The following is a 288,358-nucleotide window of genomic DNA, read 5'->3' as shown; positions in this document are numbered from 1 at the left end:
TGGGGAACATCACACACCGGGGTCTGTCATGGGGTGGGGGGAGGGGAGAAGGATAGGAGATATACCTAATGTAAATGACGAGTTAATGGGTGCAGCACACCAACATGGCACATGTATACATATGTAACAAACCTGTACGTTGTGCACATGTACCCTAGAAGTATTAAAAAAGAAAGACTCAGTGTACTATTTTGTAAAATAGGGTAATAGTACATTCTCTATAGGATTGTAAATAGGATTAGATGAACATACATTTAGCATATAGTAAGAGTTTAATGTATAGTGGTTTTAATTAGGTACTAATATTTAGTATTAATAGTAATTTAAGAAATTCTGTTTAATGGCCAGGCGCAGTGGCTCACGCCTGTAATCCCAGCACTTTGGGAGGCTGAGGCGGGCGAATCACGAGGTCAGGAGTTCGAGACCAGCCTGGCCAACATGGTGAAACCCTGTCTCTACCAAAAATACAAAAAATTAGCTTGGCGTGGTGGCGGACACCTGTAATCCCAGCTACTTGGGAGGCTGAGGCAGGAGAATTGCTTGAACCTGGGAGGTGGAGGTTGCAGTGAGCTGAGATGGCACCACTGCACTCCAGTCTGGGCGACAGTGCGAGACTCATCTCAAAAAAAAAAAAAAAGTTCTGTTTAATAATCTCTATATGCTTAGCTATGAATTTAGTGAAATTTATGTTACTTTTGGATCTTCTGGAGTGCTGGTAGTAGCTGTTTGACTGATCATAGTCAAGGAATCAAAGCTAAAAATAATTAAGTGCTTTGCCTACATCAACCTGCTAGACTAGACCAAGGTTGTCTGAATTCTGGTGCTTTTTCACAACACGTAGTTCCTCCCTAATAAAATATCTCCATGTTAAAATTGAGCATAGTGTCCATTTTGTTTTGGCCTCAAAAATTAATTTTAGTCGGCCGGGCGCGGTGGCTCACGCCTGTAATCCCAGCACTTTGAGAGGCCGAGGCGGGTGGATCACGAGGTCAGGAGATCGAGACCATCCTGGCTAACACGGTGAAACCCCGTCTCTACTAAAAATACAAAAAATTAGCCGGGCGTGGTAGCGGGCGCCTGTAGTCCCAGCTACTCGGGAGGCTGAGGCAGGAGAATGGCGTGAACCCGGGAGGCGGAGCTTGCAGTGAGCCGAGATCGCGCCACTGCACTCCAGCCTGGGCGACAGAGCGAGACTCCGTCTCAAAAAAAAAAAAAAAAAATTAATTTTAGTCTATTGAAATTTTTTTTAGAAATGGCCTAAAATTCAGCATTCTCACTTATGTTATCTTTTAAGTTACAGTAATCTAGTGGCATTGTAAGAGTTGAAATTTAAAATTGAAAATGACCCATAATTCAAGTGTGTTATTCATTTGTCTTAGTCTGTTTGGGCTGCTGTAACAAAGTATAGTACCTCACAGTGGGTAATTTATAAACAACAGAAATTTATTGCCCAGAACTCTGGAGGCTAGGAAGTCCAAGATCAGGGTCCCAGCAGATTCAGTGTATGGTGAGTCCTTTTCCTCATTGATGGCATCTTCTTTGTGTCCTCACATGGCAGAAGGGGATGGCAGCTCTTTGGGGCCCTTTTCTTTTCTTTTTTTTTTTTTTTTGAGACGGAGTCTTGCTCTGTCGCCCAGGCTGGAGTGCAGGGGTGCCATCTCGGCTCACTGCAACCTCCGTCTCCTGGGTTCAAGCGATTCCCCTACCTCAGCCTCCCGAGTAGCTGGGATTATAGGTACATGCCACCATGCCCAGCTAATTTTTGTATTTTTAGTAGAGACGGAGTTTCACTATGTTGGCCAGGCTGGCCTTGAACTCTTGGCCTCAAGTGATCCACCTGCCTCAGCCTTCCAGAGTGCTGGGATTACAGGTGTATGCCACCACACTTGGCCTCTGGGTCCTTTTTTTAATAGGGATATTAATCCCATTCTTGAGAGCAGAGCCCTGCTGACCTAGTCACCTCACAAAGTCTTCACCTTCTGATACCATCACGTTGGTGATAGGTTTCAGCATGTGATTTTTAAGGAAACAAACATTCAGACCTTAGTTTTCATTTTGTAACATCAAGAATGTTATCCATCTTATTTCATTTACCTTGACAATGATACTTACAAGTTGATTTCACTCCTCCCTTATCTGTTTAAAATTTTGAGGCTGAGCATGATAGCTCATGCTTGTAATCCCAGTGCTTTGGGAAGCCAAGGCAGGAGGATTGCTTGAACCCAAGAGTTTGAGACCAGCCTGGGCAACATAGTGAGACTTCCATGTCTACTAAAATTTAAAAGTTAGCTGGGTGTGGTGGTGCACACCTGTAATCTAAGCTACTTGGGAGGCTGAGGCGGGAGGGTGACAGAGTGAGACCCTGTCTCAAAAAAAAAAAACAACCCCAAAAAACAAACAAAAAAAAATATAAAATTTTGAGTTTGGAGATTGGATAGCACTAGGAAAGTATTCTGAGGATTTCCTTTGTGATTGTCACATTTTGAAAACTGTCTTTTAACATTAATCTGGAACATAGTGGTTGTAGTTTATGGGCCTGTGTTATTTTACGTTCATGTCAACTGCATGAATTCCTGTTCATTTTTCCTCATGTTAATGTTTTTAAAAAGCACATATTGAGCTGCTGTTATATTTCATCAACTTAAGATGCCATCCTTTGTAAGATGCACCATTATCTTATTTACCACTGTCTCACTTATCTGTTGCTATGTAACAATCCCAAAATATAATGGCTTAAAATAACAATTATTTGCTCACGATTCTGTTAATTGCACTAGACTTAGCTGGGCAGGTTTTTTCTTTTTTTTTAATGTTCTTTTCTGGAGTCACTAAAGTGGCTTCAGTCACCTGGTTTATGGTTTCAGATATCCTTACTCAAGTGCCTGCTGGTTACCTGGAGATGTCAGTGGGCACAGCAATTAGCTGTCTTTCATGTAGCCTCTCTACTAGTAATAAATGGGCTTTGTGCATAGTAGCAGCAGTGCTCCCAGAGGGCAAGAGCTGAATCTACAAGGCTTCTTGAATCATATGCCACTTCTGCTGTATTCTGTTGGTCAAAACAAGGCACAAGTTCAGCCTAGATTTTAAAAGGAGTGGCAAGCAATAGGCTCCACTTCTTGACTGGAGACAGACCTATGATCTGAAGATACACCTAGTATAAAATGGCGAGGTTGTCGTAGGATAACTTCACTAGACACTCCCATTCAAATAGGGAAAGAGTGGGAGGCGTGTAGCACCTGCTGATGCATAGCAGTTCTGAAATCTAGCCAGGCACGTGTTGTTAGGGTCCCCTACATTGGGGACAATGAATGTTTCTTGATTAGGGCCCAGTTCTGCTACCTCGTATTGGTTCCTTCACCTGTTATTTTCTTCTGCTTTTGGCTCCACCCTCTGAGAGGTCCTTTATTTATTTTTTTTCTATAAGAATGAGCCCTTTTGGCAGCTGAGTAGCGTTTTTGGCCTGCTTCTTGCCCATTGAAAATTGGGAGCCCAGAAGTTTCTATTAATTTTGAACTGTTTCTTTAGTCCAGGCTGTCACAACTCTCTTAACAGTTTCTTTTTAATCTTACCAGAGTTCAAACCATGCCTTAAAAACCACATTTGTCATTCTTTTTGAGACAATCTTCATTTAGGGTGAAGTGTCCGTTGCCATGGTCGATATTCTTCAGATGTTTAGAAAACTTTTGTCTAGGTTGAGCATCTCATATGGCCAGGGGAAGGCTGCTGCCATAGGAGGCTGCTGTGCCATGTGACAAAACTAAGATTTGAACACAGTTTTATTTTGGCCCTGTAGCTTTACAGTCATATGAGATGATGGTGATTATGAAAATTTTGAAAGTAAACTGTTCTTGTGCTGATATTACCAAAAGTTTTTTTTGGACTATGATTAATATTTAATAGTGATAAATGCAGATCCAAATAATTTATTGGTTATTTCCTTAATATGAACCACCAGTGTGATATAGTTGCTGAAAAATATATATTGGCTTAGTGAAATTAGTGATCAGTTCCTTAAAATTAATAATCCTATAGTATTCTGTTCTGGTCTAATAGCTGGGTATTGTTCTCAATTGCAAGTGCATATTTAAAGAGTGGTTTGAAAATACTAGGATATGCCCAAAGAGGACAGTCAGAATGGTCATGGGACTGGAATCAAGTTCTAGGAAGAACAATTTAAGTTTCAATTACTCAGTGGATTTAGTCTACAGAGGGCTAAAGGGAAATAGGAGAGCTCCCATCAGATACTTAAAGTGTTCTTAGTTAAGTGAATAAACTTGTTATTTGTTGCTTTAGAAAAAGAATCTAAGGTTAACTGGCAAAGTTTACTTGAAGGTAAAGGTAAATTTTGTCCAAACAGACTTTTAAAAATCTGCTACCATGGCCTGACAATGCTCTTTTGGTAGGGCATTCTCTAGCACTTGCAGAAATTCAAGCAGAAGTTGGATAACCTACAGAGATGCCTAATTTCAATATTGTAATGTCTCAGGGAATAGGGAGACCCAAGGAGAGGGACAGAGATGGGAACAACTGGTTGGTGGAATAGTCAGGACACACTATTTTTTTTTTTTTTTTGAGACAGAGTCTCTCTCTGTCTCCAAGGCTGGAGTGCAGTGGCGTGATCTCGGCTCACTGCAACCTCCACCACACAGGTTCAAGCGATTTTCCTGCCTTAGCCTCCCGAGTAGCTGGGACTATAGGCGTGCACCACCACACCTGGTTACTTTTTGTATTTTTAGTAGAGACGGTTTCACCATGTTGGCCAGGCTGGTCTCCAACTCCTGACCTCAGGTGATCTGCCTGCCTTGGCCTCCCAAAGTGCTGGGATTACAAGCGTGAGTCATCGCGCCCGGCTAGGACACATAACATTTATCAAGTAAGTTTGCAGTGTTATGGGCATGGTTTGTGGCACCCCAAGACAATTACAGTAGTAACATCAAGTATCACTGATCACAGATCACCATAGCAGACATAATGATAATGAAAAAGTTTGCAATATTGCGAATACTACCGTAGTGTGACACTAGAGATGTGAAGTGAGCACATGCTGTTGGGAAAATGGTGCTGCGAGACTTGCTTGATACAGGGTTGCCACAAACCTTCAATTAATTTTTTTAAAAAAGGCAATATCTGTGAAGTACAGTGAAACTAGGTATTCCTGCATTTTCTCTGTTCTAATATATCGACCATATTGGATATTGGAATTAAGTATGATCAGTTCAGCTAGAGAGGATGCTTTATGTTCAGAGACCAGCTATGCTCTGAGCCTCAGCTTCTGCTGAGGGAGCAGCCCTCATGGTAGCTTACACATTTGTGATCATGTCCTCTAGGATGTGACTTTTGCCACCCTGGCCTCAGCTGACTGATCTTAACAAAGGTACTTGTCCAAAGCAGTGGAATAGCAGTTATCTCACTAGGCTTTTGAAGGCCATTTTCAAGAATTCCTGTCCCTCATTAGAGGTGTTTTTTAACTAGAAGGGATGTGCCATGTCATGAAGAATTTCAATCCCTGTGAAACCTGGCGTTCTTCTTTCTGTATATATCTTTAAAATATTCTCCTGCTCCCAGCATTTGGGGTGACCTGAGTGAGTCTGTCTGTTTCAACCAGAATTGCTAAACCGTAAGTGTAAAGTAACATTTTCTTGCCAAAAGGGTGATAGAGTTAAGCCTGTATTTAGACCTACAGTTTTTGGTGGTGTAGTGGAGTAATATACTTGCAAATATTGTAAGATGTTTTTAAATCACAAGGGAGAATTTTCCAACTTTCAATGGGTGTGGGATATAAAAGGTGACATGGAGTTTGGTTAGATTTAACCTTGTAACAAGTCTCCGAGTTGTTCCTACTGAGGCAGTCTGTAATGTCCTGCAGCTTTTGACTTCATATGTGTAGACTGGTGTTGAAAACCCTGTTCTCCTTTCTGTGCAGAAGGCTTGCAGATCTATACCCAGAGAGCAATCCAGTAATCCCCTTCTCCTTGGCATTTGGCTTTGGGTGCTTTTCAGAATTAGTAATGTTTCTTTATCCATTGCTGGACACCTAAGTTGTTTCTGTTTTTTGTCTATTACAGATAATGTGTCTATAAACATTCCTGTACAAGTGTTCTGTTTGATCACCTGTTTTAAATTCTTTTGGGGATATATACCTACAAGTGGAATTGCCTAGTCATATGGTAACTCTGTTTAATCATGGAGGAGCTTCCAGACCCTTTTCCAAAGTGGCTGTACCATTTTATATTCCTGCTAGCAGTGTATGGGTATGTAGATTTCTCTACATCTTTGTTAACACTTGCTATTACCTGTTTTTTATTCTAGTCATCCTAGTGGGGGTGAAGTGGTATCTTGTGGTTTTGATTTGCAGTCTGCTGATAACTAATGATGTTGAGAATCTTCTCATTTGCTTATTGGCATTTGCATATTTTCTTTGATGTCTGTTCAGATCCTTTGGCTATTCTTAGATTGGGTTATTTGTCTTTTTTATTATTGAGTTATAAGAGTTTTTATATATCCTGGATACATACCTTTATCAGGTATGTGATTTGTGACTTTTTTTCCCATTTTCTGGGTTGTCTTTTTACTTTCTTGATAACATCTTTTGAAGCACAAAAGCTTTTAATTTTGTTAAGTTCAAATTACCTATTTTTTGTTGTTGGTGTTTTAGTGTCACATCTAAGAATCCTTTGCCAAATCTGAGGTAAAGAAGGTTTATCCCTATGTTTTCTTCAAAGAGTTTTATAGTTTTAGCTGTTGAATTTAGGTCTATGATTCATTTTGAGTTAATTTTTGTATTTGGTATGACATAAGGTCAACTTTATTGTTTTGCATGTGGTTATAATGGTTGTTCCAGCACCATTTGTTGAAAAGATTGTTCAGTCCCCATTGAATGATCTTGGCACACTTGTCAAAAATCTCAGTATTCTTAATCTGTGTTCTTGCAAAGGAGATGAAATATTTTATCTGAAAAAGCCCTCATATTTCATGCAAAAATGCCTTGCAAATACCTGGTAGTCACCAGGTTTTCTGAGTAGATATTAACTTCTCCGGCTTCTAAAATTGCCAGAGCTACTTTTGCAACTGCTTCTAAGTCTTTGCATACTTCAATGCTTAAAAACAAATTTAATAGCAGGTTTTACACTTGGTTTTAGAATGTAATTATGAACACATTGTCAATATTACCAACTTTATATGTTTCCTTTTTTAAAAAAATAAATGCTTCCTTAAAAGAAATACTTCCATTTATTTTACAGAATACAGTTGAATTAAATAACATTTTTGCATTTAAGCAGAAACACTGGAACCCCTTAAACTCTTAAAGCAAAGGATATGTGTATAGTGTAAAGCGTTATGCATTTTGAGTATTGCTGAAATCAAATTAGAAAGGAGGGATTTGTGATAGTTATACATTGATAATTATAACTTGATTGATAGTAGAAGAAAACACAAAACATTTGAATGCAAATAATTTAGTATATATAGCTATTAAAGATGTTTGCTTCTCAAACACAGTGAAAACAATGCATAGTGTAGAAGCATTCTGTACATAACAAATACTTTAAGTTCTCACTTTCTTCAAGAGAAATAAGCTGTGGCCGTGTTATATACATGCTAATGGCAGCCATTTAATCCGTGGAAATCCTCTAATGGTGGTTAGAATTCTCATATGATAATTTGGGATATATGGAGAGCACTGTCAAGTGAAAGTGGTAGGTAATGGGAAAAGAGCATCAGGAGTATTGGCCAGTCATGGCCAGGTGTTGGTAAACTAGGTGTAATTTTACCACCATTTGGCACTTTTTCTTATAAACAAATTCTAAATGGTGGTTAAGCTTCCCAGGCCAGTGCTTAGAATTCTGTATGTAGCACCAAACCCAAGCATTCTCTACAGTAATGTACCCAAAGAGGGGGAAGGTTCATTTGTGATGTCAGGGATTCATCCCCTGCTAGCCTCCCATGACATTGAAAAGTAATCATAACCTTAAAAACTAATAGCTCAGATATTAAAAAAAAAATTAGATGTCTTTTTCAAAAATCTTCAAGCAAGTGCACAACTCTCCAACATTTGTATGAAACCTACATCACAAGGTGATTTGTCATAACAATAAAAGGAGTTCTTCTTACTGTTATCCTCACTTCAAGTCATGATATATAATAGCTTCTAAAATCCCTGAGCTTGGTAAGGCAACTAGTAATTTGCATGTCTTGTTTTTGTTTCTATTTATGTTAATACCAAAAAGTTTGAAAGTTAGTAAAAAATTAGAGCCTGCTTTAGAAAATACAGGCAACTTGGGGTAAAATAAATAATAATTACATGTTGCAACAAAAGATAATCTTGCATTATTATTTATTTTCTTTATCTGTTATTTAAAAAGATTCCCATCTTTTTTCTGATTCAAAAGGAAAACTCCTGGAACTATTAATATAAGAAACATAACAACAACAATAACTAAATACTGAAGTTAGAAAAATTAATTTGCCTGTGGTCACCTAGCTAGGAGGTAGAGAAGCAAACCTTAAGCAGTGTGGTTCCAGAGCCCACCTTCTTACCTTCTCCCCTCTGCTAGTGGAATACAAACCTCAGCAAATTTCACTTACTCCTTCTTCTTATCTCCCTGACACCAGGCTAAGAACACAGAAATGTTTGCCTGCAGTATGTAAAGTTTATAGAACTTTATCTTATGAACTGAACTCTAAGTGGTGGTGAAGTTCCCCTGAGATTCAGCTATAAACATTTCCATTAAAAATGTTTATATTAAATAGAAAAAGCATGTATTACTACTTTCAAGCTTTGGGAATACATTAATTTGCATTTTTGCAATATGCTACTTACCTTAGGCTTGCTACATCCGATATAAAACCACAGAGACTGACTAACTCAACCTAAAACAAGCATCCCTAGCTGTAGGAAAGTTGCTATGTAGGAAAGTTGCCACATGGGGATAAAATTACACCTCTATTTTTTAAATCTTTCTTAAGGATTTACTATCCATGTAAGACATGTTTATATTCTCTAAATGTTCAGTTCTTTGCCCTACTGATTGCTTTAAGACGTAATTTGGTTTCTTGCCACTGCTCTATCTTTAGGCATATTATCTTTTTTTGACTATAGTTCAGTCAGAACATGTTTTCATGTAGTTCCTATAGCTCAGATATGGTACTACAAAATAGAGTGTGAAATTTGGACTAGCAGGACTGCCTTTACCTCCATGGTATCTGATAGCATTTGGTATCTAATTCTTTTGCCAGTGGACCATCTAATTTCTGTTATTTTGGTTAGTGACTTTGAGTGGACCTAATGGTATAATTTGAAAAACAAACAAAACATATTCTCAGTCTTTACCAACCATTATATTTAAAATGGAGAGCTTGCCAGTTTAATAGGTCTTTATGGTTGTTTAAAATTTTATATAATTACTGTGACTGCATTGGAGATTAAAGTGGACCAAACTCAATTGTCTCCAAGAGATTATCATCATTGAAGATGGAGTAAGAGTAGGTTATTTAGTAACGTATATGAAACTCCCAAAAATCAGATGCTGTGATAGTCACTTGGGATACAAGATAAAGAGAATTTTCTGATGTCAAATAATCCACACTTTAGTTGGGAGATATAATGTGTGATAAATGCTTTGATGCTAACAAAACAAGAATAACATGTTCTTCATATTGCAGAAACAGAACTTCCTGAGAAGATGAGGCCTGAACTATCTTGCCTCAGTTCCCCTAAATGCAGAATCTGAGGCAGAAGGCATATGTGTTGTTATACTTCACTTCTCTCATTTTATAGGTAGGGAAATTCGGACACAGAAGTTAATTTTTCTAAGTTTACTCAGGAATGACAGGACTTGGAATAAAATTGTTTCATGGAATTGCTTCAATAAGGGTAAGGATAATGTGAGAAATAATTTCTCATAGCAATTGCTTAAAAGTGCTGCTGGCAATATAAAATGAAACAAAAAAAGGACCAGACCTCTCAATGTCATTTTGGCTGTAAGCTAAGAAACTAGAATTTCTTGTTTTCTATATTATTTAGGTTCATTACATTTATTATTAATTATCTGCAGGAAATTTTTACCAAATTATATTCACAAATTATGTTTGTTTCCAAAGAAATCTTTCTCTAGAATCTATAGAGTGTACTCGGTAATCAAACAGATGCCTACTTAGGAGGTAAGTTGGCTTGGGCATGATTGCTTTAGTTAAGTTTCTAATTTACTAAGGACTGATTTGGGTCTATAAACATAAGTGAGTTTCTTTTAGATTTGAGTAAGACTGTTATGACCCTTGCCATGATATGAATTTTTCAAAATCATGATTTATTGAATAATTCCTAGTGATTATTAAGCACGTATCACAGTTATAAAAGTTTCGCTAAATACACTTGTCTTAGAGTCTTGTTGAGAGATTTTTAATGGCTTTTCCTAGCTCCTTTTTAAAAAAAGTGGGGCATTTAGAAACTGTAGTACTATTCCAGGTGAGTGAATTTGTTAGTATTTATTACATTCATATGATTATAGTAACTATGAGAATTATGGAGTAGGGGAAAAATTGAACTCAGGGGAGGGCCTCTCAGCTTGGGGCATTTCTTGTTTAATCAAATTGTCTAGTGTAAGTGTATAATCTTGACTGAACCAAGCAGAGCTGTTGAAGAGTATTTTAATTACATTTTATAGAGCAGCACAATATTTATTCTTTTTCTTCTGAGGAAATATAGTTTTGAACATAAATTTCTTTATTGCATTTTCTTCCAACAACTTGATCTTTGGATTTAGATTTGGATTTGAATCCTGACCATGTCACTTATTATATGACTTTGGGCAAATTACTAAAACATCTCTAAGTCAGTATTCTCAGTAGTGAAAGAAAAGATACAGAACCCAAGTCATAAAACTCTTCTGAGGATTACATGAAATAATTAAGAGTCTGGTATCATGCTAACCTAGATGAATTTTCTTTCTCTCTTTGAATCTGTAGCCTTCAATTTCCCATTGGCTTCCTTGATAGAACTATAAATGTGCATTTTCTTATAATGTTTAATATATTCAAAATAATACCTTGTATCTCATGAAAAAGTGTGAAGGAACTAATGGTGAAAATCTGCTACTGTGTTATATAAAAATACTGGACTGGAAAGATTCTAATCATGTCTCTTGTCATCCTTTGTAATTTTGAAAAACTTAGAGGAAATTTAAGTCTAGTTTGTCATATTTCTTTTTGCTAACATAATTGAATTTGTCCAAATGGACAAAAGTGAAATTATTCTATGAGCCAGTCTTGAATAAGTTGTAGTGCCTGGATCAGTACTGTCCAATAGAAATATAATTTCTGCCGCATATGCAATTTAAAATTTTCTAGTAGCCATATTAGAAAAAAAGGAAAAACCAAGTGAACTTAATTGTAATACATTTTATTTTACTCCATATAAAGAATCTTATTTCAACACCTAATCAATATAAATGTTGCAGGAAGTCAGGGACCCCGAACGGAGGGACCAGCTGGAGCCACAGCAGAGGTTATTTCATTTTAATATGGACATTTATCAGCTCCCAAATGATACTTTTATAATTTCTTATGCCTGTCTTTAATCCTGTTATCTTCATAAGCTGAGAATGTACATCACCTCAGGACCACTGTGATAATTGTGTTAACTGTACAAATTGATTGCAAAACGTGTGTTTGAACAAAATGAAATCAGTGCACCTTGAAAAAGAACAGAATAACATCGATTTTTAGGGAACAAGGGAAGGCAACCATAAGGTCTGACTGCCTGCGGGGTTGGGCAAAAAGAGCCATATTTTTCTTCTTGCAGAGAGCCTATAAATGGACCTGCAAGTAGAGAAGATATTGCTAAATTATTTTCCTAGCAAGGAATATTAATATTAATACCCTGGGAAAGGAATGCATTCTTAGGGGGAGGTCTATAAACAGCTGCTCTGGGAATGTCTGTCTTATGCAGTTGAGATAAGGACTGAGATATGCCCTGGTCTCCTGCAGTATCCTTAGGCTTACTAGGGTGGGGAAAAAACTCCGCCCTGATAAGTTTGTGGTCAGACCGGTTCTCTGCTCTTGAACCCTGTTGTCTGTTGTTTAAGATGTTTATCAAGACAATACGTGCACCGGCTGAACATAGACCTTTATCAGTAGTTCTGCTTTTGCCCTTTGCCTCATGATCTTTGTTGGACCCTTATCAGTAGTTCTGCTTTTGCCTTTTGCCTTGTGATCTTTGTTGGACCCTTATCAGGAGTTCTGCTTTTGCCTTTTGTCCTGTTTCCTCAGAAGCATGTGATCTTTGTTAGATTGTTATTAGTAGTTCTTCTTTTTGCCCTTTGAAGCATGTGATCTTTGTACCTACTCCCTGTTCATACACCCCCTCCCCTTTTGAAATCCTTAATAAAAACTTGCTGGTTTTGAGGCTCAGGGGGGCATCACGGTCCTACTGATATGTGATGTCATCCCTGGTGGCCCAGCTGTTAAATTCCTCTCTTTATACTGTCTCTCTTTATTTCTAGCCGGCCGACACTTATGCAAAATAGAACTTACGTTGAAATATTGGGGGTGGGTTCCCCCGATATATAAAAATTAGAGATATTTTACATTGTTTTGCTAAATCTTTGAAATTGAAAATCTAATGTATTTTATACTTTTAGCACATCTCAATTGGACTACATTTTAAGAGCTACATGTGGCTGGTGGCTACCATATTTACAGGTAGCACAGGTGTATAGCACATCTATAAAATGCATTACTACAACAGTAGATGGCTTTTGCACACTGTAGGATGTGTGTGATAAAAGAATGTCATTTATTATTGCCGGTCTAAAGTTTGTCTCCAGTTCTTAGCAGTCACTTAATGGTGAGAATTTACCTGTCATTGCAATCTGTTCAATAAATGATTTCGCCAGTTTTCATTGCCCATTCCCAAGTATTTAAAAATTTCAAAGGCCTCAAATATATCTACTTCACATTAATTATATCTGTAGGAATGACATGAAAAGGTTTGTATTTTGAAAAGCTGATTCTGGCTTATTATGAAGAATAGATTGGCATGGGGTCGGAGGATAGGGAGGGAAGACCAGTAAGGAGTTCATTGCCATTGACACATGAGAAATACTGGCAGATTGATCTCTGGGGTGGAGGAGGGATTTTTTTGTTTGTTTGTTTTTTGTTTTGCTTGTGTGCATTTTAAAGATGATCAAGACTTGAAATGTGAGGTATCTTGCTGGGAAGAAGCAGTTGAACATATGAGAGAAAAGGATAATTGACAGGGTGATCCTAAGAAAAGTTAGGAGGAGATTAAGCTTAGATATGAAGAAGATTTTCCCCCCTACCTTGGGGGAAAGGCTTCCTCCTTGCTTTTCCTTCCCTCCTCTTTTTTGCTTCCCTTTTCCTTTTTTTCCCCTAACCTCTAGACAATGTGGGAGGTAAGGAAAAAAAAAGCTGAGGCCCTTCTGATGATCTGCAGGACATTGTGAAAACTTCTGTAACACAAAGTCATTTCTCACCAGTTAAAATAACAGTAACCATATTTATTGGCTCTGTTTTTGCTATGGTGACTCATTGGCAACTCTAGTAATTGCTGTTCCCCTCAGATGCTTTACCTGCTGCTCTCTGCTCCCTTTTCTGGCCACCTTCCTATAACTTAGCTTCTGTTTGTCACTCTTTCTACCATGGCTGTTGTCAGCTTCTACTGCTGCTGTTATAGTTCCCAATTTTATGTCTCATATTCAGTCTCCTCAAAAATGGGAATAGGATTGGATTGATTAGCAGTTAGTCGGTACCGAGTTGCTTCTGTTGGGCCTGCCAGGTTTCCTCGTGTCCAATTCTAAAGATAGTTGCCTTTGGCACAGAGGCCAGTTTCTTATTCTTAGTTATGTAGCCAAGTTAATAGGGTCACGTGACACAAAGATTGGGCAAAGAACTGCTTCTGGTTGCTTTCCTTAGAACGTGTTTTAAGGAAACACAGGTGGGTGTTTTTTGTCCTATTCATTACCTAATATTTGCTATACTTTTTACAATTCTCAGTTAGCCTTAGGTGGAGAGCTTTTTTGCTTGATCCTTAACTTACTGTTGGTGGTAATGACGATAGCAGCCTCACCTGTCACTTATTTGAGTCTTTCCCATGTGTGGAAACTATATTAAGCACTTTACATGTAGTAACTCATGAATTATATGATACATTTTACTGATGAAAAAACTGAGGTACAGTGAAATACGAAGTGACTTGTTCAAAGTTTATAGCTTCTTAGTAATGGAACTGGAATTTGAATACAGGCAGCCAGCAATCCGTAGCATAACATTTCTGAACTATGGTTGACCATTGTGATTATCAAATTTCCCCTTAATTTTAAAGATGAGAAAATCGAGAGAGTTTGAGTGACTTGCCTGATGTCACAGTATTGGTCGTTACCAGGTGCTCAGTTTCTGATTCCTAGACTAGTGCTTTTTTCTGCTACAGAACAAGTACCCAGGACATAGAAGGTTTTGGATACTAATCATGAAACCCAAGCCTGTGTTAGCAGATATCATAGTAAGTGGATATATAATGTATAGCTGTACAATAATCATCCATGTAGATTTTTATGTTATTAGACTACTATTTAGCTTAAAAATGACATATGTACAGAGAGAAATAAACAGGAGACTGAGCTTGATTAGTCATATAAGTTGATTGAGTCAATCTCCTTATCTCCAGCAGGTGAAAGCACTGTCTCCCAGGTTGCATCTTTCAGGTTATGTGTGGCAGTGATTAAGAAATATCCAATTCAGTGCATGGTGTAGGAGAGCATTTGGAATACAGTGAAGGTTCATTCCTCTGGAGAATTTGGTAGAGAAACCTAGTATTGAAGATATAAACTAATTGTGCTAGATGTAAACTTTTATTCTCTTGTTTGGAAAAACATTTGTTTTCATATCCATATTGATATTTTAGTGAAATATGAAGTAAACACTGTGAAGTAACACTGTAAAGTTAAGTGGCATTACTAGAGTATTGACAGAGTAGCCTTGGCTTAACTAATGATGTAAAGATATAACTCTAATGTCTATGCATAGTCAGATCCACATGATATTTAAATTAAACTCTGAAGAATATCTTTACTTGCTACTTAAAAGTTAATAAAATACAGAAGCCAAGTATGATCCTCTAAGTCAACAAAATAAGACTATCTGAGAATCTTTTCCTTATTAGAAATATAAATTCTCAGGCATCATCCCAGACCTACTGAATCAGAAACAAGGTACGTTCAGAGTGACGCTCAGCAATCTGGATTTTACAAGCCCTCCAGGTGACCGCAATGCATGCTGAAGTTTGAGAACCACAGCCAAAGAAGAAACCAAATTATCAGTTGAAATAATTTCATTTTGATTATGTTGGAGAAGAAGAATTAACATTTTCCTGCCACAGTTTTGGAATTATTAATAAGGAATTAGGAATTGGAAAGTCCTAGTTTAATTTTTGTCTCAGACATGCACTAATTGATCTTAAGGAAGTTTCCTGACCTTGTTTAAGGCCACAGCTTCTTTCTCTGAAAAATAGAATGATACAGTCTACCAGGAAAGATCATAGCAAAGATTGGAAATAAAAGTAAATGTAAAAGTAAATGCTGAATACTTAATAGGCGTCAATATCATTTATCGTTACTTAATTCTTTTTCAGTTTTGTTGTCTTCTCCCAGTTTAGAGACTATGGCTTCCTCAACACTACAGTTGCTAAAGCTAATTTGAAACATTAATTATGTAATAATTCAGAGATATCAGTTCTTTACCTTCCTAAATCTAGTGTCATTCTTGGTATATTGTGTACATACTTTAATGCTTTGTCATCTAATACTGCATTAGGAGAGTGAACTCAGTTCACTTGAGAAAATGATTTTATCAAATTGCCTGTTAACTTCTAGCCAGGATTAAATTTCTAGAATCTAGAAGGAAACAAGTGCACTTTAGTCACTGTAGTTGAAAGTAGAAAATTGGAAGGATGATTTTAGTCTCTTTGGAACTAAGTTATACCTTATTTATTTATTGGCTTTTAAAAGTATTTAAGGTGAATTTTAGCACACTCAAGATAATTAGATGTGTGTATTTGTAAAGTGAGAGTTGGACTCGTACTTCTGTGGCACTGAGAGAATGACGTTGATAGCGTGAATGTTGGCTAAGCAGGACTCATCTTTCTGATCCTACATTCTGTCTCCCTCCTTTTTTCTTTTTGAGTTAATTTTGTTTTGTAATTACGAAAACATTTCATGGTTCCAAAGTAGAGGCTATAAAACAATGTAAAATTAAGTCTAGCTTCGAAGTCTATCATTTTTATTAGTTTTTGGATTACTCTTCCTTTTAAAAAACATAAACACACATTCATTTTTATCTGCCTTTTGCACCAAAGGTTAACATTTGTTTACACTCCTCTGCACCTTGCTTTTTTCACTCAGCCCATAGCACTTTTATATCTCCTTATACCATTTTACAACTGCATAATGATACTCAGCTGCATAGTACTTTATCATGTAGATTGTCATGGTTTATTCAGTCATCTTCTATTTATATATATTTAGGTTGCTTCCAGTCGATTAATTAGTGTGGTGCTTCCATGTGGTTACAAATAGAATTTTGCCGATATTTCTTTGGAGTAGGTTCCTAGAAGTGAGACTGTGGGTCAAAGGATAAATGCAGATGTTATTTTGCTAGGTATTGCCAACTTGCCCTCCATAAAGGTTGTAACAGTCTTTATTCCCATTAGCAATGCATGAGAATGCCTGCTTCCTTACAGCTTTGTCAGTAGAGTATGTCAGACTTTTAGATTTTTTGCTAATTTGATAGGTGAGAAATGATTAAATCAGTGTAGTCTTAATGAGTGTTTCTTTTATGAATGGGATTAAACATCTTTTTATTTACACTTTTTGAACTATCTTTATGCTTTTTTTTTTCAAGAAGTATTTATTGGTTACTACTGCTGCTATTATCTTGAAGAATTACTCTTTGGGTATTTCCCCACAGAGGTGGTAATAATACTCGTTGAAGAAACAGAATATCACCAGGCATGTATGATTAAGAAAAAAAAAAAGATCACTGATCACAGATCACCACAACAGATATAGTAAAAACATTTGAAGGCCGGGAGCGGTGGCTCATGCTTGTAATCCCAGCACTTTGGGAGGCTGAGGCAGGTGGATCACTTGAGGCCAGGAGTTCAAGGCCAGCCTGGCCAACATGGTGAAACCCTGTCTCTACTAAAAATACAAAAATTAGCCAGGCATGGTGGCACATGCTTGTAATCCCAGCTACTTGGGAGACTGAGGCAGGAGAATCACTTGAATGGGGGAGGTGGAGGTTGTGGTGAGCTGAGATCGTGCTACGGCACTTCAGCAGCCTGGGCAACAGCAAGACTCCGTCTCAAAAAAAAAAAAAACTGTTTCTGGTTTCAAAGAGTTCACAGTCTAATTGGGGGAAGAAAAGGCTTGCATGAAGATTATCATCGTTCAGGGAAATAGATGTTGATGGAGCTCTCATAAGTGCTGTGGGAACATTGAGCGTGGAGTAGAGAGACTTGGGTAGAGGGAAGGTATCAGAAAGATCATTGCTTAGCATATGAGGTAATATTTAGACTGAGCCTGTAAGGAAGAGGAAGAGATTGCTAGGCTGACCCTGCTGGGAAAACTATTCTAACTAGAGGAAGCAACGCAAAGGAAGAGTATAACTGATATTTGAGGACTCACTGGTTACTGGTTTTGTAGATGATGGTGAGGGTAGGCATTGAGACTACAGCTGGACCATCTGGATTTGATGAAAGTGCTTGTTGACCCTAAACTCACTTCTAAATTAGGTTAACTTTAGCAATGCTAAGTTGAAAATTTTGATTAAAATGACATGTTTCTATTTTCTCAATTTTCTCACTGACACATGCCTTCTCTCTTGATAATCTTCTTGCTGCTTACACTTTTGGGTAAACTTTGGAGGGGAACCCTGGGAAAGTAAGTGGAGTGATTTCATTCCCTCTTTCCCATTTTACTGTTGAGCAAGACTAAAGCCTTTATGTTTTGTCTGTGTCATACTTTTAATTTATCCTTACTACTTGCTTTATGCCAAATTTGAGGCTCCTTATTCAGTAGCTTGTTTCATTTGGTTAAGGGAGAAAGATCTTTCTCATACGAATTTATAAGGCTGGAAAAATAGGCAGGCTAGATGGTTAGAAGCCTTGTATCTCATTTTAAGGAATTTGTGTTTTGTTTTATAGTTTGTGTAGAGCCTCTAAAAATCTGAAATGGATAAAGGACAGAGGAAAGAGGTTGGAGGAAGGGAATGGCAAGAATAGCTTTGCATTTTTGAGAGGTAAAGAATGGCTGTGTTGAGGAAGGTGAATTGGAGAAGGTACATGTAGACTAAAGAGCAAAAGTCTCCAGACCAGCAGAAGTGGTATCACCTGAGAACCTTTTAGAAATACAGGTTTTCAGACCCCACCCCAGACCTACTGAATGAGAAATTCTGGGGGTTGGGTGCAACACTCTGTGTCTTATTTGATTTTGATGCATACTAAAGTTTGAGACTAGAAATTCGAAGGTTAGCCTACATGACAGTTTGGAAAATGCTTTTCATGTGAATTATGTAGTTGACTTTTGTTAATGTTCATTATGCTGAGATGTTCATTATAAATGCTTTTCACATGAATTACATAGTTGATTTTGTTGAGATATTCATTATATATGTATACTTTATACACACACATACATATACTACAATTTTGTGATTCAGGTTTTTAAAAAATTTCAGTAGGTTTTTGGGGAACAGGTGGTGTTTGGTTACATGAATAAGTTTCTCACTGGTGATTTCTGAGATTTTGGTGCACCTGTCACCCGAGCAGTGTACACTGCACCCATTATGTAGTCTTTTATCCGTCACCCAACTCCCACCCTTTCCCATGAGTCCCTGAAGTTCATTGTATCATTCTTATGCCTTTGTGTCCTCATAACTTAACTCCCACTTGTGAGAACATACAATGTTTGGTTTTCCAGTCCTCAGTAACTTCACTTAGAATAATATCTCCAATTCCATCCAGGTTGCTGCAAATGCCACTATTTCATTCCTTTTCATGGCTGAGTAGTATTCCATGGTGTGTGTGTGTGTGTGTGTGTGTGTGTGTGTGTGTGTGTGTGTGTGTGTATGTATGTGTATATATATGCCACATTTTCTGTATCCACTCGTTGATTGATGTGAATTTAGACTGGTTCCATATTTTTGCAATTGCAAATTGTGCTGCTATAAACATGCCTGTGCAAATATCTTTTTCATATAATGACTTCTTTTCCTTTGGATTGATATCCAGGAGTGGGATTGCTGGATCAAATGGTAGATCTGCTTTTAGTTCTTTAAGGAATTTCCACCCTGTTTTCCATAGTGTTTGTACTAGTTTACATTTTCACCAACAGTGTAAAAGTGTTCCCTTTTTACCACATCCACACCAATATCTATTATTTTTTGATTATGGCTGTCTTTGCAGGAGTAAGTTGGTATCACATTGTGGTTTTGCTTTGCATTTCCCTGATAATGAGTGATGTTGAGCATTTTTCATATGTTTATGGGCCATTTGTACATCTTCTTTTAATAATTGTCTATTCATGTCCTTAGCCCACTTTTTGATGGGATTGTTTTTTTCATGCTGATTTGTTTGAGTTCCTTGTAGACTCTGGGTATTAGTCCTTTGTCAAATGTATAGATTGTGAAGATTTTCTCCTACTCTATGTGTTGTCTGTTTGCTGATTATTTCTTTTGCTGTGCACAAGCTTTTTAGTTTAATTAAGTCCCATCTATTATCCTTTTTTGTTGTTGTGTTTGCTTTTGGGTTCTTGGTCATAAAGTCTTTCCTTAAGCCAATGTCAAGAAAGATTTTTCCAATGTTATGTTCTAGAATTTTTATGGTTTCAGGTCTTAGATTTAGGTCTTTGATCCATCTTGAGTTGATTTTTGTATAAGGTGAGAGATGAGGATCCAGTTTCATTCTTCTACATGTGGCTTGCCAATGATCCCAGCACCATTTGTTGAATAGGGTGTCCTTTCTCCACATTATGTTTTTGTTTGCATTGTGGAAGATCAGCTGACGGTAAGTATTTGGGTTTATTTCTGGGTTCTCTATTCCATTCCATTGGTCTGTGTGCCTGTTTTTATACCAGTACCATGCTCTTTTGGTGACTATGGCCTTATGGTGTAGTTTGAAGTCTCGTAATGTAATGCCTCCAGTTTTGTCCTTTTTACTTAGTCTTGCTTTGGCTATGTGGGCTCCTTTTTGGTTCCATATGAATTTCAGGATTGTTTTTCTAGTTCTGTGAAGAATGATGATGGTATTTTGATGTTAATTGCATTGAATTTGCAGATTGCTTTTGGCAGTATGGTCATTTTCACAATATTGATTCTACCCATCCATGAGCATGGGATGTGTTTTCATTTGTTTGTGTCATCTATGATTTCTTTCAGCAGTGTTCTGTACTTTTCCTTGTAGAGGTCTTTCACCTCTTTGGTTAGGTATATTCCCAAGTTTTTTTTTTTTTTTTTTTTGCAGCTATTTTAAAAGGGGTGGAGTTCTTGATTTGATTCTTAGATTGGTTGCTTTTGGTATATAGTATGGCTGCTGATTTGTGTACATTAATGTTGTACACAAATGTTTTAGTTTCCTGAAACTTTGCTGAATTCATTTACCAGTTCTAGGAGCTTTTTGGATGAATCTTGAGGGTTTTCTAGGTATATGATCATGTCATCAGCAAACAGCAATAGTTTGACTTCCTCTTTACTAATTTGGATGCCCTTTGTTTCTTTTTCTTGTCTAATTCCTCTGGCTAGGACTTCCAGTACGGTGTAGAATAGAAGTGGTGAAAGTGGGCATCCTTGTCTTGTTCCAGTTCCTAAGGGGAATGCTTTCAAGTTTTCCCCGTTCAGTGTAATGTTGGCTGTAGGTTTGTCATAGATGGCTTTTATTACCTTAAGATATGTCCCTTTTATGCCGATTTTGCTGAGGCTTTTTCATAAAGGGATACTGGATTTTGTCAAATGCTTTTTTTTTGTCTATTGAGATGATCAGGTAATTCTTGTTTTTAATTCTGTTTATGTGGTGTATCACATTTATTGACTTGTGGATGTTAAGCCATGCCTGCATCCCTCTTATGAAACCACTTGATTATGGTGGATTATCTTTTTGATATGCTGTTGAATTTGGTTAACTAGTATTTGGTTGAGGATTTTTGCATCTCTGTTCATCAGGGATATTGGCCTGTAGTTTTCTTTTTTTGTTATGTCCTTTCCTGGTTTTGGTATTAGGGTGATACTGGCTTCATAGAATGATTTAGGGGGGGATTCCCTCTCTGTTTTTCGGAATAGTGTCAATAGGATTGATACCAATTCTTCATTGAATGTCTGATGGAATTCAGCTGTGAATCCATCTGGCCATGGACTTTTTTTTTGTTGGTAACTTTTTAATTACCATTTCAGTCTCACTGCTTGTTACTGGTCTGTTCAGAGTTTATATTTCTTCCTGGCTTATTCTACAAGGGTTGTATATTTCCAGGAATTTATCTGTCTCCTCTGGGTTTTCTAGTTTATTTGTGTAATGGTGTTTGTAGTAGCCTTGAATGATCTTTGTATTTCTGTGGTATTGGTTGTAATGTCTCTTGTTTCATTTCTAATTATGCTTATTTGGATCTTTTCTCTTTTTTTCTTGGTTAATATTGCTAATGGTCTATCAGTTTTATTTCTCATTTCAAAGAACCAGCTTTTTGATTCTTTTATCTTTTGTATTTGTTTGTTTCTATTTCATTTAGTTCTGCTCTGATCTTGGTTACTTCTTTTCTTCTTCTGGGTTTGGGTTTGGTTTGTTCTTGTTTCTCTAGTTCCTTGAGGTGTGACCTTAGATTGTCTGTTTGTGCTGTTTCAGACTTTTTGATGTAAGCATTTAATACTATGAACTTTCCTTTTAGCACCACTTTTGCCATTTCCCAGCGGTTTTGATAGGTTGTGTCACTATTATTGTTCAGTTCAAATAATTTTTTAATTTCCATCTTGATGTTAATGTTGACCCAGTCATCATTCAGGAGCAGGTTATTTAATTTCCATGTATTTTTATGGTTTTAAGGGTTCCTTTTGGAGTTGATTTCCAATTTTATTCCACTGTGGTCTGAAAGAGTACTTGATGTAATTTTGATTTCCTTATATTTGTTGAGACTTTTTTTGTCCCTATGATGTGGTCTATCTTGGGGAATGTTCCATGTGCTGATGAAGAGAATGTATGCTTGTATGTTCTGCAGTTGTTGGGTAGAATATTCTGTAAATATTTGTTAAGTCTGGTTGTCCTAGGGTATAGTTTAAATCCATTGTTTCTTTGTTGACTTTTTGTCTTGATGACCTGTCTAGTGCTGTCAGTAGAGTATTGAAGTCCCCCACTATTATTGTGTTGCTGTCTATCTCATTTCTTAGGTCTAGTAGTACTTGTTTTATAAATTTGGGACCTCCAGTGTTAGGTGCATATGTATTTAGGATTTTGATATATTCCTGTTGGACTATTCCTTTTATCATCATATGATGTCCCTCTTTGTCTTTTTTAAGTGCTGTTGCTTTAAAGTTTGTTTTGTCTGATATAAAAATAACTACTCTTGCTTGCTTTTGGTGTCCATTTGCATAGAATATCTTTTTCTAGGCCTTTACCTTAAGTTTATGTGAGTACTTATGTGTCAGTTGAGTCTCTTGAAGACAGCAGATAGTTGGTAAATTCTTATCCATTCTGCCATTCTGTATCCTTTAAGTGGAGCATTTAAGCCATTTACAATCAACGTTATTTTTGAGATGTGAGGTACTGTTCTATTCATTGTGCTATTTGTTGCCTGAATACCTTTTCTTTTTTCTTTTTTTTTTCATTGTATTGTTTTATAGGGCCTGTGAGATTTATGCTTTACGGAGATTCCATTTTGGTGTATTTTGAGGATTTGTTTCAATATTTAGAGCTCGTTTTCATAGTTTTTGTAGTGCTGGCTTTGTAGTGGCAAATTCTCTCAGCATTTCTTTGTCTGAAAAAAGTATGTATCCTTCATTTATAAAGCTTAGTTTTGCTGGATACAGAATTCTTGGCTGATAATTGTTTTGTTTAAGGAGATTAAAGGTAGGACCTCAGCTCTTCTAGCCTGTAGGATTTCTGCTGAGAAATCTGTTAATCTGATAGATTTTTCTTTATAGGTTACCTGATGCTTTTGCCTCACAGCTCTTTAGATTCTTTCCTTTGTCTTGACTTTAGATAACCTGATGACTATGTGCCTAGGTGATGATGTTTTTATGATGAATTTCCCAGGTGTTTTTTGAGATTCTTGTGTTTAGATGTCTAGATCTCTAGCAAGGCCGGGGAAGTTTTCCTCAATTATTCTTTCAAATATGTTTTCCAAACTTTTAGATTTCTCTTCTTCCTTGAGAACAATTATTCTTAGGTTTGGTTGTTAAACATAATCCCAAACTTGTTGGAGACTTTTTTCATTTTTTAAAACTCTTTTTTTCTTTGTCTTTGTTGGATTGGGTTAATTCGAAAGCCTTGTCTTTGAGCTCTGAAGTTCTTTCTTCTACTAGCTCGATTTTATTGCTGAGACTTTCCAGTACATTTTTCATTTCTCTAAGTGTGTCCTTGGTTTCCAGAAGTTGCGATTGTTTTTTATTTATGCTATTTCACTGAAAATTTTTCCATTCATATCCTGTATCTTTTTTTTTTTTTTTTTAATTTCTTTAAGTTGGCCTTTACCTTTCTCTGGTGCCTCCTTGATCGGCTTAAAAGTTGACCTTCTGAATTTTTTTTCTGGAAGTTTAGAGGTTTTGTCTTGGTTTGGATCCATTGCTGGTGAGCTAGTGTGATCTTTTCGGGGTGTTAACCTTGTTTTGTCATATTACTGGAATTGTTTTTTTTTGTTTCTTCTTATTTGGGTAGACTATATCAGAGGGAAGATCTGGAACTCAAGGGCTGCTGTTCAGTTTCTTTTGTCCCACCGGGTGCTCCCTTGATGTGGTGCTCCTCCCTTTCCTGTAGGGATGGGGCTTCCTGAGAGCTGAACTACAGTGATTGTTATTTCTCTTCTGGATCAAGCCACCCAGTGGAGCTACTGGGCTCTGGGATGTTATTGGGGACTGTCTGCAAAGAGTCCTGTGATGTGATCCATCTTCAGGTCTGTCAGCCATGGATACCAACACCTGTTCCCGTGGAGGTAGCAGCAGAGTGAAGTGGATATTTTTAAGTACGCTGGTTTTGTGTTGGTTGGCCTCCAGCCAGGAGGTGGCACTTTCAAGAGCACATTAGCTGCAGTAGTAGGAGGAGGATCAGGCGGTGGCAGGACCATAGAGCTCCCAAGAGATTATGTCCTTTGTCTTCGGCGTTCCTCGGCTGTCCCAGGAACCTGCAGCAGCAATCCACCTTCTTCAAAGGGTCTGTGGATTCTCTCGGATTTCCTGGTATGTTCCTGCATAGTTTTTGGAGCAAGAGGTTCACGATGTAGGTCTCCACTTGCTGCTCTGTCCATTAAGTGGGAGCTGCAAGTTAGTATTGCCTCCTATCTGCCATTTTCCCTCTCACTGTGTGATTTGGTTATTTTCATGAAAGCCTACTATTAAAAGATTTGAAAAATTGGAATGGTGTGATCATGTATTATACTTGGAAAAGGGAAGACAGTCTACGATCGTGTGGTGAAATAAACTACAGTAGAGATATTGGAGTAGAATAAAACAAGAGGTATTTAATATTGAATGCTCTAGATGTTGGCTGTATGACATTGATTTGTAATGCAGTATGAAATCTTCAGTGGGAAAAACTGAAGCTGTTATAAAAAGGGGGAACGTGAACTCTTTGTCGAGGCCAAAGGAAATGATGGTGGGTCTACCCGAGATGCTTTTGTGTAGTCAGTTCCACACAGCTATTAAGAGGTGGTCTACTTTTTATCTTGATGTAATAGCTTGCAGCTGATTTGAATCTAACTCAGTTTTTGTTTTCCTTTGAGAATGTGAAGGTTGTATGGGTTTAAATTTCACCATTGTTGAAATGAGACAGTAAATCTGAGAGCCTTCTTTTATTTTCCTCTGTTAGCCTTGCTGCATGACCACAAGTATAGATAAAGCAAATGGTATGTAAATATCAAAATTATTTTTTAAAGGATAAGTAATCTTTTTTTTCTCCTTTGAATTTTATTCTAGGATCCATCAGTTACACAAGTGACAAGAAATGTTCCACCAGGACTTGATGAATATAATCCATTCTCGGATTCTAGAACAGTAAGATTATTCTTGCTTTTAAATGTTTAAATTGAAATTCAGTAGGAATTCTATTTTAACTATGATTTCTTTTTTAGTGGATTGGTTACACTTAAATAAAACAAATTGTTAATGTTTTATTTAGTATTCAGCAAACTTGGATTTTTTTAATATGTAGAAATATTAGTAGTAATTGAAGATTACCATGATGATCCTAGTGAAATACTTCAAATTTTCTTTTATGTTTTACAGATTAAATCACAATAGTCTTTCTAAAATGTAAACTTTTCCACATTACTTGAAATACTAGGAATTAGAGAAATATTTCTTGGTATACATGTTGTCTGCCTGATAATGTGGGGTGATTTTTTTTTACGTGGAAACTGTGTAGAACTGTACCATGAATGTTTGTATGATTGTCATTTGAATTAGGTTATTCTGAATAGTACTAGCCTTCTGTTCTGGCAGAGTAGAACCTCTGGAACTTTACCCAGACTAGGAAAGCATATTTTTCCCCTCAAAATTTAGTTATTTTTTTCTTTTAAAAATTTATTTATTGTAGAGACAGTGTCTTCTATGTTCCCCAGGCTGGTCTTGAACTCCTGGTCTCAATCCATCCTCCCACCTCAGCCTCCCAAAGTGCTGCAACTACAGATGTGAGCCGTGGCGCCTGGCCTCAAAATTTAGTTTTGATTTATAAAATGTACAAGTATGAAAAAAATCCTCATAAAACAGTGTTTTGCTACTCTAGATGTATATGAGAAGCATCTAGGGGACTTTATTACACTACCCCTTATGGCCCTCATCTCTTAGAGTTAGGGCAATTTTTTTTTTTAAAGTTCTTTTGATGATTTTATTGTGACCTAGATTTGAAAACTGTTGAGGTAGATTCTGTTGAGACTATCTCCAGAATTTCTGTGGCAAATAATTTCATCTCCTGTATTTGGGTCTGCCTCCAATACTTTGTTACCTTGCCCTGTGCATCTCTTCTATTTGGCTGTTCCTGAGTTGTGTCCTTTAATAAGCTACTAATAGTAAGTAAACTGCTTCCATGAGTTCTGAGAGCGCTTCTAGAAAATTATCAAATCCGAGGAGAGGGTCATGGAAACCCCCAGTTTATAGAAAGTTAGTCAGTATGGGCGGCAATCTGTGACTTGTGACTGGTGACTTGGGACTTGTGACTGGTGTCTGAAATGAGCCCTTAACCTGTGGGATCTGTGATAGTCCAGGTAGGTAGTATCAGAATTGAACTGAATTGTAGGACATCTAGATGGTGTCCAAAGAGTTGGGGAATTGGTTGGTGTTGGGGGAAAAAACCCCACACATTTGGTATCAATAGTATTGTTGGTAAAAACAGTCCAAAAGTAAAAGCATTAAAATAAGAATGAACTTTTAAATTTCTCTTTATTTCAAAGCCCTCATTTAACAGCCTTTGCTTATATGTAGCAAATTAATTCCAGGTTGGGATCACTAAAGTGCTCTTTGAGCATGTAAATTACAGGTTAAAACGTGAAATGGCCAATAAGCTGACCAGTTTTGATATATAAAAATGGTGGTTTCATATGATTCAACCTTATAATGAATTAGTGCTGTGAATATGTGAGAGTGCAATTTGGTAGTAGTTGTTGAAGGGAAAAAAAGAAGAGCTGGCAAATTATATTCCACTGTATGTAGTTCTTTTAACTTGATTTCTAGGAGGTGGAGATGGGAACAAGACCATTTTTAAACTTTGTCGATAAAGAATGAAAAGAGATTTTCTTTTTCTTTTTTTTTTTTTTATTGATCATTCTTGGGTGTTTCTCGCAGAGGGGGATTTGGCAGGGTCATAGGACAATAGTGGAGGGAAGGTCAGGAGATAAACACGTGAACAAAGGTCTCTGGTTTTCCTAGGCAGAGGACCCTGCGGCCCTCCGCAGTGTTTGTGTCCCTGGGTGCTTGAGATTAGGGAGTGGTGATGACTCTTAACGAGCATGCTGCCTTCAAGCATCTGTTTAACAAAGCACATCTTGCACCGCCCTTAATCCATTTAACCCTGAGTGGACACAGCACATGTTTCAGAGAGCACAGGGTTGGGGGTAAGGTCACAGATCAACAGGATCCCAAGGCAGAAGAATTTTTCTTAGTACAGAACAAAATGAAAAGTCTCCCATGTCTACTTCTTTCTACACAGACACGGCAACCATCCGATTTCTCAATCTTTTACCCACCTTTCCCCCCTTTCCACTCCACAAAACCGCCATTGTCATCATGGCCCGTTCTCAATGAGCTGTTGGGTACACCTCCCAGACGGGGTGGTGGCCGGGCAGAGGGGCTCCTCACTTCCCAGTAGGGGCGGCCGGGCAGAGGCGCCCCTCACCTCCCGGACGGGGCGGCTGGCTGGGCGGGGGGCTGACCCCCCACCTCCCTCCCGGACGGGGTGGCTGGCCGGGCAGAGGGGCTCCTCACTTCCCAGTAGAGGCGGCCGGGCAGAGGCGCCCCTCACCTCCCGGATGGGGCGGCTGGCCGGGTGGGGGGCTGACCCCCCCACCTCCCTCCCGGACGGGGCGGCTGGCCGGGCGGGGGGGCTGACCCCCCCACCTCCCTCCCGGACGGGGCAGCTGGCCGGGCGGGGGGGCTGACCCCCCCCCACCTCCCTCCCGGACGGGGCGGCTGGCCGGGCAGAGGGGCTCCTCACTTCCCAGTAGGGGCGGCTGGGCAGAGGTGCCCCTCACCTCCCGGACGGGGCGGCTGGCCTGGCGGGGGCTGACCCCCACCTCCCTCCCGGACAGGGTGGCTGCAGGGTGGAGACGCTCCTCACTTCCCAGACGGGGTGGCTGCCGGGCGGAGGGTCTCCTCACTTCTCAGACGGGGCGGCCGGGCAGAGACGCTCCTCACCTCCCAGACGGGGTCGCGGCCGGGCAGAGGCGCTCCTCACATCCCAGATGGGGCGGCGGGGCAGAGGCGCTCCCCACATCTCAGACGATGGGCGGCCGGGCAGAGACGCTCCTCACTTCCTAGATGGGATGGCGGCTGGGAAGAGGCGCTCCTCACTTCCTAGATGGGGTGGCAGCCGGGAAGAGGCGCTCCTCACTTTCCAGACTGGGCAGCCAGGCAGAGGGGCTCCTCACGTCCCAGACGGTGGGTGGCCAGGCAGAGACGCTCCTCACTTCCCAGACGGGGTGCCGGCCGGGCAGAGACTGCACTCCCGGCACTTTGGGAGGCCAAGGCAGGCGGCTGGGAGGTGGAGGTTGTAGCGAGCTGAGATCACGCCACCGCACTCCAGCCTGGGCGCCATTGAGCACTGAGTGAACCAGACTCCGTCTGCAATCCCGGCACCTCAGGAGGCCGAGGCTGGCGGATCACTCGTGGTTAGGAGCTGGAGACCAGCCCGGCCAACACAGCAAAACCCCGTCTCCACCAAAAAAATACGAAAACCAGTCAGGCGTGGTGGCACGCGCCTGCAATCGCAGGCACTCGGCAGGCTGAGCAGGAGAATCAGGCAGGGAGGTTGCAGTGAGCCGAGATGGCAGCAGTACAGTCCAGCTTCGGCTTGGCATCAGAGGGAGACCGTGGAAAGAGAGGGAGAGGGAGAGAGAGGGAGAGGGAGACCGTGGAAAGAGAGGGAGACCGTGGAAAGAGAGGGAGAGGGAGAGGGAGAGCAAAAAGAGATTTTTATATAAATGTTTGCAAAACTTTACTAGCAAGAAATATGTTTAGCAGTTTTATATAGTAGCAGCTTTAGATTACTCTTATCAGTTGTAGTATTCTTCATCAAGCTGTCTACTTTGTGCCATGTGCTTTGCCTGTATTATCTTATTGAATTCTCATAATATTCAAAATTGATATTTTAAATTTCCGTTTTACTAATAAAGATCTGAGACACAGGTCAGCTAGCAAGTAAGTGGCAGAACTGGCTTATTAACTCGTGTTATCTGTAAAGCTTTTGCCTTTTTCATTTTGCTAGTGCTATCTTTGGAGATAGTTGCTTAAGAAATAGAAAAAATAGTCCTGGTCTTTGAAAGATTTCTCACCTAATTGGTGTAATTAAAAATTACACAGACACAAAGAAGATATATCCAGAACAAATAAAACAAAATATAAATCACGATTCTAAATGTTGAGACTTTATAGTTACAAAAAGATTTTCTGAAAGTGAATAGTCTTGAGCAAGGAGCTAGGCAATAGTGAGAAGCCAATTTACAATGAAACACTTCCCTTAGATTTGATGAACAGTGATATGGTGTCAGAACCAGGAAAATTCTTATGATAATTGGGTGCATTTTCCTCTGCACTGTTAACATGATGGAAAACACAGTTTAAATATTAAATATTCCTTTGTTTATTATATAATGTGATTTCAGAAATTTGTCCATTTTTGTGGCTGTGATTATTTTCCAAAGAGATTAGGTGTAGTTAGATAATTGATTTAAGTGGTATATTAGCATTAGACCTTGGTCCTGTTTTAGTTAATTGGTGGTATTCGTATTTTTATCGTAGGACAGTGTTTGTGAAACTGAAGCTTCTTGATTCTTGTATCAGGATATAGTGAGCTACTTGAGGTCAAGAAGGAAGATCTTCTAGCAGAATGCCTGAGTGTGTAATCTTGCTAAGATTTAGAAAGTTCCTGCCCTGTTCTTCTTTTTATTAAAATTGTTTTCTTCTGTACTTAATTTTTCTGTTTGAATGGAAACCTTAAGTTATTTAAGGAAGGCTACAGTATGGAAATTTTGAGTAATTATATACATATATATATATTTAGAGATAGGGTCTCACTCTGTTGCCCAGGCTGAAGTGCAGTGGCACAGTCGTTGCTCGTTGCAGCCCCAAACTCCTGAGCTCAAGCGATCCTCCTGCCTCAGCTTTTCAAGTAGCTAGGACTACAGGTATACTCTACCACATGTGGCTAATTATTTTCTGTAGAGAAGAGGTCTTGGTAAGTTGCCCAGGCTGGTCTCAAACTCCTGGCCTCAAGTGATCCTCCTGCCTTGGCCACCCAAAGTGCTGGGATTTTAGGTGTGAGCTACAGTGCTTGGCCTGAATAATTTTATAACTTATATATTCACCATTTTACACATTCAGAGAAAGGAGTTGTAACAAGACACTTTATAATATAGACTAAGTCATTTTATTGACAGTGTCATGAAAGCCTGTTGAGCACTTAAATGTGGCTAGTCTGAATTGAGATGTACTATAAAAATGGAAGATAGTCTTGAGTTATGAAATAATTTTTTTTTGTTTGAATTCAAAATGCATTTTTCTACTGAAATTATGTTGTGCATGGTAGGTAGGTTTTCTGGCCTACCCTCTAAAATCTAATGCATAAATAGAGAAATTATCCTTAAGAATCGATGTATGTTTATGGGGAATGTTTTTCTTTTCAATTAAGTAACAGTTGAAAATGCCTATTGCTGCTTGATTCTCACTAGTTTTGGCCACTGGTGAGGGCATTTGTGGCTTTAGACAGAATTTTTTTTGGTAGGTATTGAAGGTAAGGGATAGGGACACCTGTGTGTGGGAGAAGTGCAGCACTGCTGACAAATCCTTAGAGACATTTCTTGGGGCCTAGTTTACTGTCATGTTTCTTTTCATTAGGGATTGTCTGCCTGGTTCTTTTTCTGTTTCGCTAGTTGATGCCATATATGATTTCTGTCACATAGAGCAGAGAGAAGAACCACAAGAGAAAATTCCAGGTACTGACAGTGTGAGGGGGTATGCCCAGATGGTCATCTCTGACCATAAAGGGACATGGATAATTGGTTTATGTAAGGAAGTACTGCCTCTAACATAATTCAGGACATGAAGTAGACTGAGTCTAAAGAGGACCTGCATTTTAACCTAGGCCCTGTCACTAAGCAGTTGGTAACTTTAGGTAAACCATATAACCTCTTCGAAAATCTTTTTATATATATATATATATATTACAATGAAGGCAGGGAGGAAAATGTTGAGTTAAATAATTTTATCTTTTTATAGACACAGGTTCTTGCTTTGTTGCCCAGGCTGGTCTCAAACTCCTGGACTCAAGAGATCCTCCTGTGTTGTCCTCCCAAAATGGATTACAGGCATGAACCACCATGCCTAGCTGAGTTAAATAATTTAGTATTAGTATCTCTTGAAAATTAGGACTAAAGCATCTAGCTGCAGGGACTGACTGGATATAATTGTACATAGTAGTTTACTCATCTTTAATACTGCCAAAGCATTCTGTATAGTTTAACACCTGTCTTTATTTTCTCTCGCTGTGCACTTCTTTTTTCTTTCTCTTTGCCTTCTGCTTCTCACTGTTTTGTATTCTTGGAGCTCATTATCTGTCCCTTCTGGAACCTCTTTGTTTCCAGTCTCATTTAATGATACTGTTGACTTATATCCTAGTATCGTTGGCTAGAAATACCCGATTTGTCTTTGGCGCTAACAGCTTCTTTTCCTACATCTAATCAGTTGCCACATCCTGTCACTTATACCTGCTGGAGATATTACCTGTCTGTTCTTTTCATTCTTTCTTACCTGTCCTAAGTCAGGCACTCATGTGAAATAATAGAATGACCTATCTAGTTATCTACTTCCAGCCTTCCTCTTCAAATCGCTTTTTATACTGTGACTGGACTTATTTTCCTAAAGCAGAGGTCAGATTAGGTCATCTACCTTCCTTAGAAATGATTATGCATTACCTACTCGGTAGTTTGGCATGTGAGACCATCCACGGTTTGACTTCAGACTTTTTGTTTTTATTTTAATTTTTTTCGTAGACCATTTTTTTAGGCTTTCAGAACAATTGAGCAGAAAGTACAGAGTACCAGTTTATTTTCTCCAGACTGTCTTTTTACTCTTATCTTCTAATGTGCCATTTGCTCTAGCCAAAGTCTAATTAACTCATGAACCCCTGACCCTATTGAGACTGACTCCCCATTGTATAGAGTCAAGAGAGACTGTGGGTGATCATAAGGCTTGGCTTCTCTAGGTATGTTTATCCCCTTCAATGGATCCAGATGAATACTTCACACTGGATATATTCATTTTCTGTTGCTGTGTAACAAATTACCATAAACTTAGCTGTGGCTCAGGAGTTCAGATACAGCATTACTTACTGGGTCCTTTGCTCAGGGTCTTACAAGGCTGTGGTCAAGCTGTTGTCTTGGCTGCATTCTCATCTAGAGGTTTAATTGGGGAAGAATCTGCTTCCAGGCTTATATAGATTGCTGGCAGAATTTATATCCTGGTGGTCGTATGACTGAGGGTCCTAGCTTTTTGCTGGCTATCAGCTGGAGGCCAACCATTGATTGTAGATGCTGTCCACAGCCTCCAGAGGCTATATAGTTTCTTGCCCCCTGGGCCTCTCCAACATGGCCACCTATTTTGGCAAGCCTTCAGAGACTCTTACTCCAGTCTGCGAAGAGGGAGTTTATATAATGTAACGTAATCAAAGGAGTGACATTCCATCATTTTTACCATATTCTCTTGGTTAGAAGCATGTCACAAGTCCTGTATGCACTCAAGGGAAGGGCATTATTACAAAGAGGTGAACATCAAGAGGTAAGAATCCTTAGGGTACACTTTAGAGTCTACCTGCCACACTGGGAATAAGATATGGTATATTAGGACTAAATGTGTTTCCATCTGTGTCTTTATCCCCATTTAAAAGGGTCAAAGTAGAACCCCCAGAATACCTATCCCTCCCTATCCTTGACACATAGAGGATTTTTAGAGTAACAGAACTACTCTATATGATACTATAATGATGGATACATGTCATTATACATTTGTCCAAACCCATAGAATGTACAACACCAAGAGTGAACCCTAATGTAAACTGTGGATTTGGGTGATGATGATGTGTCAGTGAAGGTTCATAAGTTGTTACAAATGCCCACTCTGGTGGGAGATATTGATAATGGGGGAGACTGTGCATGTGTTGGGACAGGGATATATGGAAAATCTCTGTACCTTCCTTTCCATCTTGCTGTGAACCTAAAACTGATTAGAAAAATAAAGTTAAAAAGTTAGTGAAGCAGGAAACCAAAAACTGACCAGGTTCAGTTCAGTTTTTGACATGTTGGATTTGCAATTTCCAAGACATCCAGATAGACATGTTTAGTAAGCAGTTGATTGTATGAATCTGGTGTTCATCAGAGAGGTCTGGGCTGGAAGATATACATGTGGGAATCATTGGCCCTTAGATGGTATTTAAAGGTATAAGACTGGATTTAATCATCAATTGAGTGAACATGTATTGCAGAGAAGCAAGACCTAAACTCCTGGTGCACTTGAATATTGGAGGTGGAAGGGCAGGAGGAGAAAAGAAATAAAGGAGACTGAGAAGAAACAACTTAGTGTTCTGAAAGCCAAGTGAAGAAAGTGTTTCAATAATGAGATAGTGATAAACTATCAATGCTGATGATAGAGCAAATAAAATTAAGACAGAAAATTTATCATTGAATTTAACAATGTAGAAGTCATTAGCTATCTCGAATAGTGTAGTTTTGGTTGAGTGTTGGGAGCAAATGCCTTACTAAAGTATCTTTAAGAAGAAAGAACTGGGAAAAGTGCAAATGGACAACTCTTTGTAGGATTTTTGCAGCAGTGGAGAGCAGAGAGTTTTTTTTAGGGAAGAGTATGAGAGAAATGGGGGCTGGAAAGGGAAAGGAGGTTAAGATAAAGTTTTGTTACAGTTACAGTAATCAAGACAATATGGTACTGGCATAGACATGCAAATCAGTGGAATAGAACTGACAGCCCAGAAATAAACACTTACATTTATGATCAACTGATTTTTGACAAGAGTGTCAGGATAATCCAATGGGAAAGAATAATCTTTTCAGTAAATGGTGCTGGAATAACTGGATGTCCACATACAGTAGAATGAAATTGGACTCCTACCTCATCCCATACATAAAAATTAGCTCAATCATAGACCTAAAGGTAAGCACTAAAACTATACAACTCTTAGAAGAAGACATAGGAGTAAATCTTCATGACCTTTAGTTAGGCCATGGTTTCTTAGATGTGACACTAAAAATACAAACAACAAAAGAGAAAACAGGCAATTTGGACATCAAAATTTAAAACTTTTTGTCCAAGAGCACTATCAAGAGAGTGAAAAGACAGCTCACAGAATGGGAAAATGTTTGCAGATCACATATTTGATAAAAGACTTGTATCCAGAATATATATTAAATTATTACAGTTCAATATTAAAAAGACAACCAGGCTGGGTGTGGTGGCTCATGTTTGTAATCCCAGCACCTTGGGAAGCTGAGGTGGATGGATCATTTGAGGTCAGGAGTTCAAGACCAGCCTGACCAACATGGCAAAACCCCATCTCTACCAAAAATACACAAATTGACCAGGAGTGGTGAGTCCACATGGACTCAGATGTTTCTCCTAAGAAGATAAATGGCCAATAAGCAGGTGAAAAAATGTTCAACATTGTTAACTGTCAAGATGCAAATGAAAACCACAAGGAGGATACCACTTCACATCCATTAGGATGTCTATAATCAAAGAGTCAGGCAATAGCGAGTATTGGCAAGGATGTGGAGAATTGGAACCTTCACACACTGCTGATGGGAATGTAAAATGGTGCAGCTGCTTTGGAAAACAGTTTGCTAGCTCTAGGCATTTGTTAAACGTGGAGTTACCATATGACCCTGTAATTCCACTCTTGGGTACATACCCTTAAGAAGTGAAAACATATGTCCACATCAAAACCAGTACACAAATGCAACCAAAAATTGGAAATAGCCTATGTTCCTATCAACTGATGAATGGATAAATAAAACCTAGCATAAAAATAAATGAAGTAGTTACTACAACATAGTTGAACCTTGAAAACATTATGCCTTCACCATTATCAAACAATTGGTGAATCTATATTGACACACCATAATCACCCAAAGTCTATAGTTTATCCTAGGGTTCACCTCTTTTTTTTTTTTTTTTTTTTTTGAGACAGGGTCTCACTTTGTTGCCCAGGCTTCAGTGCAGTGGCATGAATGTAGCTTACTGTGACCTCAAACTCCTGGGCTCAAGCAATCTTCCCACCTTGGCCTCCCAAAATGCTAGGATTACAGGCATAAGTCACTGTTTCTGGCCCAAGGTTCACTATTTTTTTTTTTTTTTGAGACAGAGTCTTGCTCTGTCGCCCAGGCTGGAGTGCGATCTTGGCTCACTGCAACCTCCACCTCCTGGGTTCAAGTGATTCTCCTGCCTCAGCCTCCTGAGTAGCTGGGATTACAGGTTTGCACCACCACACCCGCCTACTTTTTTGTATTTTTAGTAGAGACGGGTTTCACCATGTTGGCCAGGCTGGTCTCAAACTCCTAGCTTCAGGTGATCCCCCTGCCTCAACCTCCCAAAGTGTTGGGATTACAGGCATGAGCCACCGCGCATGGCCCCAGCGTTCATTCTTGATGTTGTACATTCTGTGGGTTTGGACAAATGTGTAATGACCTATATCCATTATTATAACATCATACCGAATAGTTTCATTGCCTTGAAAATCCTCCGTGCTGTACTTATTCATCTCTTTGCCCCTTCCCAGACCTTGGCAACCACTGATCTTTTTACTGTCTCCATAGTTTTGCCTTTTCTACAGTGTCATATAGTTGGAATCATACATAATGTAGCCTTTCAGATTGGCTTTTTTCACTTAGTAGTATGCATAATAAGGTTCCTCTATGTCTTTTCATGGCTTATTAGCTCATTTCATTTTAATGCTGAATAACATACTATTGTCTGGATGTACCACAGCTTATTTAGCCATCCACAAACTCAAGGACATCTTAATTACTACCAAATTTTGGCAGTGATGAATAAAGCTGCTATAAATAACTGTATGTGGGTTTTTTGTATGGATGTAAGTTTTCAGTTCCTTTGGATAAATACCAAGGAATAGACTGACTGGACCATATGGTAACAGTATGTTTAGTTTTGTAAGAAACTGCCAAACTGTCTTTCAAAGTCTGTACTATTTTGCACTCCAACCAGCAATGAATGAGAGTTTCTGTTGCTCTACATCCTCTCCAACATTTGGTGTTATCAGTGTTTTGGATTTTGGCCATCTTAATTGGTGTGTAGTGGTGTCATTGTTTTAGTTTGCATTTCCCTGATGACATATGATGTGGAGCACCTTTTTATGTGCTCACTCGCCATCTTTGTATCTTCTTTTATGAAGTTTCTGTTAAGGTCTTCTGTCCATTTCTTAATTGGTTTGTTATTGTTGAATTTTAAGGGTTCTTGTATCTTTTGGATAACAGTTCTTTATCAGATGAAAATATTTTCTCCCAGTCTGTGGTTTCTGTTCTCATTCTCTTGACACTGTCTTTTGCAGAGCGTTAATTTTAAGGAAGTCCAGCTTTTCAATTATTTCTTTCAGGGATCATGCCATTGTTGTTCTATCTAAAAAGTCATCACCATACCCAAGGTCAATTAAGTTTTCTCCTGTGTTATCTTCGAGGAGTTTTATTGTTTTGCATTTTATATTTAGGCCTATGATCCATTTTTAAATATTTGTTTGTTTATTTTAGTGACAGGGTTTTGCTGTGTTGCTCAGGCTGGTCTTGAACTCTTAAGCTCAAGGAATTCTGCCTTGGCCTCCCTAGTAGCTGGGACTATAGGCATATGCTTGGCTTCTGTGATCCATTTTGAATTAATTTTGCTCTAGCACCATTTGTTGAAAAGACTGTTCCATTGTACTGCCTTTGCTCAGTTGTCAAAGATCAGTTGACTGTAGTTATGTGGGTCTATTTTTGGGCTCTCCATTCTGTCCTGTTGGTCTGTTTTTCTAATCTTTTGTCAATACTATACTGTATGGATTACTGTTACTTTATAGTAAGTGAACTCTAGTAGTGTCAATCTTCCAACTTTATTCTTCTCTTTCCATATTGTGTTGACTGTTTTGGGTTTTTTGCCTTTCTATATAAACTTCAACATTAGTTTGTCAGTGTCCACAAAATAACTTGCTGGGATTTTGATTGGGATTGCGTTGAATCTGTAGATCAAGTTGGGAAAACCTGACATCTTAACAGTGTTGAGTCTTCCTATCCATGATCATGGAATATCTTTTATTCTTCTTTGATTTCTTTCATCAGTTTTGTAGTTTTTCACATATAGAATGTATACATATTTCATTAGATTTATGCCTGTTTTACTTTGGGAGATGTTTATATAAATGGTATGGGTTTAATTTGAAATTCGACTTGTTCATTGCTGTTACATATGAAAGTGATTGACTTTTGTATATTAACTTTGTGTTGTGCAACCTTAGTATAATCATTTATTAGTTCTAGGAGGTTTTTGTCAGTACCATTGAATTTTCCATGTTGATGATCTTGTTATCTGTGAACAAAGACAGTCTTATTTGTTTCTTCTTAATCTTCATATCTTTTTTTTGGGTCTTATTACATTAGTTAGGACTTCTAGTACAGTGTTGAAAAGGAGTGGTGAGAGGGGACATCCTTGCCTTTTTCCTGATCTTAGCTGGAAAGCTTCTAGTTTCTCACCAATAAGTTGATGTTAGCATTGGGCTTTTTGTAGGTGTTCTTTATCAAATTGAGGAAGTTCCCCTCTATTCCTAGTTTGCTGAATGGTTTTATTATGCATGTGTGTTGGATTTTGTGAAATGCTTTTTCTGTATCTACTGATATGGTCATATGATTTTTCTTTTTTAGCCTATTGATGTAATGAATTACATTAATTGAATTTCGAATGTTGAACCAGCCTAGGATACCTGGAGAAAATCCCACTTGGTTTTGTATGTGATTCGTTTCATATATGGTTGGATTCAATCTGCTGATATTTTTTTGGAGATTTTTGCATCCATGTTCATCAGAGAATATTGATCTATAGTTTTTTTGTAGTGTCTTTGGTTTGATATGAGGGTATTTCTAGCCTCATAGGATGAGTTAGGAAGTCTTTCTTTTGCTTCTTTCCTCCGATTGAGACTGTATGGAATTAGTAAAATTTCTACCTTAAATAATTGGTAGAATTCACCAGTGGATCCGTCTGGGCCTGTTACTTTCTGTTTTGGAAGGTTATTACTTATTGAGGCAATATCTTTAACAAATAGAGGCCTATTTAGATAGCCTGTTTCTTCTTCTGTGAGTTTTCACAAATTGCATTTTCTGAGGCATTGGTCCATTTCTTGTAGGTTATCAGATTTGTGGGCATAGAGTTATTTATAGTATGTCTTGGTTATCATTTTAATGTCTATGGGACCTTAGTGGATGTCTCTTCCTTCATTTCTGATATTAGTAATTTGTGTCCTCCCTTTTGTTCCTCCTTAGGGAGCCTGGCTAGAGGCTTATTGAGTTTATCGATCTTTTGAAAAAGCCAGGTTTTCATTTTGTTGATTTTTTTCTATTGATTTTCTGTTTTTAATTTCGTTGACTTGTGCTCTTATTTCTTTCCTTCTGCTTATTTTGGATTTAATTTGCTCTTCTTTTTCTAATTTCCTAACATGGAAACTTGGAGTATGGATTTTAGATCTTTCTTATCAAATATATGCACTCAGTGCTATACATTTTCCTCTAAGCCCTGCTTTCACAGCATCCCACAAATTTTGATAAGTTGTACATTTTTTTTCCACTTAGCTCAAAATACTTTAAAATTTCTCTTGAGATTTCTTCTCTGACTTGTGTTATTTAGAAGTATCTTTTTTAATCTTCACATATTTTGGGATGTTTCAGTTTTCTTGTTATTGATTTCTCATTTAATTCCCTTGTTTGAGAGTAAATACTATATTTGGTTTTTTTTTTTTAATTTGTTAAGGTGTGTTTTATGTTACAGAATGTCTTCTGTCTTGGTGAGTGTTCCATGTGAACTTGAGAAGAATGTGTTTCTGCTGTTGGATGAAGTGGTTGATAGGTGTTAATTATATCCAATCAACGGATGGTATTGTTGAATTCAGCTATGTTCTTAATGATTTCTTGCCTGCTAGATCGGTCCATTTCTGATTTGAGGGGTGTTTGAGTCTACAACTATAATAGTAGTTTCATCTGTTTCTCCTTGCAGTTCCATTAGTTTTTGCCTCTTGTAGTTTGATGCTCTGTCATTAGGTGGATATACATTAAGGAATGCTATGTCTTGGAGAATTGACCCATGTGTCATTATTTAATGCCCTTCTTTATCTCTAATAACTTTCTTTGCTTTGAGTCTGCTTTTTCTGAAATTTTTTATCAGTGTTAGCATGGTATATTTTTCTGTTTACTTCTAATCCATATGTTTATTTATATTTAAAGTGGGTTTCTTATAGACAACATATAGTTGGGTCTTGTTTTTTGATCATCTCATAATCTTTTAATTAGTGCCTTGAGACCGTTGATGTTCAAAGTGATTATTGATTTAGTTGGGTTAATATATATCATATTGATTGCTGTTTTCTGTTTGTTGCCCTTGTTCTTTTTGTCTTCTACTCTTGGTGGTTTGTTTTGTTTTATTTTGAGACTGTTTCACTCTGTCACCCAGGCTGGAGTGCAGTGGCTCAATCCCCAATCTCAGCTCACTGCAACCTCCGCCTTCCAGGTTCAAGCAATTCTCCTGTTTCAGCCTTCTGAGTAGCTGCGATTACAGGCACCTGCCATCACACCTGGCTAATTTTTGTATTTTTCGTAGAGGCAGGGTTTCACCATGTTGGCCATGCTGGTCTCAAACTCCTGGCCTCAAGTGATCTGCCTGCCTCGGCCTCCCAAAGTGCTGGGATTACAGGCATGAGCCATTGTGCCCAGCCCTCTTGGTGAGTTTAATAGAACATTTTATATGATTATAATTTATCTCCTTCCTGGTTGCCCTAGAGTTTGCAATATACATTTATAACAAATCCAAACCTACATACAAATAACTATACTGTTTCACAGGTAGTGTGAGTGCCTTATAATAAGAATATGATTCCTCCCTCCCATCTTTGTATCATTGCTGTCATTCATTTCGCTGATATATAAGCATATATAAACATATATGTGTATATATATGCACACACAAGATATTTGCAGAAGAACCCATAATTGAATACATTGTTGCTGTTATTATTTTGAACCAACTGTTTTCTCTTAGACCATTTGAGAATAAGAAAAATAAGACGTGGTGTCTCATGCATGTAATCAGCTTTGGGAGGCCAAGGTGGGAGGATTGCCTGAGGCCAGGGATTCAAAACCAGCCTAGGCAATGTAGTGAGATCCCATTGAGATCCTGTCTCTACAAAACAAAACAAAACAAAAAACAAAAATTAGCCAGGCATCGGCCTGGTGCAGTGGCTCACGCCTTTAATCCCAGCGTTTTGGGAGGCTGAGGCGGGCGAATCACTTGAGGTCAGGAGTTTGATACCAGCCTGGCCAACATGGTGAAACCCTGTCTCTACCAAAAATACAAAATTAGCTGGATGTGGTGGCATGCGCCTGTAGTCCCAGCTACTTGGGAGGCTGAGGCAGGAGAATTGTTTGAACCCAGGAGGCGGAGGCTGCAGTGAGCCAAGATCGTGCCTAGGGGACAGAGTGAGACCTGTCTCAAAAAAAAAAAAAAAAAAAAAAAGGCATGGTGGGCATGCCTGTTGTCCTAGCTACTCAGGAGGCAGAAGGATTGCTTGAGCTCAGGAGTTTGAGGCTACAATTTGCTGTGATCATGCTACTGCACTCCAACCTGAGTGACAAAGTGAGACCCTGTCTCAAAAAAAAAAAAAAAGGGTTTTAAACTTCGTCTATTTCTTGTATGCTCATGCTTTCTTTATGTGGATCCAAGTTTCTGACCTATATTATTCTCATTCTCTCTACAGAACTTACATATATTTAAAAATATTTAATATTTCACTGCAGCCTTGACCTCCCAGGTGGATGGGACTACAGGCATGTGCCACCAAGGCTAATTTTTTTATTTTTTTAGAGATGGGGTCTCACTATATTGCCCAGCCTGGTCTCAAACACCTGGGCTCAAACAGTCCTCTTGCCTCAGCCTCCCAAAGTGTCGGGATTATAGGTGTGAGCCACTGTGCCCAGCCTTACAGGTTTTTTTTTTTTTTTTTTTTTTTTTTTCTAGGCTGACATGATGTACTGGGTAAAAGGAATTGCTGTAATTAGGTCTTTAGTTGTGTGGTGGTAAGGTGTTCAGAAGCACTCTATAGTCCTGTGATTAGGTCTCAGTCTTTTATTGAGTCTATGGACTTCACAAATGTTTCGAAGTTGTTTTCTTCTTTCTTAGGTGGGACAGAATGGCTAGAGTTGGCTGCAGTTGGGTATTTCCCTTCCCCCAGGTGAGTTAGGCTCTGATAAGCCCCAACAGGTTAGGCACTGGTTAAATAGTTTCTCCTGAGGGGAGGCCTTGTTAAGAACAGAGTGCTCTGGTGTTTTTCAAAAATGGTTCTTCCCCACTCCACTTGTTAGAAGAAGGAGGGGATTTTTTTCTCCATGTACTATGAGTTGAGTTCCTGGAGATAAAACAAAAGTGCGAGGGGACTCACCACATGAATGGGTTCCCCTGTAGATTTTAACTCTCAGTGTTGTCTATGCTGAGCCTCCAACAATTTCTTAATTACAGTTAAGGTTTTTCTACCCCAGTAATGGTTCTTGCAGTGGTTTTTGCTAGAGAGCTTTTGCTCTGGCAAATTGTTACTCCTTGTATTGACCTATTTCTGCAGTCATGGGGCAGCAATTTGCCCTGTGTCCTCACATCTCTTAACGATCCAGAATGAATTAATGATTTTTTAGTTTGTTCATCTTTTCACTTGTTGTTAGGGTGGAGTGGTAAATTCTAAACTCCTTATACATGAAACTGGAAACTGAAAGTCCCCTTTACTTGCTTTAATTTTTTTCAGAGTAAAAACCATGAGTCTTTAAAATAGCCTTTAATCTGATCCCTAATATTCTTTGTTCTTCATCTTGTCGCACCCTCTCCCTGTGTATTCCTGTCTAGCACGCTGATTCCTCACATATTCTGTGCATTCTCCTGACTTTGCATTGGTTGTCACCTCTGCTTAAAATGGTCTTCCCCCCAGGTAGATAATCTGCAAGACTTACTTTCTCACCTCCTTGAAGTCTTTGTTCAAATATTGACTTCCCCAATCACCTTTGTAAACTTATTCTGTCAGCCTGTACTCGTGACCTCTTCACTCTGGTCTTTTTGTTGTTGTCCCGTAAAATGATTGCCTTTTAAGATGCTCTAGAATGTATTTGTTCAATATGTGTATTGTTTATCTTCTGTTGCTGGAATGTAGCTTTATGGGAGTAGGGGTGTTTGCCTATTTTGTTCATTAATGTATCCCAATTCCTGTATATGTTTGTGGCCCATTGTAGTTGACCAATGAATGTTTGATGAATGTATGAATGAATGGATATGGTCACATTTGTTCGTTTATGTTCCTTTATCTATTTGAAAACTCCCATACTGGTATATTTCTTCTTTCCTATTACACACGTCCTTCCCCAGACAATTATCCTAATCTTCAAAAACCTTATTTTAAAGTGATTAGTCTAATAAAATTATGTCTGTTTGTCCTGATTCTGAGATTAGTATGTGTAAACTTTCAGCACTCTTAATAACAAGGGAATCTGTGTTAAGCATAGCTACAGTCATTTCTTCTCTGCTGAATCAGAGGCTGTTAAAGTGAGTGAAAGCTGCAGAAAGTTTCAGGATCCTTTTGGCAGTTTAAGTGAAAGAAATAAAACAGTGTTTTATAGAAGCTGTAAACTTTGTTGCCTTAGAGGGGAGTTCTCAAATTTTAAGGTGTCTAAGAATCACCATGGGGAGTTTGTTAAAAATGGTAGTTTGTTAAAAGTACAAATTCTCTCTTCTAATCCCTGAGGTTCTGAATCAATAGGTTCATAGAAGGGCCCAGAGTTTGCATTTTCATTAAGTACCTGGGGTTTCTGATACGGGATGTCTGTGAATATAAATTAAGTAACATTCTTTTAGACCCTACATACACTTAGGCTGTTTTTTGGTTTAGAGATGGAAGAGAAAGAGCTGGAGAAAGCAAGAAGAAATTTCTGGAATAGGTGTTTAGAATGTGGAAGAAAACCTGGAAGGAGAAAATATATTTGCTTATGCATGACAAAGACAACTCATGAACTTCCTGTGCCTTGAAGAGACCTTGGGTATTCATTTATTTAAAATGAATCACCCTTGGAATTTCCAGTGCAGAGAGCTTACTATATTATAGAGCAGTCCATCCACTATTGTATAATCATGATTATTATAATGTTCTTAATTCTCTTGAGCCAATATATTTTTCTATAATTTTTATCTGTTTGTCCTAGCCAAACCGAAGAGGCAAATGTAGTAAGGTAATTCGTGTTAAAATATAAAATAATTATAACCCTTATTTTTCTAAGAGATATTTAAGCATGTAGTCTATTCCCATTTTGTTAAATTTCATCCATCCATGGCATGAGGATATACAGCCTTGCTCTGCCAGACTTTGTTTTTGATTCTGCCTCCGGGGTCAGTTCTCTCATTCTCTTCCAGGTCTGTTCCAGTTTTGTTCTTTGTCTCTAACTCTGCACACTCTGCTTTTCTCAGTACTTCAAGTTTTTCCCAGGTACAGCCAAAGTAGTGGCAGACACAGTTCTAGGTTTGTCAGGAGAGGAGCTTACTGTAGTACATTTGGTTGCAGTAGAGTGTTTTCTTTTTCCCTGCCAATAGGTTGGCTTTCCTTCTGTATTTGGAGTTTTGGTCCATGTAAAATGAAGATGATATACTATGGAGTGCCCAGTGAGATAGAGAGGTCTTCCTTTTTGCATCTCAAATTTTTCTTCTCCCGTCATTTTTTTGTTGTTGTTATCCCTAAAGTAGAAGTTCTGTTAGTGAGGGTCTATTGGTAGTACTTTTTTCAGTATTTATTGTTATCATTTCATCTTGGTTCTCAAACAGCTGATCTGACTGGTTTTAGAGTTCTGCATTATCAGTTATTTTCTCTCAGCCATTTAGCACATTATACTTGAGCTTGCATTGTTGCTGTTGAGAAACTAGCTCAGTCTTAGGATCTTAGGTGAAAAGATACACAGTGGTTTATAGGTGACCTTCCTTTGTGTGGGAATTATCCTTTTTTTTTTTCTTGCAGTTTTTAAAGTTTGCTCTTTCATTGTGATGTATCTGAGTGTTACTATTTTTAAAACTTGGCTTGTGTTTTAGGGTTTTGAATCTGAGAATTAGTGTCTTCATATACTGTTTAAACATTGACTCTCCCTTATCCTGTTTTTTTTTTCCCCTCTGGACCTCTTAATTGTATGTTAGACCTTCTCAATCATCATGTCTTATAATTTCTCATATTTACATTTTTTGGATCTCTGTGCTGTGTCATTAGATTCACTTCCATTCCTTTATTATTTCATCTTTGTGTAGTTTGCTGTTCAACTTTCTATTAAATTTATAATTTAAAAGTCATTATTATAGTTTTCATTTCTAGAATTTCATTTAAGAAGCTGGCCAATTCTGATAGTCTCTTGTTAGTCAAACTTGTATTACCCTCTTATTTCTTTATTAAACACACCTGTTTTGTATCTGATAATTCAAATATATTCAGGTCTTATTTTGTAATTTGCTATTTCTGTGGACCCTTGTGGTTTGTTTCCTCATAGATCTAAATCATAAGCCAAAGTTACTTGGAACTTTATCTGTGTTAATTTCTTGAAGCCTGGTGTATTAGTCAGTTCTCATGCTGCTAATAAAGACATACCCGAGACCAGGTAATTTATAAAGAAAAAGAGGTTTAATGGACTTGCAGTTCCACATGGCTGAGGAGGCCTCACAATCATGGTGGGAGGTGAAGGACAAGCAAAGGCACGTGTTACCTGGTGGCAGGCAAGAGAGCATGTGTAGGGGAACTCCCCTTTATAAAACCATCAGGTATCATGAGATTTATTCACTGTCATGAGAACAGCATAGGAAAGACCCACCCCCATGATTCAGTTACCTCCCACCAGGCCCCTCCCATGACACGTGGGAATTATGGGAGCTGCAATTCAAGATGAGATTTGGGTGGGGACACAGCCAAACCCATGTCACCTGGTTTTAATGTTTGTTCCTCTACTTTTGCCAAATGCCTGAGGCCACTACCAGCCTGAGATCCTTTTCAATGAAAATTGGAGGTTGGATTATCTTGTCTATGTGGGTAGTGGAATTCTGACCTGAGATCTGCAAGTTGGTAGGTTTTTGGTTTTTGTTTTGTTTTGTTTTGTTTTGTTTTGGAGACAGGATCTTGCTCTGTTGCCTAGGCTGGAGTGTAGTGGCGTGATCTTGGCTCGTTACAACCTGCCTCCTGGGCTCAAGCTATCCTTCTGCCTCAGCCTCCTAAGTAACTGGGACTCCAGGCATGTGCCACCACACTTGGTAAATTTTTAAATTTTGGTGTAGAGCTGAGGTCTCACTATATTGCCCAGGCTGGTCTCAATCTCCTGGCCTTGAGTGATCCTTCCACCTCAGCCTCCCAAAGTGCTGAGATTACAGGTGTGAGCCACCATGCCTGGCCATTGGTAGGTTTATGACTGGGAATTCTCAGGGAAGATTTCCCTTTTTTCCTCCCTTCTACATCCAGAATTAAGGACAAGACATGGAGGTATTCCCATCATTTATTTTTCTTCTGTGAAACTGCTTTTTTCTTACTCATCCACTGAAACGGTCGTTTTTTAGAGACTCCTGGCTTTATGCAGGGATCTTGTCAATCCCTTACCATCCTTGTACCAGCTCCAAAGCTTTGTCTCTAGTTTACTAGTGCAGATGGATCACTAGTAATTTGGTGAATGGTTTGGTATCAAGGCTGTTCTTTCTTTGGATTTAGTAGTTCCTGCTTTCTTGCCTCCCAGGATTTCTTGTTGCGTTAGTTGTGTATTTACAATATTATTTAAATAAAATTTGGTCTAGTATTTTAGGTATTAGTCTAATTAGGTCTAGTATTAGGTATTAGAAGGGGATCTCTACATATGGGTGATCTGCTATGTTTTAAGAAGTGAAAGTCTTGAGTGGCTTGTTTTATATTTATATATATATAGATAGAGACAGAGACACATATAGATACACACACACACACACACACACACACACACACACACGCATAGACGCTCATCTGTGCCAGAGTGAAAAGTTGGAAATGAACTGGGAACCATCATCACAATAGGTATTTAGTAGTGATGAAAAGAGGTCGTCCTCCAGAATTCTACTTGGCTTGAGTTGGCTAATCCAGTATGTTGTGGCTGAAGAAAATACTGGGTCTTTAACATCTACAGATGTGAAGAAATTATCAGGATAATAGCTATTAGATTTATGTCAGTGCTATTAGAGATTTGTGGCTCTCCAACATTTCTCATCATTGCTATACTGCAAGCAACTATGGCCTTAAATATATCGCATTACCAGCTCTAACCCTACCTTCATCCTTATCTACTAGTTTATTATACTTAATACTTCCTTGGTTATTTAAAGTAATACAGCATTTATAGCAAGGTTTCAGCTGGGTGCATTCTTGGGTAATTTCTTCTGTGTTTTTCCTGAAATATGCTGCTGCCAGGCTAACTTTGCCAGACATTTTTTTAGTATTTGGTCATTGTTTTATTGTTGCTGCTTATTACACCAAGAAGACAGGGCTTTGGGGTGATGCTTTTGGTTTTTTGCTGGGGGAAGATCTTTATTACTGATCAAGATAGCAATTCTAAATGCCATGTGAACTTGGGACAATATATGTGAGAATTATATCTCACTTAAGGTGCCGGGAACTCTTTTTCTTTTTTTTTTTTTTTTTTCAACTTTTTAAGTTCTGGGGTACATGTGCAGGATGTGCAGGTTTGTTACATAGGCAAACGTGTGCCATGGTGGTTTGTTGCACAGATCAACCCATCACCTAAGTATTAAACCCAGCATTCACTAACTATTCTTCCTGATGCTCTCCCTTTGCCCACCCCTAATCCCCATCCCCATCTCCCGACAGGCCCCAGTGTGTGTTTTTCCCCACCATGTGTCCATGTGTTCTCAATGTTCAGTTCCCACTTACGAGCGGGAACATGCTGTTTGGTTTTCTGTTCCTGCATTAGTTTGCTGAGGATGCTGGCTTCCAGCTTCAACCATATCCCTGCTAAGGACATGATCGCATTCCTTTTTATGGCTGCATGGTATTCCATGGTGTATATGTACCACATTTTCTTTATCCAGTCTATGATTGATGGGCATTTAGATTGATTCCATGTCTTTGCTATTGTGAATAGTGCTGCAGTAAACATAGGTGTGCATGTGTCTTTGTAGTAGAATGATTTATATTCCTTTGGGTATATACACAGTAATGGGATTGCTGGGTCAAATCGTATTTCTGCCTCTAGATTTTTGAGGAACCACCACATTGTCTTCCACAGTGGTTGAACTAATTGACACTCACACCAACAGTATAAAAGCATTACTTTTTCTCCATAACCTCGCCAGCATCTGTTGTTTTCTGACTTTTTAATAGTTACCATTCTGACTGGTGTGAGACGGTATCTCATTGTGGTTTTGATTTGCATTTTTCTAATGATCAGTGATGTTGAGCTTTTTTTTCATATGTTGGCCCCATGAATGTCTTCTTTTGACAAGTGTCTGTTCATGTCCTTTGCCTGCTTTTTAATGGCATTTTTTTTCTTGTAAATAAGTTTAAGTTCCTTATAGACTCTGGTTATTAGACTTTTGTCAGATGGATAGATTGCAAAAATTTTCTCCCGTTTTGTAGGTTGTCTGTTCACTCTGCTGATAGTTTGTTTTGCTGTGCAGAAGCTCGTTAGTTTAATTAGATCTCATTTGTCAATTTTTGCTTTTGTTGCAATTGCTTTTGTAGTTTTTGTCATGAAATCTTTGCCCGTGCCTACACCCTGAATGGTATTGCCTAGGTTTTCTTCTACAGTTTTTATAGTTTTGGGTTTTACATTTAAAGGACCATACTTTTCTAATTGGAGAAGTTAGCATTGATTAGCCTTAGTTTTTCTGCCCATTAATAAGAGATACTGGGTATGGGGGAACAAGCATTTGGAAAAGAGAATTTGTGATTATTTTAGTGACAAAAGATTATAATGGAGATTTTAAAAATACAAGAAAATGCTCTTAATCCCACTGCCCAGAAATAATCCCTATTAACATTTTGATATATTTTCATCTTATTTTAAAATAGGAAGTTCGTGTCATATTGTATATACAGCTTTGTTTCATAACTTTTTTTAATCACTTATTTGTCCAAGCTTCCTCATCTTATTACATACTCTTTTAGAACTTTTAAATAGCTGTATTGTACACTTTCCTATAGCTGTATCAGTTTAACCATTTCTTCTGTTGTGTTGGACATTTGGGGTTTTGCTTTTGTAAATAAAGCTGTAGTGAGCATTCTTGGCATACATACATTTGCAAATATCTTGGATTATTTCCATAGGATATTTTTAAAGACCAGATATTCATAGTACATAGGGTATAAATACTTCTATGGCTCTTGAAACATAATGCCAAATTGTGCTCCAGGATTGCTACATGTACTAGTGTATAATCCCACTTTTCAGTGTGTGAGAATATCTATTTTACCACATCTTTCTCAAAATGTGGTAATCCTATGATAATCATTTTAAAAATAATTATGTAAAATGTGCATTTCTTTGATTACTAATGAGGTTGAAATTTTTTGTATGTTTATTTTTCTTTTGTATTTTGTAAGCTGCCTGTTCAGAGTTTTTTAAAATGCAGTTTTTTTCAGTAACATGTTTATCTGATAATTTTGTATTGATTTGTACCTAGTGAAATGTATTAACTAATTGTTGTATATGTTGCTTATTATTTAGATTTTGCCATCTAATCTTGATTATGAATGCTTTATATCATCAAATTTCTAAATTTTTATGTGGTCAAATATATTACCTTTTCATTATGATTTCTTTCCCCTCATCTTTTCTGAATGTTTAGAATGACTTTTCTTCACGCCAAGAGCAGATAATGCCCTATAGTCTATAGAGTGTATTTTAGTGTCTTTATAGTTGTTTTTTGTCTTGTTTTGTTTTTTTTTAACATTCAATTTTTAATCCATTTGGAATTCTTTTGAGATACAGGGATTTTGTTTTTCCTCCCCCAATTTAAATAATTCTCCCAACAGCATTTACTGACAACCTTTTGTATCTCCATTGACTTGAAATGCTATCTTGATCAGTGCTTTAATTTTCATATGCACCACCATTGTGTATATTGTGTAAATTCCAATTTTGGTATTGTCAGAGTTTGTTTTTCTATCTCATGGTTTTGAAATGATATATGATTGTTTTTGCACTTCTTGATTACTAGTGCTGTTACACCTCTTTTCACATGTTTATTCACCTCTTTCTATTGCTTGTTCAGATCTTTTGCTAGTTTTTCGATTAGTTTGTATTTTCATGGATTTGTAACAATTCTTTATATATTCTGGGTAGCAATTTTCTGTTATATGCATTACAACTATCTTTTCCTAGTCCATGATTTGACTTTTTACTTTTTGTAAATTTCAGTGTAATTAAATTCGTCAATTTTGTGTGGTGTGTGTTTTCCATTCTTAATTTGACAGATACTTACTGAGCATCTACTGTTTCAGGGACTATTTTGGGTACTTGGGATAGGTCATAAACAAAATACACAGTATTTCTAGAGTTCATATTCTAGAAGCTCAAGAAATATTCATAAAAATATTCACATGTATTTTTCCCTGAAAGTGTTTAAGTTTTGCTTTTTCAGTTTTAGATCGTGAATTTACCTCGAATTCATCTTTGTATATGATGCGAAGTAAGAAATGTTTTTTTTTCCTATATGAGTAACCAGTTATCCAGGCACCATTTATTGATTAACACATTGTTTCTTCACTGTTTTGTAGTGACACCTCTGTTAGATATCAAGTTTCTGCATTTGTGTGGGTTTGTTTCTGTGTCTGTTTTGTTTATTGGTACATTTCTCTGTCCTTGCATCTGTATTACACTCTTAATTACTATGGTTCTATAATAAGCCTTGATATCATAGGTCTTCCTACTTTGTTTTTCTTCAAAATGGTTTGACCTGTTTTTAGTTCCTGCCTTTTTTTTTTTTTTTTGAGATAGACTCTCACTCTGTAGCCCAAGTTGGAGTGCAGTGGCATAATCTGGGCTCACTGCAACCTCTGCCTCTCAGGCTCAAGCGATTCTCATGCCTCAGCCTCTCCAGTAGCTGGGACTACAGGTGCACACCACCATGCCTGTCTAATTTTTTGTATTTTAGTAGAGACGAGGTTTCACCATGTTGCCCAGGGTGGTCTCGAACTCCTGAGCTCAGGCGATCTGCCCACCTTGGCCTCCCAAAGTGCTGGGATTACAAGTGTGAGCCTCTGCACCCAGCCAGTTCTTGCCTTTTGTATATGCATTTTAGAATCAGCTGAACTACAGTTATATCTTTGGTTATGCGTGGCTTCCTTTTCAGGGCTGCTGTTAGCTGTGTCAGAGTAAAATCCTGCTATATATTGGTGGTGTCTTCTGGTTTTAATAGTTCTTAAGATCCTTGAACGTCCTTGTGCAGCTTCTTTCTTTTTTATATTTTTCTTATTCATGACCTCCCCCTTCCCTCCCTCTTCTCTTTCTTTCCTTTCTTCTTTTCTTTTCTGTTACTGTTTTTGCTTCTATTGTTCTTTTCATGTTCCCACCCTTGTTTTTTGTTTTTTTCTTATGGTCATTCTAAAGAGTACTTTAAAAATACATTTTTATTAAAGTAGTATATGGTGCATGTGTCGAGGGAAACAAATAATACAGAGGCATATAAAACAACAGCTGCAAGTCCGTCTGATATCAGGTGGCTGAGACTTCCCAGATATTTTATGGGGGCATGTATAAATCTGTGTCTGTTGAAAAAAAGGTCATATGCAGACTGTTCTGTAGCTTGCTTTATTTTTTAATTTAATTTTTATTTTATTATTATTATTATTTTTTGAGATGGAGTCTTGCTCTGTCTCCCAGGCTGGAGTGCAGTGGTGCGATCTTAGCTCACTGCAACCTCCGCCTCCCGGGTTCAAGCGATTCTTCTGCCTCAGCCTCCCAAGTAGCTGGGACTGCAGGCGCCCGCCGCCACACCTGGCTAATTTTTGTATTTTTAGGAGAGATGGGGTTTCACCATATTGGCCAGGCTGGTCTCGAACTCCTGACTTTGTGATCCACTTGCCTCGGCCTCCCAAAGTACTGGGATCACAAGCATAGGACACTGCGCCCGGCCAGCTTGCTTTATTTTATTTAGTATTTTAAAAGACATTCTTCTATCGCTAATTTATTCTCATGGCTGCATTGTATGTATATACAGTAATTTAACCAATCCCCCATTGATGGACTTGTAGATGTCTACTTCCTGATCTTGCAGCTTTCAGACACTACTGATCCTCACTGGCAAAGTGGAAGTTGGGTAATTTATTTTCTCTCTCCTTACGCCTTCCCTTTTACTCTTTTAAATTTAGTGGGGTTCTACCAAGAACTTTCCTGTATACTCTTCAGAGCACTGGCATGTAGCTTTCTCAAGAGGGAAGAGTTGGCAGTAAACCTTGGTGTAGTTCTTTTGTCTGGTTCTATCTGTATTTTACTATTAAACTCAAAAGTTCTTTTTTTTTTTTTTTTTTGAGATGGAGTCTCGCTCTGTTGCCCAGGCTGGAGTGCAGTGGTACAGTCTTGGCTCACTGCAGCCTCCACCTCCCTGGTTCAAGCGATTCTCCTGCCTCAGCCTCCCAAGTAGCTGGGATTACAGGTGCTTGCCACCACACCCCGCTAATTTTTGTATTTTTAGTAGAGATGGGGTTTCACCATATTGGCCAGGCTGGTCTTGAACTCCTGACTTAGGTGATCTACATGCCTTGGCCTCCCAAAGTGCTGGGATTACAGGCATGAGCCACCATGCCTGGCCTCTATTAACATACAGTATCCTGGAGGACAGTGTTTGTCATATAGTGTTATAAGTAGCAGTCTGATTGTAGAGTTGAAAAATGAATGAGTTGGAGAAAATGGAGATGGAGAATTTAAGCAGCTCTTTGCCACACGCTTGACTATGAGAGAGCAGGGAATGAAGAGATGCAGATTTTGGGAGTTTTCATTTTATTGGTGTTATACTTTTTGAAAGAAGTTAAAGTTGGATCTCTGTGTTACATAATTTTCCTTCTCTTAATCCTCCTAGCCTCCACCAGGCAGTGTGAAGATGCCTAATGTACCCAATACACAACCAGCAATAATGAAACCAACAGAGGAACATCCAGCTTATACACAGATTGCAAAGGTTAGTTCATGTTAGTTGTATAAATTCATATTGGCCATTATAATATCAATAACATTTGCTTTCAGAGCAAAATAAATCTTTATGTGGTTACATTTCTGTTGCTTCATTTTTAACTCACTTTCAACTCTGGGTTTGCTGTCTTGTCACCCTTCAAATACTCATTCCTCTTTTTGTCAGCTTATACCATTTGCTTTATTCCATTATTAGGAATTATTGAATTTATGTATCATCTCAGTGGATAAATTTTTATTGCCTTTGGTCCTACTTTTTAATGCACACTACCATTAAGGTAAAAATGATGGAATAATAGATATTATTGGGAGAGCGTTGCAACGGTAAAGTAACAGTGTTAGGAGGTAGAAGATGGCAAAAATCTGAGAAGAAAGGAGATTAATAAGATGCCTGATAGCATGTAAGGGCAAATTGAGTTATAAAGAATTTCTTAATCACATCTTTTGACCTCATTCTCCTATAACATTTAAGATATTAGAAAATATTCTTGCATTGGTGGCCTTATATATCATTTAATCTGATTAATAGGAGCCAATTCAGTTGCCCTTTTTTCTATTGTTCATTTTCCTCAACTGTTCCCATTGCCTCTGTTCTTCACTCATTTAGGCATAGAGGTCATCTTAATTTCATTTTCCAGATTACCTAAAGATTGTGACTACTTTTACTAAGAGAAGTTTTCCTCTCCTAATGGACCCAACATTCCCACTGAGAGTTTTCAGAACCCAAAGACCAAATGGACCAAATATCCTCATAATATTTTCTGTAACTATGATCTTCAGTAAATTCCTGTACTTTGGAAGTGTGTTTGAATTAGGTTTCTCTCATAGTAGAGAAGTAGGAGTTAGCATATAAATGTTAAAGTATTTTATACTTCTGACAGTGTATTCACATATTGATATTTTTTATTTAGGAACATGCGTTGGCCCAAGCTGAACTTCTTAAGCGCCAGGAAGAACTAGAAAGAAAAGCCGCAGAATTAGATCGTCGGGAACGAGAAATGCAAAACCTCAGTCAACATGGTAGTATCCAAAGAAATTTGAAATAAAAATAACTTTTAAATACTTTACATTATGTCTATACTAGCTCCTAGGTCATTTGGCCTGTGGATAAAACCCTACCCTGTTTTCCTGTTCTAACAAGGAGATCAGACACAGCAGATTGCCTGTTTGATACTCTGTAGCCTTCTAATCTTGGCTGATTTGCATAGTCTTTTGTTGATAGCTTAGAACAGTGTTAGCCTCATCACACAGAAAATGAATGTGAATATGATAATTTTTGCTTACTCTGAGGCCAGGAGCCTTTGATTCTGCAGTTAGGCCCTCCTTGGTTCTGTGGACTCTTTATGAGTACATTTGCATGTACCCTACATTTGACTTTTACCTGATTTATTCAGGTTAATTTCAGATTATCTGCCCCACTCCTCGCAAGTATTTTGTCAAATCATGTTAGAAAAATTGGAAGCCTAAGGTATTCATATGATGCCAAAGAAATAAGTGGTGAATTGTTTGCAGTGAATTCTATTAAGTTTGTGCCTGCCAAAGCACTTCAAAGGAGTCTCTTAGGGAAAGCTAGCAGTCTCTGAGTAAGAAGAGATAAAAGAGCTAGATAAGTCATTGTTAGGATGTCTGGGATAGTGATGCAATGCAAAGCTAGAACAGTAACAATATACAGAACTATTTCTTTTTAACTTAGAATGTGTAAGTCTAGGGCCTCATGAGAACACATTTATCCTGGGTCATTTTCTTGCTTGCAGCATCAGAGGTAGCATCTATAGAAGGAGAAACTAAAAGTTGAACTGGGACCAATGTTTCTGAAGTACTGTAACTAAAATCCATCCTATTTCTTTAGCACTGGCAAATACAAACTATTTCTATGAGAGTTATGTTAGTAAAGACAGTAACAAACAGTAGGAAATTAACAATTAGACTGCAGTATGTTAGCACATTTTAGTACTTTTCCCCTCTTAACTCATACTTAAATCATCAATACAATCCTGTGAGGGGTGATAGAGTTTTTATTCTCATTTTACAGATATGGAAACTAAGGCTTGGAGGAGAGAGTAAGTTGCACAAGGCGACCTTGCCAGTAAGTGGCTAGCCACTTCTGGTTCCAGAGCCTCTCTTCTTTACGAGTATTCACTGCCGCTTCTCAAATAGTATGAGATTGGTATGAGAAATGAACTATATGAAATTTGAATAGTATGATAAATGGAACACAGGAGACTCATTGGGGAGAATCAGAAATAGGTTATTGTTCTTTCTATAAAAATTACCCTGGTCTGGGAAAAGTAGGTAAAATTGAATTTTTAAAAACTTTGGGATATAACATCTAAAATCAGGAAATGGCCTTAGGTGCTGTTTTTACCCTCTATTTTCATGTTTTGACTTCTTTATTTTAATTTTTTATTTCCCCCACCATTTCTCAAGTCTTATTTTTAATCTGGTTTCTTTACGTAGACACATTTTTTTCCCTTTACAGTTTGAATTTGTTTTTCTCTGCATTTTTAAAGGTTCTATAATTCTTCAGCTTCCTTATCATGACTGTTTCATGTTTTCTTTGTTGTAGGGTTTTCGTACATGTATCTTTTGGATATTATTTTTTCCCAGATTTTGAGTATTCTAAATTTGATCCTTTGGTATTGGTTTAATCTTGGACTTAACAGAAAACTTGAAAAAATTAGAAGCTAGTCTTTCTCCACTTGAGATAGGAATTATAACAGAATTATATTTGAAGATTTAAGATGCTGAGGAGAAAATTGAAGTTTAAAAACTGGATGGCCCTTTCATGCCAGCCAGACTCTTTGGACTGTGAAATAAATCTGTTTTAGGGTAGAAGCACTGGATATGTGCTTTCTTTTTGTTTCTTGTTTTTTCTGTACATAAATGGTTCCTGCTAAACATGGTATGATATGACACTGGAAAATTATTTTACTATCTAATGTGCTCTAAGGTGATGATATTCTGAGAAAATTTTTTAAAAATCTAAAGCTTGTCTTTCAAAGTTCTAGGAATACAGAGATATAGTACTACAGTTTTTCTGAACTTTTCTTAAAATAATAGAGTTTTTCTTTATTATGAAACAAAAAATAATATCACATTTGTTATAATATAAATAACCTTTTCTTTTTCTAAAAAAAATTTACAGGTAGAAAAAATAATTGGCCACCTCTTCCTAGCAATTTTCCTGTCGGACCTTGTTTCTATCAGGATTTTTCTGTAGACATTCCTGTAGAATTCCAAAAGACAGTAAAGCTTATGTACTACTTGTGGATGTGTGAGTATACAACAATTTACATCTTTGCTTAGAATTTGTATTTTTGTTGTCAAAATCCGCATTTTTATTTCAAGGATAGTATAGCAAACCAGTCTTCTTTTTCTATAGATAAAGCTTAATAATCATGATTTCAGAGTGAAACATATCATATTTAGGTACTTCAGAATTGTACTATATGTGACAATGTAAGTCCTTGGCTGAGAAAAACTTGTATATTGAGAACTGGCATTCTTTTGAGGAAAAGACAACTTCTCTGTCATGTGGGTAAAATTTTGTAAGATTCTTTTTCCTTGAAAGATGTTATCTAGACATGATTTGCTTGGAAAAAATAGTGCATACTAATTTTATGCAGAGGAAGGCCATTTAAAAGAATTCTGTTAAATGTAGGCGTTTTAGCTATTTTTAAAAAGGCATAAAATTATTACATAAACTAAGTGTTCTTTTTATAGCTTTGAGTACAGTTTACTTTTTGTTTTCAATTGCGATACTTTTATTATTGAAAGTGCTTAATTAATACAGGACATTTTGTTGAACGAAACATTAGAATATATGTTTGGGGCTCTGATGCTTACATCACTTTGAGTATAATAACTCATGGAATACTGAAACAAAATGTCAAGCCGTTAAGTTTTACTCTGTGTGCACAGACCTCCCACTTACTCTGTGTTTCATTTTTATTCCAAACAGTAAGTCTCAGCCTCATTTTGATACCCTGTCAGAAGGGGAGGTAGCTATTGAGGGTTCTCACATGCACAACATCTGGGTTAATGGATAATTTGTAGGGTACATTCTTGATGGAGGAAATTTACTTGTTTTTACTTTATGATTAATGAGACTACCACCCTTCCCTTAATGGATGAGATAATTTTCCTTAAAATCTTTTAGGAGCATTCTTCATGTATGTCAAGTTGTTTTGGAATGTGAGAAGTGTTTCCTAATGGATAGTCTATTTTTAACTCTTCATTAGTATTTTTTCGAGATATTCTTGATCTAATATCTTTTGCTGAATCCTCAGTGTCAGTAGTATATATTTTTAATATTAAATGTCTGATTCCATATATGTACATGCTAACCAACTCTTATTTAATCAATATAATATATGCATTTATATTTTATATATGTTTATTTTTTTAAATGGGCAGAAATTGTCCTAGCATTTTATTTTATTTTGAGACAGAGTCTTGCTTTGTTGCCTAGGCTGGAGTGCAATGGCACGATCTTGGTTCACTGCAACCTCCGCTTCCCGGGTTCAAGTGATTCTCGTGCCTCAGCCTCCTGAGTAGCTGGGACTATAGGCACATGCCATCACGCCTGGCTAAGTTTTGTATTTTCATCTATACTTGGAATAATTTTCATGAACTTCAAAGCGTAATTATACATATATTTTATCTTTCTTTCAGTGGATTAGGAAATAACCTAATTTGAAAATTGAAATTTAAGTTAGAATGTTCTTAAGGTCTAAAACTTTTTAAGGCAGCTGGATGCTATTTAATGCTGCAGAGTAATAATTTTCTATTTCACAATCTTCAATTCTGTTTTTAAGATCTTAACACAACCACCCTTATTTTGAGGCCAAGGGTTTTGAGTAAATTTATTATGAGCAAGCATTCCTGAGAGTTAAAAATCCTAATGGGACTAGAGTAATGAGTGAGAGTGTCTCTTTTGTGATAGAATTGAATGGGATTTTAAAGTGGGAAAAGCTCCTGCATTTCTATGGCTGAAAAATTGAAGCTTACAGAGGTTAAGTGATTGGCTTAATATTAGATGACTACAACCTAAGTGACTTCATCTGGAGCTCTTTTAAAAAAAAAAACAAAACAAAACTCTAGAGCTTGTTTACTTATCTGGTGGGTTAGGTAAGAGCAAATTTAGGCATCCCAGAATGTGTGTGTATATCCTGTTTCATTAATTATTAACTTATTTGATTTGTAAAGAAATCTTAAAGTTTGAGATTTAAAAAACTAGATCCAATAGGTTTTCCCACTTGTTAATTTTAATTCAAGTAATTTGTTGGCATATTTTTATTGATTTGATAATTTACATTAAACATCATTTTAGCTTATATAAGAATGTACTTACTATAATAAATTCAGCCTGTGAATAAATTTTTAAAAAATCCTTTGAAACAGTTATTAATTACAGTGGGTCAAAGTAGTTCTTTAGGATCATGGTATAGTTAGATGTTACTCAGATTTTTTGTTTTTGGTCTGTCAGGGAAAGCAATTATTAACAGCATATGATGAATTTGTCAACATCTATTTGTGTTAACCAAAAGAAAAGCCTGCCACAGTAGCTAAAATGTATCATGTTGTGTGGGGGAGTGAGGAGGGGACTTAATAAATTTAATCCTCTACCAAAACGCAGGTTTTTTTCAGGATTTTACAAATGGACAGCTCTATGAAGTTGAATGAACAGTCCTTATACATTGACTATATAGTCACTAGAAATTGCTACTGTATTAGTATTTTTAGTCCAGTGTTTAGTCTGCAGCCCCATTCTGTAAAGATATGGTTCTTCCTCCTAAGTCCTGGGTCTTTTCCTGGCAGGCACTGCTTTTCTTCTTGGGCTTCAGATCAAGAGACATCACGTTTCCTTTTCGGGAAGAAGCCCTTAAGGTAGTGCGCCTCTGGTTTAGCTACATCATTGCCTCTGAGGAGGAGAGGGCCAACAGGATTTTTGCCAAACAGTACATGTATTAAGACTTGCTTTCCTGTGTATACTCTGTTTTCAAATCAAATATGTAAGATACAACAGTGTTTTGAAAAATATAAATGGAAACATGGAGTAGAATACATTTGCTCTTAGGAAGTATTTTTTTATTTACAATTTTTTGTTGGATGAATTCATAAATTGAATGTAAATCTTTCTTTTTCTATTTTGTTTTCTGATTCCACAGTCCATGCAGTAACACTGTTTCTAAATATCTTCGGATGCTTGGCTTGGTTTTGTGTTGATTCTGCAAGAGCGGTTGATTTTGGATTGAGTATCCTGTGGTTCTTGCTTTTTACTCCTTGTTCATTTGTCTGTTGGTACAGACCACTTTATGGAGCTTTCAGGTAAAATGTGTGTACTTTTAAATACACTCTTTAAAACCTGTGAAGTAAATAATTCGTAGTATACATTAAAGGGAAAATTGATGCATTTTCATTAAAAAATTCTTGTATTGTTGTGTAACATACCTTCAGGAAAGTTCAATATAGCATGCCTGTGTATTCATTGGATTTTGTAAGTCATAAAATTCCATTTTTTTCTCCCATTTGATAAAAGACCAAACATGAAAATTGATGGAAAAATAAGAACAGTCTTAGAAGTTAATATTTATAAAATATTCTCTTCCATATGTTATACTTTAAGGAAAATTTTGCTCTTTGCCCACCCCACCTCCCAAATCAAAATCCCAATTGGTGCTTACGGTTTTAATTTTTAAATTAACCTAAGTAAGGTAAATATACATGCAATATTTAAAATGAGCCATTTGCACCTAGCAACTTGGATTATTTTCTTTATAAATCCATTTTAGGTTTTTTCAAAGGCAGCACCATTTTAAAAACGATTTATGCTACTAGGTTAGGTATAATGCTTTACATAGTATATTTTAATCAGTGGTTAGGGTTAACATTTCCTTAGCGCATGTTCTGTGGGATATTAATAGGTGCTGGGGGGAAAAAAAGAGCTCATAAGCTTAGTAAATTTGGGAACAGCTGGATAATAAGGTTAAGCAAGTTTCTTCATTTCAGGATTTCTTACACTCTTTAAGTACCTAGTATGATTTGTGCCTTATGACTTGACCATGCAACCATTATTTTTCTGTGGAGTACTTTGTTGAACTATTGCTTTAAGAAGTATTGGGAAATACTGATTGAAATGATAGTCCTATATGGGTTCATATATTTAATAGTTTTTTTAACTCATTTTTATTTGAGTAAATTCTTGTGAATAACAAACCATTTCAACTCTCGTGAATAAGGGGTAACATTACTAGGATATATGCGTGTGTTGTTTAAAGGATATATTAGGGAAATTAGAGGCCCACATTTAAGTGTTCAGTATGTTTTGCCATTGCAACCTAAAATCTCTTTAGTTAACCAGAATGTGTAACACACGCGCGCGCGCGCGCACACACACACGCACACACACAGAGTTAGAAACCCAGATCTGTAAACAGATGAGGGAAAAACAGAAGAGAACAGGAGATGGGAGAACATTAGGGAATTTGGAGAGAAAATGTATCAGACAATGAAGAAGTAAATTATTACTTAGAAATGGCATAAAGAGAAGAAATGATGAGAGGAGGAGTGAAGGGAAGAAATGATGGGAGAAGGGAAAGGAGAAAAGAACCTTTGGATACATTGAAATATGGGAGATTGGTTGCCAAGGAACGGGGAGAGCTTCTCCTGTAGAGATGGGTTGGAGAGTAATGAAAGGAACATAGTTACTCCTTGCATGATCTGAGTTATTGCTGTTATTTTCTTCGTTATCTAAGCGTGGCTCACGAGGCTTTTTCTGTTTTTTGTTTGTTTGTTTTGTTTTTGTTTTGTTTTGTTTTGTTTTTTGGACATCTAACCTCTGCCTAATGACCTCCATCACATTACCAATATGTTATCGATCTGTGATGATGCTGGCTGGTAGGAGTGAGGATATCTTTATGAAACTTTTCAAAAAAGTGACCTGAGACTAGGGAATTTGGATTTTAAACCTTCTGTTACTTATGTAGCCAAAATAAATGACTAAAAGCCAGCTTTGTGCCTTTTATTTCCTGAAGTCACTTGGTATCTTTTTTTTTTCCCCCATTTTGGCAGTTGAAATAAAAATGCTTGGTGGAACATTTTTACTTCTGGCATTATTGATCCCTAGGCTGAGTTCTTAGCTGCATCTCAGTCTTTTAGAGTATATACAAATATATTAATAATCTGGTTTTCACTGTGCAGAGTAGAAATGAGAGGAATACTTTTTTTTTTTTTGAGATGGAGTTTTGCTCTTGTTGCCCAGGCTGGAGTGCAATGGCTTGATCTCGGTTCACTGCAACCTCTGCCTCCTGGGTTCAAGCAGTTCTCCTGCCTCAGCCTCTCAGGTAGCTGGGATTACAGGCATGCACCACCATGCCTGGCTAATTTTGTATTTTTAGTAGAGACAGGGTTTAACCATTTTGGTCAGGCTGGTCTCGAACTGCTGACCTCAGGTGATCCGCCCACCTTGGCCTCTGCCCACCTCGGCCTCCCAAAGTGCTGGGATTACAGACATGAGCCACTGCACCCAGCCTCGAGAGGAATACTTTTTATGGGGAAAGTTGAATTAAAGTATTTATAATCATTAATATACCTTCCTGTTATGTATCTTTGGCATTTCCTTATATTGATATATTTACAGGACTTTGTTCTCCATAAGGTAAACTCATTGTAAAAATCTCAAGGAAAGTTATATAGTGAAGTTTCAAATGTATGTGTTTTTAAAAGTTAAGTTTATTAGGTATCAGGATTAAACATGAAGTTGTCATTTTGTTATTTATGTAGTTTACAAAGATTGTAACTTGGGGCTGGGCATGGTGGCTCATGCCTGTAATCCCAGCACTTTGGGAGGCAGAGGCTGGCGGATCACATGAGGTCAGGCGTTTGAGAACAGCCTGGCCAACATGGTGAAACTCCATCTCTACTAAAAATACAAAAAATTAGCTGAGTATCGTGGCATGTTTCTGTAATCCCATCTCGAGGCAGGAGAATCGCCTGAACCCGGGAGGCAGAGGTTGCAGTGAGCCAAGATCGTGCTACTGCACTCCAGCCTGGGCGACAGAGTGAGATCCTGCCTCAAAAAAAAAAAGAAGAAAAACAACAAAAAAACCCCAACTTGGTCCTGAATTTTGTACTTCCACAAATCACTAGGCATTATGCATATACATCAGAATATTAGGTAATTATTAACAAGGCAGCATTATTGTTGAATGTTGTTGAGTAACTATTAGAAACAGACTGAGAAAGAGTATTTGCATAATGCTTAGTGATCTTGGCTTCCCCACTTAAAAAGCTGTGCGGTTCTGAGCACATGCAGTAAAACTCAGAGCCTCAGTTTGTTAGGTTTAAATGAGGGATATTTGTAGAGTTGAAGGAAGGATTAGAGATAATGTATGCAAGTTTTGCATTATAGATGGTGAATAAATGGTAGCTGTAATTAATTTTTAACTTTTTTTGGACCCTCTTAGATTTTATCATTTACATTTTGCGATCTATAAGTGAACTGTGATTTGTTATAGATTATATTTTACAGAGCCATTATTTGTAGCTTTGAAGACAATTTTCAAAATAGTACTTTCTCCCACTTTTTAATTATGATGTATTTAATGCATACCAAAGAATACCTGAAACACAAGTTAAAAGGCATAATAATGAGTCATCTATGAACTGTGAGCCCACTGGTCAATTTAAGAAATGGAACATTATCAATACCGCTGAAGCACTGGTATGTTTCCATTTCCCTGCTCCATAGGTAACCATTAGGTTGAATTTTGATAATTTTTGCTCATTCTCTAGCATAATTTTAGTTTTTCGTATATATTTGTACTCCCAAACCTTTTTTTAGCTTGTAGAGAATATTTTTAAAAGTATTTTAATATTTATAAAAGTGATACATCTTTGTATACAGGTTATTTTATATGCAGTTTTAAGTAACTGTGTAAATACTTTTTTGGTAAAATAAAGACCCGTTTTAATCCTCTTCTACCAACAGTTCTTGCCGCTGACTTATGTGGGCATTTACCTTTATATTTTCAATAATGCTCATATACTGCCATTCCTTGATTTTGTTTAAGTAGCTTTATTAGGATATATTGTATATACTATAAAATTCACCCACTCTTATGGGAAAATTCAATGATTTATTTTATTTTATTTTACTTTAAGTTTTGGGATACATGTGCAGAACGTGCAGGTCTATTACATAGGTGTACATGTGCCATGGTGGTTTGCTGCACCTATCAACCCATCATCCAGGTTTTAAGCCCCGTGTGCATTAGGTATTTGTCCTAATGCCCTCCCTCCCCTTGCCCCCCACCCCCTGACAGGCCCTGGTTTGTGATGTTCCCCTTCCTGTGTCCATGTCTTCTCATTGTTCAACTCCCACTTAGAGTGAGAACATGAGGTGTTTGGTTTTCTGTTCCTGTGTTAGTCTGCTGAGAATGATGGCTTCCAGATTCCTCCATGTCCCTGCAAAGGACATGAACTCATTTCTTTTTTATGGCTGCATAGTATTCCATGATGTATATGTGCCACATTTTCTTTATCCAGTCTATCACTGATGGGCATTTGGGTTGGTTCCAAGTCTTTGCTGTTGTGAATAGTGCTGCAGTAAACATATGTTTGCATGTGTCTTTATGGCAGAATGATTTATATTCCTTTGGGTACATACCCAGTAATGAGATTGCTGGTCAAATGGTATTTCTGGTTCTAGATCCTTGAGGAATTGCCACACTGTCTTCCACAATGGTTGAACTAATTTACACTCCCAACAGTGTAAAAGCGTTCCTATTTCTCCATGGCCTTGCCAGCATCTGTTTCCTGATTTTTAAATAATCACCGTTTTAACTGGCATGAGATTGTATCTCATTGTGGTTTTAATTTGCGTTTCTCTAATGACCAGTGATGATGAGCTTTTTTTCATGTTGGCTGCATAAATGTCTTTTGAAAAGTGTCTGTTCATATCTTTTGCCCAATTCAATGATTTTTAAGTAAATTAATAGAGTTGTGCAATCATTACCACAATCAGTTTTAGAACTTTTCCATCCTTCCCAAAATTTCCCTGGATTCATTTGCACACAATTCTCATTCCTTTCCCCTAGCTCCAGGAAACCACTGATCTGTTGCCTGTGTCTAAAAATTTCTCTTTTCTGAGCATTTCATGTAAATGGAATCATAGAACATCTAGTCTTTTGCTGTTTTCTTTTACTTAGAATAACGTTTTTGAGGTTTATTCGGGCTGCAGAATGTGTTAGCAATTTATTTCTCTTTAATTGTTAAATGGTATTCCATTGTATTGTTACATCACATTTTATTTATGCATTCACCAGTTAATGGATATTTGGCTCTTTTCAACTTTTGGCTTTTTGGATAATACCATGAATATGCATGTGTCTTAGTTCATATTTGTTGCTCTAAAGGAACACCTGAGGCTGGGTAATTTATAAAGAAAAGAGGTTTACTTGGCTCGTGGTTCTGCAGAGTGTACAAGAACAATGGTGCCAGCATTTGCTTCTAGTGAGGACCTCAGATTGCTTCTCCTTATGGTGGAAAGCAAACGGGAGCAGATGTGAGTAGAGATCATGTGGTGAGAATGAAGAAGCCAGTTGGGGGAGAGGTGCCATGCTCTTTTTAATAGCCAGCTCTTTTGGAAACTAATGGAGAACTTATTCCTTATCATGAGTACTGCACCAGGCCATTCATGAGGGATCATGAGGGATCATTCATGAGGGATACCCTCATAACACAAACACCTCCTGCTAGGCCCCACCTCCAACATTGGGAATCAGATTTCAGTGTCAGGTTTGGGGGATCAAAAATCCAAACTGTAACAGCGTGTACAAGTCTGTCTATGGCCATATATTCATTTCTCTTGATTATATTTTTAAGAGTTACCGTAACAATATTCCTAGGAGTGGCCTTACTGGGATGAAACTTTTTTTTTAAAACGTGTCTAAATTTTTAAGAAACTGCCAAACTGTTTTCTAAAGTGGGTGTGCCATTTCACATTCCCATCAGCAACGTCTGAGGGTTCTAGTTTCTCTGCATCCTCACTAACACTCATCTTTTGTCTTTTGATTATTGCCATTTTAGTGGGTATGTAGTAGTATCTTGTGGCTTTAATTTGCATTTCCCTAGTTACTGATGAAGTTTGAGCACCTTTTTATTTGCTTATTAGACGTGTGTCTTTTTTGGTGAAATGTTTGTTCAAGTTTATTGTCTATTTAAAAAATTTGGTTGTTGACTTCTTACTATTAAGTTTATTTTTAAAATATATTTTGTTGTAAGAGTTCTGTATTGGAGATATAAGTTGTTTTGTTTTGTTGTTTAACAGTTTGCAGATATTTTATCCCAGTGTGTGACTTCTTAGTGGTGCCTTAAGAAGCACAAAAACATTCAATTTTAAGAGTCTAATTTAACTATTTTTTTGGTCTTGTCTGGTTAGTATCATGTCTAAGATCCTTTTGCATAACCCATGGCCATAAAGATTTTCTCTTATATTTTCTCCTAGAAGTTTGTGGTTTATCTCTTGTGTTTAGGTGTATACTACATTTTGAGTTAATTTTTGTTTATTGTGTATGAGGGTTATTGGTCTTTATTTGTGTAAGGGTCTAAATGCATCTTTTTGCTGTGGATATCCAAATATTCCTCCACTATTTGTTAGAAAGACTATATTTTGTAAATTATCTTTTTGTACTTCTGTTGAAAAATCACTTGTCCATATATGGAGAGGTCTATTTTTGGACTTTTCCCATTGAATTGTTTGGACACTTTTCTTGCAAATCCATTGACCAGTGATGTAGGATTTATTTTTGGACTCAATTCTGATCTGTTGAACTATGTGCCTATCTTTATACCAATATGCCTTTCTTGACTAATGTTAATGTTGCTTTATAGTTAGTCAGTCTTTCGACTTTCTTCTTTTTCAGAATTGTTTTGGCTATTCAGAGTCCTTTGCATTTCATTTAAATTTTGGACTCAGCCTGTTTCTACAAAAAATAAAAAATAAAAATAAAAACCCTGCTGTGATTTTGATAGGGATTGAGTTAACACTGTAAGCCAGTTTGGGGAGAATTAATACCCTGACAGCATTGATTTTGTGAATATGGATTTCTCTCCATTTATTTATATTTTTATAATTTCTCTCAGCCTTGTTCTTCAGTTTTAATTGCGCAAATCTTATACTTCTGTTGTTAAATTTGTTACTAAGTATTTTATCCTTTTTATGTTATTTTAGGTGGAATTATTTTAATTTCCTCTTTGGATTGTTTGTTGCTAGTAGTTAGAAATAAAGTTGTCTTTCATATATTGATCTTGTATCATTCTACCTTGCTAACCTCCTTCACTAATTCTAGTAGTTTTTGTGTGTGCATGTGCTGGTGCACATGCATGCTCAAGATTCCTTGGGATTCCATATATATTATGATAATGTCTTCTGCAAATAAAAATGTTTGCTTATTCCTTCCAAAGTAGTTATCTTTAATCAATCCACCTTCCTTTTTTCCTCCTTTTGCTTTATTAAACTGGCTACAGCTTCTAGGATAGTGAGAATAGAAGTAGGAGGAGTAACATCCATGCCTTATTCCCAATTTTAAGAGAAAGCATTCACCATTAAGGATGATATTGACTGTAGATTTTTTTTTTTGTAGATGCCCTTTGTTGGTCTGAGGAATCTCTCTTGTGTTTCCAGTTTGTTGAGTTGGTTTTTTTTTTTTTTTAATTTTTTTTATCATTAATGGTGTTGGATTTTTCCAGATGCTTTTCTGTTGCCATGATCTGTGGAGATAATCATGTGATCTTTGTCCACTTACTCTGTTAATATGGTGAGTTACATTGATTGACTTTTGTAAACCAACCCTGCATTTCTGGCATACTTTCCATTTGGTCATTTTGAGTTCCTTCTGGGAGTTGCAATGAGGGTGCTGATTTTTATGATTTGCCCTACCTTGGTTGAAATACGTTTCCGACGGAGTTGCGGGGAATGAGAGCAGTTCTAGGCAAGAATGCCACAGACTCATGCTGTTCATACCAGAGTTCAGTAGTTTCCATGAATAGATGTTTCTCAGTTTGTTATGTTGTGTGCCTTTGGACAGAATACTGAAATGGTTATTTTTGAGTTTGATCCATATTTATTGTATTTTGAGAAGCGGATTTGTTGACTTCCTCATTCTGTCATGCTGGAAGTGAATTTCCATTTCTTGATTTTTAAGTTTTAGTTGTCTTATACTCATTTGCTGCTATGGAGAATAAAGCTTCAGCTTTTCTAAAGCTTATGTTGCCCCTTTTCCCCAACACACATGCATCTTTTCTCCCCACAGTCCTTCTGTTACATGTAACAATGATTTTAGGTTAGACTAGTATTTGGAGTTCTTTATTTATTACTATGTAAATAGTATTTACAGTATTTATTTATAAATACAGTATTTATAAATAAATAGTATTTATTACTATGTAAATAGTATTTACAGCTGCACTTTCTAGTATATCGTTATTATATTTTGTTTTTTGTACAGCTGTATTGCTACAGTAAATGCCTTATTTTGATCTGTTGCTTTATTTTACACACATACACACTCCTTCCATCCCTTCTGATTCTTTCCATATTTTCTGGCAAGATTGAAAAACTATGGTTCATCCTTTCTGTTTATATAACCAGAAAAAGAGATTTTTTTTCCCAAAGTGAAGTCTCAAACTCTTCATGAGGAAAGGTAATATTCTTTATATAACTACAAGAAGAACCTAGTGCTTATCAGATTCTCTTACGTTTATATATAAATATATACTGTTTTAGAGTCTACAAATCATGTTCAGTACTTTGTATTATTTAGTCTTTATGGTCTTTTGGGCAAATTATTAGGAACTGAGGTTTTAACCCAGATCTTCAGACTAGAAGCTTAGGATGTTATGTTCCTTTCTACTTTATTATATTTACATTATCATTTAGTTTGCAGTGAATCCAGGTACATCAGTGATTTCCACACAGTAAGTTAACTGACTTTGGAATATTTACTAACAATGTTTATTTCTTGACTAGCTCTTTAACCAGTGTAGTTAGTATTTGTTACAAAGTTCTCTGCCCACTGAGTGTTGAGAATGTGGAGAAGATAAATAGCTTGTTAACTTTGTATGCAGCTTATTTCCTAATAGCTTTTCTGAGTATGATCTAAGGACTCTTGGGGCCTTCCTTTCAGAGAGCTTAGGTTCCTCCCTTTTCTAACCGTATACATATGTGAAGCAGATTTCTTCATTTTCAACCAACACAACGTATTGTATAACAGATTGAGTGCAGATACAGATATAAGAAACCATATAGATATAACATTGCTAGGAATTTTAAAACTCTAAAATTAACACTCCTGCATGCACTTGAAAGAATATATAGCCTGTTCTTGTTGGGTAAAATGTTCTGAAATGCTTCAAAATATTCAAAATGCTTTTGTACTTTTTTTTTTTTTAGCATTTTGTGAAATGTTCAAAATGCTTTTGCAGATGCAACTATAGGTTGCCAACCAAAAAAGCTACTTTATATATGAAGTTGACAAGTCTATATATTAAGTTGACAGTCTCTTTTAATTAATGTGCTTATGCCATTTATATTTAATATAATTACTTATCTGCTTGGATTAAAATCTGTCATTTTACCATCTATTTTCTGTTTATTCCAACTATCCTTTGTTTCTTTTCCTTTCTTTTTGCCTTTTTTTTGTTTGGATCAGTTGAGTATCTGTTAATGACTGTCTACTCCCCTATTTCTTCATTATTTATATCTCTTAAAACTGTTTTTTAGTGATGCCCTAATTTTTACAATATATGTCTCTAATCATAGTCTGTATTCAAATAATATTATTCTGCTTCATATGTACTGTAAGGATCTCCCAGCAGAGTACTCTCAGTTCCCCCTTCCCAACCTTTATACAGTTTTAAAATGTATTTTATTTTTATATATGCTAGAAACACACAGTACATTACCTTTAAAGAATTTTTTTAATTTGAATGGGTACATAGGAGGTGTGTATATTTATAGGATATATGAGATATTTTGATACAGGCATGCATTGTGTAATAATTACACTATGGAAAAAGGGGTAGTCATCCCCTCAAGCATTTATCCTTTGTGTTACAAACAATTTAGTTATACTCTTTTAGTTATTTTAAAATCTACAATTATTTTGACAACAGTCACCCTGTTGTGCTATCAAATACTAAGTTACTCATCCTTTCTAATGATTTTTTTTGTATTCATTAACCATCTCTACCTCTCCAGTGCCCTGGCTTCTGCCTACTACCCTTCCTGGCCTCTGGTCACCATCCTTCTTCTATCTCTATGTGTCACTACTTTTGCTTTAGATTTTAATTTTAATTTGCTTTTGATTTTAAAAGAATTAAATATAAGGAAAAATGAATTTTACGTTGGCCTTTATTAATACCATTTCAGCACTTTTCATTTGTGTGTGTGGGTGTATATGTGGAGATCCATGTTTTTGTATCATATCATAATCTTTTTGCCAGAAAATTTTTCTTTAATATTTTTGGTAGAACAGGTCTGCTAATAATCAGTTCTCTGATTTTTGTCTGAAAAAGTCTTCATTTTTTGTTCATCTTTGAAAGATATTATCAATAAGTATAATATGGGTTCACAGGTATTTTTATTGTTTTTACTTTCTTTCGTACTTTAAACACATCATTTTCATCCGTTCTGGCTTGCAAAGATTCTGGCTAGAAGTCCACTATAATTCTTATCCTTATTTTTCTGTATTTAGTGTGTCTTGTTTTCTCTGTCTGTCTTTAATATTTTTTCTGTATTTCTTGTTTTGGGGTGTTTGAATATGATGTGTTAAAGTACGTGTGTGCAATGTGTGTTATGTGTATGTGTGTGTTTCTGTTTATCCTTAGTGTTGTCTAATGGTCTTGGATCTCTGGTTTTGAGTCTCTGGTTTTGGAAAATTCTCAGTCATTCACTGTCTCTTCACATATTTCTTTTGTAACTTCTTTATCGTCGCTTTCTGTAATTTTTATTACATATGTGTTAGAATTTTTGATATTGCCCCACGTCTCTTAGATGTTCTATTCTTTATTTCCATTCTTTTTTACTTTTGCATTTCAGTATATATAATTTCTATTTTCAGTTTCACTGATTCTCTCCCACCCTCAGTTTTGCTGAGTATATTGGTGAGCTTCTCAAAGGTACTCTTCATCTCTGTTATGATATTTTTCACTTCTACCATATCCATTTGGTAATTTCCTATATCTTATATATATGCTAAGATGCCCCATCTCCTCATGCATGTTGGCCACCTTTTTGACTAGAGTCTAAGAACATATTAGTCAATTATTTGAAATTTTTTGTCTGATAATGCCAACACCTGAGTTATATGTGAATATGGTTTTCTTGATTGCTTTGTCTCTACATACTTGACAGTGTGTCTTTTTTTTCTTGTTTCTTTTTATGCCTCATAATTTCTTGTTAAAAACTAGACATCTTTTGAAGACGGTAGAGACTGAAATAAATAGGTTTTGTGCCTTAAGTGGGAGGTAAGATGGGATAGCAAAGCCCATCCTCCTCAGGGCACAGCTGAAGACCCACTGGACATGGCTTTTCTGTTGTGCTAGGCTTTTAGTGTATGGATGGTGTGCTGCTGTGGTGGGGGCAGGTGTCAGGTAATTCAGTCAGAAATTGATCTGGGTTTGGATTTTTGCTCGCCGTGACTGCCCTCAGTACCTCAGAGACTTCAAATTACTTTGGTGTTACCTTATGTTTAGAGTGAGGCCTGCTTTTCCAGAAGCTTTTTCTTGGTGTTTGCTCCATTAGCTTCAGGTTTCTCCTTTGTGCCTGCCCCTCAGAGAGGGCTTCTCTTCGCACACTCTTCCCCCAGGAGTAGAGTGCTGTTACTTGTCACTTTATACTTGGAGCATGGTGGGCATGTTGGGGAGTTAGGGGAGGAGGATATTCTTGTTCTGGTTCAGCCTCAGCCTTAGGCAGCCTGTGTCTCTGGAGTGGAGAGATCTGCCCTTCTCAGTGATCCTGCCCCACCACCATCTCTAAGGTCTCTGTAATAGATATATTCCTGTCCCACCTCCAGGGTTAGAGGATTTTTTTTCCTGTGCCCTTTCCCCAGCTGCAGTGGGTCTTTAGCTGTGCCCTGAGGAAAATGGGCTTTGCTATCCCATTTTACCTCCCACTTAAAACTTTTGTTTGGAAGAGTTAAAGGGGAGTTTTGGTGGCTGCTCTTTGCCTCCCCAAGACCTGTACCCTGAATGAGGCCAGCCTCCCGTCTTTCTTCTGAGCACCTGGTGAGATCTGTGGAGAAGAGCCTGTGAGTGAGTGGTGATACCCATGTAGCTTTGGCTCCTGGGGGTTCTGTACTCTCTCTAACCAACCTTTCATCTTAGAGCAATGCATCACAAGCTTTAGCTGAATTCCTTTTTGCTGGTCTGTTCCAGGTAAACAAGTGCTAGTCTTTTATCTCTCTTTGAGTTATTTTTGGGGTTGTTTGCCCTTTGATGGGTGTTAAGCTGTGATTTTGCAAATGAATGTTTGTTATGAGAGTTAGAAACAGTGGTCTTTTCCACTTTTCTAAGTCCTAAGCTGAAGCCTTCCCCTACTACATCTGAGAGATATAGGAAAGTTCCTTCTTAGACACAGATACATTTACTTGGTGGTCCTCCTCTTCCTCCTCCTCCCTTCCTTCCTTCTTTCTTCCTTCCTTTTCCTCCTCCTCCTTCTTCAGAAGTTTTAAAAGCACTTCAGTTTTTCTTTTTACAATCTATAAGGTTTTTAAAATTTTTTTTAACATTTTGTTTTTACATCTATGAGTTTTCTTTTTAAAGGTAAACCTGTTTGTGAAGATAATCATCTTGTGCTATATGGCATCATTTGCACTTCGGAGTAAATCACTACTGTCAAATATCTCCTTCTGAAAAACTGTGATGCAGAAGGAAGTGTTAGCTTCCAGTTTGAAAATCCCTGTTACTGTTACAATATTTGAGGTTTATAATAAGTATAAAAATAACATAAGAGGAATGAGATTACCTTTTTAAGAATACTTTTTGATGAATCAGTTCTGGATTCTGGATTCTGTGTGTATTCTATTAGCTGGATATTTTGTACACATCTGATTTTTAAAAGGAAATATGGATAAATGGTAGCATTATTCTAGAACAGCAACAGTAGGTATGTCAGAAACATGTATGGTGTATCTAAGAGTAGTTTAGAGGTAGAACAGAGCAGGATGAAACATGTTTACTTATTTCATACATACGTAAATATAAGTTATATATAGTGTTGACTTAAATCATGAGATCTATAAATATAGAAAAGGAGAGCTTTATTTCTTACAGAGGATTACAGCCTGCAGGCTTATTAACATGACCTACAATATGAAGGTTTTTAAAAATTTTTTATTATACTTTAAGTTCTAGGGTACAAGTGCACAACGTGCAGGTTTGATACATAAGTATACATGTGCCATGTTGGTTTGCTGCACCCATCAACTCATCATTTACATTAGGTATTTCTCCTAATGCTATCCCTCCTCCAGCCCCCAACCCCTCATTGTGTGATGTTCCCCGCCCTGCGTCCAAGGGTTCTCATTGTTCAGTTCCCACCTATGAGTGAGAACATGCAGTGTTTGGTTTTCTGTCCTTGCGATAGTTTGCTCAGAATGATAGTTTCCAGCTTCATCCATGTTCCCGCAAAGGACATGAACTCATCCTCTTTTATGGCTGCATAGTATTCCATGGTGTATATGTGCCACATTTGCTTAATCTAGTCTATCATTGATGGACATTTGGGTTGGTTCCAAGTCTTTGCTATTGTGAATAGTGCCGGAGTAAACATACGTGTGCTTGTGTCTTTATAGTAGCATGATTTATAATCCTTTGGGTATATAGCCAGTAATGGGATGGCTGGGTCAAATGGTATTTCTACTTCTAGATCCTTGAGGAATTGCCACACTGTCTTCCACAATGGTTGAACTAATTTACATTCCCATCAACAGTGTAAAAGCTTTCTTATTTCTCCACATCCTCTCCAGCATCTGTTGTTTCCTGACTTTTGATTGATTCCCATTCTAACTGGCGTGAGATGGTATCTCATTGTGGTTTTGATTTGCATTTCTCTGATGACCAGTGATGATGAGCATTTTTTCATGTATCTTTTGGCTGCATAAATGTCTTCTTTTGAAAAGTGTCTGTCCATATCCTTTGCCCACTTTTTGATGGGGTTGTTTTTTCCTTGTAAATTTGTTTTGAGACTTTTGTAGATTCTGGATATTAGCCCTTTGTCAGATGGGTAAATTGCAAAAATTTTCTCCCATTCTGTAAGTTGCCTGGTGACTCCGATGGTAGTTTCTTTTGCCATGCAGAAGCTCTTTAGTTTAATTAGATCTCATTTGTCTATTTTGGCTTTTGTTGCTACTGCTTTTAGTGTTTTAGTCATGAAATCCTTGCCCATGCCTATGTCCTGAATGGTATTGCCTAGGTTTTCTTCTAGGGTTTTTATAATTTTAGGTCTAACATTTAAGTCTTTAATCCATCTTGAATTAATTTTTGTATAAGGTGTAAGGAAGGGATCCGGTTTCAGCTTTCTACATCTGGCTAGCCACTTTCCCCAGCACCATTTATTAAATAGGGAATCCTTTCCCCATTTCTTGTTTTTGTCAGGTTTGTCAAAGATCAGATGGTTGGATATGTGTGGTGTTATTTCTGAGGCCTCTGTTCTGTTCCATTGGTCTAAATATCTGTTTTGGTATCAGTACCATGCTGTTTGGTTACTGTAGCCTTGTAGTATAGTTTGAACTCAGGTAGTGTGATGCCTCCAGCTTTGTTCTTTTTGCTTAAGATTGTCTTGGCAATGCAGGCTCTTTTTTGGTTCCATATGAACTTTACCATAGTTTTTTTCCAATTCTGTGAAGAAAGTCACTGGTAGCTTGATGGGGATGGCATTGAATGTATAAATTACCTTGGGCAGTATGGCCATTTTCACGATATTGATTCTTCCTATACATGGGCATGGAATATTCTTCCATTTGTTTGTGCCCTCTTTTATTTCGTTGAGCAGTGGTTTGTAGTTCTCCTTGAAGGGGTCCTTCACATCCCTTGTAAGTTGGATTCCTAGGTATTTTATTCTCTTTGTAGCAGTTGTGAATGGGAGTTCACTCACAATTTGGCTTTCTGTTTGTTATTGGTGTATAGGAATGCTTGTGATTTTTGCACATTGATTTTGTATCCTGAGACTTTGCTGAAGTTGCTTATCAGCTTAAGGAGATTTTGGGCTGAGATGATGGGGTTTTCTAAATATACAATCATGTCATCTGCAAAATTTGACTTCCTCTTTTCCTAATTGAATACCCGTTATTTCTTTCTCTTGCCTGATTGCCCTGGCCAGAACTTCCAACACTATGTTGAATAGGAGTGGTGAGAGAAGGCATCCTTGTCTTGTGCCAGTTTTCAAAGGGAATGCTTCCAGTTTTTGTCCATTCAGTATGATATTGGCTGTGGGTTTGTCATAAATAGCTTTTATTATTTTGAGATACGTCCCATCAATACCTAGTTTATTGAGAGTTTTTAGCGTGAAGCACTGTTGAATTTTGTCAAAGGCCTTTTCTGCATCTATTGAGATAATCATGTGGTTTTTGTCTTTGGTGCTGTTTATGTGATGGATTATGTTTATTGATTTGCGCATGTTGAACCAGTGTTGCATCCCAGGGATGAAACCGACTTGATCATGGTGGATAAGCTTTTTGATGTGCTGCTGGATTCAGTTTGCCAGTATGTTACTGAGGATTTTTGCATCGATGTCCATCAGGGATATTGGTCTAAAATTCTCTTTTTTTGTGTGTATCTCTGCCAGGCTTTGGTATCAGGATGATGCTGGCCTCATAAAATGAGTTAGGGAGGATTTCCTGTTTTTCTGTTGTTTGGAATAGTTTTAGAAGGAATGGTACCAGCTCCTCTTTGTACCTCTGATAGAATTCGGCTGTGAATCCGTCTGGTCCTGGACTTTATTTGGTTGGTAGGCTATTAATTGTTGCCTCAATTTCAGAGCCTGTTATTGGTCTATTCAGAGATTCAACTTCTTCCTGGTTTAGTCTTGGGAGGGTGTATGTATCCAGTAATTTATCTGTTTTTTCTAGATTTTCCAGTTTATTTGTGTAGAGGTGTTTATAGTATTCTCTGATGGTAGTTTGTATGTCTGTAGGATCGGTGGTGATACCCCTTTATCATTTTTTATTGCATCTATTTGATTCTCCTCTCTTTTCTTCTTTATCAGTCTTGCTAGCAGTCTGTCAGTTTTGTAGATCTTTTCAAAAAACCAGCTCCTGGATTCATTGATTTTTTGAAGGGTTTTTTGTGTCTCTATCTCCTTCAGTTCTGCTCTGATCTTAGTTATTTCTTGCTTTCTGCTAGCTTTTGAATGTGTTTGCTCTTGCTTCTCTAGTTCTTTTAATTGTGGTGATAGGGTGTCTATTTTAGATCTTTTCTGCTTTCTCTTGTGAGCATTTAGCGCTATAAATTTCCCTCTACACACTGCTTTAAATGTGTCCTAGGGATTCTGGTACGTTGTGTCTTTGTTCTCATTGGTTTCAAAGAACATCTTTATTTCTGCCTTCATTTCGTTTTTTACCCCATAGTCATTCAGGAGCAGGTTGTTCAGTTTCCATGTAGTTGAGCGGTTTTGAGTGAGATTCTTAATCCTGAGTTCTAGTTTGATTGCATTGTGGTCTGAGAGACAGTTTGTTGTGATTTCTGTTCCTTTACATTTGCTGAGGAGTGCTTTACTTCCAATTCTGTGGTCAATTTTAGAATATGTGCAATGTAGTGCTGAGACGAATGTATATTCTGTTGATTTTGGGTGGACAGTTCTGTAGGTGTCTATCAGGTCCGCTTGATGCAGAGCTGAGTTCAAGTCCTGGATATCCTTGTTAACCTTCTGTCTCGTTGATCTGTCTAATGTTGACAGTGGGGTGTTAAAGTCTCCCATTATTATTGTGTGGGAGTCTAAGTCTCTTTGTAGGTCTCTAAGGACTTGCTTTATGAATCTGGGTGCTCCTGGATTGAGTGCATATATATTTAGGATAGTTAGCTCTTCTTGTTGAATTGATCTGTTTACCATTATATAATGGCCTTCTTTCTCTCTTTTGATCTTTGTTGATCTGAAGTCTATTTTATCAGAGACTAGGATTGCAACCCCTGCTTCTTTTTGCTTTCCATTTGCTTGGAGGATCTTCCTCCACCCCTTTATTTTGAGCCTATGTGTGTCTCTGCAGGTGAGGTGGGTCTCCTGAATACAGCACCCTGATGGGTTTTGAATCTTTATCCAATTTGCCAGTCTGTGTCTTTCAGCTGGGGCATTTAGCCCATTTACATTTAGGGTTAATATTGTTATGTGTGAATTTGATCCTGTCATTATGATGTTCGCTGGTTATTTTGCCTGTTAATTGATGCAGTTTCTTCCTAGCATCGATGGCCTTTACAATTTGGCATGTTTTTGCAGTGGCTGGTACTGGTTGTTTTTTTCCATGTTTAGTGCTTCCTTCAGGAGCTCTTGTAAGGCAGGCCTAGTGATGACAAAATCTCTCAGCATTTGCTTGTCTGTGAAGTATTTTATTTCTCCTTCACTTATGAAGCTTAGTTTGGCTGGATATGAAATTCTGGGTTGAAAATTGTTTTCTTTAAGAATATTGAATATTGGCCCCTACTCTCTTCTGGCTTGTAGGGTTTTTGCCGAGAGATCTGCTGTTAGTCTGATGGAGTTACCTTTGTCAGTAACCTGACCTTTCTCTCTGGCTGCCCTTAACATTTTTTCCTTCATTTCAGCCTTGGTGAATCTGACAATAATGTGTCTTGGAGTTGCTCTTCTCAGGTAGTATCTGTGTGGCATTCTCTGTATTTCATGAATTTGAATGTTGACCTGCTTTGGTAGGTTGGGGAAGTTTTCCTGGATAATATCCTTTAGAGTGTTATACAACTTGGTTCCATTTTCCCCGTCACTTTCAGGTACACCAATGAGACATAGATTTGGTCTTTTCACATAGTCCCATGTTTCTTGGAGGCTTTGTTGATTTCTTTTTACTCTTTTTTCTCCAACACTTCATTTCATTCATTTGATCTTCAATCACTGATATCCTTTCTTCCACTTGATTGAATTGGCTACTGAAGCTTTTGCATGAATCACATAGTTCCCGTGCCGTGGTTTTCAGCTCCATCAGGTCCTTTTAAGGTCTTCTCTATGCTGTTTATTCTAGTTAGCCATTCGTCTAATCTTTTTTCAAGATTTTTAGCTTCTTCGTGATGGGTTTGAACATCCTCCTTTAGCTTGGAGAAGTTTGTTATTACGGATCGTCTGAAGCCTTCTTCTCTCAACTCGTCAAAGTCATTCTCCGTTCAGCTTTGTTCCCTTGCTGGTGAGGAGCTGTGTTCCTTTTCAGGAGAAAGGGCGCTCTGATTTTTAGAATTTTCAGCTTTTCTGCTTTGGTTTCTCCCCATCTTTGTGGTTTTATCTACCTTTGGTCTTTGATGATGGTGATGTATAGATGGGATTTTGGTGTGGATGTCCTTTCTGTTTGTTAGTTTTCCTTTTAACAGTCAGGACTGTCAGCTGCAGGTCTGTTGGAGTTTGCTGGAGGTCCACTCCAGACTGTTTGCCTCGGTATCACCAGCGGAGGCTGCAGAACATCAAATATTGCAGAATGGCTAATGTTGCTGCCTGATCCTTCCTCTGGAAGCTTCGTCTCAGAGGTGCACCTGGCCATATGAGGTGTCTGTTGGCCCCTACTGGGAGGTGCCTCCCAGTTAGGCTACTCGGGGGTCAGGGACCCACTTGAGGAGGCAGTCTGTCCGTCCTCAGATCTCAAACTCCATGCTAGGACAACCACTACTCTCTTCAAAGCTGTCAGACAGGGACATTGAAGTCTGCAGAAGTTTCTGCTGCCTTTTGTTCAGCTATGCCCTGCCCCCAGAGGTGGAGTCTACAGAGGCAGGCAGGCCTCCTTGAGTTGTGGTGGGCTCCACCCAGTTCGAGCTTCCCAGCAGCTTTCTTTACCTACTCAAGCCTCAGCAATGGTGGACGCCCTTCTCCCAGCCTTGCTGCCACCTTGCAGTTCGATCTCAGACTGCTGTGCTAGTAGTGAGCAAGGCTCTGTGGGCGTGGGACCCTCCGAGCCAGGCACAGGATGTAATCTCCTGGTGTGCCGTTTGCTAAGACCATTGGAAAAGCACAGTGTTAGGGTGGAAGTGTCCCGATTTTCCAGGTACCATCTGTCATGGCTTCCCTTGGCTAGGAAAGGGAATTCCCTGACCCCTTTCACTTCCCAGGTGAGGTGACACCCTGCCCTGCTTCGGCTCACCCTCCGTGGGTGGCACCCACTGTCCAACCAGTCCCAGTGAGATGAACCAGGTACATCAGTTGGAAATGCAGAAATCATCCGTCTTTTGTGTCGATCATGCTGGGAGCTGCAGACCAGAGCTGTTCCTATTTGGCTGTCTTCGAACAGATCACTATAAAGTTTTGATAGTTGATTTAGGGTTTGAAGTTATGTTAACACTTTATTGAAGAGTTTAGGGGGGAAAATGATGTTTCAAGGTATATGATTAAAATAGGAAATTTCAAGTGTAAGAGTGATAGGACCATCAAGAGAATTAATATTAAACTTTTCAAGTGGTATTAGTAAAAAGGTGGCTGGGTCAGGGCACACTGGCCCATGCCCGTAATCCCAGCACTTTGGGAGGCCGAGGCAGGCGGATTACCTGATGTCAGGAGTTTGAATCCAGCCTGACCAATGTGGCAAAACCCCGTCTCTACTAAAATTACAAACAAAACAAAACAAAAATTAGCCAGGCATGGTGGCACGTGCCTATAATGCCAGCTGTTTGGGAGGCTGAGGCAAGAGAATTGCCTGAACCTGGGAGGCGGAGTGAGCCGAGATCAGTGAGCCAGGATTGAGCCACTGCACTCCAGCCTGGGCAACAGAGTGAGGCTCTGTCTCAAAGAAAAAAGGTGACTGGGTGTGGTGGCTCGTGTGTATAATCCCAGCATTTTGGGAGGCCAAGAGGAGAGGATTGCTTGAGCTTGGTGCTCGAGACCAGGCTGGGCAACATGGTGAAACCTGATCTCTACAAAAAGTACAAATATTAGTCGGTTGTCATGGCATGTGCCTGTAGTCCCAGCTACTCGGGAGGCTGAGGTGGGAGGATTGATTGAGCCCAAGAGGTTGAGGCTGCAGTGAGCTGTGATCATGCTGCTGCACTCTAGACTGGGTGACATAGTAAGACCTTGTCTCAAAAAAAGAAGGAAAAAAGCATGATAAATAGTTTCATGATGTGGTATTCTAGATGTTTGAAAACTCAAACTTCTACTGTTTAGTATTCTCTGTTCAGATAGGTGTCATGGAGGCTTATTTGCAGAAAAATGTTTGAGTTTTTTGTTTGTTTGTTTGTTTTGAGACAGAGTCTTTCTCTGTTGCCCAAGCCAGGGTGCCGTGGCTCGATCTCTGCTCACTGCAAACTCAGCCTCCTGAGTTCAAGCAGTTCTCCTGTCTCAGCCTCCCGAGTAGGTGTCCACAACCATGCCTGGTTAATTTTTGTATTTTTAGTAGAGACAGAATTTCACCATGTTGGCCAGGCTGGTCTCGAACTCCTGACCTCAGGTGATCTGCCTCCCTCTGCCTCACAAAGTGCTGGGATTACAGGTGTGAGTCACCGCGCCCGGCTGAGTTTTGTTTTATAAGAGCATAGCCTATGTAATAGCTTGGAAACAGTCCATTTGTGACCTAGGATCTAATCAATGTTGATTTCCGTTTTCCTTTTATTTAATTTTTTTGTTCAAAGGTAATTTGAAAATGGTTATCTACTGGCTGATTTTGTCTGTTTAAGCTTTCTACATTGAGTATCAATTCAAATGTGAGATTTTAGTTGTTATATTCTCCTATATATAAGAAACACTGCATTGAGCATTTGGGGTTAATTTACTTTAGCTAGTGGTGTTCTATTCCTTGATAATTAAATTTCTTGGAGATGATGGAATTGAAATATTATCTTAGAGGTAGTTTTATCACTTGGTTAAGAATTTTAGCTTAAGGCTGGGTGCCATGGCTCATGCCTGTAATCCCAGCACTTTGGGAGGCCAAGGCAGCCGGATCATGAGGTCAGGAGTTCGAGACCATCTTGGCTAACACGGTGAATCCCTGTCTTTACTAAAAATACAAAAACAAAAATATTAGCTGGGTGTGGTGGTGGGTGCCTGTAGTCCCAGCTATGCGTGAGGCTGAGGCAGGAGAATGGCATGAACCCTGGAGGCAGAGCTTGCAGTGAGCTGAGATCGTACCACTGCACTCCAGCCTGGGCAACAGAGCTAGACTCTGTCTCAAAAAAAAAAAAAAAAAAAAAGAATTTTACCTTAATAGATGCACAGATAAGTAGCAGCATTTCTGTTACCAGCTATGTATTTGGATTATTTGACCTCTCTAAATCTGTTTGCTCATCCGTAAAATAGAGTCAATATTAGTGTGCCTCACGTGGGTGTTGTACGGTTTGAATGGGCAATACATGTGTTTGACATAGTGCTTGGCAAATAATGTTCAAAAAATGTTAGCTATTATTAAGTCTGTTAAGTATAGAGGATTCAGAGTTTGCACCAAGGTTGTGGTCTAGGTTTGATATTGTTCAGGTTTAAAACTTCATGTAATGTGAGCTTTTTCATTGTCCCCTGTGCTTTTGACAAAGCATAGGTGGGAAGAAGAGAGTTCAGAGTCTCTTTCATTCCAGTCCTGTGCTTTTTTTAGCCAGACTAGTGAGTGGTTTTGCTTTTTTTTTTTTTTTTTTTTTTGAGATAGGATCTCATTCTGTCACCCAGGCTGGAATACAGTAGCACAACCATTGTTCATTGCTGCTTTATTTTCCAGGCTCAAATGATCCTCCTGCCTCAGCCTCCCAAATAGGCAGGACTACAGGCATGTGCCACTACACCTAATTTTTCTTATTTTTAATAGAGATGAGGTCTTACTGTATTGCCCCATGCTGGTCTTGAACTCCTGAGCTCAAGCGATCCTCCCACCTTGGCTCCTAAAGTTCTAGGATTACAAGCGTCAACCATTGTGCCCAGCTCTTAATAGATTTTAAGAGATAGACTCTATTATAAATTTAGAATTTTCGAATCTTCTTCCAAAAAAACATATGCAAATTTTTTTTGCACTGTTATGGTAAGGGGCAGTTCATAGTGCTGCCTTTCAAGCCTACTAATAGACTCCCTATTCTGGAGAAAGAATTCATTTCAGCATAAAGTTACTGAAGAGGGAATATGGGGCTGGTTTAGACAGTTTTGGAGCCCCCAAATAAGACAAGAAAAGCACCTGTACTTCTTAGGTTTCTGTGTTAGTCCATTTTCATATTGCTATGAAGAAATGCTCAAGACTGGTTAATTTATAAAGAAAAAGATGTTTAATGGACTCACAGTTCCACATGGCTGGGGAGGCCTCACAATCATGGCAGAAGGGGAAGGAGGAGCAAAGGTATGTCTTACATGGTGGCAGGCAAGAGAGTGTGTGCAGGGGAACTGCCCTTTATAAAACCATGCAGTCTTGTGAGACTTACTCACTTTCATGAGAACAGCACAGGAAAACCTGCCCCCATGATTCAGTTACTTGCCACCAGGTCCCTCCCATGACATGTGAGGATTCTGGAAGCTACAATTCAAGATGAGATTTGAGTGGGGACACAGCCAAATTCTATCAGTTTCTTTTTATTCTAATGCCTGTACACCATCAATAATTTCTTGTATTACTTGATTCTAGTAGTCTTGATTGTTAGCAACCATGTTCCAGAAATTTTCAGTATCTTATCAACAGCCTAATGCCACTTCTGTGAGCAGGATATTACTTCTGTGAGCAAAACAGTTTATTTTGATACAGTATTACATGAGTGTAATACAGGTATCAACAAGTAATATTTATCAGTTGCTTTCTGTGTGCCTATGCATTCCCAGCTAAGCACTTTACCTGCAGTATTTTATTTATATAAAAGCATGTTCCACTGTTACCCCCATTTTGCAAATGGAAAATCTCAGGCTTAATACTTTGCCCAAAGTTACACAACTTTAAGTGGGAGAGTCTGGATTCAAACCCAAATCTGTAAATTCATGTTCTCTTATCTGCTATGTTGAGTTGCCAGAGTTAAATACATTTAGTGGTGTGCTTTAGTTAACTTGTGTCCCCCCATCTTAGCCCTTTGAAATAATGAAATACTTTGTCTTTTCCCGTCCCAGCAAATGGTAGTTGTAATTAATATCTCTGGTATTGATTTGGCATGTGAAATAAACTTTACAAGATCAAATAAGCTTATTTTCTGAGATTTATTGTCATACTTCAGGGAAGAACTTTTCTATTAAAATTGTGCTGCAGCTTGACTGTAGAAGACATTAAACCAAAAACTACTTGCTTATTTGAAATTCAGTTGGAATTCCAGTAGGCTTTGATCTGAAAAAGCCAGGATGGCAAGTAGTAGAGAGCTTTTATTTATGTGTTCTGATGAGAAAATACATTACTTAGGTGGATTTATTATGAATAAATATCCATGATACCATAAATACTTTATCGTAAACTGAGGCAGATTACAATTTAATTCACATAGGTTAAATCAATGTATAGTGTTTTTATTTTTAAATCTATATTTCTGTTCTTTGGTTTAAAATGGCTATGTTCAAGCTGATTTAAACAGTCGGCTTTCTGGTCTCTTCCTGCACGCAAGACCTACCTTCTGAATGCCAATAGAAGTTCTTCTTCCCCTGATGATGTTTTTTTTTTTTTTTTTTTCCTGGACCTTTTCTGATTCTGGCTAAGGTACAGCTCTCCTGGGGGTCTTCTGGCTATTCCAGAGCTCCTCAGCTTTTCCTTGCCCTTCCCTCAAGCATCTGAAAGGAACTTGATATTCACGTGATGATTGTATTGCTTCAGTTTGTTTTGAATTTGACTGATTTTGCATTTGCAGTAATTTGGACAGCTCAGGTAAAGGAAGATTTGTGCTCTCTTGGAGATAAGAGTCTAGGTAGTTAAGTAAGTGCTGGGATATGGAGTTTATGTCTTAGAGAACTTTGAAGTGTTTTAAAATAATTATTCGTATTAATGGTCAGTGTGCAATGAAATGAATTTTATTGTCTCCTTATTCAGAAATAGAAAAGTTGGTAAAATGAAATAAATACAATCTTTTGAGAATGATATTTAACCTGCTTAATATCTTTTATTTAGCTTTATTTAAAATAAAACTAGACAAAAGTAAACTTTGAGGTTTTCATTTGATCAGTTTTGTACACTAACTGTGCATTTGTGTGTACTAACTGTACATACAGAAAGAGGAAGGTGGACTAGTTTTAACATACCTCCATTTGTATTTGAAAGCAATATTTTAGAAATAGTTTTTGAGTAGGACTTCTTAATTTTTAAAACATATTCAGTATCTTCTAATAGATTTCTTAACTAGAAATTACAGTTAGGCAGTTTCAGCTTCTAGAATGTGTCTAAGAATTTGGAACAAGGTAATGGACATAGCTGTTGTGAAGGCTGTAGACATTATTCAGCCCCTTTTTAGAGCACATATTTTATATATTTATAATGTAAAATATTTTAATAGTCTGGTTTCTTGGCACACAAAATAGAAGTAAAAACTCTAAGTGAAAAAAATATAATATTAAGTTATATTCTTCATTCTTTGCCAGAGGGACAGGGAAATAGAAATATACTTTAGAAGTGTCTGTTTCAAAATAGTAAAAAGAAAAATTAGTATTAAAAGTGATGTGTTCTATAGTATCCCTGGAGATATGAGTCATACATAGGATTTCTATTCAGTATTATAAAAATAGCATTTTATATTGTAGATTTTGATATTGGTTATTTTTCATTAATAATTTTTTCTCAGCTGTATGGTCATTAATACCAGCTTTGGTGTAATATAGTACTGATGCAATAAGATGTGGAACCATTTAGTTTAAATCTGACTGACATAGAAAACATTATTAATGAACCATTAAAATTTGCTCTTTTGTGACTCAGGGGAAATGGCTGATTCTAGAGTAGGGGTCTCCAACCCCTGGGCTGTGGGCTTGTACTGGCCAGTGACCTGTTAGGAACTGGGCCACACAGCAGGAAGTGAGCACCAGCTAGCGAGCATTACCACCTGAGCTCTGCCTCCTGTCAGATCAACAGTGGCATTAGATTCTCATAGGAGTACAAACCCTATTGTGAACTGCGTGTGCAAAGGATCTAGGTTGCATGCTCCTTATGAGAATCTAATACCTGATGATCTGAGATAGTTTGATCCTGAAACCATCCCACCCCACCATATGTAGAAAAATTGTTTTCCACGAAACAGGTCCCTGGTGCCAAAAAGGTTGGGGACCACTGCTTTAATGTATTCATGTTAACTCATTGCCATGTTTTATACTGGTTATAGAAATGTAAAAACCTTAAAATAGTCAAGACAACTTTGAAAAAGAACAATAAAGTTGATGGACTAACACCACCTAATTTGAAGACTTACTAGAAAACTTCAAAATAGTATAGTATTGACAAAAAGGTAGACAAATAGAAGAGTGGGAGAGAATGGCAAGCCCAGAAATAAACCCAGCCATAGACAGACTACTAATTTTGAGAAAGGTACAAAGGGTACGTAATGCAGAAAGGACAGTCTTTTTAAGAAATGCTGCTAGAACAATTGGATAACCATGTGCAAAAAAGAACTTCATACTTGATATGATATTTTAAAAAATTAACTCAAAAAAGAACATAGACTTGAATGTAAAACTGAAAATAGAAAACTCCTAGAAAAAAACAGGAAAAAAAAAATCTTTGCATTCTTGGCTTTGGCAGATTTCTCAGAAACAACAGTAAAATCAAGATATATAAAAGAACAAGCGTGAATACACTGGAGTTCGTAAAAAGGCAAAACTCCTTTTCAAAAGAAACTTTCTTCTTCTTCTTCCTCCTCCCTCCTCCCCCTCTCCCTCCCCTCCCTTCTTCCCCTCCCTCCTCCCCTCCCCTCCTCCCCTCCCCTCCTCCCCTGCCCCCTTCGCCTACCCCTTCCTCCCCCTTCTCCCTCCTCCCCCTTCTCCCTCCTGCCTCCTTCCCCCTTCCTCCCTCCTTCCCCCTCTTTCCCTGTCCTCCCTCTCCTCCCCTCCTCCCCCATCCTCTCCTCCTCCCTCCTCTCCTCCTCCCCTCTCCTTCCCCCTCCTCCCCTCTCCTTCCCCCTCCTCCCCTCTCCTTCCCCCTCCTCCCCCCTCCTCCCCTTCTCCCCCTTCCCCCTCCTCTCCCCCTCCCCCTTCCTCCTCCTTTCCCCCTCCCCCTTCCCCCTCCCCCTTCCCCTCTTCCACTCCTCCCTCCTCCCCCCTCCTCTCCCCTCCTCCTCCTTCCTCCTTCTTCCTCCCCTTTCCTCCCCTTTCCTCCCTCCTCTCCTCCCCTCTCCTTCCCCCTCCTCCCCTCTCCTTCCCCCTCCTCCCCTCTCCTTCCCCCTCCTCCCCTCTCCTTTCCCCTTCTCCCCCTTCCCCCTCCTCTCCCCCTCCCCCTTCCTCCTCCTTTCCCCCTCCCCCTTCCCCCTCCTCTCCCCCTCCCCTTCCCCTCTTCCACTCCTCCCTCCTCCCCCCCTCCCCTCCTCCTCCTTCCTCCTCCTTCCTCCCCTTTCCTCCCCTTTCCTCCCCTTTCCTCCCCTTTCCTCCCCCCTCCTCCTCCACTACTGCTGCTACTACTTCTTCTTCCTCTTCTTCCTCCTCTTCTTCTTCCTCCTTCTCCTCCTCCTCCTCTTCCTCTTCCCTTTTGTTTTTTTTTTTAAATAAAGATGGGTGTCTCACCATGTTGCCCAGGCTCATGTCAAACTCCTAGCCTCAAGCAGTCCTCTTACCTCAGTGTCTAAATAGCTGAGATTACAGGTGTGAGCCATTACACCAGCTCCCAAAAGACACTCTTAAGAGAATGAAAAGACAAGCAACAGACGGAGAGAAAATCTTTGTCAAGGATATATCTGAAAGAGGACTTGTATTTCTAGAATATAGTTTTAAAAACTCTCACAACTCAACGATAAAGGAAAAAGCAATCTAATTACAACATCAGAAAAATATTTTAATTAGTTCATGAAAGAAGATCTATATATGACAAAAAGCACATAAAGAGATGCTCAACAACATTACTTATTAGGAAGATGCAAATTAAAACCATGTAAGATATTACTATACAGCTATTACAATAGCTAGAATTAAAAAGACCGTAACAAGTGTTAATGAGATGTGGAGGAGCTGGAATACTCATGTACTGCCAGTGGGGATGAAAAGTAGAACAACCAGGCTGGGCACAGTGGCTCATGCCTGTAATCCCAGCACTTTGGGAGGCCGAGGCGGGCGGATCACCTGAGGTCGGGAGTTCAAGACCAACCTGACCAACGTGGAGAAACCCCCTCTCTACTAAAAATGCAAAATTAGCTGGGCATGGTGGCCCATGCCTGTAATCCCAACTACTCGGGAGGCTGAGACAGGAGAATCGCTTGAACCTGGGAGGCAGAGGTTGTGGTGAGCCGAGATTGCGCCATTGCACTCCAACTTGGGCAAGAAGAGCAAAACTCCGTCTCAAAAAAAAAAAAAAAGAAAATGTAAATAAAAATAGAACAACCTGTTTGTAAAACAGTTTGGCAGTTTCTTAAAAAGTTAAACGTATACCTATGATATGTTCCAGCCTTCCCACTTGTAGGTATTTACCTAAGAGAAAAAGGAAATATATGTTCATGGGAAGACTTGTACATGACTATTAATAATAGCTTTATTATGAATAATAACAATAATAACTTTATTTATAATAATAAAAAACTAGAAACAACCTAACTGTCCCAACAGTGAATGAATAAACTGTGGTATATTTACACAGTGGAATACTACTCAGCAATGAAAAGGAATGAACTTTTGATACATGCCACAAAACTGGGTGAATCTCAGAATAGTTGTGCTGAGTAAAATAAGCCAGACAAGGAAAAAAGACTACATAATATATGATCCCATTTATATAAAATTCTATAAAATAGTCAAACTATGGTAACAGAAAAACAGTGGGTAGGGTAGGGCTACCAAGGGGCTCAAGGAAACTTTGGGGATATGCTCATCATAGTGATTGGGGAATCAAGTATATAAATAAGTCAAAAATTATTAAAGCGATATTTTAAATATTTGCAATTCATTGTATGTTGATTGTAATTCTATGATGCTGTTTAATAAAAGAAGAAAACAAGTAAGTTTTTTTGTCAAGAGGGATTGTGGTGCAGTTGGAAATTGAAAGGACAAAGTGAGGTTAGAATAACGATATCTAGTGTTAGCATGACGAGTTCACATAAGTTATTACAATGTTGTTAACTTGAGGCCTCAGGTGGTTGCCACTTTTTTTTGTTTGTGCTTTTAAGGTTTGAATGTCATTCTGCAGGTAAATGTAAAGATAATGAGAAAAATGACGTTTCCCCCTTCTTTCTCTCTTCCTAACCCCCTTTTTTCTTTCTTTCTTTTTTTTTTCAAAGGAGTGACAGTTCATTTAGATTCTTTGTATTCTTCTTCGTCTATATTTGTCAGTTTGCTGTACATGTACTCCAAGCTGCAGGATTTCATAACTGGGGCAATTGGTAAGTTTTTTTTTTTTTTTTTTTACTAGTTTTCAGCTTTAATCTAATATTGTAATAGAATTTTTGGCTTCCTAATCTAGTTAACACAGATAAACCAGATTAGAAAAATTAAATAAAAAGCAAAAATTGTTTTAAAAATACAATTTTAAAATGTCATAAGGCATAAACTTTGGACAAATCTGTGTCTTTGAAGATTATGTTCCCATCTTTAAAAACAGCACATTTTATCTAGTTTAAATAAAACATGTATGTAAGGGCGCTAAGAGGAAGACTGCAAAAGAGACTGAGGTGGTCAGAGAGATAGAAGGACCAAGGAATGTGGAAGGGACAGGAAAGAGCTTCAGGGATTTTAAGGAAAAGGGATACCTATTATGTATAAAGCCCTATTTTAGGTATACAAACAGATATATTTTTATATACGAATATACATGGACACTTGTCTTTGAAAGGTAGAATCACTGCACACACGTTATATACATATATCTTTAAACAATCGAATCATTCTCATGGCTCATTCAGTGGGGGACCTCAGAAATGGAGACTATCTGGACCCAGGCTAGGAGGTAATAGCAGATTTAGGTCTCTCTTTACATTCTGATGCAAACATTCCTTGAGTGAAATGGTGGGTGGAAGAGTACACATCTCTAAAATTATCTGTTCCTCTCTTCTTTCTTTTATAGTGACTTGCATTCAGCTGTATTCTTACATGTCAGAAGCATGTGTGATGCAACTTTGTTCCACTGTGTACATTAAACCAAAATTGAAATTAGCATTTAATTAGAATGTGTTGAGGACTTACATTTAGTATTCTGCTACTGAAGTGGAGAAGTGATTGGCAGACAACTCCTGGCAGTTCTGCAGAGCTCCTAATGGGCATAAATACATGCAGAAAATTTATATAGATATTTAAAATCAGTTCTCAGATAAAGTAGTTTTTATTATTATTTTAAATAGTGTCTAGTTTTTGGTATTTTAGGGAAAGGAAATGTTTTAAATGTTTAATTAAAAATATACTGCTTACTTTAACAGCACGAGGTTTTTTTAATTCTCGTGAAATTGAGGTAATTTCTTTCGCTTTTTAGCACAGACATAGGGAAAATGCTAAAATTGAGCATAACAGCATGTATGTGACTAAATAGCGTAAAAAGAGTCTGCTAATGAGGTTGCATACAGAATTGACCTGTTTTAAGATAGACCCTCATGTAGTTCAGATTTTTTAGGTTAAACTTTTTACTTTTAGGTAATCATAGATTCACATACAATCATAATAAATAACACAGAGATCTCAGGTACCCTTTATCCTGTTTCACCCAATGGTAATAATCTTGTAGAACTATAGTAAAATATAAATACCAAGATCTTGACATTGATAGTAAAGATAAAGCACATTTTCATCACCAGAGGATTCCTCATGTTGCTTTTTCATAGCCACACTCAAAACTCCCCTTTTCCCACTCCTTAACCCCTGGCAATCACTAATGTCTTCTTCATTTTTGTTGTTTTGTCATTTCAAGAAGGTTATAGATGTGGAATCATAGTCTACAACCTTTGGCTTTTTTCCCCTCAGTGTTATTTTCTGGAGATTTATCCAGGTTGTTATGTTTATCTGTAGTTTATTCTAATTGATTGATTGATTGATTGATTGATTGAGACAGAGTCTCGCCCTATCACCCAGGCTGGAGTGCCGTGGCATGATCTCAGCTCACTGCCTCCACCTCCTCGGTTCAAGTGATTCTCATGCCTCAGCCTCCCGAGTAGCTGGGATTACAGGCGCCTGCCACCCAGCCCAGCTAATTTTTCTATTTTTAGTAGAGACAGGATTTCGCCATGTTGCCCAGGCAGGTCTTGAAGTCCTGGCCTCGTGTGATCTGCCCGCCTCAGCCTTCCATAATACTGGGATTACAAGCGTGAGCTACCATGTCTGGCCTCCTTTTTATTTTTGAGTAGTATTCTATGATATGGATGTATCACAGGTTATTTAACTGTTCACCAGTTGAAGGGCATCAGTATTGTGTCCAGTTTTGGACTATTACAAATAAAGCTGCCATGAAATTTGTGAATAGATTTTTGTGTGAACATAATTTTCATTTCTCTGGGATAAATGCCCAAGAGTGTAATTATTGGTTTATATGGATGTTGCACGTTTAGTTTTCTTTTCTTTTTTTTTAATTATACTTGAAGTTTTAGGGTACATGTGCACATTGTGCAGGTTAGTTACATATGTATACATGTGCCATGCTGGTGCGCTGCACCCACTAACTCGTCATCTAGCATTAGGTATATCTCCCAATGCTATCCCTCCCCCCACCCTCCCCCCACCCCACGACAGTCCCCAGAGTGTGATATTCCCCTTCCTGTGTCCATGTGATCTCATTGTTCAATTCCCACCTATGAGTGAGAATATGCGGTGTTTGGTTTTTTGTTCTTGCAATAGTTTACTGAGAATGATGATTTCCAGTTTCATCCATGTCCCTACAAAGGACATGAACTCATCATTTTTTATGGCTGCATAGTATTCCATGGTGTATATGTGCCACATTTTCTTAATCCAGTCTATCATTGTTGGACATTTGGGTTGGTTCCAAGTCTTTGCTATTGTGAATAATGCCGCAATAAACATACGTGTGCATGTGTCTTTATAGCAGCATGATTTATAGTCCTTTGGGTATATACCCAGTAATGGGATGGCTGGGTCAAATGGTATTTCTAGTTCTAGATCCCTGAGGAATCGCCACACTGTCTTCCACAATGGTTGAACTAGTTTACAGTCCCACCAACAGTGTAAAAGTGTTCCTATTTCCCCACATCCTCTGGAGCACCTGTTGTTTCCTGACTTTTTAATGATCGCCATTCTAACTGGTGTGAGATGATATCTCATTGTGGTTTTGATTTGCATTTCTCTGATGGCCAGTGATGAGCATTTTTTCATGTGTTTTTTGGCTGCATAAATGTCTTCTTTTGAGAAGTGTCTGTTCATGTCCTTCACCCACTTTTTGATGGGGTTGTTTGTTTTTTTCTTGTAAATTTGTTTGAGTTCATTGTAGATTCTGGATATTAGCCCTTTGTCAGATGAGTAGGTTGCGAAAATTTTCTCCCATTTTGTAGGTTGCCTGTTCACTCTGATGGTAGTTTCTTTTGCCGTGCAGAAGCTCTTTAGTTTAATTAGATCCCATTTGTCAATTTTGGCTTTTGTTGCCATTGCTTTTGGTGTTTTGGACATGAAGTCCTTGCCCATGCCTATGTCCTGAATGGTAATGCCCAGGTTTTCTTCTAGGGTTTTTATGGTTTTAGGTCTAACGTTTAAGTCTTTAATCCATCTTGAATTGATTTTTGTATAAGGTGTAAGGAAGGGATCCAGTTTCAGCTTTCTACATCTGGCTAGCCAGTTTTCCCAGCACCATTTATTAAATAGGGAATCCTTTCCCCATTGCTTGTTTTTCTCAGGTTTGTCAAAGATCAGATAGTTGTAGATATGCAGCGTTATTTCTGAGGGCTCTGTTCTGTTCCATTGATCTATATCTCTGTTTTGGTACCAGTACCATGCTGTTTTGGTTACTGTAGCCTTGTAGTATAGTTTGAAGTCAGGTAGTGTGATGCCTCCAGCTTTGTTCTTTTGGCTTAGGATAGCCTTGGCGATGCGGGCTCTTTTTTGGTTCCATATGAACTTGAAAGTAGTTTTTTCCAGTTCTGTGAAGAAAGTCATTGGTAGCTTTATGGAGATGGCATTGAATCTGTAAATTACCTTGGGCAGTGTGGCCATTTTCATGATATTGATTCTTCCTACCCATGAGCATGAAATGTTCTTCCATTTGTTTGTATCCTCTTTTATTTCCTTGAGCAGTGGTTTGTAGTTCTCCTTGAAGAGGTCCTTCACGTCCCTTGTAAGTTGGATTCCTGGGTATTTTATTCTCTTTGAAGCAATTGTGAATGGGAGTTCACTCATGATTTGGCTCTCTGTTTGTCTGTTATTGGTGTATAAGAATGCTTGTGATTTTTGTCCATTGATTTTGTATCCTGAGACTTTGCTGAAGTTGCTTCTCAGCTTAAGGAGATTTTGGGCTGAGACAATGGGGTTTTCTAGGTATACAATCATGTCGTCTGCAAACAGGGACAATTTGGCTTCCTCTTTTCCTAATTGAATGCCTTTTATTTCCTTCTCCTGCCTAATTGCCCTGGCCAGAACTTCCAACACTATGTTGAATAGGAGTGGTGAGAGAGGGCATCCCTGTCTTGTGCCAGTTTTCAAAGGGAATGCTTCTAGTTTTTGCCCATTCAGTATGATATTGGCTGTGGGTTTGTCATAGATAGCTCTTATTATTTTGAGATACGTCCCATCAATACCTAATTTATTGAGAGTTTTTAGCATGAAGGGTTGTTGAATTTTGTCAAAGGCTTTTTCTGCATCTATTGAGATAATCATGTGGTTTTTGTCTTTGGCTCTGTTTATATGCTGGATTACATTTATTGATTTGCGTATATTGAACCAGCCTTGCATCCCAGGGATGAAGCCCACTTGATCATGGTGGATAAGCTTTTTGATGTGCTGCTGGATTCGGTTTGCCAGTATATTATTGAGGATTTTTGCATCAATGTTCATCAAGGATATTGGTCTAAAATTCTCTTTTTTGGTTGTGTCTCTGCCTGGCTTTGGTATCAGAATGATGCTGGCCTCCTAAAATGAGTTAGGGAGGATTCCCTCTTTTTCTATTGATTGGAATAGTTTCAGAAGGAATGGTACCAGTTCCTCCTTGTACCTCTGATAGAATTCGGCTGTGAATCCATCTGGTCCTGGACTCTTTTTGGTTGGTAAAATATTGATTATTGCCACAATTTCAGATCCTGTTATTGGTCTATTCAGAGATTCAACTTCTTCCTGGTTTAGTCTTGGGAGAGTGTATGTGTCGAGGAATTTATCCATTTCTTCTAGATTTTCTAGTTTATTTGCGTAGAGGTGTTTGTAGTATTCTCTGATGGTAGTTTGTATTTCTGTGGGATCAGTGGTGATATCCCCTTTATCATTTTTTATTGTGTCTATTTGATTCTTCTCTCTTTTTTTCTTTATTAGTCTTGCTAGCGGTCTATCAATTTTGTTGATCCTTTCAAAAAACCAGCTCCTGGATTCATTAATTTTTTGAAGGGTTTTTTGTGTCTCTATTTCCTTCAGTTGTGCTCTGATCTTAGTTATTTCTTGCCTTCTGCTAGCTTTTGAATGTGTTTGCCCTTGCTTTTCTAGTTCTTTTAATTGTGATGTTAGGGTGTCAATTTTGGATCTTTCCTGCTTTCTCTTGTGGGCATTTAGTGCTGTAAATTTCCCTCTACACACTGCTTTGAATGCGTCCCAGAGATTCTGGTGTGTTGTGTCTTTGTTCTCATTGGTTTCAAAGAACATCTTTATTTCTGCCTTCATTTCGTTATGTATCCAGTAGTCATTCAGGAGCAGGTTGTTCAGTTTCCATGTAGTTGAGTGGTTTTGAGTGAGTTTCTTAATCCTGAGTTCTAGTTTGATTGCACTGTGGTCTGAGAGATAGTTTGTTATAATTTCTATTCTTTTACATTTGCTGAGGAGAGCTTTACTTCCAACTATGTGGTCAATTTTGGAATAGGTGTGGTGTGGTGCTGAAAAAAATGTATATTCTGTTGATTTGGGGTGGAGAGTTCTGTAGATGTCTATTAGGTCCGCTTGGTGCAGAGCTGAGTTCAATTCCTGGGTATCCTTATTGACTTTCTGTCTTGTTGATCTGTCTAATGTTGACAGTGGGGTGTTAAAGTCTCCCGTTATTAATGTGTGGGAGTCTAAGTCTCTTTGTAGGTCACTCAGGACTTGCTTTATGAATCTGGGTGCTCCTGTATTGGGTGCATATATATTTAGGATAGTTAGCTCTTCTTGTTGAATTGATCCCTTTACCATTATGTAATGGCCTTCTTTGTCTCTTTTGATCTTTGTTCGTTTAAAGTCTGTTTTATCAGAGACTAGGATTGCAACCCCTGCCTTTTTTTGTTTTCCATTTGCTTGGTAGATCTTCCTCCATCCTTTTATTTTGAGCCTATGTGTGTCTCTGCACGTGAGATGGGTTTCCTGAATACAGCACACTGATGGGTCTTGACTCTTTATCCAATTTGCCAGTCTGTGTCTTTTAATTGGAGCATTTAGTCCATTTACATTTAAAGTTAATACTGTTATGTGTGAATTTGATCCTGTCATTATGATGTTAGCTGGTTATTTTGCTCGTTAGTTGATGCAGTTTCTTCCTAGTCTCGATGGTCTTTACATTTTGGGATGATTTTGCAGCGGCTGGTACCGGTTGTTCTTTTCCATGTTTAGCGCTTCCTTCAGGAACTCTTTTAGGGCAGGCCTGGTGGTGACAAAATCTCTCAGCATTTGCTTGTTTGTAAAGTATTTTATTTCTCCTTCACTTATGAAGTTTAGTTTGGCTGGATATGAAATTCTGGGTTGAAAATTCTTTTCTTTAAGAATGTTGAATATTGGCCCCCACTCTTTTCTGGCTTGTAGGGTTTCTGCCGAGAGATCCGCTGTTAGTCTGATGGGCTTCCCTTTGAGGGTAACCCGACCTTTCTCTCTGGCTGCCCTTAACATTTTTTCCTTCATTTCAACTTTGGTGAATCTGACAATTATGTGTCTTCAGTTGCTCTTCTTGAGGAGTATCTTTGTGGTGTTCTCTGTATTTCCTGAATCTGAGCGTTGGCCTGCCTTGCTAGATTGGGGAAGTTCTCCTGGATAATATCCTGCAGAGTGTTTTCCAACTTGGTTCCATTTTCCCCATCACTTTCAGGTACACCAATCAGACGTAGATTTGGTCTTTTCACATAGTCCCGTATTTCTTGGAGGCTTTGCTCATTTCTTTTTATTCTTTTTTCTCTAAACTTCCCTTCTCGCTTCATTTCATTCATTTCATCTTCCATTACTGATACCCTTTCTTCCATTTGATCGCATGGGCTCCTGAGGCTTCTGCATTCTTCACGTAGTTCTCGAGCCTTGGTTTTCAGCTCCATCAGCTCCTTTAAGCACTTCTCTGTATTTTCTAGTTATACATTCTTCTAAATTTTTTTCAAAGTTTTCAACTTCTTTGCCTTTGGTTTGAATGTCCTCCCGTAGCTCAGAGTAATTTGATCGTCTGAAGCCTTCTTCTCTCGACTCGTCAAAGTCATTCTCCATCCAGCTTTGTTCCGTTGCTGGTGAGGAACTGCGTTCCTTTGGTGGAGGAGAGGCGCTCTGCGTTTTAGAGTTTCCAGTTTTTCTGTTCTATTTTTTCCCCGTCTTTGTGGTTTTATCTACTTTTGGTCTTTGATGATGGTGATGTACAGATGGGTTTTCGGTGTGGATGTCCTTTCTGTTTGTTAGTTTTCCTTCTAACAGACAGGACCCTCAGCTGCAGGTCTGTTGGAATACCCTGCCGTGTGAGGTGTCAGTGTGCCCCTGCTGGGGGGTGCCTCCCAGTTAGGCTGCTTGGGGGTCAGGGGTCAGGGACCCACTTGAGGAGGCAGTCTGCCCGTTCTCAGATCTCCAGCTGCGTGCTGGGAGAACCACTGCTCTCTTCAAAGCTGTCAGACAGGGACATTTAAGTCTGCAGAGGTTACTGCTGACTTTTTGTTTGTCTGTGCCCTGCCCCCAGAGGTGGAGCCTTCAGAGGCAGGCAGGCCTCCTTCAGCTGTGGTGGGCTCCACCCAGTTGGAGCTTCCCGGCTGCTTTGTTTACCTAAGCAAGCCTGGGCAATGGCGGGCGTCCCTCCACCAGCCTCGCTGCCGCCTTGCAGTTTGATCTCAGAGTGCTGTGCTAGCAATCAGTGCTGTGCTAGCAATCAGCAAGACTGTGGGCGTAGGACCCTCTGAGCCAGGTGCGGGATATAATCTCCTGATGCGCTGTTTTTTAAGCCGTTCCGAAAGGCGCAATATTCGGGTGGGCGTGACCCAATTTTCCAGGTGCGTCTGTCACCCCTTTCTTTGACTCGGAAAGGGAACTCCCTGACCCCTTGCGCTTCCGAAGTGAGGCAATGCCTCGCCCTGCTTCGGCTTGTGCACGGTGCGCGCACCCACTGACCTGTGCCCACTGTCTGGCACTCCCTAGTGAGATGAACCTGGTACCTCAGATGGAAATGCAGAAATCACCCGTCTTCTGCGTCGCTCTCGCTGGGAGCTGTAGACCGGAACTGTTCCTATTCGGCCATCTTGGCTCCTCTCCGCATGTTTAGTTTTCTAAAGAAACAGACAAACTGTTTTCTAGAATGCTTGTACTATTTTACACTCCCACCAACAAATATGAGCAATTTAGTCTCCACTTCCTCACCAGCATTTAGTGGTTATTACTTTTTATTTTAGCCATCCTAATAGGTGTGTAGTGATATCTCATTGTGGTTTTGAACATCTTTTCATGTGCTTATTTGTCGTCTTTATGTCCTCTTAGTAAAATGTCTCTTCATGTCTTTTATCCATTTTCTTAATTTTTGTATTCTGTTGAGCTTTGAAAGTTATGTATATTCTAGATGTGAATCCTTTGTTGGATATATGGTTTATAAATGTCTTCTTTCATAATTCAGCAGAATTGAAAAATAAACATTTAAAAAAATGTAATAATAGGCCAGGTGCAGTGGCTCACGCTATAATCCCAGTTTGGGAGGCCGAGTCAGGTGGATCACGAGGTCAGGAGTTCGAGACCAGTCTGACCAACATGGTGAAACCCCGTCTCTACTAAAGATACAAAAAGTAGCCAGGCGTGGTGGCACGCACCTGTAATCCCAGCTACTCAGGAGGCTGAGGTAGGAGAATCGCTTGAACCCAGGAGGCGGAGATTACAATGAGCCGAGATGACGCCACTATACTCCAGCCTGGGCAACAGAGCGAGCTTCTGTCTCAAAAAAAAGAGTAATAATAAATTCAAAACTCATAAGCTTAAAAAATGTACAGCTTAAAAAATGTACAGTCTGGAATTAAACACTTGAGACTCTGGAGTTTGGTTTGCTTTTGAATTTAGACTATGCCATTTATAAGCTGTGTGACCTCGGGCAGATTACTGAATGTCTCAGTTCCTCATTTGTCAAATGGGGATTTAAAACAGCATCTATCCTATTGGGTGGGTTGTGAGAATTAAATGCACTAATACACATAAAGAGCTTGAATATTGCCTGGCTGCTAAGTGTTGAATATGTGTTAGATATTATGCTATTTTTAAAAAGTTTACGTCAACTTTTGCCTAATTACACTTTTTATTACTTTTTAGTGGTTGGATTTCATCCCTTACTGGTCTCAACCAAAATATTCCTGTTGGAATCATGATGATAATCATAGCAGCACTTTTCACAGCATCAGCAGTCATCTCACTAGTTATGTTCAAAAAAGTAAGTGAAATTTTATGTCTAAATTTTTATAGTGAACGTGATGTAAAGTTCTCATTTTCCTATTTTGCTATAATTTGGTGTAACCTGAAGCCATTTTATCGTTATTGTATGAGTTTGCTCTCTGAAGATTACTTTTTACAATTAAAAGTTATGCATAGGTACATTTTAGAAAATTGCATCACATTTTAAACTTCAGTAAAAAGGGAATATTTTAAAATCATTTTAACTGAAGGCTTTCATGAGTTAAAGAGTCAGCCTCATTTTTAAAATTTGGATTTTTAAATATACTCTAAATTTCTTTTTTTTGATATGAAGGATATTAGCCTGTTAATAAATAGAAGTAAAATTATTATGTGGTATGTACATTTTATTCATATATATCTCTTAGGTTTTTGTGTTGTTTTTTAATTTTTTATTATAAATTCAGAGGGAACATGTGCAGGTTTGTTACATGGTTATGTTGCATAATGCTGGGGTTTGGGCTTCTATTGAACCCATCACCCAAATAGTGAACATAGTACCCAATAGTTTTTCACGCTTTGCTCTTCTCCCTCCCTCCCTTTTGGGTCCCCGGTGTCTGTTTCCATCTTTATGTCTGTGTGAACCCTTTGTTTAGCTCCCACTTCTAAGTGAGAACATGCAGTATTTGATTTTCTGTTTGTGTGTTAATTCACTTAGGATAATGGCGTGCAGCTGCATCTATGTTGCTACGAAGGACATAGTTTCATTTTTTAGGTGGTGTAGTATTTCGTGATGTATATGTTTCACATTTTCTTTATTCAGTCTACTATTGGTGGACACTTAGGTTTATTCTGTGACTTTGCTATTGTGACTAGTGCTGCAATAAGCATATGAGTGCAGGTGTCTTTTTGATAAAATGATTTCTTTTCCTTTGGTTAAATACCCAGTATAGGGGGATTGCTGGGTTGAATGGAAGGTCTATTTTTACTTCTTTGAGAAATCTCCATACTGTTTTCCACAGAAGTGGAACAAATTTACATTCCCATCAACGGTATATAAGCATTCCATTTTCTCTGCATCCTTGCCAACATCTGTTGTTTTTTGAGTTTTTAATAATAGCCATTTTGACTGGTGTGAGATGGGAATTATTGTGGTTTTGATTTGCATTTCTCTGATTGGTGATGTTGAGTTTTCTTCCATTTGTTGGCTGCTTGTATGTCTTCATTCAAGAAGTGTCTGTTGATATCCTTTGCCTACTTTTTAATGGGGTTGTTTTTTTTTCTTGTTGATTTGTTTAAGTCCTTTATACCTTCTGGATATTAGTCCTTTGTCAGATGCATAGTTTGCACATATTTTCTCCCATCCTGTAGATTGTCTCTTTACTCTGTTTATTCTCTTTCTTTCTTTTCTTTTCTTTCTCTCTCTTTCTTTCTTTTCCTTTCTTTCTTCCTTCCTTCCTTCCTTCCTTCCTTCCTTCCTTCCTTCCTTTCTTTCTTCCTTTCTGTCTGTCTGTCTGTCTGTCTGTCTGTCTTTCCTCTATCTGTCTCTCTTTCTGTCTTCCTGTCTTTCTTTTGTGAAAGAGAGTCTCACTCTGTCACCCAGGCTGGAGTGCAGTGGCTCAATCTCAGCTCATTGCAATCTCCACCTCCCGTGTTCACACAATTTTCCTGTCTCAGCCTCTTGAGTAGCTAGGATTACAGGTGTGCACCAGCATGCCTGGCTAATTTTTGTATGTTTAGTAGAGATGGAGTTTGACCATGTTGGCCAGCCTGGCCTTGAACTCCAGACCTCAAATGATCAGCCCTCACAAAGTACTGGGATTATAGGCATGAGCCACCACGCCCAGCCTGTTTAGTGTTTCTTTTGCTATGCAGAAGCTCTTTAAGTCCCATTTGTCAATTTTTGTTTGTGTTCCATTTGCTGTTGAGGTCTTAGTAGTAAATTCTTTGTCTAGGCCAATGTCCAGAAGAGTATTTCCTAGATTTTCTTTTAGGATTTTTGTAGTTTGAGGTTTTACATTTAAGTCTTCAATCCATCTTGAGTTAATTTTTGTATGTGGTGAGAAGTAGGGGTCAATTTTATTCTTCAGCATGTGGCTAGCCAGTTTACCCAGCACCATTTGTTGAATAGGGTGTCCTTTCCCCATTGTTCATTATTGTCAGCTTTGTTAAAGATCAGTTGGTTGTAGGTGTGTGGCATTATTTCTGGGTTCTCTGTTCCATTGGTCTGTTTTTGTACTGGTTACCATGCTGTTTGCTTACCATAGTCTTTTTTCTTTTTTGAGACAGAATCTTGCTCTGATGCCCAGGCTGGAGTGCAGTGGCACAATCTCGGCTCACTGCACCCTCAGCCTCCCCAGGTTCAAGTGATTCTCATGCCTCAGACAGCCAAGTAGTTGGGACTAACAAGCGTGAGCCACCACGCCTGGCTGATTTTTGTATTTTTAGCAGAGACGGGATTTCACCATGTTGGCCAGGTTGGTCTCTAACTCCTGGCCTCAAGTGATCCGCCCGCCTCAGCCTCCCAAAGTGCTGGGATTACAGGTGTGAGCCACTGTGCACTATAGTTTGAAGTCAGGCAATATGATGCCTCTGGCTTTGTTCTTTTTGCTTAGGATTGCTTTAGCTATTCAGACTCTTTTTGGTTCCATATGAATTTTAGAATTGTATTTTCTACTTCTGTGAAAAATGATGTTGGTAATTTGATAGGATTGTATTGAATCTATATATTGCTTTGGACAGTATGGTCATTGTAACAATATTGATTCTTCTAATCCATGAATGTGGATGTTTTTCCATTTCTTTGTGTCATGTGTGATTTCTTTCATCAGTGATTTGCAATTCTTCTTATGGAGTTCTTTCACCTTCTTAGTTAAATGTATTCTGGATGTGTGTAGGAGTGTGTGTGTGTGTGTGTGTGTGTGTGTGTGTGTCTATTGTAAATGGGATTGGGTTCTTTATTTGGTTCTCAGCTTGAACGTTGTTGGTGTTTAGAAATGCTACTGATTTTTGTATGTTGATTTTGTATCTTGAAACTTTTTGTTGGTTTTTTGAGACAGAATCTCACTCTGTTGCCCAGGCTGGAGTGCAGTGGTGTGATCTTGGCTCACGGCAGCCTCTACCTCCTGGGTTCAAGCAATTCTCATGTTTTAGCCTCCTGAGTAGCCGGGATTACAGATGTGGCACCTGGCTAATTTTTTTTGTATTTTTAGTAGAGATGATTTCGCCATGTGGGCCAGTCTGGTCTGTAACTCCTGACCTCAAGTGATCCACTTGCCTTGGCCTCCCAAAGTTCGGGATTACAGGCGTGAGCCACCACACCCAGTCTGTATCTTGAAACTTTACTCAAGTTAGTTATCAGGTTTAGGAGTCATTTAGGATTTGTAACTGCCCAGTTGTTTTAGCTACACTTCTTCCTGTAGAATTCCCATGTCTGTTTTCACAGCTTTTAAAAAAAAAAATCATTACATAGAGGAAGGTAAATTAGTGTTTTTATTTGTTTATTTAAAGTTTTATTTTGTCTTGGATATATGTAATTTTGATATATTTTATATGTATTCAAACATGATATTGAGACCTTGGAAATAACACCTATGTTTTAAATGATAAAGACTTTTTGATAGGTCTCACTTTAAAGAAAATAAGTCCTTATAATTTTTTTTACTATTTCATTACTTGAGACTATGTATGAGGAATGCATAGAAATAATTTTACCTTATATTTAAAACCACTTTGTACTCTTTCAGTACTTTACTCAGACATTTGTCTTTTATCCTTCTCAAAACCCTACGAAGGTTAGACTGTGTCCGTTCTTCCATATTTTCTCTATTTGAAATTTTTAACTTCTCTTCTGCACCAAACACACATACCATTGACACTCAGCTCTCTAATGTTACTAAATCCCTTTTCCAGTTTTCCTCCTCCTTAACCTCTGTAGCTTTCTACACCACAGATGGCTCCTCTGCTAAGACTTTGCAATGATGTTCTAATTCTCTTGCCTCTCTGGCTATTCTTTCTCCTCCATTTCTTCATCCAGTTCATAAATTAAGGTCTTAAATGTAATCGGCTCTTTGTGCTATGCAGTCATTTTCTTTGGGAATTTCATCTTCCCTTACTATTTCAGTTTCTTCTCTACCTAGGTGACCTAGAATCTTGGAATTGGAAAAGATAATGCATTGCATAAACCTTTAGTTGCATCTTCAATTGGTCATTTTCATCTCCAGTTGTTGATTGATGTCATCTTCTCGCAGTAATGCCTCATAAACTCTTCAGTTTCTTAGTGATAGATGTTCCTTTTGAACGTTCTGAGTAATATTCAAGAAGCATTTATTAAGACCACATATTGTATAGATTCCATTATTGTGAAATGTGTAAAATGGGCAAATGTATAGAGACAGAAAATGTATTACAGCTTGCCTGTGGCTTATGGGTGGGGTGGGGAGTGAGGGTAATGAAAGTATTCTAAAATTAGGTTGTGTAGATACTATAGTCACAACTCTATGAATATACTAAAAATCATTGAATTGTACACTTTAAAGGGTAAAATGCATAGTATACAGATTTTATCTTAATGAAGCTTTTTTTTTTTGAAGAAACACTTATTGAATACCTACTAATGAGATGGCACTAAGCACTTTATGTAATTCCATTGAACATTTTTGTCAGTGCTGTGATTGCTTCTGTCAGTGCTTCCATTACTTCTTTTTTGAGACAGAATCTTGCTCTGTCGCCAGGCTGGAGTGCAGTGGCGCGATCTTGGCTCACTGCAGCCTCCGCCTCCTGGGTTCAAGTGATTCTCCTGACTCAGCCTCCCAAGTAGCTGGGACTACAGGCATGCGCCACCACACTCAGCTATTTTTTTTTTTTTTTTTGAGATAGAGTCTTGCTCTGTCACCAGGCTGGAGTGTGATGGCGCGATCTCTGCTCACTGCAACCTCCAACTCCCTGGTTCAAGCAATTCTCCTGCCTCAGCCTCCTGAGTAGCTGGGATTACAGGCATGCGCCACCATGCCCGGCTAATTTTTGTATTTTTAGTAGAGACAGGGTTTCACCATGTTGGCCAGGATGCTCTTGATCTCCTGACCTCGTGATCTGCCTACTGGGATTACAGGCATGAGCCACCACGCGCAGCCACTTCCATTACTTTTTAATTCACTTTCTTAGATACCTTTTTAGTATCTTTTCCATCTTTCTCTTCTTTTCCATTTCCAACCTCAGCTAATCCAGAAATTCTTTTTACAGGTTACTTATATTCCCTCATCCTTCTCGCAGTCCATTTAATATATAATTCCTATATTAACCTTAAAAAAACCCCAACAAATTGGCACTCTGCAGATTTTTGACGTGGATCTGGGATTGGGAACGGCATTTTGGTGGCAGTGCGAAGAAGGGCTACATTCAGAAACACCAGCATTGCTAAGGTTGTAAAAACACACTACATCCATAAAGCCATCAAATGGGCCTTAATAACCTAATGATGAAATCACTTTTATTTTGCTCAGCCATACTCTGGGCCCTATGCAGAACACTTCACCAGTATTATGCCATTTTGTCCTCTCAGAGAATCACAGATTGGGATTATAGTGGTGGTGGGAAGAAGGGCTAATGGTGACGTCTCACAGCTCCATGATTCACACTTTCTATTCTTGTCAGACTGTACTGCTCGGTTTCTTCAAATACATCATGTACATTCCTTTGTTCCAGATTTTGTTTATATGATGTTTTTTAATCCGTGCATTAATTCGTCTTCTCTGCTATTTGAAGACCTACTAGTATTCTTTCAAGACCCAGCTCCGATCTTGCTGTGTCTCCCAGAATGTTTTTTGTTGCCTTGTATCTTAGGGACCATGTCATTCTCTGTTTTCTTGGGGAAACTTAACTGTCTATATTGCTTACTGTGGCACCTGGGCATAAGCCAGTTTTTATGCCTTATGGTGCATGTATTCTGGGTACGCAGCTGTTAAGCACCCCCCGCGTGAACAAGTCTTTTAGCATTGGAATTAGATGAGAAGAGCAAGAGTTTTGCTTTGGAACCATACAACTCAGGTTGAAATTTTGACAGCTTCACTTACAGCTCTGTGACCTGAGACAGACTTCTGTAACCACTCAGGTTTGGTGTCCTCAACTGTACTCCAAGCTGCGTGAGAGTGGAGACCTGTTCTGTATGCTTTCAGGTTGTAATTCTCACATCTGGAACAGTGACATGCAGTGATTGGCATGTGATAGGCACTCAGATATTTGTTGAATAAAAGAAGGAATGGGAAGAGTAACCACTTTCATAGGGTTGGTGTGAGGATTAAATGAAACAGTGAATGTAAACTGCATAGAATAGGGCCTTCTCAGTTAATAGTTTTCCTTTCTGATCTTGACCTTTTTATCATTTTATATTCAGGGTCTGGTTTAGTGTCTCCTTTTGTTTAGTAGATGCCTTTATCAGTCAGCATGCTATCAGAAACAGAAAGAATGAAAAGGTTAATTGCGGGGAATTGGCTGGTGAGGTCAGTCTGATATCAAGAGGGCAGGCCGGAACTCTCAGGCAGAAGTTGAAACTCTGGTCCACAAGTGGGATTTCTTCTTCCTCAGCGGAACTCCAGTTGTGTTCTTAAGGCCTTTCAACAGATTGGATGGGGCATACCCAGATAATCTAGAACACTCTTCTTAAAGTCAACTGAAGGCAGATGCCAATTACATCTACAAAATACCTTCACAGCGGCACCTAGGTTAGTGTTTGATTGAATAATTGGAGACTGCGGCCTAGCCAAATTAACACGTAACACTGACCATCACAGCACCATTCTTTGGAGAATTCCTTTATTATTTCACATGTATTATTGAGGGTGTTTTATAGAAGTAGAAATGTAATACATTTAGAGTATAGTAGAGGGTTTTGTGGTGTGTGGCAGTTTTCACTCATTTGTTAAACAGCCGTTATTGAGCATATATTACGTGCCAGGCACTGGGCTGTGCATGAGCTCAGAGAGATCACCTGTTGGTGAGGAAGAGAAATAAATTGGTGGGCTCCCCAATTCAGTTATTTAGTGGCCATGATAGAGGTAAGTATAGGGAGCAGAGGGACACCTATCAGGTTTTGGAGGTCTTTTTAAGTATTGCCTCAGCTGAGATATAATGATGGCTGCTCATCATTATAGTTATCTAAGCAAAAGAATAAGGGACAGGGAAGAGGATAAGAGGGATAAGGAGGTACCAGAGAGTGGGGATACCACGTTCACATCTAGTTGTAGGAAATAACATGGCAAATTCAGGGAATTAAATGTAGCTCAGAATGGATGGGAGATAAAACATGGTGTGTGAGCTGGGGCTAGGAGAATTGTAGGTTGTTGGTATTGGAAGATGAAATTGAACACGTAAGTATAGTTTTATCCTACAGGGTCTTGTTAAGACGTTTAAATCTTCTCCAAAAAGTGGTAGTGAGCCATAGAAGAGTTTTAAGGAGGAGAGTAATTGAATTGATTAGATTTGAATTTTAGAAGCATTTATTCTGAAATACATTTGGGATTTGCGGGGCCAAGCAGTCGTACTTGAAAACACTTAGGAGACAGGCTAGGAAGCTGATTAGTAATGATGGTGGCCTGAACTGAGGAAATGTGAAGAAAATGTAGTCAAGAGAAAACGAGCAGGTAAGGATTAATCCAACTTGGGCCTGGAAGTAGGGGACAAGATAAGACTCAAGGATGACACCCAGGTTTTTAGATGATGGACCATTCAAGAAGAGAGTACAAGAAAAATGGTTTGGGGATCAAGATGTTTTCCACGTTGACCTTCAATTTGGGGAGTTTAAATTAACTGGTGGGGCATTAAAATATAAATATTGAGTAGGCTTTTGTATATACGAGTCAGGAGCAAGGGAAGAACTTTAGGCTGGATTTCTAGACTGGAAAGTATTGACTTGTTGAAGTAAATGAAGCCTAGAAAGTGTATGGAGTCAGAAGAGGGCTTTGGGGAGAATACTCACAACAATTAAGACTCTGCTGTGGGTGAAGTATAAAGGGAACTTTAACCATCACTGGCAGTGGTTGAGGAATGTGTGGCACAGATGATCAATAGAGTGTGGAGGAAGTGTTTATTCTGTAGCTGTTCTATAATGAACTACTCTGTGCACACTCTGAATACTTTGACCAGCAGTTTTTTTCCTTTCCATTTTCCAGGTATACAGTTTTTCAGGATCCACCACACAAAGGAAAAGTTATAGAATGGTGCTCATATGCCAGGCATTGAAAAGAAATATGACTTTCTCGAATAAAAGTATTGATATGGATATCATGCAGCATACTCTAATATTTTGTTGTTGTTGTTGTTTTTACCTCATAGTTAAAGAAGTTACCAGAACTTCTGTTTATATGTGTTCACAAGTTCCTAAACTTCTCTGGGTCTCAGATTCTTTATCTGTGAAATAAGGAGTTTAGATGAGATGATTTTCTGTATGATTTTATGAAGTACGATAGGGATACTATAAGCTAAAATATAATTTGCACCAGCTTTCATATTTTAATAGCAGGCATTTCTCTTGCTGTAATAGAAATTAAGATCCAATTTTAAAAACCTAATTTTTCTTTTTTAATTTTCTGTTTCACACTTGATCAAAACTGGCAGTTTAATGACAAAAAATCCTTTGCAGGTATGTAGCAGTATTTATAACCACTAGGGGTCATGCTTTTCAAGAACAGTTAATGCCCTCTAACCGTAATCTGTGCACCGTTTTGACTCTAGAATTGTTGGGTTTTATTAAGCTGTTCTTCTCTTAAGGTAAATGTGCTCTGTCCTATATATTTATCCTAATTGAAGTGAATAGGATTTTGGTAATTTCGTTGGCTTTCTGTTGTCTTGCATAACTGAAGTGGGTCATCATTGGTGCTGCAGGGCCCAGTATGAGATTGTGCTGTTTGTTTCCCCCACAGTGTCGTTTTATACTCCACATTTCAAATATTGAAAGAATATATGTCTCCTATACATCTACATGGAGAAGGGTCTAGTTTAGTCCTTATCTTTCACAAATAGATTTCTTGTTTTCTTTCAGATTATTTCCAAATGGTGTTTTTTCAAAAGGTCCTCTTTCTATTAGAACTATTAGAAATAATTGAGTAATGGTTTTGGGCCAAGCAGGGAGTTGTTATAAATGTGTCAAATAACAGTAAATGAATGCATCACAGGAGACTATGGATCGGGGAATCCAAAACTTTTCCCTTCTGTTAATTGGTATGGCTAGAATAACTTAATATGGAAGTAATTAATAGATGATATATCATTTGTATTCCTTTTGGGACCTGATTTTGAATGATTATCACTTCCATGAAATTTGTTCATAGACTGTCATGTTCACATTAAGTAGTTTTTAATAGTGAATTTTTTGCATTTTGAAAGAATTTTAGAAAAAAGTTATTTTACCTCTTTAAAAAACAAGTTTTCTGAAGTGTTTCAAATCTTGTTTATTTACTACAGTATATATTCTGCACATACTCATTTTTGTGGGAGCGCTGAATTGGGTCTATGATACAGAACACTGTGATTAAGTCTCATTAGTTGGTGTTTTATGGTAAATGCTTTGTGAAGATATCCTATTATATATAAAGTGATAGTTTTCTTAGGTGAAAAGTGACTCTTACAGTTATCCCTCTATATGCAGGGGATTGGTTTCAGAACCCACACATCCATATACCAAATCTATGCATACTCAAGTCTTGGAGTCAGCTCTGCAGAACCCATGTATACAAAAAGCCTTCTGTGTACTTGGGTTTTACATCCCATGAATACTGTATTTTCTATCTGAGTTTGGTTGGAAAAAAATCACATAAGTGGACCTGCCCAGTTCAAGGATTATCATCTATACTTTCTTTGAAAATATTGTTATCATTCACCTCTCCCCCTTGTCTCTTCCACTTTGTAACTTTATTTATGACCTAGGATAGAAAGCTGATAATTCCACTGTACTATTTTTCTATAGTCACAAATAGGCATGCTACTTCTCTCTCAGAACCATTCAGCACTGTCGTCTTTGCTGACTAGGAATCAATTCTGGATGGTTCACATTGTCTATTAAAATAGTCATCCAGTTACTTGTCACCTTCTTCTAAGGGACACAGATAGAGTAATACTTTTGAATTCCTAGAAAAAAATGGCACTCTTGAGCAGATTGTTTATATTCTGTCCTCGGCTGATACTCTTAGTATATTCACCAAAAAAAAAAACCTTTACCCCCAATTTTAATTTTGTTACCTTTTTCAATAAGTACTAAGCTAGCTACTTCATAGATCCCAAATCTAGGTTACTATAACTAAATTATTATTATCTTAGGCATCTTCAAATTTGGTAGATTTCGTAGATTGGTGAGTATTTATAATGCTGTACATGTGGCACTTTCATCTAAGTCATCTTTATATGCATATTTTTATCAGCTTTATTGAAATATAATTAACATACAATTCACCCATTTAAAATATGCGGTTTAGACTGTGCATGGTGGTTCACACCTGTAATTCTAGCACTTTGGGGGGGTTTGGGGGGCCGAGGCAAGAAGATGACTTGAGGCGAGGAGTTCGAGATCAGCCTGGGCAACATAATGAGACTACCCTCCAACCCCTTACAAGACATTAAAAAAAAAAAAAAAAAAAAAAAAAACCACAGCCCAGGCATGGTGGTGTGAGTTTATTGTCCTAGCTGTTGGAGAGACTGAGGTGGGAGGATCACTTGAACCCAGGAGTTTGAGGCTGCAGTGAGCTATGATTGCATACCACTACACTCCAGCCTGGGCTACTGAGTGAGACCTTGTCTCTAAAAAATACAAAATAATTTAAAAAAACCTAAAGTATACAATTTAATGGCTTTTGGTGTATTGTATTTGTTTTAATTGTGGCAAAATATGTATAACATAAACTTTGACATTTTAATTACATTTAGGTATACAATTCAGTGGCATCAATTACATTCACAGTGTTGTACAACCATTACTAATGTCTATTTCCAGAACTTTGCATCACCCCAAACAGAAACTCTAATCATTAAGCAATAATTTTATTCCTCCCTATTCTCAGCCTCTGGCAGCCTCTAATTTGCTATGAATTGCCTATTTTAGATATTTCATATAAATGGAGTTATACAATATTTTCCTTTTGTACTTGGCTTATTTCATTACCATAATGTTTTCAAGGTTCATCCGTGTTGCAGCATGTATCAGAAATGCATTCATTTTTAAGACTGAATAATATTCCATTGTATCTGTATACTACATTGTTTATCTGTTGATGAGCATTTGAGATTTTCCCACCTTTTGGCTATTGTGAATAGTGCTGCCGTGAACATTGGTGTAGTTATCTGTTTGAGTCTTTGCTTTTACCTCTCTTGTGTACATATATACCCAAGTGTGGAATTCCTATGTAGTCTTATAGTAATTCTATGTTTAGGTTTTTGAGGCACCTCCAAACTCTTTTCTGGAAGGACTGTATCATTTTACATTCCCACCAGCACTTTCTCTACATCCTTGCCAACACTTGTGATTTTCCATTTTTCTCATTCCAGCCATCCTAGCAGGTGTGAAGTAGTTGTCTACTTTAAAAACATTTAACCTCTGAGGTGACTGCAAACTAAGCATTTTACTTTGTAACACAGGTATAGTCTCCTTAAGACATATTGCAATTATTTGGTACCTTCTAAAAATTATTATTAATGAGGACAATTTTGGAACATTTAATCCCCAGCAGGTAGTAATAATAATTATTCAGTGGCTTCTACTGCAGATTACTAAGCTGTGTCTTTTAGGGGGTGTAACAATGAGTAGAATTAGTTCTTGCCCTTAGGCAAGTAAAAGCATGTAGGATATAATACGAAATGGACAGAAACCCTGTAAAAGAAAAAGTACATACATGCTCCCCAAAATGTACAAAGGATTGGCGGTACTCTCAATAGGGAAAGCCATAGCTAGTTCAGGCACAAAATGGCAGACAGAGCATTATTTGAGATAGTGCTTAAAGGGTGCGTGAGATTTCGACATGGTGAAACTAGACTGGCAATTCAAGGGGTTACAAAAGGGATATCTGACCCATCTGTGGGCAGGAGGGTTCATAGAGGGTTTCCAGAAATTTCAAACTGAAAATATTAGGCTTAGACGTCCATACTTTTTTAAAAACTCAAAACAAGAATTTAAAATATATATTTAAAAAACTCATTTGTTTTTATTTTCCCAGCTTTTATAAAAGTTGAAATAATTTTGGCATGACAGGGATCTTAATAAAAGCACAGTTTCTTGAAATGGTATTCTATATGTTTTAATGAAGACATATGTTTGGGTTATTTAAATAAAGTGCCATTATTCTTTACTTCCCACACGATACAGTTTTTCTGTGTCATATACCACCACAGCATGTATTGTCTCTGAAGCTGCATTAAGGAGGCAGGACTCCTTTATGGAGCCGCATCTACATTTTGGCTGTGACACTTCGGCAGATACTTAAAAATTAATTTAACTTGTGTTAGTGTAACTCATTTATATACATTCTGATTTGATCTTTAGGAAAACTCGGAGGAGCAGATAGTGTAACAAATATTCTTGTTTTATGGGAAGCAGACTTGAAGTTTTGAGTGGTGGCCAGCCAGCTAGAAAGTAGTGGAATTAGTATATACCAAATTTAGTGCCTTTTCTGTGATTTTCCTAGAACTAAATATTATTTTAGGAGTAATGCAGTTCTCATAAGTAGAAAAGATAGTATTTAAGTTGTTTAATTTTTTTTTGAATTCTCTAGGCTATTCTGCATTTATGGAATTTTCCGCTAGGTAATATGCATTCAGGTCACATACACAGTGAGATTTTCTAAAGTGACAGTACAGATAAAAAGGCTGTGCAACTTGGTGATAATTGTGCTCCATTTAAGCAACCATCAACTGGTGCATTTTTTTAAAGATAAATTAGATTTTATCGAAATTGAAATATTTTTTCTTTTTGATACTTTAAGTTCTGGGATACATGTGCAGAACATGCAGGTTTGTTATGGGTATACATGTGCCATGGTGGTTTGCTGCACCCATCAACCCATTATCTACATTAGGTATTTCTCCTAACGCTATGCCTCCCCTTGCCCCCCACCCCCAAGTTGTGTAATTTTTTAAAAAAAATTATAGTACTTGGTGTCAAAACCTTGTCCCTGATATCAGCAGTATGAATTATCAATAGATACCATCTGAAACCCTGGAGGGAAGTAATAAGCTTTTAAAGATGTTCATCCTGATGATTAGCCTGTCATCTTTCATGGGGCCCTGAAATCAAGAATCCACCCTTTTTCACATGGATATAATGGATTTAATACAGTATTTAGCATTATGCACTGTATATATATGTGGTCTTTTCCCTCTAGGTGGCTCTCTGGGTCTATATAGATACAAACTATTGAGAAATGTGGCCATTCCTACCTTTATTTTGCTTCTGTGTTCTGTGGGACTGTGAATTACATTTTAGTAAACTGTGAAGCCCATGAACACATAGTATCAGCTGCTCAATTTAGTGCAAGTTTGAAAAAGGAAATAATAAAGCAAATAAGAATTAACATTTATTTATTACATGCTCACAAACTTGGGGGGAAGAGGGGAAGAGACAGACAAGTGAATCCAATTGCATTGCTCTGGTTGGGTCTAGTAAGTAAAGAAGGTTGATAAGATTTCTATAATACACTTCATTTTCTAGGATCCAATCATTTGTACTCACTTTGAGATAAGTGTCTGGAACATAGGAGTAGTGATTTATCTATATCTTTAATTTTCCATAGAAAACTTGGTTTTAAAAGGGAATAAAAATAATTACTTTTATACTTAACGATAGTGCTTAGGTACTAGGGGAAAGGAATCTTTGGATTTACCAGTATATGTATTTGTCAGTGCTCTTTTTCTTCCTGACCATTTGACACTTTGATCTGTAGTAATATGGCGTTTGCTTTTACCACTGTATCAGAAGCACTCAGGGCTGTCTGGGTTATTTTTGTCTTGTACCGTGATGGATTTTCATGCATTAACTTGCTTTCTTGATAGTTTTTCTGATAGCTTTTCATGTGTTAACATACTTTCTTCTCTTGGCATCAGTGAGAAGTATCTGTATCTGGTTCTTCCCTTTCCTCTCCCAGTCATTCTTTCTTCTTGTGGATGCCTCTTAAATAGTGTCTTTTTAAAACAATTTCAATTTTTATTTTAGATTCAGGGGATACATGTGCAGGTTTGTTACAAGGGTATATTATGTGATACTGAGGTTTGGGGGACAGTTGAGCCTGTCATCCAGGTAGTGAGCATAGTACCCAATTGGTAGTTTTTCAACTCTTCTCCCCCTCCCACCTTCCCCTATCTTTTAAGTCCCCAATATCTGTCGTTGCCATCTTTATGTCCATGTATACCCAATGTTTAGCTCCCACTTAAAAGTGAGAACATGTGATATTTGGTTTTCTGTTTCTGCATTAATTAGGTTATATACTTGATTTTATTCTCTTTCTACTCTGGGTTCTCCATAGACAGTTTCATAAATGCCAAGGTTTCAGCTATCATTTATATGTTGTTTTAGTCCCTTTGGGCTGCTATAACAAAAATACCATAGATTGGGTAGCTTAAACAACAGATAATGATTTCTCACAGTTCTAGAGGCTGAGAAGTCCAAGATAAGAAAGACACTGACAAATTCAGTATCTCAGGGGGGCCAACTTCCTGGTTCATAGACAGTTTCTGTGTCCTTATGTGATGGAAGGTTGTCAGAGAGCTCTCTGGAGTCTCTTTTAAAAAAAAAAAAGTTCTTTTTGGAGACGTATATTGCCCAGGTTGGAGTGGAAGGCTGGGACCATAGGTGTGTGCCACCACACTGGGCCTTGGGGGTCTCTTTTATAAGGGCATTTATTCCATTAATGCAAGCTTCACCTTCATGGCAAAATCACCCCTGAAAAGGCCTGCCTGCTAATACCATCATATTGGTGGTTGGGATTTTAACATAAGAATTTTGGGGGGAACACAAACATTCAGTCCATAACATACGCCGTTGGTTTCCAAGTCCATGTCTTTAGCCCATTCCTCTCCCAAGCTTTGAACCAAACCTTTACCTGCCTGCTGTGGCAGGCCTAGAGTAGGTTGTCAGTAGACTTGGAATGAATGAACAAATGTTTAGAACTTATCATTTGCCTTCTCCCCAAACCAGCCTATCCTCTCTTTTCTCTGTCTTCTTGAAACTACTTTCCCAAGTGCAAGCTTGCTTTGAGAATCTTTGACTCATTCTTTTTCTTACCTCACAGTTACCAGTTCCTATCCAGGTTTGGAAAAAATACTGACATGGATGCATTGGCCCTTCCCTAAGCCTGCTTTGATTGCATTCCAGTCAAGCTTCTAATTTAGATCCAGTCACAGTGCAGTGTAATTACCAGTATCTTTCTGTCCCCACTCTGCGAAGTTTGTGGGCATATAATTAATAAATGTTTGTTATTTCCTTCTTCAAATTTGTGTTAAAATAAGTGGCTGATGTTATGTATTGATGGACTCATAGTTTAATTATGCAGGTTTTAAGACATATACCGATAGAAAATTTTTGAACCCTACTCCTGAAAATAAATTCCAAGATTTGAGTGATTAATCAGTATGGAGAAACAATTCCCAGAAGTGTTTCTTTGTGCATTCTTTAGGACTTGACCTTGACCATACACAAAAAGTTAAATTGTATACAGAGTGCATAGCGGCAATATGTTGAAGGACATAAGTAGTGCTTGGTACATTAAATGATAAAATGATCTCATTTGATTATAACAGGGCCTGTGGTGTATATGTAGATAAAATGGAAATAGATAAGGTACTGTTCTCTCTGAATAGTCTGGGGTAATAAATTAATGTATTGTTTCTTGTTATTATGTTTAAACCATTTCATTGTTATGCTGTAATAATTTCACTTGACTAATTGGGTGCAGAGGAAAATACAACTTCTTGAAGTTGGCTAAGAAGTTCTTTATTTTTGGTTTAAATTAGCATAATTATCTCTTCTGCTTGGAGAAGAAAAGGAAAACCTATATTAAGAAAATGTTTAAATACAATTATTGTGTGTCAGTTTGGTGGCTAATATTCTTGATCTTAGGAATCATGACTACAATCTAGTATTTTTATGTTTGATTAATGTTGAGATTAAGAGCTGCTGGAAATGAATGCGTAGGTTGCTACTTACCTTCTCCCACTTTTTTGTGCCTCTGTAGGTACATGGACTATATCGCACAACAGGTGCTAGTTTTGAGAAGGCCCAACAAGAGTTTGCAACAGGTGTGATGTCCAACAAAACTGTCCAGACCGCAGCTGCAAATGCAGCTTCAACTGCAGCATCTAGTGCAGCTCAGAATGCTTTCAAGGGTAACCAAATTTAAGAATCTTCAAACAATACACTGTTACCTTTTGACTGTACCTTTTTCTCCAGTTACTGTATTCTACAAATATTTTTATGTTCAAAACACACAGTACAGACAGCATGGATATTTCCTGTTCACTTGTGCATGGGCTAAAACCAGGAAAACTTCCTTGTCTTATTACTTTACCTAATAGTTTCTTAATATTTCAGTGCCCCTTGCAGAAAAAATATTACATGCTAAATAAATATTCTCCATATTTTTTGGGGGATGGCATTCAGTGAATTATTTCAGTGGTGACCCACTGAAAATTAATAATGGTACTTATGATTAAAAACGCATTTAATACTAACTGCAGTAGTTCTTTCAAGAATCTTTAGAGATAAGGATTGCACATTGGAAAAGTAAACCATGTTTCATTCCTTTTTCCCTATTTATATTGAAAGAAATAGGCCAGCAGAGACTTAGGGATTTTAAATTGGCTTGCTTTTTAGCTGTTTCAGTCACCAGTGAAGAGCCTATGTGCATTTTGTAGTAGATAATGTAAAATTTGTCATCTTTTTCTTTTCTTTTTTTTAGAATAGCTGATATTTTGATAACAATCTCTAATTTGCATGGGCACCACATTTCTTATATTAAAAGAATTAGTGTTTTGGCTTCTGTACTGCTTATGGTTGTAGGATTCAGGGGTTAATGGAATCACAGAAATGATATTCTGCAAGAATTTCTTTTAAATAAAAAGTTTGGGGGTGCAATATAAGAAGTTTATATAATATGCAGTACATTATCCAAAAGAGAAGGTAGTTAATGCAGTAGAAAGTAGTGGTAATAATTCCTTTTTAAAAAAATTTCGGTAGTCATATAGTAACATTTTGCTATATGAAAACTTTGGTATATTCTGTGGTTACAACTAAGATTGTGTCTGGCAGCTCTTTTTTGGGGATGTGTGTGTGTGATTTTTAACAGAGGTATTAAAGGCTAGCCTAACTGTTGTCTAAAAAGAATGTACAGTATTTAAGGGATTTTCCTTTTAGCTTTTCATCTCCAGTGGCATTAAACATAAAAAGACCCTGGCATTTTTTCACATACTTGAATCCCTAAATGCACCTGTCTTTCACTTTTTGAGACAGACTGAATATATCTAAAATTTCCAGCAATAAAAAAAAAAGCATTTAACTTGCACCAAGCAAGAAAATATAAATACAGTTAACTGCATTAAGATAATCACATTAAAATTGTTACTATGCAGCACAGAACTTCATTCTTATAGTATTCTTGGGTTCAAACTTTGAATCAATTTTACCACTGATTAAATAAATGACTCAAAGACATCTGTAAGTCATGCTGCTGTGTTTTGAAAGTCTTTAACTAATTTAAGATTGCAGAATGATAGTGATTATTCAATTAGATTTTAAGTAAGGATTGTGATATTAGAGGCTGGAAATCCTTATTTTTTAAAAAATCAGATAGGCATAAATAGTTAAATCACTTTCATTCTCCCCAAACCTGTAGTTACAGAAAAAGTTTTATGCTAGAGGTGGGATGCCAAGTTTTCACTATCCATGAAGCAGCGCTGCGTGTCACTAGGTAACACAGATCCATCCAGATGGTGTTTACATTTGATTTATTTGGGATCTTATTGACATCAGGTATACTTGGAAGACATTTCTTTTATTCTTCAGCGTATGAATTTAAAGCTGTTTTTTGTAAATATTTCTAATCAGCGATAATTTCTACCTACGTTCTCAACCAACTTAGCCAGTTTGTTTTTCAGAGCCTGTAGTCTTATTGGAAATCTATTTTATCAGTGTGCTTTATTGAGTGTAGATTTTGCATACATTCAAAACATTAACCACAGAATACAGCAAGTGCACCTATATTCACCATTAACTTATATCCCAAGTCCATTTTTTCCTATACACTACAAACAAAAGATATATTAGAGACTTTTGAAAAATGCTGAAATACTTTGCTTCAGAATTGGAATGTTTATATTATGTAGAAATCCTCAAAGGTAGCATTATTAAATAGCAAAGAATAATTAGAACCCACATATCTTTTTTTGTGTGGATGGGGAAAATGTTTTAAAATCCAGTTATTTAATATGAGTTTGAGAGAGAAAATTGTTTTTTAAAAATATATGTGCATTGAAATGATGGCAATGCTTATAGTATGATCAAGTATGAAAGGAGCTTTAAATTCTTATATTTACTTTTCTCTCAGTAAATTGTTAAATTTTCACTCAGCAAAAGATTGGCATTTGTTAAGTGTTCTATATTTAGTACTAAAATCACAGTCATGAAATCATAGTCATAAAATGGTCTTCACATAGCAGTCATCCGTGTCATTTATCAGTTTGTAATATTAAATTATGGCAATTTTATTTCAAACTAAAGTTTGAACACCGGAAAGTCATTACTCAGTGATTTGTAATTTGGGACTTGGATTATTTATCTAGAGATGTTTGTATATTTTGTCAGTAACTAATACTGCGCTGCCATCATGGTGACTGTTATGGTTCTACAGAAATGCCCTCCATGTGTCCCTCTAATGTTGCATGTTTCAGTGGGTTGGAAGTTTTGTATATTTATTGTATTAACACAGAGTGTCATAAAATAAAATGCTGTTTACTGGATGTTTGTTTGTATAATTTTGAACACTATAATAGCAATTCAGAGACAGACATTGTTAAAGGTTTGATGTATATAGAAATTCCATGTTTGATTTTTTAAAATATGTGTATAAGTCTGTCATGTGCTAAACAAAATAATATGAAAGACCTAGTTAAAAATTCTAACCAACATAAAATGACCATTTTTCTGTTGCATTAGACCTTTACAGGTAATGGAACATGAGCTTCACCCATATTAAATATTTTGGCCCCTTTAAGGTCAAAATACAGATCATCTAGAAGTTAGATTCAAAATGGAAAACCTATTCATGGCTCAGATTTTTCATTGTGGATTAAAAATGGGTGTCTCTGTACTAGTATTGTATTTATTCAATTGAACTTGTATTCTGATTTCTAACCTTGCTACCTATTGCTGTTTTATGTACTGATGAAAGTACCTGTTTGTGTATATTGGATTTTTCACTTGGTTAGCTAAAGAAGATGTAAAAATATCTAAAATAATGTTCATGGTGAATCTTATTTTGAGAAATACATGTTAAAAAAGGAACAGTATTCTTTATTTTCTGGGTGTTATATTTAAAAAAGCAAGTTTGGATTTTTACACCTAATTTACTAGGAAAATATTTTATTCTGTAATTCATGTTAAGATTATGTATGGTTTGCATTTTAAGGGGATTTATGTTAGGTTAATTAGTTGTTTCTGTAAATCATTTGTAATAGCATAGTGCTTTTTACTCATTGCTGTATCTTTTTCTGAAAACACTGTTGTTAACATCTAATTCAGTATCCTTATTGGTACAAATCTGTGTTTGGCATGACTGTTTATATACAGAATTTGTTACATTTTGAGCATTTTTTCCCCTGCTTATGTATACCTTAGAGTTACCATGGCTGTCATATACCATTTCACTATATCTCCTTTCAGTTTTTCCTTAAGGAAAATGTTTAGAGGAATTTGTTCATTTCATGTGATTAAGCCCTTTAGAGGTGAAATAAGATTGGTTAATTTTAAAAAAATTGAGGATGGTTAAAAAATAGAAAACACCTTACTTTGATACATTTTAAAGTACAAGAGTATACATTTATTTAGAGTAGACTAATGTGTTTAAAACATGAGTTGTTTTAAATACTTTCTTATTGAGCTAAAAAGTTTTATCTCACATATTAAGTATTACAGAAAGTGAAGTATTTTGGCTAGAATTTTAGGGCATATTTTATAAAGCAGCATGCCTGTAATATTGGTGGGTATTTTTAAACTTTAGGACTTTATCACAGTATGTAGAGAGCTAGAAATAAATCTAGAAACTTTCTAAGCCAGGTATTGCCACTAACCTGTCTTATATAACCAGATACCTCTTATTTGAAGATTGTAGGAAAATAGAGAAAGACTGTTCTCCAGTTTTCTCACCCCTGCTGTGGGTTTTATATTTACAGTTTAACTTTGGGGTTTGGGTAAGACAAACATTTAATGTATAGAATTTTGGCCAGGTGTGGTGGCTCACGCCTGTAATCCCAGCACTTTGGGAGGCCAAGGTGGGCGGATCACAAGGTCAGGAGATCGAAACCATCCTGGCTAACATGGTGAAACCCCATCTCTACTAAAAATACAAAAAAAAAAAAAATTAGCTGAGCATGGTGGCGGGCGCCTGTAGTCCCAGCTACTTGGGAGGCTGAGGCAGGAGAATGACGTGAACCTGGGAGGCGGAGCTTGCAGTGAGCCAAGATCTCTCCACTGCACTCCAGCCTGGGCGACAGAGCGAGACTCCATCTCAAGAAAAAAAAAAAAAGAATTTTCATTAGTGCTGGCCGTGTTTCAAATGGCAAGGGAACATGGGAACTATCATGTGGCAATGTAGTGAGTGTTAAACTTTGTGTTTGTCCAAATCCTGATTTATTTTTCAGTTCATGTCTTTCTGGGCTTGACATGGCTGATGGTGTAGCTGAAACCCTCCTAACACTAAAAGCCATTTAATCTTTTCTGTAATAGGAGCAGAAAATAGTTAATCATCCACCTAGTAATATAAGATTACTCTGAATATTATCTTCTATACATTAAAACAGTTCTAGTTTGTAGAATAATACCATACGTTTTATTTTTAAATTCTAGTTATTTTCAGTGCTTACTTAAATGTAATTCTAGAATTCCTCCACAACTTTTAATATTTTGTATGCCAGTGATTCTCAAGATAAATCATGATTGTAGTAGTTGTTACTGTTGGCAGTTTGTAGTAGTATTCAGGTATTTTGGGGATGGGGGAAAACACCAAAAATCAGTGTCTTTTATCTGGTGATCACTGTGGTATCTACAGTATTCTAGTCTCCTGCACAAAAACTGAACCCACTCGGCCTATGCATCCCTCACACTTTTTTTCTAGTATAAACGCAATACATATGTGTTGTAGAACAATTAAAAATTCAGAAAGTGATACATGAGAAAATAAAAATAAATCCTTAATTCTGTCATCTTGGGGTACCTCTGCTAATATTTTATTGTCTTCCATTCTTTTTCTATGCATATGTGTTCTGTTTAGTTAAGAGATATAAGCAATATGGATTTTTAAAAACCTTATTTTCCCCTCACTTAGCTTTATGTCATAATGGCCCAATAGTTTAGTTTTTTAAATTAACTTTTTTAATTTATAAAATTAATGTATATTTCAGTATAAATTATAGAAAATATAAGCAAAAGAAATAACCAAAATTCTCATAATTTTACATCCATGAATAACTTCTATTAAAATCTGGTTTATATCTTTCTATTTTTCTAGGAAGACAACTTCCTAATATTAAAAAGGAGATGACCCCGTACATCCTTGTACATCCTTTAGGGATGTCTGCCTACTCAAAAGCCCCATTTCTTTGGGTCCTTAAAGTCCACATTGGTACTGGATGTCATCTGGCCATAGTGGACTCATTCCTGGCTTATCAGTTTTTTATTCTGAATGTAGATATGTCTAGAACTCTACTGTTCCAGAATTGGAACATAAGAGGTAGCCATTTTCTGCCATGAGGAAGGAATCACCAAGAAAGCTGGTCTGCAATGAAAATGAAGAATGAAACAGACGTAACAGGAGATGTAAAATGAATGACATAGAAAAGATCTTAGTGGCTTTCCTTTTCCTTTATGGAGCCCTACTTCTCACCCTTATCCCATTATCCTCATAATCTTACTGCTTTTTCTCCCTCAACTATCTTGAATTGGTTTCTTATTACTTTTAACTGGAGGATCTTAACTAACACAACAGTTTATCTTATTTCAGTTATGATATAAATATGTATTGAAGATTTTAATATCTCTGAATATATTTCTATAACATTTAGTATAGCTATGTAGCTAACATCATATGTATGTATCATAAAGTCTTGTTATTCCTTTAGGTTCTGATTTTCAGGGTTTTAAAGTTATAAATAATTTATCAAGGAATATATTGTTGCTGAATTTGGGGACTCGGGCTTTTGTTTTTTCTTTAGGACAGATTGCTGAGTTAAAGGGTATTATGCATAGTTTTAAAAGCACCTTTCATGTGCTTTGCCAAGTTGCTCTCCAGAAAAATTTTATCCATATGTAACTCCATCAGCAATGTACGGAAAGGCCTCTTTCTTCACATCCTTGGCCAGCATTGGATGTTCCTTTTCTAAAAAGTCTTTTATCCCAATAGATTTTGACAAATCAGGAGGTTTCTTTTCTGAGCATTCTGGTTTCACATGGCTTATGTGCTCACCCAATGCTACCGGTTTGTTTGTTTGTTTTTGTTTTTGCTAAATAGGAGTAACTGAGTACCCTGCATCCACTGAGAAATCTTCCGCTTCCTGAAAGCTCTAAGGTAAAGATAATTAGCTGAATGCTCTGTTATAACAGGATGGAAAAAGAAATGGTGGCCTCAGGTAGCCAATCCACTGAGTGTCTCCAGGTAAAATTACATTGGTTTCGACAAGTTATGTTACCTTTCATAGAATGTAATTTTAAAATGATACTAGTCTGGGTGGGTAGTATTTTCTTAGTTTTTTTCTAATAGTAGCTTATTGTGGGCTTAATTATATACCAGTGTTCTGTACTAAATGCTTTGTATACATCACTTAATTTTCATACCAAACTTGTGATATAATTTCTGTTGTTGGCTCTGTTTTTGTAGAGTTCTAGGAAATTACCCCAAGGTCACTCAGTGAGTGGTGGTGGTGAAGGGCTGGAGAGGGATGATGAGAACAGGCAGGTCCCCTGACTCCTGCCAAGCGTGGCCGCCCCACCATGCCGCCTCGTTCCAGTTGTCTTCCCTTTCATCCTTCCACATTTCCAGTCATTCATGTCCATCCTTTAGGGACAACAGATACTAGAAAAAAAATCAACAAAAAAAATTTTTACATGTATTTTTGAAGACTCCAGACCAAATGCTAACACCTGCCACCTAAAGGTGAGTACCTGCTGCCCATTCTTCAGCAGTGTAAATTTACTAAAGGGTCTTTGGCATTTGTGTGTTTGGAGAAACTTTAGTCGAGGACAAATCCTTATTATTAGGTTAAATATGCTTCTTATGTGATTATAATAGTTGCTTACCCTGAATGAGAGATTATTTATACTAAGAAAACAATAAAAACTGTCAAAGCCTATCATTTATTTTCCCACTGTCACATACTTAATGAATTTCTTGTGTCTGTTTTCAGGATTGAGCTAAATCATGATTGATAAATTGAGACATATGGTGTCATCTTCAAAATTATGAAAAATCACTAGGTGTTTTCTCTGAAAGGGAGGAAGAAGCAGTGTTTTCATCAGTTGTGATGGTGAGGCCCTTTTGGAGTTTTATTTGGAAGTTATTCTAAGTGTTTACAATGTAGAGATATTGCCCAGGAGTTTGCATTGGCTGCCTTCCCACCTTGTGCATTCCAGGTAGAAGGAAACAACATAGCAGTTTGAGTGAGTTGCCTTTGGTGTCAAACATATATCTGAGCTTTGGCTTTTCCGCTTATTAGCTTTCTAACCTGGGATACATTATTTAACCTCAGTTATTTAAGTGACAGTTATCTGTAAAATGATAGTAATAGTTTCTATCTCATAGGATTTTGATGAATAAATGAATTTTATGAAGTATTTAGCATAGTATCTGCCCATAGAAGTTGCACAATAACTAAGGACACTTACCATCTCTCAGGTGTATTGATGACTCCCAAATCTCTCTCTCTCCCTAGTATAGTCCTAGCTGCACACAGGACTTCTACATTGGCAGCCTAAGCTGAACCTCCTCACCTTCACTGTCCCTGCTTCTTCTGGAGTCTTCATCTTGGTGATCACATCACCTTCCACTCAGTGTCTACGCTAAATACCTGGCTGTCATCCTAGACTCTTTCCTCTCCTTCCTCTCCACTTCTGATGAGTCACCTGCCCATTCTTTTTCCCTAACATAGAATTCATCCCATTGACTGTCTTTTACCATCACTGCCTTAATTCAGGCTTTCATCTCTTGTGAATAAAATCATAGTGGTTTCCCCTAAACATAGGCATTTTCTGGACTGCCTACCTGTAGGTGTTCAATTTTTCAGGATGTTTGGCTAGAAAAAGCTAAAAAGCTGCTAATAGCAATGTGTTACTTGATTGACTTTTCTTTCCCATGTGGTTTTGGTTTCACTACTTCCTCTTTTTGTGTGCTTTTATCTGTGTCCTGTGTACCTTAGTAAAATTGGCAGTTCTTGGCTGCAAGACTTATCTTGCACAACTGTTCAGGGTAAGGAGAGGAAGTTGCAAGGAAGAAGATAGTAGTAGGGGGAGCAGTGGGATGGCTCTGCCAAATGACTCAGCTGCTAGCGAGGGCCTCTGAAATAAAGTTATTGGTTCTTACTGCTTTGAAGAGTAAAGTTTGCTTTGATACCCTACCCTTCATTGTGTGAGAGTTGAAAAAGATTGTTTGAAACTACTGAAATAATATCCACATAAAATGTCCACGTTAGTAAGGACCGTTGTAAGTGGTTGTTTGGTTAAGCAGAAACTTTAAGGGGGTGTAGGTGTAATTTGAATGCAGCATGTTCCAGAAAGATCAGTGTGGAAAGTGGACCTAGTAGCAGAATTGCTAGATAACAACTAAGGATGGGAAGCGGGGGAAGCACATGGGAGGATTCCCCAGCTTCTGCTAAAATTCAACCAGGGTCCATTCTCTGTGTGGATTAACTTTTGGGGAATATAATAACAGCTGAAAAAGCAATGGAAATTTTCTGATTTTTCTTGGGTTATTCAAATCATGATTATTTGGAAAACTGTGTGTGGTTTTTTTAAACTGATATGGGTAACTTTGTCAGCTTTTATTAGAAACCAAAACATAAATGTAATTTCAACTGTCATAGGCCCTAGATCAGGGGAAGAAATTGCCTCTTTTTGGTATGAAATAATAAATGCTTCATGGGATACAGAGAGTTGAGAGTTGAGAAGGGCATTTAGTGTCATTCTTGAGTTTATAAATTAGAATTCCACCTCTTCTGGATGAGGGTTTATATGGCCAGGATTACCTTCAGGAAACATGGATGTGGAATGGCACCGTATCATTGGCTTTTATTTTTAGGGATGTTGTTGGAAGAGGAGGATGTGTCTTTCAGTTAACTTTTCCCCTTGTCACTGTTACATATTTATGTTTGAAAATCCCTTTTTAATACTTCGGAGCATTTTCATATTTCATAGCTTTAAAATTAATATATGTTTACAATACTTGAGATGTTTTTTCCTATTTACAATTGTGTTGATGCTTCTTCAAGGAAGAAATACATACTTGACGTTAAAGAAAGATAACCCAGGGTAGGGACATATATGTTACTAGTGAATGGGATAGTTTAGTTTAAAATACCTGAATATCTTTTTTCCATTCATCAATATTACATGTAAGTTAGTGTTTAAAATAAATGTTGACTGATTGATAGGTATTTTCTTGATCAGATTATACACATCATATTGAAGCCAGTATACTCAGACTTGAAAGAATAAGAATGAATTGCAAAATCTGGTTTAATTAAGATCTGGGGAGGGGAGCACATTGTGAAAATACATATGCACAGGAACCAAATCAATGCTAGACAATGTATTAGTTTACAATATAATAGGATAACTACAAGTTTGAAGGCTCAAATTGAGTCCATCAGCTGTAAATACAATTTTATATTTGGCTCAAGTGGCTGTTGAATATCAAGTGGTGCCGAGTCCCTCCAGAGCACCTAATGACCCCCTCAGCCTTGGAAGGAGTTTCACCACAGTCTCAGAAGAAATCCCAGTCGTGCCTTTAACTCTTTTGGCCCTTGGGAGTCATTGCAACCCCAATACAAATGCCGGCCCAGGGATTTCCAGTGGCCACAAGTTATTGCACAGAGAGGTCTGTTCTAAGCCAGACTCTTACAGCTAAGGAGGTGTGAGATTAGCCCTTAAATACTGGTCTAGCATTAGCATGGTCTATAAAAGCATGTTAAGAAATAGCTCCTCAGTGATTATGTACCAGCTACTAGTTATCCTACTAAGAGAAAAGGCAACATGACAGCTTCACATTTCACATGAAAGACTAGCATTAACTGGGCCTGGCGTGCGGGCTTAACTTTGACATAACACTAGTGATTATTTTAGACCCAGGAAAAAATGATTTCATACCAGTCTTTTCTTCACATAAGATTTGTGTAGCATTAAAATTATGGGTTACTGAATAAGCCATGAAGGCAAAAATGTGGAACTCTCCTTTGCCAAAACAGAAACATCCCTGTTTTGACTCCTGTGCAGTTTCCAAAACAACAAAACATACATACACCTTTGTTATTGCACATCTTTCACACAAACTTGTGTATGTATAATATATATTTTTAAATATGCTACACATAAAAAAAGACTATGGCACTTTACAGAATATATGTTTAACAAAGATCATTACATCACAGATGTTTGAAAACTATACAAAAACCCTTATACAATTAATGCAACATTGTTTGAATTATTAGCACACAGGTTTAAAGAATCCACAGAATCCAAGGCAAATATTTCTGCCTCAGAGTTCATTGAGAAGCGCAGCCCATCCCATCCCGTCATGAGACTTTCTTTAAGCCAATTTCAGGCAAAATAAATAAGACTTTCCTGGTAGTAATAATGGTCCTATTTATTAGAAAAATAAGTGTGAGCCAACAATCTATTTTTAACATTTCTAGCATATTCCTCATACCCAGTGGTTTTTAAACAGCTGTGTGGAAGAGCATGGTTTAGATTAGCATGATTTTAGATGGTCCTTTCATCCCAAGCCTGGCTAATGGATTCAAGGTTTAAAAGTCCCAACATTACCTTTTTACTATTTACTAAGTCAGTGTTTAGGTAGTTTTTAGTGGTTTGGGGTTCTGTGTGTGTGCATGCCTGTGCTTTTGTCTTCTGTTGCATTCAGATTAATAACAAACACTATCGAGTGAGTTTATTATGGCCAAGAAGTCACACTCCCTTGTGACTGTTCCCAGGTTGATCTAGAGGTACACTGCCACCTTAGCCAAAGAGCAGGTGATGGACATGCTCGGAGGATCCTGTGAGCTTAGGACTTAACTTGTAAGGACACTGAGATTGTAAACCTAGTGTCAGAAAATGGTTTCTCTATCCAAGAAAGAAAGAAAAGTGAGTCTTCTGATAAGTTTATGGAAAAATTTTGTGTTTTTCATCAAGATTTGTCTGATGAATGGGATTGCTTTTAATGAAAATTATTGTCAAGGTTTGAGACTTGGTTAGAACATTATAAATGTACACACAGAGACAGGAGCTTTGTCCAGTGCCTCCTCCAGCCTCTTTCTGTGTGGTGTTAGAGATATGGTTAAGGTTTCCTAGGCTGCTATGAAGATACCCGTTTCTTTCTTCACCAAAATCACAGGATTTACATCTCACTCACTTTGAATTTTGGTTCAGGAATGGGAAACTCATTAAGGCTAGTTCCACACCTCCCACCCCTTTTGCCCTTAGCCCTTAATCTGTGAGAAGATGGTTTCTCATATAGGCCGAACACCAGAATGTAGTAAGACTGCGGTTGTCCCATTCCATCTCTGTATAATTATCTGTTCTGCACCAAGATACGGTGCTTTAGACTCAGACAGCTTTAACATGATTCACTCAGGGCAAGGTTGCAAACTCTGAAGTCAGGGTTGTATAGCTGGTAGCACAACACACAATACCTTGTCCACAGAAGGTACTTTTTCAAAACAAAGTCCTCAAGTGAGCAGATTAATGAACCCAAATACCTACACTTTTTCTCCTTCCAGAAATCTGGCAGTTCCATCTCACTTTCTTAAAGTGCTAAGGAGTGTTTCTGTATCATGATACAATTTTGAAGCTCCCATAATGTCAGAGTAGCTTGTTTCTGTGCTGCTCTGGTCATTCTGAGATACTATCTTCCTGAATCAGTGATATTGGTAATTTATGGAAAGTAGATTAAAAGCCCCTGAATCCTTATTCATAGTGGTATTTGATTCTTTTTGTAAACAGGTGTAGGCAGTGCTGTGACCTTGATCTAGCGCCTCTTTTTGAATTAACTTTGTCCTCTGTGCTTTCCTGGAATTAAGGTCTTGGCTGCAGTTCTTCAGTTGCAGCAATTTAATGTTATCCCAGTCTGCTTTCAGGATCAACACCAGTAACTACAAAAACTTAACTCCCATAACTAGCTTCTTCTTGTTGTAGAATGCCATTCTGCTACTGTCGGGATTGGAAATAGAGCTGACTACAGCATGGTCACCAAACTGGGAGGAAAGGTCTCCCCCCAAGTGCCGAGATTCTGGCAGGTCCTCCCAGTGAACATCTGCATAAGCCACAGCTAGCTTGGAGACCTCAGTCCCTGGAAGGAGGAAACAGAATGAGGTTTCCTTTCGCAGTCAAAGCACAATCCTAACCTTAGAAGAAAAACATGTGATCTCCAGAAGAAGAGGAGACTGGGCCAGAACTGGTGCTAGCCTGGCTGCTGGGAAGAAGAAAAAATACGTCTTCACTAGCAAGATTTCATATTTTTGTTCTCATATGATTGTATAGGTCCTTACTGTTTCTTTACTCAAATTTCTAAAATCTCTGGAGTGACAGTTCAGTTGATCCGCCTTACCCTAGGATTCAGCCTAGAATACGTTCCACAGCACGACTCCACGCCATCCCTGCTGACCCCTTTGGTCAGCTAAGCAAAAGACAGTGTCTTGCTGTGCCCTTTAGCACACATCCTGTCCCCAGTAAGTTTATAGTTTTCTGTTCGTTGGAGACAACTTGAAAGAACAGAGGAAAACAAGAACTCCAACCCAAAACCCCATTCTGAGGCAGAGATGCTCACAAACAAGCAGTGTTGGAGCAGAAACAGCCTGCAGATCTGGCGGACGGTCTCTTCCGTTACCAGAGAAACTGCTGCCCTAATGATTTAGATTATTATCCTTCATCGAACCTGGGGGAGATGGAGTCTGACAGAACTTGGCAACTCCAGGTCTAGGATTATATACTATTTTCATGTTCCATTCCTTATAATGTGCACTGCAGACCGCATGTCCAGTAACTTTGCGTAGCTGGATGTGGCCTCTCATTGGTCCTGTTTAAGCCTCGGGCCGTGGAACGTGGCTTTGGTAGGTAAAGGTTAGTTCTCCACTTGACTCAAATGATGAAACTGTGGACTGTTTCACAAGATTACTCAAGGGAGAAAATGGCATTGTCTCTTCCAAACTAAAGGAGGCAGATCAGGTTTTTCCCCTCTTCAATTTCTTCCTGTACTTTGTCACTAGAGGTTGCAATTTCTGCTTGTGCAGAGAAGACAGCACAGATGAAAGTGAGGACTGTGCCCCCAATGGCGGTATAAAAGGCCCAGCCCAAGGAGCAGTCTCCAGGTTTGTAGGCAGATGCATAGTGTCCACAGTAGTCTATGGCCTTCTGGCAACCCCAGCCAGCAGGGTAGAGTATCAAACCGAGGATAAGGAATAGACCTGCAGAACAAAAGAGAAAACAGATTAGAAAATCCCCATGGTGCTACAACTGTCCAGATCTGTTGTAATTGTTACTTGATTTGCTTGCTTTGGGCAAGGGCATCTATTCTGCAATAGGAAGTGTTGGGACTGTTTCATGCAAACTAATCTGACCTGATCAAGAAGTATCACATTATTATTTTCAGCCACTTTTTTACATGTTGGAATGTGAATCCACTAAAAATTTCTCTTCTAGAAAAGCAGATTGGTACTTTTCTTCTTCTTAAGACAGAGTCTCAATCTGTTGCCCAGGCAGGAGTGCAGTGGTGCAGTTGTAGCTCACTGCACTTGAACTCCTGGGCTCAAGCTATCCTCCTGTCTCAGCCTCCCAAGTAGCTCGGATTACAGGCACACACCACCACACCCGGCTAAGTTTTTAAGTAGAGATGAGGTCTTGCTATGTTGCCCAGGCTGGTCTCAAACTCCTAAGCTCAAGTGATCCTCCCACCTCGGCCTCCACCACGAGTGGCCAACTTGTTACTATGTATTCCCACAGGGCTTTTGGTGCACTGAGCATTTCTCTTTTGGTCTAAGGCAGATGTTGGTAAACTAAGGCCCTCAAGCCAAATGTAACTTTATAAGTAAAGTTTTATTGGAACACAGCTGTGGCCATTCATTTTTGGATGCCTACGACTGCTTTGCTATGGTCTGCAAAATCTAAAATGTTTACTGTCTGGCTTTCCGCAGAAAGAGTTTGCCAACTCCTGGTCTAAGGAAATTCACACAGAACCATCTGATGTCAACCTGATTAAATGCAAGAGCAAGGGCCACGAGGGAGACCAGGTCTTTACCTGATTGTTAGTGCTTTAAGTAAGCCAGATAGATATTTCTGTATTTATATACACATTTACAAACAAATTGCAAACTTTGTAAGGACTTTCTGTCTGCGTACTTTTAAGAGAGTGGACACTAACAAGCTTTACTTCCATTTTGCTGACCCTACTACCTTGTCATTTTAAACACCTATTTTCCTGTTCTTCACAGCATTACTGCTCACTATATAACCAGAATGCATCGCTTGAGTTATTTTTCCTGCCTAGTCCCACCAGAGCTAGGACTAGGGTGAGCCACAAAAGGAGTCGCTTGCTGACCTTCAGGTATCAGCCCTGTGCCTGCAGTGGGTGCCTCACCCTGGCTGCCAGTCACATGACAGTAGCTCCTCCCAAAAAAGCCAGAGGCCTAAATGACAAAGGCAACCTAGGCCCCCCCAGATTTTACCCAGCAAAACTTTAAAACTTTCTTGGTAACAGATCTTCTTTAGGCCAGGTGCAGTGGCTCACACCTGTAATCCCAGCACTTTGGGAGGCTGAGGCGGGTGGATCACGAGGTCAAGAGAGTGAGACCATCCTGGCCAACATGGTGAAACCCCGTCTAACTAAAAATACAAAAATTAGCTGGGCGTGGTGGCACACCTGTAGTCCCGGCTACTGGGAAGGCTGAGGCAGAAGAATCGCTTGAACCCGGGAGGTGGAGGTTGCAGTGAGCCAAGATTGGGCCACTGCACTCCAGCCTGGCAAAAGAGTGAGACTCCCTCTCAAAAAAAAAAAAAAAAAACAACAAAAAAAAGCAAGATACTGCAAGAGAAGGAGGAGGGCAAAAACCTTTTCTCTGAAAAATTCAACCTATGTAATCAAGAATGCTGTATCATAATCAAAGTTCCCACTTTTTAGATACCGGGAATATCAATTCTATCCTTGTGAATTAATCTTGGCATCTTGGCTCTGAGTTCTGTTTCTTTACCTCCCTTAACTGAAATTCTCTGGGTTTACCCCACCAAAGCTTCTAAGTCATTTACAGCAACTTCCCCGCAAAGAAAACATGACTGACTTTATGGCAGTATGAGGCGTGAAGGAAGATTGGGGACAGTGTTTCAACTTAAACATCACAACTTTCACAGTGGTCTTCATCCTGTCTGTCATGGTGTCCAGCTTGGCATGTCACTACCAGGGCATTTTGGGATTTCAGTGTCTCCACCCCATCCCATTGTTCTTCTCAGATGGCCTCAAGGGACTTTGTAGCAGGGGTGGAGTAGAGGGAATCAATTCAGATGCTCATTGTTTGAAGAGGGGTGATTCACAAGGAAGTCTTTCTAACCCCACGGCCCTCTCTATAGATCTGAATGGTGGGAACCTGGGAGGCAATGAGTTGTAGCAAGGAAATGTGATTGGTGCTGGGAAGAGCAAGTGAAGCTGGAGAGAGGCTGTTAGAAATGACCAGCAGCCAGTTCCCCCAAGGCTAAGGCAGCCAGTGCAGACTCTTGGTCGTCTAGAATATGGAAGGTCCTGAACCACAGCAATGAAAGGGTAGAAAACAAGTAGCAGAAAAGACCCCATAGTCTAGTGTGAGGACAGGAGGCTAGAACACAAACCAGAAATATGGTGGACCACAGCAGAGACTCACCAAATTAAGAGGTGATTCTGTTAATAGTTAAGAGCTCTGACTTTAGAGTTTGAATCCAGGCTCTGCCCTGTATGAGCTGAGTGACCGACATACGATTCCTCACCTGTAAAATGGACTAATCCATCACTCATAGGTGGCTGTGAATCGTGAAGTCTGTTCTACCATCATAACAAAAACTGGAAACAGATGATGAGCCTGAACACAGGTCAAAAGCCCTCGGCAGGCCCCTCTCACACAGACGCAGATCAGCTCATTGTTAAGGGCATATTTTGAGAAGTATAATAATTTGGGGAGAGAGGAGATCCCCAGGCTACATTCAGTACTCTTGAAAAAATATTCTCCATCTGAACAGAGGTTTGTTCAGCTGAGATCTTAAATGATTTAACCAATTCTTAAATATTTCTAAGGCCTATGATAAACCCCAATTAATCTTGTCTGCATCCCACTTTGTTCCCTATGAAGCCTCCCCACAAGGTATGATGGGGATGTTAATAGTCTTCTCCCTCCAGGTCCTAAGGTGCCACTCTGGTGTACCCTCCATGGGCCTTCTGTACAATCTCCCCCAGCCCGGCACGCAAAGGCACTTTTGGGTGTGCTGTAGCCTCTGCCCCTCTGCCCTAAAGCTCTGAGTGTAGGCCTGAGGTGAGGCAGCATTAGCTGCTCTTCCCTTTAAAAGACCAATGTGTTCATATTTTGTGTTCCAATTCAACATTAACTGCACATTGCACTTGTATTATATGTGCACTTTAATATATTAGGGACAGAAGACAAAGCATGGAGTTTGCTGTCACATACCAGCTCTGCCACCTTGTGTCAGGCTCTGGCTAGTTTGTAAGGCACAAAAAATACCTTAATTTGGCTGTCTTGGGTTCTCTGGGGAAGCAGGCAGGTTTTACATCACTTAATACAATCCTTATTTTTGATAGCATCAGGCTCCTTTCCACAGCGTGCTGAGCCCAGCCAGGAGCATTAATTGCCCTGAGGCGCTCCCTTTTCTAATGGCTCAGGTGTGACTGCTGAGGGGCTTCAGGCCATCTTCAAATCTTGTGGCTGCTCCTGGCTCAGTTTGTGAATAAGTAAAGCAGGGAGACTCTTGCTGTTGTTTAAATCACATAAGGGTGCCATGCTTGTGATCCTGTGGAAAGCTTCAGCTTGAATATTTATAAGCCCACAGGAAAGTCCATGTGACAGAATAATACAAAGCGGGTGAGGTATATCTGCCCTGTGGGTGTGAAGTGTGCCAACCACACGCTGCAACCTGGGCAGCCAGCCCCGACAAGCACAAGAGCGCCTTAACCCAGGGCTCCGTGGGGCAGTGGAGGAAGTCACCACTGTCCACTCTGCCCTGACTGGCGGGCCTCTGCTCCCAGTGCCCATCACAGTTATCATTAACATAGCCGAGGCCACGGAATAGGGTTTGAATCCAGGCTCTGCCCTCTATGATCCCTCACCTGTAAAATGGACTAATGTCTAAGAGAAAACTGGGCCTTCAGGTAAGCAAAAATAAATTTTTTTAAAAAATCATATTTATCATTTCTTTGGGTATGTAGATAAAGCCTCTTCTACCAAAGGAATCCCAGCAAGATCAGTGACTTGGGTGTCCCTCTGTGGTGAATGCCACACGTAGTCCTCCCCTCACCAGGTCCACAGTGGGAAGCAAAGCTACCTGTCTGAGCCCAGCCTGGCCCTGGTTCTCCACTGCTCTCAGGCTGAAGCAGCTTCAGAGCAGCCTGGGCAGGAGTTCCTCGGCCCTGACAAGCATCCCTCAGGCACAGACTTCATCCTAGCAGTCACAAGAAACTGTCAGTAGTTGATAATGTTTACCTATAAGAATTGTCATTTCATATGACTCAACCTACTATTTGATGATTATCCATCTCCATCCTTGACTTTATGCTCCATGAGGACAGGGATTTTTGTGTATTTAGTTTACTGCTCTAATGCCTGTGCTTAGAATGATGCTGGGCACACAGCAGGACCTTAATAAAAATTTACTGACAGTGCAATTTGCTTTGTAATAAAATATTTCTAAACCATAGTGCCCATGGAGGAAATCAGTAAAATAACTGAGATACCAGTCAATAAGAATGAAATGTGTCAGCAAGAAAGAAAAGAGAGACCCTTGGGTGATTGATGTATCCTGTTCTAGGACGGTGAGCCCTGGGTTTTAAAAGCAATCTTGTGCCCTGAATTCCAAATGGGCTTGATACTAATAAAACAATTAAAATCAATAACTTCTTCAATGGGCATATGAGACAAAGGCAAGAGAATACAGTAACAGATACGAAGTTTGCTGGAGACTTGGAATGGTTTTTCTGGTACTCAATTTGGAGTACACTCAGGGACTATCAACTTGGTCATAGGTTACGTCCAGAGGCCAAATGGAAGGTAAAGGATGCTTTGGACTGGGTTTCACATGACGGCTGAGCCAGAAAATGGTCTGTCTGCTCTCCCTTTGCAGCTATTAAAAAAGCAGTTCCTGAAGTGAGGCCACCCTCTCTGGTAGTCTCTGGGGCCCTGCCATCACCTTGCCTCACTGCACTGTTGTTTTGGGGGTGTGTTTGTGTGTTGTGAAGGGCAATGGAAAAAGGAAGGGACTAGGGCTGTGGGCATTTATTTTCTTCTGCCTGGCATCTCTACCTGATTCATGACTGGGTCGCAGCAAGCCCAGCTGGGAGGAAGAAGAAATGGGGGGGAGAATGACACTGGCCAGCCACCAAAGACAACGCAGCCACCATGGAAAGAAGCCATAGGTCACCTGGAGGGCTGGTCACCTCTGCCATGGCTCAACTTGACAGAATGGTGCCCTAGAAGGTAACAATTTTCATAACCTTAAAAGACATCCAACATCCTCATCCCCGTGTTCTAACAGCCTCATTGTACCAAGGGGGTTAGAAGACATTAGCATCTGCTGGCAATGGGGGGATCACATGATTCAACCTTATCTGCAGAGGAAAAAAACAAATGAAAAGCTGATGGTCAGTCACTTGGACTGCCCAACAGGTGCCACCTCCAGCTGGAGACAGAGCCTTGACAGCCTCACCGACGGTCATGGTATTGTATTGCCCTCCCAATCAGCTGGGCACCAGCCATCCCAGCGCAGCACCTGCCACACCCCACTGCCATTTTCATATTTTCCTCACAGAAGTTTTATCTACCCGTGCAAGAATCTTCAGAGTTTCTTTGGGGAATCTAAATACGTGGTTTGCATTTAACAGAAATAATCGGACTGGGCTCTGTGAGGGCAGAGGCTACACAGAGGAACACAGTTTTATCACTGTGTTCCCAATGCAAACGTAGGAAACACACCAGGAAAAGCCAAGTCACAGTCCTGATTTCCTAGCAACATTTTGCACTGACTGTGATCAGACCAGTCACAAATTTATGTCTTAGGTAAATTTTTAAAATACTGCCCTGGAATCAAATAATGGGATATCAAATACTTTTAATCAAATCCCTTAGGTGGGAAGAAAAGCATTTCCATAGTCCTGCCAGTCCCCCAGTTTGGGGAAGGCTAGATGTTGCTGCATACAGTGAGTATTTCACTGGGTCTGAAGGTGACCATGTCAGTCTTTCACAGTGAGGGATGCTAGGAATGGAGGAGCCAACTCTGAACCACAGCATTTCAGTTTGTGAAGAAGTGGGATAAGGCTCCATGGTTATTTCACAGCCTTTCTCTGACCACCCCACCCCCTCCACATCAGTCATGATTACTACCCTCCTTCACCACCTGCTGGCCAATGGATGGGACTCAAGGTTTCTTGTCTTTGTGGGTCACCAACCATTTGTACAGAAAAAGGCCTTTGTTCCTGCCTGAAAAGTGAGCACTACAGGCTGGCTCTTGTTCCACAGAGTAACTGTCTGAAGAAGTGAGTCTTTAGACACCACACTCCCACTTCCCCGTCACACAGGCTTCCAGACTAAATATTAACGACTAGACCTCAGCTTGCAAAGGAAATTCTAAGAACAGAAACAAAAGAAGGTCACCTGTTACCACTACCAGCAATCTGTGGAGAAGCCACCACTGAGAGGGCCAACCCTCAGCACCTTTACTAAGTCGAAATCAAACAGCTTATTCCACAGCTATGAAATATCGGAACGTCTCTGGAGAGAGTTCACAGCAGACAATTGACAGCAGATGTAAAGTACCTCTGATCAACGTGGGCCCCACTTAGGAAGTTCCCAAGCGTGTCCACGGAGTGCATGCCATATGCTTGCCTTCACAGACCATTTATGGATGGCCATGGCTGGGTTATAGGAGTGGGATGCTGTAGGGTTTCAGAGGCTGGTGATAGTCAACAATCTGGTCACACTACACACATCACCATTCCTCGAACAGGGGCCTGTTATTCACAGTGACCCCCTTGGACGCTCACGCATCTGGGCATTCTCTCCTTCATTCCAATGCAAATGTTGCCTCCCCGGGAAATGTTTGTCACCACTTCCTGCCACAGGGTTATTCTCGTTGTGTTCCCACCTCCAACGTACATCCCTCTTGAGCTCTTTCTCACTTTTAAAAATTTATTCAATAGCTGTTTACTGAGGGCATTACTCTCAACCCTGATGATACAACAGTATCCTAGTGGGACTCAGCCTCTTGAAGCAGAAAAGCTTTGGTATCTCCCACACCCAGCACACTTCGTGACACTTTTTAGGAACTTAGTTATAGGTTAATTAGAATCGATACGAATTCTAATGAGACATTACAACTTTGCCTTAACATTCACTGATAAACCTGCTAGGTGTGTCACACAACTAGGTCAAGAGTTCATATTCTGTCTGTCTTTGAAATAGCCGGCCATTGGCCCTTTTAGGAACATAGCAGCCCATCTAACTATTAAACATCAATTTCTCTTGTAACATTTTTCTGAAAAAATAAAAAACAAATCCCTCTAGTGTTTCGTGTTGGTCTGCCCTGTGACTCAGAGGGCTGTGGATCTAGCTAAGTCTGAGCCCCAGCCCTTGTTGACCCAGCACAGCTCACTACAGCATAATGCCCAAGGGCTGCCCTGCCACTAAGTTGCTTCCTGTATTCCATCTGACACAGCTTAGACAGCATTCCAGGCTTTTCAGTGGGAACAGCTTCACAAAGTACTGATGGTACTAGAATAAAGGAAAACTCTGACAGGACAGTTATTCTCATATGAATTTAAGATCATCAGCCAGTGCTCTGCCTCCAGATGGGAAGCTTCACTGGCTTTTCCTTCTTGGTGTTCTTTGCTGCTCTCCCTTTACCTTTCCAGTCTAAACACAAGGGTGCCCAGGGCTCACTCCTTGGTCCTCCTATCTATATTCCCCTCCTGATCACAGCTGGCCCCATGGCTTTAAGTACTACCCCAAGCTGAGTTTTCATTTCCAGTTTTGAACTCCAGATGTGCATATCCAGCTATCTACTTGGCCTCTAGCAAGGCACTTGAAAATTATGTCCAAACCAGGACTCTTGATTTCCATTCCCCACTCAAAACCTGTTCTTCACCTTGTCCACCTGATCTCAACAAATGAGAGTTCAATTCTTAGACATGTGCAGGCCAGAGACCTTGCTATCATCTTTGACTCCTTTCTCAGAAATCCCACATTACTCTATCGGCAAAGCCTGTGGGCCTTCATTCTAGCTGTTCCCTTTGCCTGGAATGTTTTCTCCTGATACCCACATGGCTAACTCCTCTATCTCCTTTAAGGCTGTGGTTAAATCTCTTCTTTTCAATAAACCCTACCCTAACTAACTTCAACATTCCCTCTCACTATTCCAGCATACCCCGGCCTCTCTCACCCGGGCTACACCTTCTCCTGGCTCCTCTACCCTACTGCACACTACCTTTTAACATACTATATAGTTTACTTATTTATTGTCTACCCCCGCCAGCTTGAATGTAAACTCCATGAGGACAGGGAACTTTATGCAGTTTGTTCTTTGTGTCCCAACTGCCTAGAACAAGGTCTGACATGTAACAGGTGCTTAGTAAATATTCACTGATTTGAATGGATGAATGAAAAGATAAGGTGATGTGATTATATTACATTTTTAAACAAAGCCATTGTAGAAAGTTCTTGACAAGTTTTTGAAATGGTTGGAGGAAAAGCTTCAGTTTGCAATTCTGGCCAACAGAACGCCAGCTACACAGTTACTACTGAAACACATGTGCAGACCAAACCACAGGACTGGTCTTTTGCATAACTGCCTGCACTGAAAACCTTCCTGGCTACAGAAAATAGCTGGTTGTTAGGAAATCACATAGAAAAAAGTAGTCAGTTGATTAAATGTAATACACTTTCAGGTATCTAGACACCAGCCTGAGTCTAGGCTCAGATCTCTGAAATTGTTTCCAGCTTGGCCTGGCTGCAGCAAGGACAGCTGCCAAGACAGGCTGCGGCTGACCTGTGAGAGCTGGCCAGGCACTGGCCAGGAGAGGAGCAGCATGCGGGAGAAGGACGGGAAAGGACAGGTGAGAGAAGATAAAGGATACATGGGGGAATGAGGTGAGCCACGGCCACTTGTGAAAGAGGCAGGGTGGTAAATATTAGCAGTGTGAGCCTGGAGAACGGAAAACACCACTGCGAAGGTACCAGCACTATGGGCAGAGGATGCAGAACTGTTCTGCAGCCCAGGAAAACGCCCACTCCTCTTGGCAGCATCGCAGATCAACCTCTCAGGGTGGGGGTGTGTTTTTCTGTTTCCAGTAGATGATTAGAAGTCAGGCCATCTGTCTCAGTCAAGTGTACAACAACTGGTGACTGAGTAATAAGCAGCATCTCTGTGTGTGGTTAATGCTCATCTGTGTGCTTCCCTCTGTTTTCTACGTTTTTAATCTTTCCCCAAGTCATCTTCCACGCTGATAGTCAGAAGTCATTTTGGCAGCCCCTAGCAGCTATTTGTAGGCCACCAACTGTTGCTAGGTGGAGATATTTTCTCTTCTACAATATCCTAAGGCAAACTGTCAGACAGTCTGAAGACTGTGCTTTGAGGAGGGCACATGTATCAGACCACATCCAGTTCCCTCGCCACTGAATTTACCATTAAGATATTCTCTTCCCAAAGACCACAGTGTGAACCTGCAGACTTCCCATGTGCAGGGACTCTGGAGACACTCTGCAGTACTGATCCTTACTCACCAAGACAAGAGAAACCCTACTTCAGAAGAAAGAGACATACATGATACAATTTAGAATGAATGTCTTGGGTAAAAATAATAAAAAGTGGATAACCATCTATCTGGAAAACTATCCTGTAAAAAACAGAAGTCTTACTGTGACATAGATGCACTTGTCCCATTATAAAACAGCACTGGTTCCAAGACAGACTGGAGGCCTGAACTGCGATTCCACTGGAAACGTGTTGATAGTGGTAAAGAGTGTTCCTATTCCTCAGTTTCTATGTCTCCAGCCCTATCCCCATCTACACTCAGTGCCTCTTATGCAGTCCTCTACACATATGGCAGTGTTGACCAGCTTCACATGCCATTTCTGATGCCCATTTCCTTTCCAAGCATCACTTCTTTGGAAGAACCTTCTGGAAAGGTCTTCTATAGTAAAAATGATAGACTCTAAAGATGAAATGGAGATGAAACTATAAACACCCTCCCCCAAATTTATAATATACATTCACAATGGATACTTTAGTTGGAAGTTTGTAAAGATGATTAGAACCCTTTAATAATCATGAAGATAACTTACACTAACAATGGGAGCATTTCATGCTTGTTGAGCACTCTGTGCTAGGCACTGGTTAAGCACTTTAAATATAACTCATGCAGTCCTGATAGCAATCCTATGAGGCTGATACTATTAATATCATTTGACATATGAGGAAACTGAGGCATGGAAGGGCTAAGTAGGGTTACACAGTTAATCAACGGCAGGACAGGGACTCAAATTAGAGAATCTGGCTCCAGAGTCCACTTCCTGAGCCTTATCCTAGACTGCTGTTTTACTGCAGACCGGAGACTAACTTCCAAGACAAAAACATTTGTCCAGCTGAAGAGGGGAGACTGATATGCATTCAAAAGCTTGCTTAGTTATATCTACAAGGATTAGAGAGCAGGTGATAAGGAACCGTTATCAAGTGAGAAACCACAGGAGTGCCGTGAGGGGTTATGGAGAGTGGAAGACTGCACCAAAATAAAGGTAGCCTATTGTCAAGCAGGTTGACTTGCTAATCCTATTGCAAAACAACAGCAAGATAAAGAAATTCCATCTCCACTCTCTTCCATTTGATCTGAGTGTCACCAACCTTACTGAAGCATTAGATGCCACTTTGGAATGGCTGCCCTTGGTCCGACCAACTTCTAGAAAGAAGCCTAATGAACAGGTCAGAACAATTTAAGGCTCACTATGACGTGAACCTTGTACAGAATGTGGAACACCTGTGTGAGCAGAAAACTGCAAACAGCACCAAACCCACTGGACCAGAAGGAAAAAAAAAAAGAGCAGTATAATCAACTGACGACTTAGTTTTTGCTCAGATCTTCTATGCTTGGGAACCATTTGAAATTACAGATCCATCCAGAAAAATAATGCCATCCACAAAATCACCCATAAAAAAACACATCCAAGAAAGCCATCTGTAGCCAATTAGATAAAATTGGGCAATGAGCATCTCAGTCCCAAATCTCTCCTCCAATAGGTCAGGCCACTGTTCAGCCATCTCACCTCCCAAGCAGCCTTGCTCAATTCATAGAGCTGATGATCTTTGTCTTTCCTGATTGCCTCCTACCCCTGAATCCTTGCACCACTATCCGTGATCCAGTGGGTGTTAGTTAAACCCATGTCATTGAGGGATCTGCTTATTCCTATGTCTGCATGCAGGGGAAGGTGCTCATAATCTCAGGCATCTGGCTCTCGTGAAATCTTGCTTAGAACAACTGTAAACACCAGAGGGTTGGGGGGAGGCAAGATCTCTTCCTTCCACCCAGGAAGAGTTCTGGTTCTGTACCCTACAAGCCCAAATGAAATTAGCAAAGGTATTCAATCCTGCTTGTCTTCCCCAGATGCCAGATGGGCTGCTATCTTCAGTACCAAAACTTCAGTTAGCCACTCAGAGTCTGAATAAATAAAAGTAATATAACAAAGTAGGAGTTATAACATGAATCAAGAATTTTTGCCCAATAATGATCACTTTTGGTTAATCTATACCTTTGCCCATTAAGGTTCTCCAATGAAAACTTTTTCAAAGTCCAAGCAGAATTTGGTTTCAGTGATGACCAGTTCTGAAGTGATTCTTCAGATGATGGCTCATCAGTTACTTATGCCATAACTGTCTAGGAGGGCCAGGTCTATATCAGAATTGAGACTTAATGGCATTCGTTAAATTCCAACACCTATAAATTTACAGCTGGGGCTAGAAGAGACTAATCAGTGGTTCCACAGATATGTGCCTGTCAGCGAACATACATTTACTGAGCATCTACTATGTATGTAGTGGGTTCCATTCTGAACACTAGAGGTATAACTGAAAAGACATGTCACACCCTTGTGGGACTTCCTTATATTCTAAAACAGTGGTTCCTACACTTTCTGGACTTTACAGTCCAGAAAGATTGTTGGGAGGGCAACATTTTTTATTTTGCTAATAAAGACACTGAAAATAGCCTTTATTATCTCCTCTCATCATTTCATAAAAGAATATTTTAATACAAGAAGGGTGAAGGATGTAATTGGAAAATAAATGACATTTCTTTGAAGTGAATACATCGGCTTGATGAAATGTTACTACGCTTACTAAACTTCCTTGATTTTGCCGTGAAATGGGAGAAGCCTTAGCACTCGTTCAAAGGAAGCAACTTCTGGCTGAGGGCCCTTCTGCGGGGTAAGAGATGGGGGAGTGTAGAGGGTACCTGTGTTAAGATGCGGACCCCTTTCTAAGAAGCCTATTTATGTACTGTGCAAGTATCAAGATACATGGTAAGGAGGCTCTGAGTCTCTTTGGAGTCTAGGTCCAAACTTAAGTTAGAAGAGATGAGGTCTCACTGTGTTGTCGAGGCTAGCATGCAGTTGCTATTCACAGACGTGACCATATTGCACTACAGTCCCAAACTCAAGTGATCCTCCTGCCCGTGTAGCTGGGACCACAGGCATGAGCCTACATGGCTTACTCCATCTCATTTTAAAGTTTCAAGAGTTCGTGGACAAGCTAAACCAGGCTTAACGTGGACATTTAGTAACTCATTTAGCTCCAGGGGCCAGATCAGGAACTAGAAGTCAAAGGGTTTCCTGGCAATAAAAGAGTTTTTGTGAATGACTACAGCATCTTTGAGAGCAGGTATCTACATGTTATTTTAGTACATGATCAATAATTTTAGAAGCTTTAACCAGTAAGATTTCAGAGACAAGCAAGAGAAAAAGGGAAGGAACTGGTTATTTTCAAGTGTCAATTAAAAAAAAAGAAGCTTGCATTAATGCTTTTGCTGTTTCCCCAGAGAAATCTAGTAAGATATCCATTTTCTACTAAAAATACTCCCATGATATTATAGTTGGCAAGAAAAACACTCTCCAGGGTGGAGACAAGATGACAGATGAACATAAATAGCATTCTTTAGAAGACAATCAGAGCATAGTTGTCATAAAAAGATCTTACAACCAAGGTCCCCAAAGGAAGTTTCTGTTATAATTACTTGAAATTAATGGCCATCAGTTAAAAATTGTCTGATGCCCTTAGGATATGTGGAGAAACAATCTAGAAGAAAGATGCAGTTTCTCCATTGTTGAAGCCTCCCTCTTTCTCAGCAGTAATTCCTGTTTAAAAGCAAATTACTTCTGCTAGCAGTTTTTAAAGCCTTAACTCTAGAACGTTGAAATACATCTCAACAAACTAACCTAGCCAGATGATTCCTTCCCATCACTTAGTGATGAAGCCTTACTTCCCAATTCGGGGTGAGAAGCTGTTTGTTAACTGGCTTACATGCAACTGAAAGAACTTTATGAAATACATTCTCCATAAGCTATTCATCAGACAGGCAGGATCACGAAAGACAGAGCTCCTGCTTGACTATAACCAAAATACATTGATAATTCAAAGTAAGTTACCAAAATAAATAAACTGCAAAATGTAATGTGTAACAAGGTAAAAGGCACTTTTAAAAAACATAGTTACTAAGCTATGGAATTTCTAGGACAAGTAAATTTCTTGCCTGCTGAGGTCTTTGGGTGCAGATAATGTTAAATAATTCCTACTACAGCAAACCAGGTGCTGTCTTTTCAACACTACGTCCCTGAACGTGGCCTCTGTCACTCTGAACACACAGCCACTCTGCATTTTGAGTTGAAATTACTTAAGAGTTGTGGACACATATTTGTACTGATTCTTAAAGCATTTTAATATTGGCTTCATTTTCTCCGCATGTGTAGTTTTAGATTTAATATGTACTGGTGGCTGTCTTTAAAAGAAAAAAGTTGCTGGCCATTTAATAAAGCTACTGGGAAGACCATCTACAATAAATGAGCTCATAAATGTGGCTGACCGCGCTGTAGGACAGTTCTTCATAGAAGATGCAGATTATTTTGGAAGTGGCTTTATAGCTTAAAAGAATACCACCTTCGCATTAAGCCCCTACAACAGAGTGCCAGAACTGCTCATGTAAATATTCAGGGCCATGCTTAAATGATTATTTGTTAATGTAATTTGAACATAGATCATCCATGGCTCTGTGATAATTTATGTCGACAATTAAGTAGTTGCCATGGCAAACCACTTTTGCATTTTATTTGCATATCAATTGCTATATCAGAATTTTAAGAGAGTTTGCCATTTTCTTCCAGACTTTCCAACTCATTCTTTAAAAACAGGTCCCCGTCTTGGCCAGGTGCGGTGGCTCTGCCTGTAATCCCAGCACTCTGGGGAGGCCAAGGCAGGTGGATCAGCTGAGGTCAGGAGTACGACGAGACCAGCCTGGCCAACGTGGTGAAACCCCGTCTCTACTAAAAATACCAAAAATTAGCCAGGCATAGTGGCAGGTGCCTGTAATCCCAGCTACTCAGGAGGCTGAGACAAGAGAATCACTTGAACCTGGGAGGCAGAGGTTGCAGTGAGCCAAAATCGAGCCATTGCACTCCAGCCTGGGCAATAAGAGCGAAACTCCATCTCAAAAACAAACAAAGAAACAAACAAACACAGGTCCCCATCTCTAGAGTTACTAAATTAATACCTGCTTGGTCCACTTGCTTTTCAGCAGTCATTTTTTTATTTCATGATATGGTTGAATTCTTCATTCCCTTTATATATTATTTATTTTATATTTCTTTTGCTTCTCTATGGTACAGTTTTGAAATGATGACTCTCTAATACAGCCTGGAAGCAGAACTCAGCAAGTTGTAGACCTGCGTCTACAGGTCTCTGCACATAGTAGGCATCCAATACAAGTGCCTAGGACTGAAATTGAATTCTGACCTACCTTCTCACAACATGTCTGCATTTTTTTTTACTTTTTACCAAGGAACTACTAAAGGCTGATGAATTAGGAAATGTGTCCTATCAGTGGTATTTTAAAACTGATTCAGACACGGAACTGTTGGACCTGACTTCTGGTGGAGCATCATCTGTCTGGACAGCCAGAAACCAAGAGCCTCCCTTTGGCAGCCAGAAGTCCTCAGGGCCTTGTGCTCACCAGGAAGAAAAGGAAGGGCTGTTCCCTCTACTCTCCCCATGCCTCTTTGAGGGTGTTCTGAAGGTGGGCAACCAAGGTCACACCACCCCAGAGAAAGCCCAGTGACTTTTTCAGGAGTAAAATTCTGAGGCAGGGCTCCATGTGTGCCAGGCATCTCCGTCCATCTCCCTATGCTTCCCAAGCCCCTGTTCTGATTTCTCTCCTCTCAGTGGCTGACCTTGTCTTTTGGGCCTGAGAGTGAATGAGTAGGGCATGAGATCAGTCATGGGGTTGGGCTGTGGTCATAACCTTGATGCTTAAGGTGATTTTTTACCCTGTGTAAAAAGCAGTAAGAATACCAAGTCCTGGAGAGTGATCAGCTGCATTTCATATGCCCACCCATACTTCCATGCATCAGATTGATGACAAAAGCAATTCTATAAGCAGCAAAGGCAAAACCCCCACGTGTCTGTCTCTGCTTTTCCTTTTATTGCTTTTTTTCATGTTGTCCTCTTTCACCCTCAATCATTGCTCACTTCCAAGAAGGCTGAGCCTGCATACACCAGGCCCTTCACCGCCACTGCCAGCGCCATTCTCACGACCACACACCCTTCACCCCAGCCCTGCAGAGGCAGGGTTCAGCCCCAGGGCAATCTATCTGGTCAGACTGGTGGGGCAGCTTGCTAAGGCTGTCCTGCTGGACTGAGACCCATGCAGACAGAGGGCTGGAGGGAGTAGAGTGTGAGAGCCAGCCCAGCATAAAGGGAAGACTGGAAGATAGCAGGCAGCTGGCCGGTGGCTCATGCTTATGGCGGTCCCTGTGGAATAGGCCCAGCCAGCACAAGTGAGCCAAATCCTGAGCTCAGTTTAATGGCTTCGGTCCCAAACCTGAGTCACTGGGGATTCCATGGACTTCTAAGAGAGCCCTACACGCATTTCCAAAAACAAACTGCTTGATGTTGTCATGGAAAACCTGGATCTTTGCATTCTATGGTTTCACGATGGATTACATCCAGGTCACAACCTAAGGAAGACAGCTGGCAAAAAGCCAACCCTGCTGGCTGATCACCCGGCTTTTGTAATGAATCCCAGAGGGATGCAAACTGATGTGTGTTGCTGCCTCTGCCAAGTCCTTGGACAAGTTCTCACCTCATGAAGACTAATCAACCTGTGATTTACTCCGCCAGGAGAATCTCAGAAGCCACCTGCAATCAACACTCAACGGCTAGAAGCTGCCTCCAGAAAGAGAAGGAATGGAAAATGTGTGTGTCAGGGGAAGGGGAGTGGGAGGAAGGAGCTCTGTTTTCTTGTCAATTTGACTGCTCTCTCCTGCCTTTTAAAAAAATGATCTGAGGACACCCCTGGTTACACCAAAGCCACAGGACTGCTGTGCACCCTGAGCTCCAACATAGGCAGGCTCTTAAGGACAGGGAAGGCCCCTACACACTGTATTTGTGTTTGATTGGAACAGAGTAAGGTCAATTCTAAAAGCTACAAGATATCCCTGTTCCGTAGAATGCAACAAATCCGGGAAACAAATAATATACTAAAACTTGCCAAGAAAGCAGAAATACTTTGATAATGATTCTATAGCTACCATTTATTATTTACTGTGTGTTAAGCACTATGCTTAAGCCTTTCTCATATATTATCTAACTTAATCCTCAAAACAGTCCTGAGGTATAAACCTATTGTTATGCCCATTTTACAAGTGAGAAAACTATGGTTCAGAAAAGTGAGGCAAATTGGTCCGTGTTTCACAGGCACATTCAGGTGAGGCCTGAACCCTCATTACTGAGTGAGTGCTGAATGTCAAGGACATGTGCACAGTATTTAGAAAGTATCAGCCGGGTGTCCACCTAATGGTGCCCTGAAGGCAGATCCTGCTATCTGGATTCACATAACAGGCAATGATTATATTTCATTACTGCTTAAGTTAGCCCAGAGTTTGGGATTTCCATTGAAGTAGCAGATTCTTTCACACCCAGTTTCTAAACTCAGAATATCAAGATTTTGATTATTTATGCTGTGTTTTTTTATAGACAGTGAAGGCTACACAAGCCTGTGGCCTATTTATATCTTAAAATTAGGTGTAGCAAAAGAATATGCTTACGATCATTTTTCATCCAGTCACATTTTTGCCAAAATGTAAGTTGTAAGAACAAACACAGCCTGAGTGTATTTCTAAAGAATCCTTTTGTTGCTCTGGCAACAGCCTCCTTTCTCACCATTTGTTTCAGTGTTGAAGAGATCCAGGGCTGAGGGAGAGGGGGCATAGGGAGAGAAAAGGCAGATGCTCCCAGCTGCAGCAAGTCCTTGCTGAGGCTGGGGCTGACCAGAGGCTATCACAGATTGGCCAACGGGAGAAAGCAAGCCAGCCCTTTCAGATGCCAGTATGGCAATGTCCTCAGCCACAGATTCAAGAACCACAGCTGCCCTTTACATTGGCTTGATGTGCATGATGAGACCTCCAATAGGGGAGAAAGTGCCCACTGAATCATGAGAAAGATAGCTCAGTCCCTCTTTTTTATGATTTTTTCTCTGAGGGGTGATGCTAGGCTGGAAGGAGAAAAGAAACCAGTTCTTTCCTGTATTTCAGCACTTAGTCTTAGATCAGTGGCTCCTAGACAGCAGTCAAACTATGCAGGAATCTCTGCCTCCTGCCAATTTAAAATTCTGAGTAATTTCAGAATTTTTGAGATGCTGCATAAGTAACAGGGGTAGGGAGGAAGTTAAAGCTTCCAGACTAGAAAGAGGCAGAAGATCAGCACCAGCCCTCAGCAGTGCTCCCACTTCTTTCTCCTCAACCTTCCTCCAAGAGACCTTGTGCAGAGAGAAAAGTCAGAAAAAACTCACTGGAGGCCAGGATCAGTGGCTCACACCTGTAATCCCAGCACTTTGGGAGGCGGAGGCAGGTGATCACTTGAGGTCAGGAGTTTGAGACCAGCCTGGCCAACATGATGAAATTCTGTCAATACTAAAAATACAAAAATTAGCCAGGCATGGTGGCAGGCGCCTGTCATCCCAGGTACTTGGGAGGCTGAGGCAGGAGAATCGCTTGAAACTGGGAGGTGGAGGTTGCAGTGAGCCAAGTTCGTGCCATTGCACTCCAGCCTGGGCAACAGAATGAGAATCTGTCTTAAAAAAAAAAAAAAGAAAAAGAAAAAAAGAAAAAAACTCACTGGAGTGTTCAAATAATACCTGAGAGCCATACTAATCTTTGTGCGATAATGAACACCTTGCCATTAATGTGATGCACACCAGAGTACCAAAATATGTTGGACTAATCCACACTCAGACATGGAATTCACTCAACTAACGCCTTATTATAAACTGCATGTAAACAGTCTTGAAGGATACCTATGCTTTGCTTCTGAATGACTGCCAAAGATAGGTTTAGTGTTATGGCCCAAGATGTCCCACCCCTTCCAGTAAATGGCCACTGGTTTGCTCGAAGGTAGTTAGATCACCATCAAGTTCCTCAGGATAAGAAGCACTCCTACATGACAAACCAGGAGTCTCATCTACATACCAGCAAATCAATAAAGCCCATAATAAAGGCATGAAATCATCAAGGATGTGCAAATACAACAGAGCGAGGGAAAACTAAACAGAAATCCTACTCTCTGGTCAACCAGGGCTCTTCAACAGGATTAATAATTTGTGTGTGCTGGCTTCCCTTGAGCTACATGTTTGACTCTTCAAAAGCCTTCAGTAATACTTCCCTGCAAAAGTTTTAAGATATACACATGCACACACACACACACACACACACACGCCCCTGAGGCACCGTGTGTCCAAGGAGAATAAAGCAGGGATATTTCTCTGACAAGAAAATGATGAATCAATCTTGAAACCCACCTTTAATATTTCTGGGTGGTGAGATGCCAAGCTGAAGGGGAGAGTCATCTTCAGAAGTGAGTCAAAAGGGGACAAGGAGCTTCACAGAATCAAACTCTAAGCCTAAAAAGTCCAAAGGAAGGTCACATTTTCCAATCTCCCTATTTTTCAGAAGGAGAACACTGAGACCCGGGGTGGTACATTTATCTCAAGTGAAACTGCTAATGAGGAGCAATGCTGAAATACAGAATCCTGGTCTCCCAAATTCCATGAGTGCCTGAGTCACTTGTGGTGTGGCTGATCCTGGCAGATGTAGAGATGAGGGACCTGAGACTTGTCCCTTTGGGCCAGAAAGTTTAAAGGGCCTGGTGTCTGGATGGTGTATTCCCCCATGAAAGCAAATCAGAACTAAGGAGCAGGCCCTCTGTCATTTCTCTTGGCCCATTATTCCCCATCCCCCACCTCCACCCTACACAGGGGCCTCCTAAGATTTGAGGAACAGTAAACTTTATCTTATCGGCTGTTTGGGAGAAAACTGTCATTTGATCTGTTTATTTGGAAGCCAGCCCTGCTGAGCTCAAGAGTTTGCTATGAGGCCAGCTAGAGTGAATTCGTTTGGGGGCTGCTGCTTTACAGCCCTGGACATATGGCTCAGTGCATAGCTTTATTTTGAAGAATCCTGTGCACACAGCTCTAGAATTTGCTGAAGGATGAATCACCTGTGCCCTTCATTTAGGGTTGTAGGTGGGTAACTTTGTCCTGTTAGAGTCTAGATTAATGTCTTGGTTAAAAAGTAAGCACTTGTTTTCTGAATATCAAAGCAAGAGTCTACTCCTCTACTTCTTTGGGGATGTATTCAAACTCAGCCGTGTGTTTGTGTGTGTGAATTTCTGTCACCCAGAACAAGAACCTTGAATCAAACCTAGACAGATTGTTACCCCATTGGTTCAGGACCCACCTTTCAAACCCATGCGGGGAAAGCCTACGAAAATACTGGTAGCAGTGGATGCTTTCCTGCAGCTCACAACCTTCTCCCTGGGACCACTGTAAAGACCTCACGCTTTTACTTTCCACCCATTTCTAATAAGCTCGTTAGTGAGAAATTCCCAGAAAATGGAAGAGTTCACTTGCATTTTCTGATCTGAATGCACAGAACATTCTGTCAGGCTCTAGGAGACAGACAATTTAAACCAGAACATCACTAAACACAGAGCAGCTGATACTAATTCCTTCCCAGCCCGTGTCTTTCCCACCCAAGCTGAAATCATCTGGGGGCTGGAGCTGAGAGTGGATGCGGAAAGCAGGCTTGCTGCTTCTTAATGAGCGCCCCCACTTACATTCCTCTTAGCATAAAGTGCTTGCTGCAGGTGGGACTCACGCTCTCCATAATTCCTCAGGGAGTTGCACTGAAGTGGAGAGCATGCTTTTAATTTAATGGGAAAAACAAAAAGCAGGAGTAGTTACTCAAACTAAAACCAACAGCTTAGACCCCGAGGAAATAAGCAATGAGGAGGACCATGTAAGACCAGAGAACAAGCCTGTCTTCCTGTGGGGTAAGACAGGGGAAAGAGACCCATACGAGCAGCACACAAACGTCGCCTAGAACGGAAGGGGCAAAGGAAACCTGAATAGCCAGAAAGTGGTCTTCTCCAAAACTGGCAGGAAGCGAATGCCCAGTACCAGAGTGCGCTGCACCGGCAGCTCTCCATCCCTCCATCCCACCGTGCCCGGGGTCCTGCCTTCTTACCTGCAATTCCTTGCAACAGCCCACAGACATTGAAGATGCTTTTCTTCATGATGCTCTGTACACACATGGTGAAGACGGACACCAAGGCCACCATGCAGAGAATAAAGATTCCCACAGCCAGGAAAATAGCTGTGGCCTGCCAGAAGCCGCTGGCGATCTCGCCGAAGCTCTCGGCGTAGGGCCCGCACAGCGTGTCCCGCTGGAAGTGCTGCACCCCTGGGTTCCGGATGCAGCGGGCGTAGATGCCCAGGGTGGGGTGGTAGGGCTCCGGGGAGCCCCCGCCCGGGCCCGCCGGCTCCACCCCGCCGCGGCTCCTCGCTTTCCCGATCAGCCAGTCTGCACTCATGAAGGCAATGAGCTCGGCGAAAGCCACCACAATACTCAGCAAGGTCCAGAGCATCGAGCGACAGGTGACAATGACATGACACATATTGATGTTCCGGGCGAAGAAAGAGTCAGGAGTCCACGGAGTTAATCAAAACAAGAAAGTCGGTGGGGAAGGAGGCTCGGGCGGCCCGGAAAGGAAGTCGCAGCTGCAGTCATTCACTCCCGCCGCCGGCCGCGTTCATGCTGGGGACAGCGCTCCCGGACCCAGAGCACCGCCTGCGGCCTCACCTAGGGGAGAGGGAGGGCGGTTAGCAGCGCCGCCAGGCCCCGCCCCGCCTTCCCGCCGCGCAGCGACACCGTCCAAGTCCGGCCCGTGCCCGCAGAACCCTGCCAGCAAGCCCCGGGCCTGGCCAGCATGCCAGGCGGTTGTTGCACTGGCTGCGTTTGTTTCAAGTTCTTCCTGACCTCACTGCACTTAGAACTCTATGTGGCAGTTAACCTTATCTCTAGGGAGCACCATGGAAGGAGGCGGCCAGTGCCAGGTCCTGCTCCCAACCCAGGGGGCACTGTCCTGGTTGCTGCTGCACTTTTAGGACAGGGCTCCCGCTCCCTCATCTTTTACTGGAAAAAGTCAAACAGCACAGGGATCCAGAGAGGAGGAGGCAAGACTGGCAATCAACTCTATTAGTGGATGTTTTGTTTTGTTTTGAAGTTTGCAAGACTTTTTGCCTGCTGTTTTGGTACTAGGTGAGCTAAGTTTTGAGAAACTTGGACCAAGCGCTTTTGCTTAACAGTAGAGAGTAGCAACACCCCGCTTTTATTTCCTCGAAATTAAATTACTAGCAGAGACATAAGTGTGTTTGCTTCATAGGTAAATAAGAAACAATCCCATGTAAAAGAATAAACAAAACATTGCTCCCATACCTATACTTTATCCATTTTTCACAGGGTGATTTTTAGACAAAATAATTTACACTAATTAAAACTCAGAGGGGAAAAAAAAACCTTAAGAGTTCATGACTTACTTGGGGAAATTATTTTTAAAAGACATTAATGACCGTTAACGAAGCATCATTACAACTGAGTGGACTTGTTGACAACAGAACCTTGTCTATGAAGAATGCATCCCTTGAATTGTCCCAATTCATCCCATGTGCCTCTGCCTAAGCTTCGATTCACCCCAGGTCGGGAACTCAACATGCCCATTGTTTCTCATTTCACAGAGGCCTCATTCTGTCTCCACGGAGGAATGACTTCATTACCAGAAGACATTGCTCCAGTGGCTCAAGCCTTCTTCAGAGGAGTCTGGACCCTGAAATGGGGGCCAGCAGGGCTGGTTTGCAGCCCCATTTTCTGCCCCATTCCAAGGCCAGGAACAATCACATAGCTCACATCTGGGCACATGGCCCTGCTCTGAATGATTAGATCTCATTAACCCAGGTCAAATCAACTTCATGAGAACTGCAAAGAGCCCCCTGGCATGTTGGGAGTGGGGTGAGGCAGGGAGTTATCGAAGAGGAAGAGAAGCGGAGAAATAAGGAAGCCGAGTGTCAAAGCTTCAAATGCCCGTTTCTACACCCTGCACCAGCTGTCTGCCTGCTGGCTGACTTCCTAGTGAGCATATGACTCTACCCATCCCTTGAAACATGATGTATTTTAAAATCCTCATATCATGGTAGTTGCTATACAAGATGCTATTTTGGGGACACAGCTAGTGCACTACTAGGAACATATGCACTTAATTGTCAGGGTGTGTGTGCGTGTGTCACAGCGCTGTGCCAAGCACTGGGTAAGGGAAGGGAGTCCATCAGGTATGGGTTCCAAAGCCAGCTCCAGCACTGACCATATGGATGCCTAACTTCTCAGAGCTCCCTCGTCTGAGCCGGTAAGGGTAGCCTACCTCACCAGATTGTTGCAAGGAATGAACAAGAACCTACTGAAGCACCCAGCACAGTGCCTGGCAGAGTAAGTGCTCAACAAATATCAACTCCCTGCCCTCCGAAGCTTTTCCTGTAACATAGATGACACCGTTCAGACAACTATTGATCCAACTGAGGTGCCCAGTAGATTACAGAAACCTGGCCACCGCACACAGAAAACATTAAGCACAGGCTACTTAGAGATGGACGAAGTCATTCATGTCTAAACTTACCTTGCAGCCTTCAAGGGCAGAGTCCTGGTCTTCCTGTTTCCCCACTACCTAACTCAGCTGGTGTTTTTATATTGGATATACCTTCTGGCTGAATGCTAATTTATCTCCACCAGCTGGATAATTTATATCCAACTGGTGGAGATAAATTAGCATTCAGCCAGAAGGTATATCCTACTCCGACTCACTCATTCTCAGCTCCCTCCTCCAGATAGTACCAAACAGAAAGCCTTTTGAGAAAAAAGTTACTAAGGGCTTTAGAGGAGATTGTTTGTAATGAAAATGATCATTCTAAAAGAGAACAAGAAAATGAGCCACAAGGACTCCCAGGAGGCCCTGAGAGGCTGCACGTACCCATCAGGCTCACAAATACTTTGGGCCCACAGGTGGCAAGCCCAGCCTGTTGAGAGCTATAAAGCCTTCCCATTTGATTAGAAAACCATTTTACTGTTATGCACAATCTCTTTCCCAACCCTTTTCTCTGTTAAATGTAATTTTTCTTTTCTTTTCTTTTTTTTTTTTTTTTTTCAGATGGGGTCTCACTGTGTCACCCAGGCTGGAGTGCAGTGGCATGATCTCGGCTCACTGCAACCTCTTTGCCTCCCCTCTCCTGCCTCAGCATCCAGAGCAGCTGGGATTACAAGCACACACAACCATGCCTGGCTAAATTTTTGTATTTTTAGTAGAGATGGGGTTTCAGCATGTTGGCCAGGCTGGTCTCAAACTCATGACCTCAGGTGATCCACCCACCTTGGCCTCCCAAAGTGCTAGGATTACAGGCGTGTGCAACCGCCCCTGCCTGAATGTAATTTTTCAATGAGAACATTCATATTTGTCCTCTTGCAGAACTGCAGGGCTCCTACAACCTCTCGGGTGACTTGTATCTTAATGACTACTCGAGTGTCCACTGCCCTGGCCAGCAAGCTCTACTCAGAGTAAGGAATGCAATTAGTTTGCAGCTTCTGAAGAAAAAGGCTGTAAAAGTTCAGGACAGGAGAAGATGGGACATCTGGGCTTAGCAAAATGCCTGAGAACAATTTGAAGGCAGGATTACTTAAGGACCCACATGCTTAAGTAAAAATAATATAGTTCCCTCTCCTTTATGCTAAAACATTTCCTCATTCACTGCACCAAATTCTCACACCCATACAAGATTGGCTGGGATAAGGGCTTCATTCTTCTGTTTTCAATAGAGGGGATAAGATGCTCTGTTCTCCCTAGTAAGTTTGCTAACTGCTACTATCAGAGGAACAGTCGTGATACGCAAGGCTGACTAAAATCGAGGCTTCCTGGGGGTGGTGATATGGTTTAGCTGTGTCCCCACCCAAATCTCATCTTGAATTGTAGCTCCCATAATTCTCACGTGTTATGGGAAGGGCCCGGTGGAAGATAATTGAATCATGGGGGCGGATCCCCCATACTGTTCTCATGGTAGTGAATAAGTCTCACAAGATCTGGTGGTTTTATAAGGGGAACCTCTTTCACTTAGTTCTCATTCTCTCTTGTCTGCCACCATGTAAGACACGCCTTTCGCCTTCAGCCATGTTTGTGAGGCCTCCCCAGTCATGCAGAACTGTGAGTTCATTAAACCTCTTTTTCTTTATAAATTACCCAGTCTCACATATGTCTTTATCAGCAGTGTAAAAACGGACTAACAGAGGCTGCAAGCAAAGTTCTCAGGGTGGCAGGACAAGGGACCATTTGGAAGTGCAGCAGGGGGCTTCTGCAGTGGTTTGTGCTCTGTCCCAGTTTGGCTAGGTGCACTGAAAGGCAGGTACCTGCTGAGACATCTGTATCAAAGGGGAAAGAGATCCTCATGACAGAACCTTATTAACCACAGGGATACGAGGCACAGCCCTCTCGGCCTGGCATCCGTTGCTATTAACCATAATGCCTGCTTCCACAAAGCCCACTTCATAAACTAGGCCCTCGCTGCCATTCTACCTAAAAGACTTCTCCTCTACGGGCCACTAAATACGTTTCCCCTCGACAACACCTGACCTTACTATCACATCCCAGGTGATTGTGGATAATCTAGACAGCCCTCTGATGTTCAGAAAATGATGACTGGCACAACGGTGTGCAAAGTAAAGCCTCTTCACTTAAAAAAAAAAAAGACAAATGAGAATCCTGCAGAAACCTACATTAATACCAGAGAATAGGGAGCAAAGAGGAGTTTCAAAATGGCTGGTCTGTGGGAGTCAGTCCTATGTACAGATTCTTCCCAGAGCCCTAATTTGAAAAGGTAGAGTGAAGGTCCTCAGTAGAGCTGAGCCGGGGTTTGTCACTTAGATCCCGGATCTGTCTTTGGCAGCTTCCTGCTGTCAGCAGGGAAGAAAGTGTATGTGAAGCCAGAACCACCCAGTGCCCGCCGGCTGGATCACCCAGACAGAAACTCAGGAGCAAAGTTCACATCTACCTGGAAAGAATGAGGGAAACCTGAAGGATGTCAATCAAGGTTGCATCAAAAAGCTCTCACTCCCCACCCTGATGGGAACAGCACACCCAAAGAATGAGGCCAGGACAAACAATGTTTTGAAGAACACTACCTTGCTTACTCACCCTGGTTCTGTTTTTCAACTTTTTTATGAACGTTTTCAAACATAAAGTTGGCAAGAACAGACAATGATCACCCACATACCCAACACCCAGATTCAACATTTGTTAACATTTTCCTATATTTGTTCCATCAATTTATAGCATACACACTCACACATTTTCTGAACTATCTGAAAATGAGTTGCAGATGTTCTGACACTTCACCCCTAAATACTTTAGCATACACCTCCTAAAAATAAGAACATTTTCCTATATAACCACAACAAGATTAGCACACCCAAGAGAATGGACAATAATCCCCTTATATCCAAAGCCTAGTTCCTACTCAAATTTCCCTACCCCTGCCCTGTTTTTAATAGCTGTTTTCTTAAAACCATGACTCAATCACAGCTCATGCATTGCATTTGATTAGGTTCTTTCAGTCAAGAATAGTCTTCCCACCCCAACCTATTCCACCCCATCCCAATTATTTTCCCCGACATTGACTATTTGAAGATACTGGGCTAGTTGTCCTACAAAATACTTGACAATCTGGATTTGTCGATTTCCTCATGATTTCATTTCAACTTGTTCTCTATCCTCTATTTCAGAGAAACTGGAAGTTACATCTAAAGGCTAGACTGGTAGATGCTTGGCCGATCTCTGTTTTCACTCTTGCAATCTCCCTCAGACACATGAATCCCACAAGGGTCAGCAATATGGCCTCCATCCCCATTTCTTCTGCAAGGATGGGAGGATTAAGAGAATTAGAATGTATGTGCTTTTGCCTTCCAAGAGTTGGAAAGACCCTCCAGAGTGTTGCTTCTTAAAGTGTGGGTTCCTGGACCATCTCCCAGAGGAGAATGACAGCTACCTGTTTTAAAAAGTACATTCCTGGTCCCCAACCAACCACTGAATCAAACTTTTTGGATGGTGCCAGAATCTGCATTTCTAACAAGTTCCCAGGAGAGCCTTTCACAGAAAGGCCACTGTGAGGCAGCGTGGAAAAGGTCAGTTCCTTGGTATTGGGGAGGGGAGGCTGAAGGGCAGAGGCAGGAGGAATGTGGCCTGGCTCAGTCAGGACAGACCCAGCAGCCAGACCACCTGTCCCCTGCACAGCTCATGATGCCTCCCAGGTCACAGGGCCCAGTGACTGTAGGGAAACCAGCTGTTCTCCCAGCTCATCTGTTGTCTGATAATCCTTGTACAGCATGAAATGATCTGCCCAAACATTCAGGTCCTTCTCTTCAGAAGACAAAAGGAGCCTTAAGAACTGGAAGGATAGTGTTGGCACAAAAAGTACAGGACTTTGCATGACTTAAAAAAAAATGTACCAAAGGAGGTTTTGAAACTCTCATTCTGGCCACCCCGTAAAACACATTCACTACAGAAATACAGACATCTTGATTATATTTAAGGGGACCCAAATGCACTAACAATTCTATTATTCTTTAGGGTACAGTCTAAACATGCTCAAGACCTCCTGCTTTTGCCAATTTCCTTGGCTCAACTTCTGATCGACTCCTCTTCTCCATCCCATCTCTGACTCCTGGGAAAACTCTGAAGCTATGGTTCCCAATTAGGGGCAATTCTGTCCCCACACCAACTTTGCAGGGGACATTTGGCAATGTCTGAAGGCATTTGGGGCTGTCACAGCTGTGGGGCTAGGGGTGTGTGCTACTGGTATCTGGTGGACAGGGACGCTGCCAAACAAAAATTACCTGGCCCCAAATGTCAGTATCGTCAATGTTGAGAAACCCTGCTCTGGGGGCTTCTCACTGAGGGCAATTTTGAATGTATAGGAGCAACCTGAGATGACTTTTAAGATCTATTTTTAAAAGGTCTATTCTGATGCGTATGTCTACAATCTGCGCATTCATGATATTTACTAAATTAAATATATTTTTAGTTGTTTTTCTCCATTTTTAAAAAAGGCCATGCTAGTTTGGATGTCCAAGATGACAGGATGATAGGGACTGGGGCCCCCGAAGCCAGGGCAGACTGACTCAGAACCTTGTGCCCTTGAGCCTGTCTTTCCTGGGGTCCTGGGTGGTCTCTGCATCACACACTAAAGTTAACTTCTGTTTTCATAAATCTCTATTCTGCAAATGGCAAAATGGGGCTCCCCATTCATTACTGTTACCTTTCTTCACCTACACCTGAGGGGCCCGGACACGGGTTCAGAAAACTGCATGGTTGGCCACACAGGCTTCTGCTTCTCTCAAACTCCTCTCCTCCAGAGTTGGGCTGGTCACTCAGGAGGTACTCAGGTGGCCTTGGCCACCCCAAATCTCAGGGAATCTCAAGGACCCTACAAGGTAGACCTATAAGATTTTCAGGCATTCTGATTCTTACCTGACCCCTCTTAAACATGCTTCTTTTCCCCTTGAAACTGTTGACATTCTCAGCTGCCTCGCAGCCCCTCCCTCCAAACACACCTGAACAAGTCTCTTCTTTTCTGGGCATGGGACCCCCCACTGAGCTCTTTTGACCCCCATGCTGTCAAGTTTGTTGTTTAATGCACCCATCCTGGCCAGTCAAAGGTTTCTTTCTTGATGCCAACTCCAACTCCTCCTGTATCCAATTAATCTACCTCTGGCCACTCATTTCTAGAGGCCATTTTCACCCTCCCATCCTGAGGCATCTGTATTAGTCTGTTCTCATGCTGCTAATAAAGACATACCCGAAACTGGGTAATTTATAAAGGAAACAGGTTTAATGGACTCACAGTTCCACATGGCTGGGGAGACCTCACAATCATGGCAGAAGGTGAATGAGGAGCAAAGGTACATCTTACACGGCAGCAGGCAAGGAAGCATGTGCAGGGGAACTGCCCTTTATAAAACCATCAGATCTCGTGAGACTATGACTATCATGAGAACAGCATGGGAAAAACTCGCCCCCATGATTCAATTACCTCCCATTGGGTCCCTCCCATGACATGTGGGGATTATGGGAGCTACAATTCAAATGAGATTTGGGTGGGGACACAGCCAAACCATACCAGCATCTATAGCCAGAGACGGAAGGTCCACTTGTCTGGTCCTATTTTCTAAATGATTCCTTCTCTTCTAAAGCCCACTTGCGTATTTTATGTTTGTTTTCTCTCTATTTCTACAAATGTCCTCATCTAAAAGCTCTTTAGGGGGCAAGTCTTTCTTTGTGTGTCTGTCCGACAGGCAGGAGGGGCTGAACAAACCAACCTCTAAGGTAGACACTAAAATCTGATGTAGCCCAGATGCCATAAGCCGGGGCCATATGCCTATGCCTGTACAGACCATAGGGTCAAAAGCATTTTCAGTTTTACATGAAATTAAAACTTGAATTTCAGGAGTTGCCTTTTAATGCCACTGCTTTATAGGAATTTTAAATGAAAGGTGTTTCTCAAGTTTATAATGAATTCTGTGATACTGGGCAAAATGTAAGTCTTACAGTGAACCTCTTGGGTCTTCTCAGGATAATAAGAGAGTTTTAATTAAGAAAAGTAACAGGCTGGGTACAGTGGCTCACACCTATAATCCCAACACTTTGGGAGGCCGAGGCGGGTGGATCACCTGCGGTCAGGGATCAAGGTACGCAGCGTTTTCCAACTTTCCCTAATGAGAATGCCACATTCAAAACTGTAGAAAGGTTTATACTTTCTCCATTTATTAACTAGAGGAAATCCCCAAATATTTAGGATTCATATTACGCTTTGAAAACAGATGGGCTTCAGTGCAGCTTCCAAAGGGATGCACACTCCTCAGGGGAACGTGAGCTCCACGCGCAGCTGCCAGTAGCCATAGGTACTTTCGAATACAGAACGATCCTTCAACTCTGGGCAGCAGCCTGGCCTGCAGGACTGAGCCGGTGTAATGACTCAGGAATGTGCCAGCTGGGAGGAGGTGGCCCATTGAGTGTTCCTCACTGCAGCCTAGATGAAGTCACTGCACGCTCAAAGTTCAAGATGGTCACAGAAAAACCCCTTTTAAAAAGTCTGAACTCTTGTACTTGTTCATATGATCCAGTGTCCTCTTTCTGGGAAGAGGGACTTATTATTGTAGCTTCTAACAATAGTGAGGCATAGTAAACAGAGATAAAGTTCAGCTGGATGTCCCAGAAGCAGTGAGGAAACCAGGCCACTTAAAAACAAAGCAAAAGGCTGAGGCAGAAATGGCTTTAGGTTCATTTCTATAAGAGACGCTTCCCAACTCCCTGTTCCCCAGGTGCTCACCTGTATGGGCTGCTAAGCAACGTGGACAGGGGAAGTCTGTCCCATTCCACGCCCAGTGCTATGGACTCCCAGGAGCTCCAGCTACCTTGCTCCCCAACATGAGCCAGGCTGGAGAAGATGACCACTGAGAACCCACACAGCCCTCCGTAAGAGAGAGACGCGAGGCAAGAGAGCCTGGGGGAATCCACAGAAGAAAAACTAGACTGGATTTTGGTTAGGTGATAAAAAGGAGCATGTCCCTGGGGTGCTGACAGATACTTCTTTGAGGTGGTTAGGACAGACCTCATCACAGTAAACCATTTCTCACAGCCCTGATCACTGCAGAGCAGTTCCTTTTCTCTGTACCCTACAAGTGGGTGGCTGATAATTCTGGGTTCCAGTATAACATGGCAACAGCCAGAATCTGCCTCTGGGGCGGGATCTGTCAGGCTTCAGGAAGGGTACACAGGACAAAACCCCTCACCTCCACCCCTCCAGGGCAATGAGCTCATCCAGAAAGGCACCATGTAAGAATGATTCAGTCTGAAGGCAGACACTTAATCTGAACCCTGGTCCTCAGTAGTGACCTTAGGTGAAATTGGGCCCGTGTTCCTCAGTTCCTGTGTCCATAAAATGGAGTAATAGCCTACCGCATAGGGATGTTGTGAGGATCAATTAAGTTAAAATAAGTATCAAGCTTAGAACAGCACTTAGCACATGGCCAGCACTCCATCCATGTGGACTATGCCCCTGCAACAGGATCCAGCCTCCCCGTCCCTTGACCCGGCATAAACGTGACCACTTCTGGCTTTGTGTCTCAGGCACTCCTTTTGCCACTTAGATCTTCCGGTTCTGGAGCCCATCTGGCATGTAGGTAATTAGCCTTTCCTTCAAATACTAATTTCCCCATGTAAAAGGAGTTGTGTGGCGGAAAGGATGTAACACAGAGCTGGAACTGCTTCAATGCTATAAACCACGCTCTAGCATTAACTAGCTCTGTGTCTTTGGGCAATAAACGTCACCTCTCTAAGGACAGTTTCCTCATCTCTAAAGTGGGGGTAAGGAAAGTCGCTGCCACGCTTTTTGGGTGGAACACAAAAACTGTGCACGGAGAGCCAGGTATAATCGTAGGTACCAAGACATAGTAGGAATCATTACTATTACCATCATATAGGTCAACATTTATGTTTCTGCTGCTTATCTCCCCAAGGCCACAAAAGCACCTTCTATTATCATCCTCACTCTCTGTAGAAGGAAATTTGTCCAATGGCAAAGTCACAGGCAAGGGAAAAAGACCCACTAGGCAGGCAGGCAGGAAAACACGGGTCCCGACCCAGGCTCTCGGCTAATGGATGTGTGACCTCGCACAGCTCCACTGCCTACTCTGGCTTCAATGTCTCAGGCCCAAAGTGAAGGCGCTGGACTTGCAGATCACCACTGTCACTTTCAGCTCCAAAAGTCAGTCACTTCAAGCATATGACCACCTCTTCTACCTTCTCCCAGACTAGAGGCTCCTTCTAGAGCAGATGGCTCCATAGGACCTGCTCCTCTGGAGAGGGAGGTCTCTGGTTGGAAGGGAGACGGGGAGACCCCACAGGTTACCAGGAATGGCAATGGACAGCCGTGGCTGATGGAGAGCTGAGCAGCCATAGCCAGGGCACACCCGTGGGCACTACACAATGGCCCTGGCCAAGGGTGGGAGCTGGCCTGGCTCCCTCTTCTGCTCATATGTTTTTTTTCCTGGGGTGGGAGAACCTAACTCTGACTTCTATTCTTGGGGAAACGGTAGAGCATTTCCCACTACGGTCTTTCGGCTAACTGCTACAAACGAGGCCCCCCCTGCCCCGGGCCGCAGAGATGGACCCTGCCGTTAAAGGACCCTTACTCAGTTCTGAAAAATCACTGACCGTTCCTTTCTTATATACTTTTCCTTCCTGTTTCAGACAACTAAAATGCTTGGAATCACGAACAATTTGATAGCTGTATGCCGAAGGACATGGCAGAATACAAAGTCTTAACCGTTTTTAAAAGGATTTCTATTTTGCTTTCTTATATATGTCAAGAAAGGTGCCAACTGATTAACAGATACATATCAATTGGAATTCTAAAGCTGAAAAGCCAGCACTATGGGAGACTCCTTTTTAAGTGACTTAGCTTCAGGCAAGAGTCAGAAGTCATATCCCTTTCATTTCAAAACATAAACTGTATGAAACAGTCCTATAAAATTAACGTGTGCTATTTATCCTCCATTCCTCAGTAAATTATTAAAATCAAGCAGTACAATTCTCTCATCAGTTATAAATGGCCCTAGAAGGCAGATTTACATCTATCCAGGGGTAATTTCTGATGAGTATTTTTATTAATGATCTAATAAAATGTCTTGTTTTGTTATCAACTAAATGATTCAAATGATGTTTTAAAATCTAATACTCCAACCCAATAGTCTGGTGATTAAGCTACTGAGATGACATTAATTTAAAGTGATTTGCAATTTTATTTGGCATTATCAACAACACCATGGATAGATTAAAATTTTTTTTTTTTAATTTTGCCTCCCATGCTGTCAAAGGCAATATTTTATAAGGTTCAGTAAAACTGAGCTGATTACCATGATAATCACCAATAGCAAAAGTCAGGGGTGAGAGGTTCTGATAAGATAAATTACTTGGCAGTCAGCCACGCACATCCTAAATTGACAGGTGGGCTGAAAGCTTGGGTTGTGAGAATAAAGCTATGTCAACAACAAGAATGACCCAAACACGTCCACTTTCACTCCTCCTAATTTCCTGACTTTTGCTCCAATCTGCCATTTAGCAGAGATGGGCATTCATAAAAGGAAGTGCTGAACCATCTCAGGCCTTTGTGATATGGGCAGGAATGAAAATGCAGACCTTCTAAGGCTGGCTATGCGGAGGAGAGCAATAACCCTATGCTGTGTGCAGATACGACCCCTACTCCCACCCCAGGAAACCAAGGGCCCAGGCTCTTAACAGACCTGATGGATTTCTGAGGTAATAGGTGAAGCTGCATCAATTCTGCAAAAATAATTTTTCCCAGAACCCAGAATATTTGCTTTTTCCTCTCTTCTCACCAAAACTCATGCTTCTTGAAAATAATACTCATTAAACATCAGCTAAAACTAAAGCACTTAAAAAGGAGTCACATTGGCCAGGCATGTTGGCTCACAGCTGTAATCTAGGGAGGCCCAGGCGGGTGGGTCACCTGAGCTCAGGAGTTTGAGACCAGCCTGACCAACATGGCAAAACCCTGTCTCTACTAAAAAAACCAAAAATTTAGCCAGGCATGGTAGCGGGCACCTGTAGTCTCAGCTACTCAGGAGGCTAAGGCATGAGAATCACTTAAACCCAGGAGGCTGAGGTTGCAGTGAGCCGAGATCATGCATTGCGCTTCAGCCTGGGTGACAGAGTGAGACTCTTGTGTCAAAAAAAAAAAAAATTTTTAAAAAGGAGTCTCTCACATTGCTGACCTCTCAAACCAAAGAATTCATGTTAATATACGTTTGCTGACACTTGTTTATCACTGTGATTACTAACAGCCAACTTTTATTGAACCAAGCACTGAAGTTCTAAAGTGGTAAGGCAATTCAGACACCTCTAGAACCAACCCTTGTTCACAACCGATTGTCCAAGGTTGAAGTACTGGACAATGGGGGTGGAGAGGGAAGGCAGGGAAGGAGACCTGAAGATACTCTTACTGCCCTCCGGAAACTGTTATTAACACTGGAATCAGGAAATACACAGATATAATAAAGACCTGAGCCACTGAAGACCATAACTAGGTCATTGAGAACTCAGTGCCCTGATGTGGGTAGGGCAGGACTGAGGGGTGAGAATCTTGAGAAAACCAAGATAAGGTTTTATCAGGGATATAATATCTGGGAAGTAAACAGATGGTTAATTCAAATGGGAGAGTTGTAGTTGGGGGGGAAAAAAGGTTGACGTTTTTCTGCATCTGTTGTATAACCCCAGATGGTCGCATAAAAACACTTCTTAGTAGAAGTCAAAAAGGTTGGACCATGCTGACACTGCTTATGTTCTCAGCAAGACAGAAGTGGCTGATAACCCTTTTCTGGCGTGTGCACGTGTGTGTGTCTGTGGTGTGTGTGTGTGTGTGTGTATTTCTGCAAGTAAAAATGGAAAATGAAGGGGCGAGTGATTTTTTAACCCAGGCATATCTGCTAGCTATATAGTATGACGAATTTCAAACAGAAGAATTAAAACTCACCTTATGTTCTCACAGCCCCTCGTACCCATTCGAATTCACTTTTTAACTCACAGGATTATTTGTGAACTTTTTATAATGGTTTACGAGGAACTAGAATGACCCTTAACTACTTTAAATATGTTAGGCACTCAGGAGACTTGGGAGCTCTCAGTGTACGGAAAGCCTGGGGTAGGATGGAGCTCCCCCACAGTGAGGGGGTAGAGGAAGGCGGGAGGACCAGAATGTACCCTGGGGATGCTATCTGCCTGAGACAGGCAAAGGGGGGAAATCTGCCAAAGAGACAGAGGACAAGAGACAACCTGCCACAGAGATAACCTGCCAAGGGCGAAGAATGAGGGGGGATGGTCCTAGAAGGCAAGGGCGAGGACAGAATGAGGGTGGCAATGGCCCACAGGGGCCAGTGGCCGTCATTGACAGTCACAGCCTGAGAAACAAACATTTCCCCCTAAAAAGAAGTAATGAGTCCAGCAGGAACTGAAGTCAGTCTTGCCGTGGCCCGAGATACACTTCAAAATGTTGCGCGCTGCAGTTTCGCTAGATTCTCAATTTCTCAACCCCGAACATTTAATTAAAAGAAAAAAGTCCCAAGCAGTACTTTATCTGAGGAGTCATTACAATAAACAGGCAGTTAGTACAAGGTCAAGATAAGGAAGAATGTGAACAATACAATGGTGTAGATGCTGTGGAGGGGCTGGGCAGGGGGCTGAGGGAAGGAAACGAGCTGGACAATGCACAGATGTCTATGTTTTCGCTGCCAGGAGTTCAGACAAACAGGAAGACCTTAAACTTCTCCAACTGGGAACACTCGGTTTTGCCTGATGAGCAGCGGGGCCGAGCACATGACTAGAACACAGAAACAGAAGGTTGTCATTCAGGCTGCAAGACTCGCTCCACACAGAACCCACGCCCAGCCTCCGTCTCAGGAAAACCCGGGCCTCGCTCACCTTGCGCCCAGGTTATGCTCCTCGGCCTCACAGCCTTTTCCCTTGGGCTGCTCAGTGAGGTTTTGGGGCACACTCACTCATGGGACCCAATAAGCCCAAGACACCAAGTTTCACAATTTTAGAATTTCCTACTGACATCTAGCAGAGAATTTATGTGTATACAGCTTCTAAGTGGGAACCAAAGAAAAAATGTCTGGTGTAATTATTCAAATGTCATGCTCTGTTCCAACAATAATATCACAATGGAGGTATAAGAATTGTTAGAAATCCGGCCAGGCGCAGTGGCTCATGCCTGTAAACCTAGCACTTTGGGAGGCCAGGGCAGGCGGATCACTTGAGCCCAGGAGTTCAAGATCAGCCTGGACAAAATGGTGAAACCCCATCTCCACTAAAAATACAAAAATTAGCCAGGTGTGGTGGCGGGCGCCTGTAGCCCCAGCTGCTCAGGAGGCTGAGGCACAAGAATCGCTTGAACCCAGAAGGCAGAGTTTGCAGTGAGCCAAGATTGCACCACTGCACTCCAGTCTGGGGGACAGAATGTGACCCTGTTCTCAAAAAAATAAATAAATAAATAAATAAATTGTTAGACATCCTCAGAATCTCAAAAGGAGGACTCTCATGAAATGTTTTCTCTTTGGAAACAGTTACATATTTTTCTCCCTGTTGAGTATTTTTTAAATGTTTGAAACTATGCAAACAATAAATATTTCTTGAAATAATTAAAACTTCAGAACATTGTGTGGATATTTAATACTTGGTACTCCTTGAGTATTAAAGGTAAATGTTTCTAGATATAACAGGGTTTCTCAACCTCAGTACTTCCAACACTTGGGGCTGGATAATTCTTTGTTGCAGGGGCTGGTCCTATAAATTGAAGGACGGTTAGCAGCATTCCTAGCTTCTTCCCACTATATGCCAGTAGCGCGCTCTCAGTCGTGGCCAAAAACGATGTCTTTAGACATTGCTGAATGTTCCCAGGGGACAATCCTGCTCCAGAAGGTACTGCTGTGGTTTAGACCCAGGGACTGAGATGAGCGTCAAATGCTGACTATAGGACACACTGGCAGAATAAAGCAGGGCAATCACTAACCTCCCTATGCCTCAATTTCCCCGGCTATAAAATGAGGATATCTTATAGGGTAGAGATGAAGACTAAATGAGAGAATACATATAAAGTGCTTTGCATAAAGCACTGTAATGCACAGAGTAAGCATTCAGTAAATGGTAGCAACGATAATGGTTAAAGAAAAGTCACAGATCCATAACCTTGGAAAAATGAATTGAGCAGGTCATTCATGGGGTCATTAATAAGAACGAATGCCCACACAGCTCACATCTAAGCAGTCTGTACAGGGCACAAAGGCTAGTGTGTTAGAAACACACGGCCACTTATTAACACTCACCTTGATAAAAATCAAGTTGTTTTCATCCCTTGGAGGATAAAGTGGGGAGTAAAGAGAATAAAGAGAAAAGAGATGAAATGCGAAAACGGATACAGACTAAGGAGAAATACCCTGACACAAAGAGGAAAAGGTAAAAGTGTGCACCTTCTAAAAACTGCTTGAAGACACAAGTTAAAATAAACATGCTGCGTTTGGGAATAGGATACCACAGTGAGAGCTGGTGAGTATCTAAATAGCTGAAAATGGCCACTGCAAGGTGCAGAGGACAGTTGTGATGGAGCTAAGAAGAAAAGTAATATGGCTCAACACCAAGGAAGTAGGAAAGTGTGAGCACGGTAGATAGAGCCTCCTCTCTGGTCAAGAGCTGCCTTCCAGCTTCTTCCTATCTGAGCCTGCTGAAGAAGGCAGCAGAGCCACCCCAGCCTCCCCAAGTCCAGTGCCAGGGGCTTCAAACCTGGGTCTCTCCCACTAGCTGTTCCCCGGCCCCTCAGTAGGAAACTGAACAAAGCCCCGCTCTCTGCCTCTTCTGCTGGCCTCTGTAGCCCTGGCCCACCCCACCACTCTCCAGAGCACTCCATTTTCTTGCCTCCCCACTCCTCCCCACACTCCAAGTTTGTGTGTCACATACAGGCTGGGTGTGGACGGACTCACTGGAACACAAATACTGTGAGTCAATCAGCACTCAAATCTCCTTGGGTTTAGAAATAGTCAGTGACTTTTTCCGGTAGCTGAAGTCTGAAATAAGCTGTTAAAAACAATCATCTTAACTTTCTATCTGACTCATAGCGAATGCAACATTAAATTGAAAACACCTCCTAATTAGCCACTCAGAAATACAACCAAGTCTTTGTGAGACAAAGCCTGGCAATATTTACTGAAATACTGTCTTTGCGGTCTTCTTCTGAACCCATGTTATACTTACATCCCAGTGATATGCAGTTATCTATTCTGTCATTCAAATGCACCAGATCGTTCCTTCCTCATCAAAGTAAATTAAATAACCCAGAATAGTAGTGGGCTTGTGCCTAGTGCTTAAGGCTGCACACTTTAACATTCAACAATGCGCCCCAACCATCTGTAATCTTCTGAGCCCAAGTTGGGTCCACACAAAAACCCAGTGGAGGTGAGTGATTTTTTACCATGATATGCTATTATTATGTTATTGTCAATTGAATGCACTTCAAAAACCAAATGAAGAAGACAAGACAGCCCTCCATTCTTTCCTGAAGGCTACACAGCACCCTCCATGTGACCCCAACATCCAATCAAAGACATCACCGTGGCGTCACTTTCCCGGGGAATTTTCACAAGATAAAAACATCCATAGCCCAGCTTGGAAAAGAAAACTATTTGATGCCAATGTGGAAGGACCCAATAGGTAGTTGAGGTTAGAAATTTGAATAACAGGCAACAAATACAGAGTTGACTTAAAATACCCTAAACTATTCTGAGAAACTCCAGAAGGTTGAATGTTAAATTCGCTTTGTCAGAATTAATTTGGGAAATATTTGGTCCTGCTTGAAGGAGAACTCCAGTTCCCCGGCCAGCATTTTGTCAAGTCACCGTTTCCATCGCTGGCTCATGTCAGTGAGCAGTGTGAGTGACTAAGTGTTCCTCTCCCGCCTCGGCTGGGAAGATTAACATGGGGCCAAACGCCTTGGAGACAGGAAAACAAACGAACCCAGTTACTATGTTTTTAACTCAGTTCTGTCTGGAAATCAGGAAGCAAGACTCTGAAGATCAAGCTTCGGGAAAGCTCTTAATGCTGATGAGGAGTTTTTTTGTTTGTTTGTTTGTTTTTTTCCAAAAGTTCAAATGAGAAGTCACTGAGAGCCTAGAAGTAAAGAAGGCTAATAAATGACAACCGGACTTGCAGATTGCCCCCTGGGTGGTACAGTCAACAGCCACTGCTCAGAACGACTTTTAACTCAAAAGGATCAGAAATTTGGACCAGCCTCCCATCTCGTTATTTCACCAGACCCTTTTGTGTTCACGAACTTTGTATATAAAGTCCTCTGACTGGAAACAGATCTAGAAGGCCAGTTTCAGTGCACTTCTAATGAAGTCAAGGGATGAAGGATTTCAGATTTTACTTCACAAAGAAAAAAAAAAGATTGTGAAATTTTCAACTTTTAATATTACAACAGTTTCTAGTCCCAGCAAAAGACAGACTAAACAACATCATTCAGCTGGGAAAATTAGCTACCCATCTTGGTCCCCACCCTACCCCAAGCTTTATTTATTCAGATACATGACATTTACTGAACTGCCTGGATAAGAACATGAAGTCAGCAACACCTCTCGTTCTGAATCCTGAGGAGTGTAAGCGATTAAGAGTAACATCCAATGGTCATTGATCTCTACTGTTTATTTCTCGTTTCTCAGTTCTGATAACCCTCCTTGATTTTCTGAACCTGGAGCTGCCAGCTATTTTCCATCTCTGAACCACCACTATCTGTCTAAAATTGGATCTCTCTTTGGCTTAACTGTGCTCCCAGTAACATAAAACAATACTGAAATGCTTAAACCAATGCATTTCTTGTGGGCACTTAGTCACAGAACTGTACCTGCTATGGGCTTCCAAGTTCTATTGTTCTAACTCAACTCTGCTGACACACTCTCCATTTTATGCTCTAAGACTCCTTTATCGCAGGGGTCCCCAACCCCCAGGCCACAAACCAGTACCGGTCTGTGGCCTGTTAGGAACTGGGCTGCACAGCAGGAGGTGAGTGGTGGCAAGCCAGAATTACCACCTGAGCTCTGCCTCCTGTCAGATCAACAGCGGCATTAGATTCTCATAGGAGCACAAACCCTATTGTGAACTGCGTGTGTAAAGGATCTAGGTTGCATGCTCCTTATGAGAATCTAATACCTGATGATCTGAGATAGTTTCATCCTGAAACCATCCCACCCCACCATACATAGAAAAATTGTCTTCCACGAAACAGGTCCCTGGTGCCAAAAATGCTGGGGACCGTTGCTCTATTGTATTCATGTTAACTCATTACCATGTTTGTACACTGGTTATAGAATGTGTTTCTGTAGCAATAACTAACAATGATGGTGCCATTTAGAGGCCCTACCAAAGCAGCAGGCACAGTTATGTATGTGTACCCGCTGAATGCACCACCCCTTAACTCCCTCACAGCTGTCAGGTAGGTGCTATTATGTTTCACAAATAGGAAACTAAGGCAATGGCCATTTAAGTGTATCAATAAATATAGAGCATTCCCTTCAACACCCAAGATAGTCACAAGCATCCACATTCAAAAGATGTTAATAAATACCAACAACCAAGATACGTCTATTTTAACCAGCCTAATGCTAACAGATAAAAACAGCTTGTTTTTTGAAAGCCAAATGTTAATTGGCAGAGCCCTGTCAAAGGCAAGTATTTTCATACTCTAAAAGTTTTGCCAGGTATGGTAGCTCATGCCTGTAATCCCACCACTTTGAGAGGCTGAGATGGGAGTATTGCTTGAGGCCAGGCGTTCAACAGCCTGGGCAACATAACAAGACCACGTCTCTGAAAAAAAAAAAAAAAAAAAAATTTAATTAGCCAGACATGGTGGCATGCGCCTGTAGTCCCAGCTACACAGGAGGCTGAGGTGGGAGGATCACTTGAGCCCAGGGGTTCAAGGCTGCAGTGAGCGATGATTGTGCCACTATACTCCAGCCTGAGCAAGAGAGTGAGGCCCTATTTCTAAATAAATAATAAGAATTAAAAGTTTGCCCAGACCAACACCTGGAATCCTGTAGCAAATGCCTTCATAAGAACTGAAAAGGACTCTTACTGGTGACCTCGCTTTACTGTCACAGTATTCCTGTGAAAGGTTGAAAAGCAGAGAGAAAGTATAACACTTTTCCCTGAAGCATGAAGCCACACATTGCCCCTGGAAAGCATTTTGCAGCCTAGCAGTAACAGGGGGTTGGTGCAGGATGGAGCCAGGCCACGCAGCGAGGCTGGCATGTAGCATAAGAAAATGCTCACAGCTTTAAGAACAGAAAGCATTACATGACGAGACAGATGAAAGAATTTGTGAAACAAATCACTGAATTTTTGCAATATTAGAGTCTCAAGGAAGGAAATCATCTGACAGACTGAATCATAAATTTGTGCAATGCAAGAATTTATAAAAGCATCAGGGTGTGAATCATACCCACAAAATGTTTTTTAATATCTTTGCAAAAATCAGGCTCATGAATGTACCAACTCTTCCAACAGCACTTGTCTTTTTATTTCAGGTATTAACTGATTTACAACTTATTTAAAAAATTACAATAAAATCTACCTGCAAGACCAAATTTGTGGAAACTGGAAGAAGGGAGAGAAAATAAACTAGTTCCCAGAACAGAAGATTGGGCAAATGCCATTTTGCCCATGCCAAGTTAAGCCATAAGATCCATCAGGCACATTATTTTTAGTAAATTACTCAAGGACATTCCAATTCATAGCTAAACATCATCAGTAAAATTTTTTCAAAATTGCAAATAATTTTTTTAAATTTTTAATTTTTTAATTTAAAAAATGAGTTTCTCTGAAATACCAAGTGACTGTTAAAAATAATGAAAAAATTCTAACCCATGTCTCTAATAATCAAATTATACCATTAGTATTTAAAAACAGCAAATTAACCATTTTTGGTTTCACATATACATGTGGCTTTAGTCTATTGTTTCTCTAATACTTCTTGTAGAAGCATAACCACTAAGAAGGTTCACATGAAATCAGGCTGAACCATAAACAGTCATCCCAAGAGATTTGTCTACACACGGAACAGGGTGCTGGGGAGTGAGTTCTCCCTAGATATGATGTATTTATTCATTTATTCCCTTCCCCAAAGCATCCATCATGGAGTGAGGTCATTTGCCCTGAGTTCTACAGCAACTGATAAGGCCTTGTGAGTCAGTGGTTCTTCCCAGAACTTCCACGCTCCATGGCTGCTGACTCTGTACCTATTGGGTCAGGCCTTATTAATCACTTTTATAACATGGAACCCAAACTGATCATAAGACTCTGACCACACAGACTCATCCTTGGTCACCAACAACACCTGTACCTGCCAGAGAATTCCATATGCAAATATGAAGATATGACTGCCCATTTATTCTAGAAGGATTAGGATTGTTTCTTATCAGGTATTGGGTGGCAGAAAGAATGCCCCATAGCCCCTGCCTTGACAACGGTGTCCCTTCAACTACAAGTTTATTCATTTCATCACCAGCAATGCAAGGATTTGAGTAAGCAGAGGGTAACATTTCCTTGGCAGAGACTGCTAGGTTCCTACCCAATACCCATTCTCCCCTTCTTCATTAACAGAACCTATGGCCAGGCCTGGCATACAGTAGGACTCAGCAGAGGCACAAAATTTAAGGGGGTGCAAAATGGTTTAATCATGATAAATAATATTTTATTATACAATATTCTTAAAATCAAAAATTTTAAAATTCACAATGAGCCGGGCATGGTGGCTCACGCCTATAATTCCAGCACTTTGGGAGGCTGAGGCAGGCGGATCACCTGAGGTCAGGAGTTCGAGACCAGCCTGATCAACATGGAGAAACCCCGTCTCTATTTAAAATACAAAATTAGCCGGGCATGGTGGTGCATGCCTGTAATCCCAGCTACTGGGGAGGCTGAGGCAGGAGAATCGCTTGAATCCACGAGGCAGAGGTTGTGGTGAGCACAGATCGTGCCACTGCACTCACTCCAGGCTGGGCAACAAGAGCAAAACTCCATCTCAAAAAAAAAAAAGATACACAATGAACAAAACATCAATTTTTAAAATAAAGATAGCATCAGCATTCCTAATTTTTCTTTTTGCCTCAGGTTCCAGTATGGCACTGCTATACTGAAATAAAACATTCTTTACCTCGACGATTGAGTTTCTTGGTGCCCTCTTAAATTATGCACCAAAGGTGAATGTCTTACTCACCCCACCTCAGTCCTGGCCCTGAATAAAACCCTACTTGATGGGGTAGCAATGGGCCCGGCTCAAAAGCCTACATTTCTCAACCTCCTCTGCAGATACAGTGGCCAATGAGATGGGGATGGGCTTTTGTGAAAGCTCTTAAAAGGGATCTGACTCAGCTTCTTTCTTGAGACAGGGTCTCGATCTGTCTCTCAAGCTGGAGCACAAGTGGTATGATCTCGGCTCACTGCAACCTCTGCCTCCTGGGCTCAAGCGATCCTCCTACCTCAGCCTCCTGTGTAGCTGGGAGTACAAGCAGCACCACCATGCCCGGCTAATTTTTTTTTTTTTTGAGACAGAGTCTCACTCTGTCACCCAGGCTGGAGTACAGTGGCACAATCTTGGCTCACTGCAACCTCCACCTCTCAGGTTCAAGTGATTCTCCTGCCTCAGCCTCCTGGGTAACTGGAATTACAGGCAGGTGCCACCACACCCAGCTAATTTTGTATTTTTAGTAGAAACGGGGTTTCACAATGTTGGCCAGGCTGGTCTCGGATTCCTGACCTCAAATGATCCACCCAGCTCAGCCTCCTAAAGTGCTGGGATTACAGGTGTGAGCCACTGCGCCCAGCGTAATTTTTGTATTTTTAGTAGAGATGGGGTTTTGCCATGTTGCCCAAGCTCGTCTCGAACTCCTGGGCTCAAGCGATCCACCTGCCTTGGCCTCCTAAAGTCCTGGGACTACAGACATGAGCCATTGCACCTAACCCTGACTCAGCTTTGACCTTGGCTTTTCTCCTGCTAAGAGATGTGGCCATAAAGCCTCCTGTGGTCATCTTACAGCCATGGGGGACTTAGGGAATGAAAGTCCTGTGCTATTGATGATGGAGCAGAAAGACAGAAAGAGCCTGGGGCCCTGATGACATCATGAAGCTAACACTGTAGTCCACCTGCTTCGGGATCTCTTCTGTTACCTGGAAACAACAAAACTTTTAAATTGTTTAAAGCACCATCATTAGGTTTCAGTTAATAACTGATACATGCAGTTCTTCACTGAGATACTATGAATCCTTTTTTAAAAAACTGAATAATAAAACCATCACCGTCATTTAAATGGGGCTGTTCTAGAGAAATGCCACCGAGATGCCACTTTTTCCATCTTATTAACCAAAACACCAGCCTTTTCACCCTGACAATTCTAGGGTCAGTTTACTATTACCATGATCGTTTCACTGGCCTTTCAAGTAATGTCAGAGGCAAAAATCAGGGAGGGGCAGGGATTAGAAATGTTTTCCCCGATGGTGAGCCAGGCTGACAGCACGTGGGCCTGCTGCACGTGGACAAAGGGACACACCGAGTGAGGACCGTGGTGCCAACAACCCTGTCGTGCTGCAGACTGGGCGGTGGCCACTGACTTCAGGGACCATCTCTTGTCCTCTCTCCTCTCCCTCTCTGAGTCCACTCACAGCCTTACCGATGTGGCCGAGTAGACCAAACCCTCTGCCTCCTCAGGATGCTAAGGATTTACTGCTCTACGGGGGTGAAAACTAATTCCTTAGGTCCAGGTCAGTGCCGTCAGCTTTTCACAAACCAAGATTCCAGAAGACATCTCCCCCATTCCTGATACTGCTCCCAATAAAAGAGAAACATCACTATATGAAGATAGAGGCTGAGGAGCACTGAACATTGAGCCTTCACCGTAAGATGTTTTTAAAGAAATGAAGCTCTGTTGTATCTATTAGGTATGAGAGTAATGCCAACCATATGAACAAAGTGCTGCCTGGTGAAATTCCTTAGAAGACTTATGACAAATGCATATGAGAAGAAATGGTAATAAACAAGTATTAGTTTGTAAAAGTCCTGTTCACGCTGTGAGAGTAGGGGATGGGCGGTGTAGGATGCTATGGAAAAGGTAAGTATAAGCACAGCTCTTCTATCACCTTGAATGAAAGACAGAGGGAAAAACGCCCTCTATGGCTAGAACAATGTCAGTGCTTGAACTAAAGGTTTATAATCTGGTCAGAGCCCCCTTTTAAGCAGAAGAAAAGCAAGCATCATTTACATTTCTGCCTGCTTGTAGGGGCTAAGTCATAAGCCATGTGCCAAAACCCTCATCTGCAGGATCAGCTCTGAAAAGAGAAAAAGAACTCTGCCAAGCATTTATCAACACCTGAAATTGTTGCTTTTCATTCCCAGAACTGAAGCTGTTTTATTAAATTTTTTAAACCTGAGGTCCACCACTCCCCTCCAAATCTACAGGCCCTGCCTCGGGTTTTAAACCATTGCTCTAAGAAAGAAAAAAGATGCCAGAGATGCTATTAGTACAACAGAGGAGTGGAGGCCTGAGCCCTCCTGCAGCCCAGCAGAGATGCCAAATGCTCCAGGGAGGAGCTTCGTGCGACCTTCCCGGACCACTCAGGAGAGCAGGGCTCCACAGGAAGGCCCAGCAAGGAGACACATCCAATCACCGATGCTGGGGCAGGGAGAGGAGGGATATGACAACAACAAGGCTGGACCCACTGCCCCAGGAGGGTACATGTCGGAGGCTCTCAGGGGTCCAGAGACCTGGCTGTACAGTCCCCTGGAGTCCCTCCTGGAGGGGCAGCAGAGGGGGCTCTCAGGAGCCATAGGTCGAGAGAACAGGAGAGGCGGCCCCTGGGCCTGGGCCCCGCAGTGTGCTCCACAGAGAGGACAGGAAGCACAGGCCTCCTGGGAATCACCATGACGCCGAGAGGGAGAAATGGCCGGGAGTCCAGGGAGCTGCTCTGCCTCCAGCCGTGTGTCCTCGAGCAGGCTGCACTGCTCTTCCAGGGCCATAGCAGGCTCCCCCACAAAGGACAGGGCTGTGAGCAAGGGAGCGGCTGCAGGACCATCACAGCTCCCATGTCTATGACTCCCCCATTCCGCAGCCTCCACCGCCCTCCCCAGCGCTGACTCACTCTGGTGCCTTGTGACTGCTGGGTTTTCTTTTCCTGACTCAAAGCAAAATAGGAACAGAACAGTGGAACTCCAGACGTAGGGCCCATCTTCCCTCCTTCCCATGTCACTGAAGCGGCTCCAGGTCCTTGAGGGAAGCAATGGCTTTAGCTTTGGCTTCCAGTCCATCGCCGAAGGCCCAGGGCCTTCTCAGCCCAAACAGGCAGTGTTTTGTCAGGAGGCCCCATCAACAGCAAATGGTGCCATGAAATCACAGCAAGCTCCTCCACTTCCAGCCACCTTGCCGTCCTGGCAAAACTCCCCGGACCTGCCAACATGTGTGGGAGCGGATAGAGGCAGGGGCAAGGCCTGGGGAGAAACACTGCCAAAGTCACACGGCCACCTCAACTTCAGCTTTGCAGATCTTAGAATATTATTTTTTGCCCTCTACTGTAAGTTGATGGCAAAAACTTAAAAGCTTTAATGGCATTTTGTCATAAGCTGAACAAGTTTGTTGGAATGTACGGAAAAAACCCAACGACTTCTTAGGAGGAGAGAAAGCCCATTTTCTAGTGTTCTAGAACTGGTTCCATTACATTTTCTTCCTCTGAATCCCACAAGAGGAAATGAGGCTTCATCTGAACCCCAAGCCACGCCACAGGGTCAGACATCAAGGAGTGGTGTCGCCAGAGCAGGCCATTTGCTGAGGGGCTGCACGGACAGTCCTGAACTGGCACTACGCCGAGCGCCCAAGTAGGCAGGGGCCTGGCCTTCCACCCACCTCCTCCCTGAGCAAATCAGGGAGGACAGACACAGACACTGACAGACAGACCCCCCTCAGATTCCCCAGATCTGGAGCTGCCTCCCTTCCCATCTCACCCCCTGCTGCCTGCCTCATCTCTCAGTGCCTCCCAAAGGGAAGAGGGGATTGTCCACGATGGCTAGTGTGAGGGGAGGAATAAAGGAGAGCAAAGACGACCTAGGACCCCCTCTCCCACCAGAGCCACACAAAGCCAGAGCAGCCAGGGGACACTAAAGGGGCCAGGAGAGAGAAGGCCCCTCCCTCACCGTCAGCCCCCAGCGCTGTCTCCTCCCAAGACTGCTCCACCTGCTAGCTCAGCTCCCACCCCAATGCTGATGCTGCAGTAGGTGGGTGAGGCTGAGACCCACTCCCCACCAAGCCTGTGGCTGGGGGCGCCTCTGGAGCTCCTATCTAGCCCCGACACTGCCGCATGGCTGCAGCTTCCTTACGGCAGGGGGAACACCTTGGGGAAGGGCAGGCTGTGGCTCCTCCCAGACCTGACCTCAACATTTCACATGACAACAGGTGCCGGACTCTGACACGAACTCATAACAATCTATAGGTTAGTATCAAAATCACAAGTGGGAGCCCCCCAGTCTCAGAGTTCTGAGCATCAGAATAACTGTTTATGCCCTACGGGGACCTAGGCATTCTCCATGGGGACATGGGAGTCACATGGCGTGTGGGACACCTGTGCAGAGGTATTCCTGGCCTTTCTTCTATGAAGACCACCAGTCACAGCTTCCATACCAAACCTAACTAATGCTTATCAGGAGCCCATACCAAGAACACACCAATGCAAGAGAGTCTCAAAAAGGCCCCAGTGGCTGAACGTGATCCCATGGAGAGTGGGGGGATCAGAAACAGCTAATGGGATGCAGAACTCATTTCGGGGCTGGGGAGGGGAGGATGCCGTACCAAGTGGGGCTTGGCCGTGGCACTGTAAATGGCTGTTGCCTCTACTGTCCAGATGCAAGCAGTCGGCCGGGCGCCCAGAAAAAAGACCCATCCAGAGGAAAGCCCTCCAAGAAAATAGGCGAGTGTCACTTACTCTTTGCCTCTGGGATAAATCTCAACAACTCATAGAACCAACACAAGTTCTGGCCTTTTTCTCTCCCAAATATGGCCTTGTCTAATTTGTTCTCCAAGAGACCACAGAGCCCAGTAAGAACTCTGGCCTCTCAGGGAATGGTTTTATTCTTCCCCAAAGGGAAAAACTACCTACATCCTCATGAAAATTTTAAATGACCAAAATGATTTTTACCTCACAGTTTCCACATCTGGGCCATTCTTCTGCCCTTAGAATTCTGGTAAAGCCTATTCCATTATTTTAGGACAGTCTCGGTTATTCATCAGCTAGCTCAGGGCTGTGTTTTTCTGAATTAAGTCATTATGTCTATTATACAATGTTCAGATTCTACCCAGCCATATGCATTTTTACCAGTAAAATCATAATATACAACACTTGTAATCTTGTCCTTATATAAGTGCCACCACCACCATGCAGCAAAAACGTCATAGGATGACAATATGACAAGAAACAGCTGTCAAACACTGGCTTTTTTCCAGCTTCAGCCAAATTCAACAAAAATTGAGCAGGGTAACTTCCTTGTGTGTCCACCTTCAGTCTTCCTTAAAGCCCTGAAGATCACAGAAGCGCTCCAGCCCCTTGCTCCTCTAAGTGTGCTCCCTGGACCAGCAGCGTTGGTGGCACCTAGGAGCTTGTGAGAACTGCGGAAGTTCAGACCCCAACCCAGACCCACTGAATCGGAATCTGCATTTCACATTCACAGGCACGTTAAAGTTTAAGAAGCGCTGCTCTACGACTGTCCTCTTCCCACTCATTCCCTACACACATGCTCTGGCCCCAGATCTGAGATCCACCTCTGCTCCCTGGAGGCCACTGAAGCTTTCTCCGAGGGGCCCAGCTGCCATAGCAACATCACTCTGGCTGGCATTCCACCCACCTGGCTGCACCCTGGCCCCATCAGCTGCCTCCCTTGACCTGCCAAGGCGATGTTTGTCCCAGATGGTTAGAAATGTACAAGGCTTCTTGCCCCCCAAAAATGGTTATTCGTGGAAAAAAAAAAGATCTATTTTTAGGTGTCAATTGCCAGCCCATCCTGGCTCACCCAGTCTCTCTCCTCCCACTTGCCCAATTAGAAAGATTATATTGTTTCCTGGCATACAATTCCAAGGGCATTGGACACAGGCAAGGGACCTGGAGAAGAGATCCAAGAACAGCTCTTAGTGAATGGAAACAAGATGATTTCTGCTCAAAGCAATTTCCTCAGCACCCACCCTTTCCTCCCACACGGACCCCACGTTGAAGAGGCGCCAAGGCCACATGGAAGTAACAGAACACTAACATGTGCAAGACATATTTTTCACCCTCAAAATTTAACGGAAAGAAGGGAGAGCTAATCAGTTAACTCTCCCTTTATCCCACCCAAGTTGAAAGCTTGATATTCTAATCCCAACTTCCCAGATGATAGAGGGATACATCCAAGTTTATCTTAAGTGGAAGAGTGTGCATTAAAAGGATATAAAATGCGAAAGCTTCTCATCTAGCTCAAATTCTGACTTTTAGGGGAAACCTGGAAATGGCCATAAACGCATGATTTACCTATCTTGGGGCGCTACAGGGATGGGGAATGTGTGAGGCCATTTCCCTTTTCTTTGCTCACAGTAGATGGCACTACTTCATCACAGTACTTTCCCCCACTCAGCCTAGAGGCTGCCTTAGAATCTTCTCAATAGAGCCCCTAGTCCTGCGGCATCTCAGCCATCTGCAACTCCTGAATCAGGATCTGTGTTTTAACAAGATCCCCAGGTGATTCACAGGCACACGAAAGTTTATGAAAGGCTGATGTGGGCTGCAGTCACCTGATGTAGATTGACAAAGTGAGATACACTTGCTGCTCCTAGTCTGTTATTCTGGGGGTTCCAACGTTCATGTCTCAATTTCTACTCCTACTTCTCCAAAGATTTCAAACTGAAGCCTTATATACAACAGGTGGCTCATTAAACATTTTTTTTAAATTAATAGCAAACATTCAAAGATTGGAGAATAAATGTAAAATTGCCAGGTTCTTTGCTTTTCTAGGGGGAAAAATCTCAGTGCATCTATCAATACTGGGCCCACATGTCAACGTGACAACAGGTGATTAGAGGTAAGAAGTGGCTGCTCTGTTAGACACAACATAGTATTCTAGTTTGTCCCAGTCTCCAATACTTCATATTGCCTCACACCATCCTGTCTTACTCATTCCTGCTATCTACCTGAATGTGTGACTATACCACAGGAGAGACTACAGTTGTGTCCAAAATCAACAACAAGAACACCTGCCCATGACACCATCACCTGCATCTGCTTATTCTTTCCACTGACTCTGAAGGTGAGAAGCCACACCTGCACGGGCACAGTTTCACTTTCTCCATATGATCCCTGTGTGGGGACAGGAGCACCCACAGTAGAAGCTGCCCCTTCATATAGTCCCGTTGTCTTTGAGATGCACAGGTTGCCTCAGGTCTGCAGCCACACACCACGTATCCTTTGTACTGTCCAGTGACCTAGCACCAACCACACACCAGAAAGCATAATCCTTAAGAGCATGAGCCATAGTCTGCAACCTACTTCAAATTCCTAGCTCTGCTCTCCAATGGCGACATAATGACCCTAGGCAAGGCACTTGACCCCTGCTATGGTTTGAATGATGATTCCCACCAAAATTCATGCTGAAATCCCCCACGAAATGGTATTAAGAGGTGTGGCCTTTGGGAGGTAATTAAGTCATGAGAGTCCCACCCTCACGGATGGGATCAGCATCCTTCCAAAAGGGCTTGGGGTTGAAGGGAGTGCCTGCGTACCCTTCTGCCCTCGGCCACGTGAAGACACAACAGCAAGGTGCCATCTTGGAAGCGGATAGCAGCCCTCACCCGACACCACTGCTGGCACCTTGGTCTTGGACCTCCCAGACTCCAGAACTGTGAGAAATAAATGTCTGTTCTTTAAAATTACCCAGACTGAGGTATTTTGTTATAGCAGGAACTAAGTGAATTAAGTGAACGAAGTGAACCCCTCAAGACAACCCTTGAAACCTGTTTCCTTATCTGTGAAGTCGGAGGTGGCACTTAGCTTACTATTTCACTGACTTACTCTGAGAAATAAAAGATGGTAAAGTGCTTAGCATACAGTATATCGTATGCACTCAGTTAAGGTGGGTACTGCTATTATTACACATGGTGCTCAACAGGTGTTTGTTAACTGACTTTTCCATCATCTTAGACTATCCCACCTTGTACTGAAACTGAGGACTTCCAAACCCTCCACACCATCACCCAGGGATGGGAATGAGGCTCTGCAGTCTGTGGGGTCTCCGGACAGGCTGCCCACATCAGCATCTGAGTTGGTGGGATGCAGTCCTAAAACCACATAGCCTGCTAAGCCACACTGGGCATTTTTCTTGCCCCACTAACAACTTCTACATGAACCAGGCAAGACTTTTGCTTTTTTTTTTTTTTTTTTAAGTTAGCATTTTCATTTGCTTCCCTTCAAAGTTATTAAGATATATTTTTAAATTCCATTCTGGCCACACAAATCTCTCCCTTCTCTGATCTTCCACTGTGCTTGGTTAGGACCACACAGTTGAGCATTTAATGTTCTCTCAATATTTCATATAGGCTGTATGAGTCTCTACAAGAATTCTAAATGGCCTCCAGAGGTGACTGGCAGAGTGTGTTACCAATGGAAGTTTTTAGAAGTGCACACACGTACACAATTTTTCAGGCAAAACAGACTTTTTTTGCACTAGCAAAGTGCTAAGCAATGTAATCAACAAAATACATACTATGCCCATCAATACCCACTGCCTGTACGCTAAGAGACATGTTTTATGTTAACTGAACTATGAAATGGAACTCTTCCAGTTTTCTTTGGTATAATAAATGAAAAAGGACTGAATTGGGTCACTGTCTTGTTTGTTTGTTTCCTTAAAAAGGGACTGGAGATGATGTCTGTCTGGGCTGCAGCATTTTATCTGCCAATGCTGCAAAACTGATGGAAAAAACATGACGTATCTTTCCAAAAACAATGGTTTCATGCAAGTTCCTCCTTTCGGTTCCAAAATATCAGTCACTGATTGCAACAGGCCTCAGATCCTGGCCTCAGCCATCCTTTTTAGGAACCACCATAGCCTCCCATTCATGGCCTTCAGAACACATAGGGCCACCAGCAGGAACTGGCAGAGCGGGGCCCCACACTGGTGATGGTAGGTCTCTGAGATGGGAGGCCGGAGAGATGCGTGGGAGAATTCCTGGCACCTGTGGTCCAAGGCATTTATTCAAGCATCCTGTCACTGCTGCCTCTCTGTAACCAGCTTTGACTTGTTGGAACAACTACCAATGTCACTGCATTAACCACAGCCCTGGACAACAGCTCCTCCTCCATGGGGCAGACAATGGCTTATTGAAGCGGCTCTCTGGGGCTGGTTTGGAATGAGCTGCTTGTCTGAATGAAAACAGCCCTGCTGAGCAACCCCTAACTTGCTATGGGAACACAGGGGGTTTTCATCCCACATTCTTGGCCTTTAACAACCAGGAAGCCCCAATGTCTGTGACTTACCTGTGTCCTTCACGAGTGGACAATGCTGACCTCTAGCAGTGCCAAAAGGAATTATGGAAGCGTTTTAAGCACAGCCTGAGGTCTCCATGAGGGAAAATGGCATTAATATGAGCATTAAGAACAAAGGAACAGAAAATCCTTTACCTCCCACTTAGAAGATAACTTGTCCCTTAATTAACTGCTTGATGTATCACCACTGAGTCAGCAGCCGCACGTCCCCAGCCATCTGTCACCGCCACTTCACCCCAGACTCTAAATCCTCCGCCTTGAAAGAAGTCTAAGAAGACCTCCACTAGCCCGAGTGAAGCTGGGGGAGGTAAGACATTTGGGCAACTAGAGGGAGGGGGCGAAGGTGGGGAGAGCATCTTCTAAGTAGTCACTGACAGCAAAATAGGAACTCACTGACCAAGGCCCCATGGTCTTAGGAGTGTTTCCTCTGAAGTTTCCTGCCCACTCCTGAATTACCCAAAGTGCAGCCCTGGGATGTGGGAGCCACTGAAGAGGTTACAGAGTTCATATTTCAAACCGCACAGCCCACTTGCTAAAGCCGTTTCACATTTACTCTGGTGTGGAAAACGCAAAGTCAGTCCCCGGCCCAGTTCACTCTGTCAGGAGCTCATGACTGAGCTGGTCACAAAGTTTTTGGGGAAGGAGGTGGGGGTCCCTTTCATAAACTCTTGCAGTGAGGTGTGTGACCAGCCTGCCACCTGATAAATCAGTTACTAAAACAGATCTCAGGCTTCCGGTGACTGGGGATCCAATAACACTCAAGAGGGGGAAGAACATAAAACATAAATCCATAAAATACTGTGCTGCAAAAGCCACACAAAAGAGAACTTTCAGTTCAGACTTGCATGGCAGGAAAATGGTCATAAGTAAAGCAGCCTTGGAGTGCCTGTGACCTCCTTAGGAGGAGGGCAGCCGCTAGCTTGTGCCCACCTAGCCTGAAGACGGTAGAAGCCAGAACCACAGTGGTTAAGTTACATTTTTTTTATAAAAAGCATCTCACTTTAAGAAATATCTTTCTATGGTGGAAATAATGTTAGAATACCTAGAGTTTGAATTATGACAAGGGTCCATTTCAAAAGGGAAGCCATTTGCAATTGTAGAATCCTTAAATTACAGGAATTTAATAGCTCTGTGACCCTTTGGATTTGTTTTAAAAGACCACTGTCATTAAGCTTTTTTTTTTTTTTAATGTCATTAAGCTTTTGTCCAACTCCTTCCACATCCTTCAAAAATAAATTCTCCAGCACTATGTGCCAGCTCTGATCTCCAGCAGGCCTCACATCACCCCAGGGCTGGCTTTCCCCAGTGGGGTCCCTTGAGAGGCTCCAGTTTCTGAATGGGAAATGCTGCTGTGACCACATCAGTAGGCCAATCAAAGAAGCCCACTCTTACAGAGCTGCCACATCCAAGCGCCCTTGCCCCTTTGTCCCCTTTGTCGAATCCACAAGCAAAGGCTGCTTGTAAACGGCTTCCTGGGACTTCCAGGAATCACCCTAGTGGGCTTCTCCAGCTCTGCTGCTCTCCTTGCATCCTGGGGGCTGGGAGGCTCTGACAGAGCTGAGCCTTCCCCCTGATCTGGGCAGTTCCAGCCAAATGGATTTCCTGCTGAAGCCCACCTCCACGCCGTGCTCATGCCACCTCTTCCACCCTCATCTCCACATGCACACCTCCTGCCTGCCCTTCAAGAGACAGCTCAAGGCCACCTCTTCCAGGGAAGCCTTGCCTTTCAGACTGCTTCTCCCACTGAAAGGGGTCTGGTGTCTATCTGGGCTACTTTGATGGTATAGGTACTCTCTACAGCATGGTGGACTTCAGAGGACACCTTTGCTCCCTTACTAGACAGTGCACATGCACCCTTAGGTCCAAATCCTCAGGACTCACCTTCACATCCCCTACAGGGCCTCACACTCAGTAAATGCTCCTTAAGTGCCAATGGTGATACAGAAGGTAGAAAGAAATTATTTAGGCAGATAGTGAGGGTAAAAGAGTCCCCTTTTAACAAAACGCAGCCCAAGAAATTATTTTTTCCTAACAAAGAGCAGCCTGAAAAATCGAGCTGCAAACAAAGATAGGCAAGCTGGAAGCTTGCATGGGGGAATGCCAGCAGCTGTGTTAAAGGAATAGGCAGCATGGTGCAGGCCAGGCAGAGAACCTACCTGCATAATAAAAGATGGTGGAGGGCTACCAGAAATTTGCACCCTATGCAAATGGCACACCTGGTCCAACCAATCTTTTGCGCCCTATGTAAACCAGACACCACCTCCTCACCCGGCATCTATAAAACCCTCTGCATTTCACCGCAGATCGGCAACCTGTTTGGGACCCCTCTCTCTGCAGCAGAGACAGCCATTCTCTTTCTTTTGCCTTTTAAATTTCTGCTCGTGACCTCATTCCTTGTGTGTCCACGTCCTTGATTTCCTCAGTGAGACAACGAACTTCAGGTATCACCCCAGACAACGAGGCTGCTTCAGTGAGAATCTCCATGGGGCTCTGTCCCTACAAGCAGGGGCACAGCATGCATCCACAGAGCTCTCTGGGCTCCAGGTGGGCCTCCACCTGGCCATTCTCCCTCACTGCCCCTCTGAGAGAGTGCGGCACAGTAGGAGAGCCAAGCCCTCAGCCTTGTCCCTGAGAGAATCCTCAGACCCCAGGCCCGGCCTCCTGGCTGCAGGGATGAGGTGAGGAGCCAGCAAAGCCCAGGGCAGCCCCACTAGGGCTGCAGGTCCCAGAAATCCCCAGGATACAGGGGACCAAGGTGAGGCTGAAGAGCGACCCTTTCCTCAGCAAGTCAAGTCACCTTCAGGAACACACAGCTGGAGGACTAAGGGAGACAGGTGAGATGTGTGTATAGTGACAAGGACAAAATAGGAAGATTAGAGCAAGACATCATGCCATTGCTGCACGTGAACTAAAGGCAGAGAAGATGACTTGGGACGGGAGGTGGAGGGGAGAGTCTGACTTTGCCTTTGATTGTCTCTTGCAATTCCAGGTGGAGATAGGAGAGACTCAGAATGGTGGAAGTCAATCTACCTCCAGTGGCAGATATGCCCAGGTGAGAGGGGCAGGCTGGCAAGCACTCTTTCCTGGCTCTAGTGAAGGGCATTGAGGGAGTGCTGAGGACAATCACTGACCACCCACCAGTGCCAGGGCAGCAATGGCTTGACCTGCCCATTCAGAGTCCCTTATTATGGCAGCTTCCCACGTGGCTGTCTTCCAGATATAGTTTGTCCTCTTACTTGAAGCCCCCAACCTGTGAGAACTTCAACACCCCAGCTGCTGTAGACAGTAAACTCCAAGAGGGGATCATGTGTCTCTCCCACAGGCAATACTGCATCCTTGCACAGGCATCTGGCACACAGAGCAGGTCTGCAATAAATATCTATTGCACGACACCTCAGAGGGTAAAGCAGAGCTCAGGTCTTTGGTTTTGCATCATTACAGGTAGCACATTTTGAACACAATATACAAAAGCAAATCGGCTTCAGCACTCCTGAATTGACATAGTAGGGGACAGGGGTAGACATAAAAAAAAATCTCTAAATGAAAACTCATAGTGGCTTTCTTATAGGGCTACCATTTTTACAGTAAAACTTTAGCTGGGAAAACCTCTGTTGTGATTTTTGTTAATAGGATGTATATGTAGCAGTTGTCTGAATCTTCAAGTAGCCGATCTGTGCGGATGCAGTGACCGAGCCACAGCTTGCTGACCGCAGCAGCTTTAAAGGAACTCATCAGCAAGGTCAGGTCACCTTGGTGGGAAACTGGGGCCAAAGGCAGAAAAGTGTGCCAGGAAGTCCCAGGCCATCTTCTTACACACACACACACCCCAAAACAGAAAAAAAAAAATCCAGCTGAAATGAACGTTCCAGCCTGCATTTAACTGCATTTTAGTCTGCTTTTCAGTAACCGGGACAGCGACTAAGCTTTTCTTTCTTGTCTTTTCTTTTTTTAAAAGAAAAAATTCCCTAACCAAAATATGGAATTCATCTGCATTGTAATCCCAAGTGGAGAGTGCACGCATTTCCTCTGGATCGTGCATCACTCACTCCCACTCTCTCTCATTTCTCATGGACAATGAATGGAAACACTCCCTTGTAGGAATTTCAACCACCACTTTGAGACAGATGTTTTGGAAACCACTGACAAGCTGCTTGTCACTGTGAGGCGGATCATACACTTTCACAGCCATTTGGTCCAAAACCATGCAGAGAGCGCTTCTTCACGTCCAGCTCCAATATGATCTGCAGGGTATTAGATGGCTGATACTTAGTCACTTCTTCACGTCCCCCTTACCCAACACATTCCCCATCAGGAGGCAACACCGAAGGCTCTATCTCAGCAAAGTCGCCATTGTCTGCTATAGAATCAAGAGTAGGATTTCTCTGTGAAGATCTAGCATGGTCCAAGCCTTCAATGAAAACACTACTTTCAGGAAGAGAGTTAGGCACTTGGGAAAGAAAATGAACATTTTTAAGCCACTAGGGTACTGTTCATAAATGTCTGCTAGGCAAATGGGGATCTCATGGCTTGAAAGAGTTATTATTCAATACTTCCCAAGCACCCACATAAGTTCATGTTTCTCCCTGAGGGCCTCACTTGCTCCATGAGACGAACTCACTACAGCGTTCATCTTGTTTAAAAAGACTTGGTGTGATGCGTGGAGGCCGATCATTCGAGCCACCTGGATGTGCTGTGAAATAGTTTCTCAAGCAGTCCCAGCTTTTCCAAATGCACCTATCAAAACAAACCTAAGTGCCTGTTAAATTCACTCTTTAGGAGACCTACTTTGTTCCAACAGAGTCAACTGACTGAAGATAACTTTCTGCAGAATCTAAGACACTCGCCTGAACAATCTTATTGGCCAGAATAAAGAATAAGACACTGGTTCATATACATTTGGAAGGGCATGAAGTCAGTCAAGGGCAGACCCTCAAAAAGACTCATCCTTACTTCTCAGTCTTTAGCTAAGGCCATGATACAGAGGCTGAAATGAAGAAACTAAGATACGATCTGAGAAAAATACCCAAACTTTAAAACTTAAAACCTGTGCAAAAGTTGCTCTCCTATACCTTGGTCATGTTACTTGCTGAGTTCTAATTTCTACGGTACCACTAAAAACTCTGGAGTGACCGTCTGTGAGCCATTAAACCCAAGCACAAACGCACTTTCAGGGCTGTACATGTCTGCGTAGTTTCTGCACACATTGTTAAGATTATACTGCTGGCTTATTTTCTCTATATTCTCTTTTCTACGATGAAGATCATTTACATGCAACATTAAATTTCAACTTTATATGGGGCAATTTTTGAGTGGATTCATCATAAAGCCGCATCTCTGGCAGGAAAGACACCTTTCAAAGTAGCCGTTCTGAGGCACTCCACTCACTAAAACCATGAGAGGGACACGACAGCAGTGTATGCAAGGGCATCGGCTCTAGCCAAGAGGGCCTATCCCCACCCCCACTACTTTATCCTTGGGCAAACCACTCAACCTCAAGCCTCAGCTTCCCCATGCATGAAATAGGGATAATAATAGAACCTACATTTTGTAGGATGAGCAATTCATCCTAGAAACAGTGATCAACAAATGGAAAGCTCTCCATAAATGATATTTTTTATCACATGATTCTCAGTAACCTCGACTCCAGGACTTGCTGGTGCTTACTTAGAACACCACAATCTGGCAGAATCACCTGCACATATGACTAGAACTGGCCTCCTGTCTCCTTGCTACTTAGAGGTCACAGTCTGCATCTTCTGTTTATATTGACTACGAGTTTCTTGATGACATAGTGGTCACACAGAAACATCTATTTGTTTAGTGCTTTGCTTTTGGCTGCTTCCAAATGTCTGTGGATTGATCGATGCAGATCCCAGAAATGTAATCATTAGTTGCCTGGCTAAAGAGGTTTCTCTCTGTTTGTTTTTATTAGAAGTCAGTCCTCTGAACCTGTGGTTTGCAAACTTTCTTTTTGAGCATGAAACACTGTTTACAGAATCTGACAAACAACCCCAGTTCTGCATAGGAAACAGATGAAAGCAGAGCTGTACTGGTAAAAAAAAAAAAAAAAAAAAAAAGTAGGGGGTTGAGGAGGGTCCCCTTGGCCCCCATCACCTCCAGGTAGCTCCTAAAATGTCCCTAGAAAGTGGAACACTCTGTGGAACAGGCTCAGAAGGGCGCTGATCTAAACCACCCTTCCAATTTCCATCTTATGGCCTAGAAATGCCACTCAGCCTGAACCCTAAGAGGCTCACCGGGGCACTCCTGCTCCTCATCTCACGGCTGCATCAGTAACAACAGAGGCAGAGCCCACAAACCACGATCTCGTGCTTCCTAAATGTTCCCAACATGGCTGTGGGCTGGGCAGACACACAAACCCTTCCTTTCTTTGTTTTACTGACTACACATTGAGTTACATCAACTCCCCAAAAGCAATGTCCTAGGACCACAGTGTTTACATGGCTGTGCCAGCCAGCACACATGACGTCTGATATCATTACTCTGGGCTTCTGGAGGAGCCATAGTGCATTTACACTTCTTTATACTCACTGAGCAGTGGCATGGAAACCAAGGTCAATCCAATCTATCAAAACCTCACCAAAATTTTAAAATAATTTGCAATGAAAATGCCTTTCTCATGGTGGAATACACAGTCCTTCCAATGTCTGTGAAGTACCAGCACAGTTTCCACACGTATGAAATATTAACAAGGACAAAAAAAAATTGAGAAATTCAGAGGAGGGGATCAGGATAACAAAGCAGCTGGAGAAAGTCATTGCTTCAGAAAGCACCAGGACTAGGAAGCAGGCCCCGCCTCCTCGGTTTAACTGCCGCTCAGCGGAAGCATGACGTAGGTCTCACTGTGGGAACCCAGAGGTACAGGGGGCCTGTTCAGGGTGGTCTGAGGGAGACTGGCCAGGAGGGTTGGGGCTGGAGCCAACCAACAAAATATCCCAACCCATCGTGAAGAAAATATTTCCTCCTCAGGAAAGGCTGCTACATCTCCCCAGGGAATGGCTGGAAGACTCCCAGCCTGAGTCATTCGGAAACAGATTTACAAAGCACTCGGGAGGATCCCGAGGGAATGATCAGGCCACGACGGAGGAAGAGCCTTCATGACCAAGTGGGTCTTTTCCAGCTCCAGCTTCCATGACTGCAAGGTCCTTCTGGTTCTTCCCAACTCACTCTGGCCAGCACGGCTGTAGCATGACTGTCACGATCCTTGGCTCTGAGTGTTTTAAGGCCTGGATGTGGCGATGCAGTGGTTCTGGCAGAGGCCTCCCAGCTACGGTACATAAGCTACAGTCCGCACTTCCACGTAAAGAGCTCCACCCGGCCTTGGGGCATGGAGAAGGTAGTGGATGTTGTATCCAAGGAGCTGGTGCTGGCCCAGGCCCAGTCCCAAGCACTTGCCTGTCCAGCCTCCGTGGGGAGTGCCCACCAGCGGCCCTCTCACATTTCTGCATCTCACCAAGGGCCTGCTGAAAACAGGCCCCCTGTGACATCTGCTAATCAGATTTGCCCCTGGAGCCAGTAATAATTAAACTTGGTCTATGAAAGGAACACTGGAAAGGTCTCCCATCCCACAGCTGGTCAGCAAACAGAGCAGAAGGGCCGTATCCACAGCCATGTCTGTGTAAATCTAATTATTCAGCTGTCAGAATGAGCCCTAAGTGACACTGGTCACCCTCACAGGTAGCTGTCGGCCCTTGGAAAGCTGTTGCTGGGGGCAGCTATGAAGGCTAGAACTTCTCCCTCAGCTCCCCTCACCTTTCCTAGGCAGCACTGGCAGACTTACGCTGGATCACGCACCCTGGGATTAAATGCCATTTTCCGTGCTGTTCCTCATGTGCCAAACATATTATGTGCTTGTTAACTATTCACTGGATTCAGGTTTCTGGAAAACTCCTATCCAGAAATTTAGTTTTAAACCAGAAAAGCCTCCTAGAAAGTATCAGATTAGATAAGAAAATTGTATTTTTCTGTCTTGTATCAGCATTTCTATTGGGTGATACTGCTTATGTTGGTTGTATCTGTTAACTATTGTTGAGTAACAAAGTGCCTTAACATTTCATAGCTTAAAATACCTGATTATTTCTCACAATCCCAGGGTTCGGCTGGCTGTTCCTCTGCTGGTTTCTCCTGGGCTGGCTCACGATGGCTTTCAGCTAGGTCAGCTGTGCAGGAAGGCCCACAAAGGCTTCCTTCACGTGTCTGGCCACGAATGCTGCCTGCCAACAGGGGAACCTTGGCTCTCCTCTGCAGGCCCCTTATCCTTCTGGGGCGAGACTGGCTTACTTACACAGAGGTCTCAGAGCAGAGTTCCAAGAAGGTGAAAGTGGAAGTAGTCAGACCCTTTGAGGCTGAGACTCTAGAACTTACACAACACTTCTGCCACATTTCAGCCATGAAGGGAAGTCAGAAGGCCAGCCCAGACCCAAAGGGCAGGGAAATAAGACTCCAGTTATTAATGGCAGAGTGAAAAAGAATGTGCAACCATTTTTAACCTACCACATGTCAGCATCTCCCCAACTGGGTCAGAGTTATAGGAGTTCTGGGGCAGGGTCATAGGTACTCTGAGATCAAAGCGATCCCAGGACAGACACTGAGACCTGTATCCCCTTGAAGAGCCACAACACACATTGGCATGCTGAAGACTCTGAGTAGCCCTCCAATAACAATAAATTCTGCTCGATTTTCTTTCATCAGGAGTAAGTTTATAGAGGTGGAGGAAGACCACTTTCCTGTAACACGATTTTGGAAAGTCTGGTCGTGAGCTCTGGATTTTTAGAACAGTTCCAGTTGAATATATTTTGTCTTGCTGCCTTAATACATGTCCCATAAATGTTGCACCCACGTCTAAAATACCTTCCAATATGTGGAAGTAGCACACAATATGGCAATTCCTGAGTGGGGATTATGACTCTAAAGGTCACCACAGTGCATCTCTCCAGTAATTAGACATTAAGAAACTTCCACTCAAAATCATCTTGATCCTTGAAAAACCTTCCTAGAAGTTATATGCAAAAAACTGGGGGTTGTTTTCTTCAGGTACAGTATTTCTGAGCATTGACAGAAGTCTTGATTCCTACAGAACAAATGTTACAATTCACTCTGAATAAATTCCACGTTTGAAATTCAATAACAATAAATAGCCAAGCTTGCACACAGGCTACTGGACCACTAGCAAACCACGCTACTTCTTACCTGCCTGTTGGCCACCAATCTGGAGCCTCCCATACAATTTTCTACTCCTTTGAAAAGAAAAGCCTCATCCATCTTCACAACCAGGTTCTCCACTTTCAACAGCCATGGCACGGAAGACATTGAACTAATACTCTAGTCATGAGAACATGATGATCCCAATAGTGGGTGAAGATTCATGAGAGGAGGGCAAACTCAAACCAAGGATTCAGGCCGTTAGGAAGGGAGCTCTCACAAGACCAAGAACCGTCAAGAGCAGTCTCAATTCAGGGCCCAAACTCCAAAATAGTCCCTATGCGTGGAGAGGGAGAGCGCCGGAATGCAGTGAAGGCACAGGGAGACACTGGATGCTGAACACGAGACTGAAAAAGGATCCTCTTTACTTCTGTTTTATTTATTTTTATTTATTTATTTATTTTGAGATGGATTCTCACTCTGTTGCCCAAGCTGGAGTGCAGTGGCATGATCTCGGCTCACTGCAATCTCCGCCTCCTGGGTTCAAGAAATTCTCTTGCCTCAGCCCCCTGAATGGCTGGGATTACAGGTTCCCACCACCAGGCTCGGCTAATTTTTGTATTTTTGGTAGACACGAGGTTTTGCCATGTTGGCCAGGCTGGTCTGGAACTCCTCATCTCAAGTGATCTGCCCGTCTCAGCCTCCCAAAGTGCTGGGATTACAGGCGTCAGTCACCGTGCCCAGCCATACTTCTGTATTTATTCTCATATTGGAGAGAATGTCTGACAAAGGGAATAGAGAGAATTTATTTTTATCTTGCTGCTGAAACAGCTTCTTAGAATTAGTGATTCTTACCTCATTCACTAAACAATGGTGATTCACCAAAAGACAGAGCAGTCAGTGGCCAATTTACTAACCTGGACTCAAAACATCCTACCATTCCTTCTTGGGTGTCAAATATTTTAAACCCTTTTCTTACATTGTAAAATCATCAGGGAAACATCTCCTGGAAGCCTAACTGCAATTTCAAAGGATGGAATAAAAGTGAATCTAGAGGAACGGGGAATTCCGTGGGAAAAAACACCTCATAAATGATAAAATAGGAAGTAGAAATTTCTAAGGAATTGTGAGTGCATTGGTCTAAGAAATAAACAAGGTAACTTCTTGGAAGAGTTCCATAGCAAAGTCATTTGGGGAGCCTTTTTGAGAATGGCTGAACGTCAAATCTTATGGGCAATTTTGAATTTAAAGAGCCAAGAGATCAGTCAGTCCAAGACTTGGTGAGTTGGTAATTGGGCCTACTGTCCTGGGGGTTCCTAGGTTTGTATCTGGGGGCCACTTCAGCTCCTGGTCCTAATTCACCCTGAGAAATGGCTCCAGGCCCTGGACACCACCTTGAGCTGTCTTTCCCTCTAACAAGGTAGCTATTCAATCAGAAATAAAAGACTGTTGGGGCTCAGAAAACAACACCCCAAAACGAAGCCCTAGCAGCAGCCTTAGAAACATGAAGTTATTCTCTTTCTCCTGTCCTCCTATGTCTCAGTCCCATTCTCCTGAGGCAGGCCACAAAAACTAGAATCCCACTTCCCCAAGGTGGGTTATAGAAGCCAGAACCCCCTTTCCCAAAAGCCAGCCATGAAACCTAAAAATATTCTATGTAAAAACTGGCCTTAAAGAAATTTTCTGATCTACCTTTTTTGACTGTAGGTCCTAAGACCCTCATTGCAGAGAGGGTACTGCCCCACACCCAGAAGAAAGGAATGCATGTCCAGAGAGGCCAAGAGGAATCTAGACAGGCTAGGTTTCCCCACTCAAGCTATTAGCATTAGATCATACCCTCTTGTCAAATCATATATCTACATGCCTGTTCACACTCTGTTGAACCTATGCACAAAAATGGGCAATTTCCCCTGTATCTTTGGGTCTTCATTCTGAAGGCACTCGTGTATACATGTTTAATAAATTTGTATACCTTTCCTCCTATTAATCAATCTGCCTCATGTCAGTGATTTTTTTTTTTTTTTTTTGAGACAGAGTCTCGCTCTGTTGCCCAGGCTGGAGTGCAGTGGCACAATCTTGGTTCACTGCAAGCTCTGCCTCCCAGGTTCATGCCATTCTCCTGCCTCAGCCTCCCGAGTAGCTGGGACTACAGGTGCCCACCACCATGCCCGGCTAATTTTGTGTATTTTTAGTAGAGACAGGGTTTCACCGTGTTAACCAGGATGGCCTCGATCTCCTGACCTCGTGATCCACCTGCCTCGGCCTCCCAAAGTGCTGGGATTGCAGGCGTGAGCCACCGCGCCCGGCCATGTCAGTGATATTTTTAGCTAACCTTTGGGGGCCAAGGGCCCCGGCCTCTACAAGACAAAGACAACTAAAGGGATTTAGCTGCTTAACGTAATAAGGGGGAAACCTGATGCCAACTTATTCCTTTGTTTCCTTTCTCAATCCATGTACTGAAGGATTCTAAGAGCAGGTGTGCTCCTCTGGCATGGCCAAAGGCACCAGCACACTAATGCTATGAGAGAACTACTGCAGGGGGGAAAGAATTAGGGATAAATAAGCATGATCAATTCTGTGTACTATTAAATCTAGCTAGATGCAGGGGATGTAGCACATTTGGGACTTGTTGGAATGATAGAAAATATATGGCAAATAAACAATAAATATTTCAGGTATAATATTGTCCAAGTGCATAAAGCGTGTCAATTTCTCCTTCAACAAAGCGTCACAGGCTATACAGAATCGCCAACCAGCCATGTAGCACAAATTGTTGGTTTTGCTATCCAAACGCCACACCTTTGGGACTTGGAACCCCACAGAAGTTCTGCAGGCTCCATTAATCATCCTGCACCTAAGTTGTTCCTACGATGGCAGGATGTTTGGTGGAAATCTGGACGTGAGTCAACAGAAATGGGTTCGCCACAAATGGTGCATGCCTTTGGACATTCGTGTGGAAGAAATGGTAAAAGCAGGGACAAAGCTTTCAGGACTTTCACAAGGTGACCTCTCCTGCCTACCTTCACAACTTCGCCACCTCATATATCTGTCACCCCAAACCACTCACTACTTCCTGACCACACTCTGCACTTCCGCATCTCCTTGCCTTTGCCCACACTCGTCTCTGCCAGGACTGCCATTCCCCTCTTTCATCCCTTGGCAAAAGCTAGTCATTTTCAAGGCCCAATTGAGAAGTCATGGCTCCAGCATGCCTTCTCCAACTGGCAGAATTGTTCCCTCCTCTGTCCCCAATATAATTGGTTGACCACAGCAGCAGTGACTTCTCTGCTTGTCCTCTCATGGCTGGGTTGGGGGCCTTTAAGGACAAGGACACTTTGGTACTGTTGCTCTAGCATCACACAATAGCTCTAAGTGATTAAATATCTGTAGTGTCCAGATCATATCCCCTCACCCGCTACATGACAAGAATGGAAGAGCTGATAGGGTATTAGGATATATTTTCCAGGTTGTATCAACAAGGATTCTGCATTAATAAAATAGGAATAGAAAACACACAGCGCAGAAGGATTCTTCAGGTCCACTGACAGCACTGATTCCACCTTCTTTCCTTCCCCAGGAATTTCCCCAAGTAATGAAGGTAGCTCTGCTCAGACTTGGCTGGCCACAGACTTCCGTCAGATTTTTGTTTTCTTCCAGATCTGACTACATGGAAAAAATACCGTAATTTCCTTGTGGACCTAGTTATAATTCTGTAGGCTGATTAGCTCTGAGGAAATTTCAACCCTACAAGGAGCCCTGACAATTCAGTTGTCCCATTTGTGATTATAATGGTTTGTCAGTGTTTGTTGTTGAGGCACAATATGTCATTTGGGGAGCAACATTTAGACACCTCTCCAAGATTCTCCCTGCGTTCCCCATTTCAGGATCAGTGGTATCAAATTCTTACCTCTTTTACATTTACTCCAGCATTGATCAGGCGCTGATCTATTTTAAGTACATTCCACTGGAAATCTCTGCATGTGCTTCCTTCCTGACCACTGAAGTGTCTCGCTTAGACAGACTTGTCTATCAGTGTTGAAAACTTACGACAGTGCAAGGGGCAGACACTGTGCGCGCCTGCTGCACCTCAAGCCCCCGTTCCTGCACACGCTCACAGCGAGCACCCAGGACTCCCACCTGAGGGCTCTCTTTTGGCCCCACAAGGAGTTGGCCCTTAAGTGCTGGTCTCAGAAGAAGTGGTTAGTTAACGACAGAGACGAGTTGGAGAGGACATATCGCAGATCTTGCTGGCCCAGCTGGGATAATTCTGATGGATGTCTCATAGAATTCACTAGAGATGGAGCCTCAGGTGCCCACAGCAGCAATGCCATCTCTTTATTGGCTCTCTTCTCCTATTTCACACCCCTATTCCCTTAACAACGTTTTCCAGGTTTACCTCCCAAGTCACCTACTTGCACTTGAATCCCTGCTGCAGAATCTGCTTTTGGGGAACCCAACCTAAGAAAAGTACCAGACTAAAGCCACTTGATAGAGATAAGGGAAGGCAGACCCAAGGGCAGCCCCATCATCAGGTATAGGAAAGATTTTCAGCAAATAAAACACTGCCATGGCTTATTCGTGCTGAGGAAACTTTCCGTGTCACAGCCATAAGGAGCCTGACAGCCTCAGGAAGTGAACTGAGCTGTCTCAGATCTTGGGGAATTGTGTGTCATATGTGTTCTAAAAACGGATTGGATTTCAGGGGCCATTTCCAACTTCCATGGTATTAAATTTCCTTTTATTCTTCCCAGCACCATATTTCCAATAAGCCCTAAAAAAACTTACCCCTGGGGAAGGATATTTTGCTATCTTAATAAAGTCTTTGAATCCTTAGGAGACAAATCATCATATTTTCATCTCAAAAATATTAATTTTACTCCCTTAAAGAATCTTATGAAAATATTTGTATTTCTTGCCTGAGTTCCCTGGGAGGTAAGCTGAAAAACTAGCTAATAAAGGATAATTCCAATGTAACCAAAAAAATGCATATTGAAATATGGAAATAATTAAGGTCCCAAAAAAACATCAAGTCTTCAAATCAAAAGCCCTTTAACTAGAAAGTGTTGTCCAGGGACTCACATGAATACTATACATTAGACAGTATTCTAGGCATGTTTTGCTTTAAACCAAGCAAGGAGGTAAAAACTTAATTTCTATAAATGGTAAATTAATAGGTGAGAATTCACTCCATACAGAGAATTTAAAATAGATTCCATTAAAGTAGCATACTCTGCAAAATATCAACTTTCATTTGTTTTAGAGAAATCTAGTTTATCCATTGTGTAAGACTATTTCTAATTGGGAAAACAGACATTCACTCATTCTGGAAGTGAAGCCTGGACTAAGAAAGGAGGAACATGGAAGGAGGAAGGAGGACAGACAGGAATTCATAAAACCAATGGGATGTGGGCAGAGGGGGAAAGAGGGATTTCTGGTAGATGGGGTAAAAGGTCTTTCTACTGGAAGTGGGGACCCAGGCCACAGGGCCAGTCAAGAGAGAAGGAGAGTTTCACTTGGGGGCATGCTAAATTAAAAATGTCAGTGGGACACCAGGGGAAGACCCCAACAGGCAGCTGGCTGGATGGGTCTGCACCTGGAGGAGAGGGTCTGGCCTGCAAGTAGCAGCTGAAGCCACAGAGTGGGCTGGAAAAGCCAGAGGATGCGAAAAGGTAAGGGAGAAAAGGGGACCAAAGATGACCCAGAGACCTTGATGAAGGGGCAGGCAAAAGAAGTCAGCCAGGTAGACTGAGAAGAAACATCAGGAGAGGAGAAGCAGGTGAGAAGCACTTCATGGGGTCCATGAGCCAACATGTTCTGTTTCTTCCTCTTCTTCTGACAATAGAAGTTATACCCTGTCTGCCCTGAACAGGCAGAGTGGAATCAAAAGTACCAGGGCAGGATGAGGGTGACAATGAGGTGCTCATGAGGTGTGGGTGAGGTGGGACAGGGGCACCCACTGGGCAGGGCTAACTTTCCAGATGGGGGCAGTCACAACCAAGAAGCCGCATGAGAACTTTGAGCTGTGTTCCCTTTGATACTTCCACACCTGACTTCCCCTCAAACGTAGGACACTTTTGTGTGAGTTAACAATTACAGAGCATACAATACATGTAAAATTATGCATTCCAATAAACTTTTCTAGGAAAATGGGCCAAGGTCATAAATGTCACTATTATCATAAATGAGAGTTTCACCTAAAGGACAAACATGAACAAACAATTCAGAAAAGACAAACTTCAAACAACTATTCTATTTAGGAAAACATTAGATGTGGTCAATAATAAAAACAGTAACAAAATGAGATGCCATTCTCACCTCACAAACTAGCAAAGACTTAAGAACTGATAACTCATTCCTGATTAGGGGGACATACAATGGGTGCTCTCTTATACTGCCAATGAGGGCCCAACTTTCCTGGAAATATTTTTTATAACTAAATAATAATATCCATAAAAGGATATTCAAGGTTGATATTTAATGGTTTAAAAAAATCAGAACTCAAATGTCAAAATTAGAAAGCAGGTTAAAATGGTTTAAGATACACATCATAAGACAGAATACTGAAGATTTCTTTAAAAAAGGAACTTATAATGACATGAGGAAATATTTATAATATTAAACAAAAAAGTAACAATATAAAGTTATATACAGAGTAAGAACTCAGTTATGTAAAGAAAATAATGTACAAAAAGGAATACTCTTAGGAACTTGGACAGTAGATTACCAGTGGTGACCCCTAAGGGAACTGATTTTTTCCCTGCATGCTTATACATTTCTGTATGAACTTGGGTGATTTTGATAACTGGGGGGACAGGTCACACATAAACAGCTTCTGGCAATCCTTCTTTTTTTTTTTATACTTTAAGTTCTAGGGTACATGTGCACAACGTGCAGGTTTGTTACATATGTAGACATGTGTCTGGCAATCCTAATCCAGCCATAATAATATATATGTAAGGGCTGTTGCTTGGCTTCAAGAGTATACCAGTGTTCAAGGTCACCAGAGAAGACTGAATGTGACCTTTGGGCAGGTGAAAAACCACCTTTGCTTTAAGATGTGCAGATGATGTAAATATGCAAGCATACAACACAGAATACCACAGCACTGAAAGAAAGGTATAGCTTCTAGGGGTTTGCCCCAACGACTTTCTCTGCAACCATTCTTTTACCAAAATGCCTGCCAGTTTCCAGATGAATAGACTTAATGTACCTGATGTGGGACATAATGGCCCAAAACTGGTGACCCTGACCTTGAATGAGAAGTCCATGAAAGCACTTGACCACCACCCTGCACTGTATCTTTCCAATCCACAGTCACTCCATGAATGCTAGGAGAAAAATGGATTGGACTTCAACTGAATCACAGATGTAGTCTGAGAATGAAGCAAGGAGGCAGAATGTGGTGGCAAGGCAGCCAGAGGAGACCAGCTCTTTCAGACCAGTCACATTAGATTCCTAACATGACCCTCAGTCAAAGTTGCCTTCATTACGTGAAAGAGATGTAAATTAACAACAGGAAGTGTCCACCTCCTAACACCACTTGGCCACAGTTATAGAACAATTTGGATCAAAATCAGGTACGTTTCCGAGTTCATTCGGACTTGCCAAATAGCCTTAAGGGCTTTTCACAGATTGTTCTGGGATGGTAACATAAGGTACAGAGATGAGGCCAACCCCATTTTTAGAGGCTGACTGCTACCTTGGCTCTGTAACATGTGCCAAGTGGCTGGCCTGTGGCTCTGGGGATGCCAGTGCGAGGGGTGTCTAGAAGGACAGGACCATTGTATGACTAACGGTTCCACCCAGCATCAGAGCATGAAAGAAAGCAAAGATTACAAAAACTTTATTGCAATTTGAATTGAATTAATCCAAGAGAATAGAGATTAAATCAATATTTAATTCAGTAGAGGTCAGTTTCAGTTAGGGAGTCATGATGACGTTTCAAAGAGCAGACACGGTATTTACGGGGGCAGCATCTCAGAACTTCAGGGATATGCTATTGCCTTCTTTAGTGGCAAGCAGGGTTTGCTGTGGTTTGGCATGGGAAATTATTTTAAATAAGAATACTAAATAAAAATGTATACAGCTATTACTTACCTATGTTAACAAGCTTCATATGAAAGCATACATTCGTTATACAGGGATGATAAGGGGACACCCCTACGCCATCCCAGTGTACGCTCATTCATCTGAGTTCAATTAGACCACCTTCCTTTCTGGGAGCAATTTTTAACACTGGATTGTTAAAATAAAAAAGCTTTCTCAGGAAGGATCAGGAGGATTCTTCATGCAGATGGAATGACAACAGGAGTACCAACTGGAACCAAATCTACCTGCTGGGAGATTTGCATATAGCCTTTTTCATGGACTTCCACTGATCACAACAAAACTATACATTTTTCTTTTCAGAGACAGGGTCTTGCTATGTGGCCCAGGCTGGTCTCAAACTCCTGGGCTCAAGCAATCCTCCCACCTCAGCCTCCTGAATACTGGGATTACAGGTGCATGTCTGTGCCAGGCTTATACATTTATTATGGGAGATCCAAAACATCCCTGTGGACTAATCTGATTGGATAGAGGACCAGAATTCTTTGTGCAATAATCCATCAGACAGAAGGCCAGAATCTACCGGAACATGGGCACTCCGGTCACATCAACACTGAGAAGAGATCTTTTCCACCTAGGGAAAACATGCATTCTTCTTAACCCTCCAGGCTTCACCTCCTCTCCCCAGAGCAGATGACTTTTTTTCCCACTGCTCAAAAGAACTGAGCCACAACATAAGAATTCTCTTAAGGCCTATTCCCTGTATTTTCAGCTTACCTATGGCAGTGCACCTCCTGTGCCACAGAGAGCTGCCCTGTTCCTGTCCGAAGCTAACTCCCTGGGTACCTGCCTCCATGAGGCTATGTTTCATCAGTCGGCTGCAGCCCTGCCCACCCTACTCTCCCAAACTTCCCTTTTAGTCCTCATCATTTCTTGCCAGTGATGCCTTCCTATCTGCTTTCCTGGCCTCTGGTCAGCTGCTCCAGTGGTGCCTTCTTAATGTTCAACTTTACTTTTTGGCTTAAAAGAAATTTTGTGGCTTCCCAAATTACATTATTCTGTGGCCATACTCCCAAATACTTACAAAGTGGATGTTATAGTTAAGCCCCCATTCACTCTTCAATTTGACCAACATTTACTGAGCAAATATATGTATCAGGCACTGTGCTGGATAGTCTATAATGTCAGACATTGCACTGGGCATCGAGGATATACTACAAAACTCACACCTGCCCTTGTGAAGTTTATAGTCCATCAAGGGAAGCAACTTTTCATAGAAAGAGAATACCCCTGCTGGAGAGAAGCCCCAGAAGTCTTCTGTGGGATACGACTAGCTAGAAGTCTCATCAGAAAAAAGATACATTGTCAACATGCAAGTAACAAAATTAGAAAATGACAAAAAGAACTACATCCATTTTGTCTTCAATGCATTTAATTACTCTGATTTGTTTTGTTAAATCTTGAATATCACTGTCGATTTCTACTTTACCATTTTTCCCCTCCCGGGACCCTATATTTGGTCTAATTTACCATCGAGTAAAGGGAGAAGGTTGTTACACTTTCTCTTAATAAATGCTTCCTATACCTATTGACTGCTTCCAAATCGATGGTATAAATGTATCCTATACTCTAATATTGGAATTTAAGAAGATCAGTATCATAACAATTAAACTATGCAAGGAAAAGCCACCTTTCTTCATCTAAAGATTCTTCAAAAAATTTGATAATGGTTTCTATTTAATATAGAAGTATCAATCCTGCTTAATTCCTAGATAGAGCTTTTAACTGTACCACCCATCTGCTCAGTCTGGAAAAATACAACAATGGCGATGTATTTGCTGTGGTTATTACACGAAAGAATACAGGCGTCACAGACTGAGTATACACAATCAAAGAATTTTAACAAGAAAAGCGGCCAGTGTCGATTGGCACCAACTACAGAGGAACAGAATGACAGAGGATAGCTATCCTCACCACCATCACCTCATAAGGGATGTGGCCTATCCTCAAACCCAGACAAGTATGATTCTGAATCAAACAGTCTACCCACTGCCTCTCAGAATGCACATAAGTGCCACTAGGGCATCAATGTGAAACAAACATACTGATAACCTTACTTATATTACCTTCTCATGTTTCCTACACCTGCTGCTGAAAACTAAGCATCTAGCCAGCAATCATGCCCTTGGCAATATATCTCCATATTTCTGGTACCATGGTAAGAAGACAGTGCTGAATCACTATGGGTAATTAAAAGTCATTTTGTCCTAGATGACTGTTCCTAAACTGATCTCCCGGGGCATAGCAGTATGTGACACCAGGAACATGGCGCCTGCAACAAACGTCAAAGTCAACAATCATGAAGGAGGGGGATCATTTAGCTGAAAACACTGGTTTCATATCCTAGGGAGTGGTTGTGAGGGGAAGGCTCTGAGGGCTCCCCTTGACAGCTTCATGAGGCAGTGGAGGCCAAAGGACTGCAAGGAAAGTAAAAACAGACCTTAAGCTATATTACACAAGGCTTACGTAACTTGTTTGCTATGCATTTTTTCTTTTTCTTCCCCCCAATTCTGAATATTTAAAACATTTCTCAAACCTGTTAATTGTCAGACTATGAACAAAACCTTAAAAAAAGAAAAAACCCACTTTCATAATCTTCAAAAACTAATAGGGAAAATAGTATTTTACTTGATAAATTAGAAACTATCCAATTTTATGATACTCTAGAACAGCACTGTGCAATAAAAATATTACTGTAAGCCATGTGTATTAATTAAAATTTTTAGTAGCAACATTAAAAAGCATAAACTAATTTTAATAAATTTCATATAACTCAAAATATCTAAAACATTATTTTGACATGTGATCAGCATAAAAATTATTAATGGAATTTGTACATTCTTCTTTCTAATACTTAACACTTCAAAATCTTGTGTATTTTGCACTCATTGCACATTTCAATTAAGGCACAAAATTTCCATCAGGAATAATTGATCTGGTTTAAAATTTATAAAATTTACAGTAGAAAAAGTAGAATCACATTTGAAAGTTGTTCCAAACATACTTAAACATTTTCCAAAAACTGAATTGACTCTCAGTTCTAAATTTTAAAGTAAGTAGAAAGAAAACTTCAGTACCTCAGTCGCACTAGCCATATGTCAAGTGCTCAGCAGCCACATGGGGAGATGCTAACGGGGAGACTACCGTATCGGATGGTGCAGGTATAGCGCTTTCACTTTGCCCCTTCGGCTAAAATTCCCCTAGATGGGAAGAGACCTGTCCCCAGTTCACTTGTGAAGAGAACCCAGGAAGACCAACTCCCAGTGCTGCGTTCACCCATGAGGGAGTCCCACCTTGTGGGGTCATCCTTAGTTGATTCAGATCATCTTCCCTGGTCCAAACTTGCATAACATGATAAAAGGCAGCTCAACAAGACACGGTTCAAACATGAGGGGTTTTAAAACTGTGGATATTTTTTCATGTCTGATTCTCGGCCTCCCTTCTTATGTCCTAGTGAATTTACGAGCATGTTTACTGAGATTCATTAGGTGCTAGTTCTGTATGCCCCAGTCTTCAAACAGTACATCATTTACTCTCAGAGCAATCAGGTGAGATAGGTGAGAACCAGACAGGGTGACAGTCATTTGCTCGAGGACATTCACCTACTTATAAGTGGTTAGAGCAGGGATTTAATCCCAGAGAGTCTGGATTATTAAAAAGCATACCCAGTAGAGGCCCCTTATGCTAATCACCCACCCTAAATTCACACTTTTCAAAGCCTTCTCACAATTCTCATGGAATAGACAGGCAAAACTGAGCAGGTATTACCCTTGCCACTTTGCCAGTGAGGCACAGGTGGTAAGAGATTCCCCCAAAGAGGCACAGAAAGAGCCTGGCAGAGCAACCCCTCAGACTCCACATCCTGTGCTCTTTCCATGATACCCAGTACCAGGGAACAGGCAGAGGAACACCTGCTGTTTACTATGTATCACACGCATTCCCATCTTTTTGTTGGTCAATCTTCCCACCACTTTGGGAAGAAAGGATTATCCATGAGTAGAGATGAGAATTCCACATGGTAATGAAAAGTGCCCTAGGTCACAGAGCCTGCTGGTACCATAGCCGGGATCCCAATCCAGGTCTGTGTCCACAGAGACGGAACCTCTGCCAAGGACCACCTGACATCAAGGCTCGCCCCAGACTGCAACTGTGCTCTTTGCTCAAAACAAACCTTCCACCAAGTTCATATAATGCGACTGACTACATAACAGAAAGCAAGATCACCAACATGGCGAAACCCAGTCTCTGCTAAAAATACAAAAATTAGCTGGGCATGGTGGCAGATGCCTGTAATCCCAGCTACTTGGGAGGCTGAGGCAGAAGAACTACTTGAACTGGAGAGGCAGAGGCTGCAGTGAGCCAAGATCATGTCACTGCACTCCAGCCTGAGTGACAGAGTGAGATTCCACCTCAAAAAAAAAAAGAAAGAAAGCAGGATCAGATTGCTCTACAATTCAGACACAATTAACTCAGAATGTCTGTTCTTGTGTTTGTCTGACTTGATAAAGTGTTATTGTATTTCTATGGGATGAATTCACAACTTTAAAAAAAAGACAGAGAAGGCTGGTTTTATTAGGTTAAGTATTCAGAGGGGGGCATTTCAAGGGAACACACCACCTGGATCCTGAAGGCACTGGCAGAATGAAATTGGCTTTTCCCCAGAGCAGGATTAAACAGGCCAGTCTGGCAGTGACCAGGGTGACAACCCACAAAGGGGGGACTAAGCCATTACTGGGAAACACATGAGAAGTGTAGGGCCTCTTCACTCGGGTTTTCACATGCAGCTCCTTAAATAACAGGTAAAATGAAAATCACTCCTGTTTCCACTCAGGCAGACAGTGCCTGGGAGTAGAAATAAATGCCCCTCCCCGGCACAGGCCTGCCTCCAATGAGAATATCTACAGCTGTAGAACTCTATGAGCATAAACCAGACCTCACTACCAACCCCAGTGTCATCTAGCTGACAAGCATCTGAAATTTTGCATCTGAACAGCACATGGCAGTACTATTAGCCAAACTTTAAACAGGTTTATGAGCAACTGGTTCAGAAAATCACATGTAATAAGTTCTTTAATTTCAACATACAGGCAAAGGTATATATTTTTATTAATAATCTTTATTAATAGAAAATTAATTTCTCCCACCTCCACTAAATAAATATGGAGTAGATAAAGATTATCAGTTTGGGCCGACCATGGTGACTCATGCCTGTAATCCTAGCACTTTGGGAGGCTGAGGTGGGCAGAGCACTTGAGGTCAGGAGTTCAAGACCAGCCTGGCCAACATGGTGAAACCCCATCTCTACTAAAAATACAAAAATTAGCCAGGTGTAGTTGTGCACGCCTGTAGTCCCAGTTACTCTACTCAGGAGGCTGAGCCAGGAGAATCGCTTGAACCCAGGAGGTGGAGGTTGCAGTGAGCCGAGATCACACCACTGCACTCCAGCCTGGGTGATAGAGCCAGACTCCACTTCAAAAAAAAAAAAAAAAAAGATTATCAGTTTGATAAGGTGCCAATGATTAGCCTGCTCAGGACACCACCTGTCTCAGGTCAGCCCCGGCATTCCTATGAGAAGGAATTCTGCTCAAATAATTTCATAACACACAAGTATTTACAATTCCCGTTTAACAACAACAACAAAAACCTCAAGCTTCCTAACCTAAGCAATAGAAGTTGTTAGAACAACTTAACATTTGAGGAGTCACCAGTTCATTTCATAACATAAGAGCAATTTTTCCTTCCCTAGAATCTGCAAGCTAAAAGACTTTTCTACAAATGAGACGGTATCTGTGAAAATGCTGTGTGCAAATCCCCTCAACATGGCAGACCCTCCTGAAAAGGGTGTCAGTCAGTCCCAAATCCATACCTTGAGCTGGCTTCTTTGGGCTGAGCCGAACCTCCAGTTTATAATAAGACCTGAGAGGACCTGGCTGAATAGGCTTCTCCCTTGGGAGAAGCAGGGCTGGATCAAAGTCTTTTGGGACAATTATTTGACTATGTACTGCCTTGATTTTCTTAAATGTGTACCGTACAAGATTACTCAACCTCTATTATCGTCACTAATATTTTCAAAAAGTGACCTTTATAAATTAGAACCTGTAGAATTAATCATAAATCACCTATTAGTCAAGTGTTTTTAACTTTTATTCCCACAAGCCTTCCATATGAGCTATCACTGAGTAATAAAATTGGGTATTTTTAATCAGCTATCTCTACTTTCTCTGAGAGAAATGATAAAAATGATGAAATGGTCCACAGAGAAGCTCGAAAGGAAGGACAAATTCAGCTATGCCTATTATAAAGAGCTCTGAAACTTGGGTATGAATGGTGACAAAGCATGTCAGAATTGAAGTGTGGCAATTATAGCATTAAATTCAATATCATTTATGAAACTTCACAGGGTTGTTTATAACATTTATGTATGCTGATCCAAGTGATGTTTCTAGCCTTAAAAAAATTAGTGCTGACCACACAGGGTTCAAAAGTTTGAAACACTGCATCTTTTTCAAGAAGTTGCCATTTGCTGGAAAATTGTTTCCAAACAATCACCAACAATAAGGTCATGTGATTTCATTTACTTACCTATTTATATCTGTAGGAATGCTGGGAAGTCTTAATCAACAGTTTCAGAAAAATGCCACCTGGAAAAACAAATTGAACAAAGAGTTAGATTTTAAAAACACATACACACAAAGAAGACTTAGCATGCAATTTTATATCTCATTAAAATATGTGACGATTCAAATATTGGTCCCCAGGCAGCACACAGCTCAACTTGCATTAGAACACGGCCACTCCCCCCAGGAACACCGACACACGAACACAGGGTCCAAACCACTGATGAACCAGAAAAAGTAAAAGGCCAGGGGGGATTGTCCAGCTTGTGAACATGTACCTAATTACATCCTTTCCTTTCCCCTCACAAGGGGACCAACTTAAAAATACAACTTGTGTCCGGGAGGACACTTTATGAATGACCATAAAAAGGCTCAAAAATCCAGAAACAAATTAAGAAATAAAATACAAAATTGTGACTGAAAAAACTATACTAGCAGCACTTTATATCCTTTTCAGTTACGCTGGTTAATGTTCTAAAGCTAAATTCACAAAGATGTCAAGACTGGGAAAGTGGAAAAAGGGCCATTTTTAGAAAAACCCTAACATAGTAAAAAGAAAAGTTGAAAAGTAAGAACTTATTTAATGATTAGTTTATTTAGAAATCAAGGATTCCTTTTGGTGGTCTCAAAGTCTTCAGGGAACCTTTAGAAAATTATAAGCCTACTAATACATTCACAAAACAGAGAATCCTCAAATGTCTCTTCAGCATTGCTTTGAAATATTAAACATAAATGGAACAAATTTCTAACATAAAATGTCACAATTACCATTTGTTGAAAATCTATCATGCACCTGGGACTGTTATAGGAATATATTACAACCTTTCTAGACAAAGATACCCATTAACAGATGGGGAAACTGATGTTAAAAGAAGTAGAGAACCTTCCTCAATACCACAGGATCCAGGGTTTCCAAACACGCCTTTTTCCTCCTATCAGATAATCTTGCTCTTAAAAGAATCTCTTCCACTCTACAAAGCCTATTCATCACCTCCCCCGACAGAAACCACATATTCCTTAATGCAAACTCTAAAAGAAATTGGCTAGCAGATGACTAGCCAATTAGCTTTTTCTTTTTGCACATTTAAAAGTAATTTCTTCATTTAAAAATGATTAGGCTTATGTTATTTAGGACTACGAGGTAACACTGTATATGAGTAAATATTTAGAAAAAAAGCATTTTGAGTTCATGAGATATTGAAAATGTAATCGGGGTGTATAAATATGTATAATTACACATAAGGTAAATTAAACAGAAAACATTCAACAGCCTCAATACCACTGATAAGCAAGAAAACAAGAAGTCCACATGCTTATTTTCTATAAGCAAATTTTCAAATACAGCCATGGGCTAACAATCAAAATCTGTAATATCAAGCTATGAATGTCCACACTTATATGCAGGTAAGTAGCTTAATATCAGCAGCACCAGTGTTAATCCAAAGTGTACCTGAGGTTGAAAAGCCAACAGTGGCACAAAGGCCACTATCTAAAAATGTCATTTTAGTTTAGTAATAAACTTGAAGATACTGGACAACAGTCATGGGGTTTCACTTTAATAAAAATATACAAAAGAATTCTGAATTCATAAAGTCATTTGTTATAACAGTTAAGGAAACTAAGACTTTTTTTTTTTGGGACAGAGTCTCCCTCTGTCACCCAGGCTGAAGTACAATGGCGCGATCTCGGCTCACTGAAACCTCTACCTCCTGGGCGATTCTCTTGCCTCAGCCTCCTGAGTAGCTGGGATTACAGGCATGTGCCACCACCTCCAGCTAATTTTTGTATTTTTAGTAGAGACAGGGTTTCAGCATGTTGGCCAGGCTGATCTTGAACTCCTGACCTCAAGTGATCCACCCGCCCCGGCCTCCCAAAGTGCTGGGATTACAGGCATGAGCCACTGCGCCCGGCGAAACGATGACTTTTTAAAAATGGTTCTTTGTTAACTTAATTACTTGCTAAATTCTAAACATTTCCCACAATTTTATTTTACCCTTTAGGGGAAGTCATGATCAGTATTTTTATCTGGAAATGGCTTCTGTGAAATATGCCACTAGGATTATTATGAATGGGTCTGTTATAAATGGAGTTCTTGATCAACATTTCCTTATTTCTAAAAGCTAAATGAGTCACAACAAAATGAGTCACTTCAACCTTGGTACTGTTCAAAATTCAAAGATAACATTTTTTAAAATCTCCTTTTTTTACATATAAACCAAGCAAAGCTCTGGACAGTTAAGACAGTCAAGACCCCAACAGTAACGGAAAAGGCAGAATTCTATCCCAGTTCCCCCCTAAAGCTTTCCAAATTCACACTGACAGTAAAAAGCATTTTCTAGAATCAATTAATTTGACCCAAAGCTTTGAAGATAACAGGCATTTAGGAATAGGTTCTTAGTATCATGATTAAGCTTTTCTGACAAAGAAGTAATATCTTGTGAAACCACCAAAGTAGTCAGGAAGATAAAAACATGGCAGTTATGTTCTGGGTTTGGTTAGTTTACAGGGTGTGATTTTCATTTTTTTTAAAAATATGCTATTTTGAAGATACAGTATACTAAAAATATACTAAGTCACAGAACCTTCAAACATTCACCTAAAAAGTTAATATATCAGGACTGTCAGGCATTGTTCTATGTATTAGAACAGTGTCTTTATTTCTAGTTTTCATCTTGGCATCTGTTTTTTAGAAACATTGGTCTGTTATTACTTAAAGTTTATGAAGTAATAAGAGACTAATGTTTCTGAAAAACAATTTTTGTGAATTAACTCATTTGCTTTCACAAAACCCCTGAAGTAGCTACCAGTATTATCCCATTTTAAGGATGAGGAAGCAGGCAAAAAGAAACTTAACCTTACCAAAAGTTACATGGCTTGCAAGAAGTGGTGTTAATATTCAAATCCGTATACATGATCACATTTTATCCTAACAACTATATAATGCAAGCAGGAGAGAAAATTTTGGCCGCATTTTAACTATGAGGGAAACAAATTCCTGAGGAATAAGGGCTGGCTTCCTCAAAGGCACACAGCTAGTCAGTAACAGGGGTCAAGAACTGCTAGGGGCACCTACTGCTAAGGCTGTACTGCTTTTTCATTTGTTCATTTTTGTCTTGGATACTATAATCAACATGCAAAACTCAGTGTAAAGAGTGTGGTTCCTCTAATCACTGAGAAGACACTTCAGGATCCTCTCATGGGATGTGCTGATGACAAGAACATCAATTAGAGCACATACAAAGGTATTCTCACACTGCCAGGTCACCTTTTTTCCATTTTCCTAAATGCAAATATGGGTTTTTATTCACTTACTGGTTGTTAAATACATGGGTTCATGTAAATATTGGTCTTTATCTGTATATATGTATATTATTAGTCTGCTTGGCCACTTACAGTCCAATCAAAGTAGGCACTGTTTATTCCAACAAACATTCTAAATAAAATTAAAACTACCGTGTTTTTGCACATTAAGGAGTTAAAAAGTCTTCACTTCCCATTCATCTCCATTTGGGCTGCATGCCCTTCTGTTACACTTCCGGATGTCAGGAGAAACAATAGCTGCCTTTAGTGCCACACAGAGAACACGGCCCCCACGTGATGGGCACCAGCACTTATTTATTGAATTGAATTGCCAAAAACAGGAAGCAGAGTTGTAAGACCCCTTTTGTCAGTTACAGATTGCTAAGACTTGAAGTGCACTGATTTGAATTGTTTCATGTTACTCTGTAAAACTAGAACCAAGGAGTGAAAATTACCTTGGAAATGACAGGGGTGAATTTCAGCTGAATGAAGAAAGAACTCTGTAATAAACAGAGTTGCCCTGAGGTGGTCCAGGTTGCCTCTGGGGTGGGTTAAGAAACAGTAAGTCAGGATCACAGAGGCCACAGAGGGGGAAAGTCTCAGCAACTGTCCTCTCACAATCCTTCCCTGAGACCTGAGGTCTATGCCCACCCACGGCAAGAATGGGAGCTTCATGGCAGAGCACTGTGTATCACAGGACACTCTGCAATTCATTTTCTCATTTTATAGGCACTATTACTAAAAGGGGGCCGGAGTGTGGGTGGGGAGAGACATCTTTACTATCCCCATTTTATAAACCAAGAATTTGAGCCACTTAAGCTAAATCACACCATTAGTAAATGATAGAATACGGCCTTCAATCTAGGACTTCTGACCCCCCAGGCAGGCCAGTGTATTTCCAGCTAGGCAATACTGCAACAACCAATGTAAGATGCCTGCAACCATCATTCTTATTAAGTATTATCTCCCCATATTAAGAACAGGGGCAAGGATGGGCCCCAAAGACTTGAAGCACCAAGGCAAATACCAAAGCAAGATTAGCTAAAACAAAAATACAGTAAGAGCTCTGCTACTCTCACAAAACCATCCCTTCTACCTGACTAGGAAGAGCTCATTATATTTTCAGTAGACACACTCTCTAAGGCTTTATTTACATGAGTCAACTAAAGGAATAATTGTCCAAATCCTACTTTACTGTGCTCTACTGATACAACAAATGCTCGGGGAAGTCTGTCCACATTTTAAGGGGAGTCTGTGGCCGCATACTATGCACAAAGAGCACTCCCCATTTCTGCAGCCAAAGCATTAATCGTTGCTCCAGAACTAGGCTGGTGTAACTTTTTTTTAAAGTCTGAAATGCATTCTCTGACAACAGGTCCAGGACAACCTCACAATTGTGTCTGACGACAGGAGTTTAACAGAACTGGGTCAGCCACTGAAGGATTGCTGAACCTTGCAAGATTTTCAAGGAAAGACATGAGAGTGTCGAGTTTCATCAACCGTCTACCAAGCACAGAAAGTGGCAGCTTGCCAAAGGCTGGACTGTGTTAAACGCATGTGAGACGCTGGGAACCTGAACCCCAACAATGCCGGCCCTGCCACTCAACCACAGTGGTGAAAGACTGAGGTTCAAGTTTCCAAAGACCTCACGGACTCTAAGCCAAATGTTGCTAATCAGGAAAACTTCCTTCTCTTAAGGAAGGAGAAACTCCTTGATTCAAACATTATCCCATCAACGTAAAGCTGTTAGAGAGTATGTTTTTAAATATCTAGGTACAACAGAATAGCCTATAACATGCCAGCCACAAGTCATATTCAATTATACTGCTTTTTAACATGCCAGGTGTGCACATCAAAACACTGCTATTGTTATTCCCACACTGCTGGGACCATGTTCATTCACATAATTCTTACCTCTTCCCCAATATTTTGTTATAAATCTATGGGACAACAAGGTCCTTGAGAACAAAACTAATTCTAGCTTACTCCTCTCAATATCTCTTGCACTCAACATAGGGCATGACATAGAGTAGACAATTCATAAATGTTTACTGAATAAACAAAAGGATCATTGCCCTATGAACATTCCCTACAGATAGTAGTTAGAAAAGTCAGGCTATGTAGAAGAAAGAAATACCGGGTTAACGAGAGTGGAGAAAATCATCAGGCAAACATGACAGCAGGAATTCCAGCATGAGAAGAAAGCGCAGGAGGCAAGGAGGAATCGCAGGCAGCAATGGAGCACAGAGTAGCAGTGACGCTGTCCAAGGCAGGGGGGATCCTCCAGTGGGTGTGTTTCCAAAACACCAGTGTCTGGACTGACCTCTGTGAACTCCTTCTATTGTAGGGTAGCCCTAGACTATGAATGATGAAGGAGAGTGACAGGGGAGCAAATGTGTATAGGCAATTCTGAGAAACCCTCCTCCAGATGACAATTACTCAATTGTCTTGCTTTTAACCTTGAATATATATATATATACTATATATATATACTATATATATATACACTATATATATACACTATATATACTATATATACACTATATATACTATATATAGTATATATACTGTATATATAGTATATATATATATACACACACACACATATGATCATTTTGCAAGACAGAAACTACTGTGAACAGTGTTGAGCACGAGCAATGTGCAAACCTCATCAAATATCCTACTTGTTCCAGAATAGGTTATTTAAGATCCACAGACACAGGGCATTACAGGCAGACAGGTGAGTGCAGCACACTTGGGGAACAGGCCAGGCAAACAGGTGGCCGCAGTGAATAACTTGGGCTGTTAAGTGCTGACAAGCGCTTTCTGTGCCTGACAGTTCTTAGTGGTCTGCATTCCAAATCTAGGCATAAGCTTTAAGTAATAACAGACCAATGTTTCTGAAAAGCAGATGCCAAGATTAAAACTAGAAGACAAGACACAGAGTAAGGGAGATGTAGGGAAGGAACACTCTCATGGAGGCATCTGGAAAGATGCCTTCGGTTCCTTCTCGCATCTTTCCTTTTCCAAAGGCAGCACTCAAAATCAGGTAAATGGAAATTGTCCTCTTAAAACACACCCACCCCCAGCTCATCTGTCCTGGAGTTTGCTGCACACTGCCCATCACAGGTCATGGTGCTGTGCTCCTCTCCTTTTTTTGGCCTGTGTGGACCCTGAACTCGATGCTGCATTCTGCAAACCTCAGATTTGAGGCCCAGGGCATCTGCCTCTGTAACTATTTTGCCTCTATATCCTTCCCAACTCCATGCATGAAACTCTGCTCAAGACCCAACTTCAGTGTCATCTTCCACGCAGCCTTCTCTGAACCCACCCTCGCCTCTGCCCTCTCCATGCCACCCTTCTCTGAGCTCACGCAGCTCAGAGTGGTAGGGGTCACATCTACCATACTAATAATTATTCGATTGTCTAACTCCCTGTTTCAAGTCCATCCACTCATCTCATGGCTCACATTTACAAACTGTGGCTTGGGGTGACATCCAAAAATGACCAAAACAGTCCTTGACTGGGAAGGACTAACAGAGGGTGAGGCAGGCCCCCCAAAATCACAGATATTCATACTCATCCCTTGCTTCATTCAAATCTCCACGCAGATGTTACCTCCTTCCCTGGCCACCCTCGCTAAAAGTGCAACACACCCCTCTGTGCCTCCAGCACTGCCTGTCCACAGCTCTCACCACTGCCTGGCGCCCATCATATGGATGGATAAGGTGGATACACAGAGACAGCAATGTCTAGCTAGGTAAGTACAGAAATAGATCTGAATTTTTAAGTTAGTTGTCTATCCACTAGGATGTAAGCTCCCTGAAGACAAGGCTTTTAATCAGTTTTGGTCTGTGATATATAGATCCCTAACACCAGTAATGGTGCCTGAGAAATAACGCACTCTCTCAGTAAATATCAGTTGATGAATACACGCGTGGGCAGATGATAATGTCTTGACCAAATGCTGGGGGGAAAGGAGATCAGACGAGATAGGGAGGACATTTCGCTCTGTTGAAGCTTTTAAGGTTTGAAGTACCTAGCTGGGCAACCAGGTAGGGGGGATTCCAGTAGCACAGGCAATATAGTTTGGAAAATTGCAAACATATAGGAGGTGACTGAAGTCACCTATGAAGTTTCCTATGACTGAAGTCATAGGAAAGAGTGAGATTACCCCCAGAAAAGCATGTGAAGTAAGTAAGGAAAGAGCTGGCTACTATATAGTAAAAAGAAAAAATAGCATCTATCTCAGAGGGACGTATGTATTAAAATAGTGCATGTGAAATATCTGAGCTATCTCTTCAAAGCTTAGCCAAATAATTCTACAAAGTACATTATATATATATATGTATGTATGTGTATATATATATGTATGTGTATATATGTGTGTATATATGTATGTGTATATATGTGTATATATGTGTGTATATATATACACACACATATATATACACACACACATATATATATACACACATACATATATATATATACTAACTAAATATATGAGGACATTGTAAGACTGTGAAAGACCACTTTCAGTGCCAAATGACAAGTATTTGGGTACAGCATGGACCTAAAAATTGAACATTTATACCAGGCTGTGTTTTTCTTTTTTAGGGCTAGGAGTTACTCAAGAGTTGTTCAGAGTTTAACAGATATACTATTTAACAGATACGGAGTTTAATGGATAATCCTGCATTATCTACAGCAGCAGTCCCCAACCTTTTTGCCACCAGGGACCTGTTTCCTGGAATACAATTTTTCTGTGGGCAGTGGGTAAGGGAGAGATGGTTTTGGGATGAAACTGTTCCACCTTAGATCATCAGGCATTAGATTCTCATAAGGAGCATGCAACTTAGATTCCTCTCACGCACAGTTCACAATAGGGTTTGTGCTCCTATGAGAATCTAATGCTGCTGCTGAGCTGACAGAAGGTGGAGCTCAGGCCGTAATGCTCGCTCGCCTGGTCCTGCTGTGCAGCTTGGGTCCCAAAAAGGCTTGGGCACCCAAGACCTACAGTGTGAAATAACACTGCATTGCGTCTTATTATCTAGTGGGGAAGAGAAAACAGGCAGGAACTCAATTTCCTGGAACGGGGCGTACAAGGAAAAAACTCATTTCTACAAGATCCATGAACAGAATTGTCTACCATGGTGGGTGCAAGCACTATCGTGACAACCTTAAACCCAATCCATGAGGAGAAAAATTTCTTGGCACAGACTAAAAAGTAGTGACAAATGTGGCATTTGAGCTAAACTGAAAGGATGACTTAAATGTAAAGGTCCAATTTTAAGATAGGAAAAAATACTGGTTGGCTTAGGTGGTTAGCTTTTAAGTTTGCAACTAACTATAGCTTAGCTAAAAATAACCACCTCAAGTGAATGGCAGGGAAACAAGCGTCACTACAGCTGCCCCACTTAGAAGAGTTGGTCAGGGAAGTTGAGGCCAACACACTCAACTGCTGAAACAGCAGGGAAGGGCATGTTGGAGGTATCTCTGCAGAGGGGGTCTCTCAACAGAGGGACCTGTAAGTTTCACTGGTTAGGCAGAGGAGGAAGTGAGCAGAGCTCCTGCACAGCCTGTCTCTGCTTTCATCTTTTTTCCCCCCATGTTAGAATTTGACTTAAAATTTTGAAGAAAGCACTCACTGTTGAAACAAACACTTTGGAAGCCGTTGCCCTGGACCCAAATAATTCTGGGGGAAAAATAAATCACAAGTTTTAAAATTCTAATTTTTATGTCCATTTTTAAATTGATTCAAGATTATCTTGATGGCTACCATGGGGGTAGGTTTGTGCATAGATTAAGAAGTGTGTAAGTTTTAGAATTCTGTAATGTTTGAATTTTGTATAATAGGAATGAACACTTTTCTCATCAAAAGTGCCTAACTAAGATCGTTTACTTCAAACTACTTGTGTTTCCTATATTTTATAGGAAACAAATTGTAACTAAATCCAATAGAAGCAAATACCCAAAACAGAAGAAAATTTCTCTTTTAATGCCAGCTCTTCTCCCAATTCCCAAAGAGGAGGAGAGTACGCTCACGATGAGAACTATGAAGCATTATTTACATAATGTCTGTTCTAACTTAGAGGAGGAAGTTTTGTCTTCAGACTGAAGAGGCCCACTAACAGCGGGCGTGAAGATACTGGTCCGTGGGGAGTATTTCACATTTCCCTTTAGCTGTTAAAGACGTGGGGAGGGTGCCCTCTGTACACCAGGCCCAGCCCTCCGGCAGCAGGGCAAAGGCCCAGCTTGGCCCCAGGAGGAGAGGTTGAGCTGGGATATCCTTCCATGCCCTCTAACCCTTCCCTGTGACCCATGGCACACATGTGAGAGCCAGTTGGTTGGGGTTAAAAGTACAGTCTGGCCAGACGGCCCAGCCCAGCTAACTGGCCTACATACCAACTGAACCCTGACCCTGGCCTCACCATCTCCATTCTCTAACCAAATGTGTTAATTGGCTGCAGATTCTTGAAGTGTCTCAGATGCATTTCCCAACTAACAACAACAAAGAAGTGATGGGACATAATTTTGTCTAGTAAGGGAAAATGGTTTTAACCAAACCACTGCTGATCAGCAAATTCAACAATCAGTGGTAAACAACCACCTACAATTGATTGAAGTCCTTTTCCCCACAAGATTCTTCTGTGCTAACGGGTTGCAGATGCCTCGCTGAAACCTTCAGAAAACACTGTCCTCAGAGGCAATTCTGCTGATGCATGTTTTGGTTCCTGAGCTTTCGCTTACATGAAGTGAAGGCTATTCATGCTAAAGCAGGGTGATTCTTCCTCTCTCCAGACCTGTTCTTGCTGTGCGTCACCAAACACCTCACCACCTCAGTCTCTCTGTGTGACTCAGAACTGCTGGCTGTCAGAGAAGGAAGGACCTCAGAGAGACTCTGGCCCAAAGTCATCATTTCATAAAAGAATCGAGAGACGTAAAGTGACCAAAGGTCTTGGTGGCAGAGCTAGGGACCGCTAAACAGACACTGCTTCCTAATCCTGTGTTCTTGCCAGTGGATTATAAAACAGGCTGCTCAGCTGTGCCTCAGGGACCACGTGGCAAGAAGGAGGCTGCAGGCAACCCCCACAAGGCAGCAGCTCTTGATCTGTTTCCTATATTAGGGTTAAACACAAGATTTCATTTGAAAGAAAGGGTTTTGCTGTAAATAAACAAACACCTTGAAAACCACCACATGGAGGGCCAGGTACAGCGGCCCTCCCATGTAATCCCAGCACTTTGGGAGGCCGAGGTGGGTGGATCACAAGGTCAGGAGATCGAGACCATCCTGGCTAATATGGTGAAACCCCGTCTCTACTAAAAATACAAAAAATTAGCCGGGCGTGGTGGCACGCACCTGTAGTCCCAGCTACTTGGGAGGCTGAGGCAGGAGAATGGCGTGAGCCCGGGAGGCGGAGCTTGCAGTGAGCCGAGATCGCGCCACTGCGCTCCAGCCTGGGCGACAGAACGAGACTCCGTCTCAAAAAAAAAAAAAAAAAAAAAAAAAGATAAATTTTTACTCAAAAAAGAATGAAAGAAATTAGAATCTTCATAAATTACCCACGAAAAAGTAAATAAATATGTAAAGGTAAGTCTCCCAATTTTACCTTTTGCTCTCCTGTCCGCTGAGCACCTTTATCAGCCTTAAATTTCTCCCATTCCTAAAAAAACAAGTCCTCCGCACAGGTGCTCATGAAACATGAGCTGTGTCTCTTTAAGGGCAGTGGAGGGAGGGAAACTGGTTTGCCACTATGCACTAGGCGTCTGAACTGGATACAATTTGCAGGAGAAGAGAGGGCCCCAGGGACAGTGGAAATTCAACAAGTCACCAAGAACTATGTTCACTGTGGTTTGACATTCCACAAATAACCTTTTCTTTGACTTTTCAATTCTTTGTCATTCTAGGCTCCCACTGGAGCCAGATGAATTTAAAATCTTCTGACAATCTTTTTTTGTTTGTTTGTTTCTTAACTTTTACTTTAGGTTCAGGGGTACATAGGCAGATTTGTTATATAGATACCAACAGTCTTCTTAACTTTTTAAAGTGAAATAGCTTCCAGTGACATTGAACCAAGCAATCTTTTAGCATTTTATAGATCATTAAAAGCCAGCAAACTTGATCATTGGCAATGCAATAGTTCTTTACAGGAAGTACCCACAAGCTAAGTGCAGTTCTTTAGAGATTTTGTTAATAGGTTCAGTCCAGTCAGCTCTGTCTATGCCAAGTGTCCTCTCAGTGCCATCCTCTGAAAAGATCAAATGTTTTCTAAAAGGATAACCCCTCTTACTTCCCCCTCCCACTCATTCCTAAATTTCCACAAGCAACAATATCATACAATGCAAATGAGAGACGCAGGCCTTCCAGGCATAGGGAAGTCAAAACATTTTAAGAAGTCACAGGATAAGGTAACAAAGGACTGATCGTCTTGATGCCCTAACTGTATATGAATATCAACATGAGTTATTTCATAAACTTGGAACACTGCAAAAGGCCATCTTGGTCAGCCTCCAAGCAGACTTACTTAAGTGACCTAATTTTTATGTTCTACTTCTGAGGATCTCCAGGACAGAAATTCCACAATCTCCCATTGGTATCTTGACTTGTGATTTTATTTCCTTCAGAGTCAAAGGGGGCTGTTTCTCTCAACATTTTTTTTTAAGTTAAATAAGAGCTCAACTCATATAAAAGGTGTCATTTAAACGCTGAAACTGGCAACTGGAACAACACAAAAGTGAACGACCAAGAACTAGGCTATCTGCCGTACACGGGTCCATTTGCCTGGCTCACTACGGACAGTCATACTGCACTCTCCCCAAGCTGAGTCCATTCAAGACTCAAGCTCACAGCCTTAAGAAATGACTCCACAGCTCCTAAAAGGAGAGTAGCTTACATACAATGAAGAAATATTTCCTAGTCACTGGGGAAAATCTTTCCCAGGCCTTCCACACTTTCTAAACGAGAAAAAGACAATTTTGTTTTTCTGATGTCCTTTGAGCTTTTTTTTTTTTTAGATTCCCCTAAGCAATATCATATTCAGTTTTCTTAAATTTTTTAAAAGTGAACTTTCCACTGAGCTACACTCCTTGAAACAAGTCTTCCAGAGATTTTTGCCCTTGGCCTCCTGGAATTTTTCAATGAAACTCGAAAGAGATGTTTACCTGACCCCAAATGTTATCCTAATGAAAACTCTGTTTTTAATTCTTTGAACTCTTCTCTTTCTCTTTCCTTGTCATGCCCTCTGGGAAGGAAAGACAAGTACAGATGTTGGCTTGATCTCAACTGGCAAACACCAGGATAACTGAGTTCTAATCATTTCTTAGGAACTTGGACAGAATCACAAAGGTATTAATTATGCTCCCTCTTCTGGCATGGTCCTCTGTACTTCACTTGCTTAGAGGATCAATGTAAAGATAGGAAATGCCAGCACATTATCTTTTTGACAAAAACAAGATGCTCATCACAGGAAGAATAAAAGGAGTATTACGGGATTTTCAAAAGCAATGAGGGAGCTGAAAGAACTATAATCTCAGGGGCTGGGAAGAGGAGGAGTGAGAACCATTTTTTGCCAGTTAAAGAATCTAAATGAGGCTGGGTCCAGGCTCTCTCTCGCAGGGGGGTTTTGGGGAGTTTTGGAATTGGGAAACTACAATCAGGGTTTAGTTAATTTCCTTCTCTTGCAAGATGGAAGGTTCTGGTACAGAGGTTTTGGCAATTCCATTTCAAATAGCCACATTTACCCCTGTTTAGGAAGGGCTTAGGCTGTTTTTCTTGCATATGTGCACACACACACACACACACACAGAGCCAGGTCATATGTATTTCAAGGGCTTCTTATCTCAAGAGAGCCTCTGCCTAGAGACATGTACTTTACCAAGAAATCAATGGGTGAAATGAATGACTTTACTTTGCTGTCAGTTTTCTCTGGGAAATGTCTTCCAGGAATCATCTATGTACAAGGTTTTTGACAACATTCCACTCTACTCCATCTCTAACTCTAGGTTCTCAGTAGAATGCTTGTTCCCAGCTACCTGTCTTGTAACAAAGTACAATGGCCACGTGATCTATCAGCAACATAGGTGAGCAATGTTGGGGCTCAGAGACGCCAACGAAGTCTTGCTCCCTGCTCCTAGAAGTTACAATCCAGTGGCAGAGAGAGCATCTATTCACCAAGAGCTGTGGTTGAGGTAGGCCCTTCTGGGGAGGTACATTCGGTCTAACAGGGATTATTAACTTGAACCCAGTACGAAGGGGTAGGTTATTTCCTCCACCTTTTAGAATCTGACTCTGCAAAAGAAACAGATAAAAATTGTCCTTAAGCAAAGCAAAAAACCCTCACATGACCTACAATAAGGTGACCCAAGTTTAGTGATTTTGCTATTGTTAAAGTCTGGCCATTTCTCTATACTGGGAGTGGAGAGGGAGGGGGAGCAGGAGAGAGTGGAGAAGGAAGAGGATTTTCTGTTACTGCTAAGATTCTTAGTGCTCTCAGGGTTTTTTTTTTGTTGTTGTTGTTTTTCATTTATTTATTATTATTATACTTTAAGTTTTAGGGTACATGTGCACAATGTGCAGGTTAGTTACATATATATACATGTCCCATGCTAGTGCACTGCACCCACTAACTCATCATCTAGCATTAGGTATATCTCCTAATGCATCCCTCCCCCCTCCCCCCACCCCACAACAGGCCCCAGAGTGTGATGTTCCCCTTCCTGTGTCCATGTGTTCTCATTGTTCAATTCCCACCTATGAGTGAGAATATGCGGTGTTTGGTTTTTTGTTCTTGAGATAGTTTACTGAGAATGATGATTTCCAATTTCATCCATGTCCCTACAAAGGACATGAACTCATCATTTTTATGGCTGCATAGTATTCCATGGTGTATATGTGCCACATTTTCTTAATCCAGTCTATCATTGTTGGACATTCGGGTTGGTTCCAAGTCTTTGCTATTGTGAATAATGCCGCAATAAACATACGTGTGCATGTGTTTTTATAGCAGCATGATTTATAGTCCTTTGGGTATATACCCAGTAATGGGATGGCTGGGTCAAATGGTATTTCTAGTTCTAGATCCCTGAGGAATCACCACACTGACTTCCACAATGGTTGAACTAGTTTACAGTCCCACCAACAGTGTAAAAGTGTTCCTATTTCTCCACATCCTCTCCAGCACCTGTTGTTTCCTGACTTTTTAATGATTGCCATTCTAACTGGTGTGAGATGGTATCTCATTGTGGTTTTGATTTGCATTTCTCTAATGGCCAGTGATGGTGAGCATTTTTTCATGTGTTTTTTGGCTGCATAAATGTCTTCTTTTGAGAAGTGTCTGTTCATGTCCTTCGCCCACTTTTTGATGGGGTTGTTTGTTTTTTTCTTGTAAATTTGTTTGAGTTCATTGTAGATTCTGGATATCAGCCCTTTGTCAGATGAGTAGATTGTGAAAATTTTCTCCCATTTTGTAGGTTGCCTGTTCACTCTGATGGTAGTTTCTTTTGCTGTGCAGAAGCTCTTTAGTTTAATTAGATCCCATTTATCAATTTTGGCTTTGGTTGCCATTGCTTTTGGTGTTTTAGACATGAAGTCCTTGCCCATGCCTATGTCCTGAATGGTAATGCCTAGGTTTTCTTCTAGGGTTTTTATGGTTTTAGGTCTAACGTTTAAGTCTTTAATCCATCTTGAACTGATTTTTGTATAAGGTGTAAGGAAGGGATCCAGTTTCAGCTTTCTACATATGGCTAGCCAGTTTTCCCAGCACCATTTATTAAATGGGGAATCCTTTCCCCATTGCTTGTTTTTCTCAGGTTTGTCAAAGATCAGATAGTTGGAGATATGCGGCGTTATTTCTGAGGGCTCTGTTCTGTTCCATTGGTCTATTATCTCTGTTTTGGTACCAGTACCATGCTGTTTTGGTTACTGTAGCCTTGTAGTATAGTTGGAAGTCAGGTAGTGTGATGCCTCCAGCTTTGTTCTTTTGGTTTAGGATTGACTTGGCAATGCAGGCTCTTTTTTGGTTCCATATGAACTTTAAAGTAGTTTTTTCCAATTCTGTGAAGAAAGTCATTGGTAGCTTGATGGGGATGGCATTGAATCTACAAATTACCTTGGGCAGTATGGCCATTTTCACGATATTGATTCTTCCTACCCATGAGCATGGAATGTTCTTCCATTTGTTTGTATCCTCTTTTATTTCCTTGAACAGTGGTTTGTAGTTCTCCTTGAAGAGGTCCTTCCCATCCCTTGTAAGTTGGATTCCTAGGTATTTTATTCTCTTTGAAGCAATTGTGAATGGGAGTTCACTCATGATTTGGCTGTCTGTTTGTCTGTTGTTGGTGTATAAGAATGCTTGTGATTTTTGTACATTGATTTTGTATCCTGAGACTTTGCTGAAGTTGCTTATCAGCTTAAGGAGATTTGGGGCTGAGACAATGGGGTTTTCTAGATATACAATCATGTCATCTGCAAACAGGGACAATTTGACTTCCTCTTTTCCTAATTGAATACCATTTATTTCCTTCCCCTGCCTAATTGCCCTGGCCAGAACTTCCAACACTATGTTGAATAGGAGTGGTGAGAGAGGGCATCCCTGTCTTGTGCCAGTTTTCAAAGGGAATGCTTCCAGTTTTTGCCCATTCAGTATGATATTGGCTGTGGGTTTGTCATAGATAGCTCTTATTATTTTGAGATACGTCCCATCAATACCTAATTTATTGAGAGTTTTTAGCATGAAGGTTGTTGAATTTTGTCAAAGGCCTTTTCTGCATCTATTGAGATAATCATGTGGTTTTTGTTTTTGGTTCTGTTTATATGATGGATTACATTTATTGATTTGCGTATATTGAACCAGCCTTGCATCCCAGGGATGAAGCCCACTTGATCATGGTGGATAAGCTTTTTGATGTGCTGCTGGATTCGGTTTGCCAGTATATTATTGAGGATTTTTGCATCAATGTTCATCAAGGATATTGGTCTAAAATTCTCTTTTTTGGTTGTGTCTCTACCCGGCTTTGGTATCAGGATGATGCTGGCCTCCTAAAATGAGATAGGGAGGATTCCCTCTTTTTCTACTGATGGGAATAGTTTCAGAAGGAGTGGTACCAGTTCCTCCTTGTACCTCTGGTAGAATTCGGCTGTGAATCCATCTGGTCCTGGACTCTTTTTGGTTGGTAAGCTATTGATTATTGCCTCAATTTCAGAGCCTGTTATTGGTCTATTAAGAGATTCAACTTCTTCCTGGTTTAGTCTTGGGAGGGTGTATGTGTCGAGGAATTTATCCATTTCTTCTAGATTGTCTAGTTTATTTGCATAGAGGTGTTTGTAGTATTCTCTGATGGTAGTTTGTATTTCTGTGGGATCGGTGGTGATATCCCCTGTATCATTTTTTATTGGGTCTATTTGATTCTTCTCTCTTTTTTTATATTAGTCTTGCTAGCAGTTTATCAATTTTGTTGATCCTTTAAAAAAACCAGCTCCTGGATTCATTAATTTTTTGAAGGGTTTTTTGTGTCTCTATTTCCTTCAGTTCTGCTCTGATTTTAGTTATTTCTTGCCTTCTGCTAGCTTTTGAATGTGTTTGCTCTTGCTTTTCTAGTTCTTTTAATTGTGATGTTAGGGTGTCAATTTTGGATCTTTCCTGCTTTCTCTTGTGGGCATTTAGTGCTATAAATTTCCCTCTATACACTGCTTTGAATGCATCCCAGAGATTCTGGTATGTTGTGTCTTTGTTCTCGTTTGTTTCAAAGAACATCTTTATTTCTGCCTTCATTTCGTTATGTACCCAGTAGTCATTCAGGAGCAGGTTGTTCAGTTTCCATGTAGTTGAGCAGTTTTGAGTGAGATTCTTAATCCTGAGTTCTAGTTTGATTGCACTGCGGTCTGAGAGATAGTTTGTTATAATTTCTGTTCTTTTACATTTGCTGAGGAGAGCTTTACTTCCAAGTATGTGGTCAATTTTGGAAGAGGTGTGGTGTGGTGCTGAAAAAAATGTACATTCTGTTGATTTGGGGTAGAGAGTTCTGTAGATGTCTATTAGGTCTGCTTGGTGCGGAGCTGAGTTCAATTCCTGGGTATCCTTGTTGACTTTCTGTCTCGTTGATCGGTCTGATGTTGACAGTGGGGTGTTAAAGTCTCCCATTATTAATGTGTGGGAGTCTAAGTCTCTTTGTAGGTCACTCAGGACTTGCTTTATGAATCTGGGAGCTCCTGTATTGGGTGCATATATATTTCGGATAGTTAGCTCTTCTTGTTGAATTGATCCCTTTACCATTATGTAATGGCCTTGTCTCTTTTGATCTTTGTTGGTTTAAAGTCTGTTTTATCAGAGACTAGGATTGCAACCCCTGCCTTTTTTTGTTTTCCATTTGCTTGGTAGATCTTCCTCCATCCTTTTATTTTGAGCCTTTGTGTGTCTCTGCACGTGAGATGGGTTTCCTGAATACAGCACACTGATGGGTCTTGACTCTCTTTATCCAATTTGCCAGTCTGTGTCTTTTAATTGGAGCATTTAGTCCATTTACATTTAAAGTTAATATTGTTATGTGTGAATTTGATCCTGTCATTATGATGTTAGCTGGTTATTTTGCTTGTTAGTTGATGCAGTTTCTTCCTAGTCTCGATGGTCTTTACATTTTGGCATGATTTTGCAGCAGCTGGTACTGGTTGCTCCTTCCCATGTTTAGCGCTTCCTTCAGGAGCTCTTTTAGGGCAGGCCTGGTGGTGACAAAATCTCTCAGCATTTGCTTGTCTGTAAAGTATTTTATTTCTCCTTCACTTACGAAGCTTAATTTGGCTGGATATGAAATTCTGGGTTGAAAATTCTTTTCTTTAAGAATGTTGAATATTGGCCCCCACTCTCTTCTGGCTTAGAGTTTCTGCTGAGAGATCTGCTGTTAGTCTGATGGGCTTCCCTTTGAGGGTAACCCGACCTTTCTCTCTGGCTGCCCTTAACATTTTTTCCTTCATTTCAACTTTGGTGAATCTGACAATTATGTGTCTTGGAGTTGCTCTTCTCGAGGAGTATCTTTGTGGCGTTCTCTGTATTTCCTGAATCTGAATATTGGCCTGCCTTGCTAGATTGGGGAAGTTCTCCTGGATAATATCCTGCAGAGTGTTTTCCAACTTGGTTCCATTCTCCCCATCACTTTCAGGTACACCAATCAGATGTAGATTTGGTCTTTTCACATAGTCCCACATTTATTGGAGGCTTTGCTCATTTCTTTTTATTCTTTTTTCTCTAAACTTCCCTTCTCACTTCATTTCATTCATTTCATCTTCCATCGCTGATACCCTTTCTTCCAGTTGATCACATTGGCTCCTGAGGCTTCTGCATTCTTCACGTAGTTCTTGAGCCTTCGTTTTCAGCTCCATCAGCTTCTTTAAGCACTTCTCTGTATTGGTTATTCTAGTTATACATTCTTCTAAATTTTTTTCAAAGTTTTCAACTTCTTTGCCTTTGGTTTGAATGTCCTCCCGTAGCTCGGAGTAATTTGATCGTCTGAAGCCTTCTTCTCTCAGCTCATCAAAGTCATTCTCCGTCCAGCTTTGTTCCGTTGCTGGTGAGGAACTGCGTTCCTTTGGAGGAGGAGAGGGGCTCTGCTTTTTAGAGTTTCCAGTTTTCCTGCTCTCTTTTTTCCCCGTCTTTGTGGTTTTATCTACTTTTGGTCTGTGATGATGGTGATGTACAGATGGGTTTTTGATGTGGATGTCCTTTCTGTTTGTTAGTTTTCCTTCCAACAGACAGGACCCTCAGCTGCAGGTCTGTTGGAGTACCGGGCCGTGTGAGGTGTCAGTCTGCCCCTGCTGGGGGGTGCCTCCTAGTTAGGCTGCTCGGGGGTCAGGGGTCAGGGACCCACTTGAGGAGGCAGTCTGCCCGTTCTCAGATCTCCAGCTGCGTGCTGGGAAAACCACTGCTCTCTTCAAAGCTGTCAGACAGGGACATTTAAGTCTGCAGAGGTTACTGCTGTCTTTTTGTTTGTCTGTGCCCTGCCCCCAGAGGTGGAGCCTACAGAGGCAGGCAGGCCTCCTTGAGCTGTGGTGGGCTCCATCCAGTTGGAGCTTCCCGGCTGCTTTGTTTACCTAAGCAAGCCTGGGCAATGGCGGGCGTCCCTCCACCAGCCTCACTGCCACCCTGCAGTTTGATCTCAGACTGCTGTGCTAGCAATCAGCGAGACTCCATGGGTGTAGGACCCTCTGAGCCAGGTGCGGGATATAATCTCCTGGTGCGCTGTTTTTTAAGCCCATCAGAAAAGCGCAGTATTCAGGTGGGAGTGACCCGATTTTCCAGGTGCCGTCTGTCACCCCTTTCTTTGACTAGGAAAGGGAACTCCCTGACCCCTTGAGCTTCCCGAGTGAGGCAATGCCTCACCCTGCTTCGGCTCGCGCACGGTGCGCGCACCCACTGACCTGCGCCCACTGTCTGGCACTCCCTAGTGAGATGAACCCGGTACCTCAGATGGAAATGCAGAAATCACCCGTCTTCTGCGTCGCTCACGCTGGGAGCTATAGACCGGAGCTGTTCCTATTCGGCCATCTTGGCTCCTCCTCCCGCTCTCAAGGTTTTAGTTGAGAGCACTAAAACAACCTCCTCCTCCTCCTCCTCCTCCTCATCATCATCACCATCATCACGTATTGACTGAGCCCTGGCTATATGCCGGGCACTGTGCTAGGCACTTAATAGCATTTGTCTTCATGGAAAACTCACAACAATTTTATGAGATAGGCTATTAACCCCATTTTATAGATGGGGAGACTGGGTTGGGGTTGGGGTTGGGGATGGGATGCATAAAGGAGCCTGCCCAAGGTCCTGCCACTAACAAGCAACACAAGCCGTTCAGGTACTACCTCCCAGTGGCCTAAAACGTCATGGAACATCAGAGCTTAATGTGGAAGGAGTAATAAGGTTATTTTTTAAATACATGGTTCATGTCTCTAAAGGGCTTGAGGATGAGGAACAGCACCAACCCTGAAGTTCAAATTCTTGGGTTTAAGTAGCAGCTTCATCATGCGCCATTTGGAAATGTAATGAACTAATCACGAGACACTGCTTAGCAGAGCCCAGCTCCCATGGGTGGTAACTGTCCACTTTCCTCTCTCTTCCCTCAGGCAAGTTACTCAAACCTCAAAGAACTTTTTTCCTCATCTCAAACACGGGAGTCAACAAAATGCACCTCACCAGGCAGCTGTGAGGATTACATGAGATGATTTCACAGTGATCAAACAGGACACACTTACTGCCTGTTGCCATTTTTTAATGCTACCCCATTTGATTTTCATGTTGTCTCATTTGCGGAGGAATGCTATCCCATCTGGCTTTCCAGAAGACTGAGTAGAATATAGGAACAGTCATGTCCTCATTTCATAACTGCAGTAAGTGAAGCCCAGGCGCACTGAGTCATCACACAGCTGGTATACCACAGGCTTCTTATCCTCGGCTTCCTCTGCCCTTTGTCTCAGGCACACAAAACCTCAACACTCTCAGGCAACAGAGTCTGTAAGGAAGACCACCACTTGGCATGGTTTCAGTGTCCTAACAGTGATTCTACGCAAGGCTGACACACACTCCTGCTCCACCCACTCAGGTAGGAGATTCCACATTCAAATAAAACAACAGCAAAAACTTCCCGGTTTTTATAGGGGAAAAAAAAAAAAGCCAATCCCTAAATTATGCCCCACTATTCAACTTTGGCTCCTTTGTTTTTTAATACAGCATAAGTTATATTTTCTAGCAATTATTATTTGAAAAGTTCTAGAAAGGAGCATTTCCACACAACAAAAACTAGAATATTCTTTTTATATATACCAACACTTGGAATAGTCTTTTTAATTCTTTTTGCTGCCTAATGAATACTTATTGGATTTTTAAACTCAGTAAGCTACTTCTTTATTTGAGGTGTGGAGAAACTCAGTAGCTGCTGCTTCAGTAGCATACAACTGTTAAATTATTACAACTACTTCTATCCCTTCCATTTTTTTCCTTCATTATTAGTAATAAAATGAAGGTATTTCTTATAGTCAGTCATCTAAAGTCCTTGCCATATGAATTGTAGAAAAACAGAAACCAAACGAGGCAAGTCTAAATACCTTGAACTTTGCTAGCAATATTAAGTTAAAATGTCTGTTGCAAAGCCAATTAAAGTTGGTCCCAAAGACTCACATTTTCCACAGTCTGCTGGCATGGTTGATGCTTGTTGGCAAAGATGCCGAATAGAGTCTTCTTACTAAATAGGACAAATGATGACAATGGTAGACACTGCAAGCTAACCATTATGGAAGAATTTCACCACTTTAAAGGGTCTGCAGGCCAAGAAGAAATGATACAGCAGAAAAAGACCACCAGAAAATGCTGACATCTCTGATCCCTGCTTTTTGACTCTGCATCCCACACCTCCTGGACAAAGTGGGAGACTTAGGCTTGAATCCTAAATACTCTATGCCCACATGTAAGCCATTATGGATAACTGTGCTTGAAATTTAATTCCACATCTGCTCTTCTGCAGCCTTTGGAAATCTTATGAATTTCTCTGACAATTGTTTGCAAAGGCCATAATCACAGGCATCTGTAACTGGATCCCCAGCTACAGGACAGAACACCACATAATCCTAAGAGGCTTTCAGTCAAATCTTACTTGGTTTCTTGTGTCTTTTGCTGTCTTTAAAATTGCACTAAGCCTTCAATTTACAGAAAGCGCCGATTAGCATTGGTCTGAAGGTGGCCCAAGCCCTCTTTATCGTCCCTACCACACAGCCAGTGCAAATCCTTATCATCTCCCTTCTGGCTGTGGCCTCCCTGGCCCACCTTCAGAAAGAAGCCTTATGGCTCTGGAGGAAGCAATCTGAGCTAAGGGCAAGTGAGGTCCCAGGGCCAGTTCATGTTCTCTGCCCCTCCCTCCGGTGGTTCCAGAATCGCAGGAGACATGAGGATGTACCCTGGTTCCAAGTGGCCAAGAAAATAGATGCATTGGTACTTTTCCAGTTCTTTCACTTGAGTCACTCAGAAGCTGGATCTATCTTTTCTAATTCTAGCTGGCCAACAGCCTGACATGAGACCTTAAGCAACAAAACTAACTTCCTGTGTCTGTTCCATATTGTTTTTTAGTCTGTTTAAGAGACAGCATCTTGCTTTGTGGCCTAGGCTGGAGTGCAGTGATGCAATCATAGCTCACTGCTGCCTGCAACTCCTGGGATCAAGTGATCTTCCTGCCTCAGCCTCCCGAGTGATTACGAATACAGGTGCATGACACAGCACCCAGCTTATAACTTAAAAAATTTAACAGCAAACATTTCTTTAAAAAAATTTCTGAACTCTTCTATCTTTCATTCTACAAACACTCACAAGAGTCAAGTGGAAAAAGTTCTTGTACCAACAAGGCCACATATTGATTTAGTAACCTTGGGCAAATAACACCTCCATCTGGGTACCTTAGTTTTCTAATCTAATGTCTAGCCATCTCCTATTTTTTTTAATGAGAAACAAAGGTAACAATGTACATAGAAGTGTTCGTCAAAGGATGAAGCTCTGTAAATAATCTAAGATATCATTACTGCTGTTATCCTCTTCAAAAGCTCCATGCTGATGTTTAAGAGCTCTGGGGCCAGCCAGGCAGGGTTGATAAAAGTTACTTAACCTCTCTAGCCTCAATTTTCTCATCTGCAAAGTGGAGATAACAGTCCCTGACACTGTTAGTGTGAGGAAGGAATAAGTAACTGCAAAGAGAGCACTTAAAACAGTGCCTGACTCAATAAATGGTACCTAATGTTAGTTACTCTCCTTATTCATAGTGAATCCTGTGTTCTTGTTTCATCAGCCCCTTTCAAAATAACTTACCTTTTTCAAGCCATTCTGTTTCAATGTGCTAAGAAAAGGGGAGGGACTAATATGTATTGTTACATATCTCATTTAATCCTGCCAACCATAATGTGTGGCAGATTTTATTATCCCCTTTTTCCATGAAGTTCAGAAAGGTCAAGTGGCTGTCAGGTGGCAGCCAGGATTCAAAGTCAGGCCTGGATGACCCAGACTGTGCTTTCCATTGCATCCAGTTGCCATTGAGATACAAAGTGGGAGAATAATAAAGGCATTTCTAAAAAAAATTAGAAGTCGGCCAGGCGCAGTGGCTCACGCCTGTAATCCCAGCACTTTGGGAGGCTGAGGCAGGTGGATCACGAGGTCAGGAGATCGAGACCATCCTGGCTAACACAGTGAAACCCCATCTCTACTCAAAATAAAAACAAATTAGCTGGGCATGGTGGCACGCGCCTGTAATCCCAGCTACTCGGGAGGCTAAGGAGGAGAATCGCTTGAACCCAGGAGGCAGAGGCTGCAATGAGCCAAGATCGCACCACTGCACTCCAGTCTGGCAACAGGGTTAACTCCATCTCAAAAAAAAAAAAAAAAAAAAATTAGAAGTCATCTAATTTATATAGGAAGTGTGATTCAAAGTCATTGTAAAAAAACAGCATTAGATTTGGACTTAAGCTGTGAGGACAGTTCAAATGGTGTCTACTCTTGCCCGCCTTTCCCTGTCCTTCCTCAACCTGCACCCGCATGAATAGGTGAGCAGAGATGTCTGCTGCAGGGCCGGCCTTGTGCACTTCTCTACAGCACTCACCACCCAGCAGCATACGTGCTGGTTCATGTCTGCCTCCTCCAGCAGACCACGGGTTGGCTCCTTGAGGATGGCCACTATGTCTGGTTTGCCTCATATGCTCAAGGCCTCGCCTGATGCCCAGCCCAGAGCAGGACACAACACAGTTAACTGAATAAATGCATGAATGGTGGCCATCCAGATAGTCCCTGATGCACCAAGGATTGGTTCATTTGACAATTATTGTAAGTTAAAAGGGGCCCAAAATTAAACCTAGCCCCTGCAGGTTGTCATCTCAGAATATGACCTGTGTCACATGTAAGACCACCTCTTGTAAATGGCATTTCATTAGTCTATGTAATTAGATATCCATATAACTAAAATATATTTATATCATTATGAAACTTGCCTCCTACGAAATGCTCTTGCATCATTATACAAACACCCACACTTTCACACACATGGCTCTACTAGAGCTAGTTCCTTATGATAGCTCTTTTTCATCCCTTTTGGTCCAGGAAGACCTAGCCAGGAACAACAACAACAACAACAAAAAAACGGGCAACAGTGTTAGAGGTATGTTGTAATGAAAAGCTACTTTCAGGTCATTATCTTTCCGCCTTGACAAGTATCTGGCAAGAGAGCAGATACAAACGTAAGCAAAATGAAATCAAGGTCTTTATACTGTACCTAGAACTTTAAAGTCACTTTACCTTGCCTCTTCATTTTTTCTAACGATATTGAAATCATTTTTCCTTCTGATTTCACATATTTTTTTAACAACTAATAAATACTATAAGTAAAGTTTGTATCAAAGATAGTGTGGTGGGATGTTATTCAATTTTTTTTTCCAGTTTAGAACTGGGTCTTCCTCCTGAGAAGAATCACAGAGGCATACAATTCTCTCTTAAAATTTAAGTGTAAAATTGTTGGACAATTTATTTTTTGAAACATCTATGATGTTACTCTTGGATTTAATAAAAGTCAATGTACTCTTGCTACAAAGGGCCTTTTACCCAGAATACATTTATATTTCACTAAATAGTCATACGAAACCTAGAAATAGTCGTATCATCCATGCTGGAACATTTAGTCTTACCAAAATAATGTAGAACAGCGTAAAGTCATAATACGTCTCTAGAAGATGTTCTCTAAATGGATAATGCAGATCATGTTTTTTGTTACCACTGGTTTATAGCTAAGAATGTTTCCTAGTCTCTCAAAGGCCTCCGATTCTATTTAGGGATCTTTCACCCTTTATACCTGGGGGTTTGTGACATTTCTGAGAAAATCAAACTGTTTACCAGTAAAAATTAGACAAATATTTCTCAGCCAAATATTTCTATTTTTTTGCCATAAAAAGTTAGCCAAATATTTAACCTAGTGACAAAATGAATGCACTAATTTGTGGTGGAAGAGGGAAATCTGACTTCCTACTTTTGTAAAATCTCCTCAGGCTTAGTCCCTATCTATACAGAAAGAAACTCCCAGGAAGTAAAACGCTAATGACTTGGTGTGTACATATAAGTTTACAGAAAAAAATGAAGACGAGGGCCTAACCCCCTAATGACCAATGTTTGTTCCCATGACCAAATAACAAATGAAATTCAAAGAACGGGGGAAGCAGTTGACCTCAAGTGCCCTGCAACATTTTTCCCTTTGCAGCTTTTGAAACCGTTTAGTTTCTTTATCTTTATTAGGACATTTTCCTCATCAAATTAATGAGTCACTAAACAAAAGGCTTACTAAAATGTTTACCTCTGAGAATAAACTATCTGGTAAGACTCTAGGAGAAAAGACGAGTCATAATTTGCCATTGCTTTTCAATGAAATCATCTGGGAAAAGCAAGGCAGAAAGTGGGGGTAGGAAGAGAGGATGACAACATAAAATTCAAAGCAAATCCCGAGGCCAACTCTGAGAAAATGTTTGTGATCCTTTGTGTCCTGTAATCCTTGACATTGTCGCGTCTACCCTCCTGCCTTTATGGAACACTTTCTTTCTGACAATTATTAAATAAGACATTCTTGTGGAACACTTAGCTTTGTTAAAACCAACTCTGGTACAAGGGAAAGGAAGAGAGGAGAAGCCAGGAGACCTTGTGCCATGGGGGCTGCAGAAACAGAAAGGAAGCTTACTAGTTGAGGCAGCAAGAGCAAACACAAGGCACATGTAGAACACGGATAGGAAAAAAATAAAGGGCAGCACATATAATCACCAGGTTTTCTTATAGTTCTTTCTGGGCACACACAACTGGCATGAACATGTGGTTGACAGGTCTGAGAACTGATTCCTAGAGACAGAGCTGGCGCAGGAGGGCTGGGAAGTGGGCACTATCTGCTCCATCTGGAGAGTGTCTGAAAGACGTGGTTCCCTTCAACTCATTTTCATTTGATGGTCTTTTCACAGTGCTCAAGAGCACAGTCTTCAATTAACAGGCAGTACAATAGTCTTTTAACAAGCAACATGGACCTACAATGAGGGGTCAAAGAGAAGTCAAATGCGTGGCAACAGAATTCCAGCCAGGAAATTCTGGAAGACTTCAGAAGTACTCAGACACGGCAAGGCATTCTCTCCCAAACGCTCAGGAAGGACAGAGAGCACCTCTCTCGAAGGCGTGCGGGATGGATGCCTCAGATTTCAGAGGCAGCCTCTGCAGATCCACAGCAAATTCTACTGAGGGAATTCTTTCCTCTAGAAGACACTCTAAGAGTAACAAAAAGTAAGAGCTAATTTGGGTTTGTCTCCTGTGTGGTTTCTAGTTCTCAGTGTAAACTGCATAAATTCTCTGCCCAGTGCGGGAAGCAGGGTGCTTTTTCCTTCTCTCTCCACCAAAGTTTCACAATTATGTACGAGACTGGCCCTTCTTGAGCATCTTTTGCTTTCTTCACTTCCACTTTCATCTACATTAAGTTCTGCCTGATTACTCTTCAACTTAGTGAAAAATTCAGATACCCCCCACCCCCCCCCCTACACACACATTCAGCTGAATTACTCCTGGCCATCCAGATTGCTCTTTCTGAATTTTAAAAATTATTCAGAATGAGGAGTTATTGTTTCTTGGGTACAGAGTTTCAGTTTTGCAAGATAAAAGAGTTCTGGAGCTGGTGGTGATGGTTGCACAACAGTGTGAAAACATTCAATACTATGAACTGTATGCTTGAAATGTACATTTTATGTTATGTGTATTTTATCACAATTAAAAACAAAAGCCAACAGGTGTTCCCATGCCTGGTTTTGGCAACTCGCGCATAATCTCTGTCCCCGGTGTCTGGTTGGAAGCAGTCACTACACAGCAGTTCCAGGACACTACCAGGTGCTGACATTCACGGGGGGCGAAAGGAGATGCCAGCTGCTGCTCACAGTGAGTGCTTTTCCCAGGGAGCAGACACAGTATCTGCATCAGACACGCCTGATTCACTTCTCATCCCCATGGGAATCAGGAGAAAGATTTCACAGCCCTCAAGTAAGACATCTAGGTTCCTGGAATTAAGGAAAAGAAGAGCTAAAGTCAAGAGTGCAAGGTCCTGAGATCCCTGGTGACATCTTTCCACCTCTTGTTTTCGATTGAGGAAGACAGCCTGGGGACTTAAAGGCCCCAGCTGTCTCTCCCGAGCACCTCTCCCTTCACACTCCAAAAACAGTATCATTTTCATGACAAAAAGCTCTTTTAAAAAATGCTCCATAAGGTCCTCACAGACCTGGTCCCTGTCTCCAGAAGGTCATGGTTTATGATATACCATTGTGACCATGCTAGTTGAAACATATGGGTAACAGGTGAGCATACTAAATCAATATTTGAACAAGCAATGATGTATTTATAGTACATCTGGTAGTGGTCAAGGATATACTCTTTGGGAGAAGAGGCAACCTGAGAAGTAACCAGACCAGAGACTGGAAGGACCAAGTGTGTGTGGAAGAACCTGAGAGCTCCATACACAGCCTGGAGGAGCAAGGCTGGACCAATTGTCTATGAAGGCCTCACTCACAAACCAGACGGCATGATTGTCCCCAGTCCTTCCCTACTCTGAAACCTATCCACAAGCTGACCCAGGGCACCCTGCTTGATGAGGCAAGAAGGAGGGGGGATGGAGAGGATATCTCATTCCTATTCGTCTTCAAGGTAACACACACAAAAATAGCAAACTCTTGCATACTGCTTGTTATGAACACTCTTCCAATAACTCGTAGATAGGAACTCATTTAAGCCTCACCAGCCCAGGTACTATTTTATGCACTGACAGAGAAAGCAAGATAGAAAAAGGTTAAGGAGCTTGCCCAAGGTTTCAGAGCTAGTTAAGTATGGGGGCCAGACAGTTATCCTGGCTCTTAGCCTTTATGCAATCCTGCTTCTCTAAAACAATGGCTATTTCTGTAACACTAGACAAGAGGAGAGGCTTAAAGACATTCGGCCCTATGTAGCATGTTAACTCTGTTCCCCTATTTTTAGGGGGAGAGGCAGCATAGCTTTGTATAGACATCCTCCGACTCAACTTGGGCAGGATGTCAGCTAACTGTGTGGCCTTGGACACATTAATTAACAATTAGCTATTCACTGTATCTGTAATATATGCTGTCTAATGTATCTGTAAGGGTTAAATCAAGTTTCTAGCACATACATAATAGATAGAAGCTATTATTCACCCAGGTGAAAGCTCTAAAAACAAGCAGCTGACACACAGCCACCATCTAACAAATTAATCAAAATCCTGTAATAAAGTAATAGTGGCTATAAGCTTAAACTGGCACACAGCAGTCAGTTCATAGCCAGAGCCCTACAAATCATGAACAGTTCCTTCACTACACTGTTTGGGTAGGGATTCTATAATTTTTCCTAAGTGTTCCCCTGGGATAAGAACCAAGACACAAGAAAGAGAAAAGGGACAAACTTACAAGTTAGCAGAATGTTTTACTTGAAAACACAGTGCAAAAGTTGAAGATAAAAAAACTTGACATTTTATAATAGTCTTTGTTTGATTCTAGAAAGCCAAACAGTCCCTAATTACTAAATCACATATAGAATGGACATAGCCGCCAACGACCCAAGAAAGAATATAAATTGCATGTCACATCTCAACTTCAGAGAGAAACCATCTGATGTGGCTAGCCTTCTGAGTGGGTGCTAGCACTGTGTTCTTTCCTTGCTCTTAGAATAGAGTCTGGGGACCAGCCTGGCTGGCCTAGCTATCTCTCAGGGACCAGATAGCAAACTTTGTACCCTGTGTGCTCCGAATTCACACTGAAGAATGTGAAAATAATCAGCTATGCCATCTCAACATGCACTGATGAACAGTTTTCAGGACTGCTTCAAACCAGGAACTAAGGTAAAATAACAAGTTAGACAAGCCATGTGCAGACATCCCGCCTCCAGTCAGGACGTGGGGATTCTCCTTCCTGGAGACAGACTATATTTTCACAACAGGCTTTTCTATTTTCCTTACAGATTGCTTCAACTATAACAGCACAAACCAAACATCTGAAATAATGAGTCACCTACTGGCTTGAATCCGAAGCACCAGGTCAAATGCAGTTTAAGCCACGTCAGTGCTTAAAGGCAACCCTTATGTGGTGAGTCGACAGATTTCTGCCACCAGAAATCTATAAGCCCTTTCCACCTAGGTGAACAATGTCTCAGTGTGGGAGGCAAGACAAGTGTTTCTAGCTGTTCAGGACCATGCTAGGAGAATCTTCTTTCTTCCTTTCTTTTTTTTAGACAGGGTCTCACTCTGTCACCCAAGGTAAGTGCAGCAGCGTGACCACTGCTTACTGCAGCCTTGAACTCCTGGGGTCAAGCAATTCTCCCGCCTCAGCCTCCGGAACAGCTGGGACTACAAGCTTAAGCCACTACACGTGGCTAATTTTTTAAAATTCTTTTTGTAAAGACAGGGTCTCACTATGTTGACCAGGCTGGTCTTGAACTCCTGGCCTCAAGCAATCCTCCTGCCTTTGCCTCCCAAAGTGCTGAAATTATAGGTGTGAGCCACTGCAGCACCCAGCTGTTCCTTCTTTCTTAAATTGCCTCTCTTTGGAGGGGATTCCTGATGAGGAAAAAACAAAAAAGAAACTCAAAAACTTACAGCATTTTTTCCTATAAGCATTCTGGTAAAGGGGAGTCCAAGAGAAAGGAGGTTTAAATGAACAATAATGGTATTAAGTAGCATTACAAATATTATTTGTGGATTTAAGTTAAATTTGTTCTTGATTCTGTGAAATATGAAAGTCAAAACATTCTTTCATCAGTTAAAAAAAGCAGCCCTCTCTGCAGCTGTTCTAGACTGAAGATGACAAAGTTTATAATAAATTATAAGCAACCCTCATGACATCTAAATTACACATTTATTTTCCTCCTTCACAATATCATTATAATGTCTCCAATTAAAGCCAGACAAATTTTGGAAATTGAATTGAAAAGATATACAGTTACAAGAATTTCTCAAGAAAGATGCAAGGAGAAAGGGTCCTCATCCCAAAAGACTGGACTTGCAGGAAACACAAGCTCACATCATCCCACAGAAGGTAAGCAGCTGCCTAGAGGACGACCTTTCTGATAAAAGAGTAAAGCATGCAGGCATGAACGAATCAATGAACATTTGAATGAAAGAGCCCTGGGATAACAAAGTTCCAAGAATATTTTTCATGAGTCTCACAGTGCCCAGTTTTCCTTTAACATAAGTCTGTCTTACCTTTTCTAAGACATACCTAATGTGATAAAGAGAAACCTAGTAAAAATGATTGACCTTCCTTGGCAATCTTTGTGACTCTTACCTATTCATTCCAACTCTGCTTAGGGATAAAAGTGTCACGTGCCTGTCTGAAATTGTCTCCTATAGCCATGTCTGAATTATCCAAAAGTCAGGACGCCTCCCCGCCATGGTCCCAGAACCCAGCTAGGAACCCAGAAAAGCAATCTACCAAGGAAATGCTGCCCAAAGCCCAGCAAGCCACATTCTGATGCTGGTAGGTTGTCAGTCATAAGCAAAAATCCAGAAAATACAAATTCTTCCTTTGATAATAATACTGACAGTTTCTTCTGCTCCCAAATTTTTGCCTTCTTCCCATTAAACCACAAAAATTAAGTGATCTAGGTTGCCCATGTTGCACAGTCTATACATTCATATGAAACAAAAATTTAACCTCATAAAAAGAAATTCAATTACTATTGACTAAACTGGAAAGTAATATTTAACACACCAAACAATAATTTTGTAAGCAAAGCAAATTGCTAAACCTGGTTCTCAGCCATTGTTTCCATATCACAGTCACCTGTGGGACTCAGGAAAATCACTGATGATCAGCACCACCCTAGGAGAGTAAGGTCTGGTGGGGCTGGGGTGCAGTGGAAACAGCCCACGAGCGAGGCGCCAAGAGAGCAGCAGTCTAATCCTAGCTAGACTTTGCACTTCCTGTGTGGCCTCTGGGACATCACATCTCTTCCCTGTGTTTCCTCACAGGGAGCTCTAAAATGGGGGCATTGTATGAAAAGATAATCTAAGTCTCTTCCAGTTTTTTTTCAATTTTCTCCCAACCCCAGAGTTTTTTCCACTTAGGAAACTAACACAAGTTTTTCTAATTTTTTCCCAAACCTAGTGTTTTTTCCACTTAGGAAACTTAAAGGTCTCTTTGTGTGGGACAGAAGCAAGAAAAAATAAAGACAAATATACCAAAGTGTGTCTCAGAGTAGAATGATTCAACATGACGTAAGAGTTTGTGTGGGAGAGTGGTGAACTGACGTAGCAGATTATGGAAGACTGTGAACAAGCAGCTTGGAAAGTCAGGAAACTCTAAGACCCAATTCTTCAATTCTTCCTTCTTTGTTTTTCTTTTTAAGATACAGAACAAAAGAAAAGTTGGGGGGAAAGAGAAATGAAGTAACAAATAAGTCAGTAGTATTCAATGAACACTTACCAAATGTGCATGATGGTATGTTACAGGAATAAGAAAGAATTTAAGTGAAGAACAACATGGTCCCTGAACTCAAGCTATTTGTGATGGAATTCAGTGCATCATATGCACTGAATTAGTATCTTCATATGCATTGGTATCACTGGGCAAGCTTGTTAGAAAATACAGACACCTGGGTCCACACCCCTCTTCCCAAACATTATAAATCCATTTCCAGGATGCAGAGCCAGAAATGTTTTTGTTGCTCACCAAAACTTGACAACCACAAACTAAATAACAATGGAATCCAACTTTTGAATAATGCAGTTAATACAAAGACCCCTTAAGGCAACCCTGACTTAGTTATAGATAGCAAATATAGATTAAGGCCTGGGTTCCCACCCCATGTGTCAAGATGATCTGGAGAGCCACAGCAAACTCACAGGAGCACGAAGGGATACTACAGTTTTTTAAGGAAAGCATGGTGAAGTGTGGGAATTATACAAACTACTAGTTCAAGTTAATTCACAAAATGCATTACATTCCTTTTGATGACATCATCTCTTTGTGAAACTGGTTTTTGCAATTACTATGATAATAAGCCAAGCACATTTGAACATCAATGTGGAACAGGAAACCAAGGTGGAAATGTCAAATCTGACTCCTAAGCTTGCGAAGCCATGAGGTATCCAACAAAGAAACATAGCTCACTAGTAAATGAAGGTGGTTATTCAAGAACAAAGTAAGTTCTAAAATCTTATAAAAAGAAAAGCATATTTTCTTTCAATTTATACATACTACTTTTTCAAATGGCCATTAAGTTGTTAGAACAGAAGTACCTATTAGGTGGTTTGTATGTAACTCTTAAACAAAACTGTTAAGTACTTACTTTGAAAAAATTAACTAGACATTTAGAGGACCAAGAACAGAGAAAGTTTGGGATCTTCTGGGTCAAGACAACCTTACAATGGGATTCTTTTTATAGCATAAAAATTTAATTCACTCCAACAAAATAGATCTCATGTTTCCTTCTGATAGAGAAAGCATTCTAGAGGCATTCCAGAATGCTGCTTTTCAAAGTATTCTCAAATGAGAACAATGACAATCATGAATATGTCTATCCACTGATTGGTCAATAACTGCATGAATTATTTTCTTCCATGTTATATTTCAAATAGCATTCCAAAGTAAAAATGTATAGATATATTATCTTGTTTTCATAGTAAGCATTATTATACCTGTACAACGCCTTCAAATTTACTTCACAAAATTTGAACATACGGTAATTTCAGTAACAGCCTTCTTAGACAATCCAAGTCCAGTTATCCCTAGCATTCAAGCACTGGTCACAGGAAGTGCTGCGCTCACTGCACCTGTTGGTATGCCTAAGTCCCCAGCCAGTCCTACTCATCTCCAGCCCTTGCTTGGCTCAGCCGTACTGTTTTATCACACTGCGTCATTCCCCTACCCTCCCAAGTGTTATGGATAAAGTTTTGTTTTCTCAATTAATGTAAATTGTACTTTGTTAGAGACGACCATGATTACTAGATATAAAAACTTCCCAAGATTGAAAGCGAAGAGTAAACCCTTTTTTTGGGCGGGGAGCACAGGGGGTTGCGGACAGAGTTTTGCTCTTGTTGCCCAGGCTGGAGTGCAGTGGCTCAATCTCGGCTCACTGCAACCTCTGCCTTCCAGGTTCAAGCAGTTCTCCTGCCTCAGCCTCTCAAGTAGCTGGGATTACAAGTGTCCGCCATCATGCCCGGCTAATTTTTTGTATTTTTTTTTTTTTAGTAGAGACAGGGTTTCACCATGTTGGCCAGGCTGGCCTCGAACTCCTGACCTCAGGTGATCCACCTCGGCCTCCCAAAGTGCTGGGATTACAGGCATGAGCCACTACACCCAGCCCCTACTTCTACCAGGTAGAGCGTTATTAATGGAGAGACTATCATGCCTACACACAGATTCTGCTTGCCAGTTCAACAATTAAGTGAATAAAAAACATAAAGGCTTGCTGCCTAGCCCATGAGATCTTGTCTAGTTGTGACTTAGTACAGATAATGGCAGACAATGTGAGACAGCCTTCAGCATGTACAACTGCTTCAACCATTCTGAATGCTTCCCATCCCTTAAAATCTGAGATTTTTCAAACTATTCCCCAAATTATTGGTAGTTTCTGGAGTTCTCTTTACATAGTACCTGAAAAGACAAATTTTTGAAGTGACGATTCAGAGTCAAATCTCTGACTACAAGAAAATTTTAAGTGATCAGGAAAATCTTGTAACTTTATAGCAACTAACCTCTCACTCAGATTAATAATGAACATGCAATATACCCTTCAGAAAGAGCTACTTCCCAAGAAAGCCGGGGAGATCAAACAACAGCTTATTCATGGTGAAAATTATTTTGAAAGACTAAAGTTGATAGCATTCCACCTACTAAGTTCCTGAAGAGTTCTAAAAATTTCAGGATGAGGTTCTTCAAGATAAGCCTTTCAAGTAAAAAATTTACAAATATATTGTTGTCAAGCGAGCAAACTAGATGCCAATTCTAACAAAAGCTCTGTTATTTCATGTTATTCTCCCCATAGATGGCCACACCAAAGTTTCAAAGTAAGAGTTTATCAGTAAGCTCTTCAGTTTGGGGTTACAGGTGATTAAAAAAAAAATTAAAATTACAGCCTGGCTCAAAAGACAATTCCTCCACTTTCTGAGTTTCAAATATCAAATCATAAAACTTTCAGCGAGAGGCCAGGTGCAGTGGCTCACACCTGTAATCCCAGCACTTTGGGAGGCTGAGGTGGGTGGATAACCTGAGGTCAGGAGTTCAAGACCAGCCTGACCAACATGGAGAAACCCTGTCTCTACTAAAAATACAAAATTAGCCAGGCATGGTGGCACATCCCTGTAATCCCAGCTACTCAGGAGGTTGAGGCAGGAGAATCGCTTGAACCCGGGAGGTGGAGGCTGCGGTGAGCCAAGATCATGCCATTGCACTGCAGCCTGGGCAACAAGAGCGAAACTCCGTCTCAAAATAAATAAATAAAGCTTTCAGAGAAATAAATGACAAGCAGACAATATACTTAACGTCCTCAGAGAGATACTACTAACAAAATAGTATGAAGGAAGTTGGTAACTAAAGTCAAAGGTTCTGGCTGAGAAAACACTTTCCACAATGGAACATACATAGCAGATGACCAGGACAATGTTTTATTTTGGCCTGTGTCTGAACTCAAATTAGCTGTTTAAAAAAAAGTTAACTGAAACTCCAAAAACACTAGAAAGTAAAAGAAAATCAGATTTAAATCTGCCCAACACTTGACCAGCATGTGTGCCATTTGCTCCAACCCCGCATCAGAGTGACCCTGCAGGCCCTGGGGGTACTCAAGTCCAAAAGATCAAGTAACAACAGGCAGGGAAGCCTCAGAGGAAAAACTGTGAAAACACAATCAAGTAGAACAATTCCTGCCATTTGGCCTAGTGATGAAAGGAGAAATGAGGTGTCACTGAGGATGATAAATATTTGGACCCTTGACTTCTCTGTGAGGATAAAGTAACAGAACAAACGTCTTTTCTCGAAGGGATGATTTGGTGTGCCTTGAGATTTACTAAGCTGAGATGATTCAGCCATGTTCACAGTTGAGAAGGCAGGTCCCAGAGCAGACAGTACCAAGAATGTACAGACATGGCCCACTCACTGAATTCCTCTGTCCAGGGGAAGTTCTCACTAGCAATATGAATTATTCTCATGTTTGTATGTAATTAATATTGATGGTGAAGGGTCCCTGTAAGTTAGGCAGCCTCCCCCAAAAGGAGCTGTTTTTATTCTTTAAGAACAAACTAATAACGAGTAAATCTAATAAGACTATAAACCATGTCTGTGTAGCAAATTTATACCACCAGTGAATTCAACAGCACTAGAAGGGAAAGAAATCATTCCAGCTTCTCACGCACAGTCTCTAGGGTGGGCTGAACACAGGATAAAATCCTCTACCTTGGCTGCATTCTCATTAGGCCATCTGCAAACGTGCTGCAGAAAGAAGAGAAGCCAGAGGACTTGGAGGGTGGAGAGGCTGGGGGGAATGCTCCTGCTCTAACTTTCAGTCTCTTCATGGGAAAGTCATTTCCCTCAGAGCCTATGTTCATCCTGCACTGGAAACACAGCTGTGGTCACCACATCCCTAGTTAAACACTGCTCCACAATCATAAATACTGCTGCTGTCAGTAGTTAGGAGTCAATGGGTGTGGGGAAGTTTCCCTTAAAATAAAAAAATTAAAGACTTTTAAAAAACTGTATTAATGTGGAAAAAATACGCAGACACAACTTTAGACTTCCCCCTACTCCTCTCAAAAAAACTCATGAAATATGGTACTAGTTTGAAAAGAAGTTCCACTGAAATTTCCAGAAAAGGCAGAGTATACTTATCTGATGTATACTCTGGAGAGAGAATGACAAATCATTAACCTGAAAGTGTACACAAGGTTAAAGGAGATGATGATGGCAATGAAGAAAGGAAAAAAGAAAAAAAAATAAGGCCCAATGATGTTGACAACTTCTTTGACTTTTTGAAATTAGCTGTTTGTAAAGTAGAAAGATTTCTGTTAATGTCACAGAAACGTGAAAGATGCAGTATCTGCAAAACCGAAACAACTTAAAATTCTTATCCACCAGCTTCACTAAAGGCATTTTATTAAGCTAAGGAATACAGGATTGAAAGAAACATATCCTTCTCAAATTTTCCATTCTTTCACCCGAACAAAAAAGTATGGCACCAGAAAAGAATGGTATAAGGTTGCCACATAGACATGATTGATTTAGATTTAGTCTTCATTTGTTTGTTCTTTAAGAACAAACACCTCCCGTAGGGGAGTGAGTCTGACTCACAGGGACCCTTCACCATCAACATCAATTCGTATAGAAATCTGAGAACTTATCCTGGGCAGATAAGTTCTGGAATTCAGTGAATACACCCAACAGGACACCTAGAGCCCAAGGCCTTGGGGGAACAACCTGCCAATGCTGCCTGCAACCCAGCCCAGAGGTCTACACCACTTGCCCTGGTCAGAACCAATCATGGCAGCTCTCATTTATTGAGCCTTATGAGCCAGGCCCATGCAATTAATCACTTCATAGCAATTATCTTATTTAAACCTTACTACCACCCACAATGAGGTAGGGTTTTGTTTTGTTTTGTTTTGTTTGAGACGGAGTCTTGCTCTGTCACCAGGCTAGAGTGCAGTGGTGCGATCTCAGCTCACTGCAACCTTCGCCTCCTGGGTTCAAGCCATTCTCCTGCCTCAGCCTCCTGAATAGCTGGGACTACAGGCGCGTGCCACCACACCCAGCTAATTTTTGTATTTTTTTTTAGCTGAAACGGGGTTTCACCATGTTGGCCAGGATGGTCTCGATCTGCTGACCTCGTGATCCACCTGCCTCGGCCTCCCAAAGTGCTGGGATTACAGGCATGAGCCACCATACCTAGCCAAGGTAGGTATTATATGCATTTTAGCAAGATGGAAACTGAGGCTCGGCAGGGTTAGGTAACTGACTTGGATGTCACAACCTGTGCTCTTAACCACTACACTGAATTTTCTCATTTATTGATTAGCCTACAGCAAGCAAAGTCTCAATTCAGATATCTGAAAACTGTTATCATCCCCCATCAGTAAAAAGGGTTTAAACCTCCAAGTCGATTCTTTTTTCCTTCCAGTTGTTTTCTTCTTTCTCAGTATATGTCCTCAGAGGGCTCTTGAAACAAATGGGAAGTAGCAACATGGAATAAGAGCTACGAATGAGTCCATACCCTTTACCAGAAACTTCTCTTTGGAGAAATATATCCACAGGAATGGACCCCAAGAGAGGGGGAAAAGCAATCTACTTAAAGATGTTTGCTGGCCGGGCATGGTGGCCCATGCCTATATTCCCAGCACTTTGAGAGGCTGAGATGAGAGGATGGCTTGAGCCCAAGAGTTCAAGACCAGCTTGGGAAACAAAGCAAGACCCTATTCTACTAAAAAATTTTTTTCAGTTAAAAAAATTTTTAAAAAAACACACAGATGTTTGCAGCATTATTTATGCCAGCTTCAAACTGGGAAGACCTCAAATACCCTAATTTGGGGTTAGCTAAGTACACTATGACACATACAATGATGAAATACTAAATGAGCTATTCAAAATGAAGCAGAATGTGGGCCAGGTGCAGTGGCTTACATCTGTAATCCCAACATTTTGGGAGGCTGAGGCAGAAGGATTGCTTGAAGCCAGGAGTTTGAGGCCAGCCTGGGCAATATGGCAAGACCCTACCTGCCTGGGCAACATAGCAAGACCCTATCTCTAAAAAATTAATTAATTTAAAATGAGTAGAATGCAGTTAGTGCAGATACATGGAATGTAAAATTATAATAACACTAAATATTTTAAAGCAATACTATATACCCACCACTTAAAACCATAAAATGGTCCCACATAGATATAATATCAGAAGCAAAGTCAGGCCGGGCATGGTGGCTCATGCCTGTAATCCCAGCACTTTGGGAGGCCGAGGCAGGCGATCACCTGAGGTCAGAAGTTCGACACCAGCCTGGCCAACATGGCAAAACCCCATCTCTACTAAAAATACAAAAATTGGCTGGGCGTGGTTGTGGGCGCCTGTAATCCCAGCTACTCGGGAGGCTGAGGCAGGAGAATGGCTTGAACCCGGGAGGCAGAGGTTGCAGCGAGCTGAGATCATGCCACTGCACTCCTGTGCTCCAGCCTGGGTGACAGAGCAAGACCCCATCTCAAAAAACAAAAAAAGAAGAACCAAAATCAGAAATGTAAATGAGAATTCAATCTGCTATAGTCTCTTTTTTCTAGTTGTGAAACTAATAGAGAAGCCCAAACTGTATGAAAAGTTCAAACAGAGAATAATAATAGATTGCTATGTGATCCAAGAAACTTGTATTCATGACAACACTACATGCAAACCCTGATAACTGAAATTCATTTTCTTAATTTTTGTTATTACTGTACCTGTCTGCACTGTAGCTTCTTGACGGCTGGCTTTAAAATAAAGTTGACAGTATCTCTGGGGAAAGTAACAAGGTACAAAGTTCTACATCAGTGCTGCTCAGAAAACATTCCTTTAATCCTTTTGTTTATTCTATTCCCTGCATTTATGAACTCTCTAAATCCCTTCTACTTAAACCACAGCACTAAAGCACTAGGATTAAAGATGTGGTGAATTTTCTAACAGAATGTACTTAACTTTATGTCTGGGCAATGTGTTTGCACAGTTTCGCACTTTAGTGATTTGCTGAATGAACCTGTACAACATAATGTGCCTGAAAAACTCATCTTTCAAAATTGTTTTATCAGAAAATATGACAGGAGATTTCCATTACTTCCCATAAGAAAAGGCTGTCCAGCCCCACTGCAGACTGAGTGTGTGTTACTGGGCTTCGAAAGCCAAGTGCAGAAGCCATGGCTTGGCTTGGGTTTTCGTTATATTTCAAACATTATTAAGGAGGCCATTTTAATGAAAAGTGTTACAATTAATTGTTACCTCCTTTGAGTGGCTAAAATCAGACATTCTATAGGACACCCAGGCAATCAACACAACTTCAAAAGCTGGTGGGCATCAGGATCAAGACCAGCACTGATGCACTGCCTGGACTCTGAGCAGGGTGACTTGTGTCTGGGAAATACATGGCCCTGACAGGGGCATCAGGGGATCTGTTTCATTGGCGACTCCTCTGTGCCACCATAGGCTGACAATCGCCCCTTCCAGCCTCTTTCAGAATACACATCAGGATTTTTAGGGTCTTTTATGTCATTATTACCGACCCCATGATCATGTTACCACCTTGAACTGGATAGAATGTACACAGGTCACCTTACAACATAGGCTTCTAAGATAAGTGAAATCAAAGATAAGGCAGTACCTTTACGCTTCTACCTTAAAGCGTCAATTTTAATTAAATAATTCTTACTGAGCCACTTTCTCCTTTGGTCTATCACAAAATTTCACTCAAGCATGAAGACACAACAACCTGCAGATTATTTTTGGATTAATCATCTCTCCATCTTAAAATTCCCCAGAATTTAATATAATACAAAGATGAATCATCTCTTCATAGTACTGTCAGCAGACAATATTAATCATCTTACATTTACAATCTGGCGTGAGGTTCTTCCAAAGCTTTCAGACACATGCTATTTAACCCTCACGATCCCCATATAAAGTGAAATTGCTTTCGTCAGCCACACTCAATAACACATTTTACAAAATTAACTTCTCTAATATGAGGACTGATGAAACAATAACAAAATTAAACAGGTGTCACCTACAAAAATTCTGTGCTCCTATGCAGAGCTCCATTTGATTCAACTGATATTCACCAAGTGCCCACTCTGCCTTAGGCAACGTGCTCCTGGGTCAGGTTTCTTGAGGGGAACAAAACTTAACAAAATAACCTTATGCCAGTCCCTAAACATTTGTTTTTTAAAAACTGGTCCATGAAATCCAAAAGTCTAGGGCCTCCATATTTGAAATTTTGTATTGCACCTTTACTTTCCCAATGCCTAAGCGACCATCCGGTTTCAGATGAGCATCTCTAGAAGCAGCCTTCACTTTTTTATGCCACCAGGGATTCGGCAGTGAGTTACTGTGCTCAGTGCTATTTAATGTACAAGACAGAAATTTATTAAATGGCAATGAAGTAGTAATTACTAAACAGTTCCCTAGTGGCTCAAAAAGTCGGTAATTAAATACCACTTAAGACTGAGAGTTATTAAAAGGCACTAATGGAACAGTTCATTAAACAGTACCTTAGTGTCCTCAAAGGGTCATTTCCATACAACTCTCCATGATCAAACAGTCTCTGGGGAAATCCAGCTGTTTGCCGAGGGTGGGCAGGGGGGAAATGTGAATTATCACATAGTAGCCAACTCCAGCCAGAAACCCTGGCATTTGGCTGGACAGCTGAGCAAGAATGTATTTGTTTTATTTTTTTGACAGAGTCTTGCTCTGTCGCCCAGGCTGGAGTGCAATGGCGTGATCTTGGTTCACTGCAACCTCCACCTCCCAGGTTCAAGCAATTCTCCTGCCTCAGCCTCACAAGTAGCTGGGATTACATGTGCCAACCACCACGCTCAGCTACTTTTTAAATATTTTTAGTAGAGATGGGGTTTCACCATGTTGGCCAGGCTGGTCTTGAACTCCTGACCTCAAGTGATCCACCCGCCTTGGCCTCCCAAAGTACTAGGATTACAGGCATGAGCCATACACTCGGCCTGAGCAAGCATTTTATTCACCATTCCCCCTTGCAAGTCCCTGGCATTCTGATTTGCCTTGCAGCCTAAGTGCTGGGTGTAACAAGACAACATCCCCAACATGGTCCATCACAGTCTGTCTCTTTTACTAATCACATCCCAAGATGTAGTGTATCTTCTTTTTTTATTTTTCAGATGGAGTTTCCCTCCTGTTGCCCAGGCTGGAGTGTAATGGCATGATCTCAGCTCACTGCAACCTCTCTGCCTCCCAGGTTCAAGCAATTCTCCCGCTTCAGCCTCCCAAGTAGCTAGGATTACAGGCACCCGCCACCACCTCCGGCTAATTTTTATATTCTTAGTAGAGATGGGGCTTCACCATGTTGGCCAGGCTGGTCTTGAACTCCTGACCTCAAGTGATCCACCCCCCTCGGCCTCCCAAAGTGCTGGGATTACAGGCATGAGCCACCGCGCCCAGCCAATGTAGTGTATCTTCTACCATAGGTTTGTATTTCGCCATTCTGACATGAATAAAAAACATTTAAAAATAAGTTATGATCTAATTACAAACAAAATTTGCCATATTTCCTCTGAGAACCTCCTCCTAAATGTCTCTTTTGTGCATCTTAGTTACCCCCATCCAGTTGGTTCCACCTCTTATTCCTGTTTTATTCTAGACTAGCCTCTTCACTAGCTGGCTCTTCCCTGTAGTTACTGACCCCAATCTTTCCAATCAAAAGTCAGCATGAAGAGTCCATCTCCTCTAGAAGGCTTTACCTGATAAGACAAGACACTGAAAAATCTTTCAAATATGGCTTCAATTTCCAAGTAAGTTTACAAAGAAAAGTGGTAGGTTTTTTTTTCCCTAAGCCGAAGGTACCTATGCATCTTGCTTGTTGTTGCAATAGTCTGAACAGGCAAAGTCTATCTTTGGTAGATCTATGTAATGCCCAAAGGGAGCACAAAGTGAATGTTAAATATGAAATCACTCTAGGCAGTAAAAGAACACACACTAAAAAGCTTTTTAAGAAGATATGTGATATCCTTACCATTAGATGAACTCAAGAAAGTATAAAAGAAAGATAAGCAATTAAACAATGAACTGGTAAAAAGTTTCAGGTGACACCAGGGGATGGACGAATGAGATCAAGGAGATAAAGTTCAAAGAGGTGGAACAACAGGTCATTAATCACATGGAACTGGGAAAACTCTCACAGACTGAAAGGAGCAGAGAAAACATTCTAAAAGGAACCAGAGATGGTCATGAAAGCAGTGCTTCCTTAGCAGGAATGCCAGAATACTCACCTGAAGATTATACCTTCAAATAAGAATTATTTTTTAAAATGCTTATCAAATTACAAAACAGTATTTGCTACTTTCACTGACAAAAGCTCTCTTTAGCAAAGTTTTAGGAGCAATATGAAAATATGGAACATAACAGATTGCCCAAAATGGAGACTAAAAAAGGGCACTGTTTTACTTACACAACCTCCATGTGACAATTATTTAAAATACAAGTCAAGCAAAGACATAACTGCATTCTAGAATAATATATGGGAAAATACAATCAGGCCATACAGTTTTGGTTTTTAACTACTGAAGCTACAACATTCATCATTAAACTTCTCCCTAATTAGAGATCTAAATTCTATTTGCAGAAAAAAAAAAGTGCCTAAAAACTCTCAGGTATTTAGTGACTTAAAATACATTAGAGAGGCTGGGCACGGTGGCTCACGCCTGTAATCCCAGCACTTTGGGAGGCCGAGACAGGTGGATCATGAGGTCAGGAGTTCAAGACCATCCTGGCTAACATGGTGAAACGCCATCTCTACAAAAAATACAAAGAATTAGCCAGGTGTGGTGGCGGGCGCCTGTGGTCCCAGCTACTCGGGAGGCTGAAGCAGGAGAATAGCATGAACCCGGGAGGTGGAGCTTGCAGTGAGCCGAGACTGAGCCACTGCACTCCAGCCTAGGCGACAGAGCAAGACTCCATCTCAAAAAAAAAAAAAAATACATTAGAGAATAACATTAAAGTCAGCAAGAGACTTTCCTTCTTTATGGGATAATAAAAAAATGGCATGACCTTTCTGCAAGAGTTTGTCAACCTGCATGAATATCCAAAATGTTTATACTCTGACTCAGGAGTTTTAATCCACTTACTATCATATAATTAGACAAGTGTAGTACAAAGATGTTTAATGGAGCGTTATTCACAACTGGAGAAAAATCCATCTATAAGAGATTGTGGCCAGGTACAGTGGTTCATGCCTATAATCCCAACACTTTGGGAGGCCAAGGTGGGCAGATCACCTGAGGTCAGGAGTTCTAGACCAGCCTGCCCAACATGGTGAAACCCTGTCCCTACTAAAAATACAAAAATTAGCTGGGTGTGGTGGCACAGGCCTGTAATCCCAGCTATTTGGGAGGCTGAGGCAGGAGAATCACTGGAACCTGGGAGGCAGAGGTTAAGGTGAGCCGAGATCGAGCCACTGCACTTTAGCCTGGGAAACAGAGCGAGACTCAGTCTCAAAAAAAAAAAAAAAAAGAGAGAGAGAGCTTGCTTAAGTAAATTACAGCACATCTATATCTATACAATGGAATATTCTTCAGATATTAAAAATGAGGTGTCTCTAAACTCATGCCACATAAAGATTACCACAATCCATTGTGAAGAAAAGAAAACAGTGTTTTCTGATATGATCTCATATCTGAGGTTCTGAGGGTGTATATGTGCATGATGATCATCAAAATACGGGCAACAACAATTTCTAGAAAATGGGTATTTGACATGGTTTGCAATTTACTTGTACTTTTACCTATTCTTTGAATTTTCTACAATAAGCACTTTCTCTTTCGGACAGAAAAGAAACCAGAAAATTAAGCCCCTTTTATTTTGAAAGAAAAAAAGTCATTGGTGTACCTAAAAAAAAAAAAAATCTTTTTGTGGACAGAATAATAGCCATCCTTTATTTATAGGATGAAAATTCTCTGTCATACATCAGAAGCTCCGAATGGAAACAGCCTGACCTTCAGGCTGCGAAACTCCTGCCCTGGGCAGCAGCTCCCAGCATTAATGGGAATCACCTACCTAAACCTGCCGGGGGATCAGAGTCACCTACCTAGCCTGCCAGGGGACCAGAGTCACCTACCTAGCCTGCCAGGGGACCAGAGTCACTTACCTAGCCTGCCAGGAGATAAGCTGGGCATAGCTAGCTCCAGTCAGACCCCACTCAAGTCACCCCACCCCAGGCAGACCACCAGCCTCCCAGTCAGTAATGCTGACACCCACGCCACACTGTAGGAAAAGAGCCCTTGGGTGAACTCTGGGGCCCCACCAAGGGCAGGCAGGAATGCAGGGTCCTCGTTCAGGAACCGCCAGCTGGACCTTCTGCATTCAGCACATGTTCCTGTCTGAGAAGGAAAGGGCTACTAAACGGAAACGTCTTCACGAAAAGGTCTGGGAGAAGAGAAAAGATCCGGATGCCTTGGGCTTGTTCCACTTTTCCATAGATGGAGCCACTGGGCCCCCAGGAGAGACTCAGTCCATGGAGATGAGTAAGCCAAATACTGGCAAGATTCCACTCGGAAGCCAAGGGCCTGCTGGGGACCCAGAACTGTGGTGTGCATGGGAGGATGGCCTGGTGAGCAGGAGAGGCCAGAAGGCCCTCTTCATGGGCTTCAAAAACCCAGGACACCAGCACTTACCATATGAAGCAAAAAGCCTACGAATCCAAACAAACTCCAGGGAAAAGTGTGCCATCAGTAGTCCTGCTGGTACAGACTCTCCTCAAAATCCAGCCTCTAACAATGAAAGCAGCTAAGAAGAGTTACACTAGCTGTTGCTGTCCCCTCTCCCTCCCACGCTTGCTCCCTCCCTCACACACCCTCCACCTTCCTCTCCTGTGCATTACTGAATCATTGCTGATCCATTTGAAAAATGGCCACATGCATGGACTGAACCAATATTCTGATACATATCATGTGGCAAAGAGGAGATGTCATTAGACCATAAGCAAAAAAAAAAAGCATTGCACGGGCGTTAACACAACACTTAAGTGTCCTCCTCAAGGAGCCACAGGCACAGGGAGTGGTGCAGCTCTGATTCAGTTAGGCTTTCACTGCTTTGTTACTGAGAAGGGGAAAAAAAAGTTCATTAACTGCTATAAGCAGACAGACGAAGGAGGTATAAATTCTTCTTCTAGGACAATAGTCTTTAAAACCAAACAAAACATGATATAAGTGTCCACTAAGCAAGGGCTAAGAGTCCTTGCCCTGCTGTGGGAGAGCTGACAGCAGGCTGAGCTCAGTGCAGCACGCGTCCCCAGGCAGAGCACAGGCCGCTGTGAACTGTGGCCCAACTGCAGGGCCAGTCCAGGGCAGGGCAAGACCAGTGTGGGCTGAGGGGCAGGAGAAAGGCTCTCAAAGGAGAACTCCACCTGGGCTTTGAACTCTGTCCATTGTCAGCTTCTGCACTCCAGCAGGGCTCAGTGTCACCTTCTGACCCTGGCCTATGAGGTTTCTGGGCTCCCTGCTCAGTAATTCACATTCCAGAGCTTAAGGAGAGGATGCTGAGCTCAGCCCCTGGCCCCAGGAAGTCCTGCCAGAATCTTGGGGAAAAAGACTGGGAAGTCCCTCCAGAGAAGCCTGAGGGCTGAGGATCAGAAAGGCTTCAGGGCTGGGGCAGAAGGAGCCCAGAGGCAATTACTAAGGGGGATGGTGAAGCAGGCAGGACCAGATGACACCAGCCTAGGGAGTCTGGGAGGAATGTGGATTTTATCGTACCTGTGACAGGAGAAGACTGAAGATTTTAAGCAAGGGAGTGAAAGTGGTCTAATTTGCCACCTAATTTACATTTTTAAGAATTCTGAAAGCTGCTGTGTGTATCGCGGATCATGTAGGAGCACAAACTTTTTTTACAGAAAATCTATCGTTAAAACTCAGAATATACTGAGGCCACAAAGGGAGAAGTCTTTCTAATTCCATTTTCCCACATGTGATACAGACGAGTTCTGAGAACGCATGCACACATGGTAGGAGCTTCATGAGTTAAAAACCCACAGTGCATTTTAAGACAGTCCTTTCTAGACAGTGTATTTCTCTCCGAAACAACGAAACAACTATTTTTATTTATTTGTGTTTCTTCTCCCAAAAGACAAAACAAAAGAGAATAGGAAGAGAGAAACAAAATATTACTTTATAGAAAAGGACTATGACATTCCATTACACATTAATTTGGTTAGCTGTTGGCTGACAATGGAGCATTTTTCCTACTATCTCCTACTTACTATTCAAACTCTGACTTTGTGAAGACTTCTCCCATCCGATTAAAGAGGGTTTTTTAATCTAGTTGAAAATTTTAATGAAAATATAAAAATCATCCTGATCTTTGCATAAATTTCCCTTTAAAAATTAAAAATAGGAAAATAGCCATTAAAACAAATCAGTAGTAGCAGAGTAGGATTTGCATCTTTCAGAACTGGAATGCCATTGTATAGTCATTCCTCCAGAACTCTGAAAATATGACTACTATTTATCCACAGCCTTCCCTAGGCACTTAAAGTGCTTTACAAATATCATCCTCATAATAACCCCATAAAGAGAGGAGAGTTTGCTATAAAAGTTCATTGGGCATGAAAACTTGGCTCAGTTATTCAACAGCTTGATCCAAAAGCAATTATTAAAACTAATTTTTAACAGCAACAAAAATAATTTGGCTGAAAGAGTAAACTAATAAGCGGTCAACTACCTACCCATGGCACACTTCCTCTACATAAAGGCTGCCTTTCCTTGCCCCAATCCCCAGAATCACTTCTATGAAACCGGCTCCAGTAAACAGCGACAACCCAGAGGCCTGGTGCCAGGCGCAGTTTTCAAAGAGCTGGACTCCCTTTTACAGCAGCACTTCATCCTGCATTTAAAGTGCCCTTAAGGCTGGCACCAAATGAGCTGGGGAGACAGTGATTTCCTAATGAATTAAGGCTGAGCCAAGCTTCATAATGCATTAATGATGGTCCCCTAATAGTTTGAAGGCAGAGATTCATCCAGCCTCACCTCCCCACCCAGCTCTTCCACGTGCACAGCTGGTGATCTTGAAGTTCTCCTGGTAGACAAAGCACCAAGAAGATGGGTGGTTCCATGGAGCAGGCAGCTGTACACAGAAGCTAGTGCAAAGAATGCCAATAAGCCCTTTTCCAGGTGCCTCCTGAGGGGCAGGGGCAAGGCCAAGGAATGAGGCCAAGGCCACAGAATATACTGCTCAGAGGTCAACTTCCCTTAACAGCTTTCTACCTCTGTTGTGGGCTTGCTTCTCTCAAGACATAGGTAAGTTTCTTGGATGAGAAACAAATGCAGCTGGTTCTATAAGATCATGGCAAACTTGGAACATGCACTCATTTTTCTTGGTTCATAAATCCAGACTTATCCCTCCCACATACCTTAGAGGCAACCGGAAGTGACCAGGCAAGGAGACCGTCCCAGCCTTTTCACAGCATTGTATAGTGAGAAAAGGATTCACATCCCTGCTTCGCCACCGACTAGTAGAGTGCATTATTAACACAAGTCACTTTGCATCATTTACACAAGTCACTTATACTGAGCTTCTATTGCCTCATCTGTAAAACAGGTCTAATACCCCATAAGGTGGTTGTGAAGATTAAATGTATTAATGAATGGGCAGTGTCTGGAATAAAATAGATGCTAATTATCACTTTCTCCTGTTTGCATGAGGTCAACCTCCTCCTATTATCTGTAACTTTCACTGTTTATTACTCTCAGGTTCAAATTTTTAAATCCATTTGAAATGGACTATCCATGTCTATTTCATACTAAAAGAAAAGCCAGCCAGGATGATGATTTAAAACAGGCTTTCAATCAAGCAGAGCTGCAGTCCAAAATCCAGCTCTACCACTTACTTGGTTGTATGATCTTAGTAAAGTTGTTGAACTTCTGACAGATTCATCAGGTACAAAAAGGGAGAAGGGGGTTAATATCTCCAACAAAGGACTGATTATATGAAGGATAATGGGGAGGAATAAATAGCTATCTCTGTAAGAGAGCCCTGGTCAACATACTCCCTGGGGCTTAGGACACCCTAAGCAAATGCCACTTCATCACAATACTGTCTTGTCTTGGTCACCAGAGTACCCTACGGCAGCTGATGAACAGGCCCCTAGAAATAATGCCTGCTCGCTGATGTTAAATTTGGCGCCGATGCTATGAGAAACATGAGTTAATGAAAGGGTTTAGCTCCAAGTTTTAAAAAGCTTCATGGGTGAAATATGGCTAGACAGTCTTTGCCCTGAATCTGATGTGGTCCCTCAGTGTCCAGGGGCAGCCTGGCCTGATCTGCCTGGGCATTTATAGCTGGCCCCTTAGCAAGCAAGGTCCAACAGACAAATGCTACTAGAACAATTCTATCCACCTTCTCTGGCTTGGGAGTCTCCTTTTATTTCCACTAGGTCCCCAAAGGGTGGGAGATGGCAAGAAAGCTTGTTCTTTACCTGTACAATGAGCCTCTGGGTAAAGCTCACTCATTTTAAGAAAAAATAATCTACTTCTAAGCTCCACCTCTGGAATTAGAAAAGCAGTGTTAAATCAAACTGATACAAGTGGTTCTCACAGTTATCTGGCACATAAACCTACTGTTTCTATTACTACATGCCAGACTCTACCCATTTTATTGTTAAGTCTTTAGGAAACATTCTAAAATCATTTTGTTACATTTGAACTTAAACTTATGGTGGAACCCATATTGACTCTGCAAATATAAAAATAAGAGCATCAATACAGCTCATGTTTAGAAAAAGAAAAAAGGACTAAAAAATTTAGAAATAGAAAGTGACTTCGGACCCTTTCAAATTATATTTTACCAAAAAGAAGTAACTACTGAACACTTCAAACATGGCAGGTTCTGTTATAACCCAGTTGATCTTCACAGAAACCTATGAGGTAACACTGGCTCCAATTTACAGATGAGGAACTGAAGCAAAGAAACTTCAAGTAACTTCCCAAAGATCGCCTAGCTGGTAATCGTTAGGGCTGATTCCAAACCCAGGCAGTCTGGCTCCAAAGCCTGGGCTTTTTACTACTCTACTAGCTTGTTTTATCTTAGCCACATTTTAAAATCAAAATTCAAGACTCTCTCCACCATAAACTGCAGAAGAGACTTTGACTTCCACCTACAATGGGGGCAGTATCAACATTTCAGGAGTTGATGCCTGTACAAGCATTTAGGATCCCTGGTCTCTATTCCCTGACAGCCTTTGGGCAAACCAATCCCCCTCCCATAGCCAAAAGCCTCTGGTGTGTGGAGTGGGGGGAAGGGAGAGAGGAGACGGGAGAAGCAAGAGTCCTGTCCCAGTTGAGAACCATCACGGTAAACAGAAGACGAAATCAAAAGGCAGCAAGAAAATTTATGCAAGAAATACCTGTTTATCAAGCAAAGGAAGATGAAAAAAAGGAAGGAGAGACACTGGGAAGATACATAACAGCATAACATATTTCTTCCCTCTTCCTACATCAAATCACATAATCTTAAACTGGTAATTAGACTAAAAACAATCCAAATTTTTAAAAAGTCATCAGGGCTCAATAGCTAACAGAAAACTGTTTTCTAAAAACAAATCCATATATGGTAGGCATTCATCTGCTCTTTCATAAACTCTAAGCACAAGATTTCAAATTAACTTATGACCTGCCAGACATCTACAAACCTAGCCTCTTGATAGAAGCATCGTGAGAAGCCCTTTCCCTTATTCAGCCTAATCTAAAAGAACTCAGATTGTCCCAAAATACAAAACAAAATTTGATTCAAAACCTCCTGCTGGGACTAGTAAGAACCTATACTATCATAAGGGAGCCACTCATTTGGCTCCATAAGTATAAATGACTAAGAAGGTCAAACTGAGGGATACACAAAAAATACAACACCCACACTCCTTCCTCAGCCTGTCCTCTCTTTTCGACCATCTGATAGGGCAATGTTCTGGAAAGCAGTCACAGGTGACTCACCCAGATGACTCCACAGCAGAGAGGTTACCTTTGCAAAGCTGGTGCTAGGTAGGTTCTCAGGACCAGGAATGCTTACCTAACAGTTGCACTCTCTTCTGCAACTTGCTCACCCACACTCCTCCCTCTTGTCCTCCTTCCTTCTGCCCTCTGTTCTTCTCCTCCCCATCCTCCCATTCCCTTGGCAATCCAACCTCTTTTCCCAGGTTTTTGTTGTTGTTGTTGTTTTGGGTTTTTTTTTTTGAGATGAAGTCTCACTCTGTCACCCAGGCTGAAGTGCAGTGGCGCAATCTCGGCTCACTGCAAGCTCCGCCTTCGGGTTCACGCCATTCTTCTGCCTCAACCTCCTGAGTAGCTGGGACTACAGGCGCCCGCCACCTCACCTGGCTAATTTTTTTGTATTTTTAGTAGAGACGGGGTTTCACCGTGTTAGCCAGGATGATCTCAATCTGCTGACCTCGTGATCCACCGGCCTCGCCCTCCCAAAGTGCTGGGATTACAGGCATGAACCACCACGTCCAACCTCTTCCCAGGTTTTCTTTTTGACCACCCCGACTATGGATTGCTTCGGAAGACATTTTACATAAAAGTCACGAAAGAGGTTACAGTAAGAATTCCAAGGCAGTCATATCCAGATTTCAGAATACTATGCCAATAAATGCTCATCTCCCCTAATCCTTGCTCAGTGTGCTGATGTGTCCCAGAGGAGAAGGAAAAGGATGCTAGAAGGGATTTAGGAAGTCTAAGGACATGCGATTGTCACCAGCAGCCCTTCAGAGCCTTTGCTAGGAAAGAACTATTGCTCTCCTTGCAACACCTCAGTCAACAGTTCCTGATATGAGTCTGACTCTTCTCAATGACCCCAGCATTAACAGTGACATGCCTGATGTCCACAGCCCTGACAACCTGGACTGGTTTGCATTTCGGCAGAGATCTGCAAAAAGACAGCTTATCCAGCCCACCTGCCCTAATTAAGGAGAAAGATCCCTGCAGATGGTTTGTTAATTCTGACTTTCTTGAAGCAAACCCTAGCTTCTGGAAGAACTCATAAGGTAGGCCTCAAAATCTGAAGTGTCACAAGTCCCTTTTAATGACAGTAATTATGACACTTCTAGAGTTTCTCTTTTTTTTTTTTCTTTTTTTTTGAGATGGAGTTTTACTCTTGTTGCCCAGGCTGGAGTGCAGTGGCTCAATCTCCGCTCACTACAGCCTCCGCCTCCCAGGTTCAGGCGATTCTCCTGCCTCAGCCTCCTGAGTAGCTGGGATTACAGGTGCGTGTCACCACGCCCAGATAATTTTTTGTAATTTTAGTAGAGACGGGGTTTCATCATGTTGGCCAGGCTGGTCTCAAACTCCTGACCTTAGGTGATCCACCCACCTCGGACTCCCAAAGTGCAGGGATTACAGGCATGAACCACCATGCCCAGCCTAGAGTTCCTTAAAAGGAACAGGAACTCCACACTTATGTGAAAGCTATTTGTTTTCTCTAAGAAAGAGGTAAGTTTGAATAATTATTTATTTTTCCACTCTCACCAGCTCAGCCTAATGGATAGTTTGTTCTACCTGCTTGTAGGCACACAGACATCCATCTGTGCACCCATGGGTGCAATTTTTCAACCTATACTTTAACACTGTTCACCTCCAGGAGACACACTTTTTAGGGTGCTTCCCTAAAAGGTGCTTCCAACCCCAGGGCTGGATTTAGGACAAGCCGATCTCATCTTGAAAGAATAACTGCAAAGCTCTTTCAAGCTGTGAACTTCAGGGAGGATCCACAGAGTTGCCTTAGAGTATGAGAGCAATAATTTAGGAGAGGGCGCCGGATGAAGGCAGGACTCTGACCCTCCTCTCCAGATTAAACAGAACAACTCCACTTTTTAAAAAATAGTTGTCATACGCAATATTTATTAAAATTAAAATATTTGTTAATAGTTTGATAGACTATGCCAAAGAGGCATTAAAGTCTGCAGAGTGGGGCAAAACTTATTCCCAGGCATGGTGACCCTTAAAAAATTTAGGGGCCGGGTACGGTGGCTCACACCTGTAATCCCAGCACTTTGGGAGGCCGAGACAGGTGGATCATTTGAGTTCGGAAGTTTGAGACCAGCCTGGCCAACATGGTGAGACCCCATCTCTACTAAAAAATACAAAAATTAGCCAGGCGTGGTGGCAGGCGCCTGTAATTCCAGCTACTTGGGAGGCTGAAGGAGAATCGATTGAACCCGGGAGGCAGAGGTTGCAGTGAGCCAAGATCGCACCACTGCACTCCAGCCTGGGTGTCAGAGCAAGACATTGTCTCAAAAAAGAAAAAAAAAAATTATTCAGGAAGACCAATGAACTGTCTCTCAAGAAGCTTCCATAGTAAGTTTTTATAAGAGCACCAGATGAAGAGGTTGATTTTATTTTTTAGGGGTCATCTGAAACAAGTTTTAATGGTGTCTCACATTTTGTGGGTCAAGAATTTGGGCAAGGAGCAGCTGGGAGGTGCTTCTGTTCCATGTGGCAATGGCAGAGGTCGGTCACAGGCAGCATTCGGCCGGTGGACGGGCTGGTCTAGAGGCTTGGTTTGCATGTCAGTGGGGATAGCTGGAAGGCTGGGTCCAGATAAGACCATCCACTGGAGCGCCCAGATATGGCCTCTCCTGCCATGATGGCCTTAGGGGAGTTGGACTTACGAAGCGGAGCTCAGGGCTTGAAGAGCAGTGTTCCTTCCAACAAGACAGGAACTGCATGGCTTTCTGTGACTGGCCCTAGAAGTCAGTCCGGTGACACGTACTTTCGTCATCTCTATTGGTCAGGGCATTGACAAGTCCGCCCAGATTCAAGGAGAGGGACCCTGTTTTAAAATCCAAAACTTTTCCAGCCATACCGTATATAAATTCAAACACTCTAAAGGTAACATGCACTGAGACTTGAACATACACATTGAAAAAGGCCTGCTTCGGGACTCGGAGCCTGAGAAGAAAGAACCAGAATGCCTGCCTTTCGGAAAATCGGTCAAAACCAGACGGGACACAGCAGAATGGTATTATACAGACTTGGAGTTTAGAAACAGGCCATGAGCCCCACTATCACCAAAAAAATATCTGAACTGACAAGGCCAAGATTTGTGTCAATAGACCAATCACTTTTCTTTTTTTTTGAGGCAAGGTCTGGCTCTGTCACCCAGGTTGGAGTGCAGTGGTGCAATCTCAGCTTACTGCAACCTCTGCCTCCTGGGCTCAAACGACCCTCCCACCTCAGTCTCCCAAGTAGCTGGGACTAGAAGTGTGTGCCACCACACCTGGCTAATTTTTGTATTTTTTTGTTATTAATGGGGTTTCTCCATGTTGCCCAGGCTGGTCTAAAACTCCAGGCCTCAAGGAATTCACTCACCTTGGCCTCCCAAAGTGCTGGGATTACAGGAGTGAGCCATGGTGCTGGCCCCAATCACTTTTCTTTATAGGGCTTTGGCCTTTAGAAATTTCTAGAAGATATTTCAATGAGGCTGCTCTCCCTTGAGGAGCAAATCTAATGCTTTCATCATCTCCAACTCATCCTTTAGAGTTTACAGTTTACACTCGCTATGCCTCAGAGTTTTTATTTTTATATATATATATTTTTTTATTTTATTATTATTATACTTTAAGTTTTAGGGTACATGTGCACAATGTGCAGGTTTGTTACATATGTATACATGTGCCATGCTGGTGTGCTGCACCCATTAACTCATCATTTAGCATTAGGTATATCTCCTAATGCATCCCTCGCCACTCCCCCGACCCCACAACAGGCCCCAGAGTGTGATGTTCCCCTTCCTGTGTCCATGTGTTCTCATTGTCCAATTCCCACCTATGAGTGAGAATATGCAGTGTTTGGTTTTTTGTTCTTGCGACAGTTTACTGAGAATGATGATTTCCAATTTCATCCACGTCCCTACAAAGGACATGAACTCATCATTTTTTATGGCTGCATAGTATTCCATGGTGTATATGTGCCACCTTTTCTTAATCCAGTCTATCATTGTTGGACATTTGGGTTGGTTCCAAGTCTTTGCTATTGTGAATAGTGCCGCAATAAACATACATGTGCATGTGTCTTTATAGCAGCATGATTTATAGTCCTTTGGGTATATACCCAGTAATGGGATGGCTGGGTCAAATGGTATTTCTAGTTCTAGATCCCTGAGGAATCGCCACACTGACTTCCACAATGGTTGAACTAGTTTACAGTCCCACCAACAGTGTAAAAGTGTTCCTATTTCTCCACATCCTCTCCAGCACCTGTTGTTTCCTGACTTTTTAATGATTGCCATTCTAACTGGTGTGAGATGGTATCTCATTGTGGTTTTGATTTGCATTTCTCTGATGGCCAGTGATGGTGAGCATTTTTTCATGTGTTTTTTGGCTGCATAAATGTCTTCTTTTGAGAAGTGTCTGTTCATGTCCTTTGCCCACTTTTTGGTGGGGTTGTTTGTTTTTTTCTCGTAAATTTGTTTGAGTTCTTTTTATTTTTTAAAATTTATTCAATCATAGAAAGGCAACGATGATCTACGAATGATGATCTACAATGATCAACAAGGACCTCAAACAGAGATCATCTAAGGGAGCAACAGATTGAAAAGCACCTCCCATCAGTCTCACGCCAAGGCAGTGGTTCTCAACCCAGACAATTCTGCCCTCTTCCACACCTCCAGAGCACATTTATTTGGTAAGGTCTAGAGACACTTTTCATGGTCATGAATGGGGAAGCAAGGTTCTACTGGCATCTAGTCAGCAGAGGCCAGGGACACCGCTAGGCATCCACTATAGGAAGCACAGGACAGCAGAGCACCCACAATGCCACATGATCAGCGCAGAACGCTATGAGCACCGAGGCTGAGAAACCCTGTGCTGGGGCGCCCGCTCTAATGGAGCCAACTGCCAAGCAGCTCCAAATTATTCTCAACGTGATTTCTCTCTATTTTTGGACCATGTGTGTACAGTTTAATTTTTATGAGTTAAATGCACATATGCCGTGGCTCCAATGAAATATCTCATTTTTAAAAAGAGTTCTCCTACTAAAAGAAAATCATCATTCTCAAACTCCTTTTTTTTTTTTTTGGAGATGGAGTCTTGCTCTGTCACCCAGGCTGGAGTGTAGTGGCTCGATCTCGGCTCACTGCAACCTCTGCCTCCCAGGTAAAACCATCATTCTCATTAGGACACCATCCTTTAACTGAATCCTTAGGAGTCACTTTTAATTTAGAATCCCCAATCTCATCAATCATAATAAAAACAAACAGAAAACAAACCTTAAAGGATTCAGTATTCAGTGGTTCCCATATGCTCTGGTCCTCCGTTTCTTAAGATAATGAGCTGAAATGTTTATGCATGGATGCAGGCAAACCCCAAGTTAGAGAGTAACAGCCACTCTTTCAGTGCTGTCGTCTGGCAGCGGGAGAACAGCAGCAGCAATGACACAGACAGGGTGTAATCTGAGCAAACACACTCTAGACCTCTCCACCCATTCCTAAGTCAGCACAGATGCCTGCCTGCATCTCGGTGGAGTTACTTTCTTCCTTGCAGTAATACTCTCTCTCACACACCCTGCTCTGTTTGTGGCAGTCATGCTTTGGTTAACACTTACAAATCAAAAGCTCTCAAGCTACCAGACAGAAAACACCATTTAGAAACTGTTGGGTTCACCTTTGGAAAACTCCTGATAGTCATTTTTATTGGGTCTCTTCCACCACAATTTGTAAAGCTATTTCCCATTTCTAAACATTAATTGCTACTTTCCTCTTAAAACGTGGTTTCAATGACACCAATACATGGCACGTAAAACCACAATTCCCTCAGTGAAATAAATTACTGCATTGCTGGGTTGGTGCAAACTGCAGTGCAGAACTGTTAGCAGGTCAGGCCTGTTAATGGTGTGTGATACGTTGCTATTCTCTCAGGACAAACATAAATACGTTTTACACAATTTTTTGGCTTTGCCTTCCCCTTTCCCCCTAAGCTGTTGGTCCAGGAAGTAGAATCTAACTGCCCCACAAAGCAGCTGGCCACCAAGAATGGCCCTCACTGGTCAGTGTTCCTCCCGAGAAACACATACTCTCCAACAAATCTGACCACAGGGCTCATTTAATTTTTTAAATGACTATTAATTTTAACTCATCTCAAAATACACACTCTAGAAGTCCCTTGATTCTAAAAGCATAGGAAGCCCTGGTAAATGCCAGTTTCCAGCACCTGTCTGCTATGGAGAAGAGCAAACATGACACAGGAGCTCCAGGACACTCAGGAGCAGGCTTCGAAAGCGACAGGGTGGCACCAGCACTTACATGCACTACATGCCTAAAACAACATCAGCTACCTGAACGCTCTGAGCACCTTGGCTGAGGGGCAACAATTAGGGAGAAACTTTCAGAAGGCACTGGATTACTCAAAGCAGACTCCCTCCTATTACAATAGCAGCGCCAATGACTACTTACTAAATTCCAGGTATGCCTTACATAGGTTCCCTCATTAAATCCTCCCAACAATTTTATGAAGTAGGCATGATTATCCCCATCTTGCAGATGAGAAGACTAAGCCCTGGAGAGAAGAATAATTTGCCTGAGGTCATAGAGCCTGGGAATGGGGAGCAGGGCCTGGACCCTGAGCCTGCCTGACTCTTAAGGCTGGGGCTTCCCATCACACACCACACATTCTGCCCAGAATTCAGTCCTTCCTTACTGTGGCAAAATGCGGCTGGGAGGGGCTGTCTCCCAAGCATTCTCTTCCTCCAAGGAACCTGACAGTCTCTCTAATGTTTCTTAACTGGTAAAATATTTAAAGGGGCTGCATTATCACCAAACAAAATCTAACCTTGTGTATTTAATCATTAACATTTTTAGGCTACAGAAAAGGCATGCTCTTTAGATTCAGGGTGAGCTGGGCTGCTTGTGAGGTACAACTGGGATCCAGAAAAGACCAGAAGATACAGACTGAGACACCATTGAGGCCTGCCTAGCTGGAGGAAGAACTTGGAGACCCTTACGGGGTCAGGCCTTGTAAAGAAGGGGGATGAAACTGGGGTGATGATTGGGGACCATATCCAGGCTGTGGGAAAACAGCATGTGTAATAGGGGAGGAAATCATCTAGAGGAAAATAGAGAAGATACAAATGGAAGAAAAGATGGAACACATCAAGATTTCTCTGACTTGCATTGTAAAAATGGAAGCAAATTCTTACAAAATAACCACAAACTTTGATTCTTATACTTCCACTCCATATAAAACTGTACTTAAGTGATTTAGACCTTATTCAGGGAGTCATTAACAAATGCATGTATACTATTTGACTTTGCAGGAAGAAAACCATGAATATGAACCAATCTTCTTGCTTATTAACATTAATTTTTATAGCAGATTGGAATCTTATGAATACAGAACTCCATCACATTATTAACATTAATTTTATAGCAAGTTGAAACCCCATTAATACAGAATTCCATCATGTTTCAGCATTTAATTTTGTAAACATGAACACTATTGTTTAGTCTCCATTAACTTTCTTTCTGCCACTACGGTTATAGACCCCCATAGATTGCTTTAAAAAGAGAAAGAAAGAGAGAACTATTGCATTGAAACTATGTCACATGCAATAAGTATATAAATAAGCAAAAGGTGTGCCTTCATCCACAGGCAATGCTGAAACTCTTTTGCACTAAAGAGTGTGCATTCTAAAATACCCTCCATAAATGCTTAAGGCTCATAGCTGGGGAAGGTGGGCACTCCCACCTCACTTTTGTTTATACTTTCAAGAATCCTGAAGAGAATAATCAAGTTTTCCCCACATGTAAATGAATGAATGAAACTAGATTTTCCAAATAAGCCATTTTTTATTAACACATATGTATTCTTAATTTGTTTCTAATTTGCATGGCTTTGCACACAGTATATTTTGGGTTCAAGTAAACATTTACCATTTGCTCCAAAGCACTACGCTAGCACCACACAACAGGACAAGCTCATAGATAACTATATCAGTGCCAAAAAACAGCCCCCATGAGAAGTTCAAACACCAGACTATAAGGACACTACCACAAAATCACTTCCTAAAGGCCTGGCTTTCCCCAGAATAACAAAGTAACGATTAATGCCACTGTGCAAGATGAAATACACTCTTTTCATTCAAGCTCTAATAGCCTAGACAACAGTCATTCTTCTTGCTGCTTTGGCAACTGGCTCAACTCACTGCTGGCCTGCAGAGAGCCTGCCAGCTTTAGATCAATAAGTCCTGTGATCTTTAATACAGAACAGAAGCCACAACCCAACTGATTCTTTCTGTAGTCATCAATCAGGGTTTGACTCCAGCTTATCTCTTGACCCACCGGGAGATGGGCTGTCTGCCACACATCCCCTGGAGAGAAATGAGAAGGGTTGTATAAAGCAGGCACCGGCAGAAGTCAGGGAAACCAGTGAAAGGGATTTCCAGGAGGAACTGTGTTCTCTGTCCCAGAGGAGGCACACGAATTCCACCCAAAAATGGTCAGCTGTCAAGGATTCCAGAGGAAGCACACTCTCCCCTGGATAGCAGGCCAAGTGGTAAAGCCTGAAGGTCAATTTCAAGAGACACATCCTCAGCCAGGCTGGGAGGAGGGCCCAGAGTGGGCAGATGAAACCTAGCAAGCAGCAAGCAATAAAGTCTCCGCAGATCAGAGTTTGCGAATTTAAATAACATTTCTTGATTTTGCAAATTCTCTTTGGCAACTTTTAATCTTGAATTAATCTCCTATAACTATTCTAAATTTTAAAACTCCCTTGTAATTGTAAATCTCTTCTTGTTTGTGAATTAACCAAGAAGTTAAATAAGACAGATAAACAAACAGCAATGCTTTGAGTTACCAGCCTAGAAGTGGCTGTGTGGCTTACCATCCTGGTTTTCTTTTCTTTTTTTTTTTCTTTTTGAGATGGAGTTTCGCTCATCACCCAGGCTGTGCCTGCGCACACAGTGGCGCAATCTCGGCTCACTGCAACTTCGTCTCCTGGGTTCAAGCAATTCTCCTGCCTCAGCCTCCCAAGTAGCTGGGATTACAGGTGCCTGCCACCACGCCCAGCTAATTATTGTATTTTTAGTAGAGATGGGGTTTCACCATGCTGGCCAGGACTACCCTGGTTTTCTAAGTGCAGCCCACTGTAAGACCTGGTTTCCTTGGTTGGGGCCCATGGCAACAGAGTTGCAATTCTCCAAATGCAGTTGGACAGTGGCAGAGACCCTGTGTGCAGGACTTCATCCTACTTCTGTTGCTACAGTGATCAAACGTGACCTTCCAGTCACACCTGCAGCATTCTATACGTACACACACACACACACACACACACACACACACCCCTCTACAAACAGAGGGTAAGTCTGATGAGCTCCAAGTCACACATCCCTCTGAAAAGGCGGGGACTGGGCTGCAAAACGAGGGTAGGCTCCTAGCTGCTGGTAAGGAAAGGGGCAACTTCAAGCCTATTTTTTCCACAGTCATCTTGATTCTTCCGGGGAAGCTGAGCTATTGGGGCCATCGTTCAACTTCAGAGGGCACCACTCACACAGAATCCAATGTGAAAGGAGCCCCATCTGCTGAGCAAAGTGGCAGTCCTGCCTCTTACCCACCCCCAAACCTGAACAAGCCTGTCTTCACCACCAACTTTAAGGAGCCAGTTTGATTTTGCTACATCTCCATTTTCTAACCTATATATAATCTCAAGATAGCCTCAACTACATACAAGTTATTTGGCAACACTTCTACAGACTTTTCTGCCTACAAATATCTCAGAGAGAGCACTGGATTAGGAGTTGGAAGTCGTATCTTCATTTATGTCATTCATTCACCAAACAAATGCATGTTAAGTACCTAATACAATGCAGGCACCAAAGGTATGAAGGTGAACAAACAAGACAGACAAGAGCCCCTGGCCTCACGGGGCTTTAGCCAAGTTATTCAGTGTCCTAAACTGAAATTAAGGGGCTTAGACAAGAAGCTCTGTGAAGTCTCTCCCAGCTTTCCTATTCTCCACTCTCTGCATTGGCGCCAAGAGGAGACTGAAGCATTCTGGAATGTTCCGCCTCCCTGAACAGATGCTATTTTAACTCCACATACATATAGACATATAGGTCGGGTTGCGGCCATGTGACTTCTCTCCATTCTGCCAACCATAAACTACACATTTTCATCCCAGAGTTATTAAACTAACCGGTGCCCTAGTCCAGAAGGCCCACTGGCATGCACATCTCAGGCTCCATGGCACAGGGACCCTCTTAGCTCCATTCCTTCCAATGAGGAAATCTGGTTCCTTCAGATCCAAACTAAAGAAAAACAGGAGCAGGGCTGCCAAGCCTTCCTCACATGCTGCCTGGGTTTGTTTATTTCTTCTTCATCAACTCACATCATTTCTGACACTGCACTTCAACATCCTGAACACAGCCAGGGAAAAAAGCTTTTAAGAGGCACTGAAGTGCAGCCAACTTCTGATTAGCCACAGTCCTGAAGGAAAGGAGCAGCACGTGGCCAAAGCAAGAGGACTCTTGCATCCGCGTAGAGAAGGGCGAAGATTCACGTACAGGATACGGAGAAGCCTTAAGGGATCAAGTGCACATTCTTCCCTCTCCACGCCCCACCCCCAGCAATTCCCTTCAGACATTTCAGGAGAACCCCTGGCTGGAGTCTTGCCTTCTGGGAGTTTCTGAGGGCACCGCATCCAACAGAAAGGGAGGTGTCCGCAGTCTGCATCATCAACTGGCAGGGGAAAATACCAGCTCCTGAATCAATGGGGGGAACAGATTTGTATAAGCACGATACAAACCTAAGCTATGATTAAATGTACTTAACAGTGGGTAGGGTCTTCATGAGCACATCTCAAGAGAAGTTTTTTTTTTTCTTCAGAGCTAAGTTGAAATACAGTAAGCAGGCCTGGCACGGTGGTTCACGCCTGTAATCCCAGCACTTTGGGAGGCCGAGGCAGAAAGATCACCCGACGTCACGAGTTCGAGACCAGCCTGGCCAACATGGTGAAACCCCATCTCTACTAAAAATACAAAAATTGGCCGGACATGGTGGTACGCGCCTGTAATCCCAGCGACTCAGGTGGCCGAGGCAGGAGAACTGCTTGAACCCGGGAGGCAGAGGTTGCAGTGAGCCGAGATCGCACCACTGCACTCCAGCCTGGGCAACGAGAGCGAAACTCCATTTCAAAAAAACAAAGAACAACAACAAAAAACAAATATAGTAAGCAGAAATGTATGCAGTAGAGAGGGAGAAGCTGAGGACAAGAACGCCATCGGACATGAGACAGTAAGGGTGTGAATGAAGATGGACGTGGGAAAGGCTGGGCCCCAGCAAGACTCCTGACAAGGCAGTGGATGCCTTGTCCTTTCAGATGATATGCACAGGCCCTCGAAGTTAACCAGCATCTGCCTAGGGCTGTGTCAGACACTCTAAAAGCCCTTCCTATCCTCCCCTCTCCAGCCTCCCTCACTTTCCCTGTCTCCCCTGGTCACTTTGCTTCCCTCCCCACAGAAAGAAACCAAGCTGCTTTTGGGGAATGGTGCCAGCTGGTGGCTAGTACAAAGAACTGTTTCTCACCACTACTTCTCTCTCCTTTCTCTTAAACAAAGCTTTATTGCTCTCCTTCTCATCCTTTTTCCTCTGTTTCTACTAATTTTGATCACAGAAAGCTTAATTTCAAAGTTAGAATCCAGATTCCCCACTTCCCTACAAGGAGACCTCGGGCAAGTCACAGGACCTCTCTTTGCCTCACTCCCTCTCTGCAAACATGAACAGAAATACCTGCCTACTCAGCAGGGCATTTATGAAGCCCTGGATAGCTACTTCCACTCTGAACAGAACTGCATTCACCTGACAGAAGGCACAGCTCTCACTCTCTGCTAACTCTACCATGTGCTTTGACACTCCGAATAATGCTCAACTCAAAGGAATCTGTCCGATGACCACTATGCTGCAAATAAAACAAGTCAACAGCAGAGGACCCACAAGCCTTCCTCAGAAGCAAAAGACAAAGTCCCAGCTCTGCAGGAGCTCATTTCTCTGGTGGATTTCTTCATTTTCAGATGGAATGCCATGTTCCTGAGTAGCTGGCTGAGTCCTACATCAGGACTTATAGCAACTAACCTCTCACTGTGGCAGGAGACACCATCTGTTCCTGACCACAGTGCCCTGAAGGGTTACTGTGCCTCCCGGCCCCTCCCTTGGCACACTGGAAATCGAGCTCTCGTTTTACCAGGAGAGACGTGGACAGGCCCTGTGTGGCTCTGCTGATCCCAAAATGCCATCTTGCTGTGATAAAGATCTCAAAAGGGCTAATGAAATTATCTCCTCTGCCTTTTATTCCTCAGTAACAACCAAAAAATTAGATAAAATGACCCCCTGCTCCTCTAATTTAAGGCCTACTTTATTACCTTCTACCCCAATTCTCTCTCTTTTAAACGGATATGAGACCCTGAAGACCCACAGGCCAATGGGATTAGTAATTGCTGGCTTCTTCCTCCTGGCCTGTTCTCCAGAGAGAATGTCTCCTTCCCCCAGGGTGGGGTCACAATCAGTTCAATCTTCATGCTTCAGAGACATCCCCTTTGAACAAGATCAGATGTTTCCCCACCCCTCCCTGGTGCTCCGCTCAAAGGAGCAGCAGCCCCTTCTCACTCAGAGTATTGGCGTCAACTCAGCCAGAAAAGCAATGGCAAAAAGGAGGAGGTCAGCATGGTTAATTGTCCACCAGGCTAAAACACAGGCCCACTCAAACCAGCACCTTGGGAGGGCTGGTCACCCCCATAAAATGTTAAGTGCACTTTGAACCCAGGAACAAGGAGAATGAGAACTATTTTCCCCAGCCTGCTGGGCTGCAAGGAGAGCTTCAGCTGTTTGTTTTCTTTTTCAAATTGTGGCCATAAAGGGAAGAAGGACTTCTCTGCAGTCATGTCAAGCAAGTAGATGAAATGCAGGCGAGGTGAGCCCTGAAGCTTGGCCATTAGGAAATAAAGTCAGGAAAGATAAGCATCAATGGAGGAGGTCTGAAGGGAGCCAACCAAGTCTTCCCCAGATTTGAAGGAGAAACCTGAGAAAACAGGATTTCAGAAGCCTGAGACATGGCTCAATATAAGAATGATTTATAGGGAAAAGGGGGAAAAGGAATCATAGAACGCAGAATATTTACTCTTTAACATTAAAAAAGATGGATGAGGACTTTTTTCAGTCTTTTGCCTATTTGGAAATATTACTCCTATTAACTACTTATCCAAAGGACTTCCTTCTTAAAAAGGCCCATAGTGTTAAAAAGATGCTAAGGAACAGGAAACAGTCATTTCTTAACTGAAAGGGGACATGATAGTGATAAAACAATACCTCCAATCTTTTTGTAAGGGAAAAAGTCTAAGATATTCCATTTAAAATCAACTTTTCCTGGAAACAAGTACCTGTACGTTTTCCTGAAATCAACAACAAAACCCCTACAGTAGGTAAGACAAACTGGTCACCCAATCACAGCTGACAAGCTACCTGGTCCAAGTAAATGGTGGTTCCTAAATTATGCATTGATTTTGCTCTGGAAATGGAATAGAGCAAACTCTTCCCAGAGATGTCAATATATGCATGCAGCTTTGCAATCAAACTTGAAAGCCTGTTTCAGAGACTTTGCTTCCTCTTTAAGGAACTACAACTAAAGATAAAGGCTTCACCTGAAAAAAAAAATCCACAAAGGCTGAGGGAGGATGTGCCATGTATTAATCTTTGTACTAATACCTGGTTCCCAGGCATTTTAGCAATAAAGGAAACTGCGATGCAGAGCCCAGTATGCTAATGGCACTGGAGTCCCAGATCAGGAGACAAGCTGCTGTGTCTGTTAGTTGCCTTTGCTCTGATTTCTCCCAAATGTCAACCCTGGACACAAGGGGCCCATGTTGGACAGTGTCTTTGGATCAAGGCCAATCTATAAAAGCAGCTGTATTAAAAATACACACATACCCTGACATACAAATTCAACTGATAAGGCTCTAGCAGTCCCATCTTCAGAAATAGTAAACATTTCACTGAATGAAAACGCAGTACCTTATTAACAAGTCCAAAACACATATGACAAGTTCAGAAGCTTTAAGGAGATTCAGGAACTAAACCACTTCTTGGACTACTTGGGGTAGTCAAGATTCAACTAGCGACCTCTGTGAAGTGAGCCTGAACACACACCTCGTGAGCCCCTACATGGAGCCGGGCAGCTCAATAACTTGAGGGTTTGACCTACTTCATCATGGTTGCTGCTTTTCCTAACATGATCAGAACTGCATTGTAAAACAAGAGGGGGTCTGAGGATCAGATATCTCCTAGAAGCTCGGTAAACTGCAGCTCACTAGGAAGTGGCCGGCACTCTCCCTGCATGGGGCAGTGTGGAGACCAGACTCCCCACAAATGTCCTGTGGCAGCTTCTTCAGGGATGGTGTAACACAAACATTCAGTAACATCTCAAGTTCCAAAGACTGCTAAAACCCATGCATATTTTAACATCTGGGCTTTTTCGTTTCAATGTATTTTCTTAGCTTACTTTTCAAGTATGATAGACAAACTGATTCCATGGAGACTAGACATTCTTGGGCAAAGCTGAAATCCTCCTTCTATCCAACCCCTGGGAAACTTGAAGACCATGAAGAGGGTCAGCTGGGAGTCAAGGTTCCTTTACTGCCTTGTCTTTCATTCAATTCTCCTTCAGGAAGCTGTACAGCTGGGACTCAGCACCAAGCAGAAGAAACCATGGGGAAGTGACTACTTTTACATGGCACTTACTGTCTGGGAACCTCTACTAGGTTGTGGAAAGCACACATAGAAACCAGAAGACAAATTCTTTTGCTTTAGTGCTGCAAACACCCAGGATGGCAACTGGAAGGCTGAACAATGTGTAGTGTTAACGCAAAAGCAGAATAAGGCGGGGGCAAAACCTCAAGACCACATTCTCCTAGTGACAGTAGTCTTTGGCTAGATTTAAGTGCCACCCCAGGCATCAGAGAATTCAGCCACCCAGCAGCTCCTGAAAGGACTCAACTCTCATTTTGGCTCCAACATTCAGGTGATCCACTGCCCTGAGGGTTTCTACTCCCAACCCACAGGATAATGCGAGATCAACTCAAGCCAATCCGGGTACCTCTCAAAGCACCCAACTTACTAAGAAGAGTAAGGAAAACTCAAGTGTACTGATTTAGAAGTGTCGTATCAAAATGATTTAAACATAAACTGTGTTTTAAAACAAATGCTCAAGCCACTGAGGCATATTTTAATCTCCTTCAGGTTGCCCATTGGGAAAGTCTACTGTTTGTTCCCTATTGCCTTTACGTTTAGATAATGCTCAATCCTATGGTGGTCTGCATGCCAATGGCAGGGTTGCCTGGGGCTTCCAGGGTCTAGTTGACAACTCTGTGTCTCTCCAAGGGAAGCCAAGGGGTCTGGCTGCTCATGGCCACAGGTTGCCATTTAGTGCATTACTGCTCTGTGACCTAGCATAACTTACGCTACTTGGGACGAACGTTCTTCCACTTATTGAAAATCTGCTCCATGCCAGAAACCATGCTAGGTGGGAGATGGTACCAAAAGGAACTCACAGACAAGAGGAAAAAGATGTGCACAAACAAGTACGTAAAGCTCACCATGACAAGTCCAATGTGTTGTGTGAGCACAGAGAAGTGGCCATTCATTTTGCTGCGAAGCAAAAAAAGGTTACACTCTGAAAAGCCTCTCATTCAGACAGTTGATAAACAGGTGAAATTTGGGGCCAGGTGTGGTGGGTTATGCCTGTAATCCCAGCACTTTGGGAGGCCAACGCAGGCGGATCACTTGAGGTCAGGAGTTCAAGACCAGCTTGGCCAATATGGCGAAACCTTGTCTCTACTAAAGATACAAAAATTAGCTGTGTGTGGTGGCACATGCATGTAGTCCCAGCTACTCAGGAGGCTGAGGCAGGACAATGGCTTGATCCTGGGAGATGGAGGTTGCAGTGAGCCAAGATCATGCCACTGCACTCCAGCCTGGCCTACAGAGCAAGACTCCATCTCAAAAAAAAAAAAAAAGAAAAAAGAAAAAAAGAAATTTGGGCTGGATCTTAAAGGAGGAAAAGGAATTCTAAAGCACCGACCTAAACAGAAGAGAAAAGGGTGTTGAAACAAAGGAAAGAGGGCTGAGTAATGAGAAAGCCAGCCATGCCCAGGAGCAAGCCAGCAAGGTAAACATCTTTATCAGGCCACTCACAACAGCCACAGGGACCAATTTACACCTTTCTTAGAGAAGATGCTGCCCCACATTTAAGGATTTTCTTTCTACTGAATGAGAACATCGGGTGGTTATCAGAGTGCATTGTCATATCTAGGTATAAGGACAACCCACCTGGCTGTGAGCAGTCCCAGGTCCCTCACTTGCATGAGGTGCTTCTTAACAAAATGCAGAAACCATAGGCCAGCTGTCAACTCAAGAGTCTGCTTCCCAACTCACCTGAAAAACAATTGGAAAAAGTCATTTTTATTATTAACGGGAGTAGCCAGTCTTTCGATGGTTCCAACAGAAACCTGCAGTCTATGGCTAAGCTCTTTGGTCTCAGAGCAGAAAACAAGGCTAGTGTTACCTGGCCAAGGGGCTGGATCAAACAGACCTAGGTGACAATGCTAGTTTACAACTCAGTGACAGGGTAACTGCAGCCAGGTAGCTAACCTACCTGTGCTTCAGTTTCCTCCCCTGCAGTACCTACCTCAGAATGATTAGGAAGGTCTTCTATATGCCAGGTACCTTCTATATGCCTGGAAATGCCTGCATAAACATGTGATGGGTTCCCTGCCCTCAGGGAGCTTACAGTCCACAAAGAAAAATAAATAGGTCGCATTCACGACTTTGATGCAGCTGATAGGAGCTGAAGGGAGGAAAATACAAGGGTATATATGAGCCTTTGCAGAGGCACCAGCTGATTTCAGAGGCATCAAAGGAAGCTCCTCAGAGCAAGTGAGGGCTAAAATGAGGAGGTGGCCAAACTAGAGGGCAAGCAAAGAGCATGCCAGGCAAAAGGAACAGCAAGACGGGGGGGTCCTGGAAGCAAGGACACAGTTCACAAAAGAAAGAAGTTGGTGCCCACTGAAGCATTTCAGGTCACAAGAGGCCTTCTTGCAGCTGCTTTAGGAGAGTTTGGACTTTACCTTAAGGCTAATGCAAGCTCTGACACAGGAGAGGAGACTGTGATGGTTCAGACAGCTTTCAGCAACACCAGAGAGGAGAATAAACTGGAAGGAGGCAACGACACCCCATCTTAGCTGCCCCAAATGCCACAACCTGGTCTGTTGTGAGAGGGCAGAAAGACAACCCTCATGGTCAGAAGTGAAGCTGAGCTCCCTCCAGCATCTCCAGTGAACCACTGCTTCTGAAGCCCAGGTTCCTCCAGCATGAGGTGGTTCCTGCCAGGCAGACACCAGCTCAGTGCCACTGCCTCAGGGGCAGAGTCTGCCTGCCTCAACACACCCCCACCAAATGCCTGGGTGGCACCGTGTAGTGCAGCAGCATCACCTGGGAACGTGTCAGAAACACAAAGTCTCCACCATCCCAGACCTAGGGACTCAGAATCTCTGGGGTGGGACCCACATTCAGTGTTTTCACAAGTCCTCTGGGTGACGGTGATGCTTGCTAAGGGCAAGTCCTGGGGGACAGAGTACAGAGATGGCCCAGCCTGCTAACCCAGCAGCAATTCTGTGCTCAAGGCCTCACATTCCATAGTGCTTTGAAGCCCATTTCTGTTGTAAAAAATACACAAAGCTGGTTTTTACGCATGGCACCATTCCTAGTCCTGTGGACCAATGGGGTAGGGGACTGAGCCACCTTCAGGGTAGGGAGGTGGAGATGGGAGTGCAGGCAAGGCCCTTCCTCTTCTCCTGGGCCCTCATCTGTTTTAGGACAGGCAAAGGGAACTCGAGCTTCAAGGAAAGAGAATGCATGCTTCTCCTTTTAGACATTTCTCCTCCCACCTAGATACAGAATCTGACCACTCCATAAATGAAACAGTGAGGTCGCCCTGGAAGGCTCCATGTGGTTTTATTAGAGGGTCAAGTTTCTTCCTGGAGAGTGAAATGAACTCTGTGGTTACAAAGACACCAAGGCCCAGGAGCCATAAAGTAATTCAGGATTCAGAAGAGCCCAGTTTATCTGCCTCTTTCTTTGAATATCTATCTTCTCCTTACAAAAAGAAAAAAGATTACCCCTCCCCCCAAAAAAAGCATATTTCTGTAAACAGCAGACAAGTTCTCACATTCTTGTTTGTGTTTTTATAGCTCTTGCTTTCTTTACAAAAGGGGTTAGGGGGCGGTGGGGAGGCCAAAGCATCAAAATAGCACTCAGGTCATGAAGGGAGATGATGCTCCACTCAGCTCCCAGGGCCTGCCCCCAACACCAATGCCACCGTGAGGGTGGCTGTGCTGCAGGAACTCACAGGAAGTCATGCGTGGTATGGGGGTAGTGAGGACACTGTATTCTCAGTGCACCTCAAGTAGTGCTGCAGAAAACCCAACTGCCACCCCAGGTTTGGGCAGCACACTGTGTTTGCATGCTGCAGCCCTCTGGCCTCCCCACCTGCCCCTGTGCCTATGGTCCCACGCCTCCAAAGGCCTTCCATGGCCAAACACACTGCCACACCTGCTAGCCCTCAACGATCATGGCTCTTCCACCTGTCTCTCCCCACTAGACTGTGAGCTTTCCAAGGGGTGTCATAAGCATGTGTTGAATAAATGACTGAATACATAGCCATATGGACTCACCTGGAATAAGAGTTTCAGGCCTGCATTCCATCCCCTCACCCTTTCCAATCCAAAGAGGCAAAATGATTTGCCCAAGGCCGCAGAGCAAGCTAACGGCACAGGAAGGTCAGGGAGGCAGAACAGACAGTTCTTATCAATTTCTGCCTTTCACAGGCTGTGTTCCCATCTTTCCTGAGTACCATGCCCCCTTGAGGACAAAGACATTTTATTTGTGATAAGAATGGAGTCATTTTTTGTGTGTTTCATTTCAAGAACATGGAGGAACATCTTATGAATCTTAGAATGTGGGGCACTAAGCCCAATCTAGGGACACAGCAGGGACACCAGGGGAAGAAGAGTTGGGAAATGGCTGTGAGCCGTGGAGTGGGTCAGTTCTTCACAGACATTCCCAGAGTTCTGGTCCCTCGGGAGTGCTTCTGTGTAAGTCCTCTGTCGGTTCTGGTTTACTCCGGCAGCAGAGACAAGAGAATCTCCCAACCCATCCCCATTCTGTTCTCAAAACATACTCCACCACTTACACAAGCTTTGGCTTTGGCAGCAGAATGCCCAAGTTCAGTTTCTTTTTGCCAGCCAGAGGCTGAGAACTCTGCAAATGTAATGACTCTTTGCAGATACGACAGAGAAAGCATGCACTAATGCACATTACCTAGGTGGCATGCAATCTCAGGAGAGTCAAGCCCTTTTCTTCAAGTCCTCTGGGAAAGACGCCCCCAACACTCCCACCGCCCCCTCTTCCCCCAGGGAAAAGGGACGGTTTCTGCTGCTGGCCAAGCTCACCTGCTAAGCAGGTATAGAAAACGGATCATTTTCCGAGTCTTGGATTTAGCTTCTCTCTCACAACCAAACTGACTTTAAAAAACAAAACCGGCCAGGCACAGTGGCTCACGCCTGTAATCCCAGCACTTTGGGAGGCCCAGGCGGGTGGACCACAAGGTCAGGAGATCGAGACCATCCTGGCTAACACGGTGAAACCCCGTCTCTACTAAAAAATACAAAAAATTAGCCGGGTGTGGTTGTGGGCGCCTGTAGTCCCAGCTACTTGGGAGGCTGAGGCAGGAGAATGGTGTGAACCCGGGAGGCAGAGCTTGCAGTGAGCCGAGATCGCGCCACTGCACTCCAGCCTGGGTGACAGAGCGAGACTCCGTCTCAAAAACAAACAAACAAACAACAACAAAAAACAACCAACCAACCAAAACAATCCTAGGTACAATTATGGTGTTTAGTCTTAGTTTTCATATATAGATCACCTGGCTTTTCATTACAACTAGTATGTGAAATGGCCACATTAGAAGTGTGCCAAATGCATCGTAAATTATATTAAAGTTCCCATCACTCACACACACACACACACACACACACACACACACACACACACACACAAACACCAATTAAATGAATGGGAACAAGTTCTGCCTAGTGCCCTCCCAGGCATCCTGTGCTCTTCTTGAGCTGCCTGGACACCTGGTGCCTGAGGCTGCCGTCTGTGGCCCTGCATCCTGCTCTGCCCTCCTTGAAGAGTGCCCCACACTCCACCCTATCAGAATCCACTCTTGCATACTCTGATCCTGAGAAGCATTCTATTAAGTTATTCCTGTTAACGTATAAATCACAAATGCATTGCCTGTCCTCTGTGTGCTTACACGTCTAATAAGACGCTTAAAGGGAAACACTTTACCCAATTTCTCTAATGGTAGAATTGTAAGTACAACAGTAAGTGAATTCCACCTTTTGGGTAAGGAGCTCCTTCTATATCCAGCTGATCCCTCCACACTGACCATTTCCTACTTCATTGGTTTCACAAGCTGACTTTGCCCCTAAGGTAAGGCTGAGATGGATCCTGCATCTTTAGGAATAGAGGTTAATTTTCATACAATTGTGGAAGGGCAAACTCCTTAACCTTCCAATTCACCTGGATCAGAACCAAGCTGGTCTGTGGAGGATGGGGCCCCTTCTTCATCCATTTCTGGTCATCCATTACTTAACAACGCTCATTATCTCCAGTGTCTGAACCAAAGTAGGAAAGAGTGGAAAAATCACTATCGAGACATTCTTAAAGACTTCTCTACAGAGGCCCAAAGCTTATATAGTCCAGTATCTTTGAGCACTTAATAATCAGTGTCTGTAAAACCTTCCTAAAAATAAAGGCTTCACAGAACTGACTTCTTACACCATTAACAAAGGCCTCTCTGATTTGGCTCCATCCGAGATAAGAGCCTCTCTGTAAAAGCAAAAGCATGTGTTAAGATAAAAAGTGAAGTGGATCCAATGGGACAGAAGACAGCCCTTCACAAGCAAGTATCTAAGAGGCCAAGAAATAAACAGGCAAGGGTGTCCCTCAGACATGGCCAATATCACAAGCTCAGACAGACAGGTTTCTAAACTGATACTTCTCTAAATTGGTTTTTCTAGAGCCTTCCTGATCATAAGAACCACCTAGAAGCTTTGTTTAAAAGATACCGATTCCCAGGACCCACTCCAGACCTATGAAGCCAAAACCCCGGGTAGGGTCTGGTCACATATGTCTAGCTAGCACCTTAGCAGAGTGTCAGGCAAGTTTCAGAAATAATGCTCCAAATGAAACAATAGGCAACCTTTTAAAAGCTTTGTAATCACATAACCTTGAAGTTATAGGGTATGTGGGAAAATGCAGGTTTAATGGAAGGAAGTTAGAGCCTTCCTAATCTAGTTAAACTTAAGGAATATAACCAACATGTAATGAGGAAATCATTTTAACTAACTTGGGGGGAGGGGGGGAAGCCTTCCCCTATACCTTTACCATATCTCAACTGGAAGAGCTCATAACCTCCCTGCCCTAAAGGATTAAGGGCATCCCTGCACAGTGGCTCCCAACAGCTATTAAAGGCCCAAATGGAAGTGCTAGGGCTGAGGGCTCGCAGTCTCATCCTGATAGAGGCCAGCCCTAAGTAGCAGGTGACCAACTTCAAGTCAGACCTCACAGGCCCTCCTGGCATGCACGGTTCAGCCCTGACAGGTCTCAGCCGCCAGCTGCCTATTCCATAGTCTCTTTCATGCTCCAGTTTAATGTGACGCCTTGCTATTCAAAGTGAGCTCCACGGGAGTAGCAGGGGAAGCAACACGGAGAGAGCTTGTTAGAGATGCAGAATCCTAGGCCCTACCCAGCCCTGCTGTATCAGAGTCTGTATTTTAACAGGATTCCAGCCAATTCTTGGGCACAGTCAAGCTTGAGAAGCCCTCCTGATGGGGTAGGGACTTCTACCCACAACTCTGGAACATCAGCCTCCCCACTCGGGCACCAGCCTCTCAGAGGCCTTCCTCCCTCACACTGTTCACTCAAGTCTTGTCAGTGCTGGTTTGTCTTGGGGCCAGATCACCATCAGCAGGACCCAATGAATAGCTGACAACCCAAAGCCCAGTTTTTAGGAAGTTAAAAGGAGGCAATAAGGGCCGGGCATGGTGGCTTACACCTGTAATCCCAGCATTTTGGGAGGCCGAGGCAGGTGGATCACGAGGTCAGGAGATCGAGACCATCCTGGCTAACATGGTGAAACCCCATCTCTACTAAAAATACAAAAAAATTAGCCAGGCATGGTGGCAGGCGCCTGTAGTCCCAGCTATTCGGGAGGCTGAGGCAGGAGAATGGTGTAACCAGAGAGGCGGGGCTTGCAGTGAGCCGAGATGGCACCACTGCACTCCAGCCTGGGTGACAGAGCGAGACACCGTCTCAAATAATAATAATAATAATAATAATAATAAATAATAATAAGTTAAAAAACATAAAAAAGGAGGCAGTAAGTTCTGATTGTGTCTCACATTCTCATCTGGCTCTAACATCTGCCTCCCTTCGAGGGCAGGACTACAGACCTCGTGATCGTAAATCAGCAGAGACAATCCAAAGTCAAACAATACCATGGAATGCTGGCTCTTTGGTTCCAGCACAATGTTAATGAGGTCGAGGTCACGGGTATGATTAGCTTCCTCTGTATCTTGGCACAGACTCCAACCCTCTGCCCTCCGGCCGCCTGCAAAGGCTGACGCACCCTTGGTTACTAAGAGGACTGGAGGAGAATGACAAGGGGAGGCTAACAGAGCAGCACCAGTTAATGACTCAAAGAACCTGAGTGGCTGACGGGCTGCATGTATCAAAGAATGACTTGTGGCCCAGAGGGAAGGCTGACAAGGCAGATGACCGGGTCAGAATTCAAAACTATCTGGACAGGCCAAACACGCCAGAACTGAGAAAGCTGAAATTTCACAAGAAGAAATGAAAGTCTCATGATCAAGATTTCAAAAATCAAATATACACATCCCAAACTAGAGGAAATCTAATTGGATGGCAGTTATTAAGTTTTTAAAATTTTTTAAAACATTCAAGTTTTGTTGACCAATATGGATATTAAGAAAGCCAGAAGCCTCTTAGGGCCAGAAGTCTAGTTTCCAGACCAAAAGGAGCAGTGGTTCTTGCCTAACATGGCTGGTCAGACTATCCTAAAAGGCCCCCCAGCCACCTGTCCACACAGGTGTATACACAAACTCTCACACCTTCCCACCACCACCACCATTTGGGTTCTTATTATTCAGTGTGGCCTCTTCACCCATACTGTCCCTGACTACAGCTCTTTTTGGCTTGGTAACATAGTGTAAACATTTCACACATCAGCTTAGTTCCCTCTCATGCTGCCCTTTCTTTACAATACACTTAAGCACAAGCTGGGAAAAACAAACAAACAAACAAACAAACAAAATGCATAAATAGTCAAGACAACCTAAGCACACCCACTTACCAAAAGGATTCAGATCAAAAATGACTTACAGTCACCAGTTTAAGCCGGCACACTATGCTACGAATTACAGCATGAATCCATGCAGAGTCAGTAATTAAGTCGGTAATTATGAGTTTTCACTGCAGAAGAACCCTGAAAGGCCCACTGTAAGAAGGAGCAAATGAAAGAGTATCTGTTTAGACATACCTCTCTAGAATGTAGAATCATCTTCTAAGAACGGACAGTTGGCCATTTTAAAAAAAACAAATGTGATTTTAGATTGTTTTTAAAGTTGTGAGCCATGTTTTTCTTACGTGTCTATTTAATATACAAGTGTTAGTCATTTACAAATACAAAAACACTGCTTACTGGTAAGTTTGTAATTCCCAGACTATCCAGTCTGTTATTTTTAATTCAGAAAATGTGTTCTCTATGAGCAAGAGAAAGTTAATTTTTTAAGAAGTTATTTTGCCCTTAATAAGTGTGTGCCATGCACCACTTATCTGAAGATTGAATGAGGCTCCTGTGAATGCAATTACAGCCTTCCTTAAACAACTGGCTAAATGCCTTAAAACTAGAAAACATGTGAAATTCAGTCCAATTGCAGCCTGCCCCAGGAGAAAGGAAGCTTGAACTCCAGGTGCCCCGACAACACAGCACAGTGTGGAAAGAAAGAAAATGCTGAACAATAGAATCAGGAGAGGAAAAAGAGTCCCTCTTAATTTTCCGGGCATGTGGGGAGTTTGTTGCTAAAGAAATATTTAAGATCTCACTGCTGGTTAAGGTTCAACTGAACAGTGAAATTAAAAAAAAAAAAAAAAATCAAACATGCCAGTACAGCACTTATTTAATTCAGTATTTCTTATCAATCAGGTTTATTTCAGTACTTCTTATCAATACAACAGAAACACCTCTCAAATCACACTTAAAATGTTTATGAAAACATACCAAACATACCCATTATAAGAGGTGGGGTCTTCCCTATCATTCAGAGGAAGCTGCCCCATTCTGGATTTGGGTCGCAACCCCCAGTCCTAGTTACATTCCTGCAGCCTTCCAGTATTTATAATTATATCAACAATGAGTAGGAATGTCAGTTCTGTTTAAAGACAGGAACTGCCTTACAAAGGATGCACCATGGATGTAAAGCGATGTATGATGTTGTGACCAAAACCACGGATCCAGTTTTGTACAAAAACCAAAATACTTCCCCAGCTCTTTAGTTCTCATTTCAAAAAGTAACATACTACTTGTAGAAAATCTGAGAAACAGAAAAATAAAGAAAAAAAATTAGTCACTCATAGCCCCATTAAGATAACCAGTTAAAATTTTAGTCTCTGTCCTTCCAACCCTGTTAAGCAGGCAAGGATGAGGTGAGGTGTTATTGCTGGTTACACAGACTAACAATGATTAATCATCCCCACTGGACTTACCCTAAATCCACAGCAGTAAGAGGAGTAACGGTTGTGCCTGCAATTCAACAAGCATTCACTGGGGCCTGCTTGGCACACTCTCATTTATGCCACAAATGAATGAAATGCAAATTAACACCAGTAGCCCTTGAGGGCCATTTGGTAACCTCAAAAAAGAAGGTAGATAAACCTCATCCCTGGTGGACATGAAAACAAGAGTTAGTTATCCTAGTACAGAGAGTAGGAGAGCCTGGCCACCCTCTCTAAGGCAGGGAAGGAAATGTTTCAGAGGAAGGGTGTGCAAAGCAGTTGGAGATGAAGACCTGGGAACCGCACACATGTGCAGCTGCCCATTAGCAATGCATGGGTTCCTGGGAATCTGTGTGCTTTTAGGACCAGAGAGATTCAGCCCACAAGGGAAATGTTCTTAGTCCCACAAACAGGGAGAGCTTTAAAACTGTCAGAACACCGTAGTTTCCATACATCAACCTGGGCTACTAATCATCCACCTATTACCCTTGTGCAGTCAAAGGCCAAACAACCTGGTTACGTCTAGTTGAACCATGCTCTGTGCTTAAGGCACAAGGAAAGAATTGTTTCTACTGCTGATGTCACCTCAGCGTTAAACATTGTTCATTATTAACCAGCTGAAATATTCTTCTTTCAAATACTATAACTGGGTGCAGGTTTCCTTGCTTATTTTTTTTTAAGGCGAAGAGTTGTGAAAGTTAGTTTGACTGAACTTCCGAAGTTCACCCCCAAGTAAATACCTTGGAAGCCTTAAATAAACTTTGACAAAAATATTTGTAAAATAGTCTCCATAAAACCACTTAATCATTATAACGTGTTATTAAATCAAAGTCAGAACAAACCCAGAAGAAAAATCCAAATACACTGAGGTTCTCCTTTCTGGACCTGCCAACTGTCAAAATCAAAGTTGGGTGTTTCTCCTGATCTAGCTGATTAAAGTTTAGGAAAATGTGCAGATAACACACCTTTTTAACCGTATTCAATATTTTGTAGACATACACAAAACTAGTTTACATTCTCAGCAAGTGAAGTTCATTTTACATTTTCTTAAATATATTTATTGTATTTAAGAAAATGTACAGTATACACACACACACATATATGCTCAAGCTGCTATAATAAAATACCATAGATTGGGTAGCTTAAATGACAAACATTTATTTCTCGCAGTTCTGAAGGCTGGGAAGTCCAAGATCAAGGTGCCAGGATATTAGGTTCCTGATGAGGGCCCTCTTCCTGGCTTGCAGACAGACAGTCGCCTTTTTGCTGCATCCTCACACACTGGAGAGTGAGCTCTGGTCTCTCTTCCTTTTCTCATAATGACACTGATCTTATTATGGAGGTCCCACCCTCAGCATCTCATCTAAGCCTAATTACCTCCCAAAGGTCCTGCCTCCAAATACCATCACATAGGGGGTTAGGGCTTCAACATATACATGAATCTGGGGGACACAAATATTCAGTCCTTAACAGGCACGTGTATGGTATCAATTTTATCAGTTACACATCCTAGCTATCAAACACATTCACAACCATTCCAGGTACATCCCTCTTAACTAGCTCAGTTTAAAATAACAACAAGCAGAACTCACCAAGTCTGCAAAATAACATCAGTACAAGCCTGGTCATTTGAGGCTAAAGTCAAGGGATTGATGGACAATCAAGCCAGTCAGGCCTGGTAAAGGGATGAAAGAGAAAATTTCACTTACAAGGACACAAATTACTCTTGCACCTAGCATCAGTTAGTAAACCTCAACACACCAAGCAAGAGAGGGAGGCCTCCCTACAAACACTTGCCACTACCGTAAAAAGAACTCCCTCTATCATCTCTAGCTCCAGACTTCGCCTCCTGCCTCTAAATCCAACTTTTTGCTGGACATCTCTTCTTGGAGGGCTTGTAGTTCAGTTTTGGATTGAACTGAACTCATTACTCCTTGCCATCTCTCTCCAAACTGAGGTTCCCACAACTGCTTACCTCAATGAAAGGTGCCATGACCCATAACAGTCAAAGTGCACTCCCTCTCCTAGATGAACAGGAAGTGGGGTCAATATCTGCAGGCCTCTCCTCTCTCCACCACCCAGTCCTGCCAGGATTTCTGCACTCTGGTACTAGCCTCCCAGCTCACCTTGTTCCCCGCCCTCCTTGTTACCTAGCCCACCTTATGGCCATGGAGCTCTTTCTAAAGTGCAATATGATCACAGCATTCACCTGCTACAAATGCTCCAACCTTCACACAGCTTTCGAGATGAAATACAGACTCCCTTAGCTCAGTGCTCAAGACCCCAAACCCTCAGGTACTTCCCAGCACAACCTTGACTCTAGTCCAACAACTACTGTCAGCGCCCCGGCTGCACTATACCTTTCCAAGCCTTCTAGACTCCAAACTTATGTGTTATCTTATCATGTATTATTGCAATTTTTAAAGTAATGAAAAAAAAAGAAAAAACAAAACCTTGAAGGTGCATGATGAACCAAGTATTCACTCTTTTCTTTCCTCTTTCAGCCACATCTTCTACACCAAAAGAGAATCAAGTATTTCAAATGCCAGCTAAGACTCTTCTCTGGACACAATCTGGCTTTTATAAGTCGATGGTCAGATCCTACCTTTGACTCCTTCTTTGCCTTTCTAAGGCTGACATGTCTCACATGCAGGAAAAATTGCTGTTTTTTTTTAATTAAAAAGATTGTATTTACTTAGAAGCATTCATTATGTCAACAAAACAGCCACAACTTTTTTTTTTTTTGCAATTACAGAAGTGTTCAGTTAGCAGAACATTCATATAAGCTGCATCAGAGACAACTGAAGATGAAAACACTACTAACCCCATATGTTGACTAATTTGTGCTGTGCACCAACGACAGCCTGCTTTAAATTTACATGCCAGTTTACAAGCCCCATACTGTATCAGGAGAGGTTAGTGGCTATTGAAAATATCATCAGGGTCGGGCATGGTGGCTCACACCTGTAATCTCAGCACTTTGGGAGGCCAAGGCAGGCAGATCCCTTGAGGTCAGGAGTTCGAGACCAGCCTGGCCAACATGGTGAAACCCCATCTCTACTAAAAATACAAAAAATTAGCCAGGTGTGGTGGTGTGCACCTGTAGTCCCAGCTACTCAGGAGGCTGAGATGGGAGAATCGCTTGAACCCAGGAGGACAAGGTTGCAGTGAGCTGAGATCGTGCCATTGTACTCCAGCCTGGGTGACAGAGAGAGACTTCATCTCAAAAGGAAAATAAAATAAAATACCACCAGCACAGGGTATCTAAAGATAACATTTGGTAGTGTGTTAACTATACAAAAAAGACAATGTACAATTTCAAAACAATTGTTACATAGTCTTCCATTTCAATTTCTTTAAAAGAAGTGAAATGCATACAGGGAGTTGAAACGCTTTATAGATAAGAAAAAAAAAACTGTGCTAGAACCAACTTATTCATCATCATCTTCATCTTCCTCCTCTTCCTTCTTTTTCTTGCTTTTTTCAGCCTTGACAACTCGCTTTTTTGCTGCATCAGGCTTTCCTTTAGCTCACTATGCAGCAATATCCTTTTCATATTTTTCCTTCAGCTTCACAGCCTTTTCATAAGGCTGCTTATCATCTGCGGCAGTGCCCTTCCACATCTCTTCCAATTTCTTTACAACTCACCAATGGTAGGCCGGGATGTTCTCCTTTGATTTTTGGGCGACACTCAGAATAGAACAAGAAAAAGGCCAGAGGAGGCCTCTTGGGTACACTGGGATCCTCGAACTTCTTTTTTGTCTCCCATTTAGGAAGGATATAGGTTTTCATTTCTCTTTCATAATGGGTCTTGTCCATCTTTGACATGTCTTCAAATCTCCCTTTCTCTTTAGCAGACATGGTCTTGCACCTCTCTGAGCACTTCTTAGAAAACTCTGAGGAGCTGACTGAGCATCTGGGTGCTTCTTCTTGTGCTCCTCCCAACAAGTGTGGACAAAGAATGCATATCACATTTTACCTCTCAGCTTCCTTGGATCTCCTTTGCCCATGTTTAGTTCTTTTTTTCCTCAGTGAGCCACAGAGTCGCCCAGTGCCCATCTGGCTCTCACTTGCCCCAGCGCTGTCTCTATGGTGCTCAGTACACTGCAAGCTGTTTGTTTTCATTGCATGCGAAACAATTTGATTCACTGGCCAGTAGTTGTGCTCAGCCACTAAAACTGAATACTTTCTAAAGTACAGAAACAAATAGGCCTCCCCTTCTTCCTTTGGAAGACCCACAGGACTAGCCATACCCTGCTACCACCCCCAGCCCCAGCCAGATCACTTCCCTCTGACCAGGCTGGAGAGTGGAAGGCAAGGACACCCAACATGCTGCGTTCCAGTACAGCTCTTCTGAGTCAAAAAGGGAGCTTCCAGGGTCTATGGAAGTCCTTTGAAAACAGAGGTGTATGGGTTTTTTTTTTTTTCTTCTAATGTGTACTCTGTAAGAGGAGAGGCCTGCTCTTGGTACTTGCTGTGTTACCAGAGCCCAGAACAGAGCCTGGCCCAAGGGAGTGGCTCCCTAGGTATTTGCTGAATGACTGGATAAATGAAGGAACAAACAGGCACTCTCCCTAAGTTAGCAGAGTTCCTCTTCTCAAGAAGTACTATTGTGCTAAGAATGTCTTCGGTTCACTTTTCTCTTGGGCACAATCTTAGCAAAAACTGGGAAGTGCATCATTAACCCCAAGATAGACAGACAGATGCATACATACACACACACACACACACACACACACACACATATTTTTTTTTGAGATAGCGTCTTGCTCTGTCACCCAGGCTGGAGTGCAATGGTGCCGTCTCAGATCGCTGTAACCTCCGCCACCCGGGTTCAAGCGATTCTCCTGCCTCAGCCTCCCGAGTAGCTGGGACTACAGATGCATGCCACCACACCCGGCTAATTTTTGTCTTTTTAGTAGAGACAGGCTTTCGCTATGTTGGCCAGGCTGGTCTCGAACCCCTGACCTCGTGATCCACCCACCTCAGCCTCCCAAAGTGCTGGGATTACAGGTGTGAGCCACTGTGGGCCCAGCCCCCAAGGCATATATTAAAGCTTTTTGGAGTAAATTCTAGAGATCAGCTATTTGCTTCTTGTTTGTATCTAAGAGCAGTAAGCATTGGGTAAAATGTTGCTTTTAAGAGTCCCAAGAGAGGCACTTATCATGTTCATTACTATAGTTTTCTTTCTAACTAAAATAAAATTTGGATATTCACTTTGGTGGGACCTAATACCTGAAGCTGCCATTGCAACAGGACATGTAGCTTGGAATTGCAAGCCACATCTGGGTTCTACCTCTAGACCCAAATACTGCCTGCACTACAAACTCCCTGGAAATGTAGGCCCAGAAAAGGCTAATCAGAATGAGCCAAAAGGATGCAGCTTGCAAGTTCCAGAAAGATCAGTGTTTTTGAGTGTAGGCTGGCAGGGCATGGGTCCAGACTCAACTCAGAGCCACTCACTCTAAAACCAGGTATCTCTGCATTATAGCTGTTTAACAGGCACCACTTTTTCCTAGGGATTTGGAATACCTGATAATCATCAGTAACACTTTCTGAGCACTTAGCGTGAGGAACCATCCTAAGTCCTGCACAAAAGCAATCAGTTAATCTTCAAGGGGATTATCCGAGCTGAATTATTATCATCACCATTTTATAGACACAGAAACAGAGAAATTAAATAACATGCCCAAGGTTTAGGTACATCTGGGAGCCCAATAGCCCAAATTTGGGTCTCCTATATTTGGGTTTACCACTTCATCAATTCTTTGCGGTAAAGAAGTTGAGAAGCTGTATATAGTGTTCATTAAAAATAAATATGTAGTTTTTATATATTGTTTTTCTATCATCTCCTACTATGGACTTTTCCTCCCTGCCCAAACACTGGGTGCCATCAACACCCGAGCCCATGCATACGGTGAACAGCATACATTACTTCTTCCAGAAGGCACTGCTTTGTTCTCATCTACAAAAATCCTTCTTCCTTCCTATAGACAAATGACTGGTTCACGTATCATGACTCAATTTATATTCAACAATGTTCATTTGCAGTGTAATTATTCTTCCTAATTAGGCTGCTCTGAAGACAAATGACTGCCCCTCCCCATCCCCCTCTCCTACAACACACAATGTCTTTTTCCTGATATAAAATGTTTGCTGCACCCTTTGCAAACCACAAGAAGCCACAGTCTGCTCTCCATGTGACCACTTAGAGAAAAATACTATTATAAGATAGTGTTTTATCTGATATTACTTCAAAATCAGAATCAGATTTCTAACAGATCAATAAGCTTATCACAGTATGACAGCAAAAAGAAATGAGACTCTTGGATTTTATTTCTCTTTCCTATCTTAAAAACATTTCCTCTTCCCGCGAACATGTGTTCTCTATCTCTTAAATTTAAAAAGGAGTAGTTTCTAAAACAGAACCAGTAGGAAAGAATCAGGAATACCAGCAAAAGTCAACATCAAAGAAGTTAGTATCTGATCCTCTCTTAAACCTGGCAGGAGTGGAGCTCTCTGGCCAAGGGGTAAGGCAAAAGCAATGTGCAGGTTATAAATGTCCCTTCAAGCTCAGTTACTCCGGTTTACCTCTCTGGGGTGAGCCTCTAACAGCTCTGGCTCGCCCGAATCTTTCCTCCCTCGGCTCCAGCACACACTTTCCATAGCGGCCGCGCTGCGATTTCAAAGAGTTCTCCTTTCCACGTAGGTCACCCACCGATGGTAACCTACATGCACAAACACACTCGCTCAATCACAGCAGAGAAAATGGGACATACAGGAAATGGCCCGGGTGGAGGCGAGGACAGGGGGTGGGGATAGGACTTTGTCTTTACTCTGGTGTTGCTCCCATTGAAACAAGCACATGGACTTTCATGGAACTCATGACCATCCTGAAATAACAGAAAAGTCGAACGGGATTGAAGAAAATCCTTTGCTTTTCTAAGTTCGAAGAACACTGGGCCGCTGAATGGAAGGGAAAAGAAAAAAAAAAAAAAACTGTGTGCCTAAAAACATCCAGAAACACACGCAGAGTCTCCCCAGTCCTTTGCCCATCCCGTGGGCTCAAGCCGCCCATCCCAGATGCGGTCTTCCCCACTCCACGCCCACCTCTTCCAGCCCGCACCCCAAATCACTGAGCTGCCCACAAAAATGCAGTCCAGATTTGAGAAGCAGCTGACGTCTGTGGCCAGAGTGACCCACACGCCACGGACCAGGGACAGCAGGGGCGACCACGGGGCGGCCCCCAGGGAGCGGTGCCAGGCGCGCTGGAACCCGGCGCCCAGCTGCGCCTGGGACCCACGCGCCGCCGTCCGAAGCCCGCCAGCGACGCCCAGAGAGCAGGGCTCGCGCCGGCTTCCCGAGGAGACGCTGTTCCCGGCACAACTTTTTTCCACTTCTGCGGCCGCCGGCGGCGCTGAGAAGCAGCTGTTCCCTTCCCATTCCCAGCACCCAACGCCCATCCCGCAGCACCTCCGACCGCTCCGCGCGGTCTCCCAGGGCGCCGAAGCGAAGTTCCCGCGCCAGCCGCGGCTCAAGCAGCCAGGGCTCGGCCGGCCGCAACGGCTCCCCATGCGCCCGCGCGGGGCGCCCACCTGGCCGGGCCCACCGGCTCTCCCCTCCCGCAGCGCGCGCGGGCCCGACGCCTGCCACTCACCCGGCCCCAGCTCGGCGTCTCCGGCTCCGAGCCCGCAGCCTTCCCCAAGTCAGGGCTTTCAGTGACGCCTCCTCGCAGCCACCTCGCTCTTGCCCCCGCTGGCCGCGCCTGGAAGAAGGAGGCGGGAGGAGAGCGGGAGGAGAGCGGGAGGAGAGCGGGAGGAGGCGGCGGGAGCGGGGGGCGACGCAAGGGAGGGGAGAGGGTCCGCGGCGCGGGGGAGGAGGCGGCGAGGCGAGAGAGCGCCAAGCTCGGCGGCCGCCCGGGCTAGCACTCGGGGAGAGGGAGGAGGAGGAGGGGCGGGGGCAGCGAGAGAAAGAGGCGGCCGAGCCGCCCTGCCCAGGCCCCGGCCCCGCGCCGCTGCCCAGTCACCATCGCCGCCTCCGTCCCGCGAGCGAGCCGGGCGTCCGGGGGAGGGGTCGGGCTCGGGGCTCCCGGCGCGGCGCGCGGGGCGGGACGGGGGCGGCGGGCGGGCGGACCAGGCCCGGCCTCCGGAGGGGAGTGTCCTGCGGGTCCGGGAGGGAGTCGGCGACAGGGGATCCCCGAGAGGGGGTGTGGGGGCCTGGGAACCGGTCCCTGAGCCCTCCGGGCAGCGGCGGCGGCGTCTCCCGGGGTCCTGCGAGGTTCCTCCGGGCCGCACCGGGGAAGCTCCCGGAGCAGCTTCGAGCAGCCGTGCCGGGAGGGCCGGAGGCGGAGAGCGGCGCTGACGGAGCCGGGGGAGAGAGGCCAGGCTGCTTCGGCGGAGAGCGGGCCCCGGGGCGCTAGGAGCAGTTCCCCAGACCCGGGCCCAAGCGGAAAGAACGGCCGTCTGGTGGCCCCGGAGAGTCCGAAACGGGAAAGGGGCCAAGGGGCGCCTGGACCCCCATCCTCGCCGCCCTCTTCCGGAGAGGAGGCTCCGGACATAAGTTCCCGTGCCCTCTGAATATCTAGGTGTGGAAACTCAATTCCAACAGTCACAAAGATTATTCCTAAATAGAATGCTTGGTGTCCTCAGCTTCCCTGCCCTCAAAATTACGGTTTCAGGATGATTTTCGGAGGCGCTTTAGGAACAGCCTGAAAAGGCATTCTTGTCCAGAGAGGGGATGCTTTAACTCCCCACCTCCGCCCCCAGGGCTGGGAGCAAAGAACAGAGTTAAATGGCCATGAATTCAGGTGCCAGTATTGTTTGTGATTGAACTGTTAGGACATGGCACCTCTCTAGGCAAACCCATCTTGTATTCCACCCCTCGCCCCCCCCCCGCCCCCCGCCCAGTCAAATGCTCCCATTCCCAGTTTCTCAGCCCCTTGTCTGGGACACCTCTATCCACCAGTCGCCCAGATTCAGATTAGCAGTCAATTTTGGGCCTCGCTCCTCCACTCCCGGTAGCCAGTCCCATTAGTTCTTCATTTTTAATGCCTTTCCAGTTGCCATGTCCTTTCAAGCCCACTGCCGCCTTTCTGGTTCTCGCTATCTGGCACTGGATGGCGTGAGCGGCCTCCTACCGGTTCTCTGCTGGGGTCCTCTCTACACTTGCATCCATATGCGCAGGCCTACAGGTGAATGGCTCTAGAATACCCCTCAGGCAGGCCACTTCCTGTTCTAGAAGCTTTCTGAGGCACTTTGCCAGAGAACATTCTGAATTCCTTAAAAATCATCAGTTCAAAACCATGCAACAACTGCACCTCCATACGCACTTCTCAGAGCCTGGCACTCTCTTTAGATGGGGATCCTCCCCTCCTCCCGAGAAAGATCCATGCCTGTATCTACACGAGAGTTGCTGATGCTCTTCCCAGAGCTGGAATGCTCTCTTTCATCTTCTCCCGCAGCCAAATTCCACTTATCTTCATTGAAAATGAAGTTTGCAGTACCACATTTTTGCTCTAAAAGGATATATGTGCTCTTTCCATTTTGTGAAATCACACACTAGAAATAACAGGGCTTGTGGGGAAAGTAGGGTTAGAAAATGACTCAGAATCTATGTAACATTGTAACCAGAGCACTAACAAAAACTAACCATTCCAAAAAAAAACCAGTAGAGCTAATGAACTGTGTTAAATTCCTAATAAATATTATAGTACATATAAATATACGACTTTACTTTTATAAAAAGATGAAGATAACTGTTGAAGGGGAGTTGTTTGAGGCTGCTGACTTGAGATAAACACAAAATGTACAAATAAGAGGAGAACTCTCTGTCCTGTCCCCCAACCCACATCCCACAAACCCTTCCAAGGTAGAGAGGTCAAGGCCAAATCAATCCAAGAGAAAGAATGTAGGGTGAAATGGGCCTACAGCACCCTGTGTTCTCTGTAACTAGATGCACCCTGCTGTGTTTTGCAGCTGTAGTTACTTGGTGGTGCAGAAACATTAAAGTGCTGGGAACCCTTGAATATGAACCAACACAACTCCATCCATTTTACTAATATCTAATAACTAATGAGTTAGTTTGTGTTATCCATGCTCTCATTACAGAAACACCCTTGGTAACAGAGTACACTGTACTTAATTCTATGTTTAAAAAGTAGACTAAGGCTGGACATGGTGGCTCATGCCTGTAATCCCAGCACTTTGGGAGGCCGAGACAGGCGGATCACCTGAGGTCAGGAGTTCAAGACCAGCCTGGCCAACATGGTAAAACCCTGTCTCTACTAAAAATACAAAAATTAGGCCAGGCACAGTGGCTCACGCCTGTAATCCCAGCACTTTGGGATTCCGAGGCAGGCGGGTCATGAGGTCAAGAGATCAAGACCATCCTGGCCAACATGGTAAAATCCCATCTCTACTAAAAATACAAAAATTAGCTGGGCATAGTGGCGCACGCCTGTAGTTCCAGCCATTCGGGAGGCTGAGGCAGGAGAATCGCTTGAACTCAGGAGGCAAAGGTTGCAGTGAGCAGAGATCGCGCCACTGCACTCCAGCCTGGTGACAGAGCAAGACACCACCTCAAAAAAAAACAAAAACAAAAACAAAAATTAGCTGGGCATGGTGGTGGGCACCTGCAATCCCAGCTACTCGGGAGGCTGAGGCAGGAGAATTGCTTGAACCCAGGAGGTGGAGGTTGCAGTGAGCCGAGATCATACTACTGTATTCCAGCCTGGGTAACAGAGAGAGAGTCCGGCAAAAAAAAAAAAAAAAAAAAAAAAGTAGACTATACTTCATCCCACACATTTACTGAGCACTTGCTATATGCCAGGGACTGGCTGTTCTAGGTACTGGGGATACATCAGTGAACAAAAAGAAATGCAAAAATGTCTGCCCTCATGGGTTGTGGAGACTTGAACACACATCACCAGTTGGTTTGTATTATTCAGGATATATGTTTCATATGTGTGTAGCTTGAATTGATGCATGTATATTTTAATCTCTTTGAAGACTAGGGTCGAGCCTTACTTATGTCTTTGTATCTTCCCCAGTGTCTGACACAGTAAATTACTATTGGGACATGTAAATTAGGGCAATTATAGCCATTTAATACTCTGTGTTATGGAATTCACAGGAGAACTACCTGTAAAATATAAAACTAATTTTTCTCAAAACTGTGTTTGCAGCTTTTTGGGCAAAAATCAAGACATGTATCCCCAGATGGGATAACTTGGGTCTAAAGAGCAGATAAATTACACTTAATATGAAGCAAGAAGTTAGGAATGGCAAAGTAGGGAAGAATAGGGAAGGAGACAGATGCTAAAAAGTGTAGTTCATGAAGAAAGTACATTCTAAGTTCTGTGGAAAGAAAGAGAACAGCAGGAACTTTGGGATATCGTGAATTCTGCTTTTATCATGTGCTTCAGCCACATTTTCAAGAAGCACTCACTACAAGGCATAAACGAAGAGGAAATCAGGAGAAATTAAAGGGTGTCTGCACATTTTGGTCAAATGACAAGGAGGCCTTGGAAGAAGATTATTGAGCCAGTTGGATAGGTCATGCGGTGAAATTACAGT

General features: G+C 41.4%; 2 protein-coding genes across 6 annotated transcripts in view; one reads left to right on the top strand and one right to left on the bottom strand.

Moving 5' to 3' along the window:
• Positions 1-115,347, top strand: part of SCAMP1 (secretory carrier membrane protein 1) — a 121,961-nt gene extending 6,614 nt beyond the window's left edge. The window contains exons 1-9 of one of the 2 annotated variants that reach the window (XM_055112277.3): positions 23,592-24,441; positions 25,177-25,254; positions 52,321-52,419; positions 53,342-53,450; positions 55,576-55,704; positions 58,601-58,760; positions 86,955-87,056; positions 96,289-96,406; positions 112,569-115,347. In XM_055112277.3, coding sequence (XP_054968252.1) covers positions 52,342-52,419; positions 53,342-53,450; positions 55,576-55,704; positions 58,601-58,760; positions 86,955-87,056; positions 96,289-96,406; positions 112,569-112,733 — 861 coding nt within the window. In that variant the 5' untranslated portion in view covers positions 23,592-24,441; positions 25,177-25,254; positions 52,321-52,341 and the 3' untranslated portion in view covers positions 112,734-115,347. Of the gene's footprint in view, positions 1-23,591; positions 24,442-25,176; positions 25,255-52,320; positions 52,420-53,341; positions 53,451-55,575; positions 55,705-58,600; positions 58,761-86,954; positions 87,057-96,288; positions 96,407-112,568 lie in introns of those variants that run through there. The other variant, XM_003805053.6, reaches the window with a different exon arrangement.
• A 6,961-nt stretch (positions 115,348-122,308) lies between these two features.
• LHFPL2 (LHFPL tetraspan subfamily member 2) lies at positions 122,309-286,473 on the bottom strand. 4 transcript variants are annotated; one of them, XM_055112279.2, is made up of 5 exons: positions 284,443-286,434; positions 268,200-268,304; positions 201,776-201,834; positions 146,869-147,483; positions 122,309-126,267 (listed from the first exon to the last, which is right to left on the bottom strand). In XM_055112279.2, exons 4-5 carry the CDS (start codon positions 147,296-147,298, stop codon positions 126,011-126,013), a joined length of 687 nt encoding a protein of 228 aa, XP_054968254.1. In that variant the 5' UTR covers positions 147,299-147,483; positions 201,776-201,834; positions 268,200-268,304; positions 284,443-286,434; the 3' UTR covers positions 122,309-126,010. The 4 variants fall into 4 exon arrangements, 3 of the variants coding, with proteins under 3 accessions (XP_054968254.1, XP_008965107.1, XP_054968253.1); XM_008966859.4 differs by lacking the exon at positions 284,443-286,434 and adding an exon at positions 283,377-284,204; XM_055112278.2 differs by lacking the exon at positions 268,200-268,304.
• Positions 286,474-288,358: the final 1,885 nt, after the last annotated feature.

Source organism: Pan paniscus, chromosome 4 (genome assembly GCF_029289425.2).
Source record: "Pan paniscus chromosome 4, NHGRI_mPanPan1-v2.0_pri, whole genome shotgun sequence".
Classification (NCBI taxonomy): domain Eukaryota; kingdom Metazoa; phylum Chordata; class Mammalia; order Primates; family Hominidae; genus Pan; species Pan paniscus.
The sequence above is the reverse complement of the archived record's forward strand: the minus strand, read 5'-3'. Positions and strand labels throughout refer to the sequence as shown.

Excerpts from the sequence above, each read along its gene's own strand:
- LHFPL2 (XM_055112279.2), bottom strand. The coding sequence starts at position 147,298 with ATGTGTCATGTCATTGTCACCTGTCGCTCGATGCTCTGGACCTTGCTG. Across the intron at positions 126,268-146,868 it reads GCTGTTGCAAGGAATTGCAG|GTCTATTCCTTATCCTCGGT; the intron begins GTAAGAAGGCAG and ends TTTGTTCTGCAG.